The sequence below is a fragment of the Myotis yumanensis genome, unplaced genomic scaffold (assembly GCF_028538775.1).
Source record: "Myotis yumanensis isolate MYYU_CA2020_CCGP unplaced genomic scaffold, mMyoYum1.0.hap1 SCAF_9, whole genome shotgun sequence".
NCBI lineage: Eukaryota > Metazoa > Chordata > Mammalia > Chiroptera > Vespertilionidae > Myotis > Myotis yumanensis.
Genome location: NW_027223760.1, coordinates 28,983,806 through 29,272,163, shown reverse-complemented (window position 1 = coordinate 29,272,163; position 288,358 = coordinate 28,983,806). Strand labels below are relative to the sequence as shown.

Genomic DNA, 288,358 nt, shown 5'->3' with positions numbered 1-288,358 from the left:
CGCTGTAAAAGTCGTCCCTATTTATTATTTATGATGTGACAGGCATTATGCTAAACTCTTAGGATGCATGGTCTTGCTTAATCCCCACAGCAGCCTCAAGGAGTTTTGCTCACATTTTACAAATGAGGACAGTAAGGTGGCAACTTGCAGAAGGTCAGCCAGCCAGTGGGGAATCAGGCTTGAACTTGAAGTCAGGAAAATCTACGTCCAGAGTTCTTGTCTATTATACCAATGCTTCCCAAACCGAGTGCTTCCTACTCTTTGGGGATTCTAAAAAAAATTAATACTTTTGGTTTTTGGTTCACTGATAATCCTCAAACATGAGGATGAGCATGCATGAGGTCATTGATAATGGAGTCATGTCAAATAACCCTGAATCAGGCTTGTCTTTGTGTAGTAATTGCATTGAAGCAAAGGATGACTGTTGGTGCTGCGTTTCTCAAGCTGGGGTCCTTTAAAGGGGCTCTATTTCTTGAGAGGAAGACAAAGCAATGCATTGCACCTGTTACACCCAGCGGTCCCCCAGGCAGGACCCTGGGCTGGATCCAGGCCTGCCTCCTCTCCACCGTGAGACTCAGAGCCGCTCTGGTGCTTCTCAGGGTCCCAGGCACCGCTGTCCTGGTAACAGGCGCTGCCAATGGGGACACTTGACACTCCCAGTGACTCCAGCCAGCGCTGCACTGATGCAAAAGCTCCGGGAACCTGCAGGGAAATCAAAGCAGGCTGGCTGATGCTCAGCACAAAGAGGCAGGGACAAGGAAAAACTAAAGACTCTTTCTTGAGAAGTTTATGCTATTTTTAGAAGAGCTCATTAGGAATCCAAAGAGCTGGAGGCAGGTGACAATGTTCCTGGTGTCCTCCTGCACACAGCGGGCAAGGCCCAGAGCTGTTTGCCACATCAACAGCACTCGCTCTAGGAAGGATTTCAGAAATCGCTTTTATTCTACAGAAAATAGAAAAGCATGATTTTTCAGCTCTTCACTCAGATGCACAAGACTAATCGGTTCAGCTGCAATGAAGGCTGCTGTCTAAAAAATGCAGAGAATCCAGGGGAGTTTCTTCAGATCTCACCTTTGCTGCTGCTGTAGACAGCGCATTGGGTGGGTGAGGGTTCGAGAAATCACCTGTGCGGGGGAGGGGAACATAGCTCACCTGCTTGAAATCTGGAGGACAAATGTGGAGATGGGTGAAAGGATTAGTGCCCCGAGCATTTGTGAGACCTTTAACGAGACCTACAATGCCATATTCCCTAGTACCAAAGTCGTATATTTAAATGATGCATATTTAAAATTCGTGAGGACACTTATTTTCTCACGATTCTGGCGGCTAGAGGGCTGAGATCAAGATATCTGCGGGGTTCATTCCTTCTGAAGTCCCTGAGGGAAGGATATGTCCCAGGCCTCTTTCCTTGGCTCATGCATTTTCACGTTGTTTTCCCTCTGTGGTGTCTGCGTTCAAATTTCCTCTTCTTCTAAGGACACCAAGTAGTATATTGGATTAGGGCCCAGCCTCGTGACTTCGTTTTAACTTAATTTTTCCTTAAAAGACCCCCATCTCCAAGTATGTTCACATCCTGAGGGGTGGGTGTTAGGAATTCAACATGAATTTTTGAGGGAGACATAAGTCAGCACATAACAATTGAACAGAAAAATCTGCTTGGGAGCAAATAAGACATGATTGTCAGGGCTGTGCCTGCTGAAATTTTAAATATTCTAGAGTTCATGTTGTCCTCCTTTTTCATAAATAATCATTTAATTTTCCAGTAGCGCCAGTTGTGTATGATTAAACATCAGATATGTGAATAGAAAATAATGATGTGCCAGGTAGGAGCTAGTTATTATGTATAATAATACATCCATTTCTGACTTAGGCTACCGAAATAACTTATGAAATTCTATAAGATTTCTGTGTCGTTATTGCAGAAACAAAGTTTCTAAACATTTAACCTCATGTCAGAAGTAAATGTCCTTCTTTCCTGTTTTGGGGTGGGAGAAGTCATGAATTTGTGTGTAGGGAGGTCACTGTCAAGAATGTAGGTCTTGAGAGTGGTCTACACATTGAGGAGGAGGCAAGTGCTTTTGCTGAACAGATGAAACCCAAACATTAGTCCTCCCCATTTCTCTCTCTCTCTCTCTCTCTCTCTCTTCTACCTAAGTCCATAGAGTTCTTAAAATTAACTTTGGAAGACATGGGAATGTAGTTAGGGCTGCCAGTACTACCAGGTGTGACAGCATAAAGCAACTGTGAAATCAACCCCATGCACATTAAAGACACCACACACATGCATCTTGAATCTCTAATGTAGCAATCAGAAATGCATGCTACTGCACCTGTACATTCACAGGCATAATTATCCTCACATTCTCAAAGCTACCTATATAAAAGTATACATTCTTTGCAGAATTTCTTTTGCTTTAATTACCTTTGCTTCTCTTCCATTTTATTAGTACTTAAAAACATTTTTTTTTTTTTTGCTAAAGGTGAAAAAGACAAAATGTAGCAGCTGAATATTGAATAAACACACACACACACACACACGCGCGCGCGCGCGCGCGCGCGCTCAAGCTTTGGTCTTTCTTCTGTAACTACATACAAGTGAGAGAGCCCTGGATTGAAAGACTTACAGATGAAGCACCCCTGGTTCTCTTCTTTACTGCTCTTCTCTCTGACTCTTAAAGGAAAAACCCACCAAAACTTTCAGCTTTTAGTTTTATGCTTAATGTTTGAACATTCCCAAATGAAAGACTAGGTTTAGCTAATGCATAAGGGTGATGTGGATGCGTTGAGCTTGGTGAGTCTTACCTGGTACGCACATGCATATAGGTCAGATATGGGAGTGACTCCAACACGCTCCTGACTCTACTGTACAAAGAAGTGCATCCTAAAGACGGTCCCTTCCTTGGGCCGGAGAAACTAGATATCTGACTTGCTTCCCCTAAAGAAAGGGAAATGGAGGCACAGGAGGGAAAAGAGGCTGAAAAGCCTTGGAGAGGCATCTTTGGGTGAAGGGAGGAGGGCTTAGTCTACTGATACTGGTGAGTTGCTTTGGAAAGTAGCAGACATGTTTAAGGACTTTTATTAAGCTTGTTCTATGCAGTTGATGAAATAATTTCCTCATCCCCTCCACTAAATCTTCAGTTAAATCAACATTACTCACCTGTGCTTTCATCACTGAATTTTTTATTTGGGGGAGTTGCAGTTAAGTGCTGAGTCACCTCAAAAGGAAATGGGGGCAAAACAGAGGTTCCTTAAAGGGTCTGGACATGTTCAGTTTGTGTCTAGACACAGATGCATAATGTATTTTATTCATGTCTACTTGATATCAGAAAGCAAACATGTAGAAAGGCAGATAGTTGAGAGGGAGTGGTAGGTATTGTTATGAAATAGAGAGTTGATGAGCAAAAAGCAAAGCGGGCAGTAAAATAAAGAACAGGTATCAGCTTGTGGGCAGCACTGAGGAGCAGTCATATGTACGTATGTATGTATGTATGTATTCATTTATTCATAATTCTAATCATATGTACATACATGCTCCATACATAAGTCTAGAAGTAAATGCATCGAATCCATAAAAGAAGACATGAGGTAGCGGTATTACAAAATAAGAAATCAAAGAAGAAACAACAAAATAGTAGTAACAGAGACATTAGGCAGAACCACATCTGAGAACGATATAGTAAGAAAACTTTTCAAAGATTATACTTTTGATTTTTAAATAAAACTTTCCTTTTGGATTGTGGCACTTAATATAGGCTACCAATTGGAATGGAAAGATTGGGAAATGTAATGACGGTGCCATGTCAGGAAGGTAACCTGCATTCGAGGTGAATCCCTAGTTGTACATTCACAATTCAGAGCTTTATTATCAGTTCTGAGGCTCAGCAGTGCTGGTGCAAGGGATTAGGTGACTGGGCAGATGATTCTTAAGCACAGACAAGTTCTTTTAAATAAATTCATGAAGCTTTAAAGGGATCTTGGCGATATCCAGGGTTTGGAGCATGTTTACATGGTGATAGTACTGTTTGACAGTGACATGATCCCCTACCTTACACAGTTCTCAGGATTTATTAAATGAGTCCCCACAGGTACGCTTTAGTGGTCTCTGTGGCATGCCTCTAGCTTTCCCTGTTGCTCACACTCTTGACCTCTGAATCCGCGGAATCCATTTCTGAGTGTTCATAGCTTCCTCACATGTGAATTTTACCTATTAGAAGGTGCACATCTCCTCTTCCTATTCTAGTGAATTATTATCCCCATTGGTTTAATAACCCAAAGCCACTCTATGTAAATCAGGCATGGATGGTAGGTAACTGATTGATATTACTGTCTCCTATTGATGCTTCTCTCAATCAATCTCTTAATTTTAAAAATGTTTTCCCTATACACAGCAAGCCATCTGAAAAAAGAAAAAAGGGAATGAGATAAGCTTATTCCAGAATTCTCAACTCTTCTACTTCTTGGAAAAACATCCCCCCTCAAGATCTTTGAAAATCCTTTAAATTGACATCTTTCTTTCAACACCTACTCACAACCCTATTTCTCCTACATTTTCCTCATATTGAAAATAGGGTTGGGTGTTTCCTTGTACCAACTACAAAGCATTCCTTAAAAAGGCTTGTAAATCGATGGAAAAAGAAATGGTGCACACTGTTTGATTATTTATTTGTCCTGTGAGAACAAGTGTACTGTGATCAGCTTTTATATAAGTTTTTGGTAAAAATTTAAACCAATACTTCCTTTCCAGAAAGAAATTTGCTAATACATATCAAAAGCTTTAAAAATATCCTGGCTTTGATTCAGGAGATCCTCTTCTAATAATATGCTAAGGCAAAACTGAAACATACAAAGATTTGTCTGCAAAAACACACACTGCATCATTATTTATAATAGCAAAAAGTGAGAACTTGCCATGTGACCAACAAAAGGAGAAAGATTATAAAAACTATGGGCAGGAATGTCATAAAGAAATACTGCTCTGTCATGTTTCAAAGTATATGCAATAGTGTGGAAAACAATATTATAGAATTCTAGGTATAATATACTTTATCAAACTGTCACTATGTTCTTAGTTAAAGTGTATATATATATATATATATTCATAGGAAAAAAACATAAATAGAACCTGCTGTTAATCTCTGTGTTATGAAACTTTGAGTAATTTGTGAACATGTATGTTTTTAAATTTTTCTAAATGAGCCTATATTACTTTTAAAACTGGAAAATAGTTAATATGTTTTAAAGAAGAATCAAATAACTCTTCCTTTCAGGCTAATTCTATTATAGATATGGTTTTTCTCTATAGTAATTCATTCTACCTGTGGATATTCTTTTACATCACCTGTATTTTTAGTTCAGAGTAAACTAGCAGCAAGATTGAAGCCACTCAAATAGCTGCCAAATACCTCGATCTTTAATATAACTATATACTCAGAGGGCCCTTCACAATGTTAAAAGACGCTCACACAGAGCAATCCTGAAAACATTACTTGTCATGAAAGCTCTGTGGAGCAGAATTTAGTCTTGTTTGCCGTTATAGCCCAGCATCCAGAATAGCACTGGATAGATAGTGGATAGAGTGTGTGTTTGCTAAGTCAATGGTTTCCTAGCAGTAATAAACTGGGATCTTATAAGTCATAATCTCACATGATGCTCCGGATGGCCCACTGAGGAGGCCATACTAAGTTTTATTATCCCCAGGTTTTAGGAAACAGATGCAGTATGATTGATCTGCCAACATCCCAGAGCTGGTAAATGGCAGACATCGATTAAAAGCAATTCCCTGGGTGAAGGTTTGGTTCTCAGTACGATCCTAATGGAATTGTTTCCTCATTGCCTTACTGAACAAAGGGCCACGGTGCCACATACTACTTCAGTGTCCATCAGGATTTTATTTTGTATTCAGAGCAAAAATAGTTTATGTAGCATGACTCCTGTGCCACCTTCTCACTACCTCTTCTATTTACTATAGTTACTATGTATTGAGATAATTGTCTGGGCTAAATTTTGAGTTTTCAACATAGGATATGGTAGGGATGGCACTCCAGGTGCTAGGATTTATAGCAATATAGGAAGCAAGAATCCATTCTAGAAGTTTCTCTTTAGAAAAGTCTTAGGACTTTCTGAACACTTTCAAACATATCTTAAAACAACCTGTTTCTAGCCCTGGCTTGGTGGCACAGGTAGTTGGAGCATCATTCCATACACCAAAAGGTTGCAAGTTTGCTTTTCAGTTAAGGCACTTATCTAATTGCCCTTCCTTTACCTAAGAGAACTGAGGAACGAGTCCCATTCCCAAAGTGTTCCCTGAAATGAACAACCTATGTTAGCTATCAAACAGTGTTCAGCCCTGGCCAGTGTGGCTCCCTGGTGGAGTGTCAGCCCACACACTGAAGGGTCTCCAATTCGATTCCCAGTCAAGGGCAGGAGGCAGCAGATCGATGTGTCTCTCTAACATCAATGTTTCTTTCTCTCTCCCTCTCCCTTCTTTCCACTCTCTAAAAATCAATGGACAAATGTCCTTGGGTGAGGATTAACAAAACAAAACAAAAAAATAGTGTCCAATCCAGAGTAAGTTCAAATCTTATTAAATGAATGTATTCAAAATCTCATCAGGATGGCATTTATTCAGATTTATGTATGAAATAGGGACATGCTAACCAAATATGCAAATCACTGCTACAAACATCCACTCTTGCCCAGGGAAAAATTTGGAGAAATTGAGACAAGGGAAATCAGAGTTATATCCTGGTGAACATTCTAGATTCTTCCCTGAGGATACCATGCAAGCTGTTGCTTAAAAGATCAGTTAGAGACTGGGAATTATTAACTGTTCAGACATTAAACAGAAAACCTTTGACCTTCTGGTATCTTTGAACTAGGAAGTTCTCATCTTCTCACCTTTCATGGATCAAGAGAAGGAGATATTTAAATGACAAACATTGAGATAGTGACAATTTTAAGTCTCTTTGATATAGAAAGGGGAAAGCTGAGAATAGGCATGAACAAAATGAGTGCTCATGAGCGGCAATTTAGCAGGATTTGAGCAACCCTTGACCCAGTTGTATATGGTGTACCCCTAAAACTTGAGGGAAGGAATCTTAGGACAGGTACTTTGTGCAGAAACACTACTTTGCCTAGTTCATGATGAACTTAGGACTCATCTGAAGAGGTGGTGAGGATATGAATGAATGAAAAAGGTTCAAGCTCTGTTTAAGTATAAACTGGGATTTGTACATCTGTGGTTGGCCTCATGTTCCCTGTCATCACAAGCCTTAGGGCCCTCCTGGACACAGGCCCTCTAATCCAATGAACACTGCCCTGATCCCTGCTGGCCACTGCCTTTGTCCCAGTGTTCCTTTGTGGCTTAGCACATTCAATGACCTGCTCAGCCAATATATCCTGGTGATGATGACGAATATTAACTCTACAGAGAAATGACCTCTTGTTCCCAGTCAATTATCACATTAATGGTAAACTACTAGCCTTTACTGAGCACATGCTATTTGTGCCATGTTTTATTTTCCATGGATTTTATACAACTCATTTCATTTGGGTATTAACCCTATGAAGCGGTACTATACTTTACATATGCCAGTTCACAAGTGAGGAATCTGAGACACAAATACATGAGTTCATTTTCCAGAGTCTTATAACTTAGGGAAGGGCCAGGATTTAAATTCCAGCCATCCGGCTCCAGAGCCTATACCTAACCCATATGTTTCTGCCTCTATGTGGACCAAATGGGGGAATGCCCTTAGAGGCACTTAGCAATGTCCTTTCACTGGCCAGCCCAGTGATTCTGACCATTCTCATCTTTGGAGCCAAAGCTGACATGACCTATTCTGTATTGCAGTCTCCTATGCTTATGAAAAGGGAAATGACAGGATGATTGAATGAAAAGGAATAGAGTCTTTCGATTTAAATCCTCATAATTTTATTTACCTGGTTTGGCTCAGGTTGGTACATTCCATTTGCTTCACTCAAGAGTAGGAGTCCTTACAGGGTCAAAACTCCATGTGGTTCAAAGCTGGTCCTTCGTATATGAATAACTGGTCAAATATATAAGCAGAGGGCAAATCAGAACTTTCAAATTGCTCATCAGAAAATATGCTCATCAGCAGTCTCATGGGAAGGGAACGTGGGAAGTGGGGGGCTAAACAAAGCTCTTGATAGTGCTCCACTGAGCAGTGACCTGGCTCCTTTCAGAGATGACTGATGTGTTTCTATTTTTTAATTAGGACCCAGAGACAGTATTGTGTGTATTAAATAGGATCACAGGCATTTATAAGTGTTCACATGGAACTGGCCTGTATTACCACTGCCTATTCTCATAGACACTCTCCTGGCAAAAGCACACACACACATGCCTTGTCTACCCATGTAATCATTTCATTCCTGGCCAGTTATCAGAAGAGTGGCCTTTCCCCATAGCTTATTAATGTGATGCTTTTCTTTCTCTTTTTATTTTTAATTGCAGCAGAATCTAAGAAGAAGAAAAAGGAAGGCAAGAAACAGGAGAAGATGCTGGACTAAGAGAGGCCACCTTCGTGGAACATGAACAGGACATCAGCAAACAGGATCAGTTAACTATTGCATTTATACCTACCGTAGGCTTTTTATTCGAAAATTATCTATAGCTTAAGTATACAATAGGCAGAGACAAAAAGAAAAGAACATTTTTGTAGTAGCATTTTTTAAATGTATACCATAGTACCACTAGGGGCTTATAATAAAGGACTGTAATCCTATTTAGAAAGTTTACTTATAGTACATGGTAAATGATAGAAAATCGAGGTAAGTTTTTTTGAAGTTATGTGATATTTTCCATTTAAAATCTCGTTTGTTTGTTTTTTACATTTTTTTTTCCTTTTGGCAGCAATTTAAATGTTATGACCATGTAAACTACTTCTCTTGTTACGTAATTTTTTCACCTAGACTTTTTTTTCCAAAATGAGAAAAATATATACTAAACAAGGCAGCAATAAAATACAATCATCCTATTTGAGGAAAAGACCTTGTTTTCTGCCAATGGATTTTAAAAAAATTTTAGTCAGTAAACTAGGGTTAGGGGGCAGAGCATGCACTAGTTCAATGTTGAAGTTTTTTTTAAGGAAAGCATTAAAACATGAAATTCTTTCTCTTGGGCAGAAGCACTTGTTTTCTTGATGAAACTATTTTTCCATCTGAGGAAAATAAAAGACTAGGAAAATAAATCAAAGTGATGCTAAAAAAAGGTGTTTTTGTGTGCAATGATTTGATATTGTAACCCTCGTACATTTGTCATCTACACTCCCCCAGTCAACCTGTTAGTGGTGAGAGTTTATCATACAAACTAATTAAATCACTCTTGGACACAAATGTTATAGTGGGTAGACATACCTATATGTCTACATGTCTATATTTTTACTTTCTATCAGTATTTACTGGGTTAGACTGGTGGTACAAAAGTCCCAAAGTAGTCTAGCAGTCTAGTAGTTCAGTAGTTAGGAAAATGCTTCTTCTGTTGAACAAATCTGGGCTTGCACAGCCCAAATCAGAGTTGAAGTAATACCATGCAAAATGGTACTTCGAACTTGGTTTCTAGAAATGAAGAATTCTTATTCTAGTATCTACCATATGAGTGTCAAACATTCTCTTTATGACTCGCCTTATCTGCTGGGCTCTAAGCAACGGTTTGTTTATTTGTTATCCTCATGGGAGGACATGCTTAGAGAGAGGAAGGGAGAGTGGGATATCAATCCGTTGCCTTCCAAATTCACCCCAACTGGGTCCGAACCCACAACCCAGGCATATACCCTGACTGGGAATCAGACCAGCAACCTTTGGTGCATAGGATGATGTGCAACCAACTGAGTCACTCCAGCCAGGCTTTAAGCAACAATCTTTAAGTAAACAAGTCTATGTTTCTATTATTCAGAGAAATGGTCTCAGAAATCAGCCAGCATTAAATTCAAAGCATTTTTCCTGAAAGAACCACCTCTAATTTTAAAGTGACAAGATGCAATTAACAAACACCTATCTACTCAGATAACTAAGTCCATTTCAAAACTGATGGTTTCAGCTTACCTAGGGCTAGCCATGAAATAATTACAAACTGGTCTGAGGATACAGCCAAGGTATTTTCAAAGCTAAATTATTTTTTGCCATCTAGTCAAAGACTCCACTTGAGAGAAGAATATTGAGGAGGTCCATATCACCCAACTAAGTCCAAGCCAGCTGTCAGTCGGGAGTGGAAAATGGGGTGGGCTTCTGGCCACATACACTGACCATTTTATGGACTGGTGCTTAATGAAAGCAAATGGCAACATGAATAGTGAATGCAGTCCTTTCACAAGCAGACTTTTAATAGGATAAAAGCACTCAGGAGGATGGATGGAGGAGGTGAAAGAAAGGCATTGTCTTCAGTGGAATTTTTGACAGCTACGTCCCATAGGATAGGGATGACGGAAGAGTCTGCAGCAAATTTCCTTAGCCTCTCACCTAATGTTGCTTCTCCATCAGCATTTAGCTAAAATAGCAGCCCATGAATCAGGAATGAGCTCAGGTGAACTGGAACAAAACCTCCCAAAGGAAACAGTCCTATAAATAATCCAGGCGTCCCTACTCATTCACCGGGCAGGGCGGGAAGCCAGGGGTTCTTCGCTGTGTGGACCATGAACCCTAACATCATATAGTAATAACTCCCTGATTCTCTGTTAAAGCAAGGGTTGGAGTGCTAATCTCCACCACATAGGGTATGAAATTAGACTTCCTCTAAGTCTGGAGAATTATTCTACTCCAGCCCCAGCTTTAAACATCTTGCTAAATCACCCTAATGTATTGAAACGCAAATACAGAAGGACAGGCTTCAAAAATCATTGAGCCCCACAATGGGAAAAGACCATTATCGAGCATTTCCTAAAGTTCCCCAGCAAATGCTTGCTTCCAAAATGTTCTGAGTTTTATGAACTTTACCCTAAAGTTCATTAAGCCTTGAGGAAGGAAAGGGAAATGTAAAATAGTCAACTTGTTTTCTTCAGTAGCCTTAGAGTGCAAGAAGCTTTCCTTCCAATAATTAGGAGGGCATAAAACAGCCCGGCCCAAACCCTAGTAAAACAATTCTTCAGTGACCAGAAGGTGTCCTTGTTTAGCTCAGTGACCGAGTCCACCGCATTATACTCTGGTAGACTTTCTGACTTAGCCTGAGTGCATGGATGCTGTCACACTCATTATATACAGATGTTATCAAGAGGAGGATATAGGGGGAAGGACATTTTTTACGTCATATATTCCTGGATGACATCTTAACATCTTGTTAACTCTAAGAGAGGAACTCTAAACAGAACTTAATACTCTGAATATTTTACTAAGTAAAGTTCTATTAAATTGTATGGGTGAGAATTTAATTAAATTATTGAGTTTAATAATTAAGTTATTTAATTAAGAAATTAAATAATTTCAGTTGTTCATTCTTGACCACAAGGAGTCTTATTTAAGGAACGAAAGGCTACAATTCTTTTCAAATTGAGAAGATAGATAATTTCTTTAGGAATAAGATATACACATTTCTTCCCATAATATGTAACCCTTGGTTTCATAGTTCTGAAAGTCTTTAATTGTTTTATAACTTCTTTAAATGAAAAACAGAGGTAAATATGCTATAAGAGGCACTGACTGGGGTAGTATAAAATACCACTTTCACAAACTATTATTTTAAAGTACTTCCGGAACATTAAAATCAGAACTTTATCAACCTTTAGTTATGGGATTTCCTAATGGAGTCAAGCAAAGGTCTTTCTTCTCACTAATCTTCTCCCAAAATAATAAGGTAGACATCCTTGGAAGTGGGATATCAAAGGTTCAATCTCCTTTCATCTTTCCTGGCTTCCATTTAATTTCATTAGTTTTAATCCTTGCGCTTTCTTTCAACAGTAGAGTCAAGCAGAAGGCGAGGGTGTAGGGAAATAATTTTCCAACACTCCTCATATAAACTCAAGTTATAGATTCTTCTTCTGGGGTAAAACAAACTCTTCACTGTCTACAAGGTTATTTCTAAGTTGCAAAAATTCTCTTCCCATCTTTCCCTGTATTGCCATGTTTTTCTCCTGAGTTTTCCCACTCAATCCTGGTTACCACAATCAGAAAGTGAGAGGACACTTTATTCTTGCATCTGGAAACCTTAGCAGCAGACAGTAACTGCTCCCGGTCTGTTCAATACATTTATTTTCAATCTACTTTTCTAAGAAGATACAGAGTCTTGGAAGGGGCATACTGTTACGCTGAGCAGCCCATAAGTACTGCCTACCTCAAACTTAGGTGGACTCTAATTCCCTAGAAGTAAAAGATGTGGACCATTTTAATCAGAGAAAATCATATCAGTCTTAGAAATGTGCCCCTCCTCTACTTTTTCTGTTCTTCCCAATCTTTCACTTTTTCAAGCAAGGAACTGAAAGTAGAATAAAATGCTCAATCCTGTTTGTGTCTCATGTAAAATAACATTCAATAGCATCTCAACACCAAGGAATGCAGACTTACAGGTATTTGTGTGCGTTTTAATTTAAAAAGAAAAATAAAGAACAATTAGCTCTCAATATCTAATTTTTGTAAAGTGGGGGGTTTTTTTTGTTGTTTTTTTTAAAAGGACAAAACCTTACCACGCAGAACATTGTTTGATGTATTTCTTATGTAAATATACATTACAACTACTGTATTAAGTTACTCCTGGGGTTAACTAAGGTGGTTATATATCTAGATTGTTGCCACATATTTTCTTCTGTGCATGGCAGCTGCAGACTCTACATTAAAGAATGAAAGCATGGAAAATCCTGACATCATATACATAAACTCTGGCAAGGGAGGCAGATATAGTGATTGTATCCATATACTCAACTTATTCTTTTTAAAAAAATATACTTTATTGATTTTTTACAGAGGAAGGGAGAAGGACAGAGAGTTAGAAACATCAATGAGAGAGATCAGCACACCCCCTACTGGGATGCACTCGCAACCAAGGTACATGCCCTTGACAGGAATCGAACCTGGGACCTTTCAGTCCGCAGGCCGACACTCTATCCACTGAGCTAAACCAGTTAGGGCTCAACTTATTCTTAATAGAGATACAAATGTTACCTAAAATAAACTAATTAGAGAATGATTTTTTTCCCCTCTCTGTCTTTGATGATCAGATTCATCAAACACAGGACAAAAACGTCTTCAAGTATCATACTTGATGAGTTTCTTAGAGAACTGCAATAATATCTCAGTTCTCTAAGAGATAAGTCCAAAAGTTGTATGCTTTTAAGGTAGTTATAATTAATAATTAAAATTCTTACTACTTTATTTAGAGATTCACCAATCTACTGTCTTGTAGCAAGGTGAAAGGAGAGATAGCTGAGATCTATTCTGGGATCTGGCCAGGAGAATAGTAAGCACGATGTGGATAATTGCTCTAATCAAGCATTTTCGAAATCTCTGAATTCCTTCCCTCTATATCAAGCTCAAAGATATCTGGCCATCTAAGGCAATTTTCTTTGGGCAGCATTTAGTTTAGGTTTGTATTAATTAAAGTAGGAAACTTAACTTGTGCTGGAAAATTGAGTTCTGACTTTCTGATGAATGCAACCTTATCAATAAATTTAACTATATCCAAAATATGATTCCATTCTCCTACGAAGTCTAAAGTCTGTTTGAAAAAATATGATTCTATGTTAATTATGTAGATTAATTAATTCCTGAAGATCCCTTTGGGCATATTTCCTGTTCCAAATTCTGATTATACATTTCACCCCAGAGGCCATGACTAGTTTAAATTCATTAACTGATTTATGCACTTCATTCAACATGTTTATCAAGTGCTAGGTATGTAGCAAAGAAGAAAATGGACAAAAACAAACAAACAAATAGAGCAACCCTGTTTTCATGGAATTTTAACACCTCCTGGGGACACAGACAATGAACACAATGAATGATGTTTTGATTAAATATCGCTGCATAACAAACCACCTGCTGACCTAAAACAGCACTTATTTTATTCTTTCATGACTCCCATGGTGGGTTGGCTGGACTCGTCTGGGTGGTTCTTTTGCTCCATGTGGTATTAGCTTGATGGTCTAGGACAGCAGTTCTCAACCTGTGGGTCGCGACCCCTTTGGGGGTCGAACAACCCTTTCACAGGGGTCACCTAAGACCATTGGAAAACACATATATAATTACATATTGTTTTTGTGATTAATCACTATGCTTTAATTATATTCTATTTGTAACACTGAAAATACATCCTGCATATCAGATATTTACATTACAATTCATAACAGTAGCAAAATTACAGATATGAAGTAGCAATGAAAATAATTTTATGGTTGGGGGTCACCACAACATGAGGAACTGTATTAAAGGGTAGCGGCATTAGGAAGGTTGAGAACCACTGGTCTAGGATGTCCAACACAGCTCACTCACATGTCTGACTTCACAGTGGATGTATCTGAAAAATTGGACTCAAGTGGGCTTCTTAATTTCTCCATGTAGTCTCAAGGCCTCACTCTTTCTACTTGGCACTGTCTCTCTCTACAAGTCTATCCCAACAAAGTAACCCACCTTTCATATGGCAACACAGGACTCTCCAAAGTACAAAGCTGGAAGCTGCCAACCCTTCCTAAAGCTTAGGCCAGGAACTGGTCCAGCAGAGGTTCTGACACATCCTAATGGTTAAAATGAGTCACAGGCCCTGCCCAGATTCCCCAGGAAGGGACTATAGTAGGGAGTAAATCTTAGGAGGTATGGTTCTTTGGGGGCCATATTTAGGGACAAAGTATACAAAAAGGTAAAATATATATTAGATGGTAGTAAGTTCAATAGAGAAAAATAAAACAGTGAAGGGCGAGGCATAATGTTGGGCAAATGTTGCCATTTTATTTTATTTTTAAAAAAATGTATTTTATTGATTTTTTACAGAGAGGAAGGGAGAGGGACAGAGAGTTAGAAACATTGATGAGAGAGAAACATTGATCAGCCGCCTCCTGCACACCACCCACTGGAAATGTGCCCACAACCAAAGTACATGCCCTTGACTGGAATCAAACCTGGGACCTTTGAGTCCGCAGGCTGACGCTCTACCCACTGAGCCAAACCGGTCAGGACAAAAATGTTGCCATTTTAAATATAGTGACTGGAAAAGGCCTCCTGGTATAGCTGACATTCAAGCCAGCAAAAGCCTGACTGAAGGTGAGGGAGCAACTCATGAGGTTATTAGGTAGAGATTATTACAGGCAGAGAGAGCAGTAAAGGCAGTGAGTGCGAAAACTCTGAGATGGGTGTTTCTAGAAAATTCCAAGAATAGTAGGGAGCCTATAGATGAAGTAATCAAAGGGAAAAGGAATAAAAGATCATCAGAGTAATGGGAAATGAGGTCAGCACCAGTGAAGTTTGGGTGCTGGAGGAGTCATTTTATTTCTTCTGTGAAAGACACTGCTTCCTCCATCAAGAGAGGCAAAGTAGAAAAGTTGGCAAGAGCTTTGGTGGTTCACATTCCTTCAGGTTCTTCAAACCCTTACTAATATAGCTACTGAACAGCTCATCTATCTTATCTTATTTCATTTTTTTGAGTTTTATGTAAGACGTGGTAAAGTTTTTAATGGCCCTGATTTAATTCAACAACCTGAATCATCTATCCTTGTATTTGATCACTTCTTGGTCCTTTACTATGACAACTAGTAAAAAGAGATGTTTGGGGCATGGTGACAAGAAGACTCTGGAGTTTAGTCCATGCCTCAAAGTGAAAATTTAAAAATCTGACCTCATAACGACCTCAGATTAATTTATCCAGGTCAATTGCCAAACCGTCCATTTCTAAAAGTTTCACCCTCAGTGTCCCAGGGAGCCCAGTCAATGACCTTATTTATCAACTCTCCACTGTATATCCTAAATGCTTCATTTCCTTACTTAAATATTTATGCCAGTGTCATCGATTATTGTGCCATTTTAGCTAGATAATTAATTTCATTTACTTTATAATCTTTGGGGATCTATGCCCTACTCTCCCCCAACAGCCCTCCCTATGCATTTATGCTCATTTCTGCACCATTTAGTGTTCTTTGGTTGCAAGCAATAGAAAGTATGTTCTTAAATCGAACTGCATGTGGACATGTGCAAAATAATGTCTTGAAAAGATAATCAATAGTTCAAATAATTGAGCAGAACAGCCTGGGGAGGATAGAGGCTCAGAGGAACATGAAAGATATTAGACCCAGCTGCTGTGGCTCAGTGGTTGACCATCAACCTATGAACCAGGAGGTCATGGTTCGATTGCTTGTCAATTCCCAGTAAGGGGCATGTAGGAGGCAGCCCATCAATGAGTCTCTCTCCTCATTGATGTGTCTCTCTCTCTCTTCCTTTCTGAACAATAAAAATATTTATTTTTTAAAAAAGAAAGATATCAGACAAAAACACTCTGAATATTGAGCATTGCAAGAGTTCCTCACGTGACTCAGTTCTGATCACATTTGGTCTCTCTGTGGTCTTGCATTCCTGGGACATCTTTATAGGAAAGGGACTCGAATTAGCCTAACATGGGCCACCTGGCATTCCTGTTGTCAAGAGTCCCTGGTTTCAAATTGGCAGCCTGCCAGAATGGCACATAAATGAAGTAGCTCAGGTCTTAAAGGAAGGGCACACTTGTCAGAAATACAAAGGGAATATGAAAAATGAAGTAATAAAGTAATAAATATTGGAAGTAATTATGTTTAATATTAAGCTAGTATAAATAAGGAACACTAGGAAATAAGCATTGACATGGGTTGGGACCATATCGTACAAAAATTTGAATGCAAAGAAAGGGCAATCACTTGTTAGGCAACAAAGAGTTGCTGGTATTGTTTAGTAGAAGACTGATGTGAGTAACAGTGTTTACACTTGAAGAATACTAATCCGTCACCTGGAAGTGGTTTATAAAATATATTTGAATAATGAAGCACTTAATATGGGGAGACAATTTAGAAAGTTACTAGAATTTTCCAACTGAGAAATAATGAAGGTCATTTGGATCTGTGATACATTTTGCCTCTGGCCACCCAGTCATTTTCTCTCTTGAGTATTTTCCTTAGCTGACTTAATGATACATTTTGCTTCACTCTTTGGGAGCCTAATGTCATACAGAGTAGGTGTTGCTCAAAGGGTGAAGCAGATCTGGAGCTGACCATTTGTCAGAAACTTTCTGGTTGCCCACCCACATAGCCCTCCATTGTCATTAGCATAAATAAGGTCGCCTTGACTATTGGCTTTGTAAACCATCCTCTCCTAATTATTTAAGATCATTCGATTTGGCATCAAGCCAATCTTCTCTCAGGCTCACAATCTTCTCTCAGGATCAGATGTAATCTGGATCATTTCTTACACCTGAGACAAATCCTCCAACTTACTACCCTTTTCGACCCTGTCCTTAATTAACTTCCTTATAGTCATCCCAGTATTCTAGCCCTCATAAGACTGGGCTCTGTTATTTATTTTTAATTCTTCTCCCCATCACACCACCACCATCCAGGTGTAGTTGTGCTCTGAATCTCTTACCACATCAGAACAGACCTGTCTGATGTAAATCAAATCTCCAGCTCAGGGTGTATATCCATATTTTGCCTCCTGTTAGATTACCTGCTGCGACGTTTCCAGGACTACATTTTAGCAAATATTTTCACCTTTTTCTGGACTTCCCTGATGCTAGGCTCTGGAGACTCTATGGCCTACACTTTTGTCTTCCAGATGTTGAGTGCAGGGTTCTGTCTGGTGGGCTGGCCTTTCCTCCTACCCCCTGCAATTCTGTCTCCTTCCCATTACCTTCCTTTCCTTTCCTTGCTTTGGCAGTTCCCCTCCATGTGTGGAGATCTCTGCTTCCAGATTTAAGTAAGCACTTCTGAACCTTCTTATCTGCTTGAAGTTATCCCCTTCATCTCCAGATTTGTGCTGAGTTCATTGAAATGCAATGGAAATGGGAAAAAAAGGAGAGTAAAGAAAACAAGGGAAGGGGATGTGAAAATTCTTTATCTTACCCACACAGAGGAGGATAGGAACTGTCCTCGATACCCATTATGTAAAAAACCCTACAGAGAGTGAATAGAAGGAGCTATTTACCTGGAGACTATTGAAGAACTATTCTGATAGAGAAAAGGGTGAGGAAAGCTAAAACCAAGTGCTAATTCTAAATGTAGGGGTTCTTAACATTGCTTGTTCCATAACTTCCTTTGGCAGTTCAGAGGAGTTTATGGACCCAGAATATTGTTTTTAAATGCTTAAAATAAATCGTATTGAATTATAAATTATCCAAATTGCATTGAAATACAGTTGTCATACTAAGAAAATAAAAGTTTGATATGGAAATATTTTGCTTTCCTATTTATACATTAAAAAAACAAGATCTGGAGTGAAGTTTAATAACTACTGTAAGTAGTGTTACATATAAATGATACTTGTACATATTGGCAACAACTGTCATATGATAAGACTATCTGTGATTTCTATTCATGACCAAGTCACAAATACTGCCTAATATTTGTGGTTGCCCACACTTGCAATGGAAGAAAACTTTGGTTCAGTTAGAGATGAGTGAAAATAAACATTATTTTTTTGCCTATTTAAGTCATGGACCCCCAAATTCACTTTAGGTACTCATTAGTTAAGAACCCTAATCCAATGGCAGTTACAATCATAGGCGAGACTAGAAGGTTGTGACAGATCTATGTCAATTGCACTTTTTAGTGGACTCCAAGCTGCAAACACAGGCTTTCTTTTCTCCCAGGGCCTTTGCTTCTGCTCTTTCTTTTCTTTGAAATGCTAGTCTCCTTGCATTTGTATAACCACCACGTGAGTGCTTAAAGGTCGGGGGCCAGGAGGCTGTAATGTAATATAATAATAAAGGAATACGCAAATTAGCCAGGACGCTGTAACGTCACGACCAATCTACAAGTGGTGGAGAGCTACAGGAGGGCAGGGCAGTGGGTGGGGAGCTACAGGAGGGCGGGGCAGTGAGTTAGAAGTGCTACTAGCAGTGGTGGGCGGGGTGGCAAGCTGAGGCCAGCAGCAGCGAGCTACTCCTGCATGGATTTGTGTGCAGGGCTACTAGTTATCTTAATAACCAGCAAGGCCTGCGGTTAAGCCAATTTGACTTTACCTTCAAGGGGTTTTGGAGATGATGAATGGAGTCCCGTGTTTCTAGAGACTAAATGGTAAGGCAAGGCAGTCAACAAGGGTGGTGCTGGGCATCTACAACCAGGAAAAGGTACGAACAGAAGAGCAAGAGGCTGAGGGTATTTGCCCCCAGAGTAGTGACGATTCCTTGTTAAGTTACTAAATCCGAGCCAATTTTTATATTCAGAACCCAATGACTGGAAGGATGTTCAGGTCTCAAGAAGGGAAGACTTGCAACACTGCGGCAAGAAAAATACTATGATTCCTTTGGTCCCTCCCCAAATGCACACATGGGCACTGAAATGGGTGACTACACTGGAGAAGAGGAATACCTAGATAATTTGAGAAACATTGATAAAGTGTCTACTAGTAACTTGAGATTGATACCCAGAGATGTGGATCATCATTATTCCCCATCTCCCACCACCGGCTCAAGTTGGGGCTTAAGGGAACAATTCAAAATGATGCACGGTGGGGCTGATCCATCTAAAGACTCACACGGGGGTAATTTTTCCAGTCCCAGAATAGATCATTGGTATTGATATCTTAGCAATAAGCTATCAAGAATAACCCCCACATTGGATCATTGACTTCAAGTAATGGTATCATAGAAAACCTCTGAAACATCCCTCTTACTACAGCCAATATCGTTATTCAATAACAGTACCACATCCTCGGGTGGATAGTAGACATTAGTTCCACTATCATAAACCTGAAGGATACAAGGTGTATAGGTCCTGAACCTATCTCTCTTAAATCTAACAAAGAACTACTGTAGACGTAAGTTAACCAAATAGAAGCTGCTGTGCCAGACCTGGTATCATTGCTGGAGCAGACTGATGATGCCTCGGGTACACTGTAGGCAGACATTGATTTGGCAAATGTGTTTGTTTTGACTCCAATGAGAAAAGAGCTCCAGACACAGTTTGATGCTGTGAAACAGACCCTATTCATTATAGTTTTGCCTCAGGTCTGTATTAATGCTCCCATTCTCTGTCATCATCTAATCTGAAGAGATCTGAGCCACGTGGACATCCTACAGAACACCAGACAAATCCATTATGTCCATGATGCCATGCAAATTAGAGAGGATGAACAAAAGGTGAGTCATCTGTGGGAGACCTTGGTAAGACTCTTAGGCTACAGAGAGTGGAAGATAAGTCTTGTGAAAATTCAGGGACTGACACATCAGTGAAGTATTTTGGGTCCAAGGGCAAGGGGACATCTACATTTCCAGGACATCTGCCACTCTAAAGGACAAGACAAATGGCTGCAGCTTGCATCGGCACACAAAGGAAGCACAGGGCCTGGTGGGCTTCTTCTGGTTATAGAGTTAATACATTTCACACCTAGCCACCCCCGCTCTGGCCCATACAAATAGGTCACACAGAACTGTCAACACAGAGTGGGACCTTAATTAGGAAAGGGCTCAGTGGCAGATCCAGGCTGTGGTACAAGCAGCTCGGAAGCTTGGGCATCATGACTTGGCAGATACCGCGGCAATGCGTATGTATGTCAGTCATGGGGGAAGACGTGGTGGGCAGCTACGGCAAATGCCAGGAGGATGTTAAGACAGGCCTTTGGGATTCTGAAGCAAGCAGATTCTTGCAGATTCGTTGAACAAAATTTCCAACCCCACTGGCAGAGAGTGCGTTTCCATTGATCCTTGTTTCTGTCAGTGCTTGGTGTTGTGGAACTCTCAATTTTCTTAAGAAATAAATATAAACTTGATGAATTTTTATACTTTTCCATATATTCGTAAGGAAAAATATAGAAAGTACTCTGATTTTTCAAGCATCTTTGCCTATTGTAGATGGTAGTTTTTTGTAAGGTAGAGGCAAAGTAGCTGAGACTCATGGTTTCTTCCACTCAAAATAATAATGTTTAAAAATAAGGTTAAATGAGGGTGTTGAAGGTGGTGAAGGGATTGAGAAAAAATTAGAAAGAGAAAGAACTCACGGGCATGGACAACAGTGTGGTAACTCTGGGGGTGAGGGAGGTGGGTGGAAGTGGAAGAGGGTATACAGGGGCTAAATGGTGATGGCAAAAAATAATAAAATAAAATTAAGGCGGAAAATAAACTTTATAATCTGGAAGGAAGGAAGCTTCAGGAGTTTTCATAACCTTTACACCAATTGATACTTTATAATGATTTTTTCTATATTGTTGATTACACCAATCCCAGAGTTTTCAAAATATATAGTATACCCCAGTTCTTGTGTCTAGGACTTTAAATAGTAAAATTGCAATAAAGAAAGAAAGAAAAAAGATATATACGTAAATATACACATACATACGTAAATAATAATAATAAGTTTAGGTCACTGATTTGGGGACTATTGAAGATTACTTGCCCCAAGCTGCTGTATTGGGTTATCTCTGTGAGATATTTAAATCTTCCTAGAGGATTCAAGAACATCTGAGGAAAAATTAAAAGTCCATTCAAATCTTAAATGGAATCATGCATGAACAATTGTATTTTTGAGTTTTCTTTCCAGTGCCTGTTTTTATATTTAACAACCACTTTCTGTGGCTGAGATTCTCTCACTTATCAGGAATCTGTCTTCTCTAAAATACTGATGCTACACACCCTTCAAGCTCTACTGGCCCATGTGATCTATGAGTTTAAGTTGCTCACAGTGACTGTCCATGTGATGGATAGGATTAGTTTAGTCTGAAGAAATAGATAAGGGAGAAAAATAATTCCATGTCAAAGTGATTATTTCAGTCTGAGATGTCATTATTATTATTATTATAAACTAATATGAGGGTTGGAAAATTATTATAATATGGGTTTTCACTTCTTATAATCTACCGTCTTTAGTGTTGGTAATGAATTTGTGGTGCTCAAAAGGAAGTCACATTGTTCCCCCAAATCATAAAGATGTTTTTGTTGTTGTTGTGTGTTTTTTTTCACTGTTGAGAATATTGCAGATACTGCTCATTTGCCCCCCTCAACACAGCTCCCACCCCACCCCAGGCCTTCACCACACTATTGTCTGTGTCCTGGACTATGCATATATTCATATAAGTTCTTTGGTTAATCTCTTCCTGCTCCCCCATTCTCCTCCCCTATAAGTTCTATCATTCTGTTCTATGCTCCCATGTTCCTGGACCTATTTTGTTCATCAGTTTATTTTGTTCACTAGATGCCACACATAAGTGAGATCATGTGATATTTGTCTTTTTCTTACTGGCTTATTTTGCTTAGCATAATAATTTACAGGTTCATTTTGGTTGTCTCATCCTCCGTTTTTACAGCTGCATAGCATTCCATTGTGCAATACTCATCTACAGATGGGCACTAAAATGTTTGTTTTTTTTCTGGCATCTACCTTGAACTGGGCTTCTTTAATGACTATATGTCATAATTCCTAATTATGCTTCCATTTTCAGACTTGTATTGTCACCACATTTTAATTTCTAATCAATTATATAAAAATATTTTTATCTCATCTGTCTACAAAGAGTCAGACTCTAACAATTTAAAAATATATTTTAAAAAGAAATGAATTACCACCCTCGAGTGAGATGCCAGGAAGCTCAGTTGATTGAAGCATCCTCCCATACACAAAAAGGTTCCGGTTTATTTACCAGGGCACATACGTAGGTTGTGGGAGGCAACCGATCAATGTCTCTCTCTCTCTCTCTCTCTCTCTCTCTCTCTCTCTCTCTCTCTCTCTCCCCCTCTCCCTTCTTCTCTCTAAAATCAATAAAACATATCCTTGGGTAAGGATTACAAAAAAAGAACTGAATTACCATCTGAAAGTGAAATAAGAAATCAGCTCTTAATAGTTCACATGCAAAGGCAACCTAAAAAGAATGCCTATTAGAGCCAGGAATTGAGTGGTGTAAGATTATTGTCTCAGACAGAATTATCAAACACAGGTGTGTGGATCAGAACAAGGAGACGGGGGTCGGGGGGGGGGGGGGTTGGAGATGGTAAGGGGTGGTCAGCATAGAAAAGCGGAGCTGCAGTAACCAATATTGCAGTGTCATTATGGACATCTCAGGGGAGGGAGAAACTTAAGCAAAAAACCTACCACATCCACACCTACTGACATGACAGGACTGTTCTCACTGAAAAAAAATATCTGTACCCCACTTAGGTCTACAGAAAGAGAGAAAATCAATGTCATGTCAAAGTGAGTATTGTTGCCTGAAATATAGTCATTTTCATCACTATAAATTAATACATGGAGATCAGGATATGTGTTTAATATTAGTATGATGATAATTCAACCTTTGAGTCAGTCAGGGTCAGCCCTTGAACCATGAAATACTAGTCAATGTAATGCTGTCCCACGGGATAATTTCCAGTGTGCAGCTCGCCTTTTCCAAGTGATAATTCTGTCTCATGTAACTGTTTTTGGAATTTCTATGGTTGTCATGGGTCATTAAAATTACTAGAATAGAAAGTGCTCTGTATTAAATTATTTCAAATATCAGCTTCAGAGTCATACTATATATATTCACAGTAACATGCACTTCTTTACTCTGATATCTATTGGGATGGATAGAATTAAAACCATTAGAAAACACATCAAACTTAAATTACCAGGAAATCTCATTCTTAATCAGTGGACTGCAAAACACTCTTTAATAACCTTCTGAAAGAAGCCTCGTCTCACATTTTATGAGAGTAGAGAAAAGAGAGATGTCAAAATAATAAGTAGGGAGAGAAGAGTTCTTATGTGTCAAGAAAAATCTTCAAGACTGGAGTGACATTCGTAGTATTTATATGAGCTGCACTAAGGCTCATTAAAAAGTGTGTATAGACTGTCCTGATCAAAGTGTCTGACCATGTCCTGACTACCTTAAAGGTCAACTCAAGGAGAAAAATTTAATAGGGGAGAGATGGGCAGCATGTAGAAAGGGAGATTTCTTTCTTTCATCCTATTGTATCTTGGGGTCATGTTTAGTGATTCTCCAACATACACTAAGCACATTCAGTATTATTAAGGAATAAAATATCTCAGCCATGTGGAAAATATAGAAGAGGTGTGGTCTTTCTATTAACATCTCGATTAATTAAATAGAACATACAACAAAGTAAATTTGCCTTTTGTGTTTTCCGGAAAAATCTCTCACATATGTTTCCTATCTAGGGATTTAAATCGAACTGTGCCATCCTAAACTTATTTATTTAAATAAATGTTCCAACATGCTGTCAAAGGAGTGTAAGTGCGCACATGCCCCCCTTCCTTAACCCCACATTGGACTGCCTCAAAGAGCAAAGCATGGCCTATGCTTTTGTAATTGTCAGCTTGGACATATTTCATTAACTAAGTGGCTTGAACAACATACACTTATTGCTTATAGTTCTGGAGGCTAGGAAGTCCAAGATCAAGGTGACTGTGAATGTAGTGTCTGGTGAAGGGCACTCTTTCTGGTTTGCAGAGAGCCATTTTCTTGCTATATGTGGGAAACTGATATAGGGTTAGGCCTCGAACTGACCTGTTGGCAAAGTCACAAACAAGTCCCAGCTAGAGGGCACAGTCCTCTTAGCATAATTAGGCTTGACCTTATAACACTCCCTAGATCTTATCTGGGAAGCTAATGGGCTGAGGAAGTGCAGGAAGTGTAACCATGGTCAAAACAAGTGAAACTCACAAGAACTGTGTAACTATGGTAACCACTACCTTGTTTACCTCTCACTATAAAAAGCGTGGTGAGGCCTGAGCACAGTGTAAGTCCTTCCTCCTGAGTTGGACTTACTCACTTGGTCCCCCAGTATTTCCAAGTTATCTCGTGTCTTTTCTCTTTCATTTGTGTGCGGCTCCGCTTCCAGGTCCTGAACCCTGATCCACGGAAACATTTACCAACAACTATATCCTCAAGTGGCAGAGAGGGAGGGAGGGACGGAGGAAGAGAGAGAGAGTTCAGATTCTAGTCTCTTTCTCTTCTCATGAGGACACTAATCTCATCATGGATGCTCCACCCTCATGACTTCATCTGAACAAAATTACCTGCCAAAGACCCACCTCCTATTACCATTCCATTGTGGGCAAGGGTTTCAAAGTATGTACATTTTGGAGGGTTGGGAGGACACAAACATGCAGTCTATAACACCTGCTATAGATGAATTCCTGCCTAATGGTAACTACATATTTGATACCTTTTATATCATCTCACAGCATCACATGGCAGTGCTGAACAGAAATCCGATCCTTATATATACTCAGTACTGAGAAAAGTCCTAACAGCCTCTCTGATGAATCTTTAGCAAGCATTTTATCTTCATTCTGTGTACATTGCTTTCGAGTCTAGGCTTTTAAGTCGGTCAAGCAAACTATTAGGGCATATTCCAGCTTCCTATGCCACTGCTTTGAATACAGAATTGCGTCTTAATTCACCAAGAGCAATATAATGGACCAAATCCAACAGTATATCCCTTCTTCCCTCATCAAACTCATTAGAATCCACCATATATGTTTCCAAGATTTCTGTTGATATAAATTGGCAGGTTTTTGCAATTCTTCTTTTGGGTGTTATACCTCTTCAACGGTTACACTTTGTACTTTACACTCTGGGAACTGCTAATACTTGAGTCTGTTTACAGGACTAGAAACAATGAGAAGTGTTGGAGGCAGTTCCTAAGGAGGACTAGTGGTTCCCTGAACTTATAAGATTATTAAATTATTCTGAAATTATCTCAGAGCAGGCCATTACAGGGTCCCCAGGAAAAGGGAGACGAACTCTCCTAGCTGGACATAAAGGGCTGCTTTTACAAGTCAACGATACTTGGCAGAAAATAAGAAAAGGTCCCTGGCTTTATCAGAATCTGCTCAATAACCCCATTCCAATTTTTAAAGAACCCTTCTTCACACTTAATAGCCTAACTTCAACATAAGAGACCATAGGAGATTAAGAATTTAATTTGTATTATAATTAATTCACTTTCAGGATTAAACATTAAGTTTAGTTTACAGAATTCTATGCCCTGATAACACAGGAAATAAGATATTTTTTAAAAAGTAGAAAATGAAATTATTTTGATCCCTGACTAGAATCTTGACCTGGGGATTTTCTTTCTACAAATCCTCTAACTAAACTAGAAACAACCAACTAACCAATCTCATTACATTTATTTCTCCCCACACGTTCTATGGCAGCAACCACTTGATTTCCCAGAGTTGTGTGTTCTATAGGCACTTCATTACAGACACCTATAGGTGACAATTTCCGTAACTATTATGTTGACACATGGCACGGAGTATCAGTGTCTCCTTTACCACTGGAAACAAGGTCATGGTTGCTTTTCAATCTTGTCAGAAGACCACCACCAACAAAATAACAAGTACAGATAACACAGAATCAACTCAGAGAATGCCTCCTTAGGGATCTGTTTCTTGGACCCACTTTCAGTACCAATTTTTGAAGGGTTTTATCAGAGGACCTATCCTAATGGGTGATACAGAACAAGAGATTTAGAGCATACCCACTTGTGGGATCTGCGGACAATTCTATGCTGGGTTGAGCTTGAAATCTTTATGAAGCAGGGAGAGCAGAGAAAGTGTAACTTGCGGAAAGGAACCAGAATTCATACAAACTGGAGCCAGAGTCTGCCCTTGATGATGCCGAAGGACTCATTATGCTACGTGAAAGAAATCAGACAGAAAAAAACAAATCCCGTATGATCTCTTACATATGGATGTTAAAACAAACAAATGAACAAACAAACCCACAAACCAAGCTCATAGATACAGAGAACTGCAGGTGGTTGTCAGAGGCAGGGGAGGGGATGGGGGAGAAATGGATGAACTGAACTACACATTGTGATTTCCTAGGGAGCAAAAAACAAGCAAGTATCCAAAAGTATCCAAACCAAAAAATAAAAATAAAATAAAATGATGATGTTAGGGCCTATCGCAGAATAATTGAATCGGAACTGTATGACTTTGGGCCAAGAGTTAGTGGTTGTATATGTAATTTTGTTACCTGAGAACCCTTAGTTTAGACTAACTGGGGCTGTGCACCATTTAGGGATATTGGGTAGACATATGACTGTGAAAACACCTAACCATATCAGCACAAAAGTCAATTAGTGGATATAAACTCAGCATGATAGTCCAAGAACCTCCCCACCCCTCACCCCCTTCATATGTAAAATAAAAACTGTAATTTCCCCAAGGTGCATTTGCCCCTTGCATTTGCTTTGTTTATTCAAGTTTACAAAACAGAGTGAGAAGAATAAGTATGATGTCATGGCTTGTCCCTGCAATAACGGATTCCCATTCAATGAAGTGCACACATAGTCTTAGATCTCACAGTCCCTTGAGCTCAGGAATTTAAATCTTTCCATTGCGACTACCCAACTCTTGCTGGCATGTTGACTCCTATTTAGTGGTTGCCAAATGGGATCCAGTGCTGAATACCTTTACCCCTTTCTTTCTGGGGTTCCTGGACCAGCCTGAATTACCTTGTTGTCCCCGCCTGGAGCAGAAAATGATACTAATATAGGAAGAGAGGTGCAGGAAGGGAAGGGTGAGGAAATGGAGAAGACTGTGTTGACAACACCTTCATCTTTAGATTAAAGTTGTGGGATACCTATTTATCGTGAAGAGGTTTTTTGTCCCCATGACTCATATACTTTGGAAGGAACTTGTTCCTGAAAAATAGGCAAACCAAAATATATGCAAACAATGAATTCTGGTTTTCATTTTTTGTGAAGCCAATTCAATTATTTCACAAGGTAATGAATAAAGCATTTGTTCTGAGCCTTGGTGAGAGGCTTCATTGTAGATAATTAAGACATCCCTCTTTTTGTAAAAGTTAAAGTGTGTTCTTTGTACTATCTTCAATGGTTTGGGAATAGTGCCACTAGACAATTTAGATTAATATGCCAGCTTCTTCCATTCTTTTGTGACTTTGAACTTAAACTCAGGGAACCTAGATTTCCCTACAAGCAAAATAGTGACAATAGAGATATTACCTCTTTCAAAGAGTTGTTGTGATAGAATATATGAAAAGTAGCACTATTCGTGACATCTAGCAGTTGCTCAAAATTATGTTAGTCTGGTTATTATCATTAGCTTTTTCTTATTGTGTTTAAGCAGCAAAATTTTTAAAAATATATTTTATTGATTTTTTACAGAGAGGAAGGGAGAAGGATAGAGAGTTAGAAACATCGATGAGAGAGAAACATCTATCAGCTGCCTCCTGCACACCCCCTACTGAGGATGTGCCCGCAACCAAGGTACATGCCCTTGACGGGAATCGAACCTGGGACCCTTTTAGTCTGCAGGCTGACGCTCTATCCACTGAGCCAAACCGGTTAGGGCAGCAGCAAAAATTTTTAAAGTAGCAAGTAACAAGTAAAATTAATTTAATCTAATTCCAAATTATGATCACTTTCATGTTAAAGAAACATAATTTTACATGACCATTTTGTTTTATTTTTTTTGTATTAGGACTTTGAAATCTTGTGTGTGTGTTACACTTACAGCAGACCTCAATTTGGACAGTAGCGTGATTTAAGCTTTCGTTATGCATCTTCCTCTTCCATCTTCAAAATGGGAAATGTGCTGGGGAAATATTCAACAGAAAAATCAAACTCAAAACCCGAGCACGGTTGTGTAAATGAGAGAAGCATTTGAAACTGTTTGGTCTTCCCACCGCTCTCCGCAGGCGTCACACTACGCACAGTCCCTGTGTCTCAGCCCCAGATTGTGAAGCCCAAGCCCACTCCTCAGCTATTTGACCTACGAGGTCAACTTGCTAGCCGCTTTATTACAGGAGCTTGAAACCAAGGCCAATACACTTCGAGGTCTTAGGGACCTGAAGTCCGGTTTGTGGTGACAAGGCCGCCATCATGTGGAACCTGACGGAACTGCAGTGAGATTCCAATGCCCAAGTTACCAGTGTGTCCCCTGGAAGAAAACGTGGAGGATGTCTGCTCGCGTACCTAAGAAATGTGAACTAAAGAGAAGGTTCAGAGAAGACCAATTACTATTTCAAAAGAAAGAAATGAAAGACTGGAATAACGAGATAATATGTGATCAAAATCAATGAAATCATAAAACGTTATCTGAGTCCTTAGACAAATGCCTGAGAGCTGAAACCAGGGTTCACCTGGGAAAGCTTCAAGCATAATATCGGTAAAATTCACGTTTCACAACCAGGAACTTTTAGGAAATCTTCATTGTTAAAGGAGATAGAGGATTTTAATAAATTGCTATGGGCGGATGAGTTATTAATTTAGAAGAATATTCAAGACACTATATGTATATGTCAGTCATCAGGGAGATCTGAAGTGACAAGATGTCTTCCAAATGTCAAATTGTTTGGAATTTTAAGGAACTTAGCCTAACAGTAAGAAAATTGTAAACATAGTCCATCTTCCCGTTTGAAAAAACTGTAACGTTGTATATAGTGTGAGGAGAGTCTCAACATAGCCCAACACACAAAATGTGAGCTCATGTCATTGTGAAGTTAATGAAAGGACCAGGATGTGTGCGAGTTGGAAAAATGGGGTGAAAAATCATGTAATACCCAAAAACACTGCAAATATCATCGTGTGTATGCACCATATCATCCATTAAAAAGATCCATGTTTTCCTTTTCCAGAAATAAGATCCTCATAAAAAAAAAAAGTTAGATGATACAAACGAAAAGAAGAAAATGAAAGTCAACCATCCTTACATTCTTCAAAGTGATACTGCATGTACCTTCTCAGATATTTTTAAACAAGCATATTTTTAAAAATAAAAACTCAGGTAGTTTGTTTCATTTTATTAAATTTTTATCAAGCAAACATACTTGCATTATTTAAAAAGTGAAAGAAAAAAAGGCCCTCAAGCTCACAGATATTTGCTCCTTGGAAAATTCCAGGATGTATTATTAACCATATAGTTTCTAAGCCTGTAGAAAATACTAGTATTATGTGACTACCAGGAGCCAATATGTCAGAACAAATGAGTTTGTTCTGATAGGAATGACATGTAAGGCATGGTGATTTCTACACAGCATTGAAACAAATGTTACTCTTATTTCCTGGTTAATAATGTGGTGAAATATAGCCTGGTTATTGTCCAGCAAACGATTTAGTTCTCCAGACATGTTTAGTTCTTTCTATTTTCAGGGCTATTTCTAATAGAATATTGCTAAACTCTGTGTTTTATCTTATCTTTTAAAAATATTTTAGCAATGACATGACTAAATGCTTAGAAAATATGGCTATTAGACAAGATGTGCAGATGGCATAGGGTTTGGAGGCTAGCTAATATGATAGATGTCAGAAACAAGTTTTAAAATGATTGTGACAGCCCTATTCCAAAATGATAATATATATGTAACAAAGATAAATGAGCTCGTGTTTTGGTTAAAATAGTCAAATTTACAAATGAATTGGGAATGACCTTTCTTTGAAACAACTCATGTAAAAATAATTTGGAATTTTTCTTTACCACAGAATAAATACAAGTTTTGTAACTCCTACACAATTTGATTTTACAGAAATGGAACTGTTGGGTCCAAATCAGATTTGGTATTAGTCCCAGTGCATTCTGTGCTAGCCAGATAACACCTGAGGCGTTGTGTTTATTTCTCTGTTGTATTTTGAGAGAGATACTGACAAAAGGTATATGGGGAAAGGATTTTGAGATAGTAAGCCATTTTTAAAAAGATCCATTTTAAGGAATTATAGTTATTTTCAGGACAGCAGAGTGGGTAAGCTCGTAAGTCATGGAATCAGAAAGAATTAACTCCAAGTCCCAGAATAGCCATTAACTTTGGCATTCTGACTTTGGGCAAGTTATTTTGTTTGTTGAGCCTCAGTTCCTGCATCTGTACATTGCTTATGAAAATAACGACAAAGACAGATGCTAGCAAAAGTTAGATTTTAAGAAAGGAATACATAGAACTCAACATATTTTCTTTAGGTAAAAAATCCATAGAAGAAAGGGTTTTAAATTAACATTATTAATTCTAATAATCAAAATTACCTAATGACAACTTAAATAATAAATTAGCCAATTAAATTCCCTAATAATTTAAATTACCCCCAATTGCCTTGATAAATAATGAGCTATTCAAGGCGGTGTGAATTACCAGCTCTCTGGAAAGCCTGCTCTCAGTTGAAGTTTGACTACATGTATGACCACTAATTCTCATCTGTACAACCATGTTATTTATTCTTTGAACCAGTAGTGATTATTACCAGGCAGGCGGCCTACCTCTAAGTCTCAGAGTCTAATGGAAATAGACACAGTGGGTCAAGGGACAAGCATGGAGCATCACATATAACATAGGAGGGGCACCTAAGATAGCCACACAGTGCATTCACCTGTATGGTAAGATTTCTTTAGCTGAATTGCTCATTTTTGTCCTTTTTTGAAGCATTACCCTTTAAAATTAAAACACCACAATAACAAGATTTTTATTGGTTTTCAATAAATTCTCTGCTCCAACATCCAGTTCCAGCTTTCTGTATATGTCCTCCTTCCCCAAATCCTTCCTGGACACTTCCTCAAGCTTTCTCATCTCATCTTTCCAAGGACATGGAAAAGCATCCCGTGTTTCCTCCTCTCAGGGCATTTATCGTTATTTTTAATAGACCAAACCTCATGGCTTGCTGAGGAGTGAGGGATAGTCATCATGGACCTATGACTGAGGCCCCAGATTCTGCCTATGGACACCTATCTCTTCCAATTATTCAAACGACCTCCATTCCAGGGCAGAGGGCTGAGCTTCTGTTTTGAAAGAACTCATGATCTACAATTGCTTTGGTTCTTCGGAAAGACGCAAACATAGTTATTTCTAACTCCCCCCCCCTCCCCCCCAGCTGTGTCGACATACAGCCATGTTGTTTCTCTCAGATTGCTGCCTACTTTGGCTTTCAGTAATGTGGTCAACACAAACTCTCCCCATTTGATGGGGATAGAAGGAACATATCTGTTCTTGAGAATGAAACCATTTTATTTTATTTATTTGGGGATATCTGAAAAGAGGGGGTGACTTGGCTCCTGAATTCTCTCTACAAAGAATGTTTCTAGGGTTTGAGCATTCTGCACCAAATTTATTTTATTTTAAATAAAATTTATTGGGGTGACATTGGTTAATAAGATTACTTAGGTTTCAAATGTACATCTCTATGATTCACGATCTGCATATTGCATTGTGTGCACACTACCCAAAGTCAAATCCTCTTCTGTCACCATATATTTGGCCCCCATTCCCTCTGGTAACCACCATTCTGTTGTCTGTGTTTATGAGTTTCAGTTTTATATCCCACGAATGAATGAAAACTTTATGGTTCTTAGCTTTTTCTGACTGACTTATTTCGAATTCTCAAGGTCCGACGCTCTATCGTCTGAGCCAAACCAGCTAGGGCAATGTTTGTTGTTTTGTTTTTCAATCTCTTTTAATGGTGCTTTGTAGTGTGTCTCGCTGAGGGTCTAGTGGTTCAGATTCAATGCACCAAAATTCACCTCTGCACCGAATTTAAAGGAAACATCTCTTTAGAGAGCCCAACAGGATGGTGATGGACTTAAAATGACACTGCTTAAAACAAAGCTTTTACCTAAGTAATATCCCATAGCAAATAATTACAGCCTTGTTTTTCTGCTGCTGAATCCATTCCACATTCAGTGCGCAAACTGATTCGGTAATGGAGACGTATAATTGATCACTACCCTGGCAGAAAGAGAGGGAAGGTACCCCAGCCAGAGTCGTCTGATCCCCAGGAGTGAGGCGATAAGAAGGCTATTGGCTGACCAGAGAGAGAGTGAAACACTTTGGGATATTTTTCTCCTCAGCCCCCCCCCCCCCCCCCCCAGTTTACATTTGAATTCTTGGAATATTTGCAAGACTTACTTAGGAGTAATTTAATTTCTAGGTGCTTTTGTTGTTATTTTTGTTCAAATCTTGGTTTGACTTCTTGTTTTATCACCTAGTTATCAAAACTTATGACATGATAAGTTCTAATTTTGAAATTTATTGAGGCTTTTTTTTTAAAGGAAAAGTGTATAATCAGTCTTTGCCAACATACCAACAACTCTTAAATGAGGGTGTACTTTAATTGTCAGTATGTAACATGACTAACAGGTGTGGGTGGTGAGAGGGGTATTGGATAATTCCAAATCATGGCTAAAACAAGAACTACAGCCTGGCTGGTGTGGCTCAGTGTTTGAGCATTGACCTATGAACCAGGAGGTCACAGTTCCATTCCCGGTCAGGGCACATGCCCCAGTTGTGGACTCAATCCCCAGGGCGGGGTGTGCAGGAAGCAACCAATCAATGATACTCTCTCATCATGTTTCTCTCTCTCTCTCTCTTCCCCTCTGAAATTAAAAAAATATATATTAAAAAATAGAAAAACTACAGCCAATTTTCAATGATTCAGTGGGCACATTAACCAGTATATAGATAAACCATAATTTAAAGAAAAAAAACAAAACAGCATAAACCTGACATGGCTATGCTATAGCCCTGTTACTTCCTGAATTTTTTTTTCTCATAAAAATTTTTTTTAATTCACCTGGGTTTTCTAGATATGCAATTTTACCATCTTCAAATAGCTACTCAATTTACTTTGTTGTTCTATTGCAGAAGGTAGTCTAAGTACAGGCAGGTTTTGTTTTTTGGACATAACCAGCTTTTTTCTATTTTTAACATTTTAACATTTATAATACCTTCAGACATTTATTTTTTGCTCTTGTAATGACAACAAAAAAATTTATGTGGATTTATTTTCATTGAATTCTTCTGTACATGACCATCCAATTCTATCCTCATGCTCATGTTTTTCTAATTGTTTGATTTTTAGCTAAGGAAATGTTAACTATGTCCTTTATTAGTATCTGTTTTGAGTCCAATTATTTTGATGCTCATTCAGGAGCAACTGTTATTCTTAGTTTTCACCTGCATTATCTCTTCTCATTATCTATCGCATCCCCCTTATTTTCTTATCTTTCCCTTTCCTTCTGCATCCTGCCTCATGGAAAAGTTCTCAAGTTTGTCTGATATATCATTGATTCAATTTTCTGCAATGCCAATTCGACTTCTTACTGTTGCCAAAGAAGATTAATATTCTTTTTAGCTGTTTTTTGTTTCCATGAAAATATTTCTTATCCTACTCAGCTCTAACACATTCTACCTTATTTTGTCTTTAAATAGACTATGCTCTTTTTCTGGTTTGTTTCATAGAAGTAATTTTTTAAAATATTCTAGAGAATTAAAAAACATTTTATAACTTTTATTCTGTCTATACATATATTTTTAGAGGATAGTCTTTCAATAAGTTTCTTTAAGTTGAATATCTCTCTATTTTTAACCTTGGCATCTTTATAGAATCCATGTGTGAGGTGTTTTTTTTTTAAATTTTTCCAACTTCTTATTGAATAATGAGTTATTTTCCAGACATTTTTTTTTCAGGAGCAGAATGCCTCATATCTACCCTATCTCCAAAGGTCAAATCCCTATTTCCGTTTATAGTTGGGAACAATGAATTTTAAGCTCTGTTCCAAGTGCCAGACAAAATTTCATCATGATAATAGCAGCCAACATGTACTTAGCATTTACCATATACCAGGTGTTGTTCCAAAAGCTTTACATCACTGCTCCTCCCAAAAGCCTTCTCAGGTAGATTCTATTTGTAATCCTACTTTACAGATGAGAAAAGTGAGGAACAGGAAGTTAAGTAACTTTTGAGATCACTCAGTTGGTAGGTGGGAGAGCAAGGACCCTGACTCAGCCATGTGACCTTAGGCCAGTGATGGCGAACCTTTTGAGCTCGGCGTGTCAGCATTTTGAAAAACCCTAACTTAACTCTGGTGCCGTGTCACATATAGACATTTTTTGATATTTGCAACCAGAGTAAAACAAAGACATATTTTTGATATTTATTTTATATATTTATATGCCATTTAACAAAGAAAAATCAACCAAAAAAATGAGTTCGCGTGTCACCTCTGACACGCGTGTCATAGGTTCGCCATCACTGCCTTAGATGCTACTTCCTATTCCTACCTGAGCTATACCTCTCTGTCTCTTGGTGGTTTTCTCTCCACATCAGAAGTTCATAAACTTTTTGGATTTGGGTCATTTCAATGAGGAAAAAACAACAACACTTATTAATATGCAGCCAACAATGTGTGTACAATCTCATACCGTCTTGCATACAATGGAACTCTAGACCCTCTGGGTTTAGATTCCATGTTCTAAACTGATTAAGTATGAAGTGCATTATGTCTGGAGCATTCCAGTGCCAAGGTTGATCCTGACCCTCCTGATGGTCTCCCCAAATACGTCTTCCACCTTCTCCTGATGTTCTGCTTAACCGTCTCCTAGAAAGTGTGCCCCACTATTTGATCTTGGTGGGATAAGGTGGGGGACGGAATTCTGATAGCATAGAAACCAAGCCCTCTCGCATTAAAAAAATTCTTATTAACTTTCTGGGATAAGCAAGGTGGCCATGTTTGGTCAGCAAGTCTTATATTCTTTGTAACAATTTAGTGATGGTTTGTCACAAATTATATTTTTCATTAACTACTAGAATAGTGGAATAATTTGTGATTTCAGTTTTACTGCCCTATAAACTTGTATACTGTGTCTTGTGATCTCAAACAAATTAATAGAAATGAAGGCGATCACTGCTCATAGGGAAGGAACCAAGTTTGATGGTGCCTGGAACTTCTACATTCTTAAAGATAATTGTAAGTCTTCCTTCCTTCCTTCCTTCCTTCCTTCCTTCCTTCCTTCCTTCCTTCCTTCCTTCCTTCCTTCCTTCCTTCCTTTCTTTCTTTCTTTCTTTCTTTCTTTCTTTCTTTCTTTCTTTCTTTCTTTCTTTCTTCCAATTGTTAATTCTTACCTGAGGATATTTTTCCATTCTTTTTTTTTTTTTAAGAGAGTGGAAAGGAGATGGGGAGACAGAGAGAGAGAAACATCAATGTGAGAGAGACATATCCATTGGTTGCCTCCCACACAGGCCCTGCAGGGATCGAGCCTGTAACCAAAGTATATGCCCTTGACTGGAATTGAAGCTAGGGCCCTTCAGTCTGAGGTCCAACACTCTATCCACTGAGCAAAACCGGCTGGGTCTCTTTTTTAATACTAAATTATGGATATTGTTAAGGGAATGAATGTTTGTGTGTTCCCCCAAAGTTCACATGTTGATATCCTAACCCCCAATATAACAGTATTTGGAGGTGGGATTTGGGGAGGAAATTAGATCAGGAGGGTAAAGCCCTCATGAATGGACTTCTTGGCCTTACAATAGAGACCCCCAGGCACTCTTGCGCCTTTCACCGCGTGAGCACATAGGCCTTTACCAAACACAGAACCTGCTGGTGCCTTGATCTTGGACTTCTCACCTCCAAAACTGAGAAATAAATGTTGTTTCAGCCACCCAGTCTATGGTATCTATATTAATAAAAGCCTAGGTGGCCCTCGCTCCCTCCCACCCTCACATCATCACAAGATGGCCACCAGAAGATGGCCGTCCCCATGTTATCACAAGATGGCTGCCACAAGATGACCACCACAAGATGGCCAACACAGATGGCCGGCAGGTGAAGGCAGGTGTGGCCCATCATGCCATCAGGGGAGAGCAGTTGGGGGCCATCAGGCAGGCAGGCAGGCGAGCAGTTGGGAGACAAGCAGTCCAGGATTGTGAGAGGGATGTCCCAGATTGGAGAGGGTGCAGGCTGGGCTGAGGGACACCACCCCCAGTGCACAAATTTCATGTACCAGGCCTCTAGTTTTTACTATAATAGCCCAAATAAAGACAACTACCAATTAGGCAGAAAAACAAATATTTTTTAGAAAGGGAACGGAAACTTGCAATATATTAGAAAGCTGACAAATATTGATTAAATGATTACGCTTTTTCATTGTGGAAGCTGATGTCAGCCTTCTACTTGTCAGTTTTTGATGTTTCTGGTTAAGTCATGCAACACCCATGACAGCTGCTCATTTATCTTACAACTGGAAACATCGTAGACAAGCATTTGCATGTATACCGTGTGCCAGCCAGGCTCTCAGAGGATGAAAATTACAGTGCAAGCTTTTTCCCCCTTTGTACTGAGCAAAGTTCCATATGCACCAACAGAACCATTTTGCAGTAGAACCACAAAATCATAAAACTTTAGAGCTAGTCTGACTATAAAAGGTGGTATACAACTGTCTCACTGAAGTTTCTTATTTCAGTGTAAATGAAAGATCAGAATATTAAATGCTGGCATCGAAAGGGAAAATAGATTGCAAAATACCATTCAGTATAACTATGCTATTGGAAAGATATCAAATAATCTAAATATACATTTCTTACTATATAATGAATATTTCAATTTTACTGTTTACATTTAATTTTAAGAGTAATTTTGAGCCAAAACCAGTTTGGCTCAGTGGATAGAGCGTCGGCCTGCGGACTGAAAGGTCCCAGGTTCGACTCCGGTCAAGGGCATGTGCCTGGGTTGCGGGCACATCCCCAGTAGGAGATGTGCAGGAGGCAGCTGATCGATGTTTCTCTCTCATCGATGTTTCTAACTCTCTATCTCTCTCCCTTCCTCTCTGTAAAAAATCAATAAAATATATTTTTTTAAAAAAAGAGTAATTTTGATATATACCCATGAATTAATGTGAGAATTTTAGATTATTTCCAACTATGACCTTTCTTGATTTAAATTTTAAAATAGGAATTATTCAGCATTCCAGGGTCTTTTCCATGTGTACAGGAGGTATACATGTTATTAAATTTTAATTTGTTTTTCCCCTTCTATAGATGATAGATAGATAGATAGATAGATAGACTTTAAAAATAAATACAGACCTTACAGGAATAGTATGTTCTTTTTACCATCAAAGTACCTAAGGATGCTGTTGCTTTTAATTATAATTAATATAATTGAGTATCAAATTTTAAACTTAATCTTATGAACTAAAGACAGTTGTTTCACAGCACACCAAAATAAAATGTTTCCGATTCGGCAGAACTGGTGACTTTTACAGCCGTTCTTGAGAAATGATGTTTTTTCCAAGTAAAACTTGGCAGGCAAACAGATTAAAATAAAAACAATTGTAATAAAAGGCAGGCAAAGCCAGAGTCCTGATTTTAGTTTTGTTTCTGCATATAATTCCATATTTATACTTGTTTTCATCTACTTTCCATAAAATAAATGAAAAAAAATATCTAATAGAGGAAAAGTAGCCATTAAGCACCCCGCAATAAAAGGAAATTCGGCCTCATCTTTCTTTCTACCATTAAAGGATTTGCTTCTTGTTACCATTTTCAAAGCACCAAGGGTAGGTGCAGGACAAAGGGACACGGCAGTTCAGACAGACCTGCAAGTTCCTACTCCACTATCTCTTTTCACTAAGGATCCTGCCATTCTCAACTGTTTTGTAGCTAAATGGCAGAAGCTGGTGACAGTTTGAAGAATTTTTAAAATTGATTTTTAGTGAGAGAGGAAGGGAGAGAGAGAGAAACATTGACTGCTGCCTCCTGCATGCCTCCTACCAGGGATTGAACCTGCAACCCAGGCATGTGCCCTGACCAGGAATCAACAGGCAACCTTTCCGTGCATGGGATGACGCCTGCCAACTGAGCCACAGGGCAGCCAGTGGCAGTCTAAAGCAGCTTTAGTTGATATAGCAGCAGTTGATACTTAGTAATTGGTACTTAGTGATTGGCCTAAGACTAGCCTATGAAATGTCAAAGAAAAAGGCTCCAAGAAAATGACAAATTGTTCCTTGATGAAATTCTTGGTAACTGTAGTTCCTGAATCTATCTATCTATCTATCTATCTATCTATCTATCTATCTATCTTATATCATCTATCTCTTTACTAGTAATAAGACTAGCATTTATTGAGTTCATAAGTCTTTGTATCTTTTCACAGGATATAGAACTTTGAGATTAATACTAAATATATTTGAACGTGCAGAGCTCATTTTGATACCTAATTGGCACAAAGCAACTTGTTTAACTTGTTATTTTTATCTATATTGTATTATTTACGAGATATTTATATGTTCATGACCTGTTTTAGTTCCCAAAAGAAAATTGCTTCATTTATTAAATTAGAATACATGTTTTTGTAAAAGTTTAAACCATCCTATCTAATAATAGACAAACATGGTAATTAGCCATACCTCCGACACGCTTCCCATTGACTAATCAGGGCGATATGCAAATTAACTGCCAACCAAGATGGCGGCCGGCAGCCAGGCAGCTGAAGCAAACAGGAGGCTTGCTTGCTCCAGTGATGGAGGAAGCCAAGGTTCCCCGCCTGCCGCTGCCGGCCTCTGAGCTGCACTCTAAGAAACAATGTTGCAATTATAGAAGCTAAATAAACCCCAGAAACCTGCTTTCAGCTGGCTGGGCCTCAGAGCTGGAGCTGCAACAGTGTTTCAATTATAGAAGCCAAACAAACCCAGATACCTGCTTTCAGCAGCAGAGGTCTCAGAGCTGGAGCTGAGCCTCAGAGCTAAAGCCAGCTCTCAGCTCTAGTGACAGCCATAGAAGGTAAATAAATCTCAGAATAAAAAAGAAAAAAAGAAAAAAAGGAGAGGTTGGGAGCTTCAGTCACCCACCAGCCTGAAAACGGCCCTCAGCCCTTCACCATGACTGGCCAGGCACCCCAGTGGGGACCCCCACCCTGAAGGGGGTGTGGCCAGCTGCAAACAGCCATCATCCCCTCATCCAGGCTGGCCAGGCACCCAAGCAGGACCCCCACCCTGATCCGGGACACCCTTCAGGGCAAACCAGCCTGCCCCCACCCGTGCACCAGGCCTCTATCCTATATAGCAAAAGGGTAATATGCAAACTGACCCTAACAGCAGCAGGACTGGGAATGACTGGTCACTATGACACACACTGACCACCAGGGGGCAGACGCTCAATGCAGGAGCTGCCCTCTGGTGGTCTGTGAGCTCCCACATGGAGCAGCTCTGCTCAGCCACAAGCCAGGCTGATGGCTGCCAGTACAGCGGTGGTGGTGGGAGCCTCTCCTGCCTCCTCAGCAGCGCTAAGGATGTCCGACTGCAGCTTAGGTCTGCTCCCCGCTGGCAAGTGGACATCCTCTGAGGGCTGCTGGACTGCCAGAGGAATATCTGATTGCCAACTTAAGCCCAATCCCCTGGGGAGCAGGCCTCAGCCAGCAGATGGTCATCCCCTGAGGGGTCCCAGAATGTGAGAGGGCACAGGCCAGGCTGAGGGACTCCCCGCCCCCCCCCCCCCCCCCCCCGGCCAAGTGCACAAATTTTTGTGCACCGGGCCTCTAATAGAAATATAAATGATAAAATATGCCTAAAGTCAACAATCAGATTTAATTTATTGCATTAATAAATATATACAGAGACATAGACAGATGAATGAGCATTTAAATATATATATTTAAATAAATATAGTAGTTAAATTTCATAACCTATTTTTTTTAATCCTCACCCAAGGATATTGTTTTCTAAAATTGATTTTTAAAGAGAGTGGAGGGGGGAGGGGGAGGAAGAGAGAAACATCGATGTGAGAGAGAAACATTAATTGGTTACGTTACTACCAGCACCCGACTAGGACTCGAACCCCAACCTAGGTATGTGCCCTGACCGGGAATCAATCCTGCAACATTTTTGGGGTACAGAATGGTGCTCCAATCAATTGAGCCACCTGGCCGGGGCTCATAACCTATTTTATGCACTGTCTTATTTTATTTGATATTCTATTACAAATATTTAATATCAGATGATATAGAGCAATATAATTTTCAATGACTATAGAGAGGTTATTATATGTTCTTATATTCACACATTTTGGGGGTATATCCCTTTTTTTGTTCTCATTGTATGGCTTCTTGCATAAATAAATATTCTTTTATGAGCCAGTATTATAATTGTTAAGCATAAGAACTTAAATTAATCCAAGCTTAGTGCAAACTCCAGCTCCTAGAATTACTAGCTCTGGGACTTGGAGCAAGCTCATTGAGCTTTATGGTGCCTTTTTTTGGAAAGTAGGCATACAGAGTGGTTGGAAAGATAAGCTAAATGGCAAATATACATGCTAAAAGATCACTTGGCAATTAATAAATCATAGTAGCTTACCAATATTATGACTATTAAAATAACTTGAAGATAAATATTTACATTTTATCAGTTGGACCTTAAACTGTTTTATGACATGCAGAATTTCATATTCTTTTAAAAGTCAGCAGAATGTTAACAATTTTCTTACTTTGGTGTCATGTCCTAGAAAGGATTATTCTGTCTCTGATAAGAAAATCATTACCCAAGCCTTCATGGTTTAATTTTTGCATTTTGAGTCACCTGGAATTTAATTTGCTATTAGAAAGGAGACCGATCTATAGTTTTGTTTTATTTTATTTTTCTGGCCCTAATGAATAGTTAGTTGCCCAAGCTTCTATGAAATAATTAAGCATTTTTTAAATATTTGAAATAACACTTTTGTCATATATTAAATTATATTTAAGCCTACTTTTGGATACTCTGCTAATCAGTGAATTTATTCATTTATTTATTTTTTAATTATAATAATGATGAACCTTTATTGGTCAGTTACCTTTGGCCAAGGTCGATGCCTGGTCCTTTATATATACAGTGTTCCATTTAGATGTCATAATAACCCCATGAAGTAGATACTATTGATGTGACCACTTTACAAATGAGAAAACACTCTCTGAAACATGTCTAAAATTACATAGCTAGCACATGGGAAAGTGAAGATTTGAATCCAGGCAACCTGACCTGGAGCCCATGTGATTCATTCTCGTTTCTTTTTTTTAAAATTTTTTTATTGTTGACAGTATTATAGATGTCCCCCATCTCTTCCCCCTTCCTCCCCTCCACCTAGCCACAGTCCCACCCCAGGCCTTCACCACACTATTGTCTGTGTCCATGGGCTATGCACATATGCAAATAAGTTCTTTGGTTAATCCCTTCCCACCTCCCCCCCCCCCCCCCCCCATACTCCCTCTCCTCTGAGATCTGTCAGTCTGTTCTTTGCATCCATGCCTCTGGATCGATTTAGTCAGTCAGTTTATTTTGTTCATTAATCAGCATATTTATTTCTGTTTACCTGCTATACATTCCCTATCTCACTCAACTGCTCTTGTCCATCCAATCTCCCTTCACGCCTACATGTACTTTCTAGCTGCACCACATGCCAGTTTCCCAAATAAGCCTCCCTGTGTTTCACACTTTCATACTGAATACTGTCATTCCATTTGCCTTAAGAGCATCTTACTTCCCTCCAACACACACATACTTATCCTGTAGCTTTTTCAGGTCTTCAAACCCTCAGTTCAACTGTTGCTTCCACTAAGTGGTCTTTCTTTAGCATCTGGCTGCGTTTTGAGGCCCCCCTTCTAAGTACTAGTAAGCTCCCATGGGACTACCTCTGTATTTCCCCCAGAGTAGTTTTCCCATGGTGATCATTGATTCCCATCGATGTCTTTTCCTCTAGGAAGCTTCCAGAGATTGTCTGCATCTTATTCAAGTTATGTCCCCAGCCCTGGATCCTAGTAGGTGTCCAATAAATATCTTTAAATGAATGAGTCAGTTTGTTTTATTAAATGTTGTAAAGTGTCCAAAAAAATGAAAACACATTGTTCCCTTTAATAATTCAGAGCCGTTTCAACCAAAGGCCTGTGCCAAATGGTAAATTATAGAAACCAGAGAAGCAAGCAAAAGGCTCTGCTTTTGTTAATGTCTGCTACAGTTTGGATGAAGGAAGAGTGAATTCCTGGCCAAAAGCAACCTCTTTCTAAAAGGAAAATTATTTTAAAGATGCATACCTGGAGAAGGGTAGTGGGAACAATTAACATTTAAGAATTTTAGTTTAATTTTTTTTCCTTGTGTTATTGGCATCTGAATACACAATTTAGATCTTGGAGCAGAGAACATCAGTTTGATGGGTGGTTTCTCCCATAGACAGCACAGAAGTTATATTGGACTGGAGAGGCAGAGGAATGGGCCTTTGGACTACAACAGCTCATATATGGCCCTGACCACAGGTGAGGCTTGAAAGGTACTCATGCTATAATCATTTATTAGAATAATGAAGTTTTATATAAAATCCCCAATATATAAAAATGATAGTGTTGCGTCTATGTCAGAGCAGTTACATCCCCAAAAGATTTCTGACTCTGGGAACACAATTCTTTCTGTTAACAAATATTTATGTGCCCATTCTATTTCTTGAGATTGTTCTAAATGATGAAGATATAGCAACAAGTAAAGCAGAGTGACTTTTTTGTTAAAATTACAGAGTGCTAGGTGCTCTGTCTCCTCTGGGTAGTCTGACATAGTAGGTCTGAAATGGTATTTTGTGGCTCTAGGGGCACTCCAAGTTGAGAACCACTAATTTTATGGGACTGAACATGCATACTACTATTAGTAACTGTAGATGGCATCATTATGTATAAAATAAAGTTCTGATGCTTGAACAAACACTTTTTTCTTCCTCAAATTAACTCAACCTCTGCAGACACTGATGGCTTCAGTGATGTAGCCATTTGCATGAGGGGCTAAGGAAAAAATTCCTGTTTTGTTTTTTGTTTTTAATATATTTTATTGATTTTTTACAGAGAGGAAGGGAGAGGGATTGAGAGTCAGAAACATCGATCAGCTGCCTCCTGCACATCTCCTCCTGGGATGTGCCCACAACCAAAGTACAAGCCCTTGACTGGAATCGAACCCGAGACCCTTCAGTCCCTAGGCCGATGCTCTATCCACTGAGCCAAACCGGTCAGGGCAAGAATTCCTATTTATTGTTGGTAGCAGTCCTATCCTACATATAAATAGCCTGGGCAAAACGCTTGTTGGAGATGAGAGAAGCTGTTGCTTTTATATTTCTGTCACCTTTGCATTTAATAGAGAGCACACATAATTTTGATAATCACTCATCTTACCCAAATAGTCAGACATACAGATGTATGACTGGCATCTACTTCAGTAGCTAAATGTTAACATCTGACCCATCAAGGCATCGGTGGTATGCTGAGTTTTATATGTTTCACTCTCTGCCCTATTTAAAGAGCCATTAAATCATTAACTCATTAAGGGGCATATAATTCATGCCAATGATGTCATACTTTTTCCCGCATATGTGTATGCCCTTACCCTTAGCTGACCGCAATCTCTCTCCCTCCCTCTCTCTTTCTCTCTCTCTCTCTCTCTCTCTCTCTCACACACACACACACACACACACAAACTGTGTGCACATACATAGGCACACAAATATCCTCTCTTTAGACTTTTGTTGGACTCTTCTCTCTCTTTGTAAAATAATCAGGATGTCAACTGAAAAGAGAATTGGAAAAAATATTTTTCTTCCTCTTCTCCTCTCTGGCTGCCTCCCAAGGAACTAAGCTATGCAGCTCTGGATTCTGTCTGACACATCTTAACTCCTGACATTTAGCAGATGCTTCTCCAAGAAGTGGGGGAGGGCGAAGGCGAAACAGGGTGTGATGTAAGTAATTAGATTAACGATGTCTCAATTATCAAGATGTTCCCACAGTGTCCCCTTCTGCCAGCAAATCTGGAACAGAAAGGTTGTCTTCAGGGAAGGCCAGGTTGAGTAAAAAGATACATTGGTTTGTTCTGCAATAGGATGAAGTAAGAAAGTTTTTTTTAAAGCTATGTCTAGTTTTCATACCAAACAATAAGCAGATAAATCCAAGCCTTAATCTATATGAGATCACTGAACTGGCAAAACTAGACTAATAGAGACAGTTTCGATTTGAAAGTCTCTCCTCACTTCTAGCCCACTGATTTAGTCCCCATTCATTTTACTGTTAAATGATTCACCTTCTTCCTGTATGAGGCTCACAAGTTGGTATTTTTTGGTAGAGGACAAAGAAGTCTAGGATTTGTTGCTCAGCTCAAAAATTAAATTTGCAGTTCATCTAAGAGTAAGTGCATATGTTTGTAAATTTGTGTCTGCATTCAATATATGACTATAAATGTTCAGTATCTTGAGCTCCCTTTTGGAAAAGTCATAATATCCACTGTTACCTTCATTAATTCATGAGTTAAATATAATCTTTGATGTGTTTATTCTGCTTCTATATAAGAGCCATGTTTGTGTCCCTTTTAAAAAATGCCCCCCGCCCTTTCATCGTCCCCCCCTCTCCCCCTGGCTCAGCCTAGCCAGCATGGCTCAGTGGTTGAGCATCAACCTATGATCCAGAAGGTCAAGGTTCGATCCCCAAGTCAGGGCAAATGCCTGGGTTGTGTGCTCTATCCCCAGTGTGGGGTGTGCAGGAGGCAGCTAATCAATGATTCTCTCTCATCATTGATGTTTCTATCTCTCTCTCTCCCTTTCCCTTTCCCTTCCTCTCTGAAATCAATAAAAATATATTTAAAAAATAAATAAATTTTAAAGTGTCCTGCCCTTTTTTTGCTTATTTTTCTTAGTAATTTCTCTCATTTGCACCAGAGATCTATTGCAGAGTATCATTTTTTTTTTCCAGTGAGGATAATTCACTTGGCAAAACAAACTAAAATGAGAAGATTGCTTGAGACTTCAAGGGTAGAATAAATAAAAGTATTGCTATGAAATAATGAAAGACTCTTTTTAAAAGTACCATATCAATGTGAGTACTTATTGCTAATGAATAAAATCGATACTCCCTTCTATTGTGGATATAACCACCAAAGGTATTGACTTTCTTAAGGCAACAATTTGGAGCTTTATTAGATTTAGGTAGTACTGCAGGTGGAATAAAACATCTCATTTTCCATCACTTCTTCAGCATTTCTCACCAGTGTCCACATTGTCCATCACTATAACATCACCTCATGGCAGAACTATCCTGATGTCCATGATTGCAGCTTATTTTATGTTATGTTCATTTTTTGTAGGTTTTCAGTGCCTTTGCTTCAGAAGTAAACTCTCCCCCAAACCTGTCTGGGGCTGAGTTACAGATGCTGTCATGCACGGTGGTTTTGTGTTGGTTTTGTTAGTTTCACAGCCTGACTTCTCCTGACCTTGTCCTTGGATTAGTGCTCTGTTCCATCTACAGTCCCAAAGTCTCATAACTACTGGCTGTAATGAGTATAATTCCAGCATCTGGCGAAGCCGCACTAAAAGATATTGAGGAGTCTGGATTTGCTGCATGAAGGCCTCAGAGACCTCTGTACCGTGGTGTTTGAAGATCAGAATGTCTCTTAGGACAGACGAGTCCTCCTGCTCTAAAATCAAGGGCTCAGGCAGGCATGGAATCTGTGCAACTCAACATAAACAGAGCCTTATGCCATGTTAATCCATAGAATTTTCAGGCAAACTATTTAACAAGAGGAATAAGACACCTAACAATGCATTTTGCTAGTGTCATTTTTATCACGCTTTCACCACTGTGACTGTCAGAATTCTAAGACCCTCTTCTCCCCAGTTCTCACCCCGGGTGTACATGCGCTGCTTAGCTCCCTCCTCTTTAGTGTGGTTGGGAATCAGTAACCATGACAGGATATCAATCCAGTGGTTAGGTCACTAATCAGGTGACTGTGAATTAGCAAAAGGGAGATCGTCTTGGAGGACCTAAACTGATCAGGTGACCCCTTTAAAAGAAGGTTGGAATCTTGTACTGCTGGTTTGGAAGCAAGCAAACATTGTGACTGGCCTAAAAGGAGGTCCCCGTGGCTAAGAGCTGCCAGGAAACAGGGATCTGCCTTCAGTCCCACAGGGATCTGCCAAAAAGCTGAATGAGTTCCACGGAGCCCCTCCCACTCCAGGGGAGCAGCATCCCCGCCAACACCTTCACCAGCCTCCTGAGACCCTGAGCAGAGAACCTTCATGCCACACTCAGCCGTCTGGCCTACAGAAACGGCGAGATAATAAGTGGGTGTTGTTTCAAGCCACCACGTTCTTGGTGATGTGTTACTCAGCGGTAGAAAACGACGACAACCTCTCTTTAAAAGTGGGCATTCCAGACCCTGAAGGACATGCTTACAGAAAAACTTTCTTCAAAAAACAATGAAAACGGGGCCCTTTGAGGGGACCCACAGTAAGTCAGTCAGCAGAGTGGAGCAGAGCCAGCTGAGCCTGCCCTGGTGCCCTTGAACGCAGACCTGCTATCTGGCCGGGCCAAGTGTGCACTGCCTAGGCCAGTGATGGCGAACCTATGACACGGGTGTCAGAGGTGACACGCGAACTCATTTTTTTGGTTGATTTTTCTTTGTTAAATGGCATTTAAATATATAAAATAAATATCAAAAAGATAAATCTTTATTTTACTATGGTTGCAAATATCACAAAATTTCTACATGTGACATGGCACCCGAGTTAAGTTAGAGTTTTTCAAAATGCTGACATGCCGAGCTCAAAAGGTTCGCCATCACTGGCCTAGGCACTGCTTCTCCTGCACAACCTGCAGAGGGACCACATTTCCCCCCATCTATAGTGGCCTGATCCTTTTGCAAAATATAATATACATGAATGAGTAGAAAAATAAAACTATTTTGAAGGCCATACAAGACAGAAGCCTCAATTTTTCATTATTCAACAGACAGAACATTACTGTCAAGCTGCCATGACATTTTCTGAATGTTTAATCTCGGTTTGGGTCCCTGTCACATGGCCGACTAGTTACAAACAGCAGGCCAGCACCAGCACGTGAGAGACACGGAGTGCTCCCATGCCCTCTTCTTCCATGCCTGAAACAGACGTCTCGTGTCAGCAGAGATAACGTGACATGTTCAGAGGGGGCTGTGCCTAATTATAGAAGGGAGTTTTCCAGTTTTGGAGCTAGCTGGTCATTTCTTAGTTTGGTGTAGAAGGTCCCCTGAACGTGCCCTAAAAAGCACACATTGCAGCTCCTGCTCCACTATTGAACAGCCATGGGATCCTGGCCAGTTACTTGTGTGTGCTAGACCTCGTCTCTCTCATGGGTAAAAATGGCAATACTATTAATCATCTGTCTCCTATGGTTGTGAAGATGAATGAGGGAATGTGTATGGGTGTGTTTTGCAAGCTGTGAAGCCATCTACACATGTATGAATTAATAGTACTATGATCACATTATCCCTCAATAACTCATTTCAGCATGTTCTGCACAGAGGATGGAAAATGAGAAAAATCTGGCCATGTGTTCCAAACAAGTCGATTGTACTGTTATTAACCGTTTCTGGGAATGACTGGGGAACTGATGCATGTAAACTGCAGATATTGAAAAAATTGCTTTGTCACCTTAATAACAGGCTCCTGTGCACATCTTGTTTATGGGTAGAGTGCTCCTAATTAGTAACATAAGCAGGAATCCCGGTCATTGATTTCCACCCTCTAATCATGGCCTTTATTCTGTCATTATTCTCAGGGGTATGTGAGGCAGGACTGATCCTCAAATAACTCCCACCGTACTCTCCAGTACCATCTGTGAGCACTGTGGCGTCACAACAACACAACCTCCAGAGACGGAATCGGGAAGGAAGACAGCAGCATCTGGGTTTACAACAGGAACCCTGGCTCCATAACAGAGCATTGCTCGGCGAGACTGCCCAGCAATGCTTTTGTTTAAAAGACATATAAAGAATAACTATTAGAATGCTGCAAGTGTTTTCTTTTGCTCCCATGAGGTTAAAATGTTCCTCTCTATGGTTCTCTCCTACCTTCTCATTTAGAAGAATCACTTTAAAATAGATTTATTATAGAATAGACTTATTGTCTGATGGTCTCATTTCATTTTGGAATTAAGAGGCTGGAACAATATTGTGGCCTCTGGGTTTTTCAGCCCTTGATAGAAAACAAGGTATTCCTTTAAATACAATTTCTAGTTCACCATTCCACTGCATTTATTTTTCATTTTTATAGTAAAACTATAAAAAAATCCTTTAGAGAAGAGGGCGCAGGGTCTCTTGTGACTAACACACCATGAATCACTTTGTATATTCATTATGGCCTCAGTATTGTGCTACATTCATGCCTTCTGTATTATCCAAACATTGTCTCACAGAATCATTAAGAAAATTGAGTATGTTTTGGATGTCGGGGAGACCAAGAAATAATATCTTTTACTGAATGAGAAAGCATACTCCTAGACACAGCAGCCGCAATCTGTGGGTGACCTACAATTCCACAAACAGGCTAATGAGCACATTCCTGTGCAAGGAGCAATAGAATGTTACCTATTGGTCAGTCTGCTGAAGTTCAGCTGCTGACACTGACCTCAATTAAGAACATACCTGCAAGGAAATATCCCTCTAAATTACAACCTAATAGCCAATGGATTCTGTAATAGTATTAAGTGTGAACAGAACTCATAAAAATGGCAAAACAGTAAAAATCTATATATATAAAACTCTAATATGCAAATAGACTGAACGGCAGAACAACAACTGGTTGCTATGATGTGCAAGGACCACCAGGGGACGCGTGTGGAACATGGCAGGCATCGGCCGCAGCGGGATGGTGGAGCAGGTGAGTGGGGGCACCAGACCAAGTTGGGGCACTGGTTGCTGTCATTGGGCAAGCCTCTGGTGGTTACTGAAAATTCTTTGCTCCCACACGCTGCAGTCCCACTGGGCACTTGCACCTACTGCTGGCACCGGCCCCACTTGCACCCACTGCCAGCACCAGAGCCGCTTCTCGCATCCGCTGCTGGCCCCCGGCACTGGTCCTGATCTCTCGGCACCATCAGCAGGTGTGAGCTGCGGCTGCTGGCCCCAATCGCCCCTGAGGGCTTCTCCACCTCCCCTCCTCCTGAGGGACAATCAGGGCAGCAGCCACCGCTTGCACCCGCTGACGGTGCTGGCCCCACTCACACCCGCTGCTGTCCCTGTCCCCAATCATTGCACGCCATCAGCGGGTGCGAGTGGGGCCTGCGCTGTCAGCACATGGGAGTGGCAGCGGCAGACAGGGGACCAGGGCAGGGGGGGGGGGGTTGGGGGGGGGGGGGTGCAGTGGGAGGGGCCGAGACCTGACCCTGTGCCTTCTGCAGCCTTGTGGCCCACAGTTCCTTTCAAGGTGCACGAATTCGTGCATTGGGCCCTAGTGTTAATGATAAGAATGATGAGCAATGTCATTTTAAGGTAAATTTTGGTGTTCATCATGGAGGGAGGAAAGAAAGAACTCAGATTCCCTGGGTTTTCTCAGCTTTTCTAAACTCTATTGAACTGAAATCAAAGTTTCACTTCCTACCTCAATTTGTATTCTTTTTTTTTACTCAGGATTTCAACTTACTTAAGTTAATTAAGAGTTATAATTTTAGCTCTGGCCTTCTAAGCCCAATTCAACAAGGGCTCTTAGCCCTGTTCCTGGAATGTGTTCATGTGGATCCTGGAACACTATTAGAACTCTATTTCTGTCTTTATAGTAATACTAGAGGCCTGATGCACGAAATGCGTGCATGGGTAGGGTCCCTAGGCCTGGCCAGCAATCAGGGCCATCTGTGGGGTGACTGTTGGGTGGGGCAATTGGGGGGGCCCCCACTGGTACTCACCTTGCCTGGAGGCTTGGTGCTTCCTGCTGGTCGCCCCCCCCCCCCCCCCAATCGCTGCCACTGGTCACCTCTCTCTGGGGAGGGGGAGGACAGACACAACGCAGGAGCTGCCCCTGGTCAGTGCACATTATAGCAACCAGTCGTTCTGCTGGTTGTTCCACCATTTGGTTGATTTGCATATTAGGCTTTTATTATATAGGATTAACAATTAGGACATACCTCTAACCAAGCACCTTCTCTAGGTCTTAGAAAGGGCTTCCAAAGAATACAGCTTGTCAATAAGTGATGTCTTCTGCCACTGTGAGATTGGGACTGGGCCGAGTAAGAGGCCAAAGATGTGCAAAATTCTATCCTCTTCCTTAAGCAGGCTGTGACTTCAGTCTATCATCCATGGAAGTAAATCAGGGATGAGCATGTGAGAACCAATAACAGGATTTTGCAACATGGTACCAGGAACACATCAAGTGGGTAAGAAAAATAACAACATAGGGTAGAAGCAAAATGTGAAAGTAAGAAAGATTGCTGGTTTGGACAAGGGTGGCCTGAGAATTCAGTTGGAAGGATTATTTAAATTACACTGTTCATCCTGGCTCCCCACCTCTCATTCGATAAACCTGTCACCTGTTTTCTGGTCCAAAGCTTCCTGGGTCAGCAGGACCCAAGTGAGTTCAAGCCTATAGGAGGAACATTCGGTAAGAGCCAAGAGCCAGTGATGGTACACAGAACACTGGTTGGAATTACAGTAGCTGCAAATAATGCCTCTATCCAGGCCCACTTTCTCAAGGTCAATCCCTTTGAATATAACCTTTCCAATTGTTTTAGGATTTGGAAGATTACAGTGATTCATTGACTTCTTAGTCCCAAATTCCTCTACTTTTGTAGACACTGCTCTCTGATTCTCAGTTTGGTCTTACTTGCATTCCTCTGTCCTCAGGTTAGTTCTCTCCCTGGCTTTCATGCCTCTTGCTCTAGTTTTCTTGTTTTATTTTTGTTTTGTTTTGTTTTTGTACCTTGTGACTACACTCCTGACTCTATTCATTTGTGTTGCATGAACAAGTCCAGCTGGTCCTTCTGTTAGTGTTGTATGTTGACATCTCTCTGTTGTCTCACCTACGACTGGATAAAAATATCAATAGCTTCTGACAGTTGTAGTTCCAGCAAGATGTCAGCTTCTGCCTGGGGACACTCTCCTGTCATAGTGATAAGACATTCTTGCTAATCAATTGGTTGGGGCAGTGGAAATAAAGTGTGTAGGAAGCTCCAGGAAGAAAGCGGTTTAAAGTAACTGAGGCATTTATTTATTGAGTGAAAGAAGTAAAGTAGTTAGGAAGAAATGTTTGGATTATACCTAGAAAGGGTTATTATGTTATCTCTGATGCAAACAAATTTAAAACACTGTCAAAGGTCTTACAACAACAACGTATGATGAATTGTTGACAGAAGACATAAGAATTGGAGTTGAACCGCTCGTGAGCCTGTGTGAACAGTGTGATAGATTTTCTTGTCTGTGTGCTTTAGTTTTGAGTCTGTGTCAATCTGATGAAGAGGAGCCAAATGGGAAAGTTCTCCTGATCATAAGAAAGCCCTAATACTGTAGCAATCAGCTCCTGTTGCATTTCCCAGGGTCCAAATGAATCACACTCATTCTTCATTAAAATTTGTTGTTGACTCATCTCCAAAGATCCTGGATCAAAAATGATAGGAAAAATAATATGTCCAACTTCAATGTTTGTAAAAACAAGCACTTGTATTTAAATGTCCAGTGAAAACATGACATATTTCCAATAATTTGCCCTTTAAAATTTCCTTTAGCACCTTCTATTCCTCAGGTACCTGTGGGTTATTTGGTTAAATTCTTAAACATGTATTTATAGTATAATATAAAGGGAAAAACAAAATTAAATATCTTTGATCTTTTCAGCACCTGATCTGATTATTGTCAACTCCATTAGTACATCTTTATGTAATTAAAATTCTTGAGAATATAAACATTTTAGGCTTTTAACATTTATGGTTATGTTTTAAATATTCCCCATACTGTTATGTACTGTTATAAGTCTTTGTAATGTACCTTTTAATGAATAGTGTGTCAACTGGTTGATATACTTTATATTCATAGTAATATTCCAATATTTGTTATTGGCTTGTTTTTACAAATTTTTACTGTTACATATAACATTACAATGAATACCTTCATATCAATTAATTATTTCCTTAAGATTAGCTTTCAGGACTCTCTGTGCTTTGTATAATTACAAAAATTATAATGACTTTTATAACTGTTGTTATGCTAGTTACTGTCCTAAAGAATTCATTCATTTAGTCATTGACTTTTCATTTCACCCAACATTTATAAAGGGCAATGTGTCTACCACAAAAAAAGTCAATATAGTAGGTGCAAGACAAAATGTAATGGGGAGTTAAATAAGGCAATAATAATAACAAGACACTCTGATAATACAATAGTACAATAACAGAAGTATCTACCAAGGACTGTAATTGTATGACTAACTCTGCTTGGGATAATCAGAGCGATCTCTTCAAAGAATGTAGCATCTGTAGTAGCTCCTCAGGATGAGAAGGGGCATTTATGGGTAACAAGTTGAAGGAAGTATATACCTGAGGAATGAATCACCTTTGCAATGGTTGTCATTCTGATGGATGGAAAGTAAAACCTATCTCCTGACATGACACATTTTTGTCTTGCACCTACTACATTGTGCATTTTTTTTTTTAATATATTTTATTGATTTTTTACAGAGAGGAAGGGGGAGAGAGAGAGAGTTAGAAACATCGATGAGAGAGAAACATCGATCAGCTGCCTCCTGCACACTCCCCACTGGGGATGTGCCCGCAACCCAGGTACATGCCCTTGACCGGAATCAAACCTGGGACCTTTCAGTCTGCAGGCCGACGCTCTATCCACTGAGCCAAACCGGTTTCGGCACACATTGTGCATTTTTTTTCATATATCTCCCTTTATAAATATTTGGTGACTGGAATAATCAATGAATAAATAGATGGATTTCTAAGGATGGTAACTTAGTATAACATCATCATCATGTAACCACAAAGAGCCATTACATGAAACATTTGACTGCCATAAATTGTTCTTAGTTTACCTTAGAGCCTTAGCTTCTAGACCAGTGGTTCTCAACCTTCTGGCCCTTTAAATACAGTTCCTCATGTTGTGACCCAACCATAAAATTACTTTCGTTGCTACTTCATAACTGTAATGTTGCTACTGTGATGAATCGTAATGTAAATATCTGATATGCAGGATGGTCATAAGCGACCCCTGTGAAAGGTCGTTCGACCGCCAAAGGGGTCGCGACCCACAGGTTGAGAACCGCTGTTCTAGACTCAATCTCTCCTGATCTTATGCTCCAGGTACAACAAACTCTTCACTGTCCTCTGACTATAGCTCTGCGCCTTGTGAAAGCATGCAATGAAACGCCATGCTTTAACGAAAAACAACAAAATCTCTCTTTATCTAATGTTGAAAGACAAAAATAAATGAATGCACAGATTCATAATCTAATGCTATTTATGTAAATTAAATACTATTTGGAGATTACTTTTTAACACAAGGGAAGATTAAGAAAGGTTTTTCTAAACAAAAATAAGGCAAATGATGACAGCATGACCTTTATTGCTAATAGACCTGCCTAAGAATGCACTGACTCTGGAGACATAGGCCTGTGTTTGATTTACCATTCATTAGCAGCAGGCATTTTACAGTTCTTTAAAGTCACATGTTAATTTGGAGGAAACTAATTAGATGAAAATTCCATTTACTCTTACATCAGTCAATGTTCCTATCCATTCCACAATCTCTTACTTCCTATTGTTTCATTACCTCATATATAATTCTCTCTCTACTCTTTTGGCTATTGAGGTCCTTTGTGCACCCCTAAACATTTAATAATCAATGATGAACATCTTAAGATTTTAATTGGAGTTGTATTTAATACAGCACGTGGTGGTATTGATGATTTCCCTGAAAATCAGTCTGTTCTGTCATATATGTATTCACTTCATGGATGAGGATAAAACTAGAGCTTTTAAATAGAAGCTGATGCCACCTCTCTATCTCCAGATAGTTTCATACATAGACATTTTCTCCCTTCTCACATGTTTGTTAACCCTAGAGCATGTCAAACTGTACTTCTTGCTGTATTCTCCATAAGTACAACTAAATCTGTCTCTATCCATCATCTATCTATCTATTTATCTTAAAAGACATTAAGAATTTCCCTCAAAAGTTCGTGGGGAATTCTTATTTTAAAAAATATATATGGCAAAAGTTCCATTTCTTCTTTTATAAAGATGTTTTAAAATGGATTTTTAGAGAGAGAGGGAGAGAGAGAAGCATCATTGTGAGAGGGAAACACTAATTGGCACACCCCCTATGGGTAAAGAGCCAGCAACCTGGGCATGTGCCCCGACTGGGAATGGAATAGGCAACTCTTTGGTGCCTGGGGTGACACCCGACCAACTGAGCCATACCAGCCAGGGCAGGGAATGATTCTTTTTTAAAAAAAATATATTTTATTGGTTTTTCACAGAGAGGAAGGGAGAGAGATACAGAGTCAGAAACATCGATGCGAGAGAAGCATTAATCAGCTGCCTCCTGCACACCCCCTACTGGGGATGTGCCCACAACCAAGGTACATGCCCTCGACAGGAATCAAACCTGGGACCTTTCAGTGCGCAGGCCGACACTCTATCCACTGAGCCAAACCAGCCAGGGCAGGGAATGATTCTTGAATAAGCACCGTTCCTCCCCCTTGGTTGTAGCTAACTTGTCCAGTGTTCTCCCTGGATCCACACTCTTGTGAATTTTGTTTTTTATTGTCATCCTTGGTGGCTGTATCTACTTGGACATTAGCAAGATGTTCTTGGAACCTGAACAACTCTCTCAGCTTACTTCTTGCCTATGGATGATTTTTTGACAGACCAATTTTCTAAAACATATTTTTGACTTCTCTATTTTATTGTATCAGCTCTCTGGGCAATGACCACACCCAAGTTTCTTTTGAGTCACGATTTTCACTTTGGATATTTCTTTGTTCTCTCTTCTCTTTGCTTCTCTCTCTTTTTCTACTTACCTATGGGTACCTAGAGCCGGGATGAATACCTCACATTGCCTGTGAAGTTACTGCAGTTGTCTTTTTTACCAAGTTTTTAGCTACCACATAAGAATGCTCATTCTTCTAGTTTATAATAAAAATTGTCCTCACACTCTACCATATAACCCATTAAGCCAATACCAGGTATTTAGGATTGTTTTATAGCAACTAACCAAGGTACCTATATCTTTATCAGTTAACATGACCCTGATTTTGCCATGTGTGATATTACAGCTTATAATAAGAAATATATATTTGATCTTCATCTACAGTTCTAGGCACAGAGCTCTTAAAACCCTTGGAATTGCCAGTGAGGAAAGCTATAAAGGTGTCTCTTGTTATGTTAAGGAGGTGACTTTTGGACTTAGCACCTCAGGGTGGGGGCTGGTTGCCAGAAGCACGTGATTAGGTGGTTGGAGACTGAATCGTCCCCTCCCCCTGCCCTGAGCACCGCCTGGCCTCTGGGAGGGAAGAGGGGCCGGAGACTGAGTTCAGTGGCCAATGGCCTATGTAATGAAGACTCCGTGAGAACTCAAAGGAGAGGTTCAAGAGTTCTGGGTTGGTGAACTGTGGAGGTGCTGGGAGGGGATACTCTGGAGAGGACATAGAAGCTCTGTGCCCTTGTCCCAGGCCTTGCCCCATGCATCTATGCCCCTTGCCCCATGGCCGTTCCTGAGTTATATCCTTTTATTATAAACCAGTGATCTAGTGAGTGAAATGTTTCTTTGAATTCTGTGAGCTGCTCTGACAAGTTCATTGAACCAAAAGAGGGGTTCATGGGAACCACCAATGTCCACAGACATGAATGGCGGGAGTGCAAAGTGTTATGACCCACTTTGAAAACCAAATTTGTATTCCCTTTTAAAGTTGAACATTCACATATCCTGTGTCCCGGAATTTCTATTCTTACCTGTCCGCTCAAGAGAACTTGAGCATATGTGTACTACGATGTGTGTGCAAGGAGCCATAGATGCCCTGTGCAGGGTAGCAGACACCTGGGGGGAAAATGTCAATTGAGAGGAAATGAATACATAAGATATAGTCACCCACTGGAATATTATGCAGAATTGAAATGAATGAACCCCATTTACATACAGCAACAGATGAACTTTAATTACATTATGCAGGGTAAAAAAGGCAAGCCTTAGAACAGTGATGGCGAACCTATGACACGCTTGTCAGAGGTGACACGCGAACTTATTTTTTTGGTTGATTTTTCTTTGTTAAATGGCATTTAAATATATAAAATAAATGTCAAAAATATAAGTCTTTGTTTTACTATGGTTACAAATATAAAAAAATTTCTATATGTGACACGGCACCAGAGTTAAGTTAGAGTTTTTCAAAATGCTGACACGCTGAGCTCAAAAGGTTCTCCATCACTGCCTTAGAAGAAACATATAATATGATGTCTTTTACATAAATATCCAGCTCTAGATATATCTAGATATTGAGATATATATGTATATCTAAATTAATAAATTTTTTTAAAAATATATTTTATTGATTTTTTACAGAGAGGAAGGGAGAGAGATAGAGAGTCAGAAACATCGATGAGAGAGAAACATCAATCAGCTGCCTCCTGCACATCTCCCACTGGGGATGTGCCCGCAACCCAGGTACATGCCCTTGACCGGAATCGAACCTGGGACCCTTCAGTCCGCAGGCCGACGCTCTATCCACTGAGCCAAACCGGTTTCGGCTAAATTAATAAATTTAAATTTTGACTGAAGGTTATATAAGAAGATGTGTTATGGGAAGAGCATATATACGTAAATATAATTTACTGATAATATTTTAGTTCTTAGGTTAGGCAGTGTATTCATCAGTGTTCATTATTAATAAATTAAAACAATACTAATAAGTTCAGAAGTCCATGCATGGACTATTGAGAATAAACATGGAACAAGGGCTATATTGACCTTATTCTGTACATGTGTGTGTGCATCTGTGTTAAAAATATAATTATATGTGTAATTTAAATATTCAGTTCCTACAAGGCTTAAGCTAGTAGGATCCTGCCCAACTCTCCTCACATCCTCATTTACTGTCCAGCTCCCCAGAAATAGCACCCAATTCTCTTTAAGAAAGTTTTTGCCCAAAATCTACCTTCTCTCTCGCTTTCAAACTGGTATGACCATCTCCCCTGTTGCCTACCTCTCCTCCTATTCTCTTTGACCTTGAATGTTAAGTTCTTACAGGACTTTTTTGAAAATGCCTCTGCAATCCTTTTATTGGGGTTTTCAGAAAAAGGTCAGGTATGCCTCTGTCTCTAATCAGTGATTTTTAACCATATTAACCTAATACAGCAACCCTAATCCAGTCCCTGTATTGAGAGTGCTTGAGGTATATTCTTCATAGACTTTTCTAATAGTGTGTGTGTGTGTGTGTGTGTGTGTGTGTACTTAGAATGTGAATAATAGTATAAATAATAAAATAATCTTGCATCTCTCAGTTTTTTATTCTATAAGGAAAAAAGGGAAACTGATGTCTTATCTGAAGCATTTTGAAAATATTGAGAATAGATTTACAATTCTATCAGATTTGAGGGTTGTATTAAAATGAGTACAAAAATACTAAGTAAAAAATAGGAAAGTATAAAGCTGTGCTAGAAAAATATGAAATAAATAATAAACCATGTGTTCAACTCTGAAGAGTGTTAGCATGGCTATGATGTTCTCAATCATGATATTTATAAATATTATAATGTGAACTATATTTTGATGGGATATAACCACATTTTTACATGTAACTGTATTTGATATAGCCACATTTTTTTTACCTGACCACATATTTTAACTGTGACTAGTGTGAATGTAGATGTAGTATCCGTTGATATAAAAGAAATAAACTCAATTTTTCACTATAGATGAATGGAAAACCAGACATAGACATGTGAGTTACTTGAAAATAAAGAGGTAAATACTAGAAGGTCCTATAAGCTCTCTCAAGAAGCAGAACACCTGAGCATGTGGGGAAAGCAGGAGAAATGGAAACATTTTAAAGCTTCATATATTTAAAAGTTTATTTATTGAAATCTTCACTACTGTCTTGCAATGGCTTGAGAGTCAGTCTCTTTTAGGGATCTTGCAGTTTAACTCTCACAATTTCCTCCTTTTTCATGGTTTTAAAAAGCTCTCACAGTCATCCAACATGTAACCCATAGTGCTTAGAACTTTACTTTCTGAATACTAACTTCAACAGCTACTTATTAATCAGCTGGAAATGAGTAATAGTGAAAAGTATACATTTGGAGATTAGATAAAAGTTGGATATGATATATGGATATGAAATATAGAAATATGATATGTAAACCCCAAATAAAATTATGCAAAACCAATTTACCATGGATACACAAAATATACAACGAATACACAGAAATACCATCTTAAAGTATAACATAACAACTAATTAGTATAAAATATGTTTTACTTACTTTTTATTTGCAAATGTATAAACTGTACATATCACTTATAGATGTACATACAAAGATCCTAAAGAGAATTTTTAAAATAATAAAGGAATTATATATATATATATATATATATATATATATAATATGTATACATATATACATATTTATAAACACTAATATTTGTTCCTGTCTATATTTACATGCATTAGTACATACACATTTCTGGATATAGACCCACATACCACCTACAAATACATGCATATTTTATATGCATTGATAGTCCAATATAATAGGAAATATAGAGTAAATAATCAAAGATAGGTAGATAGACTTGCAGACAGGTGGCCAGAGACTTATTTTTAACTCTTACATACAACTGAATATACTATGTATAAATATCAGGAAGTTAATACATAAAAACACATAGACATATACACACAAACCATACATACAAACATAGGTACAGAAATAGAAAATAGTTAATCTATTCAAACATGCACATTCATGGATTTGGAATGAAAACTAAGCATGAGTAAATTAATGTATGGATGAAATGAGGTACTATCTATACATAAGAGAAGTAGCGTAGGAGGGAATAAAATTAGAAGACGTTCAAATAATAACAGTGACTCATAAAATATCTAAGGTAACATTGCCCTGGCTAGTTTTACTCAGTGGTGGCGTGTGGGCCCAAGCACAGAAGGGTTGAGGGTTCAATTCCCAGTCAAGCGCACATACCTGGGTTGCAGGTTAGGTCTTGTGCCCCTCAGGGCACATGCTGGAGGCAACCAATCCATGTGTCTCTGTCACATCCTGGTTCCATACATTCTGTCTCTCTCCCTCTCCCCTTCACTCTCTGTTAATTAGAAGTAACATAAGAAATTAGAAGAGTCTGTGTACAAAATAATCTTCATCTCTAGACATATTAATGTGTTGCATTTTCTCTACTTCTGTGCAGCTTGTAAAAATGTGTGACTCTCCCCTACCCCCAACCCCCATCTCTCCCTCAACCTGGGTAGTTGTGAAATAACTATCATAACTTTGAGGATGACATTTGATGTCAGAATAGTGTTTCCCAGCACTGGGATTTTCTTCAAAAGAATTAGCTTAACAGTGTACAACTTAGAAAAACTGAAGTGTGAATTTTCAGTACCAGAGGTTCGTCTGAAGTAGAAATAATAAAAAATCTCCAGAGAGCATGTTTCATTGTTGTTACTTACAGTGAATTTTCACTGACTCATGTCAGCATATTGTTCCTCTCTCCTTTGTGCTGTCTTGACAGATAATACCTGTAATTACTTGAAATCTGGGTATTTTTCCCAGCATACATGATTTGGCTTACAAACACATGCATGCTGGTGAGTAAGTCTTGTGTCCACAGTGCTGTCCCATAGTCTCACAGTAACAAGTTTCTTTGTCTGTTCATTCATAATATTTGAGGAGAAATTGACTTCAATATGTGACTTCTTTATTCAGCATTAAAATTTTCAGGAAGTATTGGTGCGCTCAAGTATCTAGACCACTCTCTTTCTAAAACACTTTTAGGAAGAAACAGAGAGACAAAAATGAACCTCGCACCGTTATGAGTCATAACACTTTCTCACTAAGAATAATTTTACAACTGTAGTTAGAAGTTGTTTAAATTAAACTAATATATGCACTTCAGGTAAAATAGCAGTTTTCGGTGGAGAAAATGTCGATGTCTAGAGGATATTTTGGATGTGGGAGTTATTTTGGTTGTCACAATATTTAGGTGTTATTGGTATTTAAGAGAGCCAAGAATACTAGGCCACTAGATAAATATTCATATAATTTTTAAAATCTGCTCTTAGCCAACAGAAACTGACTTCATGTAAATAGGGGAACTTTTATAAAGTTTGTTCCCTATTTAGAAAAATGTCATCATTGACAGAAATTTAATTGATGGCATTTGGTTCACTAACTCATACCCATGTATCACATTTTAAACTAGTGAATTCAGTGATTCCATCTATAACCACACATCTCTGATGACTTCACAATGTATTTCAGGGTAGTTCACTTTAACTATTTATATTGTGAAAGACAAATTATATTATTCTAAATGACTGTCCTTTGGAGAGGCTTCTATTACCCAAATATGATATTAGCTTTTAAAAGAGGATTTTAAAAATCAATTTATTAAAACCCATAAACTATATTCAAACACATGAATTAATAACACAGTTTTTAAAGATGTAATTGATTACCTTTGGAAGATAATAAGGAACCAATAAATTATCTTAAAAACTATAGATGAAGCAAAAGGTGATAATTTTCTTGCTTTCTCTGTATGGCTGCCTCATTTTGCAATCAAATAGTAGACTTGGGCAAACATCTTTTCATAAAAGTTTTTCAATTAGTAAATAAAATGAATTGTTAAATTATAGTGTCACTATTTTATAACTCCAATGAATTATTGGGTCTAAGCATTGAAACTCAATAGTTGCTAATACCATAAAAACAGAACAATCAGACATTATGTGTTTCCTAATGAAAAAAAAAACACACACAAGAATGCAACACATAATCTTGCCAAAGAAATTGAATATTATGAACCCGACTCCCTTTTGATCAGCGCGGATATGGGTACGGCCCGGCGCGAGATTTACACCCTCTCCCCAGGATTTTCAAGGGCCAGCGAGAGCTCACCGGACGCCGCTGGAACCGCGAGGCTTTCCACGGCACGGGCCCCTCTCTCGGGGCGAACCCATTCCAGGACGCCCTGCCCTTCACAAAGAAAAGAGAACTCTCCCCGGGGCTCCCCGCCGGCTTCTCCGGGATCGGTTGCGTTACTGCACTGAGAAATTGAATATTAGAATGAGAAAATCTCTGTATCTATTGCCATTTTTTTCCCCCAGAAATTTTAGGGACTGAGAACATGTGGCAATGCACTGTAATTTAACACATCTTAATTAAAAGGCCAATAGAACTTTTTAAAGGAAACAACATGATTATCACAATATTTATGTGTAAATTCAAAGGATAAGAAGAAAACAATTCTTAAAAAGAACAAAGTTGGAGAACTTATACAAGATTCACAATAAAACTAGAATATTATATATTATACATACACACACACACACACACACACACACACAGGCATACACATTAATAAAATAGAATTGCTATCTGAAGAGTAAATTCTCTAATATGTTTTCAATTGATTTTGCACAAAGTTTGCAATGGGAAAAAATGGTCTTTTCAACAAATCATGCTATAAGTACTGGATATCCATAAAGAAAAAATGTAATAAGAATATTATATAAAACTAGAGGCCCAGTGCATGAATTTGTGCACAGGTGGGATCCCATGGCATGGCCTGCGGGGATCCAGCCGAAACTGGCAGTCCAACACCACTTCTGCCTGCCACTCGCACTCATACCAGCCCTGCTGCACTTGTCATGGGCTTGAGCCCAGTCAGTCCTGATTGGGAGAGGGTTGCGCTGCCACAACAGAGCTTGCCAGCTGTGAGCCCTGCATTTGGCTCCCATCCTGAGGGGAGTAGGGGGCGGGACGCGATCGGCCCTCAGGGCAGGCAGTGGGATGCCCTTGCCGGCCTGGGATCTGAATCCCTCCTGCTGACATTCACACTGGTTGTTGGGAGCCACCTGGTGGCTGCTTTTATATTGTTTCTTCCTTGCAGAACGTCTAGGGAGGGGAAGCGGCCATGGTGCCAAAGGTGACTTCCAGGAGGTCAGTGGTGTTGTCAGGATCATGCCCGTGGTGCAGGTCCATTGGTGCCTGTTCTGTTCTCTGGAGATTGGACCTGCAGGACTACTGAGGCAGTGAGTGGCTGCCGCCAGGACAGGTCCTTCAGCTGAGCAGCACTCCCACTGTGGGAGCGCACTGACCACTGGGGGCAGCTCCTGCATTGAGCATCTGCCCCCTGGTGGTCAGTGTGCATCATAGCGACTGGTCAACTGGTTGTTCAGTCGTTCGGTTGCTTAAGTTTTACATATATAGATATACACCATATAGAACATGTACTCAAACAGATCATGAACATAAATGTAAAATGTAAAACTATCACATTTCTAGAAGTAAAGATAGAGAGGAAATCTTTGCTATCTTTAATACAAAAGCAGAAATCATTAAAAGTTTGACTTCAACAAAATTAAAACCACTAAATTTTTGAAAGCATTGTTAAGCAATTACATTTAACAGACTGAGATAAAATATTCATAATAGTTATATCTGACGTGTATCCAGAATATGTAAATAATTTTTACATTCAATAAGGAGAATACAGATACCCATAACAACAAAAATCTGGACAAAGATTTGCTCAAATGCTTTACTAAAGAGGATGCAAATAGTTAACACAAAAAAGGTACTTAAGACCTTTAGAATTAGATAAATACAAATTACAACCACAACAAAATATGATTACACACTCAATAGAAAACAGTTTGACATTTTTTCATAGAGTAAAGCATAGAGTTACCATACAATCCAGGAATCCTACTCCTAGATATTTGTCCAACTGAAATAAAAGCATATATCCAAACAAAGACTTGTACACAGATATTCATAGCACCTTTAATATGACTCAACCCAAACTAAAAGCAAACCTACTCTCCATGAACAGCTAAATAATAAATAAACTTTAGTACATCCATACAACCTAATATTATTCAATCATGGATAATATTGGAACCAAAAAAAGGAAACAGTTTATCAATAGATAAATTACTTGGATGAGTCTCAAACATTATAATCAATTGAAGAAGGTAGACACAAAAAGTTCAAATTGTTTCCATTCATATGAGATCATTGAAAAGACAAAACTAATTTACAGTGATAGGTAGCTGGTTAGTGGTTTCCTTGGGCTGTTGTTGAGGACGGAGAGCAAGAAGATGTTTTGGATCATCAGTACATTTGATTTTAAAATAATCTATAATAATAAAAGAGTAATATGCTAATTAGACCAGACAGCTGAATGACCTTCTGGACGTCACAAAGCTGCCACAGTGGGAGGCCAAGGCAGAGTGGTTAAGGGTGATCAGGCAGGCAGGCAGGTGAATGGTTAGGAGCCAGCAGTTCCAGATTGTGAGAGGGTGCAGGCCAGGCTGAGGGCTACCCCTCCCCCCATGCATGAATTTTGTGCACCAGGCCTCTAGATGAAGTATAAAACTATTAAGGCAGAAAATATTTAGCACTTTCTATCTGGCTGTCACAGATAACTTGTAACTATAGACCTACTTTAAAAAATAATAACTAACGATTGTTTAATATTCATCAGATACTGAGCTGAGTGACTTGTATAGGTTTATTTTGTCCTCATAATAACATTTTGGGTTTGGTACCATTATTCTCAATTCACACTTAAGGAAATTGTGGCTCATCAGTATTAAATAGTTTGGCCAAGTTCCCTTAGCAATCATAAGAGCAGTAGTCAGTTCTATATCTGTATGGTTGCAGAGAGCCTAATTTTAGTTAATTGCTATCCTCTTAGCCTTCTGAATCTTAACATTAAGCATCTACATCTTATTTCCTTGAACATGCCTTAAAGAAGCACGCTATGTTGTTACACTCTTATTTTTTTCTCCACATCTATTCAATAAAAAATACTGTGAGTGTCTTAAGAAATATCAGAAAGGAAAGGAGAATATACAAAAAAAAGTAACTATACAAGGATGCTGGATACATAAGTTATTTTATATGTCTCTATATTTTATACCCTTGTAGCAATATTGCTACATTACTTCTATAATTTAACAGCAACATACAGTTGAGGACTGGAACATTGATCTCAGCATCATTCTTCCTGTATCTATTCTGGGACCTACACTTCTCTGTTCTATAACAGAAGTTTGAGTTGGAAAACCCAATCCAGGAGAATTTGCTACCAATACCAGCAAAGAGAAGTAACACCACTTAACAGTAGCTTAGCAGTCAAATTGTGTCTGAGAATGGGGACAATCCAGTACCAATGGCTTCCTGTGCTGACTTGCCTTCACAGGATCACTCCACAGTCAACTATATCTTTACATCTGACTCCAAACTCACCCCCTTCCAAAAAATAGTTTCAACTAACCTCTCCTTTCTGAATACTTTACTTCACATGACTTAGGATTTAAGAAATAATTCTTAATTTATGTGGTAACTTTCTGAAAGGCTTTTGCCCACCGATATCAATGTTTTATATTTCTGTGAAAACTGTGTTGACTTTTGTCTCTATTATCTATTCTGTTAGGATTCAATAGGCAATGAGGTCATCATTGAGATATAGCATCTATCTATCTATCTATCTATCTATCTATCTATCTATCTATCTAGTTTGGAAGAAGTAAGTACAACATTTTGTCTCCTGTGTCCCTGAAATGTGTAAAATTAAACTGTATGTTTTGCTAAACTCAGACTATACCCAGATAGTTTGATTCCTTCTGCCACATTGTCTAATTTTCTTGTTTTTCTTTGTCACCTCTTGATCTGTGATGGATGGTTGGTTGTTGCTTTCTTAAATCCCAGTTCACAACAGAAAGTATTGTTTCACTTCACCGCCAAATACCTCAATATCTTCATGCCATTATAAATATTTCATAACTTACTCAGTGTACACACACTCCTACTCCTTGTCTTATTTTAGTAACCTCCAAAATGTCTGCATGGTTCTCTTTGGGGCAATTTTTCTCCAATTTTCAATTTTCTTTCCTACTGTCTACCTACATATTATGAGAATTTTTCCCCAGAGAAAATTGCTTCTGTGTAGATGATCTTGCTATTTTGGGTAAAATGGTCAGAAAGTACAAACTGCAATCTGGTCCTTTCTAAGGGGAGATCTAATTACCCAGCTGGCACTGAAGAATACAAACATTTTCACTCTGGACAGCGTTTATCTGTTTCTTGCAAGTACATCACTTTGAAAAGCTACTTGCTCAGCTAATCTGTAACTGTCGTGAAAATGTAATTTTTCCCTCCTCCAAACCAATAACAGGCACCTGGTAAGACAGCCATGTGCACCCATGCATGCAAGTCTAACTGTTTCCATGGAAACCTAGAAAACCCCGTGTGCAAGGTTCCCAGCATCCCACCACATTTCCCTTTTCTCTGTGCTGCTCCATCTCTACATCCCTTTAGTGCTCTTGTGTGAGAGCACTGTGCTTTGCTACAACTCTGCCATAGACTTCTTTTCCATTCTCGCTGTTAGAGGGCAGAGCCTGGGTCTTATCCAGAAGGGTTGGTACTTAGTTCAGAAGAGTGCCTTAGCCTTACTGGGCTCTCGGCGCATGTTTGCTGAATTGCATTGGATTGAGGGCATATTGTCTTCATCAGTTTTACTTTTGTGATATCTCAAACATGCTTATTAAGAGCTCCCTCAGCAGAATAATTGAGAAGATAAAAAGAGCCTGGTAACTGAATATAGGGTTTAAGTCACCAATTTATATACTGGTATTTCCAAATTAAACATGAATTTTCAGCCTTCTCTCTTATCTTGAAAAATGTAAAACCTATAAAATTTAGAAATGAAGGAAAGTGAATTAATATTTATTGAGCAACTACTAACTAATCAAAAATTGCACCTATCAATTTCCTGCAAATTCAGTATTATTATCTATAGGACCCGAATGTTAAAACCTTAGGAGGTACAACACATGTTGTCTGGGTTGTAATTATTTACTTAATTTTACAATCCATGCCAGCACAGAATTTGTAATCATGCATTTGTAAATGATTGGGGTTAAGAATCTTAGAAAAGTAGTGACTAAAAACTTAAGGCCTTATTATAAAACAAGATGAACAGGCTGAGAAGATGTTCTTAAACTCTTTTTTTAAAAAAAAAAAATTACTGATAGCAGACTATAAAGTGAAAACTGGAACATTTGGGAGAGAGTACCTTAAGTTGGAGGTATACCAACATATAAAAATAATAATTACTAATCTGAAGTGTTAAACAATAACACACGAGAATACACATAATATTGGCAGAGGGTGATCAGGGTCAAAGCATTCTAAATCATTGTTTTTGTGACAGAAGACACGAAACCACTATATTTATAATGAAAAGTGAACATAATTGAGATGTTGCAACCCCGCTGTGTTAGTGGAGAACATGGTGGGAGTTTCACCTGTACTCATTATGTTGTAACAAGGCACCTCTTCCCTTTCCTTGACAGTGTGGTGTCAGAGACGTAGTGGTAGGGTAAATACACTCTATTCAGGGGTAACAAGGCCACATCCCCTAAGAAGTGTCAGCAGAGACCACATGGAGAGGCTGTACTTTCCTTCCATCCCTGGTAGTGCAGTGCCCCCTTCTCTGCAGGAGGGGCATCAGAAGAGACCTAGAGGGGAGTCAGGACTTGCGTCATTGCTCTGCAGTAACAAGGACACCCCATGGTGTTAGTCGAGGTCGGGTGGAGACGAGAATGAGATATCCCCTCCTAGGCAGCTTGATACCCATGGCAGCCTAGGATGGAGTCTAAATTCCCACCCCTTCCCAGAAAGAACAAGGAAGACCCTCTACCTCAGGTGTCAATAGAGGCTGCGGGGAAAACTAGACTCCCATCCTCACCTGCAGTAATGAGGTGGTGTCTTCCTTCCACCACAGGAGCACTGTTAGAGGGAGCATGATAACAGAGAGGATTTCAATACAACCCAGAGTCTTCTCACATAGAACCCTAAATGTCCAGGTATCAATGGAAAATCATTTGCTACACCAAGAACCAGGACCATCTCAAACCGAATGAGAAAAAAACACTGAGATGACGGAGATGTTAGATTTACAGTAAGGATTTTATAGCAGCCTGCTGCGGTCCAGCCCCAGCGGGTCCAGGGGTTCCCCAAGGTGTGGACGGAGTCGGCGGAGAATGAATGACACGGAGGCAGTGTTCAGGTGATCATCATAGCCAGGTTCTTCCTAGCCAGGTACCTCTCTTTATTGTCATCTGACATCTGTATATATACTATTTGGTCCCAATCCTATCCATTCTATACAAAAGGCCAGGGGGCTTCCCAACTCCATTCAAAGGTTCCTCTATTGTTCCACTAAGCTACAAGGAAGTAACTGAAGGAGGTCACTCCAAGCAAAGATCAAAGTGACCAACCACCCCTCTGACACTCAGTTAAAAGGTTTACTGATAAAAATCCTCACCTGGGGAAACAACCTGTCTTCTCCTAGCCAGGTTCCTTCCCCTCTTGTCCTCTTACATCTGCATTTATCCTATTTGATCTTAATCCCATCCATTCCATTCCAAAGGCTAGGGCATTTCTCATCTCCATTTCAAGGTTACTTGAAACATCCCTGCAGAGACTGCCTCAAGCAGCCAGGGTGGATCGGCTTCCAGCAGCAGCCATCATAAAAATGTTTCAACAAGCAATCATAAACATGTTTGAAACAAATGTTTAAAAAGGAAGTCTCAGCAATGAAATGCAAGCTATAAAGGAAAACTAAGTGAAGATTTTATACATATAAAAATGTCAAAAATGAAAAATTGACCATATCAAATGTTGGCAAGTAGAGAACCTGGGAGTCTGGGTCACACACTGCTTATGGGAATATAAAATGGCACAACCACTTTAGACAAATAAGATAAAAACATATATGCTTTCAAAGATTTGAATACAGATATCCCTAACAGCTTTATATACAGAAGCTTATATTGGAAACAATTGCAAGTGTTTCTCAACACATGAGTACATGAACAAATGGTCTTATGTCCATGCAGTGGAATACACCGAGCAATATGCAAACCCCATCGACCTATTATGGGGAAAGCCTGAGGTGGGACAGGGATTGGGTGAAGGGGGGCAAAAAGGAAAAAAAATGGGAGACATCTGTAGTACTGTCAGCAGTAAAAAAAAAAAGGGGGGCTATTGATATACACTACAACATAGAGGAGTGTTAAGATAATTTTATGGAGTTATAGAAGCTTGAAAGAAATAGATACCCTACAGTTTCCATCTATATAAAATCTAGAAAATGCAACTTAATATACAATGACAGAAAACAGACCAATGGCTGCCTGGGGTGGGGGGGTGGGAAGGTGTGGAAGGAAGGATTAAACAGTAGCCAGAGGAGAGGCTCTGGGTGTGATCCACAGAAGGTTCCAGCGCTGCCTGCCTGGGAAGGAGGAGGTGGTTGTTGCCTGAGGGACTGAGTACTGGTGCTGTTGGTTGTGTTCCTGTGGAAGTCCAGTGGGAGGGCCTAGGCTGCTGCTCTGCATCCCAGTTGCCAAGGGCTACTTCTTGGGTCATTGCTGGAACGGGAGCCAGACGGGCTGACACCTGGGCTCCCACTGGCTGTCTCCACACCTGTGTGACCTCCTTGCAGGAGGGATGTGGCGACTACGCCAGACTGCCATGGCCTCTGAGATCTGCCAGTCCTTCGTGAAACATAGCTCTGGAGTAACAGAAGTTACCGCTACAAAAACTGCATCTGGTTTCACGAAGTCTTTATGTCGTTCACATCGTTGTATTATAATGCTTCAAAGATCCCAGTTAAAGATATCACTTCAGCAGGTCTCTGCAACCAACCTTCTTTTACCTACATTGAAACTTTCTCGATTCAATATAGCTTCCATCCCAACAAGAATTTTGGGACCAGAAAGATCTGTTGCAAGACTATTACAATTGTTGAGGGTCACTACACAGTCCAAAAGACTTGATCGGTGGAAATATATGACACCTGGCCTTAGTGACTAAAATTGGATTGTGCTTGACGTGTGGGAGATGGATGAGTATATTGACTTAGAGAAAATCAGGGAAGCCCTTCCTAAATCAGAGGACCTTGCACAGTTGGCACCCGACCTTGCCAAGATTATTGAAAGCCTCAGCTTACTGCAGAAATTTTTCCACCTGATAAAACGGCATTTAAAGCAAACAGATCATGGATCTGAAAGTGACAACATTATAGAAAGGGTCTGCTTGGTGAGCTCATTGTCTTACAACACAAATTCAAGAAGCATGCAGAGCAGCTGGCCAACATGAGCTATGCCCAACAGCAGCACCAGGTGTCAGGCAAAGAAAACTGACCAGCTTCAAGAACTGCCTCCCCAGTTAAAGTACCAGAGAATCCGGAATGGTTAGAAAATGAGAACAGCCCAGCTGGTGTGGCTCAGTTGTCGAGCATCAACCCAGGAACCAGGAGGTCGATGCGCGACCACTGAGCCACACCGACGAGGCTGTTCTCGTTTTACCAGGTGAAAAAGCCATTCAATACACTGAGGTCAACACTTTCCTGCTGATTAGCAGTGGGATTGCGCCTATGGAGAAATAGCCCCTTCACTGCAGCCTGAGTAAAGCTTTGAAAATAAGTTTTTAAAAAGTGATATAAAGGAAACTTTGAGGAGCAGTGGATATATTCACTGTCTTGATTGTGGTGATGCTTTCATGGGTGTTTCCATATTTCAAAACATTAGTTGTAAGCTTTAAATATGTGCAGTTCATTATAAGTCATTATAAGTTCATTATAAGTCAATTATTACTTAGTAAAGCTGTTAAAATTTATTTATATGGCTATTAAAAGCCCTAATTTTTTTACTTGATTGACCAATTTTCAATGACATCAATTTCTATTCTCTCCTTCATGTAGCCTTATTAAAATGCCTGAAGGGACCTTAATGTGGAATGATTCTATTGTTTGCATGCTTCTAAACAATCAAAGAAAACCCTTTGTTTTGTTGTTGTTCATTCTAAAGATTATCTTTCATTTCTTTACTAAGGCTCCACTTAAGTGTAACACTTTACCAAAATGAAAAGTTCAAAAGGAAGGCATAAAATAATCTTGCAAAGTTAAAAAGCATGCTCACTACAGAAATAGGATTAGAGGTAGGATTAGAGAAAATTTCCAAATAAAGAGCATTATTTTTTAATCCAGGTAAAAAATAGTATCCTTAATTTTACTGTGAAATCTGTATTATTTCCAGGTAGGTTCATTTCAGCCTTTAGTATTGACAACATTTTAATTCCTGTGGTGGGAATTTCCTCTTAGCTTCTTCCCCTTCTCCTGTAAACTTCTTTGGAGAAGTCAGTGGCGGTTCCGAATCAACCCTCCCCATTATCCTTGACACTGAATCTTCTAAATAGATGTTGTAGCCCTAGCAAGTGGATAGAGCTCTGTCCTGTGGACCAAAGGGTCCTGGGTTTGATTCCGGTCAAGGGCACGTGCCTAGGTTGCAGGCTCCTCCCTGGCCCTGGCCCTGGCCCTGGTCTGGGCTTGTGCAGGAGGCAATAGATCGATGTGTTTCTCTCATACAGATATTTCTCTCTGTCTTTCTCTCTCTTCCACTCTCTCTAAAAATGAGTGAAAAAATATCCACGGGTGAGGATTAAAAAAAAAAGATGTATAATCATCACTTATTCTTTTGTTTTTCCTTTTCTTGTTAAAGTAAAATTATATTTAATAAGTGTTATGGATAATTCGTAAACAATTAAAATTCAAACAGGACTAAAATGTGTACAACAAATGTAAGTCCTTCCCACCTTGTGCTTCAGTTCTATCTGCTGTTATTAGCTTCTTACTATCGTCTCCCAAATAAACTGGGGACATATATCTACCAGGACTTCGTGTGTGAATACAAATAGTCCTTTTTATAACACACATTATCACATACTCTATCTAATGTTTGGTATCTTGCATTTTTCATTAAAAAGTGTGTGAGCCCTCATTGTAGCATAACGAGGAGATTGCAAAATCCAATCAGATGAAATGACTGGAGTGAAATTATACAGATGAGCCTTCGGGAAACAAGGACCTCACCTTTCCCGGTCTCCGTTGAGTTTTGCCCCTGCTCTGCTGGCAGTTGGTTCTGTTTCTACTTAAATCTCTAAGGGAAATTCTGGCCCCTGTTGCTGGATAAATTATTCAGTGAAATGGCATGGATTCCAGCAATCTATTTGTCTCCTACTTTGTCAAACTGGTCTAGAGGGGTTTGGCCAAGCAAACCTAAGAGCCGTAGGTACTGACCCTCAGCTTCCCAAATTGGAATTGCCTGCCTGCCACTTCTGTGCCTACTCTCTTCTCAAATCTTCCTAATAGAAGGACTCTGGTCCACCCACATTTGGGCTGGCTGGAAGCCAGTAGCTAATCAAGTTATACCCAAAGTATGTTTTCCCAGGTCTGCTTATTATTGCTGCTGTTATTCCTAGTTTATCAAGGTTATTATTTCTTATCAGTAAATATAAATATACCTCATTTTTTAAAATGGCCACATAGGTCTCCGTGGTATAGATGCAGCATGGGCAGTGAGCCAGATAAATTTATTCTACTCTCCAGACAACATTTCTCAGGCTGATCAATAATGTATATGCTTTTTAATGGTGCCAACTTCTCCAGGGTATGTCTGGTTTTTAATATGCCTTGTGTATCGTGGCTGGAAATTTATGGAAAGGCTTCTCTAGTGTTTCATTTAGAACATCTACAGTCTGCATTTTGTCAATAGTCACAATTATTTTCCTCTATCTTCCAGGTCCTATCCAGACTGGCTTTTCTCTAGGCTTGTTATATAGCTGCCATCTTCAGTCATCTCTCCACCACCCTCTTGAATCGGATTTATCCTTTCCTGCATCCATTGTCTCTGCCTCTTCTGGTTTGGTACATGCACCCTCTAGTATCTTCTAGGAAAGATTTATGGGAAGATAGTTTTATAAATCACTAAATACCTAAAAATATCTTTATTTTGTCCTTACACTTGATTAATAGTTTGGTTAGGTATAGGAATCTAGATTGAAAGTAGTTTTAAAACTATTTTAAAAACATGGGCCTACCATTTGTTGTCAGGTGTAGTCAGTTGACATGTTTATTTTATATTTTTGTTATACTTCTTATACCATTTTTATTTTTACCAAAACATTATCTGTGCATAATAATTTAAAATATATAATTTTACAAGTCTCATAACAAAAAAGTGTATTCCCCCACTCCATTTGGTCCTCTACCCACCCAACCCCTACTCTCCACAGGCATCTACTTTCAAGTCTGTTAGTTGTTCCTTGTGGTATCTACAGACACATTCCCTGCACTGGGGGATCTCAGGCTTCTTTTGTGCTCATAGGGACCATGGAAAGCAATTAGGACCCCTACAGTCACTAGAACCTTGCCAGCCCTGGCCAAGGGAGTGGACTTCAATAACTCATAATTAAAGGACGAGTTTCTACATAGATATTAGTTGGTAAAGAACTAGAAGAGACGCCCTAGCTGATTTTGCTCAGTGTATAGAGCATTGGCCTGAGAACTGAAGGGTCCCAGGTTTGATTCCAGTCAAGGGCACATGCCCGGGTTGTGGGTTCGATCCCCAGTTGGGGGTGTGCAGGAGGCAGCCGATCAATGATTCTCTCTCATCATTGATGTTCTATCTCTCTTCCTTTCCCTTCCTCTCTGAAATCAATAAAAATATATTTTAAAAAAAGAAATAGAAGAGGCAAAGTAACAAAATAGGCCTATACTCATTTATTTAAATACAGAAGGAACTGAGCTAAAGAAGCAACAGACTGGAGCATGGTAGAAATAATCAAATTTGCATGCTTAGCCTCATCTTTATTAACAGCAACAGCAGCAATAACAAAAGCTTCCCTTTTCCCCTTTATTTTCTTGCATCTACTCCCCTTTAATTTCACTACTACCTGAATGGTCTCATGATCCTGCCCACTTGCATGACTAAATTAGGTTCATTAATGACCTTTATTGTATTATTACTTCATTGGGATTTTTTGTTTTGTTTTGTGCTAATTGGTTTTCTTCCAAGGTTGTGCAGCCAAAATATGCTTCTCTAATCCAAGTTATTCAATGAACCACTTGTTTATCATTGGTGATGCCCTATAGACACCAGTTGGTTTTAAATGAACTTACATATATTTTGCTGCTTCTTGTGTGTAAAAATCTTTCCCTCCTCATTTGTTTTATGGTCAATTTTTTTTTTTTTAATTTTTCGCTTAAAGTATTACAAAGGGTATTACATAAGTGTCCTTTTTCCCCCACCCCCACCCTTGACAAACCCCTACCCTCCCTTACCCCCCAGTGTCTTATGTCCATTAGTTATGCTTATATGCATGCATACAAGTCCTTCGGTTGATCTTGTTTTATGGTCAATTTTACCAATTTACCATTTAATTGTTCAACACTTATGCTAATATTTCCTATTTTTCAGGTTTAGCTTTATCTCTTAATGTCCTCATATGAAAAATGAGAATTTAAACTCCTACTCCCTATCTTCAGAATACAGTTAACAGACCATTTGGATAAGTCAATATTTGCACTTTATATTTGAATATTACATAGCTTTTAGCTTTCTCTCGTCAACTATGTCAGTGGCCAGTCTTAGATATTTTTCTTTTTTTATGTTAATTTTTACCTTCCAAAAGGACACAGAGTTTATGGAAGGCAGCAGAATCTCACCAGTGACAGGCACTCGGCCTTTATTACAGAGATTCATCTGAAACAGTTACAGGAGCTGGGGAGGGGGTCTATGGAAGGCTGCTGCCTCCGCATCTGGTGGTAGTGCTGGATTGTGGTAGGTCACAGAGCTACAGATGGGAAGAAAAGCTGAGTGAGAAGAAGAAGGCAGCAAGGACAAAACAGAACCCATGAGCAAAATGTTTAACCTGACTCTAATTACCTCCGGCCTCTGCAGAAAAGCTGGGACTTTTTGCCATGCACTGAAAATGTCGCTGGCCCAGAACTTAGTTTAAATAAAAAGATCTGGCAGAAGCTGGAAGTTCTGCCCAGCTACCAAAAGTAGCTAGTATATCAGTGACAATGTTTGTGAGCTGCACTCAGGGCTCTACACGGATCAACTCTAAGCTGGGACAACAGAGGAAAGGGAATTCTGGGAAACAGTTTCAACTTAGATTAATTGCCAGTATGAAGCCACCACAGACACTCAGAGAGATAGAAACATACAAACAGACAGACAGACATTGGATCCATGAAATAAAACACAACGTTGTAAAAAAAAAATTAAAGAATTTATTTTTTAAAACTTTAGAAAAATAAAAAATACTATGGCAGGTTTTTATAATTCAATGGAATATTTATAAATATCTATAAATACTGTTCCAATAGAATGGAACAATAGGACAGAGAGAAGAAAAATGGGAGAGAAAAAAATAAGATACTTATAGGATCAAACTGAGATACCCAAACAATTGGATTCTGAAAGAACAGGGGAAATGGAGGAAGAAATCTTTTGTTGGACAGACAAGAGGAGGCATTGACTGCACTGATGGTCAAAACCTTAATTCCTCTGCAGAGAGAGGGCACTGTGGGAATAAGAAATCTGAAACTAAAAGCATAGTAATACAACAAATACATTCCCAGTTCATCTAACCTCATGAGAGGCCAAAGAATCACACCTTTTGCCTGTTTCTCACTTAGGTGAGAAGGTATGTCACTTAGAATGGAATTCCCCTTAAGAAGACAGACACCATGATAACACACCAGTTTAAATGTCAGAGTCACAATAGGAGTGGTTCCAGGCACATAATACTAAGCTACAGAAATAAGGAAAACATGGGCAGTCTCCAGCTGAGAGCTATGCAGTGTCCCGTGAGTGAGCCAATTAGGACCTCTCTGATCAACCTTTGCTTTTGAACTAAGTATTGCATTCTTATGAACCAATTGCTCATTAATGGCCTCAGCATGTCTAGGATTCCTGGCACCTGCTGAACTCCGTGTAATTTATTCCCAGCATGCACCTATTTTTTGACTCTGGTGTCCTTGGCGTGGATGCACATTAGGTGGTATTTCTCAGGCTGACTCCCCAATTTGTCTCTTCTTGCAGGCTGCTTGGAGGACCATCACCAACCTGCTCTCTTCCAATCCTCAGAGAATGTGATGCTAAATCTTCAGAAACTGACCCCTTGACTCGTTGCTAGAATTTTATGTGAACTCTTCATATTGTGAGTTATATGTCAGGATTTAGAACATATACCTCAAGTTCTTCATCTGAATTCTTATGGAATGCCTTTTATGTTGATGACTCATAAATCCAGGCCCCTTGGTCAATAGGAAGTATATTTGGGTTTTAAGGGAAATGAGACAAATGAGGACATTTAATTAGTTTGCCCACAAATAATATTTATCCAATTTAAAGATTTTAAAATCATATCATTCCTAATTTTTTTTGGTAAAATTTTCCTTTTATGAAATGACAAAATTAGTAGTTAGTTGTTTTATTTGAAATGATCTTCTTTGGTCAAATAAAAACTCAACTGGCAAAAGAGAAAAATAAATTAGCCACAGTATATCATTTTTCAAATATTGAATTCGTAGCCCTGAAGACAATTGATCTACCTCACTGTGACAGAAAGAGACACTTCTCCCAGCATATTACATTTTAAAGTTGACTGTATTTTGTTCCAAATATACAAATTAACTCTAAATATAAATCAAAGTCTGAAATGTAATTGATTACAAAGGTATATGTAAAGCAACCGGAATTTTTATAAAACTCATTTTTTAACTTAAACATTTCTATAGAAGTTTCTATCTTTATGTATATATATTGGTTTCAGAGAGGAAGGGAGAGGGAGAGAGAGATAGAAACATCAATGATGAGAGAGAATCATTGATTGGCTGCCTCCTGCATGCCCCCTACTGGGGATTGAGCCCACAACCTGGGCATGTGCCCTGATCGGGAATGGAACCATGACCTCCTGGTTCATAGGTCAATACTCAACCACTGAGCCACATCAGCTTGGCAAAGTCTCTATCTTGATTAAGAAGTTATGGTTTATTTCACTAGTTACATGTTTGACAGGTAGGGAGAGCCACACAGAATCCAGCTGTTAACCTCTGGTTCTGCTGCTTCTCCAGCCTAATTTAGTGACAATCTTTAGGAATTAAACTGTGACCTTCTGGTTCATAGGTTGACATTCAACTACTGAGCCACGCCAGCCGGGCTTTGGTGACAATCTTTACCATCTTCATGAAGCAACAACAGCCTAGGACTTCTTTCATGTTCTTGAATATACCAAGATCTGCCCTACTTCAGGGCCTGCATAGTGCATTCTGTTTGCTTGCACCATTTCTTTTTAAAACGGTTTTCTCAATTTTCAGCAGTTTGCCTGTTTCATAAATAGGCATGTGTTTCTTAAATGAGTAAATGAATTTGTGGTATGCATCAATGTACACGCTAGACAACTGATTAGAGGGAAAGTAAGGTTGTATTTTCAACAGTGTAAAAAAGGAAGAGCTAAAACTATAGGACTATTTCCCTGTATAAATAAAGACATAAGGCGTTATTTACTTGACTAAAATAGCTATTGCTGTACATAGATCATTTGAAGATATCAGCAGATGAACTATTTCTCCCATATTTACATATTCTGCCCTGAACCCTTTTAGTTCGTTGGAATTTCTTTTAAGAATTCCAGTTTTCAAGCAATGATTTTCCAAGCCCACAGTTTCTGCTAACACACATTATAAATACTTTGAATGCCAAGCACTAATCCTGAGCTAGATGACAATTTTACATCTCTAATTCTGAGTCACACGGAGCCATTTCACACGCCTGTGTGGCGGCAGTGGGTGTCCAAGCTGTTGAGCTTACTGATCCTTCAGCATTCATCTTCTTATGGAAATTTTGAAAAGCATAAAAATGCCGAGAAAGCTAACCTTTAGGTCGAGTATGGTGATTTCTAACCCCAGATCTGACAATCATTCATGGGAAAGATTACGGTGCGAATTGCTAGAGGCTTTCAAAAGATTTGAAATTTGACGAGTCCCTAATTTTTTCCCCTGGCTTCATGATAAGAAAGACAAGAGGGCACTTTTCTAGGAGAAATTTCACAGCACCCCTAAGTGCCAACTCTTTAATTAGAACAATATTTCAAGTGTCAGTGGATAAGACTACTAAATAAAGCTGAAGGATAAGCTGTTGGAGGTGAGAAAGTCCTTGAAGGCACTGTAAGCTCTATGCAGAATAAGGAAATGTATAATATACATCATGGAAGAGAGTAATTAAATATATATCCCCAGATCTCAATATAATCAACTGTCATCTTATTTTTCTCACTAATGGAAATCTGTTTTGTTTTCAATGACTGTGTTGACAATACATTACATTTCATTACAGAGAGTGAATTGTTTAGCTTATTCCTTATTCGCATCACCATTTTCTTCGTATCTTGTGAACTGAATGTAGATCTAGTCCGTAGACATGGCAGAGATATGCCATTTGCTCTACCTGGAATGCCCCTGCCTTCCTCCCACTGCTCCTCCACCAGACTTTCTTGCATGTTCTTTGGGACTCGGCTTAAATCTCCCCCACAGAGTCTTTTCATGATACTCAAATTGTCCTCCTTCACAAGGCCATGACCCCCAAGTTTCTTTTGAACCACTCAATGAACTGTACCTCTGTTTATTTCTGAGCTTCACCAGGAAGCTATGTCTCGGTATTGTTATAGTTAAAAGCCTGGACTCCAGAGTCAAAATATACCTGCATTGTTGTCATCTTTGCAAATATCAAGCTCTGAGACCTTGGAAAAGTCTGTTAACTCCTCTGTGCATTAAGTTTTCATCTGATTACGGTGACTGTTTCACAAGCCCACCATGATGGTAAAATGAGGTCATGCCGTGGTGGGATTGTAAGAAGCTAGAAAATCCCTGGGCAAGTGGAGTGGGGAAATGGAGACAGGAAAACTAAACAAGGTAAAGCAGTTTGGGCAGCTTGCAGCAGCTTGTGAATTGCGAGACCTTCCCTTCTCTAACCAAGGACACTTGAGAACAAATGGTTTATGTCTCTCCTTCCTAACCAGAGATCACATAGCTTAAATCACCCTGGTCAGGCAGATCAAGGACAAAGACCCAATTAATGCCATTAAGGCCAGTTAAACTCAAGGACAGATGAAGCTGGGGAACAAATAACAAAAATCCTATTAAAGCCAGACAGACCTAAGATCAAATAAAACAGTAAAACAAAACAGAGAATAATCCCAAACTCCCTTATACGCTCATTTTGATGCATCCGCCTATTAAAAACGCACCTGGAAAGCTGATGAATATTCTACTGAAACCCTCCCCTAAGGTTCTCGCCTGCAGAAAAAAAAAGGGATACAAAGCCCTCAGGACAATGACTCAAGGCAGCTCACTAGAGAGCTTGCTCATGACTCTTCCTTGGCATGAACTGTTTACTTCCTCCTAAACTCTAAGGGACCCCATGAGACGTGCAACCAGGGGAGCAGTGGGCAGTGGCAGCTTGACCAGGGCTCAGCCCCTGGTTCTGTCCCCCAAAGCCCTTTTTTTTTCTCACTTCCCAGGAGCTAAAGCAGCCTGCCTTGGCTCCCTTCTCTCCTATAACATTTCTAAAGGCTAAAACAGCCTCGCCTAGGCTCTCCCTTCTTGCTTTTCTACCCCAATTCCCACACCTCTGTTTCACTGTCCCCAGCTTCAGTAAACATACCCTCAAACCCATCTGGACTTACCTTTTGAAATCTTTCCTACACGAAGTCAAGGACCCACACATTACAGGCCGGCCTGAGGCAGACCCCTTCCGGGCCAGGCCCTGTCCAGGAACAATGCATATAAAGAACTTGGTTCAGTGCTTGGCTGAACAAATAGTCCCAAGCCGTTTTTATAATTTTTATTATTATCATCATTATTTTCCATGTTGACAGAAATTGTGTTTTATATTTGGGGCCTCATTTAGTAAAGGCCAAAAAAATGTAGTACATGAATAAGAAGGCTTTCTTTTTTCTCCTCCTATTCATTAACCAAGAGAAAAATAATTTTAAATTACAAAAAAGGAAACTAATGACAGAAAAACAAACAACACCCTTTCCTCTGACCCTAGTACCCATGAGAGTAAGATGAGTAATATCTTTACGGAGGGAAGACACTCAAGCGAAATATATGTACCTGCGTTTACGTCATTGCAATAAAGGCCATTATCACAAAAATTTATAATAAGGATCCCTGGTGGCAGAGGTCTGTGTTTAGGTTATTAGAGGGTGATATCTGTATTTGGTTTGATTTCTAAAACATCATGCATACCTACCTTCAAATGTACAACTAGCATTGTAATGTGTTCAGTATTTTAGATTTTCCGTTTCTGCTTTTGCATGAGAATCTGCCTATCCATGATCAGCGACAAGTCCAGAAGTTCCGAGTCATTACCTGTGAGGCTGTTTGTTAAGCAGTGATTGCTCTCCCAGTTCAGATTCGACTGTAAAAGAGTTATACTTATTTGGGAGGAAAATTGTTTCCCAGCCAAACAAAAGGAAAATAAGATTTCCTATGGCTTTCTTTGTTGTTAGGATTTTCGATTTCCTATTGCTCGCTGCATTAAGTAGCAAGTTCACCACCTAGATTCAAAGCCAGAATGATCATAAAAGTCGCTATACCTTACATTTAAATACTGGTTTGTAATTTACAAAGTGTTCTCGCAGCATTCAGCTCATTTTCTCCTGGCATTTCTGGAGACAAACCAGCAGAGACCTGCAAACCTGGTATGTGTCATTGGCCCGGCCAAAACTGCTTTGGATGAAACACCATGAGGCACAATCACCCTATGAAAATGTTGAGGGGGGTTTGCTGTTTGATATAACCAAGGGTGTTCTATTTTGAAAATGCACAGAAGAAACTTCCTACCATAACCAAGGGAATAACTGTGCTTCTCTTGAGCAGTTTAATCATATGGTCTTTGTGTGCTATGGCACTGATCAGATGTGCTAACTGACAAAATTATTAAAGTGGATGTTGTTGAAAACCAGTAGCAAGGACATAGGGCTTATATTGGCCTCATTCTCAGTTACCTTACATTTCTCTGTGCTCTTTCTTTCTCATCTTTTTCAAATTGATGGTATCTGGCCATATTTTAGGTGGCACTATAAACTACTTTGTATCCTATTTTTAAAAGCCAGGGCATACATTATTAAAGCGTTTTTACATATAATATTCTAGTTGATTCTTACATCAGCCCTGCAAAATAGGCATTTTACTAACCCAGTTTTAACTATCCATCCATATTTTCCCCCAAAACAGACGTTTTCTGCGAGGTTTGGGAACTGTCTGCAGCCCTGGATCCTGCTTTGTGTAATAGATACCAAATGTGGGCTTATGCAAGCAGGCGGCTCACAATCTATGCCAGGAGCGTGTCTCTCCAGCGCTGATTAATTCCCGCATCTAAAAGCCATGTGTTCATTGCAGACGATAGCTTGTTGCACAAACACAAGCTAACCACATTGAGTAAGTTTGGCATTAGTTCTGCGCAAACCCCAATGAGAAAGATATTTGCCAAAAGGAAGGAGGGAAATTCCTGCCAATTTAGGCATGAATGAAATGTTTTGAGGCATCTGTAAACTTTTACATACTAAGTAGAGAAAACATACATCAATAAAGCTGATCTGAAGCGTTTTCCATCAAACTTGTTGCACAGAGGAATCCTAGTTCCAGGCTTGGGGAGTGGTCTAGACCTGTCCTTAGAGGCAGATTCACCCAAATACAAAGTAAATATAAAATCATTCAAAAGGCAGAACATCCTATTGTCCTAATTCTGCTCCAAATATTTAAGTACAAAGAGAAATAATGACACTATGTTGCAGTGCACTAAAATGTGATTTCTGAAGATGTAATTATAGAAGCCTGAAAATTTCCAGATCAATTTTCTCCTCCTTCATAAGAAAGGAAGAAAGGAAGGGAAGAATGAAGGAAGGAAGGAAGGAAGGAAGGAAGGAAGGAAGGAAGGAAGGAAGGAAGGAAGGAAGAGAGGGAGGAAGAGAGGGAGGGAGAGAGGGAGGGAGAGAGGGAGGGAGAGGAGAAAAGTCTAGAAGCGCCCAGACCACCAAGTGAAAGATGCCGTTAGAATCACTCTATTCTAGTTTTACTTTTTGTTTTAACTTTGGAAAAATTCTACTTTTTTTCCATAAAGTTTTATTTTCACATTGCTGAAAGAGAAAGATGGAGTCCACATGTGTATGACCCAATTAGAGGCAGAGTTTAGAGTTGGAAGGACACCTGGGGATTATTTACTGGGCCATCACACCTGCTGCAGAGAATGAAAGAGAAGCAGAGTCTGCCATCCCAAAATATGCCTTGTAGGATGCTGTTTTTAAGCTGGTTATCAAGGAATAAAAGACTAAGGAAAAGACTTTAACCTTCCCCATAAATGCCTCAGAAGAATTTGCATAGACTAGAGGACCTACTCGAGGAAGGGAGATGCCATCACAGATAGTTTCATACAAACTGTTGTGGGATAGACCCAGAGAAATCTAGCAACTATGGGGACTTAGGCCCATTTCTTGAAAGTCCTCTGTGTCCCATAGTTGAAGATGGCCCAGCAAACTTTTCTCAAACAAACATTTGCTTTTCCATCTCCATCTGAATTGCCTTCCTGCCCTTTGAAGTCCCAAATCATAACCCCCCTTTCTCTTTAGTTCCAGACAGCCCCTTCTTCAGGTCTCACTTCTTATGGGATTCCTGAATGTACATGTGTAATAATTTCTAAACATTTTTTCTGTTAATCTTTATTATGTTAATGTGATTATTTAACCCAGCTAGAAGAACGCAAAGGTGGGAGGAAAACTATTTTTTTCACCTCCACAAAGTCCCAAGGCTGCCTCTCTTCCTTCTTTTTTTTTTATCAACTGTAATTTCTTTTATGTTTTAAATATGTTTTTTATTGCATTTTAGAGAGAGAGGCAAGGAGAGAGATAGAGAAATAGAAACATCGATGCGAGAGGAACATTGTTGATCGGCTGCTGGCTGCTTCCTGCACACCCCTACTGGGGATCGAGTCTAAAACCCTGTCATGTGCCCTGACCTGGAATCAAACTGTGATCTTGTGGTTCCTAGGTCAACACTCAACCATTGAGTCACACCCGCTGGGCCCAGACTGCACCTCTGACACATATGGTCATTGAGTCTCTGCTGGAAAACCCCACCGCCTTGCAGAAAGAGGCTTGTTCTAGCTGACACTATCATCAACAACCTCTTTTTGACATGTATACAAGTTTTTATTGCTATCACTTCCACATGTTTTTGCTTTCTCTAGCATCAAAGGACAGAAATATTCTTTCTGTTATATGACAATCCTTCCAATAAATGGAAGAGATTTAACAACTGTGTTACTGTGATCCTAGGATAAACCCATGTGTCTTTCCTCTTGTTCCACATGTGCTATGGTTTCCAGAACTTTCATCAGTCTGGCTCCTCCACTCTGAAGAGAACCAACTTGTGCATATTCTCCCTAAAATATAATTTTCCAGTGTGGATGGGTCCGTTCAGCATCAGTGGGACCACGACATTCTGTGATTATGTTACACAATATTTCTATTCACTTGGCCTAAGACTGCATTGCTTTTTAATAGCTTCATCAACATCATTTGCTTCTGTGAGAATTAGAACTGCAAAAATTCTCTAAAATATCTAAACCTTTCCATATAAATGTTTTTTAGCTCATTTTAGTTCTGTATGTTTCTTTTTACCAATTCCTGATGAAAAGATTGCATCCTAAATCTAATAAGAGTTCTCAGAAATGCATGTAAACCTACCCCCAAAATACTTAATTTTGAGCTACAGATAAAGTGTCCAAGTTGGTAGATATCTTATTTTGAATCATCTTTGTGTGTTACAAATAATTCTATGTGACTGGGGAATCTGGGAGTGGTTTCTTATTCAGACATGGTAGCAATAGTCACTCCTAATTATAAAATGTACATGAGGACCATGAACTCATGCTCTTTCCTTTGCTTCTTGCCTGTTGTCCATGTGTGTAATGAAGGAAGTTGATTGAAGCAATAGAGGTCATTCTAATTCTGTGTGTGTGTGTTCAGGGTGTGTCTCTCTTAATCATGGGAGTTTCTCATTGGGTTGTAGGGTGCATATCTTTAATCATCATCTGTTAGTTCTCATTAATCCCAGGTATACAGAAACAGGAAAATAAAAATTAAACAAATTCCTGGTTCTCTATTTCAATTCAGATTGCTCCTAAAAGCAACTGCTCATTGTATTTCTTAAAGAAATATAAATTTACAATGATTCTGATTCTATAGTTTTGAGCAGGTCACAGGAGTATATAAGTATCCTCGCTTGCACTCTCAACCTCATACTTGTTGTGAGGAAATCTAAGAATGACTAAGTTAAGCCATTTACATGCTACATTTCATGCTTCTTGGTAAATATGGGGCAGCTCCACTCCCTTCAATCTCCTTTGCTGTATCCAGAGAATCCAGGCAAAAACTTTTTTTGTGCTAAAATTTTCTATTTCAAAGAATACTATTGGTGTTCCAACAAGTTGTACATCACATATTTTTTTTATAATCCTTTATTTCTTCTGTATTTCATGTAGGTCTCCATGCTAATATTAAATCTTCAATATTTTTGTTGTCTCTCTCTTTCTTGCTCTTTCCCTCCTCTTCCTCTCCTTCTCCTCTTTCCTCCTTACTTAAGATATTCTGGATCTGGATAGTGATAGTGATTTAGAAAGAAACCGTCTGAGTTTCAAAGGGCCTGGAGATGAATTGTTCCTTCCCCTAGCTTTTAAGCTCAGAAACATCTAGGACTGTGTGTGGTTGAGCATATCATTTTACACTAAGATCACATGCTCAAAATTACAGACATATTTAGTCTGTCTAGCCCAACACTATTCATATCGATTTTACTTCACTTAACTTTAAAGACCATATATGAGCATAAAGTATTTTCTTTAATAATAAATGTTAAAATTCAGCTGGCTGGTTTGGCTCAGTGGTTGAGCATCAACTTATGAACCAGGAGGTCATGGATCAGTTCCCAGTCAGGGCACATGCCCGGATTGCAGGTTCAGTTTTCAGTAGGGGGTGTTGTAGGAGACAGCCAATCAATTATTCTCTCTCATCATTGATGTTTCTATCTCTCCCTCTCCCTTCCTGTCTGAAATCAATAAAATATACTTTTTAAAAAGTTAAGATTCGATTATACTTTTGAATAGTAATTCCCAACAGCAAATTTCGCATTATTATTTATTTTCATTCAATATTTGATAGTTTGCATCCCTCCTTCTCATGGCCACATTTCCCACAAACAGCCATATGGGAGGTAGGCATATATGTGAACATTTGCTGGGCTGTGCCATATGAATAACAACTTGGCAGTGTAGGGTATTCTTGTTCACCCTGACAAGTCTTCAGACTCCAGCTCATTTTCCTCTGCCACCTAGTGCTATGGAGGAAAGGTCTGATCCTCACTCAGAGTTCTCTGGTATTGCTCCTCTGGCGAGAGAGTCCTTCTCTGTTTAGCCTTTGTTGAACAATAGAGATAGACGAAACAAAAATCCTATATAATAAAAGCCTAATATGCAAATTGTCCCCTCGACTGGGAGTTCAACCAGGGGGCAGGGCCAGCCAGCCAACCATGGGAAGGGAGGCACTGGCCAAAGGCAGGCAGCCTGGGGAAGGGCGGCCCACCCTGGCAGCCGGCAGCCTGCAGCTGCTAGGGACCCTACTCATGCATGAATGTCATGCACTGGGCCTCTAGTATTAGGAATAAGAAAGAAGACAGCCACAGATGCAGAGGAAATTATTGGTTTGGTTGTACATCTAAGCAACTATATTAAAACCTAAGCAATTTGTTGACTGTTTGACCAGTTGACAGATCAACTGGTCACTATGACGTGCATTGACCACCAGGGGGCAGATGCTCAATGCAGGAGCTGCCCCCTAGTGGTCAGTGTGCTCTCATAGTGGGAGTACTGCTCAGCTGACCAGTAGGTGCCAGAAGCTGGGTTCACGACTGGCAAGAGCAGCTGTGGCTGTGCCCCCAGCAGAACGGCAGTGAGTCTACTGAGCAGCGGCAGAGGCCTTCACAGTGGGGCCAGGATGAGTGGGAGCAGCACAGTGTCTGGCCTGTGCTTGGGCTCCTCCCCGGCCACCTGCTGATTCGTGCACTACTACACCCCTCAGGGGATGTTGGACTGCCGGTTTTGGCCAATCCCACAGGCCATGCTGAGGGACCCCACTGGTGCATGAATCTGTGCACTGGGCCTGTAGTAATAATATAATATGCACCTCTACTACAACACATAAGAAAAACCTAAAGAAAATACTTTCCTAGGAAATTATCATTTGGCAAAATTGACCCAGGTAGAAATAGGAGGCTTAAATAGGTCAATTTCATACAAAAGACTGGGAAAGAGATTACAGTTAGGAAATCCATGCCCAGAGAGACTCCCTGCCAGGACAGCTCCCCCTTATACAATGTGAAAGTTATGACACAGAAGCATGCTCCAGTGAAGCTCAGTGCTTGTGTATAGAAAGGCTCTTTGAAATGGACCCCACGCAGGACTTCAGAAACCTGATATTCATTTGTGGGCATTAGTCACAGAAAATCTGAATGCAGAGAGAGCAATTGTGATAGCCAAAGTTCAAAGTCTTTTAATCCCCTAATATAAATAAAAAGGTCAAAAATTAATGAAGTCTTTCCTTTTCTGGAATTATTAAGGAAAAAAACCCAGAAGCTTTTACAATTTGAAATTAGTGAGAAATTGTTACTTAATGTTGTTTTCTCTACGAGCTTTCTCTAGATATTTTTAAACTATATGATATTAAATTCAATTGTTTTAATAAATATTAAAGAATAGATTTTAAGAGGATTTTGCACACTCCCCAAAGTAGTCATTTCTTTAAGACATAACAATGTCATTTTGCTTTAAAGAGTTACATAGAAGTACTAGCTGGTTTGGCTCAGTGGATAGAATGTCAGCCTGTGGACTAAAGGGTCCTGGGTTCAATTCCAGTCAAGGGCATATGCCCAGGTTGCGGACTCTATCCCCAGTAGCGGGCATGCAGGAGACAGCCAATCAATGATTCTCTCTCATCATTGATGTTTCTATCTCTCCTCCTTTCCTCTCTGAAATCAATAAAATCCTATATAATAAAGAGGTAATATGCAAATTGACCATCATGCCTTTGCACAAGATGGCCACCCCCATGTGGTCACAAGATGGCTACCACAAGATAGCTGGAAGGGGAGGGCAGTTGCGGGTGATCAGGCCAGCAGGGGAGGGCAGTTAGGGGCAACCAGGCCAGCTGGGGAGGGCAGTTGGGGGTGACCAGGCCTGCAGGGGAGGGCAGTTGGGGACAATTGGGCTGGCAGGGGAACAGTTAGGCATCAATCAGGTTGGCAGGGGAGTGGTTAGGGGGTGATCAGGCTGGCAGGCAGTAGCAGTTAGGGACAATCAGGCAGGCAGGCAGGTGAGAGGTTGGGAACTAGCAGTCTTGAATTGTGAGAGGGATGTCTGACTGCTGGTTTAGGCCCGATCGCAGGGATCGGGCCTAAATCGGCTGTTGGACATCCCTCAAGGGGTCCCAGATTGGAGAGGGTGCAAGCTGGGCTGAGGGACACCTCCCCCCGACCCCCCCCCCCCCTCGGTGCAGGAATTTTGTGCACCGGGCCTCTAGTATATATGTAAAGATTTGCATAGAAGGTTATCAAAACAGAGAATGTGGATTAATAGAGCTATAATTTTCCAGGCTATGCTCAATGAAGGGACATGGTAGAGAAGACCAGGACATCCTTTAATTCTCTTTTAATGGAGAAATAATCTGATCTCAGTTGCTGCTTTTGTGGTCTAAGCTTTAAGCCAATCATGAAATGCTTGACAGGATCCCAATCAGGCTACTAAATCATCTTTGCCTGTATACTCCTGCAGAAGCACCCTGGTACTGAGCCACCTGGGATCTCAATAACAGTCTAGTACAGATCTGACCTCTGGTTTGGGCAGTGAGGATTTAATGCTAGTTTACGCAGGGAGCACCCACCAGGCAGAGCTGTTTGTAGCTTTGTTACCAGAGAATTGCTTGGGTAGAATTTCTCTGTTGCTAGAGGGAGTCGGGTACTTGGGGCACTGCTGGAATGAGAATTTCTGAAGACCCCCACAGGATGACGAGATGTGTAGAAAGCTTTATTTGGGTGGAGTTATATCCCTTGGTTTCCAAAGTCCCATTTCCCTTAAACCAGTCTTGGAAAAGGTACAGCTAGGGGTTCAGTAGGACTTGAAGCAAAGCCAGTGTCCAAAGTTTCTGTTCCATGGTGGAGTTGAGTCTGGCATAGCATCAGACTGAATGCAGGACATAAGAGCACCACAAGCCAGGAGTCAGACTTGAGCAGCAAGAGAGAAGGGAGGGGGCTCCTCTGTTCAAGAGCTTATGTACCTCAGATTTTGCACTCTTGCAGGGCTCAAGCCTATTCTGGCCACTGACCTGCTTGCTCCTACGTGTGACTGACAGATAATCACCTTTCCTACATCATTCAGACCTTACTGGGTAGGTGTCTATTATTTCTTCATCAAGTCCCTTCCTCCAGGATCTGCAGGGAACAGACATGGAGAGTGTTAAACTGAACCTTTCTGGCACAATAGCATGCCTATTTCATTTGGCCTTCCCTTTGCTCCTTTCCTATTAATTAATAACCAGGTTATTACAATGGCATTAGCTTTACCCATGCTAAACCCTTGTTTTTCTCATAAATCTATATCCAAGGTGTCAAGACAGAACATGTAACCGTTTATAATAGTAAAAAAAAATGCACAGTGCCTAGAAGTTAATTTAGCAATAAACTATAGGACTTATAGACAAATCAGTCAATCAAAAATAGCAGAGAGGATATAATATGACCTGATGGCATGTAATGAAATACATGACTTTAAAGGGGTAATCTTACTATCATAAAGATAAAATTTAGACTCAGATCTATATATACATTTATGTTATTCTAATCAAAATATACATAGGTTTTGGGAGAGGGCATTTCTTTTTGCAAAATTATACAAAATATGATTGCATTTAAGTGACTAAAAATAATTTAAAAATTGAATAATAAAAACAATGAAGAAAGACATACCCTACCACGTAAAATCAAATGGTGTTAAAGACAGGTTAATGGATCAAATAGAGAGTAAAAAGTCAATGTGTATTACATATGCTGGGTCCTTAGTAACACTTTCCATCTGGAAACATATCTTTCAACTCAGGGAAATTTTTCTGAATTATTTTGTTAATAATTTTATCATCTTCACTCTTTTTCTACTCAGTTTGGAAGTGCTTTTAGTCATATGTTGGATCACCTGGACTCTTCCTCTAGCCTTCTTCTCTTTTCCTACTCAGATGTTTTTTTCCCCCTTTGCTTTCTAGGTGGCCATCTCAATTTTATTTTCAGTACCTTCTACTAACTTTTGAATATCTGCTATTATGCTTTTATTTTTAAAGAGCTATTATCTGATTTTTTCAGTATCCTTTAATGTTTGTAGAAACATTTTCTTGTTTCTTAGTTGAAAAATCTTTTGTCTCTCTTATGATGTTAACTTAGTTTCTTTCCTTAAAATTCTTCTTGTGGATCTGGTTAACCACCTTATCCAACTGATAGAATTTAGCATCATTAATTATTCTCATTGGTGGACCAATCTAAATGTATAGGCTCTCCTAATATGAACACAAAATAACATCATCAATAGAGTAGAGGTATTTTTAGAAAATAGAAAAAATAGGGAAATAACCTCAAAAATATCATTAGGAAACAGTCAAATTCAGAATATAAGATGTTTTATGTACAAGATAATTGACTTGGACTCCTCAAAACATAAATGTCATAAAAATCAAAGGATAGAGGGACTGTTTTATAGTAAAAAGTCTAAAAATATGCAAAAACAAAATGTAATTCATGAAATCTGGTTGCATCATGAAATAATACTGAGGCATCAATAAAAGTCACTGTGGGATTATGGAAAGTAAATGGTAAAAAAAAAATAATTTTCTTAGATGTGAAAATGCCAACTTATAGAGAAAGCCCTTATTTTTAGAAGATATATGCTGAATTATTGAGGAGTGAAATTTCATGATTCAGCATGAGAGAGAGAAAAAACACAAGTGTAGTAAAATATTCTTTTCACTATTTATTCAGCTTACTTTAGGTTTGACATTATTTTTTCAAAATTATTAAATATATTGGGGTGACATTAGTTAATAAGATCATAGGTTTCAAGTGTATATTTCTCTAATACAACATCTGTATATTGCACTGTTTGCCCACCACCCAAAGTCAGACCATCTTCTGTCAACATAGATAAAAGCTGAGGAAAGATGTTCTTTTCTTGCAGAGTCTGTCACCCCTTTTATTCTGTCTGTTTTACTTCCTCAGATGGCAGCTAATCCTGGCTGTCTGCTCACTCACGGTTAAGAACAGAAGATTAAAGTGTGAATCGTGTATGAATGTAGGTGGGGCACGTTTACCGTGGTTGAACTGTTATAGTATCTGGGCTGGATTCATTTTTGTTTTCTTTCTGTTAGTTTGTTTTTATTCTTTTTACTTTGCTGTAAATATTCTTATATATCTCCTCATGGGCTGGTCAGATTTTCTAGAAATCATTTTCATTATATAAACCTACACTTACTTCTCCATTTTCACTAAGGTATGTACTTCAACTACCTGGCCCCCAGTCCTCTGGGCAGAGACCCTTTCATTATCCTCTTCAGAGCACAAATCTCAAGTAAGGTTATCTGCTTAGGAAGTGGTGGTCGGGGTTGGGGGAAGGGGGGTGAGAATTGAGAGGATATAACAGACTTCGATCGTCTCTTGCTTCAGTTCCCCTTCATTTCTGTTCCGAGGTGGCTTTGTCAATTCCTGTGCCTGTCCTTGGGGATTCCCCGTTGCCAACCTAGGATTCCACTTTCTCATATTTGCAAAATCAGTTACCACTCACCCATCTGCTTTCATCTTCCAAATGTTTGCTGCATTTGCTTCTTTTCCAGCTATTTTTGTTCTTGATTTCTGATGGCTTTTTTTCCTATCCCTTTATCTCAGCTTAGTGGAATATTGTGGTTATGCTTCTGTATACATACATATATAACTTATTATTTGTAACCAACTTTCCCAATAATATATATTGATAAAGAAAAGCACTGAAGACATGTTGCCATGAAAAACAATATATCTTTTTATTTTTAAAAGTGTGTATTCAGTAATCCCAGTTTTATAATGTTAGCTTATATATGCACCAAAAAGTACTGAAAGGGCCTATATCAAAGTTATATGGATAAAAATAGCTTGGGTAGAACTTCGGGTGAATTTTTACTTTATTTCTCTTGCTTATTCCTATTACTCATTTTTGTAGTGACTAATATTAATTTTTTAAATCCCAACTGTACGCAAAAACTACATCATAACAAATAACACACATATTTTGACCTTTTTTTAGTAGATGACCAGAATTTTTTTAAAAAATTACTAAGATTATAAAATGGAGTTTATAGAATCCCAAATAATGTTCCCAATTTTAACTATTAATATGCTGTTTTTAATGACAAGTCCCTTCCTTGCAGGGGGTGCATGCTATGACTGCAGTAGAGAACCTCCATCACTTCATCCTGAGAAAGAATCCTGACAACATTTCAAAGGCCTAGTCTCTCCCAGAAAGCAAAGTGCTGTCTGTTCCTTCCTGGGCCCTGAGCTTTTTGTCTTGTGCAAAGGAAAGCTTCCTAGCTGTGGCTGCCAGGTAGATGAGATGAGAGCAATGTCAGCTCAAGTCCATCAGGCATAGCCAAGTCTGGTTTTGAATATATCTCCATCCATAACAAATTCAGCAACACACTTGGAAGAAGGCAGGCGATCATAAGACTTCTATTTAAAAGCTGTCAGAGGGCTCAGTGACACCCAGTTCTGCTCTCTGAGCGTCTGTCAACAAGAGGCCAGTCCCAGGGGGCTGTGAAAGTCATGTTTATCTGCCCTTTCTCTTTAATACAGGCAGGCAGCCAGGACAAGCAGCTTCAACAATTGGCTACTGTATTTCATCATTTAAAATCTACATCAAAATCTGATAATGATATGACACTTGGTGAAATGCAAATTTCCAAGAGGAAAGGGTGCTGGAAAATTGAAATGTGAAGTTGAAATGTGAAGTTGCTGGGAAAATAGATTGTATAGACCTGTGGCAAGAACTACCTTGCTTATTACCCCATCGCCCTTCAAACTTAAGGTCAAATGTACCTCTGATTCTCCACTTTCAGGCAATCTGACCTTGAATGAGGGAGGAAAACTGACTCACAGACTATTCAACTTAAGAGTGATTTCCATTTTTCTTATTGATGCCTTGAATTTTCTGCATCTTAGTCAGCATCTGCCTGCTCCTTGCCCCAAAGAAGGTTGCTAAGCTTTTAGTTGCCATTCTCGTACTGTCGTTCCCAATCCACACTAATATTTTCTCATACTCTGCAAGCCTTGAAGATTTAAATCCACTCTATCCACTTGTTACCCTCTCTTAGATTCCTGCTCTGAACATAGACCTAGAACAGTTTTTGTTTACTGAACCAGGGATAAAAGTGACTTTCTGATCGAGTCCAGAGTCCTAGTTCCTTTTTGTACTTTCCATGTAGATCCTCATATATAATCTCAGAAGAAAGGAAGCAAGCATCTTTTTCCTTAATGCAAATAATCTAGAACAATTGCTATTGAACTGGGATTTCTTTTGATCATAGCTTTTTGAATAACTCAGATTTTAGAGGGTGGTCTTTATAGCTAATCTCTCTTCAGTTTGGAGTAGGATGCAGGCAACAAGCTGAACCTGCTGAAGAAGTACTCCAGGCAGAGCCTTGAGACCTCAATTAATTAAGTTTCCAGATGAGCTATTCCCCACGGCTTATTCTCAACGTATTTTTTCCATTCTTGTACTTTCAACCTATACTGTCTTATAGTTGGTTCGTGTTTTTAAAAAAATGTTTTTGAATTTTAGAGAGAGAGAGGGAGGGAGAGGGAGAGATAGAAACATTGATGATAGAGAAGCATCATCAATCAGCTGCCTCCTGCATACCCTCTGCTTGGGATGGAGCCTGCAATCTGGGCATGTGCCCTGACCAAGAATCAAATCAGTGATCTCTTGGTTCCTGGGTCAAAGCTCAAACACTGAGCCACGCCGGCCGGGCAAGGTTCTTGCTTAGTTTATTCAGTCGGACAATCTCTTTTTGATTAGAACATTCAGGTCTTTTACATTTATTATTATTCATATATTAATATAGCTATATTTTTTATTTATTTCTACCACTTGGCTATTTGTTTGATTTGCCTATGTAGAAAACCCCAAATGTATTTTTAAATATATTTTACTGCTTTTTTACAGTGAGGAAGAAGATGGATAGAGAGTTAGAAACATCGATGAGAGAGAAACATTGATCAGCTGCCTCCTGCACACCCCCCACTGGGGATGTGCCCACAGCCAAGGTACATGCCCTTGACCGGAATCAAACCTGGGACTCTTCAGTCTGCAGGCCGACGCTCTATCCACTGAGTCAAATCAGTTAGGGCCCAAATGTATTTAAAAAGGTCACCAGATATAAGGTCAATATAAACATGAGATATTTGAATCTATAGTAATCAGGAAAATTAAAATATAGGTGGCCTTACTTCTAGCAGTTTGATAAAGTTGTGTGATTCCATTCTGCAGAGAAAAAGCAAACACCCCAAAAATATTACTTAAAAGCACCATTGAAAAACACTGGAAATTGGTTCAAGATTGGCAACAATATGAAAAGTATTCACTCATTTGAAAAATTAGCAAACTAACTCTAGCTGGTTTGGCTCAGTGGATAGAGCATTGGCCTGTGGACTGAAGGGTTCTGGGTTTGATTCCAGTCAAGGCACGTGCCCAAGTTGCCGCAGCTGATTAATGATTCTCTCTTATCATAGACGTTTCTATCTCTCTCTGCTTCTCCCTTCCTCTCTGAAATCAATAAAAATATATTTTAAAAAATTCTCAAAATACTGTGTATGAGGTAAAATGTAATTTGTGATCTCCTTGCCTTGGGGTGTTCTCTTCACTCCCAGCTGGAGCTGGAGGTGGCAGGCTCAGTTCATGACACATGGCAGTGGAACTGTTAATGCAAGGGGGTAGGTAGATTTTGGAAGCTGAAGTAACAGATACTCCACATTTCTGGCTAGCTTATAAATGATATACTCATGTAGGAAATCTCATAAAGCCCCCAAATCCCTGAAAAGCTCCCCAAATCCCTGAAAATCTAATAAATCTTACAAACTTTCTATGTCTTTGAATCTATTCATTATTCAGGCAGCAAAGATAGGTTCTGTAAATAGCTTCAGGCTTCTAGGGAGGGAAAAAACAACAAGCTATAAATAGTTGCACATGAGATAAATTTCACAGATTGAATTAAGTCAAGTTAATGGCCTATTATCACAATGACAAAAAATAAGTCCCAGAAAAACAAAACGGTACTTAAGAGTCAATGCAATGCATTATATACATTAACACACTTTCTACCAAAAATTACTAGACATGCAAAGAAATAAAGATTTGTGAGCTGTACATCAGATTTTGAAGCACAGCATTCCTCACAGCATAGGGAAGAAATATCTTCTTGAATTACTTGGAAAGAAGTAAATATGTGGGATTTTTTTTTTTTTTTTTTTAGTTCTCTTTGTTCCCTAAATCATTTCTGATCCTCCAAATATTTATTTCTCTTGTTTGTTAGCTTAGTCTTTTTATTCCATATTACTGGCTTTACTACAACAGTTCACATTTCGTGTTCATCCAATCATGTTCAAGAATGAGGCAATGCAGCACTGACCCTGGGCTTTCCAAAAGAGATGCTGCTCTTTGCACTCTACCCCATCCCCTGATCTGTATTCATTGATGCAGAAGTCCATACTAGTAAGTCTTCCTGCACTTCAGACTCATGATGAAAATATTCAGTGCTGTGGTCTGAATGTGTGCCCTCAAAATTCACATATTGGAATCCTAATGCCCAAAGTGATGGTGTTAGGAAATGGGGCCTTTGAGTGGTGATTACATCATGAGCACACAGCCCTCATCAGTGAGATTAATGGCCTTATAGAAGAGGCCCAAGAAAGTTCCCATGCCTCTTCTGTCATGTGGGCACACTGGGAAGTCTGCAGTCTGCAACCCAGAAAAGGGCCTTCACCAGAACTGGACCCGGCTGCATCCTGATATTGTACTTTCAGCCTCCCGAACTGCAAGAACTAATTTCTGCTGTTTATAAGCCATGCTGTGTGTGGTCTTTTGTTATAGTTGCCTGACTGAACTAAGACAGTCATGTCATAGTTAAATGATAAGCAGAGCTGGAAATTCTTTTTGCTAGACTCTCAGATAACAGAGAAATGGAAGTGTTAAAGGCCAGGGACTCTCAAAACTAGAATGGATTATTAGAATCAATTTTCTTCCATCCTCTAACTTCCTAGTAGATTCATACTTATACCATTTTTAAAATATACATACATACATATATATATATATATATATATCTACACTAATAAAAGAGAAACATGGTAATTGGCGTATGACCGCTACCCTTCCCATTGGCTAATCAGCATATCCTTATGCAAATTAACTGTCAGCCAAGATGGCGGCCGGCAGCCAGGCAGCTGGAAGCGAACATGAGGCTTGCTTGCTCCAGTGACTGCAGCCTGCAACGTTCCCCGCCTGCCTTGCTAGCCTCTGAGCTGGCAGTTTGAAACATTCTAACAAATATAGGCCGGATCTCAGAGCTGAAGTTATACATTGTTTCGATTATAGAACCGAAACAAACCAGATACCTGCTCTCAGAGCTAGAGCCAGAGCTAAAGCTGGCCCAGAATAAAATAAAAAAAAGGAGCGGTTGGGAGCTTCAATCAACAACCGCCAGCCTGAAAGCAGCCCTCAGCCCCTCACCCTGACTGGCCAGGCACCCCAGTGGGGACCCCGACCCTGAAGGGTGTGTGACCAGCTGCAAACAGCCATCATCCCCTCATCCAGGCTGGCCAGGCATCCCAGTGGGGACCCCCACCCTGATCCAGGACACCCTTCAGGGCAAACCAGCCGGCCCCCAGGCCTCTATCCTATATAGTAAAAGGGTAATATGCCTCCCAGCACTGGGATCAGCGGAGCCATGAGGCCTCTTGGCACCGGATCAGCGTGACAGGGGGCAGCGCCCAAACCCCCTGATCGCCCTGTGGCTCTGTGTGTGACAGGGGGCAGCGCCCCAACCCCCTGATTGGCCCTGCTCTGTGCGTGACAGGGGGTGGCGCCGCAACCTCCCATTGACCCTGCCTTGAGTGTGATAGTGGGCGGTACCCAAACCCCCCAATCAGCCATACCCTGAGCGTGACTGAGGGTGGCATCGCAACCTCCTGATCCGCCCTGCTCTGTGCATGATAGGGGGCAGCGCCCCAACTCCCCAATCAGCCCTGCTCTGAGCCTGAACAGGGGCTGCACTTAGGGATTGGGCGTGCCCTCTGCCACCCAGGAGCAGGCCTAAGCCAGCAGGTCGTTATCTCCCAAGGGGTCCCAGACTGCAAGAGGGCACAGGCTGGGCTGAGGGCCCCCCCCCTCCCCCCCCCCCCCGAGTGCACAAATTTTTGTGCACTGGGCCTCTAGTTTATATATATATATATATAATATATAATTGATTTCAGAGAGGAAGGAGAGGAAGAGAGAGATAGAAACATCAATGATGAGAGGGAATCATTGATTGGCTGCCTCCTGCACAATCCATAGGATTGATTCCGCAACCTGGGCTTGTTCCCTGACCAGGAATAGAACCATGACCTCCTGGTTCATAGGTTGATGAACAACCACTGAGCCATGCCAGCCATGCCATACTTACACCATTTTAAGAAGATAAACATCTGTTCTCTTTTGAAAGATATTTGAGTTTTAGTGGGAATGGATTTTTTTCCTGCAAAGTAAGTTATTTTTAAATTGCCAAACTAAAACAATATCAGGTATTTGACCAATTTGTAATTTATCAGTTTTGAAAAAGAAATTAATTTTTCAGTAAACCAGCCAATGAATTTTTCTGCCTTTATTCCATCAACACTTTCTGCAATATATATGTATTTAATACAGTTAAATTTTTTTAAATGAAGGAAATATCTAGGTAATTTTCCAAAAGTGTTTTGCAGAATAGTAATCCCAAGAGATAAACCTTGAAAGAAAGAGTTCCTTAAGCAATTTACTTGAGACTCATAGTATATACCAACACGCTCGAAGAAGTTGTCAGTAAACAGACGCATCACTTTAAAATTCTTTTCCAAATAGTTTGCCATATAATCATTTCACATTAAAACCCATGAAAATGTTTTAAGACCCTGATATTGAATAGAACATATTTTAGGAAATACAGATCTAAATTCATACTCTATCCTAGTAAACTAGAAATCTATGTAACTATGAAAGAAAGCACAGTTATTAATTATAGCACATTTTTTTTGCCGAGAAGAAATGTTTAAGATGTATGCTGTTCTAGTCAAGATGATCAAAGCCTTGAGCCAAAACTTTTTGGACTCAGACCCTTAATGACTCAGTCTCTTACTCCCATCATTGAAAAAACTGTGCACTATTTAAGTAATACTTGAAAGTCCTCAAAAGAAAACAATTACTGGCCAAAGTATATAAGCAACCTTATTTAGGAGATAAACATTTCAATGTCTAAAACTTTTCCATTTTGTAAATCATAGACATCTTTCACTAAAATGTGTCTGGATAGTCCTGGCAGGTAGAACCTGCAGTGAAGGGTCAAGGATTCCATTCCCAGTCAAGGGCATGTACCTGGGTTGTAGGTTCAATTCTGGCCCCAGTAGAGCACATCTGGGAGGCAACCAATTGATGTGTCTCTCTCACATCAATGTTTCTCTCTCTCTTTTCCTCTCTCTCCCCTACCCTCCCTTCCTACTCTAAAACTCAATGGAAGAAATAGCAACAACAACAAGAACATTTCTGAATAAAAAAACTGCTAAGTGCTCTAGTGAGATATGGGGCATTGAACAGGACGGTTGGGAAAAATTCTTGCTTGAGTAGATCCTGGCAATTCTAGTCTCAATATAAGAAGAGTCTCTAGAGTTGGAAATGAAATTAAAATCAAAATGTCCGTTCATGTCTGCACTTATTTTAAGCAACAACACTATTATTTTCAAAGAAATATTACCCAGGATTCTAATACTTAAAACTAACCAGAGTTGAGCTAGACTAGTTGGAGTCAAGTGTCCTCCAGGCTCCCGAGGCCCCTAGCAGCTTCAGCTTCTCCTAGGTAGTGATTCAACAGAATCATCTAGAGAAAACTATTAAAAATGTAGAATTCTGTACCTCTTGGGAAATGGCTCTAGGAGTCTGAAGGAAAACACTGATAGTCTTAGTGTAACTTAAATTTCAGAAGTTCCCTTTGGTTCAAACATTTCCAGTATTTGGAAACCCACCTTCTTAAATAATATAATGTGTCTTTTAGTGCTTTCTCCTGACTTGTATAGTTGTGTGTTCCCCTGCCATTCTCCTAGCCGTGTGCCATGGGTGGCCTACCTTTAAATGCCGGATTTCTAGATTTCCAAGGTGGATTGTTCTGTGCCTTTATGATGTCCTTATGACTTACACCTGTGATAAACTGAGAAAAAAAGAAGGTAATAAATACCTATACTGAGGATTACTGGATTCTAGTCTCACCTTCAAAACTTCTTTTGCTAGTCTGTCTGCCAGCAAAGTTCAATCACTCCTCATTTTCTGTTTTGTCCTTTTTTAACTTATGAGCTCCATTTTTTTTTCAGGCTATTAGATCTCAAGTGCTTGATATTCCTATTAGATCTGGGGAATTCTTGAATATGGAAACAGATTTCCTGTTTCTTTTATGTCTTCAGAGCACAGGTTGAAAAAAGAACAGCCATACTGACTAACTGACCTCACATTGCAATGAACCCAGTATCATAAGTGGTTCCATTCATAGAAAGATCATATAGTGGGAACCACGGGCCTGGGAAGATTTAAGATCCAGGGAAACAGGATTTTTTTAAAAAAATGTTTTTATTGATTTCAAAGAGGGAAAGGGAGAGTTAGAAACATCAATGATGAGAGAGAATCATTCCTTGACTGTCTGCCTCCTGCATGCCCCCTATTGAGGGTCAAATCTGAAACCACAGCATGTGCCCTGACCAGAAATCGAAACTTGACCTCCTGATTCATAGGTACATGCTCACCCACTGAGTCATGCTGGTTGGGCCAAGGAAATATTTTTTAAATGGAATGTTCCTGAAAAGGTTCCTGTCAATTAATTTAGAACAACAAGAGCACTAAGGAATTCAACTCAGTAGAAAACCCTTGTGAAAAATAGCCAAGCCCTTCTGTTTTATTTTTATTATCTTATATTTTGTTTCTTAGGAGTTTGTTAAAGCAAAACCCATCTTTTCACAGCAACAGGAAGGAAAAAACAAGGACTAGAAATGGATTGTTCCTTCTGGTAATAGCATAGTGAGATTAGTGATTTTCTTGTTTTGTTTTAAATGAGGGCAGTTTGATTCTGGACTAAAAGATTATTCATGACACTAATTGTCTTCTCAGCATGAGAAGATGAATTACTTTTATAAGTGTGTGTGTGTGTGTGTGTGTGTGTGGTGTGTGTGTGTGTGTGTGTGTGTGTGTGTGAATAAATTGTTCCTGATGTCATGCCACAGTAAAGACTTTAAAACCAAAAATAAAGTCCTGAAAGCAATTCCAGTAAATAATTGGAAAGTGCCCATGTTTGCCCTTCACGGAACAAGTATTTCCAGAGCACCTAGAGACTATAGATCAAGTGGAAATAAAATCGGAAGCTTATATAATGTTATTAACCAATGTTACTCCAATAAATTAAAATTTTTAAAAATCTGACATTTAAAAAAATTATTCCTTGTTTTCAGAGTTTTAGATTTCCAAGATTGAAGTTCTCCTCCTGTGGGAAATGATTGAAGATTGAAGTTCTATTCCATTCCCTTTGTTTGCCCTTTCTACATGTCCATTCACTCTTGAAGACTCAGTTGTGTTACTTGCAGTCTTGTCGGAATTTTCTAGGCAGACTTCTGCACTTCCATCTCCCAGGTACACAGATCTGTAAATGTTTTCAATGGAGCATTTCACATCATATTGTAGTAATCTGGCTTTCTCTGAACAATTAAAACTAAGATCACTGAATAACTTCTAAGCTGTTCATCACAGTTGCTACATGTCACACACCAAGAAAAGGGGCATTTATCTTTAGATGTCTTGTCTTCCTAGAAGTTTGTGCATCACATCCTACCCAATCGATTTTCCATGTGGTGTCATTGGGAAGAGGGGAAGTGGGCAAGGTGGCTCCAGAGCAAGGTCTAATCACTACTAGTTTGTGTAATTTTTACCTTTGTGTTGCTATGACAACTTCATGAACTTCCCTGACAGCACAATTGCACTGGACTTGAATGCTTCTCCCTTGTTTTGTTTCCTTTTCCTCTGAAGTACTTCTATTATTATTACTGTGGTGGGATTTAATGATCAGGATTTAATACCAATTGTTGCTATTGAGTCCTACTCACTGTTTGAGTCTAAGCTGTGACTAAAAGTAACCCATATCCAAACCTGCCAAGTCGCCTATGAAAGCCTTAACTAGAAACAGCTGCTGTTTGCTGAACACTTTAGATTTTGAAACAAACAAAAAAGGGATAAATGATTTTTTTTTTTTTTTAAAAACACATAATCTCTAAAATGTGGTGCTCTTAAGAGTTGATGCAAGAGGGGTAAGTAACTCAGCTGTCAGCTGTTGGTGCTTCAGAAATTTGATATTGCTCAATTTTGAGAACCACTAAAAGAACCAAAGAAGATTATTCACATATACAATATTTTTCTTGGGCTATATGATTGCGTGTCACTTTCAAGCAAAGATATTAGGCAGCAATCATTATGTGTCCAGCAAAACCCACAGCGGTCATAATATCTTTAGTAAACCAATAATGAAAACATCTAGGAAAAGAAAGCCAATATTATAAAAGTGTCCAAGTACCTAGCATCAGTTTAAGAAACAGAATTTATGCCTCACAATTACAGTGGATCTTAAGAATGCTGAATAAAAAAGAAAACAATTTAAAAAAAGAAACACTCGCCATGGTGACACTCCAGTAATAATGAACACCCTTTGTGCTCAAATTTTGGCTTCTAAAGACTATATTCCAATAAAAGACACCAGAGTTCCTTAGAAATTTAGATGATTCTAGGAATGGGGCATGGAAAATACAAGATAAACCTAGAGATTCTTGTAACACCAGAAAGTACGAAAATGCTTGAACAAAATGAACAAACAGAAATGGGGCATCTCAAATTGGCACAGGAGTCAGCTTCAAAGTGTGTCCAATGGCCCAAGCTAAAACAATGTAATAAAATAATTAACGAGCACTGTATTTTATCCCAAAGAATAAAATATTCATGAGTCTATACTGATACAAATAAACAATTGAATAACTAAATAAATAGTGAAGAAAGACCCAATTATCCTTACTGAAGAATTCTAAATAATAGTTTATTTATCTTCTCATGAGTATAGACTGGACTTTGTGACTCAAAAGGGTAGAGTATGAAAAGGAAATAAAAATAGTAACTTTATAGTGGAGAAACCTGACAGATACCACCTCCACCAAGCAATCAAGTTAATATAATCAGTGATTAATCATGTTGATATCTTACACCCTCTGTTTTTATGCAGTGAGAGGACACCTTGTAATTTTCTTCCTTCAAATCCATCACCCTAGTCTACTTATGAGAGCACATCAAACAAATAAAAATTGAGAATATTCTACCAAATACTATGAGAACTCTTCAAAAGTATCACAGTTATACAAAATAAGAGAAGACAAGTTTGCACAGAGGAGACTGAAGAGACATGATAAATAGGTGCAAAGTGGTTTTCCGGATTCCATCCTGGAATATTAAGAAGACACTAGTGGAAAAGTTGGAGAAACCCCATTTAATCCTGTGGTTTAATAGTATTAGAAAAATGTTAAGATTTGGGTTTAGACAGATGTTAGCAATAAGATAAACTGGGTGGAAAGCTATAACAAAATTCTCTGCATTATCTTTGTAACTTTGTTCATCTAAAATCATTCCAAAAAAGTTTAAGATGGTATTATTATACTGGTTATATTTTGTTTTTTATATTAGAACTAGTGGCCAGGTGCACAAATTTGTTCATGGGTGGAGTCTGCCAGCCTGCAACTATTGGGGCCGATCGGGCCAGGCTGGCTAGGGGAAGGGGCCATGGGTGGTTGGCTGGTCTGCCTTACGTCCTGGTCGAACTCCCAGTTGAGGGGACAATTTGATATTAGCCTTTTATTATATAAGATAAGTGCTTTCCCTGCTAAGTAGGAAAGTATTTGCTCCATGCTGTTATTTTTATTCCTACTTTCCCCATGTGCTGGAAGGCATGTATTTCAAGGACAAGACTGATGCTTATGGTCTTTAAAAAGTTCACAAATATAATCAGGTTTACAAGGGCGAAATGAACCAATAACCACAGCCAATGGTTCTCAGTTCTTGCTGTTCATGAAGCATTCAGGGTGATTAAAAAAATACAGAGGCTGGGGCCACATCCTAGAGGTTCAGGCCCCATTATTCTGAGGTGAAATCAAGTCATCAATATTATTTTAAGATCTTCATAGGAGAGTTTAGTATGTAGTCAAGCTTGAGACCCAATGTATCTAGTCTATTGAGGCATGTAGGAAATGGGTTCCTCAAAAGATGAATACATAAAAAGATGAATGATACCTTATTTCCTAAAAAGCTATTGGTTAATTTCCAGGAAAAAAAAAGCCAAATATGATTGTCCTACTAATACACTCATTATTCATATATCACAATTGCAGGATAGTTATGTGAAGTAACAGGAATATCAGGATTGAATATAAAATTGTCTTCATAAATGGATGCTCTATTTTCTAATTTGAATGGACTATAAAGAAAGCAGGAGAGGTGAGTCAAAGCAGGAGAGGTGAGTCAAAGTGGAGGAGATGCAGGAAAACAAGAATCTGTCATTTATTTTGCCTAAGGCTCCCTCATTAGCCTCATCCAATCAAAGCAGCAGTCTTTCCTTATGGCTTGTGTCCTTTCAATTAGCATTCAAAGATTGCATTGTTATTGGTAAGTGACTTTCATAGCATATTAGCTTCTATGCATACTAATTCAGTGTGATGGAAAAGTAGTAATGTCAAAAAGAATTTGCACTTGAGTTCTTGCTATTTCCAGCTGACATTAGGGCAACCCTGAATACCAAGGACGGGAAAGACAACTTTGTTTTCCCTGCATTTTACAATTCAGAATTTATTCACTGGTTAATGGGGACTGGAAATCCACACAGCTCATAAAGGATTTTGGTTTCCACCACTGAGTTGATGACTTGATTTTAGAGCTTTTTGATAGAGTATTTTTTTTAAAAACACACAAACCTATTTTGATTTACAGCATGCATTTGATAGCTACCCAATATTTTTTGAGGACTTGCTATGTGTAGGCTCTACTCTAAGTTTATGGGACTCAGTAATGCACTGAGTAGACAAATTGTTTGTTATCATGGGTTCTGGTAATCAGTAGTTATTTATATTTTTAAACCAAATAAAATAAAATCAGAATATTCAAGTCACACAATGGTTATCAATAATTTCAGATATACTGTCTAAACTTTTTGCTATAATGATACCGTTATAATTAACCTAGTTATTAGCAACAGGAAAGGAGCAAAGGGAAGGCCAAATAGTATAGGCATGTCATCTATGCAGCTTCACCAGGAAGCTTCAGTCTAACACTCCCCAGGAAGCCACCAGTCTATTCCCAGCAGATTGATGAGGGAAGAGCTGAACAGGGGCAGAAAAGGCGCACATGCCCAGTAAAGTCTGAGAGAAATAGGGAAGGTACTTACCTGACAGTCATACCTCGGAACAGGCATTGGCCAGAGTAGGCATGGCCACTGCAAGCGTGGGAAGATTTGGAATATTTAATCCCCTAAACAAAGAAGCTCGCTCTCTTGGTTCCTGGCTCTCTTGGGACTCTTTTTGCAGGGGGCACGCTCTCACGTTCCTGCATTTGTCCACATGGTTCACAGTCATGTGGACCCCACACAAGGGACTAATGGGCTGCAACTGGCCTGATGCTGCACCAGACCCAGTTACAACATGGAACGGACACTCTGGACTCTGGCTTTGCTTCCAGCTCTACTGAATCCCCAACAGCACTTCTTCCAGGACTGGATGAAGGGAAATGCGACTTTGGAAACCCAGGGGTGTAATTCTACGCAAACGAAAATCACTTATCCTCCAGCATGGGTCTCAGAAAATTATTTTTCTCAAGATATCATAAGGAACCCACCCCCAGCATCCAGTGGGGAAGAGAACTCCCCACTTCCACCAATAATAATAGGATGACTGTTCCAATGATCTCTTTCTATGTAAAGGATTTTTTATAGAATGTTGATTAATTGACTCATTCATTAATTCATTCATTCCTTCATGGATAACTTGCGTTCATTAGTTTTTTATGCAGCTTCTACCAGATGAATGAAAGCTTTGTGAGAGCCTGGAGTATTCTATATTTATCCTTCTATCCTAGTGCATGTCACAGTGCCCTATATATTTCAAGATGCCGAGTAAATGTGAAGAGACCTGTGAACAAAACAGGGGGCTATGCAATAAACCTGACAAGGTCAGGGGACCACATGGCAGGGACCCAAAGTAACCACACAGGGTGGTCTGATCACAAATTCCTAACTGAGCAGGTTATGGCTGGTAGTCACATCCCAGGCCTCTGGTTTCCTTAGCAAAGGCTAATCTTTTGGTTTCTTTTATTGAATTTATTGGGGTGACATTAGTTTGCAAAACCATAGAGGTTTCAAGTGTACAATTCAATAAAACTTGATGTGCACACTGCATCGGGCAGCCATCAATCCAAGCAAAGTCTCTTTCCGTCCCCATTTTCCCCACCATTGCCCACTTCCACCTACTTCCCCACCTTCTTTCCCTCTGGCTACCACCACACTAGTCTGTGTCTATATGACTCAATGCATTAAAGAAATGACAAAATTGCCATTCTCTGTAGCATTTTCTCAATCATTGAGATCTTGCTTCTGGGCATGTCCTCAAAATTTTGGCTCAAATAAACCTTTCTATTGGTTTAGATGTGCTTTCCTGAACAGATTGAATATTGGATAATGCTGGATTGACAAATTTGAAGGCAGACCCAGGTCTCTAGTAAGTGTTTGGGTTTCCTGTCTCAGCTAATTATTTTTTTGTTTGTTTGTTTATTGTCTAAAGTTTTACATAAGTCTCCTTTTTCCCCAACTGACCCCTCCCCCACCAGCCATTCCCACTCCGGGCAAGCCCTCACCGCCTCAGTGTCTGTGTTCATTGGTTATGCTAATATGCATGTGTACAAGTCCTTCGTGTTCGTTTTTTTATAATGTGTTTTTTTTTTGTCTCATCTCCCCTATGAGTAATCATATTTCCCTTTAATTATATTATTTTTTTCTGCAGTAGTATCTCCAAACAACCCTTCCAAGGATTTGCCCCAATCTTGTGAATGACAAAAAAGCATTGAAGTTATTTTACTGGAAATTTAATAAATAAGCTATTTACATTTTATATTATAAGTCTAATAATATATTATGTTGTGTTTTGATTTGCCTATTGCTATTATTGTTACTATTCTGAGATTTAATTTAAAAATCATCTTTCATCTGGGTTGAAATTAATATTTCTTACATGTATGCCCAGAAAAAAAAATGAAATACCCTAAACTATAAGAGGTTACCATTTTTTAAAAAAAAATTTAAAGAGGAGGAATAATATCTTTGGCCTTTGATGGAGAGTATAGGAAAGCAGGCATTTACATAATTTTAAATTACAGTATCATTGCTCTGGTTTTGTTCTTTAAACTGTACAGCTGTTTACAATTCATTTTTAATTATAGCTAAAGGGTTTACTATCAGACTAAATAAAATGCTTAAAATGAAAGGTTATCCCATGATAGCTGATGGTGTTTATTTAAAGAACCTGAGCAGATTTCTCCTCCAGAGAACACAGATTTGTAGGAAAAGGATTTTACAGACTCAGATCCAATTTTAGAATGTGGAGGAAAAGGGGAAGTAGATATTTCTTATTTCCATATTTACAATAAAATTTTGAGAGTCATTTAACAATACCTGCTATTTTCCTTTTTGAAGTAGATTTTTTCAGGTTGACATTATAGTGCCTTTGAAGAACAAATATATTCAAAAAGATTTTGAGGTTTGTTTGTCATTAAATTCAAACAAATTTTTATGTTTAATTATGTAATTGTTTTCTAGGGGATTATGCTTCTGAACTATTGGCAAAGACTGGTTGTTTGAGGTTATTTGCATGAAATTATATGCCATATTCCTTACAAAACTTGTAGAGAAGGTTCTGACATGAATGGTGTTCCAAATTCTGCAACATGACTGAAAATGGTGAACTAACTAGCTGATTAGCTGATGTCATAAAATTAACTCATGAAACAAAAACTTCAAGTGTCATGAAGCAGTGAAATGCATGATGGCACCTGAAAATGAAGTTGAGTAGCTGTGGTCAGTGGGCCATCATATGCAGGTGGTGTCTCCTAAATGTCCTTGGTCTGGTACACTTGACCACCCTCAGTTTTATCCAGAAAAGACAGAACTCCAAGAAGGCAAGTAGGTACAGTCCCTTTGTTAGCTGTGAAATGGCACCTCGGTTTAGCAACCTGGGTATTTGAGTTCTGGCTAAGAAAGAATTCAGAGTCAAGACTCAAACTGTAAGAGAAATTTTATTTAGAAAGTCAGAGAGGTAGAAGAGATGAGCTGTGGAAGAAATGGGCTCAGGAAACAAGTTACAGAAGCAAAAGTAGGGCCCTTGGAACTTGGGGGAGATATAGAGATAGAGGTAGAGGTAGAGGTAGAGGTAGAGATAGAGATAGAGATAGAGATAGAGATAGAGATAGAAATAGAGATAGGAATAGAGATAGAAATAGAGATAGAGATAGAGGAGCCTTGAAAGATGAAAGAGGGAGAAAAGGCACAGGCATACTCCAGAAAGAAGAAAGAGAGAGAGAGAATATGCAGCGTCCTTGGGATTCTTGTCTTAAGGGTTTTTATTTGAGTGTCTCAGAGGAGGGTCTCAATAGAGTATTCATCAGCTTTCCAGGTGTGCCCTCTCAGGGTTGTGGTCTCCACTGATTGGTAGGCGCTAGGGCAGGGGATCATTAGTCAATGTAGCTGGTACTGATATCAGCCATGGCATCAGTCTATCTGAATTTACTGCTTCTCTGGGCCTGGAGTTAAAACTTAGCTGAGGTCATCTCCAGGGGTTAATGCTTAAGAGAATGGTCCTGCTAGGGCTTGTAGTTTTGCCTGTTGCTACACACCCAGGGCTCTCTGCCCTGATGATTCTCTGTACCTAGCCCATCATTCCTACTTGGCTCATGCTATTGAACTATCTATTATACCTTGATTCAGAACTTAAATGCTAAGTTGCCATGTCTGTAGGTTATTTCCTATAGTGAATAATTTAGAGAGAAACTAAATCACAGGAAAAAGAAATATGTTGAAAACATTAAATGCTGGTCAGGAGGTGGAAAAAAATTGGATTACTCATTACTGATAGAAATGGTAAAATGGTACAGCCATGCTAGAAAAAAAAGATTGGAAATTAAACAAACAAACATTTATTTACCATCCAACCCAGCAAATATATTCTTGAGCATTTATCCCCAGAGAAATAAAGACTTAAGTTCGCACAAAACCCTGTACTACATGATGGAAACACCCAGATGTTCTTTAAGAGGTGAATGGTTAAACTGTGGTATATGCATTACGGGATACTACTTAGCAATAAATGAATGAACAATTTGAGCACAAAGAAACCTGGGTGAATCCCCAGAGACTAAAAATATCCAGTCCTAAAGGTTATACAGTGTTAAATTTTATCAAATGTGTTTTTTTTTTTTTCCTGGATCACATAGTCATGTGATTTTTCTACTTCTTCAGCTTGTTAATATGATGGATTATATTAAGTTATTTTCAAATATCAGATCAACCTTGCATCCTTGGAATAAAGCACAATTAATCACAGTGAATAATTCTTTCTAGAAAGATGAATTCTATTAACTCATTTGTCAAGAATTTCTGCATCTGTATTCATGATAAATATTGGTCTACAGTCTCATTTTTTTTTTTTGTCTGATTTTAGAAATAAGATGTCAGAGAATGTGTTGGAGTTTCCATCTCTTCTTGTTTCTGGTAGAGGTTGCATATAATTGGTGTTAATTCTTATTAAATATTTGGTAGAATTTTTCTGTGAAACCATCTGGAGATTTCTTTTTTCTTTTTTGGATATTTTTAATTTATGAATTTAATTTCCTTAACAGTATGGAGATATTAAAATTATTGTTTTAATATTGGATGAATTGTGGTTATTTAGGTTTCAAGGAGGTAACTATTTCATCTAAGTTATTGAATTTATATGTGTAGTGTTGTTTATAGCCTTCCATAATTATCCTTTGAAGGTCTGCAGGATCTCTAGTGACATATCCTGCTTAATTCCTAATATTAGTAATTTGTCTTTTTTTTTCCATCTTGCTAAAGATTGGTTCACTTTTTCATACAACCTATTGGTTTCAATGGTTTGCTCTATTGAAGTGGGGGTGGCATAAATGCTCATTTGTGATGTTTTATTGTAAATCATCAAATTTCTCATGAAAACCAAAATTAACTAACATGCTCACCAGTAGCATGGAAATAATTAATGCTTTTGTTTTTCTTAATTGATAATTTTTATATAAAATGGAATCCCTTGTGTTGATTTTTTATTAAGAATGGAATGAAAAAAATTATATGTTTATTGGTATTTAATTTACATTTATGTTTTTTGGAGTGCTGCCTTTTTATGTCTTTTGCCAATTCTTTGTAAGGCTCAACTTATTGCTATTGATTTTCAAATACTATTTACATATTAAGGATAGTAATTGCTTTCTTTCTTAAATATATTGCAAATAATTTTGTTTGATTTTTAGATTTGTTTAAGAAGTTTTATGTAACATAGATTTTTAAATAATTTTCAGATACAATCATGAAAATCTCTTCCTTTATGATTTGTGCTTTGGATATTAAAGCCGTAAGATTCTAAAGCATCTTTTTCAGATCTGTGAGATGAAAAAAGGGAGCAGATACTAATAGCCAGCAACTCCACAGGGTATTCTGTAATTGACAGTGTCTGTAAAGAACTTTAATTTTTTTGAAATTGAATGGACATTATAATGTGATTTTTACCTCCAACCTTTGATCATTTAGAACCAAATGGAATAAGATAAAAAATAAACCAGACACATTATTATGTTTGATTCAGAAAAGAACATAGTAAAATTGATACCTTTTTATTTTTTGTCCTGACAAGGAGGTCAGAAATAGCAGTAGCTGGAGGTAAGGGAATATCCAAGAATATTTGAATATTTAAGTTTTCTCACAGATGATTTGGCATATAAATAATGTAAAAGGCTTCCCCAAACTTAGATAAATATTTCCAAATATTCTACATTATTAAGATTATTGTTCCTTACTTCAAATAAAGAGAACCAATTCACTCTTGCATATTTATGAGAACTAGTTATGTCGCCTATATATTACAATAACTCCAAAGTCTCAAAATATAAATTTCCTAGTGATTTCTTCTAATGGTTTTCATAGTTCTATTCAACACTTCAAAACAACTGAGATGATTTTTAGATCACTAGTAAATATTTTAGGAAGATGTGAATGATGGTTCATTTATTCTTTCATTTTATTCATTGTTATTTATGGTTTAAGTAGAGCTTCTTTATCTTCTGTTTTCGGGGAAATATATTAGTCTTATATAATTTCATTGGTAATGATGAATGCATATTTCAAAATGGTCGCATAAATAACCACTTACACTTTGTGTAAATTTTTCTATGTATTTTTTAGAAGATTGTTCACAGAAAACAGCCTCAGAATGAAATGTTTCATTTCTTTTAAGCAATACATTTCTGGTACAAGCCAGAGGGTGAGGCCACCATGTTTAAGTGATTACATTTTACATGTTTCTGAACATGAAACATTCCTAAGAAAGAACATTAACTATGTCAGCAAATAACATGTTCAATCCCTCCCTTATTCAAGGCAGAAAACTTGAATGCTCACTGATCTGTGTCCAGCATTACCCAGTCGGTACACAATACAAGAGTGGTATTTAAAAATCTCAAATCTGATAATATCCATCCTCTTCAAAAACCACTAATGGCTCAGCATAATGTTGAAAATCTTTAATATAGTCTCACCAAGGTTTCCATAGACAAGGCCCTCCATAACCATCTCTCAGACTTCCATCCTCTCCCTCTTCTTCAGCCATATAGGTCCCATGATGGTGAGACCCATGTGCCTCTTCCCTGTGCATTACTCAGTATCTAGTGCAGAGCCAGGCATGGCACTCCCGCTCATTCAATGTTTCTCTCATACATAAATGTCACTCTCTCTCTCCCCCTCTCTCTAAAATCAGTAAAAACAAAAACAAAACCCACAACAAACACAAAAGAACATATCCTGAGTATCCTGAGATAAGGATTAAGAAAAAAAAATAAATCATTGCATACTATAGCCAGCCCAATCAACCACCATTAGAGGATCACATAGCCAACTGTTGTGCACTGACATGACCTCCAGTAGCATCTGTGTACCTGCGACATTATCTGAAATCTTCACCTGAGGGCAGCCCCTAAGAGTTTCCTTACAAACTTGAACTTATTAGGAATAGGGATTAGCTTGGGTAAATGTGTCTCCTTCACTGAAATAGTAGACATTTTACGCAGGGGCATTTTATTCCACTGATTTCACTGTTTTGTCTGAGGTTAGTGGAAACTGTTCTGTTTGAAGACTAATGTCAGAGTATGTGACAATCTTAATAGAACTTCCAAACATTTTAATAACTGTAAGAAACCTGGAGGGATTAAGGAAAAAGAAACACTGTTTTGCCTTATCAAAAGTTTCAAACTCCCAAGAGCTATACTACTATGTACAGCTGGGGCAGGGGTGTGGAATAAGAAGCACCACTAATTCCATCAGGTTAGCGGGTGTAAAGCAAGTCCGGACCGAGGAAACCAGGCCGAGCCGCTTCTATGCTTCCTGCTGTGATAACCAATTTTAGGGTTTGCGTCCTCGCTATATACATACCTACCAGCTGTGATCTTAGGCAATTACTTGGTCTCACAGAGGCACCAATTCCTCATCATAGAATGGGTATAACAATACTTTTTCATATGATTGTGGCCAGATCTAAGTAATTAAATGCCTGGCAGAAAAAATGAGTTAGATCTGTGTAAGATGCCAAGAATTGTATTACTGTGATATGTGTGATTATTTAAGCAAAAAAAGAAATAAAAGAATTTGAGCCATGTCACTAAAGGAAGGGATGACTCATTCCAGGTGTTTCACAGTTAACTCTTGGTTCTGAGGACATGGTCTGAGCAGGGGTCCTTAAACTACGGCCCGCGGGCCATATGCAAATACAAATATTGTATTTGTTTCCGTTTTGTTTTTTTACTTCAAAATAAGATATGTGCAGTGTGCATAGGAATTTGCTCATAGTTTTTTTTTAAACTATAGTCCGGCCCTCCAACGGTCTGAGGGACAGTGAACTGGCCCCCAGTTTAAAAAGTTTGAGGACCCCTGGTCCTGAGTGTCCAGAAGCCTCAGTTGTTTCAGTAAAGCACTCGCTGGCTTAACAGGATACTTAGGGCTCCACAAAGTGCAGCATGAACAGCCCTGGAACCTTTACTCTCTATTACAGGTTTCCATGATGAGAAGTGTTATAAACATACAGCTTTTATTGAGTACCCTCTTTGTCAGGCCTTCTGCCAGGAACTTTTCAAACTACATAGTTACTTCTAATCCTCAAAATATTGCTTACATATATATAGTTTATAGCAGTACCATCTATATATTAAAAAAGCAAGGGACCGGAATGCTGCAACGACCAGAATGACTGGTCACTATGACGCCCACTGTGGCCAGTGAACCGTCCTGATCTGGGGATGGGGCTGGCTGGCCAACCTCCTGCAGCCCCTCCCCCCACCTGGCCCCACCCCAGATCGGCCCCCCCACCCCAATTAGGGACAGAGCTGGCTGGCCAACCACCTGGAGCCCTACTCCCTGGCTGGCCCCACCCCTGATGGGCCCCCACTACCCTAATTGGCCCACAGCCCCTGCTCCCTGCTGGCCCAGCCCCTGATCACTCACCATACCCCAATAGGGAGTGGGGCTGGCTGGCCAACTGCCTGCAGCCCCTCACCCAGCTGGCCCCACCCCCTATGGACACCCACCACCCCGATCAGCCCACACCCCCTCCCCCTGGCTGGCCTCACCCCCGATTGCCCCCCACCCCAATAGGGGGCAGGGCTAGCCAGCCAGACCCGGCCCCAATCCACCCCAATTGGGGCCAGGTCAGCCGGACCCCACCCATGCATGAATTCATGCACTGGGCCTCTAGTGTATTTATAAATATGGATTATCTTTACCTATGAAGAAATTAAATGACTTTTTCAAGGTCAAACAGCTAGTAAGTGGAGGAAAAATGTTAGAGAGACAACAGCGCTCATGGTTCAGACACGGTCTCAGGTGGTCAAATGCAGGCATTGTCTTTGTATTTACAAAGCTTACGGTCTACAGGCAGAGACAAAAAGGTATACAAATAATGCCACAGACTTAAATAAAATTGCAATTTTGAAAAATGCTATGGGAACTTAGTGGAGGATCTGATATAGTCAGAAAACTCGGGGGAGACATTCCTGATATTGTCATCCTTAAAGGATTGTTGGGGCCCTGGCCAGTGTAGCTCAATTGGTTGGGCATCATCCTTGGGCCCTGAATGGTTGCTGGTTCCATTCCTGGTCTGGGTTGCAGCTTGCTCCCTGGTAGCGGGTGTGCAGGAGGCAGCCAATCAATGTTTCAATCTCTCACATGGATGCTTCTCTCTCCCTTCCTCTCTCTTTAAAAATCAATACATATATATATATATATATATATATATATATATATATACATATGTATGTAATATATTTATATATATATTTAAATAAAGGATTGTTAGAAATTAAGTAGATAAAGAAGTGTGAAGAAAGCTTTCCAGGCAAAGATGAGACTAATTGGCAAATAATATTTTGATCAATCTTGAGAGTCAGTTTACTGTAAACTTGAGTGGATGAATATGTCAGAATGACTCTTTTCCTAGAGCTGGAGTTGTCATCACCTCATTGTCAAGAATGTAATAATCTCTAAGCCTGCTCACCATAGTAATTCTTGGCCTTGGTATACTTGAGAACATTTGGTATCAGTTTGTGTGGTTTTTGATTTGCTTCTCCTTGTTTGGAAAAAGGAAATGGGTTCCAGATCAATATCTCAATGTCAATTATTTGGGGAAAGCACATAAAAAAGGGGAAATCTTCCCTACACGGGTCACCCACCAAGCACTTCTAGAAACCTGAGCAAATCTGGAATCCCTCTGTCCAATACTTTAGATATTGGAAAAGGGAGAGCAGAGGATAGACAGGGTCCTCTGGGACTGGTTTCATCTGGTAGGTAGAGAAAGTGAAATGAAAGTTTTGAGGGTAGAGCCAGAGCTCCCGCTAGTTTGTATTGAAATTAGTTCTTTATCATATGAGAAACTTGTACTAGGTGGTATTCTATCTTAAAGAGGACTCAGGAGTGCCTAGAGCAGCCTTGGGCAAACTACGGCCCTCGGGCCGGATCTGGCCTGTTTGAAATGAATAAAACTAAAAAAAAAACAAAAAACGACCGTACCCTTTTATGTAATGATGTTTACTTTGAATTTATATTAGTTCACACAAACACTCCATCCATGCTTTTGTTCCTGCCCTCCGGTCCAGTTTAAGAACCCATTGTGGCCCTCGAGTCAAAAAGTTTGCCCACCCCTGGCCTAGAGTCTGACTTCCAAGATGTTTACAAATGTGTTCTAACCACGATAAATCACATAAAAAAGCATTTTATTGTTGAACTCTCTGACTGGTAGAATACTTCATTTAGGAATACAGCTTGGCAGAAAGACATCCAAGGTCATGGCATGTAATTGCTATCATCTTCCAACTATTTCTGGGATTTGGCACCATTTTCTCCCTGCTGAATTTGGAAGTTGGAATGTCTTTGCACACATGTATCATCAACACTTAAGCCAGCACTCCTTTGGTATGTGGACTATTTTCCATTGGCGCATACCTCACTCCTTATATTTGTGAATCACTTTCCATTAAATTCCTTTTCTAAATAAAATGGGGATAAATTATGCAGACTTGTATAAATATATTGAATTAATAGGAATAATATATCTAATCAAGTTTATATATAAATTGAATTATCTTTAAAGATGTTATCAAAAAGTACACTCATACAATTTATAGAATATAAAATGCTTTGTCTAAGAATATAGGCTTCAATAGTGTGTACATTTTCTTTATTAAATAACCTCACTATATGTTTTGAAATTCAAATACATTTAAGTAATTGTCTTTTAATAAAGAATTTAAAAAAGACTAGCACTCTACACTATGTATGTGTTTCTCTTTAATGAAAGTTCTTTCTCACTCTTAAATAAGAAGCAAAAGAATGGAAACAAGAAAAAGACCAGATTCCTTTATCGTGACAGGTTTGTAGGAATTATAGCTAATATAATCTAATTCCAATTTGTCAGTTACATAAAATATTTAACCTCTACATGTCCAAAGAATACTATTGTATTTGTTTCCTAATAGATAGGTGTACAATGAGCATACACTTTGGCTTTCTTTTTCATTATTTCCAAACTTCCAATAATTTTATTTTTCTTCAGTTCTCCCAAGCTTGTGATAATGAGTTTCTCACAAACTCCGTGTTCAACAAAGGGCTTGGCAGGCTTTAACTTCCTGATATGGGCCTGGTGGTTAATCATGACAAGATCCCCTTTAATATCTAGTCCTTAAATGACTCCTTGTACTTTTTGGTGATCGTCCTTAAATGACTCCTTGTACTTTTTGGTGATCGTGCCCACTAAAACAGCATGTGGATATGTTCAGAGCTCTTCTCAGGGTGACTGAGGGCCTGAGTCCATCACACAGTTCACAGCTGTGTGACCACAGAGGAAATCGATGCCATGTTCAGACATGATTACGTAAGAAAACCATCATTACACAGAATTATTTTTTCATTTAAAGCTGTAATTCTGTCCTTTGTCCATATTTTTGTGGTGGTATTTTGTTTTGATATTTAAATTAGTTATTTTTTTTTTCTTCCTGGAGTAACAGCGTCAACTAAAATGGAAACAACAAGCTCTAGCGAAATAGCAATTTCTATGTTTGCCTTTCAAAACATTTATAAAAATTACTTTTAAAACAACATTAGTAAGGACTTTGGCAAAAATACTAAAGAGATGAAATAAACATCCCAAAAATAAAATACAAAGAACTTGGAAAAAAATTAGTTCTATTAAATATTTATTGTTATTCCTTTGAGAGAGCTTATACATAAGTTGTTTATTATTTTCCATCACCAGGATGTCATAACAAGGGTTAATTGCTTTTGTTTCACTTTTAATTTTATTCTTTTTAGTTATTTTTCTGCTTAAATACAAAGTTGTTCAGATTATGTTTTTATATAGGCCAAGTTACCTAACAGAGTTGAGAAAAAATAAAATGGTTTTATTTAGCCATTTAATTTCTAGTCTTTAAATGACCCAATGTACATTTTTATTAGTAAGGTGAAATAGTGAAAATCCCAAGAAAAAAACAAAAATAATCTGGTTTGTAATCTTACTTGTTCCGAAAAATGGAATAAGCATGCCTGACTTCTTGTTTATTAATTCACGATCCCATACATTTTGACTATTTGATCATCTATTGCCTATTCATAGTAAATATCACTCCTGCATTTATATATCATCCATAGGTTAAAAAAATAAAGCTATCAACCTAAAAAGAATGTCTGATAGGGATTTCAAAGGAATGTACTGAGAAATCATCACTTATATCTTCTGAGCTTTCTAGATAGTGGTATTGATATTAAAAGAACAATATTATACAGTTGTATAGTGTTTGGGGATACTCATAATTAAGGCATGTATTTTTAGATCTGTTTTCTATGTGTATGATGGATTTCTCCAATCTAGGCATGTTTTCATACCAGGACGCCATACAATCACTGTCATGCAGTAGAATTTTTTTTCAATACCACTTAGCTGACCCACGATTCCAACAGAGCTCCAAGTGCTCAAAGTAATAGAAAGGTCATACATAGCAGTGGAATTGAATGGGAGAAGATATTCACCAATGATACATTCTAAAGGGTTAATATCCAAAATATAAGGGACTTATACAACTTAACAGTAAAAAGGCAAACAATTCGATTAAAAAATGGGCAGAGGACTTCAATGGACACTTCACCAAAGAGGACACACCGATGGCCAATAGACATATGAAAAGCTGCTCAACATTATAAGTCATCAGGAAAATGCAAATCAAAACCACAATATCACCTCACACCTCTCAAAATGGCTATCATCAATAAATCAACAAGTGTTGGTGAAGATGTGGAAAAGGAAACCCTTATGCACTGTTGGTGGGAATGAAAATTGTTGTAGCCACTATGGAAAATAATATGGATGGTCCTCAAAAAATTAATAATAGGATACTCATTTTTCATTTGACAAAACCTCCAAAGATATTCATATATCCAGTAAAGGTATAGTTTAAAGATTCAGATGAACAGCTGGGTGTACTGTTCAAATACAGAAGATAGGTGCCATTTTTTCTTTGCAGTTTTCCATGACTTATAGTATGAGGGTGTGTTTAGGAGGCCAAAGAACCAATTTTCTACAATGTCACCTACTTAAAAAATATCTACCATCACAACTTACCACATTGTGCTTCTTCACTTTTTTAGTTGAGAAAGGTTGATATATGTTATAAAGTAGAAGTTTATGATGGGCAAATTTTTTTTTTCTTTTTCCTGTCTCAGTATTTGCAACCATCTAGTTAAAAGTAGCATTTAACAATTCATCAGAACAGGATTCAATTCAAATTCTAAAAAATGAAATGAGAACATTTCACTGGAACAATAAGAAACTAATGAGAATTGATAGAAAACTCAGTTTTTTCCTTCATTTTTTTTTCCAGAAATGATTTTGGTTTAGAGAAAGGACAGCAATTCACAAGAGTCGATTGTGGCTTGAAAGGAGAAATTTAGGACACGAATAGGCATTGGACTATGTTACAAAATTTGGAACAAAACTGGAGTTCATTGAAAAAAATATTTCTCCCACTGCATGTGTTGTATCTAAAGATTAACATAAGTCTTTCAAATATTCAATGTTTATGATTTTTCTATTAAAATGCAAGCATTTCTTAGGATTGCACACCCAAAATCATAACAATATTTGCTAAGAACTCATGCTATTAACGGGCCAAGGAAAATGTTCTGGGGAATGTGGGTAGGAAGATAGGAAAACAAGTGCTGTGCAGAAAATGTAGAACACAGAGACAAACCTTCTCTTTTTCAATTTCTTGGAGAAACTTGCACCATAACATTACACTAAGAGTTATTGTATGGGATGTTGTATTGGAAAGAGCGGTTTATAAAATACAGTGCTTGCACAACTTTTACCTTGGTTTTCAGAATGCAAAACATTCTGAAGGTCATCCTTCCTTCCTGGGATGATTAGTTTTTATTTGACAAAAATCAGTTACTTTGGAGTTGAGCAAAGCTGTATGTCAATGAATTGGTTGCAATCTCATCAGGCAATCAGACATGAGATCAACACAGCTGTTGGGACCGTAACAGCCAGGAAGGTTCTAGTGAGAGGCCAGACAGAGAGGAGCAAAAAGCATTGTTGAAACACGGGGTGACACCAGCAAAGGTTTATTAATATATTCTTTCAAGAGATATTTAAAATCAATGCCATGCTTTCAAAGAGCATAAAACATTTTAGTCTTAATATGGGTAGGATTTTGGCTGTTCTTACACCTCTTCCTTCAAAAGCAAGTACTACTTTCTTTGAAAAGTGGGCATATAAAAGCTTATCTTGTGACTCTGAAGCAACATATACCATATTGCATACTAAGATTTTGTGGATAATATATTTATTTGCATACAGAAATATGTATTTCTATTATACATTTCATTGCTTTATTTATAGAATATGTATAGTAAGCATACAGCATATCCCAGGAAGATACATTAAATAAGCACACAGTTCATGCTGCAGCGTGCACCCTCTTAAGAGAAGCATATTGGAGAGGCATGGTATTGTATATACATGCTGAAAATACACTTTGCACAAGTCATCTGGCTTGGGGTGCTTCCCTAATCTATTTGCAACACCAGTGCTGTGGTTGTTGAAAGGGATAGTATCAAACTGGGGAAAAGGCAAGTATCAACTAAGTAGGAGAAAATAAAAGTAGATTGTATCTCTACAGGTATATTGTCATCAGTTTGAACTCCCATTTCCCCCAATATCAGATCTTCAGGATAAGAAAAGCAGTGAATGGACAAAGAGTAGGAGTATGTGGCATGTACTTTTCTTTTTCAGCTTCCACATCCACGCTGAAAAGCTAATCTCATGTGACTTATTATTATTATTATTTTAGATTGTACTTTTATTTTTAGAGCAGTTTTAGGTTCACAGCAAAATTGAGTGAAAGGTACAGAGAGTATTTATATACCCTCTGGTCCCCACACAAGCACAGCCTCCCCAGGGTGGTACATTTGTTATAATGGCTGAATCTACATTGGCACACAATTTTTTTTTCATTCAATGTCCATAGTTAACATTAGGGTTTCTTCTTGGTGTTGTACATTCTATGGGTTTGGACAAATGTAAAATGACTTACTAGATTTTATCTTAACACAGGATCTGCCATTAAATCAGTGATGAACTGATAAAAGAGCAATCATTTCTCTTTTTTTTCCCCAAGAAATGACCTGGCCTTTTCACATATTTTATCTTCTCTTCTTATAAGACCACTCTGTGATATTTACATTATTGCTACGAGAAGAAATTCTTGACAGATATTCACCTTTCCAGTGAAAACAAAGGAGATGAATCATACTGCTTCTGAAAGAGGCTCTTAATGTTTTTGAAAGGACAAATGTTAGCTCCAATAGAAACTGACTACATCAATGCAACCATTTTAATGGCCAACTACTGAAACCTCAATTGGCTGGATTCTGTGGCAACCTAATCAGGCACTAAGATGTTGGAAACAATGTGCTATGTGCCTGGTCTGGTGATTCTGATTTGTAGATGTGGCCTGTGTTCCCAATGTATAAACTACAAATACACCAGACTCAGTGGATGATAGTGTGTCTGAATCACGATTGGCGAGCATTACCTTTTTCAAACAGGTGAGCAATTTGCATTGATATTCTAATAGTGATACAGGATTATTTTCCCACTTATACAAAGCAAGTTCTAGAATCCCTTGAAACAGACCAGGGTTTCTCAACTTCTGCACTATTGACATTTTTTTTTTTTTAAATATATTCCACTGATTTTTGACAGAGAGGAAGGGAGAGAGACAGAGAGTTAGAAACATCGATGAGAGAGAAACATCGATCAGCTGCCTCCTGCACATCTCCCACTGGGGATGTGCCCGCAACCCAGGTACATGCCCTTGACCGGAATCGAACCCGGGACCCCCCAGTCCGCAGGCCGACGCTCCATCCACTGAGCCAAACCGGCCTCGGCTGCACTATTGACATTTTGAGCCACATAATTTTTATTTGGGGCAAGTGGATGGGGCTATCCTGTGTAAGCTGTTTAGCGGCATCCCTGGCCTCTATCCACTAGATGCCAATAGCCCTTCTCCAAGTTGTGACAACCAAAAATGTCTCCTTACATTATTAAATGTCCCCTGTGAGAGGGGCAAAGTTGGCTTGATCCTCAGTTGAAAGCCACTGAAATAGAAAAATCCAGCAGTAGTTAATGCAAACCTTTGAATACAGTCTCTATATCTGTCTAAGCATCTACCATTTTCAGTATTCTTTCCATTTTTTTTTTTTTATTCCGGTCAACAAAACTTCCAAGATGTTTCAGTCTATCTTCAATTCCTTTCTTTAATCCTTGATGCTCTCTCTTTCAATAACAGGTGGCGAAGACCCAAAATAAAAGGAACAAAGGGAAGGGTGCGATGACAGTGGCAAGTAACAGGCAATTTGACTTAAAGTGAGTAGGATTGTTGCATACAAGAGACCAGAATCTGGAATCCTCAATCCTTGGATCCAAAGAGTTCATTCCACTAAAGCTGAATCTACATTGTAATAGTGCAAGTTAGTAAGTGAAACATTCAGCCAGTCAATTGTTTTGTTTACAGGGAACCAAACACTCTATTGGCTTGATGCTCCTTCCACACAATTTATTCCTGGATTTGACGAAATAAAATACAAATAAATATTAATTTAAAATGTAAATGTTTACAATGACATCATTGTAGTGTGAAGGAATCTGAACTGATGCTGTGTATTTATACATGGAAGATTTTTTTTTGGGGGGGGGGCGAGGGGGAATGACTGAAGTTATTCAACTAGGAAGTTATTTTTATAAAGTTAAATTAAAACATTGTTGGCAATTTGCTTCTTCCTGGCTGTTCTTTTTGTTGTTGTTGTTTGTGTTGTGCTTTTGGTTAACTCTCAAAATTGTTGAGATGCCATCAATGAGGCAAGTCACACAAAATAACTAAATTGCTAATGTCGAATACTGATTAAGTCATCATGCAGCTCACATAGATATATAACTGGTCAAGATGAAGACCATAAACCTAAAAGGCAGAATATGAAATTTGAAAAAAGTTTTATAACTTTTCTTTCTATTGATTGCGTCATCTTTAGAAAATCTAATTGGAAGACTACAGTGAATATAGTAAAACAAAGGAGGAATGAAAATAACTAGTTAAATCATGAATAATATAATCATATATTTATTTGGGGTACCAAATAAAAAGTATCTACATAGAGAAGATTATTTAAAGCCACTGTTTGGGTATTACTTCCTGACTTGACTTTCTGATGATCTAGTATTAGAGACATGTGAGAATGATCAGGTACAGCCACTACATTCTTCTTTCAGATTCTGCTGAGCTCACCTGGCCTCTGTTTAAGTTATTTACTACATGTCTGTCACAAGGATTACTATACTTCTATTGATGGAATTTTGAAGTTAAAAATTTTTAGGGAGAATTGACAGTTGAGGAATGAGGAATATATGGTTTCAGTAAATGTTTTTTAATTGCTTATTTTTTTCTCTCCATTGGATCATAGGGTGGTTATAAACAGCCTCATGAGCTGAATATTGGCTTTCAGAAAGCATTGAGGGGAAGGTCTTAATTTCTTGGGATTGACCCAGAGGTCATTGGTGCCACGGGAGTATATTAATTCTATTCAGAATTCAAAATGAAAAAGGCAGCATGTTCTTCCTGCTGACAAAGGCCAGAAGTTCACGTTTTACATGTTAGCATTTCACATGCGGGTCAGGCAGATTCAGGTTGAAACAGAATGCCCTTTCAAACGCCCATTTTCTTATCTGAAAATTTGCCTGGCCTCAGTAAACTTTCTCCAACTTTAATGACAACTATTTAATTTGATGAAACCTCAATTAAAAAAAAATAACTTTGGCTTCTCAAACATGTTTTGTATTAGGGAGACTATTCTATTAAAATAAGAGGCTAGTTTGGGAGAAAACCAAGATTGGTGAAACCATTTCCCATAAAGATTCATAACTGAACTATATCCTTATAGGCTGTTATACCACCAAAAAATGCAAAGGACACAGTGATCAGGGGTGAAATGCCCCTTTTTCATGGCTGTCTCTGGTTTAGTGCAAGTCCTCTGTAATATGCCCTCACACAGGGTAGAACAGTACAAAAACAAATGCCAGAACGAGAAAAATAATGATGTGGTCTCATTGGGCTTTTTGTTTGTTTGTTTTCTTTTGATGTGAGGAAAAGCAAAGGTTAAAAATAAGCATTTATAATATTGCAACCCTCCAGGTAAAACCATAAGAAAAGAAGAGTAATATATGCTTAGCACTCTGAGGTTGTTTCTACACTCTTTTTGGTTTTATTTCTTTACTTCTCTATGGCATAATGTCTATTTCTTTATGTTTAAGTCTCCATGTTAGCTTGTAACTATAGCCTTTCATTGACTTATATAAATACATGGGAACAACAACAAAAAAGGAGCAAGGTTATTATTCTTCTTGTGCAGAAACTGATAAAGTTGCAGATTCAGAAGCCCTTCTTCAAGAGACAGAAAGTGTAGAGCATTCTTAAATCCACATGTTCAACGTGTGGCTTTCATGGTCTCATTGCTCTTCCATTGGCAGGGCTTATGAGGTGAGAGTTTCCCAAGCTGGAGCAGAGGCACAAAAGAGTGTCACTTTTGAGCTCCTTAACTGCACATCCATAATAAGACTCTAAAGTGCAATGGCAGAGATTTTAAAACTAGCTCTTTTACCCCTCTTCTTCTTCCCAAGTTCCCCGTGACCACCTTCCTTTGTCCCAAAGATGTTTTACCTCGTTGCGCCTATGTTCTTGTAATGACACATGAGAAGGTGTTTAAAGGTCTTCTTGAAGGTGGCATTGCAAAGGGCATAGCAGGCAGGGTTGATAGTGCTGTTGATGTAGCAAAGCCAGTAACCAATTGTCCACACTGTGTTGGGGATGCAGGGTGCACAGAAGGTGTTGATAAGCACCATGACGTTGTAAGGGGCCCAAGTGATGATGAAAGCCAACAGAATAGCCAAGATTGTCCTGGTCACTTTCTTTTCCCGGGAAGGAGGGGGCTTCTTTTTTGCAGGCTGCTTAGTCATCTTCACGATCTTGCGAGCGACCGTGTTTTGTTTTTCATCTCCATTCTGACCTGAAGAACCAACCAGCTCCACGGTGGTATTAGTCGGGGCACACGAGTCACCCTTTTGGGTCTTGGTGACGATTTTGATACATGTTTGCTTAGAGTTCTCATCTTTGGAATAGCCCAGGGAAGTAGAAACTGTGTTTTCATCCTGGGTGATTTCATCATCTCTCATGTTAGAGGCGACAGCACTGACGGAGGTGGAATCGTTGGAGCTTTCTTTCTCCTCCCCCTGGACACAGTTTTCAGTCACAGCATCTCTGGGGGCTTTGCCATTCTGCATTTTGTTGTGTTCCAGGCCGTCGTCACTGCCGGGCATGTTGTTGTTGTTTGGCTTCACTATCCGTCCTTGGATCAGACTTGGAGACACTGGGTCTTGGTTGGCTGCAGGCTCCTTCTTGTCCTTCTTAATCCTGCTTTTACTGGCTCGGGATATGTGCCAGTATAACACGGTCATGATGATCACTGGCAAGTAGAAGGCTGCAATGGCAGTACCGAAGGTGACAGCAGCGTTGGAAAAAAACTGGATGTAGCATTCCCCATCCTTCACAGTTCTCACCCCCACAATGAACTGCCAGAAGAGAATCGCTGGAGCCCAGAGGATGAAGGACAGGACCCAGGCAGCTGCAATCATCATACCTGCCATTTTCGTGGTCCGCTTGACAGGGTAGGTGAGCGGTTTTGTGACACAGAAGTACCTGTCAAAGCTGATAATGAGCAGATTCATCACGGAGGCGTTGCTGACCACATAGTCCAGGGCTAGCCAAAGGTCACACACCACAGGTCCCAAAGGCCAGTAGCCAATCACAGTGTAGAGGGTATACAAGTTCATGGAGAAAACACCGATGATGAGGTCAGCACAGGCCAAGCTGAACAAAAAGTAATTGTTGACGGTCTGGAGGTGGCGGTTGACTTTAATGGAGACCATGACCAGTATGTTCCCAATAATGGTCACCAAGCTGAGGGATCCAGCCACAAGGACAATAAACACCACTTCAAATGTCTTATAAGGACTGGTCAGAGCCAGGCCATTGTTAGAGGAGTTTGTTGAGTTATTCATTTTGTGTTCTCTAATCAGTAGCCAAGTAGCCAAATAAACATCTAAACCTGTAAGGAAATAGAATAAAATTAACAAATATAATATAAACATTGCTTTAAAATATATCAGATTTCTTCTTTTTGAACCACATTTACACAAATCCTTCTTTTTTTCTACCTGTCTATTGTACCTACCTGCCCCAATTAAAAGGATGATTCAAAAGATACTTTCAGGCTGGCAATGTATTTAAAGTCTGATAATGTTTTCAATGTGATCATATCTAGATAAGAATATGTCTGTCATCTATCTATCTATCTATCTATCTATCTATCTATCTACCTCTATCATCAATCAAGTAAACTGAGCATAATGTTCATGAACTGAACTAAATAAACCAAAATTTATAGAAAACTTTACAAAGCATCAAGAAGTTCCTGATATGGACAAAATTATGGAAGAAAGCATAAAACTTATAATATTGAGTTTGACTTTTATAGTCAATAACTCCTTTACACCTGGTAGCTCTACAACTTTTTTATAAGACTAATAATGATAATAAAGATAATATAATAACACTTTATTAACCAATACACTTCACCCAAGAAGTATTATTTCCTTGACTTCTGTTTTACACTTGCAGTCAGTATCAGATATTAGCACTTCTAATATTCCACATATTGCAAAGGAAGTTATTTATTAAAATACTAGAGGCCCGATGCATGAAATTCATGCAAGAGTAGGCCTTCCTTCCCCCTGCTGCCGGCACCAGCTTCCCTCTGGCACCGGGACCCAGTTTCGTCCGGGAGGATGTCCAGTGTAATTAGCATATTATGCTTTTATTATTATAGATATATTGATACGATTGTATCAATTTTTTGAATGTTTTATTTTTCAAATTACTCTCAATACTATGTTTCTATTTTGTTCTAGCTATTTCAAATGTATTTCTTCTAATTCCATAGTGAGCAAATCATTACATTCTTTCCTTATACATTTCTCTAGTAAATGGCATGAAGATTGCCTCAAATTGCTTGACATGGTGTTGAAATGAACATTTTCACAACATGTCATGGACTTGCATATCAATTTTCCTATTGGTCGTGTCCGGGAGTGAGAGCACTTGATCAGGTCAGGGTATAAGCTTTCTTCTGAGGACCCCTATATTGTTCTCCTGGAGGGTGGCTGCAGATCCTACCCTGATCAGGTCAATCCTGTTTCTCAATAACCTTCAAACAATTGTTATGCATCTTCCTAATGTTGCCAACCTGAGAAAGGTAAAGTATAGCTTTTGGGTTTAATTTGTATTTTTCTGATTATGAGAGAGGCAGGTTCCTTTTGAGGCATGTGGAATTATTACTCTGGTAGATCATAGTAAATGTTAACATACTTAGTTGTTATCAGAGCCTCTAAATTTTTGGTTGTAATATTTACTTGTTTCTGTTAGCGCTATCTGTAAAAATGGAAAACATTTCACTTAGAAGCAAGCACAGTGTTAGAAGGATGGCATTCCTTTCCCCGCATGTGATACACAAGCTATGTGAAGACTGTTCTAGAAAAAAAAGTTTCCTTTTGTCAACCTCTTGCCACCTCTGCTATTTACATTTCTATAAAAGTTTTACTTCTGGTGTGGCATCATAGGGCCTTATTAAAACAATAATAGGTACATCATTTATGAAATAACATAGTCACCACAGACTAAATAATGAAGATGACCTTCAGAAGACTCAACATCTTGCTAAGGCAAGTATATAATAATCGGTTTGGAATTTTATGATGTTAGTTTATGACTAAGTCCCAAAAGTACTATAGAAACTTATGAGAAAAAAAATCCCCTGCCTTTAGCTTTCACTACTTGAATTCTTATATTTATTCTTGCAAAGTTGTGGGTGCTAATATCTTCTTAATGACTAGCTGTGTGAGTCTGATCATGTCACTTAACTTCCATGGACTTTAATTTTATTTCTTTATCAAACAGGGTTAATAATAATGATTTTTCTTCTAGAGGTAAGGACCAAAGTGAGATAATGTCTCTGAACCATAATCTGTAAATGTTAAGCATTAAATAAATGTTCTTAATATTCATAGTTGTTAAATGTTTGTAGGTTTATTACCTTTTTTAGCAGCTAAGAAAAAATTGTGTGTGTGTGCTTATGAAATAGATTCAGTGTGAGGTGTAGTGATAGAGGCAATACTAAATTATCATTATCAATGACATTAAATTATCAATAATTTTGAATTGTAAATGACAATAATATTGATAATAGTGAATATATACGGAACATGATTACTCTTCACAGAAACTCCTGAGGTGATTTGTATTATTATTATATTCTTTTATTTTACAAGCATTATATTAAAAATAAAACAATTTAGTTATCTGAGATTCAAACCCCCTGTGCCTAACCCCAGATGCTGCTATAAATATTTATTGCTTGTCTGAGGGACAGTCTTACCCAGCAGCAAATGTGTGCTCCAAGTATTCACCCCTCTGACTTGCCATGACTAAGCCCTCTGCCCCAACTTTAAGTTGGATCTTTGGTTTAGGTAACACAGGATCTTTGTGTCTAGGCTAAAATTGTGACTTTGAGCAGCAAATATTCACAATAAGATACAGGGTTAGTAAGTAGTGTTCTGCACATTAAAATATATGACATTTAATATAAACATTTTCCTAAAAGCAATCATCATAAAAATATGTCATCTTGTGAATTGATATGTAACCTCTAACAAAAATATTCATATCAACCACATAAACATTCTAAACATTCACAGTAACATTTTTATGAAGTTACAGAGAGAATCCTAATTAAAATGATTTAAAAAATTGGATATGTATTTAGATACACAGTGGAAATTAAATTAAAAAATATAAAATTTATCCACACTCTGCCCAAGTCATGCAGGATGCCGGATACATGATGATCACTTCATAGATGTACCCACAATGTAATACGCTAATAAAAATTTATCAATACATGAATAACTTAAGTGATAGAATTTTTTGCACTTTAATATATTGAATTCTCACAACAACCCTGAAAAGTATTTTTTTCAGTTTTAGAGATGACAATAATCCAATAGCTGGCAAGCACCTGGTAGTACCTGATTCTTAGGGCCACGATTCTTCCACTACACCAGACCATGACACAAAACCTGATTCACTGTTTTTAAAGTTTTTTGAAGAATAAGAAAAATCGGGACAAAAGGAATTCATGATTGATAACAATTGGAATCCGGAGAGAGAAGATATGTAATTGTATAACAAAATTTCCGAACAAGAAATTAGGAGGAATTCCAATGAGGTTGAATTTGTGATTACATATGTTTATTTAACTTTTGTTTTTAAGATATAATTTTGGTGTGTATGTACTTTGTATAGTATTCTGATTTCTGCTGCTACTCGAATACATTACCAAAAATGGCAGGGTGTTCTGGGTGTTCTCTGCCTATTCCTTTCAGACACTGATCTCTAAGAAGCAGCCTACTTGTTGAGCAGACACTAGGGATAAAAATGATCAGCCCCACCAGTGGTGCCTGAAATTCTAACTGATAGAATAAATAAGGGCAATAATAGCTTTTGAAACTGTGTATTTAAGGGCTAAAAAGCACACTCTGTCCTGAGATAATTAAAAGTTTACTTCAACAATATTATGCCTAGATATCTAGCTTTCAATACAAAATACAACTACTAGAGAAACCATGAAAAAGAGGTGATAAAGTAAAAGAGCAGACTGCCACTGGAAGTGAGACTATACCTACTGAGGAACTAGGTGTGATGGTCTAGGAGTCTCACCCATCATCTCTCCTCTGCCCGGAGAGTGAGATGTGGTAATTTTGCATGGCATTATTGCCAGTTAGGCAGCAAATGAAGTTTATTTTCAATTTTATATAATGAAAGAGATAACCACTGACGTATATAGCCTATATTCTGTTTTAGATCTCATAAAGATTCAATTAATTCCACTAATTTATAAACAGCTTTGGTGCTGGTATTTATTAAGCTTTGAGATTATTCTTACATCAGTGATCAGTCACTCCTGCCATCAATGATGTTGGAGAGAAAAAGAAAGAAAAGAGAGTTGGGGAGAAACATTTTAAGGAAGTCTTGGGGAGCCAAGTCCCCTTCTCTGAAGGAAGGTTTCATCACACAGTTTTGATACTGATGCAATAGAGCAGGGGTCCTCAACCTTTTTAAACAGGGGGCCAGTTCACTGTCCCTCAGACCGTTGGAGGGCCGGACTATAGTTTAAAAAAAAAAACTATGAACAAATTCCTATGCACACTGCACATATCTTATTTTGAAGTAAAAAAACAAAACGGGAACAAATACAATATTTGTATTTGCATGTGGCCCGCGGGCCGTAGTTTGAGGACCCCTGCAATAGAGGGTAAAACAGTTTGTTTATATTATGACTAGAGGCCAAGTGCATGAAATTCATGCACAGAGGTGGGGTGGGGGGTCCCTCAGCCCAGGCTGCACCCTCTCCAATTCGGGACCCTGCAGGGGATGTCCGACTGCCGGTTTAGGCCTGATCCCTCTCACAATCCGGTACTGCTGGCTCCTAACTGCTCACCTGCCTGCTTGCCTGATCACCCCTAACTTCCTCCCCTGCCAGCCTGATCACCCTTAACCGCCTCTGCTTGCTGTCCTGATCACCCCTAACAGCCCCCCCCGCCAGCCTCATCACCCCTCACTACCCCCCCTGCCAGCATGAACACCCCTAACTGCCCCCCTGCCAGCCTCGTCACCCCTCATTGCCCCCCCTGCCGGCCTGGTCGCCCCCAACTGCCCCCCCCCCCAGCTGGCCTAGTCACCCCAACTGCCCCACCATGCCGACCTAGTCACCCCACGCAGCCTGCTGTCCAGTCGTTACTGTGACAGCATCCTGGACAATTTGCATATTCCTCTATTATTAGTATAGATGACTCATATGAGTGACTTTCAATTTTACTTAAAAATAAGAGTTCTGTCCTGGGGCTCATGACACCTTGCAACTCTGATAGCTGACATTAGTGATATTTTGACAACATCAGGCAGAAATGAAGTAAATGTACACTTTTAAAAAATCAGGTTTTCCTTTGAGCTAAGCAACACATTATGAGCTACTATACATATCGAGAGCTTTTGCATGAGCTCCTGAATCTCACTCAAAGAGCAGTTGTGTGGGTGGGCTTGGTGGCCACAGGGAGCAGTAGAGATATTGCTAGATAATCCGAGGTTTTTCTGTTACTTTCTTCATTCTAAGACATCCTTACGATCTTTATATGCCTTCAAGGGCTGAGGAGGATGGAAGCAAAGGAGGAATGGATGACCACATAAAATAGAGCACATTCTTGTCCACAAGGAGCTTATACTCTAGGGGAGACCCATGTTGCTGAGGAAATTCCCAGGTACCCAAAACAACTCTGCACCAATATAATGACAAGTGCCAAGGATAAGAGTCCATGGAACAAGTCTGGTCAAATTGGAGTGAAGTAAATATAGAAGGCTTCTTAAATATATGGATCTTCTCTCTTTTCTTTTTCTCCTTCCTCTCAACATTCGCTTGTGTGTGACATATTTGTGTGTCTATATATATAGTTTTAAAACTCTGTTTTCCAGGTTTGGTACTATAGTTTGTTCTCAGGAGAGTCCCATAGACTGATGGTAAGCATCTACTCTAGTGCATGGAGACTGAAAACCTGTAGGTTCAGAAACACAGAATGAGACTTAGCCATTGACTCACCTCCACTGAGTTTTTAATTATATCTAAAAAAGATGTGGTGAAAGTATTCTGGAAGCAATGGGCAGTTTTTCTCATTTAGGAAATTGCAACACAATTGCAGGCTTTACCAGATATGCACTATGTAAAGTATTTGAGCAAAGAAAGCCACAATAAAAACCCATCACATTTATCAAGCTGTATATGTAAGGCTTATGCACTTTACTGTACGTAAGTTGCACTTTTTGTTAAAAAAGGAAAAATGTAAAAATAAATGATAAATAAGAGTGAAAGTCACTGAAGCAGCAATTTGCTCCCCATGTTAGTACCAACACAAGAGAACTCGTGAATTTTTTCAGTGTGAAAATCTTAATGAATTCCCAAGCCCTTATTATTATGTAAACATATTCACAATATTGGCTGCCTGTCAAACTTAAGACTATTCTTCATGACACTCGACAAACTTCCACTCCACGTTTGCCAAACTATCTCTTTCCTTTTTCAAAACACATCCTAAACACTACTTACTCTAGAAAAAGAAGGAAAGAGACCTAAAAATGATTTAACTAGTAGCCGTGTCCTTGTGTCCTTGTCTGTGGCCCATTTTGGTTACTTTTGCACACAATACATCTCCTGCCCCAAAAGAAAAGAGGTCTGGACAACTATAAACAAAGCACCGTCTGAAAGAAACCATTCCTTTGATGTTTAAAAATGAAATTCATTTGAGTAAGCATTACAGGACCCTTCCTTTTCAGTATCAGGGATCTGACAGATCTCCCATACTGATGGTGCACATATCTAGTCAATGATGCTGACTAACTAGGGCGCTCTGGCCAAACGGAGCTGAAGTAGAGCAAGCCCTCTGTCTAAAGGTTGTTACATCCTCACAAGGAAGAGGCATGAAAAGGAAATGGAAGCCATCCTCGGAGAGATGCTGAAACTTATATGTGATTTGGCAGCTGTATTTGAGTCAATGTCTGTGTCTTTCTTACCGTCTTGAGAAGTTGGAAATTTGTATAGTCGGCTTTTTAAATTTTGTTTTGTTTCTTCCTCAAGTCGGCAGGCTGCTGGTTTAATAACTCTAAATTAGTTAATTCATTGCTTTGAATTAAACATGTGAATCAAATTATCAAATTTGCAGAGGGATTGAGGCTTGTTATGACTTTGATAAAAAAAATTCTAGAATAAAAGCCATTGTTCTAGGGGAGCTGAGCAATTCTAAACAATGCATCCCTTTAGGGATCCTTTTCAATGGTGCAGGTGCCTTCCATTGGACGCTGAGACAGAGCACAAGGCCATGTGGAACTTTTTTGAGTAGTAGATCCAGGACAGTTTTGAAAAGAGGAATGAAAATCATTTTAGGCCCAAAGATAAGCTAAAAAGACTAAGTTAATATTTTTTCCTCTGAAGAATAGACTGGAGTAGTTCAGAATATATAGGATCAGAAGTTGTGAAACGATTAGGAGGTGCACAGAGAAGTGAAATTCCTTCTTCTGAGTATAAAGAAAATACACATTTAGATAACACATCTATAACAGTTAAGTGAAGAAAAGAAAACTTAGTTGTATTTAAGAATCTATATTTATTTTAAGCATGTCTTTACTTAAAGTTGCATGGCTTATGGAGAGAAAGGAAAAATAAATCAATGCATGTGTTGCTCTTCATAAAAATACACATATGAAAAGTAAAGGTAAGTGAATTGTGTTTGAAGACATAATATTCCCAGTTATCACTCCTTAAAACTAATGCACCCATAAATATAAGCGTAACAGACACCATCGTTCTTCTGGTAATGATTCCTAGAATGTAGGAATAGAGTACCAAGAAAGGAATTCACCTCCATAAGGCTAAATCGTGGGTCTTTTGACTTTTCAATGACAGAAATGACACAGGCCTCATATACTTATGATTCATACCAGATTCAATGAGGATATAAAAATAAAATAGTAATGAAGTGTGGAGAGTAATAAGCAGCAACTATTTTTATTGTTTCCAATCGAAAGACAAAATGATTGTTTCCTCAGTGTCTGATTGCAGCCTATTTCTAGAACTGAGCAAAATGACCATAGCGTTAGCCCACTAAAACTTGAAAAACGAGAGCCTGGAGAAGATTAAAGTCTTTACCAAATGATCTAATGGCAATTGAGATGATGGAACATAAAAAGCTGCATCAACTCAGCAAAGATTTTTGTATCTAAAGCACTAATTTAGAGTTAAAATAAAGCAAGTTGGTTGGAGAGAATGATGAACTTTATGTGGTAAATCTGGAAAGTCAGTTCTCTTACCTGCTGGAAATATAATGACTTTCTTGGTGGTAAGTCACAGGGAAATCACAATGTAATTTAATATATATAATATATGCCATCAAATGCCACCCTAACCTCTTTTTCTCCACTTCCCTCCCTTTTCCTATTCCAACACCATTAGTTCAAACCTATTTAAATACCCTACCTCCTCCTCACCTTCAGTCTCTCCAAACATTTTGAAAAATCAGACCTCTTATTCAGACTGAACTAGAATTACAACGCTTGGTCTCGATCTTTCCTCATGAGGGAGGTCTCACATTGACTGAGCCCAGTATGAAAGCGAAGACAAAAGTAGCACTTCTCTTCTTGACTTACATCATGTGAATATCCCCAATACAGTTTATATTCTCCGCCATGTCATCTAGTACAAAGTAGCTAAACTTTGAGCAGTTCACATTATAGATATATTTAAATATAATGTATTTACTTAAATAATGCATGATAAGGGAAGATATTCAAACAGATAGACTGTGAATGGATTAAGACTTGAGCACAAATCTGTTAGGCAGGATGTTTTTTTCCTTCAAACACAATGTATCATCAGCACAGCAGTTTTAGTTTATAGTATCTACTGGGACAAAAATATATGTAGCTAGTTCTCTAAGAGAACTCCTTAAGGTAGGATTCTATAAATAATTAATCTCCAAAACAATGAAAAATGAAAAGAAATAGGAAACTAAGCAAATGTGCCCTGGATTCCTTCAACTAACCATTAGTGTGTGCAATATGTGCCAAGCCTGTTGGCTCAGGAAGAAGGAATGATAACACACTGAAGAAGAGAATAAAGAATGGCTCGGCTCTTATGAAGCTAATAGTCTAAGGAAAATTTCTCATGAAATGTCATTTCTCCTTGAGGGGGAGAGCAGTAAAGGTCCAGCAGGCTTGATATTTTCTCTAAGACATATTAGCATGACTGGCCTCCTTCTTCCATAAGGATGATCTAGCTCTACTTTCTGTAACCTTTATACACAGACTAGAGGCCCGGTGCATGGATTCGTGCACCAGTAGGGTCCCTCAGCCTGGCCTGTGCCCTTTCGAAATCTGGGATCCCTCGGGGAATGTCAGACTGCTGGTTTCGGCCTGATTCCCACCCTCCCCCCACCCCCTTCCCTCTGAGATTCATCAGTCTGTTCCATGTTCCCATGCCTGTATGTTAAGCATCTGCCCCCTGGTGGTCAGTGCACGTCATAGCTACTGGTCGAATGGGCGAACAGTTGAAAGGTCACTTAGCCATTTTTATGTATAGATAATGTGGATGGGTCTCTGGATGTAATCGATAAAGCTTTGGAGTTAAACTTGAGACTCAAACCTATCTCTGCTAGCTACTGGTCGTGTGAACTTAAATTTTTTTGACCCACTTTCTACGTCTAAAAAATTGAGGAGAATAAAATTTATCATTTGGATTTTTAAAAAAAATATGCAATACACAAGGCTCCTAGCAGATGCTCATTAAGTAGTCATTATTATTAACTTCATTATCATTTTAAAAATGGTTTTAACCAACAAATAGCACATAAAAAAGAAAAAAAAGAAAAACAGGGAATGAACTATGCATTCTGTATTCCTCCCAAGAAAATAAGGAAGAAATTTGAAGCAATTTTTATTTTGTTTGGGTCTATTCTATGTCACTTATTATTTGCTTCCATTCATCTTTAGGATTTGGAAAATCCCATGATCATTCTATGATATTCTGACTCTTAAGCTGAGATGGTAAGAAACGTCAATCTATACTTAAAAAAAACTTCAATCTAAAAATTAGTAACTAATGTTCTTCTTAACCAAAGGTCAGAAGGTTATAGACAAGTAATCTTCCCCATTAAAAATTCTTACTGTACATCCAAGAAAGATTACTTAGCAAATCTATACTTACATGTTAGCTGAAACTTATTATTAACAGATACAAAAACAGCAAAATTCCATTCCATGTCAAACTGTGAATGCTTAGAGCAGTGTGGCCATATAGTCTATGAATATGCATACAATTAATGTGATTTACTTTTACCAAATCACTTTAAGTGAAGTATTCAAAGAAACAACTATTTTTAAAATTTCATCTTAACAGTTTGCTCACTGAAAGTAAATATCTTATAACAACAACAAAAAAATATAGAGTATTCATCATGCCAAACTGATTGCTTGAGTGAGTTATTTTAGGCTTTTTCTTGCTTAACCATGCTTACTTCTCTTGAATTCTCCAATCTCTTTATGAAAATCCTTATCTTCTCCATATTTATTCACTGCTTCCTTCACCCATCCTATTTTCAGTGAGTGTAGCATGTAAGAAATAACATAGGTTGTTTAAGGAACCACCACACAAGGCCAATTTCTCAATCTCTAATGTCATGTACGCTTTTCCCATGACTGGCCAGAAGAAACTTAACTTTATGATATGATTATTACAAAATATTTACCTGGAAATACTATTCCATGGACAGCAGGCATAGCCTCATCATCTGAGAATCCTGGGGTCATGACCTGGCTGAAGCCGACCTCCAACAGCACCTACTGTATTTGGGGATCAGATGGCCCAGCACAGCCTGCTGAGCAGGCCCTCTCCATTGTGCTATGAGCCAGTTCTCATCCTAAGCCTGGATATGAGGTCTATTCATCTCTCCATCACTCTTCACTCTGGATTATGGGTAGCTATCGGGATGTGAACACTTAGCCAAAGTGTTCCAAGACAGACTCATTTGTAGGCCGCCTCAGAGTCTCTGTTCTTGATAAAACATCCTCAGCTCTGTGTCTGCACTCAGGAATGTAACTTGCGAGCTGCCTGCTTCTGGCTCTTCCCTTGTTTGGTTGCTTTCAAAGCCTACTATAAAGCTGGATGGTGACAGCTTCCCTCGCTTTGCTCCATGTTGTCGTTTTCTTTTTGGTAGTGTTATTAACATAACAAATGACAAATGACGTTATGCACAAAGTAGTAAGTCACAATGGTGCAGCCCTAAGGAGAAAATAGCCAGACTCCAGAAATACCAAAATCAGGCATAGTGGGGGCAGGGATGTTGAAGTGGGGTGGGGAGGTTTTTCATTATGCTTTGCACAATGCCCTACATCCTCAAATTTCCAAACTGTGATTTAGAAATAAAGATTGGGAGCCACTTGAATCAAGTTTCATTTCTGTTTAGCTATAAATCCAAGTTTTATAACCAAGTTTTTAACACCCAACCTATAGCTAGCTCCTTTATCCTTAGTATGACCTGCACATTCCTTCTCACACAAAACAAACTTTTAAATGGCTAAAACACTCTGGATTTACAGAAGCCAAAAAGTGTTTTCACACATTGAGGTTAAATGAATCAGAAGCTTATTAATTACTTTCAATAAAATAGAAATTTTCTAATGTAAAAGCCAGTAAATAAGAAATCATGAAATGAGTTTTGTACATGCTCAGGGATGGGATGGATAGACAGACAGTCTCTTATTTTGTAATTTGAGGGTAAAACGAAGTAGGAAAAGAAAGATAATTTGAAGGAAAAGCAGATTATGGAAAGCCTTTAAAATATGTAACTAAATTTCTTTTTTTAAAAAAAATAAAAACTGCTTAAGTTGAAGAGGAGAAAACATGATCAGTGACCTAAACATTTAAGAGCAATAAATAGCATTGGTGAGGCATGTGCTTGAGGAAGCAGAAAAAAAATGATATCCAAAGAACGCGAGGGTACAAATGGCCACAGAGTTAATCTTGCAAACGGAAGGAAAGGAGTTAAGGATGAGAGAAGATTCAATTCATTTTGGAGAGTTCAAGGAACAGGGTGTTTAGGAAACCTCCTAAAGGCTATCTATTGAGTCTGAGGAAGGCAGGGTTTGGCAAAGAACTCCAGGAATAATGGAGATTAAGAACTCTATGTCAGGGAAGACCACTTAAAATCAGAAAGTGTAATAACTATCAACAACTTCACCTGAGCGGGTATCGAGTCATCTCATAGACCAGAATCTTTAACTGGATTTCGATTTCAAATCAACCATCCTGAATCATGGTCTCTCTCTGGATTTAGTCCAGGCTTGACCCAATCTTCCAACCATGAGTTGTTTTAAGTATCTTCCCTTTGACAACCCCAAACCCCAGTGTGGGTTCATAAACCCACTCCAAATGTTTAGTAAGTTTCTAAATTCTCCAAGAGTAAGCTTTCCCATCATGGTAAAAACACCTGCTCAGCAGATCCATTTCAAGAATTAAATGAAATAATATTCACAAAGGGATTTAAACCAATACTCCCAGTTCATAAGTAAAAGCATAACATTATCTCTGGCTAGGGTGAAAGCAGGAGTGGAAAGGGAATTACTTTTACAGTTTGTAAAATTGTTGAAGGTACAATAGCTCTGTTTGAACTGTTGTTTGACTATGTTCTGTTATTTAGAAAGTACATTCTTGAATTTCTTAAGCTCACAGCAATCACATAGATTTTCTCTACTTATTCCATACAACAACAAATCACGAAGTCAAAACCTTACATTCAAGTAAACACCACTTTTTACTCTGTACAAGTTTATGACACATTTGGTAATAATTGTTTCCTGTTCACTAACATTAGTCAGAAATGAATCCCCAGTTGCTAGACAGTGGCAGTGTACATATTGGGAAGGGGGCATGTGCTATGTATTATGTGTTCTGTTTACAAATCCTGTTACACAGAACGAATAGCATTGGACTATCGATACCCAAAGCAAACATGTGCCATGTATGACTTCTGATTAACTACTAATACATTTTTGAAGGATGAGAAATAGTAAATGGCCTTATGAATGATGACTCAAATGCTCTGCATTTCTAGGTTATATGATGAAAAACAAATAAATGGGAAAAGGGAGGATTGTGAACCTAAAATAATGTTCATGGGACAATTTAATGACTAAATTAAACAAACCTACCAAGTGAAATAAGCCTCAGCCCCCAAATTATCAATTTATCTAAGTGAGGGGTTCACTCTCATATTAGGGTGACACTGAGTGAGCTGGGCAGCTGAACGCATCACACAGACCACCTACTTTCATAGCCTTTAGCTGCCAGTGGCTGGTCCTATTGTTTTTTCCTCCCGAGTCACTGTGTGTGTGTGTTTTCTTTTTTAATGTAGGAACTTAGGGGTGCTCTCTGGGAGAGCTTTTTATTTTGAATTTGTTTCATGCCCCAAACAACATGTTTAATTATCCAAGATGGTATCTTCCTTGGGATTTCGTCTGAACAGCAGACACATCCCCACTGCACCCACTCCATTTCCCAAGCAGACCTGTGTGTATTGAAACCACCGTGAAGTCCTGCAAAGACAGGGTCTCTGAGGCTAACTTATCTGCATCCTCATCCAGGAGAGGGTTTGGCCCCCCTGAGTTCGATCACTGTCCTCCAGCAGTGCGACTCGAACGACTCTTTCAACTCTAAACGTGGCTAGGATTCTAATTTCATTTCTCTTAGGATCCATAGAACGCTGATTGGGAGGTTGAGATGGCTTCACTGACTTCTGCCTTACGTCAGTGTTTTCCCAACTGCTCCATCTCTTTTGAGAGTATACTATCTGGGCTTTGTGTCAGTTGGCTTTCTGTGTCACTATCACCGTGCCGCCCACCCCCAATGTCCTGGTCTGGCTCAGCTTCCCTCTGAGACCCTTCATCCATGCAAGCTTGACAATTAGATTCAAATTGCTATCTGCATCTCCATTTCAATCGCAATCTTGAAAACACACAGGCATGAACTAATTCCCTCAATCTAGCTCGTATTTACCTACCTGCTCATTAAGAAGTGGCTTTAGCGTTAAAGCAAGAGCTCATATATTAGAGAAGGAAAACAATTTACTTGCAAGTTCATTTGGGCATTTTCTCCAATGTCAGAGCAAGTGTCTGTCCTTGGGATATAAGGGTGTTTTCTCGCCAGCCCTGGTCTCTCTGGCTGTCTGATTCCTCAATTAACTGAAACTTCTGTGCTGGTGATTTCATCCTGGACTTATTTAGTGGACAGGCTAGAAATAGCCATCCGGTGGCTTACATGCTGGCTGTAGAACATCACTTTAATTGCTGCCTGAGTATTCCTGCAAGAAAGGCTCTCTGGAGAGGGTGTGCTGGAGATGTATAACAATTTGCAAAGGGTAAGGAGGGGTATTTTGATGCTTTCCATTGGAGGCCCGGAATTTAAAATAAAATTACAAAAGCAGACACATATAAATCAGATCTTGTATTAGGCTCTGTGTTATAGAGCAGAATTCAGTGCCTGGGATTTCTGCCTAAAGTCTCAGTTAAACATGGTGTGTTTTTCTTTTTTTACTTAAAAACCTCATGAGATTTATTTATGATATAGTTTGCTCTGCTTACAAAGTTTCCTCTGCCTGTGGACATCAGAAAAGTAAAATGTATTGTGAATTTTCTTTCTGATTTTCAAAATTAGAACATTATGAAAAGTAAACCTACCCTCCAAGAAAAGATTTTGGAGAATCATTCCTACCTGACCAACAAGAACTACTGTCCTCTTTATTTGGCCATTCAACAGATAATTTTCTTTTAGTTGCCTTCAGGGGATAAAGTAATGAACAATATTGACTTGTTCCCTGTTGTCAAAACCCTTACAATATAGTTGGAGATACCTGTGAACTTTTATTGGCACTGAAATTTTGTTGCACATCTTCCTACATACATATGTGAGCACGCAATAAATACATTCACCTATATATGCATGCAAACTTTAAAGGTTTTAGATCAGATGGTAGACACCATTGTCTCCCTGGGGCCAGACAGAGGATGGAACAGGTAAGAGAAGCAGGTTGGGGGTAAGTGAACATGTGGGCAAGCTGCATGGCTGGTAGGCCTTGGACAGGTGCTACTTCACTATGCAGCTCCAACTGAGGTGGGAATGTGGACACAGAGTTGTCAGATATGCAGAAGTGTAAAGATACACTGGAAATCTGGTTTTTGTGTGTATTCTCTCAATTTTTAAATGTTGGCTCGACATCATAAAATACTGAAAAGTGAGCAAAACACATCTGTGTATGGACAGATTTGGCCTGTAGACTCCCACTTTTATGACCTTTGGCATTGACTGTCTTAAAACATTTTCAAATAAAGATAAATATGGACATTTTTCTATGACATTAGATAATCTTCTAATGCATCATTTTAACAGGTACTTTAGATTTAGTTTTGTGGCCATACTATAATTTAATTAAACAATCCTGATTTGTGACACAGGTCACTTCCAATTTTTCACTCTAACAAACAATGGTGCAATGAACGTCCTTTTATATTTGAAACTAAATTTTATATGGACTATATTTTAGGATGATGTTTGAATAAATTTAATATTTATTTTTTCAAAATAGTATAAAAAACAATTTACACTTTCTCCCAAAATTTGAAAATCTAATTCTATCATCTACTAAATATTTCCATAAACACAGGTCTATTTGGGGGGGGTTTCCATTCTATTTTCTGGTTTTATGTTTTATCCTTGTACCAGTAATATTATTTCCCTATTATAATTTTAAAATATTTTCAGAGCCTCTAATTATGCATTTCCCCATTTACTAGTATATTGTTTTCAATTATCTTTAATATATTTTCATCGTATTTTAATATAAACATCAGACTTTTGTGAGTCCCTTTATTCGTATGGAATTTTTATTAAACTGTTATAAATTAACGGGAAAAAATAAACAACTGCTTAGTAGTAAGTCTTCCCCTACAGAAATGTTTTCTACTCACTCAAGTTTTTCCTTTTGTCCCTCTTTGATGCCTTGTAGTTTTCTTCATATATATCTAACATGAAATTTTTATAGACCTGTGTTTATGTGTATATATTTCTATATAGTTTGCTAAGATTGACCTGACTTATTTTTAGTTGCCCAGGGAATATAATCTGTCACTGTATTTATAATTGTGTTGTATACATATATCCATACTTCATATGGACTAAAGAGGATATGTTAATAAAATGAAACTATTAATCTGAATTTGGCCACCTCTACATAATGTATATAGGATGTATTCATATATGAAAGCTATTATTTATCATCTGGCCACTTTCCATGTACAAATCATTGATATTTTAGGTAAATATTATGCTTATTAATTTACTCTAAATTATGCTCTGAATTTGTCCTGTGTAGAACTGAGAGTTTTCCAAAATAATAAAAACAGCGTATAAATCTGCGAAGTGCCCCTTCCCAATTAAAAGAATTATTTTTACTTTATAAATTAGCTGAGCTAATACAGGACCTGGTCCCACTCATAAGTTGGTTTTACCACATAATTTAAGATACTTATAAATAAAAAAACATCATATCCAAAAATATTTAATATATTTCTTTAATCACATAAACTTGTAAAATAACCTAATAATTATGGCAAATATTTGAATAAAGCTAAATGTGTGTCTTTATAGAGAGACAATAAAGCTAAATGTGTGTCTTTGTTGGAAAGGAGCAAAGGCACTTTGGTGAATATTCTATAACCAAATAAGTAAGTACCTTTATATTGAATAAGGAATTGATGTGGCTTATCTAGTGTGGCCCAGCAAGGTTGAAATAGTATTTTTAAGTCAAACATATAGTATTAATTAGATTAAAATGCAAAAACAACTTGAATATAACTTTGATACATAAAATAACCACTAAAGGTCAGTAAGCACAGACACAAAATACATTACTGACTCTTCTGAATCACCACTGATGTTTGAGCTCTGACACTTTTGACTATAAAAATGGCAGGTTTATTTTTGTTTTGGAATGTCCCCACCTTCTCCCCAAGGCCTGTCACTCTGTGATGGGGAGGTCAGGGAAGGGGGTGGTGCCCGCAGCAGGTACACTCAGGGAGACAGAGAGCATTTGGAATAGCGAGGTCCTGATTTCACCTTTCATTATTGAGTATCCTGCATTGACATGGCATCTCAACAGCCACATGGAAGCAACCTTCAAACAAAACAGTGGAAACGTGGTCACACTGTTTTTTAGCACTGAGTACATGTGCTGATTGAGTGATTTTTAAAAAAGAATAGTTTATTGCGTTTTAGGGAGAGAGAAGAAGGGAGAAGAGAGAAACATGGATGTGAGAGAATGACGTCTATCGATCACGGATTGAGCCTGCAACCCGGGCATGTGCCCTGACTGGGAATCAAACTGGTGACCTTTTGGTGCATGGGACGATGCCCATCCACTGAATCACACTGGCCAGGGTGTGACTGAATGAATTTTCCACTTTTCAATTGGTGGTTGTGACGACTATGCAGACTGATTTTGTGAGTGCTTTTTTTCTTTTGGAAAAAGAAATCGGGTATGGAAAGCATCTGGATCTGCATTTTCCCCCATCATACTTATTGCTCTCTGATTTGGGTTGTATTTTCTTGATCACTGAAATTTGAAATAAGAATTCTATGGCTGACGTATCTGAAAACATTTCTTTATTGATGAAATAGGATCAAAACCATGCCCACCCCATTCCCATGTTCTTCTTAGAGTGGGTTTATTTAGGTGACAGACAGAAAGCTACTGAGCTAGCGTTGGCTGCGTTCCCATGGATGGTCATCCCAAGCATTTCTCCAGGTGCCTGCCAAGGACTGTGGTTACATCTTCAAGGGAGTCTGTGCACATCCATGGGCTTACATTACACTCTCTCTTCAAGGAGCTAGTGCTGAGAAGAGCTGACATTCTAAAAAATGTATACAAAGAATAGGCCGGGTGTCATAGGTGGTGCTATTGTTATCCCTCCTTTCAGAGATAAGAAAACTAAGGCACATAAAGGTTAAGTAAGTTTCCCAGTGCCAGCTAGTGGTGCTCAAATTGGAAGCCAAGGGACTCTAATAGCAAAGCTCTTGCTCCTGATTATGTAAATGTCTCACTTGTAGGAGCATGGTATGCCTTTATCTCCTCTCTCCTGTGTGCGTGCTCTCTCAGTCTGTTTCTCTGTCTATCTCCCTATCTGTCTGTCTCTCTCTCTGACTCTGTCTCTCAATACAAGCTCATCAATATCTCTCATAACTGTGATGGTTAATTTTATTTATCAACTGGATTAGGCAACAGTACCTGGTTACTTATTCAAATACAAATGTAGATGTTGCTAAGATGCTATTTCGTAGATGTGATTAACAGCTATGATAAGTTGAATTTAAGTAAAGGAGATTTGTCTCAAAAATGCATGTGGGCCTCACTCTATTAGTTGAAGCTATAGGAGCAAAACCTGAGGTTTCCTGAAGAAGAAATTCAAAACTCCTGCATTAACTTCTGCCTGAGTTTCTAACCTGCTGCCCTGCTCTACAGACTTCAGACTGGCTAATGCCCACAACTGCAGGAGCCAATTCTTTAAACTTAATCTCTTTAGATCAGTGGTTTTCAACCTTGGCTGTACATTAGAATCACCTGGGAATCTTTTTAAAATCCTGATTTCTGGGCCTCATCCTCTGGAAATTCTGTTTCTTTGTTACTAATGTTGTGGCCCCACCCCATAACAAATAAACAGAATTTCCGGAGGATGAGGCCCAGAAATCAGGATTTTAAAAAGATTCCCAGGTGATTCTAATGTGCAGCCAAAGTTGAGAACCACTACTTTAGATAGATGATGGATAGATAGATGATGATAGATAGGTGGTGATAGATAGATAGATAGATAGATAGGCATCCAGTCAATCTTTATTAATTGTGGTATGTTCTATTAAGTCCAGACAAACACTAAATTAGTGAATACTGAACCACTGCTCCTAGTTGACATACAATGTCTGGTTCCTGCAAGCCTATTTTGTCCACTAACCAATATAGAACTTTATTTTATGTATGTGTGTTTCTGTTTAAAGATATCTCATTTAACATATATTATTGATTCGTTAACATTGAACTCACAGCCAGCATCCCTATAGCTCAGGCCTGAATGAATAATGCTTACCTCACACACATATTTTCTCCATAGGGCACATCACAGCTTTCTTGTGCTTAGGAACACCAGACAGCACTAGGCTTGGGGACCATTTTAAACACCAAAAAAAAAAACCTCCAATAAAAAGCACCAAATGTGAAAAACATGGCATTAAATGGACCACAAAAAGGACACAAGAAGGCAGAGCATCACCTTGTTTAACCTGGGAACATATATGTCAGGTGACTCACATTGTCAATGCTCCAAGCATATCTGGAAATGACCATGAAGGCACAAGTATTCATTTGGGAGTTCCCAACACATTTTAGCAAGTAGATGAATTCACACAAAAAACACACAATATCAATTATGTGTACATAGCCATATATCCTCTTAGTTCTATTTCTCTGGAGAATCCTAATTAATACAGTGACCATAAATCAACACGACTTCAAATAAAGTGACATTTTTTTAGTTATGAATAAGCAAATCCAGACAGAAAATGAAATTAAAAGCTTGTGAATGATGTCAATGGCATCATTGAAAATTGACTGTGCGCGCAATTCTATCAGGTTGACATGGTGGAGGAAGAGTTCGCATCAGAGAATAAGAAAACCAAGCAAAGACTGTTAATCTGTGTAAATATCTTTGAAAAAATATACCCCCTTCTTGACCTCTAGAAAGATAACCCACGCCTGGCAACGTCCTTAAATGAAATAATTATGGTACTCATCTCAACAATTTGTTGTAAAAATGAAATAGGATCATGACAACGTGGTAGGGAGCAGTCTCAAATTTAGAGGTAAAATATTGCAGTGCATATACGTTCTGTGGTGTTGGAAATGCAAAATAGAGTCTGGGAAAGGTGGAAGTAGGTGACTGAAAGTCAGAAAGAAGTTAAGTTATGGAATACTTATGTGTCTTTTTTAGGAAACTCAGACTTTATGCTATAATGGAAGGAGATCCAATAAATTTTCTAAAAAAGAAAGTATATGGATAAATTTGTATTTGAAGTAGGTCTTTGAAACTGTTGTGCAGGAGTGTGGCTTTGAACGGACTGGAGTAGGAGCAGAGAGACCAGAACATCGATCACAATGATCCACAGCAAATAACAGACCTGGGGCAGAAATGATAGGGATGGAAAAGAGCTGCTGGATTTTAAAATGTGAGATTGAATGTGGGGGGATGAAGGGGCAGGAGTCAAAGATAACATACACATTTCTATTTTCAGTGTGAACGCTAAATGCAGACACACCTGAGCTCCTCACTAAAGGCCAATGAGACCACGGTAGATATCGCTGATGCACATTTTTCGCTGAGAGCTTGCAGGACAAGACAGATTTTACTCTTACCAAGTACACTGCTTCTCAATTAGGCATCCAGTTTTGTATAAGTTTGTTTTTATCAGGTATTACACTGAGATAGAAAGAGCCCGTAGGTCTTGATGACCTAAGTTTGAATTCCACTTCCCCCATTCATCATTGTGTGACCTTGAATAAGTAACTAGTTTAACCTTCATCTCTTTAATATTAAATAAAAATAAAGATCAATTAAATGGGAGGAGATACATGAAAGCAAGATGTAAAAAATCAAATATCATTAAGTCCTTAAAATTAATTTACTCCAGAATGGAGTTTTCCCTCACCTGTGTATAACTAAACATGTAAAATATAGAGTCAGTATAGTGGTCAAGAGAATCAGGTCTCAAATAAGACTAATGAAGTTCAAATCCTGACTATCACTTCCGACCTGTGTGACTTCCAAAAAGTTACATAACCTCTCCATGTCTTAATTGTCTCTTCTATAAAGTGAGAAAATAATATCAAACTCTTAGATTTAAGTCCCTTAAACTTAAGGTGCACTGATTAAGTGTTAATTATTATTATGAATATATAAATGTGTGTCTCTCTCCATATGTAAAACATGTACGTATATAGATATATATTTGGCTGAACCATATAAAATTGCCAATATTCAACCATATTTAGAGAATAAATGGCAATGACATATAGTTCGATTATATATATGTGCTAGAGGCTTGGTGCACGAAATTCATGTGGGGGGGGGGCATCCCCCTAACAATCTGGAACTGCTGCCTCCAAACTGCTCGCCTGCCTGCCTGATCACCCCTAATCACTCGCCTGCCTGCCTAACCACCTCTGCCTTGGCCCACGCTGCTGTGGCTTTGTCCAGAATGACGTCCGGAATGATGTCTGGAAGGTTGTTCGGCTATCCCGTCTAATTAGCATAGTATGCATTTATTATATTATAGATACTTAGTTACTTTATTATCTCTCTTTTGCTGGTCTGCTCAGGCAAGCAAAGGCTTCAGGACAGAGTTGATTTGAGGCAGACATTACCATTGGGTTCTTATTCACACCTGTGTAACCTTGGACAACCTCTCTAAATCTCAATTACCTCCTTTACAAAATGAAGACACTACAAAAGTGTTATATGTTAAATGAGATAATGCATGTAGAATATATAGAATATAGCCTAGCAGATGGTGAGTACTAAAAAAATGTTAACTCCTGGTACACAAATTGTTAATTTTTCACTTAAATTTCATTTTCTACAGATGATCACGTTATATATTGTCATGCGACTTATTGCCTTGCCTTCCCATCCCTCCTCTACCTTCCCTGACCTCACCTTCCTTTTCTTCTGTCTCCTTCCCCTTTCCCCCTTCCCTTCAATTTCCTTTCTTCTTCAATGAGAAACCACTTTGACTGACTACATCTGAATTTTTTTTTTTTTTTTTGCATAGATCTGTTTATCAAAGAACCCTTCCTGGAAGATAATACATTGTATTATGGGGGGAGATATCTGTGTCTTTATTTTTGTAAGTATGATTTACATATACAATAATCCTTCTCATTCTAGAAGGAGAAAATACTAATACAATACTAACCTATGCACCCTTATTTTTTTCCCTACCTATTTGCTTGTAAAAAAAAAGCAATAAAATAAAAGTATTTGAACTCTTGGGATCAATAGAGTGTTATACACAGTGCCTGAAGGAGAGAAGGACTTAATTGAAGTCTGAATGTGTTAAAGAGAATACTGAAGTGGCCCCAGAGAGAGCAATTTGGTTATGAATAAAAAGAAGGAATGCAAATTTAAGAGGTGACCTGGAAATAGTCATCACAGCACTAACTGATGTGCCCTTGCCTTTGTGCAGTTCATTCATTTGCTCTACCCCAGTCCACTGGCACGCTGTGTGGTCACTGTGAGTGCAGTGGCAAATGTACCCCCTTGAGAGGCTTAGCGGGTTTGCATCTTCAACGGCTAGGACCATGCTAGGTAAACCTCAGATGTGCAATAAGTGGTGTGAAGTTATTAAAATGAATAAAAGGGGGACTGGCCATTGCTTTGAGAGAAATTGTCTCCAGACAAACCTTCGGTCCTTGAGTTCTGAATGGCAAGGGCAAGTCCTTGGTTTCAGAATGTGCAATGGGCACAATGGGTAAGCCACAGTGCAGCCCCCCAAGCTGAGGAAAGAAGCAATAGAGGGCACCTCGGAATGGTGTCTACAGCAAATGAAAGAAGTTCTTAGTGTGGGCTGCTGCTGCTGCTTGAACACAAGCCCCTGAAGCTACTCTTGAGAGGGGACTGTGAGCCTGGTCTTTAGGGAAAAGAGAAAGAAGAAAAAGAAACAGAAAAACAACAACAACAAATAAAACCAAATACCTGTAGACAGTAAGAAATTGTGTCAAGGACATTGAAGGTACATTTTCTCAAGTAAAAGGGCAAACCTTTTTTGTTGGGTTTATTCTGGTTTTGTGTATTTTTGTTTGTTTGTTTTGCTCAATACACGTAATTTTTTGCTCAATTTCACATAATATTATGGGTAGGATTAAGTTAATAAATGAATATAGTAATGAGTGTACTAATAGACAAATCGAGTTCAATATAGGATGATGGTATATTTCATATACAATGAGAGTGATTTTAAACAGACATAAAACTTCTATTCAGTTTATAATTTCAAAGGTTCCTATAGATAAGGATGGCTTAGATACATTTTATGTTGTTATGCAAGTTTTCCCTATTGAAACTACTCAAGAACAGACGTGCCCCAGGGATTAAGGGAAACATTATTTGACATTTTCTGAGCTGAATATCCCTGGACATTCACACCGCATTTTTAACAAGATAAACATTGTCAAAATTATAATCAGGCAAATCATGGAAGGGCAAAAATAGCTGATTCTACTTGGCTAAACATATATTAATGGATGAACCAAAGACATGAGAAAAAAGGAGTCCTGTGTCTGGCTGGAGTTGAACAGTTTACAATAAATTGAGCTAGCCTGCCAGAAGGACTTTGCAAATGGGTAAATAGACTGTGCTTTCCTTCTATATTAAAGTGAGAGCTTGTAGCTTAGAATCTATTGATAATAGGATTGAGCCTATATGCACATTTTTATGGAATTAGGGGATATAAAAGTCGAAGTATAAAGAATTTAGTCTTTGAGGGGAAAATGGATTACCTAGACAAATTTAATGGGTAGGATATTTAATAGTTATTTAAAAGGAAACTGCCAAAATAGGGAAGTGTTTGGTATTTCCACAAACATAGCTTCAACTTAAACAATACTTACGCAGTCCGTTCAGAGCCTGCTGAAAAGGATGACCCCCTCTCCATAGTCATCACTCCCTAATTATGACTCATAAATTAGTTGATTATATTTCCACGTACTTCTGGAATGGTGGTGGTGGGGGGGGAGGCACTTGGCATAGTTATTAAGGATTCATCCATTTATATCAAAAAGAAAAAGAGATGTCATCTATTCTCAAGATCCCATTCCCCCCTAACCTTATGTTAAATAATATTTATGTGATATGTATGTTACCTAATCCTATGTAATAGCAATAGAAAAACTATTAGAATATTTTCTTTGCCTTACTCACTGGTTAAAAAATTACTTCAGTGTGAAAGCCAGTCTTTGCCAAATGAATATGGAAAATATCAATGCAACCATACATGTCCTTCATCCAAAGAAGTTTGCAGAGAAACTGAGTTCCATGTAACTTAGCAAATCTACCTAATATTGGCCCTCTCAGTGGAATACTACATTGGGAACTTAAGGAAATACTTCCATTACCATATGTCCTGAATATAAGATAAACAAAGTTAGGCTTCATTGGAACTGTCTCTAAGATGCTGATCTAGGTCCTTTCTTGAAAACATCCTCAGAAGACTGAAATGTAATCTTGTCTTAGGTTAGTACAAACTCCATTGGTTTCTTCAATGTCATGACTTAGGATATTGCAGTCATTAGAAGTGCCTTTCCAACTTAATGCTAGCAATCTCTAAAATCCTAGTAGCTCGTCAAAAATAAAATGGTTGAAATACAACATTCTAAGAGCTGCAGATTCCTTCTCAACGCTGCCTGTTGCAAATCTGAAATCAGGGTTTCCAGCACTACCATGATGCTGGACCAGCCTTTACAAAGTTGGTTCTATACAACGCTAGTTCCATGAGTTAAGAGATGTTCTGTGGAATAAAGCATTTCATTGTCAAATAAGGTTGGAAAACATTGTAGCCTCAGTTCCTCTGCTGACTCACTGTTTACACTGAAACATAAAAACTGCTGCAGTAAAGAAGCCATTAACTTAGATTATTTCAATATTTCTCAAAACTATTTGAACAGAGAACATTTCTTCTCACAGGATATGTATTAATATATTGTAAAAAAAAAAAAATCCCATAGAACACTCTTTGGGAATATTGTGCTACATGAATCAATAAATGGATGGACATTTGAGTTGAAATAATTGAAGTCCTAGATAGCCCGGTAATTATTTTACCTCCTTGCATGGGCCTCTACTGTTCCTTTTCCCTGGAATCACAGTCTGTCATTAGCAGCCCCTCCACTGCCTGCCCTGTCCCCATGTTGGAAGAAACCTTTCAAACTCCAGCTTAAAAGTAATTTCCTGTGAGAAGCCTTTGCTGATACCTCAAGACCGCAAGGGGTGTCCCTCCCCTGATAGTCTTCAACACTGTGAGCCAGCTCTATATTAGCACTTACAACTATCTTACTTCTTTTTTATTTGAAGAAATTGGCTGTGCCTTGTTCCCTATTGTAAAGATAGTGCCTCTCATAAGACCCAGGATATGGGAAATGGTAAACAAATGTTTGCTAAATGAATGAACAGGAAAAACAAATAAATATAAAGGCTCAGGGAAGCGTATCTTGAGAAGTTTGGCTGATCAGAAAAAAACATAACAAGATCCTAATGAGAAACATTTACGGAATCAGAGGAAACCAAATCTTCCCTTGACCAGTAGGAATCTATCCCAGAAAGAATGGCTATCATGTAACCATTAAACTAATAAAATTGGTTCAAGGGACATTGGACAAGAAAGCCCTTGGGAAGCTTTCTTCATGAATTGCTTACTAATCTGCCTCAGAGGGAAGCCATGTGGCCAGCATCGCTGGATTCCAAAGCAAGCAGATGTTCTGTCTCCCACAATGAGGCTGAACTACTTAACATTTTTTTTTGAAACCTAAGAGCCAATAGTCATATACATAGTACAATAGGAATTGTATGCATTTTCATAGAAAAGCAACTGCACCATTTACATAGTCAATAGACAGCAACATTTCCAGAAACAAAACTCTACGAAAGGATTTAAGAAAATGAAGGTCCTTGAGGGAGAGAGACTATTGCTCGTGGCTGCACTGAGAGAATTAGGGGCATTGTTCCAGGGACCAGGTTGGTTCAGGCCGGGTTTTGAGATCCATCTCTGCAGCAGGAACAAGGGTTTCTCTAAATGAGGGTAAGTGGCACCTGAGTAGGCTTCATGCTGAGTAAAAGGAAAACCGGCGGCTCGCATATGGACCTCCTCTGTCATCACTAATGTTCAGCACCTCCAAATCTCAGACCTGGACATGACAATAGAGTCCAAAGTAGTTATGCAGCTTTTCTGCTCCCTTCATTTTGTCTTAAAAATAACAAACTTGATGCTGAGATTTAGAGGCCAGACTGTGCCTGGTTCACAAACCTGCTTGCTCATGTGCTACCTGTGTTTCTTAGGCAAATTGCCTGGCCGCTTCCTTCCTCAGTTTACAAATATGAAAAATAGGGATGATAATAACACATCTCCATCATCAAGTGTGATCAGGATTAAACTAGTTGTTAAGTGTCTGGTGCTTATAATAATAAGTACTCACTAAGTGTTAGCTCTTATTAATTTCCTTAGTGTTGATAATGTTCATATTTTACCATTCACAGAGCAGGAATGTCTGTTGCTTCCTCTCCTATTCAAAAACTTCTAAGGTATTCTCAAATCTAAACTTCTAACCTTGAAATATTCTAACTCATATAATACTTTTTATTCCACTATTCTTTGATACTCAGTCTAGAGTTCCATCTGGAGATTTCCTAAGTATACCCAAAACATACTTAGTTCTTAGTTGATCTTGAGGCATTGTATATGTGCTTCTCTTTTCATAATACATTTTTTCTTCTTTCTAGCTAGCCAATTTCTAACCATTCTTCAGGGTCTAGTTCCAATGCAACTTCATTGGAAAGATCATTCTCCTGTCTCTACAAACATGATACTTTATTTTATGAAGCAGACAAAACAACACTGTGTCACACACAGGTACTGATGTTTATTCCATATCGAAATATCTCAATACATTAATCTTGAAAATATGAATCTTGAAATTATTCGGAAGAGTGCTAGAATTTTCTGACCTATCCACTAAACCTCCCTACTCTATTTTCTTGTCTTGTTTCTGTCAGCTGGCTCTTGTATTATGGACACCAATCTTACATGCTTTTTTCTAAACACTGTACCAATTTGCAAAAATGTGGCCAATAGGAAGAGGTAAAATAAGTGGAAATATCATAGCATGCCTAATAAAGTAGCAAATATATGCCCCTTGATGTTACAGACCTTGTTTGATAGCGTGAACAATGACATCTTAATATTTGGGAATGCCAATGTGATTATCTTCTTGTTAGATTTTATTTTGTTTCATTGGGACACTGCAGATTAGTTTTTCCAAACCTAAGAAATAAAATCTTACTTTCTGATTTCTTCCCCATCTTCTGTGCACATAATTACTAATTAGTTCATTTCTTCTTCCTTTCCCTCTCCTCATCCTTTTCCACTGGAATCTGTAGTAAAGAATTTATGTATTTCTCCAACTAGAAATATTTTATTTGAGGAAAGGACTGTGGACTATGTCAAAACTCATTTGCCTTCTTTTTCAGCGTAAAGGAGGGGACAGTTTTGTTTGTTTTTTATGTGGTAGTCAAATGACTCTCACAAGCAGGGAACAAGAAATGGAGTTCTAAGTCCTTTAGGAAAACTGCTTTCTTATACAGTCCTATATGTACCACTTCTCTGGTATCTCAACTTACATCCTGACAGCTTCTGCAGAGTAATCTTCAATTACTCCTCACTCCTGTGAGCTTTCAAGTACTTATTTTTGAAACTGCATAGTTTAGCAACTAATTATACATAGTCTTACGTTGTTGAGTCCCGTGTAGTAAGCCAGAAACCTGGAAACCATCCTTAAATCTTCCCATATTTAAATATTTAACTGCCTGAGGTACTATTTATTTTAGAACCTGTGTATTATTCATCCCCTTTGCATTTTTACCATCACTATATCTTAGTCGAGAGTCTCATCAGTTCTCATCCTTAAAGGCCATCCTGACTTCAGGCTTATTCATTCAAATATATTCTCTACTCTGACCTCTCACTGGTCTTTCTACTTACAAACTTAAATATGCCAATCTGCTGTTGAAAATTACTCAGTGGAGGATAAAATCCCAACATGGAAGGGCCTACAAGACCCTTTATGCAATGGCTTCTGTCTGATTGGCAAGCCTCATCTCAAGGGGGTACTGTAGTCCCCCACATACACACTCACCTGAATAACATTCTACAGAACACGGAATTCATTGCAGTTATCATAATAAAACAGATGCACTCAAGCCAATGTGTTTTATGTATTCTGTTCCTTTTATTGAATGTCTCACTGCTTATATTTTCCTCCAACTCTTGGCTAAAAAGTTCCCTCCTGAAATTGAGTCTTCTCTGACCTTTCCATGAAACTTAGTTGTGTTTCCCTCTGATCTACAGTATCCTTTATATGTTTCCATTCTAGCATAATTCCTGCTATGCAACAGCATTTGCAATTCTATGTTCTCAATTAGAACATGGGTTCAAGCATTATATTTTTTCTTCTTAGCACAGAGTCAAGGACACAGAAGGTGCGATTCCGTAACTATTTATAGGATCAATTAATATCATATCTTCTGTTTTAAAATCTATTGACCTGAAAACAAAAACCATGATAACCCTCTCAGTGCCAAAAGCAGTGTTGAGAAGCTTACTAAATACATTATGGTAATTAGACCCATTTATTCAGGTGATATAAACATAATATATACTAAGCACTGTTACCAATGATTAATTTCATTTTATTTCTTATTTTTATTATGGGATCTCCTACAGAAAATATTAATAAAAACATGAGACTGCAGCCAGAGATAGCAAGAGTGGCCATATATAGCAAGGAAAGTAGTCAACTATTTTTCATTCTGAGAATCAGAAAGTAGTATAATACTGACTATAAATTATGTGTTTCATGTTAGACTACTCAATTATTGTCATATTTTTTCTCTATCATCTACAGTAGAATCAATCCTCTAAATCACCTGGCTTTTCAGAAGAAAAGGCAGACCATCAAATAGGTATCACCATCATCACTAACATTACCAATAATGCTAACACCACCATCACCGTCATCATAACTATCACCACCACCACCACCACCATCACAACCATCATTACCTTCATTACCTACCAACACCATCATCACCTCCACTACCATCATAACAACCATCATTACATTACGTACCACCATCATGACCACTGCAGCTTCATCAACAATGCAAATGTTAAAGTCCAGCCTAATTCATTCAAAGCTGAGCTTTCATTGAGCAGAATTATCAGTGATAAATTTTTTTCTTTTTTCTTTCACAAGAAAAATCTGAGAAAATGCTAAAGGGAATAGAATCACTGACCTGGAAAAGGAGATTTCTTGGCAATCAACAGACCATTATGTCACTGACAGAAGGAGATAGAATAAATAATGGAAGCGCCCCAGGCTATTGTTTCTAGAAACAAGATATATAAAGTCATAGGCGCTGTTATTCTCCAAGTTGGACAAAACAAGGCAGAGATTCAAAGATGGAGGACAGATGAGACAGGCTTAAAATGAACCCAGATAACTTCCTCCAAGGTGGAAGATAGAAGAGGCGTTTAAGAAATAAATAAGGGTTTTACTCTCACATAAAGAAAATAAATCATCTGGTTTTGTTTTGTCTGTAAGTGGATTTCTGTGCTTCTGAAAGATGGCCTTTACTGAACTTTAAGAGCGAAGCCAGGATGAAAAAAAGAGTCACGCTGACATTCCACCAAGTGCCTGCATTTCTGTTCCTCCAAGCTCGGTATGCATAATGCCCAAATACCAGATCAATCAGAAACAAGACAGTCAAACCATTTTGCCCTTTTTAGAATCATGTAAACAAAAGGAACAATTTTCAGGTAGTTAAACAGAAAGTTCAGAGATTTTACCACTATCTCCTCCTTTTGGAGATTAACTTCAACAAATGCAAGTAGTGAATGCAAAATAAAAGGCAAAAACTATCCTGGAGTTTGTAAGGAACACAAAATTCTTTCAGTTTGTCCTTTGCTTCTAGTGAGGAACTTGACCGAAGTTGTGAGCAAAATATAGGAATCGTCAATTTTTAAAAAATAAATAAGTCTGTCCTCTTCCTTTATATGTTTTATTTCCTGGGTCTTTTTATAACTATTTTTAAATAATATTTTCCCCACAGTCCTTCAGCATCTACTGGAATTCTCCACCAAAATCACTGAAGTGATGTGGTCTAAACTATGGCATATTCAAAGAGTTCTGGAATGGGGCAGGGTCAGCCTGTTCTCTTCTAGGTTAGCTACTCTCTGTGTGACTTTGGGGTAAACATTTAGCATCTGTGGACTTCCATCCCGTCATCTAGAATATGATCACTGAGATCCGGTCCTAATTATGATGTTTTCAGTTTCTATGTTGGCAGATTTCAGCAATTGTCTTGAGAATTATTTCATTCAAGATTCAACCTATTTTTTTTCAGTGCTTGAGACTGGCAGACACTGGACTATATTGAGTATTAACCAAGGGGATGGAGAAGAGTAATTAATTTATTTCACCCAAGTTTTCCAATTATTTTCCTAAGATGTTTTGAAATTTGAGGAAATTCAAAGGACATTGTCTTTACCGTCTCTCTGTTTTGTAATGAGTCCTGGAGGGAAAATGGTGATTTTGAGTTTATAGCACAAGCAAAATCTCTGGTGAGGGTGGTAAGTGAGGCAGTCTACGTGTGTAAAGTTATTTTTAAAAAGGGTGAAAAGAGGAAGGGCCTTTTTTCCTCAGAGGTATTGGCATGGAAGTTTAAGGGAGACTAAAACATTTTCAGAATCAGGTCACTTGGTAAAGAATTATATTTACCTCATTAGCACAAAGTAGGTCGTCATTAAATGTTGTTGAATAAAAGCAGGACTGAAGGTGAATCAAATCAAAAAACATTTTTTGGAGACCTACATGCTCAGTACAAAGAAGTCTAAGATATGATCTCTGCACTCAACAAGAATTATGATGTAGTTGTAGAATAATTTCAGCTCCCTGCCATGTAGTCATGTGAAAGTTAAACAAAATATAGAATATAAATATTTTAAGACAGTAGTTCTCAACCTGTGGGTCGCAACCCCTTTAGGGGTCGAACAACCCTTTCACAGGGGTTGCCTAAGACCATCAGAAAACACATATATAATTACATATTGTTTTTGTGATTAATCACTATGCTTTAATTATGTTCAATTTGTAACAATGAAAATACATCCTGCATATCAGATATTTACATTACAATTCATAGCAGTAGCAAAATTACAGTTATGAAGTAGCAATGAAAATAATTTTATGGTTTGGGGTCACCACAACATGAGGAACTGTATTAAAGGGTCGCGGCATTAGGAAGATTGAGAACCACTGTTTTAAGAGAGTAATAGAAGAAATATAATAAGCCAAAGATTGGTAGGATTTAAAAAATAAAGGGTGTATATCCTGTAAGGAAGACATGAGAGCAGAAATAGTGTCCTGACAAGCTAATAAACAAATTTAGTTGGAGTTATGTAAAGGAATACAAAAATAAAGCTAGAAATATGATTGAGGACAAGACTATAAAGACACAGTTTGTTATAGACTGAATGTTTGTGGCCCCACCTCCCAAATTCATGTTGAAGCCCTTGTCCCCAAGTGATGGTATTTAAGATGGGGACTTTGGAGGTAATTGGGGTTAGATTAGGTCATGAGGGTGGATCCCTCATGATGGGATTAGTGCCTTTATAAGAAGAGACACCAGCAGATATCTTGCTCTCCCTTTCTCCCTGCCATGTGAGGACACAGTGAAGAAGGAGAAGGAAGCTGTTTGCAAGCTGGGAAGAGACTGCTCATTAGTAACCAAATCAGCTGGCACCAGGATCTTAGATCTCCCAGCCTCCAGGACTGTGAGAAAAAATAAATTTATATTGTTTAAGCCACTTAGTCTATAGGATTTTGTTATGGCAGCCCAAGTTGACTAATGTATACTTCAACCCATATTTAGTGGGAAACTTTGGTTTTGAGACAGTGGTTTGGGGGAAATAAGCAAGAATTAAATTAGCATTGTAAAAGATTAAAGTTCTGGAAGGGTGCATGCTAATTTATAAGAAACCAGGAGGCCCAAAGTAGAAGGAAGGTAGCAGTGGCAGCACCCAGTTAGAAGGCTCTTGGAAGAATGAAGTGTCCTGAGTACCAGGACCTGAAAGAAAGCACTGAGCAGAGGATAAGCATGTGGACAAGGCCTGGTCAAAAGAATACATCAAACCTGGTAGGTGGTTTGGGGAGGAAGTTTTGAAATCAACTGGGGAATCTGAGGTGAGGTGCTTTCTGGGTCTAGTGGTGAGCAAGGCACAGGGTGAAAATTGGTTAAGCAGTGGGTCCAGAATTTGAAAGCACAATGATATCAGAGTCCAAGGCAAGGAAGCAAGCAGGCAGATCATCAGGAGTCAGAGGGATCCAGATAAGCAAAGCAATCTGTAATCTAGGATTAGATGGAACATATGGAACCCAAAGAAGCAGACAACTGGGATTAAAGGTGTAGGAGGTACTACAAGGTAAATAAATGTCTATACCTCAGTCTTTGTCTTAACAGTTCTAGTGCTGGGAAACTTGCAGCTAGGAAAACAGCTCATGCTAGTTTGGTGCATGTCTCATTATTAATAAATTCGTGTTTATGCTACAATGAAGTCCGCCACCTCATAATTTAAATAATTGATGTTAGGTCTGTTTTCCACAGATATTTAAAATATATTAACTTTTACATAACATCCCCTCAAATAATTCAAGATCACTACCCCTGCCTTTTCTAAGCAAAAGAATTTCCTTCAAACATTCCTAGTATAACTTAGTTCCTATATTATTATTTGTAGAACTGAATATAATATTACAGTAGATCTGAATATAATATTACAATAGGCTCCCATGAGTGAAATCATGTGTGCTCTTTCCCTGAACACAGTATTTTTATTAATGCTCATATGATCACATAACACAATTGATGTTACTGGTTTATGTTAGTGGATATTTGATCAAGATAAAGCAGTGAACACAATGTTTACCCTTCTTATCCCTCAAACTCCAATGGTGTGACATGAGTGTGTGTGTGTGTGTGTGTGAGAAGAAAACCCATAGCAGAGCTACAAAGCTATCAGTAGTTCCAGCATTTTACAAAATTCTTAACTTACATCATGAAAGAAGAGAAACCCTGGGATAAGACTACCTAGAGCATATGTGTAGTTTCAGGGAGTCTTGACTTATAGCATGGACACAGGAATTAAAAAGGCACCAAGGAACAGCAGGTGAGGTGGTGAGAGACAAGAATTTAATAGAAATTATAGAAATAGAGAACGAAATATTGTAAGGGAGAAAATAATAAAAGAAAAAAGATTCCTAGATCTAAATAAAGTTCCAATCTTCAAGTTGGAAGGGTCTAATGTGCGTTAAGAATGACGTATTTGCAGTTAACTTATAAAATGCCCTGCTTTTGTTTACATGAATTATTAAGCCAGAATTACTTTCCTCTACTTGAATAGGCTGTATTTTGAACCCTTTTAAAATCTGTTTGGCTTAATTTGTTTATTGTTCCATAATGTCAAGATCTTTTTGAACTCTGACTCCAATATGACACCAATTCCGTTTTTCTTCCATATTGACATTATTTATAAATCTGCTAATCAAGCCTAATTTGTCATCAATGCAATGATTAATGCTAATAAGCAAAACCTTACCACACTCTAACTGGGTAAATTAACCTTTAAAGTCCCTTCAGGAAGTAATTAATTCATCTTCTCTGAACAAAACTGTTCAATCTTAATTTATTAAGGCATTTTTTTCTTCAAATATTATTCCAACATTGCCAATGTTATTATTTTGTGTGTATTTTTTCTATGTGCTTCACATTCCAACTTATATATGGAATGCTTCAATACATAAACTCATTGTAATAATGGCCTCCATAGCTGACCAGTTTCAGCAGACCACACTGTGTTATCAACTCAGAAGGAAACTGGTTTTAATTCATTTTTGTATCTTTAGGAGCTTCTCTTTTTTCTTCATCCTGACTGTCTTAATTATATTGTTCTCATTTTATTTTTTGGACCCTTCCATCTTTTTTGAGCTATTTTTCTTTTTGAAATTTTCTTTGCAAACTGTAATTATTATTACGTACAAGAAAATGACATGGCCATTCTGTCGAACAATTTCTTTTTGCTTTTATTTCACCTATCAATTTGATATTGTCAATGAGAAACAAATGCATAGAAACAATTCCTTTAGCTATTTCCTCATCAAGTACTGATGACAAAGTGGGAGTAATTAACAAATTTATGAATAATGCACATATGAGAAAAATAAGTTATGGAATTGACAATAAAATAAGACATTTCTTTTTAGATTGTTTCTCTTTGGCAAAAATTTACTCCTAACCAATATGTAGGTGTTTTAATTTCCTCGCCTTTAATATACATTATTTATGTATCAGCTTGAATACTTGGATTAAGAAAGCAATTTGATGAGGCAATCTGTATAAATCACTCTAAACACCATTGCTTCTGTTTCTCTATTAATTTGTTAGGATTTAAAAGCTCATCACAATGCTTCTCTGAATTAATTTAAATATTTCTAAATTTTAATAATGTTTTGGAGATATAATTTTCATAAAACATATTAATTTCAGGTGCACAGTATAGTAATTCAATATTTGTATATATTTTGACATAATTCTTTTTAAAAAATATTATTTTTATTGATTTCAGAGAGGAAGGAAGAGGGAGAGAGAGACAGAAACATCAATGATGAGAGAGAATCATTGATCAGTTGCCTCCCGCACACCCCTTACTGGGAATTGAGCCCACCAAACTGGGCATGTGCCCTGACTGGGAATGAAACTCTGACGCTCAACTAACTAAGCAATACTAGCTGGGCAAATTTACTTTGTTTTTCACTAGATACTCTTAGGGAAAAATTATTTGATTAGCTACATTTTTTACCAACATATGGCTCAGCAGTAAATAACCAGACTTTCAGAACAAATTTGAGGTACCTCTGTCACATTAAGTGGAGATGTCAGCAGACAATTATATATGCATGCTGGAGATCATAAAAGGGTCTTGACTAAAGATATAAATTTAAGGTTCAAGAGAGAAAAACTTGTTTACGATCGAGATGTTTAAGATGATGCCCGGTCAATTCTAGCTCAGTTTCTATTATGTTCATTGCATGTATTATTCCATAGTCACAGAAGCACTGGAATAGCTTCATATTTTGCCTAGTTTTCATTCACCTAGCTGATCTATATCGTACTGATTTAATATGTTTCACTTTTGTTAATCGTACACATAAAAGATCCCCAATATAAAGTGTCATATCCTGAATGCCTCTTATAAACACACTTACTAGTTTAACCTAAAATTTTACTACAGTTTTTTTCTGATTAGCACTAGCCATTATATATTAGAAAGAAAATAAAATTCTTAAAATAAAAGACATGTAAGAATTAAAATTGGTTGAATTTAGTTTTCTAGAAAATTAATGTTATGTAATACTTTATTTACTTGTAAAAGAGACTACAATGATACTCTACTTACAAGGATGAAATATTAAGATATACATTCATGAAAAAATTAGATGACAGATGTCATACTCAAAATCCAATGATGTGTTAAAAGTCCTTTTCTTAGAAAATTCTTTTTGCTTTTTCTCTCTTTCACCAAAGGTAGTCATTTTGTACTAATAAAGAGGGGTAAATCACATTTTTGTAAGACTCAATGTAGTTATGATCTATTTTAAAATTCCAGCCAAACCAGTTGAAAGATATTAAAAATAAATTACAATCATGCAATTGTGCTGCCACCAAAAAATAAGGGGGGATGGCAGATGAAAGGCACAATTGATGAGGTGCCATTTGTAACCCAAAACATGGTTCCTGATAAATCATAAACTGTATAATTAAGACAATAGAAACATGCACATTGAGATATTGTCTAATATTTATTACACGAGGATGGATACTAATTGTTGTATTATGCCATCACTAAAAAATAAACTACTTCAGTTCTCAAAAAAAAAGAGAATGTTCTGCACATAAAATCTATTTCTATTTCATCAAGACCAAATGTCATATGGACTCAACCAAATGGTGCGGTATGTAAATGGAAAGTACAATGAGACGAGAGAAGTGCCACCCAAAGGAAGAGGCTGTTTCTGTTATAACATCTGGAGCCAAGCCAGAAACTTTGATCAACTTCTGCTGTAGCAAGAGTCTGTCCAGGCCTATTTATAGGCTGGTGGTTCTCAACTCCAGAAGCACACTGGAATCCTCGGGTGAGTGATTCTCCTGTGAAGTCAGGGCCGAGATCCCTGGTTGGCTAAATCAGGCCCCAGGTGGGAACAGATGAAGCATAGCTTACCTGTCTAAACCAGATTAGTGGAGATGTGTGTCTTGAATACAGAAAAACCCAGACCATACCTGAAAATGTAGACATGGAATGCCATATATTTAAAAAGTTGAAGGAAGTATACTACTTTCTTCAACTTTTATCCTTGAAAACAAGACATCTGAGATCCTAGAGCATGCAGATCTTGTAGGTAGATTTACTTCCTCCTGAGTTTCCATGGACACCTTTTTTTCTGGCAAAGTACCCATAACCCTCTGCCAGGCAACCAATACTTTACTACTTTGCTCCCCCTAAAATGTCAGTTCTTTCAGGGTAGAGAGATGTCTTCCTTAACTGCTCCTCATAGCTGGTCAACTTGCCTGGTACTTGTATTATAAATGCTTGTTCAATAAATGTATTAATTAATGAAAATATAAAGGAACTAGAGGCCCAGTGCATGAAATTTGTGCAGGGGGGTGGGGAGTGTCCCTCAGCCCAGCGTGCACCCTCTCCAATCTGGGACCCCTCAGGGATGTCCGACTGCCCGCTTAGGCAGATTCTGGCCTGAGCGGGTAGTCGGACATCCCTCTCACAATACGGAAATGCTGGCTCCTAACCGTTTGCCTGCCTACCTGCCTGACTGCCCCTAACCACTCTGCCTGCCAGCCTGATAGCCCACTAACTGTTCCCCTGGTGGCCTAATTGACACCTCACTGCTCCCCTGCCAGAATAATCATACCCAACTGCCATCCCCTGTGGGGCTGAGGGGACTCCAGCTTGATGAGGCAGGGCTGAGGGAACTGGGTGCTGCCATCTTGTGGCTGTAGGCACCGCCATCTTGTGAGGGCATGGCAGTCAATTAGCATATCCCTCTTTATTGGCTGTGGGCACTGCCATCTTGTGAGGGTATGATGGTCAATTAGCATACCCCTCTTTATTAGATAGGATGAGTAAGCACTCAGAAAATGGCATCTCCATTATCCTGGCTATTCTTATTTAATCTTTTATTTATTTTTTCTTCTGGTCTAAACTTCCTACAGTCTTTCCTTCTGTTTAATTTTTGTTTTGTTCCTCTTGAACTATGGGACAATGTTTTGCCTTAAAAGTCATTCTGTCCCCGCAACTTCTGCTTCCCTCACTCATTCTTCTATATAACATCACAAATCCAGTTGTATTAAGTTTGGACAGCACTCTCTTTTTGTAAATATTACAATAAGTGCTCAGTCATAACTGTATCAAACCTGTATTGCAGATTTTATCTTCAATTTACCTGCAAGTAGATATATTCTTTGGAAGCAAGGACTATACCTTTTATCTACCATACTTACTACACAATAGAGCACATTTTAAGCCCTTAACAAATATTTGTTGGCTTTCAAGGGTTCAGTTATTTTTATGTGAGTGAACTCTGAGTCACTTTGAGGTGGTGTCCCAGTAGTACAGAGAGTACTTTCCACAAATGTATATTTTCATTAGACCTTTACAGGCTCTTGTAATGGGGATGCTGCCATTTACGCCCAATACAATGCCATTCTCTAGCAGGGGAAGCATATTTTTTAAACGTGCACTGTTTTTTGCAAACCAATTCTAAGTAACATGCTCACTCTTTCTAAAAATCATATTTCTCTATTAACTTTGAATTGAAAGGATGTTTTCATGTTTGAATCTGAAAGCCTAACAGATGATCTCAGAGACCATTTAGGGTTTACTTAATATTTTTCTCTTCTTCCCTCCCCCTATCCATCTATCCTCTATCACCCATTTAGTGGACAACAACATTGTTACTCTAGAGTTGTAAAAATTTGGCTCTGTGCCCCTCAGTGTAGGCTATTTGAGGCCCTCCAATTGATCCATTACCTTTTACAGATATCTGGCAAAAGTTGCTAAGAAACTATTTTTATGTTCTTGCCCTGGACCCTGAACCTCTCCTGGGATAGGCACACGTGTCTCATGGACGATGAATACCCAAGTCTTGGTGCTTGTCTTTGCCTCATTCCCTTCCTCTTTGTAGCTGTCCTCTCCTTGCCTCTGCCCTCCACATGTAAGTGGCCAGCCCTTCTTCTCTGTGTTCCTTTCCATTTACTGCTCTTCATATTCCTTCCCTTCATCTTCCTTTTCTGGACACCTGCTGCTACCTCTTTCCTCTAGCAAAGTGTATCTAGATATCTGAGTTAAAAAGAAAAATTTGAGAACTTACTCAACAATACATTTATGTGACTTATAAATAAATAGGCATACATATACTATTATCTTATTTTTTAGATTAAAATATACCCCATGGTAGAAATTTAAAAGAATGAGGGGGGAAAACTGTATATTTAAAATATTACATTTTTATTTGTTAATGGAACAGAAACTTTTTTTGCCTTCATTAAACATGTACAATTAAGCCCTAGTTGGTTTGGCTCAGTGGATAGAGCGTTGGTCTGTGGACTAAAGGGTCCCAGCTTTGATTCTGGTCAAGGGTATGTATTTCAATTGCAGACTCCTCCCTGACCCAGGCCCGGACCCTGTTGGGGCACGCACAGAAGGCAACAAATTGATGTGTCTCACTCACTCTCTCACATTGATGTTTTTCCCTCTCCCACTCTCTCTAAAAAATCATTGGAAAAATACCCTCAGGTGAGGATTTTTTTAAAAGTACAATTAAAAATATTTTTAGTGGGAGCAACTTGTTTGGAGACACATTATGTTAAAAGTATCTTGGGGTAATGTTTTAAAATATGATAACTTGAAGGTTTGGTTCTAAGCTCAGTATATTTCTATACTTGTGAGATTGATTTATAAAATCAAAGTGAGCTATAAACATGAACTTGTAAATATTTTCTTAACCACTGGCTTCAAGCAGGCTTGGTCACATGGCTCTTTATAGCTATCTTAGGGAAATCCCAGCATTTTTATTTACTATAACAGTCAACTCCACTTTCAGATGTTCCCCATCACCAGCAGGGATTAGTCCTCTAGTTCCTGAGAGGGGCAGGATCCTTTTCTATTTGACACCTTCCTCCAACTCCAGCACCTTGGTCTGAGTGAGTGGGGTGTTCCCGTCGTGCGACATCCTCTTCCTCCTTGACCAGAGTCTTTCTCCTCTGGTGTTAGGAGTAGGGAGAAGGAAAGAGGAAGGGAAGGGATCCTTTTGCACAGTTTTTTTCCATTTTCATAATATTAAGGAGGTCCTTGCACAGCAAATAAATATACTCATTTTCTTTCTCTAACTTATGTTTTTGTCAGCTTGCTTGACTCTAATACTTTTGGTTCCTTTGCAGGAGTATCAAATCAGTAGACCAGTAATCAGTCAATGACTTGGAAATCAGAACCCACTGAGTATTTTTCCAATAATGAAACTACCTGGCTCCTTAAATAATAGAGCTATTTTATAGGAAAAGCCACAATGACAGGTTTTTGTGTTGATAGCAGTGGACTGCCTCCAAACGATATGCTAGACAAGACACATAAATAGCCAATCAAGGCCCTGGCTTCCTGCCCAGTTGAGTTCCTGACCTATGGTTCTGCCAACCCAGCACAACTTGAAATGGAATTTTGGCACTTAATCTGCCAAGATGGTTGCCAGCCAGGCCAAGTTACCTAGTTCTTCCATTAAGTGCTCCTGAGGAGACTTGGAAGAAGGAGAGCTTTCTGGCTTGCCTGAGCACTGGGTCCCAGGACTAACCTCACCTCATCTGCAATGTAGCAAGAGAGGTCATCGTTCTCCAGCTTGCACACATCCTCTGGTAAAGTGGGTGTAATAACAGCAAAAACAAAAGAAAAAACTTTCCTGTGGCCCCATTCCCTCTCTCTGTTCCTGTTGGCATTGATTTGTTACTTCAGTTTACATTAAACAACCCTCCTGGCAACTGACTACATAGCCACAGGCAAAGGGATAAGAGTTGAGACTCTGTGTATTTATTTAATAATGAAGTATAACATGAAGAGGCTCTAAAAATGGAAAAAAAAGAAGTATACTAGTAATTTTCAAACCCTCTGGGCAGAGGGGAAGTGGAAATGTGGATAGAGGCTTCCTATCTCCTTTTGCAACTGATAAACTCCTCATAGATCTTTTATTTTTTAAAATCTTCACCCACGGATATGTTCTTATTGATTTTAGAGAGAAATAAAAGAAAAAAGGGAGAGAGAAACATCGATGTGAGAGAGAACCAATGATGGGTTGCCTTCCAATCTTGCCCTAAACAGGGATCAAACCCACAACCTAGGTATGTGCCCTGACTGGGCATCAAACCTGAACCCTTTTGGTGTATGGGATGGCACTCCAACCAACTGAGTCATCAGGACAGGGCCAAGTATATCATTTTATATATTGTGTCCTGTAATGGAGGATTCAGAAACCAGATCTATTTCCGTTCTGGGCTTCCTGTTACTATCTATACCCATTAATCTTAGGTCAGAATAGAGCAAACAGCTTTTCCAGATGACTAAGAGTTGGCATTTCCCTTAAACAGTACATTTATATTAAGGATCATCTAGAAAACAGTTCAAACAAAAAATAAATAGTACATAAAAAAAACCTCATACAAACCAATAAAGAATCAAAACAAAAAGGCCACTGACTAACAACGCTCTCTCCTTCTTCTCTCGTAAAGGCCATATGCTACAGTCTGCCAGCCCAGAATCCTGAAATAGATGCCATCCTTTCACGAGCTCACCCTCCCTGTTCAAAATTCTTTTTAAATTCTACTCTCTATGATGACAGTTATAGTATCTCTCTTTCCCACCAAAAATGTACACAGGGGGACTGAGAATCTAAACATTTTTTTCTAGTAGAATAAAGATGAGAGAAGGTGCTTAAATAAATATCAGTTGATGCATTATCCCCAGTTTCTTCAAGTAAGAGAAAATATATAACAAGGAAACTAAAATAAAAACTCATTAGCTATGCAGACCACACGTGCTTCGTGTTCAGATGGTGATTTATAACACTGCATAGTAACATATGTTGAAAGTGCCAAGTTGAAATTCAGGAATCAAGAGAACAGGTCTTCATTAATTATTACAAATTGGTTTTATGATAGCATTAGAAACAACAACTAGCATCCAGAGGCATAGAGTATTCCCCAAATATCACTGTTTTAAGAGTAGTTTATTCAAAATTATGCAAAACTAACTGCTCACATCAAAGACCACGCTTTCTAGGACTCCAACAGCCTGATCAGGTGAAATGTGCCTCTTAAGAACATAGAAAAAAAAGGCCAGGCAATGGGGGAAACAAGGGAAATTCGGGAAAATCTGTGATACTCTCAACAACAAAGATAAAAAAGAAAAGGAAAAGGCGAAGACACTCCTCATGGGAATGAAAGTGTAAAACCAAACAGTGCTCCGTGATTGCTGTGGAGATACAACTCACAGGTGGAATTTGATGAATGAATTCTGCTACTGAAATGGACGTTGCTATTGGGGAAATACTAAGGAGTCAAGGAGGTAAGAGTCTGAGGTCAGGAATATTCCCAAGGAAGTAAATATGTACCCAGTTGAAACATCAAAGGGATAGTTACTAAAAGTGCCACTTTCATTCATTATTATTTGAGTGGCAACACAATTTATAAAAACTGAATTAATCAATGCATTGCTATGACTGGAATGTCAAATAGCTAGTGAAGGAAACAATCAGGACACATTTTAGAGTTCAGTCATGAGAAATTGAGAGGAAAGATGATTTTTTTTTCTCAAAAAGGAGTTGCCCAATGTTTAACACACACACACACACACACACACACACACACACACTCACACACACACTCACAAATATTTAAAACTCTTTTAAGGCTAAATGGAAAGTGGGACTACTGGAGCAACAAGGGAAACTGGAAAATGGTTTATCCTGGGGTTCCTCTATCTGTGAGAATAATTAACATCCAAGTAAATGAAAAGGATAATAGAGATCAAGATTTGCTCCATTTAAATCAAAGTGTTATAAAGAGGACCAAACCATTGAAGCCCTTGGTGAGAAATGTTATTAGTGAGAAGGGAGTCTAGCTAAAGTGTCTCTTTTTACAAATACATAGCACATGTTAAAGAATCTATAATAATCTATAATAATAAAAGCATAATATGCTAATTAGACTGGTCATCCTTCCAGACAAAGCTGGCGGCCGGAGGGAAACCCGGGTGCCGGAGGGAAGCCGATGCCAGCAGCAGGGGAAGGAAGGCCTACTCTTGCACAAATTTTGTTCATCGAGTCTCTAGTTTATAATAAAACTTGTTATATTACAGATTCAAATATATCATGACTTACTGTTACATAATAGAATTTTTTAAAATAAATTTTTACTTATAATTTTGCCCATTATGAAAGCACTCCTATGACTTTCATGGCTATAAGTTAACTATTTTATATTCTTGACTGCAGGAAATGCTCATGGGTAAAGAGAAGGGGAGGAGATAAAATGGCAAGGACACCAAGAGAAAAGTCCTTAGGGCCCCTATGAACACTCTCTCTGCTTCTCTCCTCAGCCACTTTTCTGTCTTGTTTTGCACAGTATCTCTAACTTCAACTACCAATCTATGCTTTAATCCTAGACCTTCTATTCTGAGCCACAAGCTCCATATCCATCACCTACAACACAGAACTATGAACAGACTGTTGAACCTTAGAGGGAAGGGAGAGGAGGGTGGGAGGGAAGAGATCATCCAATGAACTTATATGCATATATGCATAACCCATAGACACAGACAATGGCGGGGGGGGGGGGGTGGTGGGGGTGGTGAGGACATGGGGGAATGGGGGTGGGAGAGGAGGAGGGGAGAGGGCTGGAAGAGGTTAATGGGAGAAAAAGGAGGACCTATGTAATACTTTCAACAATAAAGATTAAAAGAAAACTTAGTTTAAAGGAACTAAGAAAGCAAAGTGCAGTTCCTGAAATACAGTACCAGCAGGGGCATTAATATCCTTAGGCCTAAAGCGGAAGAGAAGTAAGAGATCCTGGAGCCAGGATGCAACACTGTGATAAAGGATGCCTAACAGACCTTCAGGCTTCAATAGAGGGACACAGCAAACTGTAGGGACTTGGCCAAATAGAGATGATGTAATAAGTACCCTAATCTAACTCTCCTCTTATCTTCTGACTAGAGGCCCGATGTACGAAATTTGTGCAAGAGTAGGCCTTCCTTCCCCCAGATGCTGGCTCTGGCTTCCCTCCGGCACCTGGGACCTGGGCTTCCCTCGCAGCCCCAGCTTCGTCTGGAAGCACATCCGGTCTAATGAACATATTATGCTTTTATTATTATAGATCATATTCTGGTGCCTCCCATTGGTTGAATCCAACTGGCAGCTGAAGGGGAAGAGAACCCATAAACATCGTCCATATGGGTCAGCTTCCTGGGCACTAAGCATAATGAAAGAGAGGAGGATGCAATATATCCAGCACAACTACCTTTTCAAAAGTATTTCCTGTTTTTTTTTTCTATATTCTGGTCTTTCTGTTATTGGTAGTTCCATGAATTCATTGTTCATATGGTAAAAAATAATCAGAAAGGGAATCCATTGAAAATGAAGAGGAAAATGTATGAGAGCTAGTCAAAAGAAATAAAGTAAGTTGAATTAATAAATATAGAAGATAATATACAAGTCCAAGGGACCTTATGGAAAGACAGGTAATATGGAGGCAGAAGTTGGCAGAATTGTGGATTGATTTACATTCTTTTGGCTTTAGAAGTAAGATGAACAATAAATAAGAGAGAGGATGGTGAAAGTTTGTAATTTCACACAAAGCCAACCATGTGTACCTGGTTATTTGCTCAGATAATAGATTACCGACTTTTAACAATGACATTGTGGGGTTAAAATACATATGTGTGTGTAATAAAGTAAAGACTAGGAGGGACAAATTGGTTGGCCTTGGATCATTTCCTCCTCCATTTTGGTAGCTTATCAAGGTGCCACCCACAGTCTGTGTTACTATAAAGAAAGAACACAGAGTTTTGACTGACATAAGTAGCTGAACTCTGGAAGCTCTTCCTACCTTCAATAGGCCATTGCTCAACCAAGATTCATTTCCTGTTACATAGTTGATTATTTCAGCTTTAGCCCAAGCTCTCCTTTCCTCATCATGGTGAGAGGATGGAAGTGACATTGGACAGGAAAATAACACAACACACGTGCCTCTCTGAGGCAGTATCCTGTTGCTTCGATAAGTCTTCCCGCCTCCACTATCAGTCAGCAGTGTTGATGGACCCACGCAGAGGGAAAAATAGGGTACAATGCTGAGCCAACAGGCATTACCTCTCTGACACTGTGTGCCTTCTCCTGGCTTGCTTTGTCTTCCTGAAAAAACGGGCTCATTCTTTAAGGCATGCAATGCCTGCTCTGTCATAGAAATGAAACTTTATGGCTTATATGTCTCTTTCTGCCACTGCCTATGAGCTCTCCGAGAGTAAGAATCATATCTGTCCTCTATATATTTACTACCTGTCAGTTGAATGCATATGATAGGTAGTCAATGAATGTTGAATGAAATATCATTCCTGGAGCACAATTAAATGTCTTTATGATGTGAGATTTTACCAAATATGGGTTCATAAGGATATGTAACATAAGCCACTCAAGATATTTGTGATCTTGGAGAATCCCAGAAAACAAAGGCACCAGCAAAGCTATCTCCCTGTTGAATAGCATTTTGTTAAGCTGCCATAGAGAATAACCACTCTAGGAGGTCTCTGCAAGGTTCATTTGTTAATTCCACAAAGTCAGTGGCATTGATATCCATAACTAACCTAGGTGGGGAATTAAAATTTTGTTTTGTTTTGTAATCCTCACCCACGGATATTTTTTTCCATTGATTTTTAGAGAGATTGGAAGGGAGCGAGGGAGAAGAGTGAGAGAGAGAAACATTGATGTGGGAGAGACACTGATTGTTTGCCTTCCACACTCACCCCTACCCGGGTCAGGGATCAAACCTGCAACCCAGCTACCTGCCCTGGGAATCAAACCTGGGACCCTTCTGAACAACTAAATTAAAATATTGCTTTTATAAGAGTATTTTGCACTTTGTAGTGCTAGAACATGGTAGAGTTACAAATATTATATTTATATTGTTGTACTAGAAACAAAGAGCTATTTGTCTTATTGAATGTATTCAAAGGTTCACTAGAATTGTTCACCGTTTTCACATCCTCACAAGCCCTCCCATCTACTTATGCCTTTGTACGGCAATTAGCCCCCAGCCATAGGGTTCATCTCATAGAACACAGGGTGGGACCAACCAATGATCAGTGTTCTGCTCTCACCCACCCTGAAGATCTATGGATTCCATCCAGTGTTTAAGGGGCTAAGAAGCCAGATCCTGTGCAGCTGAAAGGGGAGTAATCTGAGCTGCATACAAACAGCTCCAAGGATATGGTTTCCTCCTCAATCTGAGAGCCACTAAAAAAGGAGGAGAAATAAAAGAGCAAGAAGGAAAGATGAGGAGGCAGAACCTGGGGAACTGACAGCTGAAGGAAAGGCAAAGAATGCAGGGAGACCACAGGATGACCTTTCAGTAGAAAAATCTGATTCTCTTCAGTTCACGTCAGTACATTGTTTAAAGAAAGTGATTCACTGTTTAAAATGATGAATCCAGGGCGAGAAGGATCAAGATAGTGAACGAATCAATAAATGAGTAAATTCACTGAATTATTGCACTTGTACAAAATTCTTCCATTTCAGATCTTAAGTTATTATTTGAAGATATCAATAGGAAATGACAAAAAAATCACTTTCCTCTGTCTGCTCATATGCCAGTCCGCACTCCCTGTTACCTCATATGCAATTTGAGGGGGAAGAATGATGAACTATCAAGTGTGTTATAAATACTATGAAACAAAGGAGACATAAGCTGCAGTAATAAAACCTCCTAAATAAGACCAGCCAGCCAGCCTCTTGAGCAAGTCCCATTTTATTATTTTCGGCACCAACTGTCATTCCTCTAATGTCTATAATCTGTCTTACACAAGGATTCAAACCATATCTACATTGACCCCCACTTTCTCCAGACTGAGGGCTCTGTGCTACTGGTTGCTTTACAACAGATTCCATGTATCATCAAAATTGACAGAGTTCCCTTGCAATTGATGTGCCTGGCGCATTTTGTTTCACTTCTGTTGGATGAATAAAGCTGAAGTAACAAGAACCATCCGAGCTGGATATTGCACACGGGTCCCTGCAAATAGCATAATATAAAGCACTAGACTAATTTGGTCCTAGTCCAGGCTTTTCTACCAACTTACTGTGTGACTTGGTGTACCTTGCTTCATCTTCTTGACGCAAACTCAACATTTCTATAAAATGAAAGGGTCTCAACAGCAAAGGGCAATAAATCCAATTTTTAAAAAAAGAGCAAAATTATTTGGAGACATTTCAAAGATGAGGAAATATCAATGACCAATAAACATATAAAGAGCTTCTCAGCCTCATTAGCAATCAGAGATATGCAAGTCACAGCAGATGTGAGATATCATTTCACTCACATTACAAAGAAATATCACAATAACAAGTGATGAAAAGAATGTGATCCTTTCCACATCACTGGAGAAATTTTCCCTTATGGAAAACTAGTGACCCCGGTGAACAGATTTGTGTACATTGAACAGGACTTAATTAGAAGGTGTCCGGCAGGGTGGGATGGGTGAGACAGGTGGGACATGCCCTGAAATCAAACTCCCAAGTTCCCTCCCGGGCATCTATGGAGTGAGCGGGGTCCCTTAGGCAGGTGGGGTCCCTCGGGCTGGCCTGTGGAGATAGGGCCAAAACCAGCTCTCCAACATCCCCCAAGGGGTCCCAGGGTAAGAGAGGGCACTCTGCAAAGTTGCTTTCCTACAGGGTGTGGAACACAAACGCAAGTGTGCAGTAAACCAGATTCTGGGCTGATAGTGCCCCAGCAAGAGCATAACCCATGGCCAAAGGTGGAATCGCGAGGACCCGTGAGGAATTGGGCTCCCTCCTCTCTGGTTTTGGGGTGCGTCACTCGAGAACTGCAGCTGCCAAGTCACTGCAGCTCGGCAACTCCTGCATTGAGTGTCTGCCCCCTGGTGGTCAGTGTGCATCATAGCAACCAGTCAGACAGTGGGAGGGACACTTAGCATATTAGTCTTTTATATATATAGATAATTCCGTCTTCCCTTATAAAGGTGAATATTTCTATTTTCTGCATCCAGTCATTCCTCATACTATAGTTTATACTATAGAAACATGATTACCTTTAAAGTTAATGAAGAAATGAGTAATTCATTTATAGAAACATGAATACATTTAAAGTTAATAAATAAATAAGTAATTTATTTGTAGGAATTTAAGGGTATAAAAAAGAAAAGACTCAGAAATGAATAAGTTAATATATGTATGTGTAGTTTTATATGTTTATTTCAGACTGTTGATGAACATCTCACTTGATCATTTAAAAAGTCAACTAGTGTTAGACAAAGTTGATATTATTGCTATTTTTTGAGATAAAGAATCAGACTTAGAAATGAACTAATGTACATAGAGCAAGTGTGGGTTTGTATTTTTCTACTAAGCACTTGCTGGCATTAATAACCTTGGAAGAATTATTTCACTGCTATGAGGTTCTGTGTCTTTAGCTCTTAAAAAATGAGGATCATTATGTCTATATTCTGGAGATTTTATGAAGATTAAATGAGATGATTTATCTGGAGTGCAATAAATATTAGTTTCTGACTTGTTTATTTTCTCTCATACAGGTTATTTTGTAATGAACCATAGACAATAAGTACCATTCTGCTGGGGACACCACCCAGAGTCTTTTTGTGACTAACCACAGACACATCTTCAAATCACTGTTCCCATTGGCTAATTCTACCCTGCCACTTGTTCTTGATGTCCTTCATTGTTGCCCCAAATCATAGGCCCACCTTTGTTGCCTTCAATGTCTGCCCTCCCTTCCCTGCTCTACAATCTATATAAATCCACTGTAAACTGACATGCCTTTCCTTCCAGTCCCCAGGAGTTCTGAGTTATCCATTGGAGACTGCTCATTTTCTCACTGTCTCTGCACCACAGGGCCTTTTCACTTCCTTTTTTTCTTTCTTTTTTTTTTTAAATTCTCACTTGAGGATCTTTTCCCATTGATATTTAGAGAGAGGGAAAGACAGAGAGAAATATCGATGTGAGAGAAACACATAGATTGGTTACCTCCTGCACAAGCTGGGGAGGAGCCTGCAACCAAAGTACGTGCCCTTGACCAAAATCGAACCCTGGGCCCTTTGGTCTGCAGGCTGACACTCTATCCACTGAGCAAACCGGCCAGGCTCTTTTCACTTCTTTTAATTGTTCAAACTTTCTTTTTAACCAAGTAAAAACTTGCCATTCTTGCCATTTAGTCCCATCTCCTCTGCCACTTAGCCAAAATCCATGCTCAACCAATTACTTTTCCAGAAGAATTTGGCTCTTGATTTATACTACATTTTTGTATTTCTTATCCCACTAACTGCGTGGGTGATTCCAATGTCTACACAGTAGAGCCATTGAACATCCTAGACTAACATTTTCTTGATCTCTTCAACTATATTTGCCCTCACTTCCACTCGATTTCAGTGATCCCCTCCCACTGACACAGGTCTGACCTTGTTATAACTCAGAATTATTCAACTTTTGACATTTAAATTTTAATATTCTATTACCTGACTCCATGTTCATATCCTTGCTTGCTATTTTTTTCACCTCCCATGTACTATCTTCTTAACTGCAGAAAGACCCCTTACTAGGTACTCTATTTTCCTTCTAGTTAATCATTTTTGCCCTAACCTCCTTTTCTACTTTCCATTCCATCTAGACAATATTTCATGGTCAATTACTTTACCCGTAGGTTGACCTGGATCACTTGCTCCTTGTGCTTCTGTGAAATCATTCTTGTGAACTGTTTCGTTGCTTTAATGGCCTGGTCAATTGCCTCGTACTGCGGAAAATTGACCAGCCATGAGGACTGGAACCGTGACTAACACAAGATCCCAGCTTCATCAGGGTCCTTCTTAGTCATCTCTCCAAGCTCCCTCAGCAGCTATTTCAAACCTTCACTACTCTTTCCAAGTCGCCCCAACTCTCTCAATGGTCTCATATCCTATAGAAATTAAGGCTATCAAGAGAGAAAGCCATAAACATCTGCTCTGCCACCTACTGGCTTTTCTCCAGTTGCATACCTAATATTTTTCCTCACTCTGTGGAACACAACCTCTCTCAGCTGCATTTAACCTCACCGCCAGCCTCCCCAAGGTCCTTGATCTCTGTTACTTGATCTGTAAGTTGTAAATGATAATAATATTCTTGGGGAAATTATTTTCTTCAAAGAAGCAGAGCTTCTCAGCAGCAATCCAAGACAGGAAGAACCCCATCTGGTATACAAGTCCATGACATAACTGAAAACACCTTCTGGGCAGATGCCCAAACCAGCAATGATGAAAGAGCTATAATGAATTTTCATGGAGAAGACTGTGTTGTTACTTAAGTTAATAAAAATCCATAATAATCACTTTACTGCATGTCTACACTAACCTTTGTCATAATCAAAGTAGAAAAAACCCCAAATACCTCAATTACCATATCATTTTTTTTTCTCAATTTCACATTACAGCTACTTGTGACATTATTTCTACTGTTCTAATACTCCCCATCCCTACATCTTTAGAAAGTGGGAGAACTGAAATAATAGAGGCACACATTTTTGTGTGGGCTTAATCTGTCTCTTTTTATGCTTTCCTTTCTCGGCCATTTCTGTATTTGAAAAAACACACCAAAAAGCGCGCGCGCGCACACACACACACACACACACACACACACACACACACACACAGAAAACAACCTCTCATTTTAAACTGCCTTAAAGTTGTTCAGATACTTATTGGCCTTAGAATAAGACAGGCAAAATCCTTCCTTAATCTATTGAGACAATAATGATCTGCTTGAGTTCATCATTGGGGATGAGAAAGAGAAATCATTTGGCCAGCATAAAATAAGGAATTTTAAAAATTAAATTTATTGGGGTAACATTGGTTAAAAGTTTCAGGTGCTTAATTCTATAATACATCATCTGTGTTGCACTGTGTGTTTAACACCCCAAATTGAATGTCCTTCCATCACCATATATTTGACCCCTTTTTACCCTTTTACTACTGAACCCCTTTTTCCTACTGTTGTCTGTGTCTATGAGTTTTTGTTTGTTTGTTTGTCTTCTTCATTCATTTGTTGCTTTTAGTATAAAATGGAGGATTTTCTTTGGGCAGAAACTTCAATAGAATGAATTCAGCAATTAAACCTACTACCATGAGCAAACAGTCCACTTTGGATTATAACCATAACGATTCTATCAATTTCCATCTTCTGAGTCTGTAACTGAGAACCCATAAGCTGGTAGAGTGAACCAAATGGGCTCTACATAGTCAGCAAATGGCCCTGGAGGGGTCTTACCTTCCTCTTGGAGAAAAATGCTTCCTCCAGAAAGACCTTCATACCTTTCTGCCTTTAATAACAGATCAGTGGAGAAGAGAGAGAGAGAGAGAGAGAGAGAGAGAGAGAGAGAGAGAGAGAGAAAGTGAGAAGGAGAAAGAAACATCAATGTGAAAGGGAAACATCCATCAGCTGCCTCCTGCACGACCCTACTGGGGATCTAGCCCTCAACCCTGACATGTGCCCTGACCAAGACTCAAACTGGAAAAGTTTCAGGGTACAGGACAATGCCCAACAAACTGAGCCACACTGGCCAGGGATTGCTATACCTCTACAGATTCAAGTGGTCTATAAATGTGTGGCATGATTCTACTTGTAATAATTTTGAATATAATACAGCACAGAAAATAGAGGTCCAAGCTAAAACATATACTCTGATATGGGAGTAGATAAAAACAAAACAAAACAAAAAAGTTCAGTTTTCTCCTCTGTGCTTTCAGTCACAAGAAATCCAATAGCAGTAGTACAGTTTATTGTCACATAAATAAACATGTGCTGAAAATAAAATTATATTTTCTTAAACATAACAACTAATACTAGTAAGAAATTTTTAGATTGTAAACTTTTTGAGGGAAGAGCTATGTCCTATATATCTTTGCATCTACTACTGCTGCACAATGCGTGATTTGTAGGCACTCCATAAGTGCTTTTCAAATTCATACAAAATGATTTAATATCATTTAATCTATTTGTATCATGTGTTTTGATGTTTTTCCAGTGTCAAAGTCCCTGAAGTTCTTTTGATTATATGATCTAAATACTTTGCTTTGATATGTTTCATTTTATTTTCAGAATATTTTATAAGCATTGTATTAACTTGATTTATAGAATACTTGAGATAGGTTGCTATTCCCATTCACCAGTTGAAAGCAAATGATTTTAAGAATTAAATAATTTGCATAATGTAGCTTTAGCTAGGAGCAAACCTGGGGCAAGAATCTCTGCCTCTAAGTTCCAAGTTTAGTTCTTTCCATTTCAACATAGAGTACTGCTATTTTTCATCCTGTAGAATGCAATCTGTGCAGGATCAGAAGAATTGAGTTGACTCTTGCAGGTCTTTCAGATCAATAACCATACACCATCCTGTCATGGTGTTCAAATCCTTTGATTTTCTATCTAGCTGAATCTTGGATTACTGGGAGCATAATCTTTAACAGTTATTTAACCTTTTTGATTTTTGTTTTCTTCTTTATTAACAAAAGAATAACAATATCTACCTTATGGAGTTGTGAGAATTAGCTGAGATACGGTAAGAAATCCTTAGCATTTAGGCACACACATAGTAAATATACCATAAATGATTGCTGAAATGTAATAGTTAAGATTAGGAAAATAAGGAAACACAATCTCTATCTCAGACATTGAACTTAGAAAGTCTCCCAAGATATTTTCCATGCTATACATTCTCCCCTTTCTATTAGTTGACCTCTCTCTCACCCAACCTTCCATAGCCACTCACACTCCATTTCTTGCACTTTCTATCTTACGCATCATTCTCTTAAGGCTTCTCTCTGTGTGCTTATCTGCACCTGGATATCCAGATCTACAGGTAACTCTCAATGCATAGCCCACTTAGAGGCCTGGAAGGTGTAGCTGCTTCTCTACCAGCTTTCTTCATTCCCTGCTGACAGAGGTCCTGTTTCTATGGAGGCCCGTGTTGGCCCCATTATTGTAGCCATGCAGGGAAGTGCACATAGACATAGCTGAGAGTCTGTATTTCTGCCACAGAGCTATCATTATTCTCGATTTGGTTCTGCGTTTATGTTTGTATGTGCCCAAATATCCCCTTTTGTGTATATGGGAAAGTGGTGTCTAACTGTATTAAACTCCCTGAAAGAAGTTTATTAGCCAGTGTTTTGTGTGTGTTCATAAGTAAGCACATTTCCCTCCTTTGTGGCATTTAGTTTGAGATACTTTGTGTTCTCTCTGAGTTTATGGACCATCTTAATCTCTGTTCCATTCTCCTGCTGAGTTCTGATGAGATCATCAGACACCATATCAATGTGAAACTATCCTACCTTCAAAAGCCTCCATTCCTGGGTGTTTGCAAGAACCTCTTTCTCTTGCTTTCAAATGTTTCCAGATGATAACATCAATGAAAGACTCACCCATTCAGGAACAGACTTTTGATCAATGAATTATTAGTTTGACGTCTATTACCTAATAGGAACAGCATGTATCACAGATGCATAAACCAACAGAACTGAAGAGTGCATATTATAACACAGAGCATCTTAGGTTGCATTAGCAAAAAAAACAGAAATGCTATTCCAGTGACAGAAAGTTATGTTGCTATTGTGCTCTTTCTTTTCAGTTTTGGGGAGAAAACAGCCATTGTAAGCTAAATTGTTTCCACCAGAAGTCAAGGAAACAAATCAGGCAGCTGCGCTATATCAGGGGTGGTTGCAGGCACAGATAGAATAGAAGGAGCACATGAGAAGGGATAAGTCTAGGGGTGAAAGATTTATTCCCTCTGGCTTCAGAGACAAACTCAGTAATGGCTAGATGTCACCAGGAACCAGAGGACAGCTAAAAATAAGAAAGAACCCTGATGATGGGTGTGTCCCCGAAATGGGACGGGCTGCACTGCAGAACAGGCAGCTTCGTGGCTATCTGTCCCAGGAGCTGAAGACAGAGCCCCTGTGTGAGCTGGGTCCGGTGACCTCTAAGTTCCCTTCCAACCCTCAAAGGCTATGATTAAAACGGAAAAGTGAATACATCACACCCCTAGCAGGGAGGGAAGACTCTGACAGTAAGAGGTTAGACAATGATGTGAAAGGCAAAGAGATTTTGAAGGAAGAAATTTTTCAAAAACAGAAAAGAACTGAATAATAATAATAAAAATTCTCCAGTGCATTGTCTGTGGCTACCCTGGTGAGTGCCGGCAAACCAGCAAAGTGTGAGAAAAACCAAAAAGATGAAGAGGTTTGGGGAAGAACAAAATTATTTCTCTGCATTCCTCTTTAGCACTGAGGATGAAGGGCAGACGGCCTGCCCTGGGGTCATTCTTCCCCATCAGGGAAGGTGAGCCTCTGTCCAGGAGTGAGGAGTCAAAGGAAAGGGTAAAGGGACATGAGAATGAAAAGTGCCAGCCATCACAGAGAAAAGATGTGAGTTCTGAAAGAAGGAGGTCTAACAACAAAATATGTGATTTACCTTTCAAAATAGACACCTGGAAAATTGAGTCCTGCGGGGCTGCCCTGTCTCACTGAGTTTTGTAATAGGGATGACACTGGTTCTCTGGGACCCCTGACTAGGAGCTCTTCCCAAGGGTGGAGGGTGGTGAGCTCCTGGAAGCTGCCAGGGCACAAAAGCTTGCTTTTCCCATCACACGAAGCCAGAGTTAAGAAACGCTTGCGTGGTCTGCATGGATGGGGACCTTCTCATGGAAGTTTCCAGCTCCATTGGAAGTCTTGATGAGAGAAATACAGCAGACCATAAACACTGCCTTCTTAAAATGTCATTATTCTATTACATTAAAATGTAAAGACCTACACTAGGTGTTCAAGAGAAAGACTTACTAATACTAGATCAGTGATGGTGAACCTTTTGAGCTCAGCATGTCAGCATTTTGAAAAACCCTAACTTAACTCTGGTGCTGTGTCACATATAGAAATTTTTTGATATTTGCAACCATAGTAAAACAAAGACTTATATTTTTGATATTTATTTTATATATTTAAATGCCATTTAACAAAGAAAATTCAACCAAAAAAATGAGTTCGCGTGTCACCTCTGACACGCGTGTCATAGGTTCGCCATCACTGGACTAGATGAACCCCTTGTGCCTCCACCTCTTTTACAGATAGGGTTCAATCTCAAAGCTGAAGAGGTATTTTCAATTCAGTATTTCAACAAAACCTTACAAGCATCCTATATAATAAAAGGATAATATGCAAATTGACCCTAATAGTGGAATGACCAGGAACGGCCGGTCACTATGACATGTACTGACCACCAGGGGCAGACGTTCAATGTAGGAGCTGCTCCCTGGTGGCCAGTGTGCTGCCACAGGAGGAGCTCCACTCAGCAACAAGCCAGACTGATGGCTGCTAGCGCAGTGGCAGTGGCAAGAGCCTCTCCTGCCTCCTGGGCAGCACTAAGGATGTCTGACTGACAGCTTAGGCCTGATCCCCCGGGAAGCAGGCCTAACCTGGCAGGTGGACATCCCCTGCGGGGTCCCAGACTTCTAGAGGGTGCAAGCTGGGCTGAGGGACTCCCCTGAGTGCTCAAATTTTTGTGCACCAGGCCTCTAGTCAAAAAATAAAATTACAACAGTCCCTAATTAGGTCTAGAAAACTCAGGCTCAAAGAAGTGTTCTAAGTAGCCCAAGGCCACACAGCTAGACATGGGGAGGGCCAAGGTGTCAACCCTGGGCTGTTTGCCTCCATAACTGGTGGCAAACTCTCCTCTGGAATCTAGGAATGTATTTTGGCAACTCTGCAGAAGCATTCTCCACCACCAGGACACCTCTTCGTCCTTACACGGGGCTCAAAGTTAACAATGACAAATCATTAAAACAAAAACAAAAACCTTAGTGACTGTAACTTGACAGGAACTTTATTTGAATTTGCTTGGAGTTACATCTATATCTTTTCAGCAAATGAGGCTAGACATATTTATAGTTTCAAAGAGAACTCTCAGAAGATACTTGTAACAGATTATTAAAAAGATAAAACATTTCAAGCCATGAAAAAACATAGGGGAAACATAAGTGGATACTACTAACTGAGAGAAGCCAACCTGGAAAGACTATTTGCTGTGTGATTCCAACTATACAGCATTCTAGAAAAGGCAAAACTGTGGAGATAGGAGTGTGGTTTCCAGGGCTGGGGGCAGAGAGATGGATGGATAGGCAGAGTAGGGAGGATTTGCAGGGCAGTGAGAACACTTTAGATGACTCGGTAATGGTGGATACATGTCATTATTTGTTTATCCAAACCCATAGAATATACAAGAGTGAACTCTAATGTAAACTATGGACTTTTGGGTGATCATGATGTGTCATTGTAAGTCCAGTTGTAGCTAATGTACCACTCTGTAGGGGGATGTTGATAATGTGGGGGAAACACTGTGTGAAAAGGGGAGGAGGAATAGGGGAAATCTCTGAATCTTCCTCCCAATTTTGCTGTGAACATCAAACTCCTCTACAAAAAGTCAAATCTTTAAAATTAGGGAGAGGGGGTGGGGAGATAAACCTCTCTGGGTTGAGTGAGTGAAATGTATGTGGAAAACCTACCATATTGTCCAGGACATGACACTTTGTTTTGCTATAGTTATCGTCATTGTTTTGATTATCTTTTTTAAAAAAATTATTGATTTCAGAGGGAGGAAGGGAGAGGGAGAGAGAGATAGAAATATTGATCAGCTGCCTCCTGCATGCCACTTACTAGGGATGAAGCCCGAAATCTCAACATGTGCCTTGACCAGGAACCAGCAACCCCCTGGTGCATGGGACAACACTCAACCAACTGAGCCACACTGAGTGGGCTGTTTGAATATCTTATTTGCAATAGTAGGAAAGAGATCTGGATATTCATGCACCCTCTACTCTTACTCAGCTGTAGGTTCTTGAGAAGTCATGTGACTTCTCAGTAGTTCATTTTAGTCTTACAATAATGATGGGGCAGAACTACAGTATGTTTGAGGAACCTTTTGGTCTTAAAAGTAAATCATTCTGGAGTTGGTTGCAACTGGATCATAAATGATTTTGAAGGTCAAGTTAAGACATCTGGACTTTATCCTGTTTATCATGAAAGAAACACCGAAGGGTTTTAAGCGGGAGGCTGATATAATAGTGGTAGTATTTTTGGAAGATTTCATCTCATAACAGTATGCAATATAAATTGTACTAAGAAAAGCTTAGTGGTATGAAGATGAGAGGTTAATGAAGAAATCTCAGGCCTGAACAGATTCTCAGATGATCTAGAGCAGTGATGGCGAACCTTTTGAGCTCGGTGTGTCAGCATTTTGAAAAACCCTAACTTAACTCTGGTGCCGTATCACATATAGAAATGTTTTGATATTTGCAACCATAGTAAAACAAAGACTTATATTTTTGATATTTATTTTATATATTTAAATGCCATTTAACAAAGAAAAATCAACCAAAAAAATGAGTTCGCGTGTCACCTCTGACACGCGTGTCATAGGTTCGCCATCACTGACCTAGAGCCTGGTCCTAGAATCTTTAGGTAGGACAATACAATTAGCAGAGCAAGGTCAAGCCCCTGTTGTACCTCACAGTCCTTCAAATGTTAGGGGACACTATGTTTCTACTTGGTGTCTGCTTATCCAGGTTAAACTTCCTCAGTGGTGTCATCTGATCCTCAAATGAACAATACTTAACAGGTAAAGGTATTTCAAAGTCAATAAATATCATTTATTACTTACTGGTTGTGTCATATAACCTTTCTAATTCATAGCTTTTTCATATGCAGTATGAACATAATAGTACCTAACTCCCAGGGTTTTTGAAAGGATTACATAAAAATGCTTCAGTTCATGGTTTAGAGTTTAATAAATGTTCAATAAATAGTGATGTGTGACGATCTTTATGCCATCCTACTTGCTTCCTCTGGAAATATTCCAATAAATGCGTTTGTTAGTTTGTGATGCAGAATTAATAGTAATAATCATAATGGTTACCTGACTCTGTGCCAGGTTCCCTTTTGAGTACCTGGGCTATGCTATTCAGCCTCATAATCACCCTATAGCCATGTACTATTGTTCACTTAGTTTCACAGTTGACACAAGACGATTAAGTAACTTTCCCAAAGTCACACACCAGAAGGCAGTCACAAAGCCAGGATTTAACCAGGCAATCCAACTCCAGAGTCTAGGCCCTTAACCATTACGTATGAATTCCTCTCAAGGAGTGGTCTGTCAAAGGGAGGGGTGCTGTGAACTGCTTCTTGCTCAGGTCACTGCCTAAGATTGTGTTCATGGCTTTATAGCATCTGAACCACACCACAGCTGTATTGATTTTGCCATCAGATTAAGTGACTTTTTAAAAAACAACAACAACTAGTGTCTGCTTCCTGATTGGTTTATTTTTCAAACCCTAATGTAAAGCATTGTTCTTATTATCTTAAATATCATCTAATTAGTTTTGGCTCATTATTTGAATCAATGTTTTGCTTCGATTTCTGATTCTAAATAGTAAAGTAATCCTGTTCAGCTATTATTATCTACAATATAATAAATGATTTTTTTCTGGGTTTTATTTGAGCTATTAATAAACAAATTGCAAAGCATAAGAACTAAGAACAGAACAAAACCCCTCTAGGGACCCGTTCCCAGGCAAACATTGATCTCAGTCAACAGACACTGGATAGAGCTGTATAACTGGACATGAACTCATTTAAATAAATCTTACATTTCACAATGCTTCATTTTTATTGCAAGTACAGTTTCTCCTGTGAAACTTCATCAAATGTCAATTTAAAATACACTAAAATGTGAGTTTTATGTTTTTTCGCTGCACTAGTTATGTGACCTTTCCTTAAATCATTTCATTTAAATGATGCTCTGTCTCCTCACTTGAGAAATATAGATGGTAAGTCCCGCTGTACTTATTTTAATTATTTTTGTTAGAGTCAAATTAAGGAACAACTAGCATTATTTATTTGATCTTTGAATCCCATAATTTTACCTTAAAGAGAAAAATAGCATAACATTTACATAGAATACTAAATATAAAAAGTCCTTTTGCATATTTATTTTTCACTTACTCTTCACAGCAACCTTAGTCAGATAGAGGAAATATTACACTTACTTTACAAATTTAAAAAAGAAATCAAAGCTTAAGAGGTTGATTTCCCAAATGTACAGAACCTGAAATGGGCACAACTTGAACCTGGGCTCAAGTCTGTTTAACTCAAGTACATACTATTGTTATTAAAACCAGTAAAGCCCTGGTTAAAATGATAAGTTAAACAGGCTCTACACCTGAGTAAGTCCATAAAAGGAGAGTTAAAATGGTCGTTATTTTTTTCTAACAAAACTACTTCTCTCAGAGGGAGAGTCCTGGGGTTTGTATTGCCCAGGAAGAGGACCTGGGCCACTGATCCTTTCTGCTGCTGCTCCCTCATGGGGACAAGTAGGTTGATGTTGGGGTGGCTAAGCGGAGGTGAAATTAGGCATGTGAAAAGAGACCAGCAAAGAAGTTTCCCTAGACTAAAATTATCATCTCTAGTGACCCTGCCTCTTAGAATTGGGATTATTTAAACATTAAAATACTTCACGAGTGCTCCTCTTTTAAACTTTCTGAGGCATGAGGCAAAGGCCCGATAACAAGGCTACTCCTCAGGAGAAGCTACCTTCCGAGCCATGGACTATTCCAGAGTGGTGTGCGGAGAGAGTATTCAGATCCTGACAGAAGAGGAAGCAAGGGCCAGGCCACCTAACTCCACCCGGCTGGCCATTTCCCAACTCCTAAAATGCCTTCCATTCCCCTTTCATCAAGAGTGAATGCCAGCCAGCCTGTGTGGTTCAGTGGCTGAGCATCAACCTATGAACCAGGAGGTCATGGTTCCATTCCCAGTAAGGGCACATGCCTGGATTGTGGGCTCAATTCCGAGTGTGGGACCTGCTGGCTCGATTCCCAGTGTGGGAGGTGTAAGGCAGCTGATCAATGATTCTCTTTCATCATTGATGTTTCTATCTCTCTCTCTCTCTCTATCCCACCCCCTTCCTCCCTGAAATTTATATTTAAAAAAAGAGTGAAGTCCAGTGACCCAGCAGCATTCATGACCCTGCCCATGACTATACTGATGCTTTTGCATGCACCATCATGAAGCCAGCAGGCTCCACTCCTCTTTATTTTTTGGACAAACTCTCAACTAAAGAACAACCACAGAAGACCCTCACCCATTGTGCTTCATGCAAGAAGTACCATTATTGACCATGTGTTTGGTGATGGAAGACAACTTGGACTCTATTTCCCCTTCCTAAGTAATACACAGTGGCTATGTTTGAGGTCAGAAGTGTGATTTCAAGACCTGATTTTCTATTTTTTTTTTTAATTCAACTCATGTATTTACAACAATCAAAAGAAACTTCTCCATTTAGATAAGTGCATAAGGCTCATTTTCTCATCAACTTACTTGAAAACCTAATTAGACTCATCCAGATGTTGTATTTAACACCAATAGATGTGGCAGGCAGTTGGATTTTGACAATAACACAAATGTCAATTCAAACTGCTCAGACTCTACCCAGGGGTCTGGAGTCTAATGCAATCACAATCATTGCCTCATCTCTTATTTTTAGCTTATTAGGTAGAAAGGGTGACTCGGGGGTGAATATACTATAGTATAGTGAATCTGAAGGCCAGATAGAGCTTAGAAAAATTATTGACATTTTAAAAAAATTATTGAGAAAAAATAGTTTCACTAAATTCTGAAATTAATTTTTACATTCAGTTTGGTTTCTTGTTCATCTCTAGGAATTAAAAGAGAGAAAAAAGGAATTTTTATTAAAGCCAAAATTCTCCCTAACTCTAAAATTATTCTAACTATCCTGAGCCTGTATATTTAAGTCAATGAGAATGATAATTTCATTTATGTGGTCATTAAAAATGGATCATTCTTTAGATCCCTGAATAAATCAGAAAAAAATCAAAATCTATGTATGTTTTTCCAGACAAAAACCTCTGTTTTTAGGCCAGACAGAAAAGCTGAAGAACATTAGTATTCAGAATGTAACAAGGTGCAGTGTTTTCCTAGTTTAAATCATGGGGATTATGAGAAACTCTATTCATGTTGACTGGTTTGCTGGAAGTGGTTTGATCTTGGGACTTGAAGGCATGTGTGACCTCAATCTGTTTGAACTAGATAGATTATCAGAGAGAAGTTATACAAAGTCTCCAGTTATACCCAGACTCCTCTATTTAGAGTCTTTTCAACTTATAATAAAAGCAAATAGAGACATAATGAGGTAATATGAAAGAAAATGCTAAATGTACTATCACAATCTATGTAAAATGTTGCAGTTATTTAAAATTTTTGAAAATAATAGTTGATTTTGTTCCTGATTGCAAGGTAGCACAAGGTAACTGTAGAAAATTTAGAAAAATGCATACAAAGACAATGATAATTGTACTTAAGTTTATCTATATTACTTCAGTTCTTTATTTTGATATAGAGAACTGAAGTAACACACACACACAGAGAGAAAAGGGTCATAAATGATTTATCTATGACTGATCTGTACTCTGCAATGGCTGATTTATAGTTTAAATTATGTAATTCATTTTAAAACAATTTCTACATTAATATTCAGCAAGCCTATTAGTAGGTGTCTATTAATCACCTATAACATCCAGCCACAGTACAATGTATTGTAACATTTGTAGCTTCCAGCTTTGTTCCTGACTATGGGAAATTCAGAGATTGAGTGACATTTAAAATGTTCTCTTTCTCTAGTTGTCTCCATTAAAGTGCATAAATATATTTGTCTAAAGTATGTCTAAGCAAAGACACCCTTCAGCTCATCAACAATAGCATTTCATCACTTACTTGACATTAGGGGAGTACATGGCATTGAAAAGGGATATTACTTCACATATGTTGGTATATTGGACAACAATCATTTGTATCATGTGGCTACATTGAGATTAAAAATCCTCACCCAATTCAAACATAGATTTGAATCTTGAGAACAAGTTTTCTATCAAGAGTTCAGAATGAGACACCAGTATGAAGGTACAATATACGCTTAAACACCACCCTCCCGGTGGTAGTAGAGGGAGTGTCATTGGTAAGGCACTAACAGAGGGAGCAACAATAGTGTGAGTTTAAAGTAAATATCACTGATGGCTAACAGTGGAGGCTCTGGTCTTGGGTTAGGTCCATTCTGTTTTCTCAGGGAAGATGGGTTTCCAGAGGTCTAATGTATAGGTGAGGAGGAAGTTAGCTATTCCCTGTCCTAATCTAGCCAAGTCTCTCATATTCTCCAAGAATATGAACACTTTTTGATAAAAGTAACAATCGATGCTGTGAGCTCAAAGAAGGCTCCCTGCCTCCAATGTAACCTAAGCTAATAAAAACAAGTGAGAATAGCAGGATAGGGGCGTCTAAGCAGCCAGTACATTGTGGAACAGCTCCCAGAAGGACTTCAGATTCAACTGGCACAGCTGTTCCCTAAGAAGACAATTCAGAGTTCAAGACAGTCAATGTATTAATCTTGGTCCCTAATTCCTAAGTTACATAGCACAGAGGAAAAATGCATGATCACTAAGCCAGTGACGTCCGACAACAATGATGATGTCTCCAGTCAGAATCGTGGTAACTAATGTCAGTGGTGACTCCAGTGTTGACCCAACAATGGTTTTTCAGTTCTTCCTATTAAGGGATTCAGGAGACTATGTTTGCTAGTTTTCATAGTACCCATTTTGGACTTTTGTTTTATTTCTGAGTGTTTTGTTTTTTTACTTTTAATGTTATTATGAATAAATTATTTTCTTAATTTCATTTCAGATTTTTCATTGCCAGGGTATAGAAGTACAGGTTTTTTTATGTGTGCATTGATCTTATATCCGGCCACCTTGCTGAAGTCAATTATTAAATCTAATAGTTTTTTCAGGGATTCTTTAAGCTTTCCTATATAAGGATTATATCATCCCTAAATAAAGGTCATTTTACTTCTTTTACAATTGAATGCCTTTTTATCCCTTGCCTAATTGCCCTTGCCAAAATTTCTCATACAATATTGGATAGAAGTGAACATCCTTGTCTTCTTGCTGATCTTAGGGGAAAACATTTAATCTTTCACAATTAAGTTTAATGTTACTGTGGTTTTTTTCCATGGATGCCTTTTATTGGGTTAAGGGTGTTGCTCAGAATTCCTACTTTGTTAAGTGTTTTGTTTTGTGTTTAATCTTGATGGCATGTGGGATTTTGTAAAATGTGTTTTTTTTTTCTGTTTATTGAGATGATTGTGTGTTTTTAGTGTATTTTATCGTTTTGATGTGGTATATTATATGTCTTGATCATTCAAATGTAAATCAATCTTGTAATCCTAAGTCAAATCTCACTTGATTAATATGTGTGATCATTTTTAATGTTATTGGATTCCACTGTTAGTATTTTGTGAAGAATTTCTTATATTTTTTTTCATAAGAGATGTTGGTCTATAGTTTTGTTGTGATGTGTTTGCCTGGTTTTGATGTCAGGATAATACTGAGACCTGGGCCTGGACTTTCTCTGCAGGCAGTTTTAAAATGACTAAGTCAATCTCTTTATTTGTTACACAGGATGTCTATTCAAAAATTTTATTTGAGTCAGTTTCACTAGTTTGTGTGTTTCTAGGATTTTGTCTTTTTATCTATGATATCTAACTTATTAACATACAATTGTTTATAGTATTCCTTTATAGTCCTTTTTATTTCTATAACATCAATAATGTAAATTTTAAAGCAACTTGTTATTATTTTATCAAATGCAACCTATATAGATTACCAACATACAAAATTGATTTAAAAAAGGAATCTCCTCCAAAAATCTCAGCAGCTTGGTCCCCTTGTCCTCTGTGCGGGCTCCCAGGCAACCTTAGGAAAGCCCTCTGATGCTTCAGAACACACTCTGAAAGTCTGGTATGTAGGGTTAGGCATTATAAGCTTGTTTTTTGTTTGTTTCTGGTCAGCCAACTGAAATGTAGGTGTACCCACTATATTCTGTTTTGGGATCTAGATGTCTGGACTTGAAATGTATTATTTTTCAGTCGCTTCTCTGGAAGTGAAAATTGAAGCAAGACATCTAAGTGGTTCAGAAAAGAAATGCAGTTGTCAAAGGATCAGGTCAAGGAGGCAAGTCTGGACAACGGAAGTCAGGTTTGCCAAGTCAAAGGGGAGACACGGGAGTGTCTAGGAGGGTACAACATTATAGAGCAAACAGGAAATAATTTCCCCAAAATCTTAGTGCAATGTGGTGGTTTGTATGATTTACAAGCCACTGTCACCAATCGTAATTATCTGTCCCTTTAGGATGCGCCTCACTTGGCCTCCTCACTCACAGGACCCAAATGCATCTTCATAGCTCCCGGAGATTTTCACCATTTCTATTTGCTGCCTTAAGCTGCTCCTGCTGCTTTGATGCGTGGAGCTTGCCACTTTAGGATTCAAAGTCTTTACCACTTAACTGCTATACTTAGTGCATTATCTCTCCCTGGGTTTCGGCTGTCCCTGCTGTGCATTTGCTGGAACAAAAATCCCTTTCTGTCTTTGTGTCCAAAGTGGTTCAACTGAATAGAAGGCTAAAGTGCCATCACTTCTCCACATACTCCAATTCTCTTATCAGAAAAGACACATTTTTTAATGTTTTTCTGTTATCTATACTCACTGCCAAATAGGTTCTGAAGATGTTTATAAACATTACCCACACACACTCCTAAGCCACTAAAACTAAGAATGAATTGGAATGATCCTAGTAATGTAAGTAAAGATGTAATTATATAAGAAAACTTATGATAAGATAATGCCTGTGCCTGAACACCCCATTAAATCCCAAGTCTCCTTCAGATAAAGCAAACTGGGAATATTGGAAGAAAACCTTTCTGGCCATTACTTTTTACTGAGTAACCAATGAAATTTTTAATTGTAGAATTCAAATAGCAGCCAAAAAGATCTCCTAGGGAAATGTTTCTTAAATTTTAATGTGCAAGCAAATCAGGTGAAAATCCTATTAAAACATAGATTATTTTTTCCAAAGGTTCAGGGCCTGAGCATCTGCATTTCCAACCAGATCCCAGATGAAGTTGAAGCACAGTAAGATCCTTTTGAAGCCTTTACTGCTGGCACAACCATATGGCAATTCAGCAGAAGACACAACAAAAAATTTTTAAGTAGAAAAAGGAAATTATAGTCCTAAAGTTAAAGATGACAAAAAGAAAGCAACTAGAAAATAATCTGGATTTTTAATTACTGAATTAATAATGCCCTTTCTCACTCAAAATGGATTTAAGACACTTCACATACCTTTAATATAAAATTTTCTGGAATGGCTAGTACAAAAAAGAATAGACAATAGAAATGCCACTTAAACATTTAAGCTCACACAAATAAGTTACAGCTTTACCTATCAGCCAGAGTAGTAGATGAAAAGGAAAGTACAGTGTAATTTGAGACTTTAAACCAATTTAAGTATCTTCTAGATCAGTGATTCTCAACCTTCCTAATGCTGCGACCCTTTAATACAGTTCCTCATGTTGTGATGACCCCCAATTTCATTGTTACAAATTGAACATAATTAAAGCATAGTGATTAATCACAAAAATAATATGTAATTATATATGTGTTTTCCAATGGTCGTAGGCGACCCCCTGTGAAAGGGTCATTTGACTCCCAAAGGGGTCGCGGCCCACAAGTTGAGAACCGCTGTTCTAGATTGACAAAGTTCTCAATTAGCTAGCATATTAAGTTTTGTGACTTAATGGAAGGAGTCACTATTTGTTGAATAAAATAATAAATATATCAATGCAAAATATGAAACATATAGTTCAGAAAATCTATAGATCAGATACTCTAGTATTGTATTATTTTAAATCTGTGTTATACAAACAGAAATAACTTTTTTAAGAAATTAAATTTAGCTAGATTATCACTACTACTGGTGCCCACTCTTTATCACCAATCTTTATTTCTTTGTTCTAATTGTTTCTCAGGCATAACATATATTAAGCCTTCTTTTTAAAATGCAATCTGTCAATCTATGTCAATTAATGTAACATTCAGTCCACTTATATTTAGTACTAGAAACCCGGTGCATGAATTCATGCATGGGTGGGGTGCTTCGGCCTGGCCAGCAATTGGGGCCGATCAAGAGGGGGCCAGCCGGCCAGGGTGAGGGACCACGGGAGGTTGGCCGGCTGCAAGAGGTTGGCTGTGGGAGTGCACTGACCACCAGGGGGCAGCTCCTGAGTTGAGCATCTGCCCCTTGGTGGTCAGTGCGTGTCACAGCAACCGGTCGTTCAGTCTCTTAGGCTTTTATATATATATAGATAATGACTAACAGACTTGAAATTAATCCTCCCATTTAATATGATTATTTATTCTCCTTTGTGTCTTCTTTGTCCTCTTTCCTATTTTCTTATTTTTGCTGGCTTGACAAATATTTTATTAATTATATTTATGCCCTTGTTAACTTGGAGGTTCATTACATCCCTCTAATTATTAACCTTTTTGCTCAATAAACAGACATATTTTCCCACTATTGTTTAAAAACAGAATACCAACTATTACACTCTTCCTACAATTAGCTGTGTTTCTAGTTCCACAATTGCTTTCATTGTCCACATAAATAATTTCTTCTCTATATGATTCAGAGTTTCCTTATTCAATTAACCCAAAGTTTATCATGCCTCATCCAGTTGAAAGCTCTGGTCTGGGAGAGATAAGACTCAGAGTAGCAAAAAGGAGGGAGGAAATAAGGGGACTAGAAATAGGAGAAGTGGTCAAAAGTGGGAATCCCTCTTGTTTCCAGGACCTGAACTTCTTGAAGGAGGCTACCCTGGAACCTGGCAGAGGTGAGGTGGTGGCTACTATATATCTTTATCTCCCCCAGCTTCCTTGTAAAACATGAGTGGGTCTAGGCCAGTGATGGCGAACCTTTTGAGCTCATCGTGTCAGCATTTTGAAAAACCCTAACTTAACTCTGGTGCTGTGTCACATATAGAAATTTTTTGATATTTGCAACCATAGTAAAACAAAGACTTATATTTTTGATATTTATTTTATATATTTAAATGCCATTTAACAAAGAAAAATCAACCAAAAAAATGAGTTCATGTGTCACCTCTGACATGCATGTCATAGGTTCGCCATCACTGGTCTAGGAAGAATATATAACCTCCTCAGCTGAACAGCTATGTCTATAAACATTGAAAGACAAGATATACATTCCTTCTTGCTCTATTCAGAGAAATTTATTGTGCCTTTGGAGGCAAAGAACGTATTCCAAAGTTTTCGATTTGGTTCAAAATAAGTTTGGAACCTCCATACTGCTTTCCATGTTAGCTGTACCAATTTACATTCCCACCGGAAGTGCACAAGGCTTTCCTTTCCTCCACATGTTCACCAACACTTGTTTTCTCTTGTCTTTGTGATAATAGCCATTCTAACCGGTGATATCTCATTGTGGTTTTGATTTTCATCTCAATAAAGCTGAAAAAATTAAGTTGTCTTAATTCAACTTGTAAATTTGAAGCTGTTTCCACAGAACAAGTTGATGGTGGGAAAATGTGAATTGATTAAAGATTCTATAACTCTACCTATTAACCCTGGAAAAAAAGATATGATCTTGTGCTATATAATATGAAACATAATTTTGGCATTAGTCAAAGTTCCTGGCATAAGAACTTCTAATTGTTCTAATAAGGCAACTCTTGGCAAGTCCCTAAATAGCTTCAGCAGGGGGGCTGGGACCCAGAAAGCCCAATGTTGATTAGAAGCTTAGACCTTCTAGCCTTACCCCCAACCTCCAGGGAGAAGAGGGGGATGGGATTGAGTTGATAAGCAATCATGACTATGGTATGAAAACTCCATGAAAAAATGCTGAATGACAGATATTGGGGAGCTTCTGGGTTGATGAATGCATCCACATGCCAGGGGGGTGGCATACCTCAGCTCTTCGGGGACAGAAGCTCCTGTGGTTGGGATGCTGTGGATCCTGCCCTGTATAGCTCTTCATCTGACTGTTTCTTTGTATCCTTTATAATATGATGTATACTAAACCAGTAATAGTAAGTGTTTCCCTGAGTTCTGTGAGTCACTATAGGAAATTACTGAACCAGAGAAGGGATCATGGGAACCCCTCCCATTCAGTAACAACACTGTATTCGGTGGGTGGCTAACCGAGAACTTTGTCAATCTAGAATGGGGTGGGGAACCTTTCTTCTGCCATGGCCCATTTGGATATTTATAACATCAGTCTAGGACAATACAAAATTATCAACTTAAAAATTAACTGGCTATATTTGGTCAAACATTTAGTTAACTCACCCCTAATGCTTTGGCTGGGCCAAACCAAAGGATTTCTTGGGCCTTACAGGTCCTGCGGGCCAGACATTCTGCATCCTTGATCTAGACTCTCAAATCACTTTAACCAACTGGTCAGAATACAGGAGGCCCAGGACTTGGGATTGGCATCTGAAGTGGGAAAAAGTCCTGTGAGACTGAGCCCTTAACCTGTGGGGTCTGCACTAACTCTGGGTAGTAGTGTTAGAACTGAACTGAACTGTAGGACACCCAGGTGCTATTGGAGAGTTGGAGAATCGATTGGCGTGGGGGGAACAACCCACACATACTTGGTGCCAGAAGTGTTGGGGTAAAACCAGGTCATAAAGGAGAAAGAGGTATTTTTCACCCCATCCTGTGTTTCATGCACATAATAGGATCTAAGAGGAGGGAAAGCTCTTTTTCTCGTGTTCTGGATCAGACACAACTAAAAATTAATATCAACATTTACCGTGCTTTACTCCCTCAAGAAATACATCCACATACATCTGTATTTTGTCCTCACAGCAGCCCTTTGAGATAGGTGCTATTTTTGTTTCCCTTTCCATTTCAAGTTACATAATCTTATTCTCAAAGGTTAAATGCTTTACCCCTGAAACAGAAGCCAGTAAGTGGTTTAGTTGGCATTCAAACAAAATATCTGATTCAAAACCATGGTCTCTTTCCAATATATAACCCTGTCAAGAATGGTAGAGCTGCAGCCCCTTTGCTCTACAGTCTTAAAATCATGAGTGAATTCTTCTCTGCAGAATATTTACCAAATAATCTCATTTAGAAAGAAATAGCAGCTGGAATAGCCACACTGCTAACTCAGTCAATCAGTTCTATTATTTACAATGAATACAAGTAAAATGGGTGAATATCAAAAACATTGTTTCCTCTGATGTTTTGAAGCATTAGGAAGCATGTGACTTTGCTCTAGGATCAACATAGTATAGCATGTGCAAACCTCCCCCTCGCCATCCAGAAAATAATCACTACAAGCTATTGAGTATCTACCACTTTCCAGTCTCTGTGCTAGATACATTACATATTTTATTTGTTTTAAAATACAACAAAGAAAACATTGTTTTCTTTCCACTAAAATATTATTTATTTTTTATTAAAATATTATTATTTTTCAACCTGCTCATGGGAACTATGAGGTTCAGAGAGGTTAATTAAATTTCCCAAGGTCACACAGTCAGCAAGCTGGAATTTGATTCCAGGTTTCACCACTATAGCAACTTAGAGCAACTTTTTCTTTCTCCTCCTCCTGTCCCATCTCCTTCTTTTGACTAAGGTTTTCTTGTTCTCCCACATTTGTTTTTCTCTTTCCTGGTCTGCTCTGTGCAAAGTTCTGTCCAGCAATACCATAGAACAAGAAACAGTTTTGTTTCTGGGGAAAGCTTGGGGATATGAAATGTAAAGCCTGATTTCTACTCAGAGTAATGACAACCCTTTATACTATAGACACTCTAGCCTATCAGAGAAAGCTCCCAAATTTATAATTCTCTTTTTCAGGGTCTATATCTTACTTTCTAGGAGTAACCAAGTTAAAGTAAGATTTAACTGCCTTCACAGAACTGAAGAATTTCTACTCTTACACCTCTATTTAAATTTCTACTAATGATGAGAATGACAATGAGGGTGTGCCTGATTTCTCTGAGGAACAGAACTCTATTGATCGTGTTTCCACATGGAGCCCAAAGAGCTTGTCACTTGAGTAAAAGCATTATTTTGGAAATGTTGCCCACAGGTGTGGCATTGTAGGCTTATTTATTCTATACTATAATTTATTTATATGATATACTTATTTATTATACTATAATTTGTATATTCTGGCATAAATAGTATTTCCTATAGGTCTTAATGTTTCCTTAAGGAGTTTTTTAAAGAATATATTGCCCTCAATAATATTTAGCTTCCTTTTTAAAGTTTTGTTATCTCAGATCCATCAACTGATGGTGCTACTTTTGGAGCTAAAAGAAATATTAACAATGACTTGTGCAAGGTCAAATAGTCACACACTTTGCTATTAGCAAATACACCTGAGAGTGTAACCCAGGTGCTTTAGCTCCTGGTCCAGAGCACCTTCTGTCTATTACCCTTTACTCTGTCTCCACTAGAAGTAAAATAACAATAATGATAATATATATAACAACTTTGTATTATGTGTACAAATAACAAGTTTCTGTGCTTACTGTGTATGTAGGTACTGTTTTAAGAGCTTAAGATATTGTGTCTTATTTACTCCTCACTACAACACTATAAATTAGATGCTTTATTATTCTCGTTTTACTGATGAAGTAGTTGATAAACTTGCTCAACATTATACTCCTGAATAGATCCAGGCCTTCTGACATTAGAAGCTGCACTCCTGTTACTCTATTAGCATAGTCAAAGGTGTGAACCAGTCAGTGATTTGAAGGCCAACAGAAAATGTATATTGTTGTCACTTGGATGGTAGAGACTACAGCATGGGGACCCACTAAATATGCTAGTTTAGGCGGCATGGCTTGGTTTTCTAAGTTTATCCCTGGATATAAATAGAATTTCATTAATTATGTCTCCATCCATCTGACAGCTGCAGCAGAAACACCATGAGGAGGCATTGCAAACGCAATAACTGCGTTGTTCCTGGATGCTCACAGCAGAATACAGACTAAAGTCTACAGAGGAACAGAGACACATATAACAGGCTCCCTGGACTTCATTCTCTCCTGTGAATAGCTCATTTCTTTCATACCACCCATTCCAATCACCTCCTTTGAAATGTTTCATGCTACAACTTTCATAAGTGATTTGAACTCCACTGCCTCATTTAAGAGTCATGAAATAATGACTTATTTAACCTATTTACCTTAATATCTTGTTAGAAGGACCTAAATTCACAAAGTTATAAATTGCTATGAGGGATAGAAAGCACAAATTTTCACACTGGGATAGAGAGTGCTCAATATTCTATTCCAAATACTGGCACCAAAGTATATACGACTTACGGGTCCAAGAGCATGAATCTATTCCTGCCTGACACATAGTAGGTGCTCATAAATAAGTCTTGAATAGATTAATTTGAGTTGATTTACAAGAAGAGGCTAGAAGAATCAGATCAAAGCCTGAAATTAGAATGTAAAAATTGCAGGCAAGTTCCTATCAGGAGGCAGATAGAAGGTGTATCTGGATCTGGCAGGACATCAGGAAAGGTGTTAGGTCACAATAATGAAATAGCCAATGTCAGGAATGCAATCAAGAGAGGAAAAGGAGTCCTAGCTGGTTTGGCTCAGTGGATAGAGCATTGGCCCACAGACTGAAGGGTCCCGGATTTGATTCCAGTCAAGGGCATGTACCTTGACTGCAGGTTCAACCCCTGGCCCTGGTTGGAGCTCTTGCGGGAGGCAACAAATCAATGTTTCTCTCTCTCTATCTCTCCCCCTCTCACTCTCTCTAAAGCTCAATGGAAAAATATCCTAGGGTGAGGATTAATAACAACAAAAACACACACACATACAGAGAGAGAGAGAGAGAGAGAGAGAGAAAAAGAGAGAGAAGAAAGGAAGATGCAATGAGCCAAAGATAAGGATGCAAAGAAAGTGAAGCAAGAGATACCTTAGATAAAAAGTCTCGAGTGTTTTTGAAGATACGGGAAGTGATTAGCTTCCAAACATCCAATGGAGGGATCCTGCCATACTTACAGATGTTAGAGGGTCATGAAAGGTTATACATCAAAACACCCCACTTTTTATTATGGATCTACTAACTGATCTCTTGAAGCTTTCAGATTATTCCACTTTGGAGGAAAAAATAAAAGTCACCCAGTAGCATACTCATTGGGAAGTTAAACCTCCTTTTACTTGTCACTTAATTGTTCTGTGACCCTGAGAATGTTATACAACTTTACTGAGCCTTATATTCCTCTAAGGAATATGGGGCTAATAACACCTGAGTAGTTATACATAATTTATGAGTAGCACCTAGATCAACTAGCTAAGATATAAAAGAAAAAAAGACTTGAATTTGTATTTGACCAGAAACCCAATATCTGACACAGCTATGATAAGGTTAACATAAACACGGACTTCATTAATAGAACTATGGGGTTCAGATAATGAGAAATAGTAGTCTCTTGTAATCTTCATTGCTCAGAACACATGTAGAGGGTTATGTTCCATTCCACATGCCACATTTTAAGAGGGCCATTAACAAATTGCTATGAATTAACTACTTGAAGGAAAGGACCATGTCTTCTGTATCTTTCTATCACTTGTAGTACCACAATATCCTATATTTAGTAAAAGCTTGATCAAAGCTTGCTGAATGGATGGCTGAATGGATGATTATAAAACCATGACACAGTAGGTATGAGTACAGAAGATGGTTTTGGAGAAGAATAAGCGAAATTTTTTAAATTAAAAATTTATTTTTCAATTATATTCAATATTATTTTGTATTCATTTCAGGTGTGCAGCCATAGTTGTTAGACAATCATACACTTTACAATGTGTTCCCCCTGATATTTCCAATACCCACCTGGCACCATATGTAGTTATTATAATATTATTGACTATGTTCCCTATGCTGTACTTTACATCCCCAATAAGTGAAATATTAATATTTTCTCAAATAATCTGCTAGTCCAGAAGACTAAACCATGACAAATGATGAAAGCTATGAAGAACAAAATTTGGCTTGCCAATAAAAAGGGGCTTCATAATAATTAGCACTGTCTAGGTTGGAAAGAGGGCAAAGGTGAAACTACATTGGAGGTGTCAAGCATGATGTGAACACCCACAGGTCACAGGTGGCAAAGGGAATTTCCACACCTTGTAGGGAGTCTGCCAACATAAGTATTTGTGCTAATTCCCTTAATAAATTGGTGATGTTATGATAACTGATCCCAACATGTAAGAGTCATTTGCAACGCAAGTATAAATATCATTAGTGTCCATGGTATATGCTCTTTGATATATTGTCACAAAAGTCTTATGTAGTTTTGGGAGTTCCTTAATGCAATGCATGTCTCCTTGGGCTGAGTGAACAATTCTTCTTAAGAAGCCAGTCATCGCTCAGTGCCTACCATTGGCTGAATGAGGTTAAATAACTGATTAGACTGAAACAACTCATCAATTGCTTGACTGAGAAGGAATTTTTGCATTTGACTAATCCAGTTTGTGTAAACAGAGCAAAGAGAACATTCCTGAGACAATGTTCATGTCTCACACAGTCCATGCCATGCCTATTGGATCTCCATTATTCAAAATCTGCCTTGGAAATTTCACATCTTTACCGATCATAGTAGAAGAAAATAGTAACTTGCTTGAGTGTTATTATTATTATTATTACTACTAGAGGCCTGATACACGGAATTCGTGCCAGGGGTTTGGCCTTCACAGCCCCTCGCGGCCTCGGCCGGCCCTTGCAGCCCCGGCTTCGTCTGGAAGGTCCTCCGGACAGTCATTCTGCTGTTTGGTCTAATTAGCACATTAGCTCTTTATTATATAGGATTATTTTATCATTCATGACCTCTTTGTTTATAAGAAGCTTTAGTATTTTTCCTGTGGTTGCCAGGTGTGTGGATAGATCCCTTAAAGGAAACATCTTATATAAAATATTGCATAAAAGATTTGCAATAATGATCTAAAAACCCTCTGCAACACTAAACCCACAAAATGGTACTGTAATTAAAATTTATTTAAGACTTAATATTTTCCAGACATTTAACATGTGATAGTTCATTTAATCTCTTGATCATAACAGCACTCATATGCACATCCAATTATAATCCAAAGTCAAAAGATAAGTAAAGTGAGGCTCAAGATTTGGCAAGTATACGAGAGTCACTTTATCTCATCTCTTTGTAAAGTGTGTTTTTCTCTGAAAACAAAACAAAACAAAGCAGTCTTCTCTCAGGCTGTACCTCAGCATAAAATACAAGGAAATAAAAAATAGCAACTCAATGTACAGGTCTTTGGAAATAAAATCAGAGTGTCAGTAAAACTCTTTAATTCCTCCCAGTTGCAGAGGAGGGAGTCAAGAACTGCAGTCCCCAGAGAAGTGACATCAAATTCAACAATTAAAAGACAAATTGCCATTATCCAAGCCTGTCGAAAGGAGTAATGAGGAGTAGCCAGGATGCAGAGGGAACCTGAACATGATTGTGTAGAGTTCAAGGGCAGGAGTGTGAAGAAACTGTAGATGAAGAGTGTGTAGATGGACAAAGGGTGAGAAGACATAAACTGGGATAATAAGCCAAGGCAGAATATCCCACAGGAAGTTGAATGTTTTGTAAAGGAGCTTTGGCTTTTTACTAAAAAGTACAAAAAGAACATCATTAAGCCAGTAGACATATTTTCATTGTCATGTGATCATAGTAGTTACTTTGTGGAGAAGAGCAGGTAGCCTGGTAAAAAATATTCTTACAATAATCTAGAAGAAATAGGATGTGAGACTGAAGTAAGGTCATGGCAGTGAAAACACAGAGATTTTTGAGAAGTAAAATTGTGTTTAATTCACAGGATTTCTGATTGATGAGATGTGTTGTTTGAAAGAAAGCAAAGAGTCAAGGTTGACACCAAAGTTTCTGCTTGAGCAAATAAGATTTAGGAAATTATAGAACAGTTAACAATGCTGCCTATGGAAACAAGGCCCTGAGCAAATCTCAGGACCCAACTGAGGCTGGAAACCATGATTTTGTAGTGGCCCCAACCTGCATGGAGATGACATTTCTATAGTACCACGTGGGGGGCAGAATGCAGCATTAGAGAAGGAGGATTTTATTTTTTTTAGAAAAGGGGATTTTCTGCATGTGTGTGACTGATTTGAATTAATGACAAGAGTATTAAAGTGATGGGTTGTGGAATTTAAACAATTTAGAGAACGAAGAGAAGGGCGAAGGAAGCTGACAATACAGTTAAGTTAGAGGGGAAGCATTGCTAAAGGTTCCTATAATATTGACCAGTGCACATAATTGGAATAAGAGAGCTATAAAAATAGGAAGTCATAGACAGAGTGGAATATTTGAGTGTAGGATTTTAAGGGGTGATGGAACTGCTCCAGATGATAACAATCTTGTAGTTTTGGGTGACTGGAATGGGAGAAGGCAAATCTCATTGAAAACAATGAGGAGAAGGGACTGAGAGAATAAGTTACTAAATGAGTGGACATTAAAGCCATCCAGGATGACCAGAAGACTTGAAGTGGAGTTAAAAAGTGTGGACCAGATATTGAAGTTTCCTTGAAGGACACAGGGTAACCTCAAGGTTGGTTGATAAGAGAAATGAGAAGAGGGAGAGTTGGTGTAGTAGCAGCATGAGTTCCAGGGAGCAGGCTTTTATACACCACTGTGTAGAAGTAATTCTGGAATCATCTACCAGGAGATTGGAGGATTCTAATGTCTACATCTAGATCCTGAGGTCCTTGGGCTATGAAAAAGCAAGCACACTTAATTTGAGATGATTGTAGGAAAGTGGTGCCCTCAAGGGATAGAAGGGTGTCAGTTGAGATCAGGAGGTATTCAGGAAAGTTTGGCATGAGTGGGTAGATGAGGTGTTTGTGCTGAAGAAGAGGTAACATGGAGTGCCATGAGTTTGAGAGCACAAGGAAAGCTGAGTCAGGAAAAGGCATTTCAGCATGAGCTTTGAGAAACAATGATAGGGATCTAAGGTATGATGGGTTGAAGGTGACTGTAATTTTTCTCCCAAAATGATTATGCAAATCTAGTTTACATATGCTCCAGGTTTAGGGCACAAAGGGAGTGTGTCTTAGTCTATAAGGGCAAAATACCTCAACACATCCCCCAGAAAACGTTGCAAGCTGAAGTTTCAAAATGCTGTAGAACCTCACAGAGGGGTCAGCATTAATTTACTATGTGGAGCTGATGAGCTCCACTCACCATTGTGATTATGCACACACTGTATTCTCAAGCTCTGCACATGGATGTGAGGTCTCATTCAAAGTGTGAATCACGTGCCACATTGGTGGTCAACCATTTCATCACTTAGTCAATCGCCCCAATTTATTTCACTGATAGTTATAAAAGGAAGAAACTCAGCTGCAGAAGGTTTCAGTATCTTAGCTATGGGTACATACTTACTTGGCTAAGAGTAGACATTGACAGCAACTGACAAGGGCCTGATTCTATATGAAGAGATTGGGAATAAACAGTCACAAAATACACAGCCATCAGAATAGGTCCTTTAGTTCCAGGAGAGGGTCCCATGTGTGTCAGAATCCCCGGTGCTTACCTACATTGCATTCACTGATCTATAAATATGTCAGAAGCATTTGAAAAGCCAGTTATTGAGGAGCACTCATGAGTTATCTAGACAAACAAGCAATCCAAATACCGATGACAACTGTGACTGAAATAGGACACAATAGAGCTACAAGGACCAAAGTAGTAAGAATGGAAGTGGGCAACAGGTCAAGAAACTCTTAGTCCAGCTAGAAACAAGGAAAGAGCTTTCTGGAAAAGTGAAGCAGCAGACACAGGGTTGTGCAACCCTGTGGCCCACTGGGGGAATTGTATAAAGTTTCATAAGATTACAGAATTAAGTGAGGAGAGAGAAAGAACAAACTGGAGAGGTAAGAAGAGACATGAATTTGAAGAACTTATTAGAATATGGACTTAGCCAATAGGTAATGGAGATTATTGAAGGATTCTAAGAAAGAATACTTGAGATTTCTAGTAATGATTTTTAATTAAGATAAACCATACCCATTAGAGCCTTAGAATATATGGAGATGTATAGCATTTAAAGAATTACTTCTATCCAACTGCAAGTTTTAATAAAAACATCTTGAGCCTAATATAAACTAATTTAAAAACTTTAAGAGAGTACACTACCATTGTATGGAAATTCACTTACAGAAACATGTTCTCCCCCAGGTGCTGGACGAATTATTGTTTTCATACAGTGCTTTGAAGTGAGAACAGGCAAAATCAATTGTTACGGCATGTCCTAGGGGTCTTCAAAAGGTTGTGCACTCAGCATAATATAGAGGAAATGGCCAACTGTTCTCTGCCACATTGCACTTTAAAAATAGCTAGCTACACAAAAGTTATAAATGTTAATTGCCCGAGAAAAGTATTTGGACCATCAGTAATAGCTATTTCTCCAGATACACCCAGAGTTCCACTTTGTTAAGAAGCCATTCAGCATAAGTTTCTCATATTCCTATCTCATTATGCAATGACATTAGAGGACCTCAGCGTGTGGTTCTCCCCAAGAGGAACCACCAACAGAAACTATCCATCATTGAGAGAAAGCGGCAATGACGGGGGCTGCGAATGTTGCCTAGGATACCCTTCCCATGGGCATCTGCTTTCAGTTGTGAGTTTTCCACTGGCCAGGAATGAAGCGCAGGCTCATAAAGGTCCCCCAGAAAGATATGCCACTGAGCTGCTGGAAATGTTTCTATGACACAAGCCTTGAGAATCAACAATCTTGCTGACAACATTGAAAGTGTCACTTCAAATGATTATAAACCTAGTTTCTGAGCATGAAAGTTTGAGGATAACAACAGGAGTATGAATCATAAAAAGGTAGTATATATGCATATATGCATAACCCATGGACACAGGCAATAGTGCGGTAAAGGCTTGGGGGGTAGGGGGGGTTAAGGGAGTCAATTGGGGAAACAAGGGGCCATCTGTAATACTTTCAAAATAAAGATAAAATTTTTAAAAAGCAAAAATAGGTATATGTCAAATCTTGGAATTTCAGTATAAATTTAAAATTCTGTAATCTAAGTTTTTACTGTTTTAATATTAAAAAGAATAAAACAAATTACTTGTTTTTAGTAGCCAGCAATTTATAGGTAAACTTATCATCCAATATCTATATGTCCAATAGATTGCAGTGAAGTAGTGAATTTCAACTTCCTGTCTCTCCTGAGGTGTTAGTATTATTGTCTAATTCATTTGCTTGATAAACCCTTCCGAGGCACTGAGGACATAAAGCTTTCAGGTGAACAGTTACCAGCTTCAGTGCTTTATATCCTGGTTGGAAAGACAAGACATTTTGTTCCACAGGCACATGTCGGATCTTCCTGTTTCCTGCTCCCTTAATTCAATTTCCTCACTTCTTAAAAGCTTTTTTCTTTCTCAGCAGAAATCATTCGTTATTCTACAACAAAGGCTTCTTGTGTTATATGTCTCCTTTTAGTGGATTTTCAAGTTGATTACTTCTGCTCCATGATGGATTACCCATTGGGTAGATTAGGCACACGTTTAAGGCCCCGGGAAAACCATCCAAAATATCCAGGGCCAAAATGACTCCACCTACCTTTTTAAGGCTCCATCTTACCTACTACTCCTTCCTGAAGACTAACAAATATGATCTTATTCATGAACTTAGTTATTCTGAAGGGAGAAAGGTTCTAAATGGAAAGATGGGCTGCAATGTTTTTTTAATCTAACATCTCAACTTTTCCTAAACTGGTCCTGTATTTCTAGGAAAATCGTGACATTTATTCATGTATTGGGGTTTATGCTCAAGATTGTACATTATGTCTGGTGAAAGCTGTCAGCAATCTACCACCCATGCCTGTTTACCTCATTCTCTCCTTGAAAGGTAGTAAATGTGTGTAGAACAGCTCTGAGGGTGTAGTAACCACGGAAGACACAGCCAACTAATCTTTCCCGACCCCTTCATGATTCTGAGCCTGTGCACAGCCAACAACCAGCCTCCCCTTTTTCAGTGAGTCAGGCAGTAATACATTCTCACATTATGAACCCACAGGAGGTGAAGAGATACAAAGTTTATTATTCACACATTATTCCCTATGTCAGGTCATGGGAAAGGATAAGGAAATTAAGTATATGGTGACCAATTTTGAATGGAGAAAAGATTTGAACATCCAAGGAAGAAAGAGAGGAGAAAAGAGATGTAAGGAAAGAGAAAGACAAGCAGATAGTAAGTGTACAAGCCTAAAAAAATATTGAAGAGAACAAAGAAAAGTGAGGAAAGTTAAAAATAGTGAATGTGATTTAGTTGTATGTAGACGCTGTCATGCCTTATTTTTAAATTGGTAATAAAACTATTCTGAAAAGGACTTGGTGAGATTTTATAATAAACTAAAAGCATGTTCTAGAACCATCAATACAAGGATTAAGGAAATAAGAGTCATCAAAAAGAAAGAAAAATATATAACAAAGGAAACTTCTAAAATGGAAATCAAAATAACCTCTAAACTTGAACTTCCTAATAGCTAAAGAACTGTATACATGTATACATCTATTGAGAGAGAGAGAGAGAGAGAGAATACAATAAAATTAATTGTCAATTTCCCTTAATCGTGAATTGTAAAGGAAATTTAGCTTTTCTGTCTTTATATGGAGATATTCATATAAAAAGTAAAGAGTATTTTAAATGGTTGTTTTCAAAAACACAGGTACATTATATGCTGTAATATTCAATACTAAAGGCCCAGTGCATGAAAATTCATGCACTGGAGGCGGGGTCCCTCAGCCCGGCCTGCCCCCTCTCACCGTCCAGGAGCCATCAAGGGCTGGAGGCGACCCAGTGATCAGGGGAAGGCAACACCCCATCACACCTCTGCTGCTGCCACTGTAGTCGTCAGTGCAAGCCTCGGCCGGCCCTGGTTACCTGTGCCTCAGGCCAGCCCTGGGGGGCTGGGGGACTGAGGGGACTAGAGGTCTCCAGAGGCAGACACACAGAGTGGCTGGCACGCCTGCCGCCCTGACAGGGCTGAGGGGACTGGGCGCCACCATCTTGTGGCTGTGGGCGCCTCCATCTTTGAGGGCAGGGCAGTCAATTAGCATATTCCCTCCTATTGGCTGTGGGGGCTGCCATTTTGTGATGGTGTGAGGGTCAATTAGCATATTCCCTCTTTATTAGATACAATAAAGAAAGGTTTTAAAGAATGAGCATTTAAGGAGAAAGGGGATAAGTAAATAAAAAAGTAAAATGGAAGGAAAGATAAACTTTAAAGTCAAATGTGAATAGAAAGATATATGGAAAAATATGAAAAAACATGTTGTGTAAAACATGAAAATCTAACAATACCCACTCAAAGAAAAGAACAGAAAGAGAAGAGGCATAAAATAAATCTTCAATTGAACTAAGTAATATGGTCCTCAGAATCCACATAATGAGTGCACCTTATAGCTATGATGAGATCATTTAAATACTTAAAAAGAAAAATATCTTCCATCAATGAACTCCAAAACAGACTGGTTAAAGGGTGAACACTTATCTATAGAGAATAGTATAGTCTTTAAAGTGAGGATTAGAAAAACAGAGACATATAAGCATAACCAACGGACACAGACACTAAGGGGGTGAGGGTAAAAGGGGGGGGGCAGGCTGGGGGAATGGGAGGATAAGGACACATATATAATACCTTAGTCAATAAATAAAATAAATAAATAAATAAAGTCCTTTGTCTTTAAAAAAAAGTAAACAGATGAAGAAATACAAGCAAGAAGGCTGGTAAAATGTGTTATTTTCTTTCTAAGAAAAAAATTTGATTTTAATGTGATGCAGCAATTTCTCATTTGTGATACTAACAAAGGTAGAGCAGATTTAACTTACATGCTTACACAGCTCCCAATAATAAGAATTCTGATATGAAAACCAAGATGGCAGCAGTAGTGAGGGTGTAAAAGGAAAGTTAGAACAACATAGGTACCAATGAAAGGTCCCTAGTCCGGATGAAGTAGTGAGAATTATGCAGTACTGCTTCCTGTAAATAGGCCCTACCATTGAGTTAAATCACCACTGCTCTATTATTTGTAAATAATTACTCTATTAATTCAACAACAGTATATAAGCACCTATAATGGGCCAGGCTTGGAGACAGAGTATATAAAAAAGAATATGGCACAGTGTGGCACAGTCATTAAGATAGATCTAATTCCTCCTAACTTCCATTTCTAAGGAAAAAAAGTGTGATTTTTCCAATGCATTTTAGTCTAATCACAGGAACCCCAGAGAGAGAGAGAGAGAGAGAGAGAGAGATTCTTCTTTTCAAATGCCTCCCAAGTTGGAAAACATAATTGTGTTGTCATGTTTTCTACTGTTTGGTGTCATGCTGTACTGAATTCACTGGGCTGGTCATTGGCAATGTGCAAGAGAATCCTGTCACAAAGAATAATCATAGGCATTTCTCTGTCAGCCTTTCTCCCTGCATTCCTGAGAATTTTGCATATCACTACCAACATAATCCTCTCTTTTAATTCATCAATTATGACCAGGAGTTGGAACTTGTTAATCTATGTGGATTTAAAGAAGACATTCCAGTTGAAAGTTATGAGATGCCTCAATCTCCCTTAAAGAAAAACATTTCCCAGTCTTTCAAAATTCCTGGAATTTCTTAACAATATAGGGGACCTGGAGTTGGATCAATATGCCCAAATTATGGTTCACTTCAATTTAAAACCTATCACTCAATACAGGGAAGGTAAATTAGTCACATCGATGATTCATTATAGTCTTCACGCTTTAGAATTGAACGGACTTTTCTTAGTGAATTATTCAGTAAATTAATCTTACGGTGTGCATGCACAGCCTTAATTAATTAATCCCGCTGAACCTGAGATCGATGATGCATGGATGTACTTGGTGACTTTCAGCAAGTAGTATAACTTTACTGAGGCATTTCTCCTTGTATGTTGCTTTCCCTGAACCATCAAAATGAGCCTGGTAGTAGCTATGCATCTCTCTTCCCAAATACATCTCTTTTCTCCCAATGTACATTTCTTACAGGGATGACTTGAGCATTATGGTAGAAGTCTGTAAGCTAATGATGCTAACTCTTAAAAGGTCACAAGTTAGACTGTGGCTATAGAGTGGACACTTTGGTGGGTGCATTAATCCACCCCTCTAGGATATCACTTAGGATCTCAATCCTTTCTATTCCAGAAAGATACAACCAACCATCTAAAAGCCCTAAAAAGTACCCAAGGACTTCATGTGTCCTTTACTCAGCACAGTCAACTTCATTATACTAAAATATTCGAATGCAACTTACACTTCCCCAAACCTATCATTTGCATTATCTCATTCGTTCCCCTATAATAGTTCTATGTGAGAGATAAGATAGATTTTATTAATATTTGTGTTTTACAGTTGAGGAAACGGAGGCTCAAAATCCCACTGCTTATTAGAGCTATTCAACATCCATCAAGATAGCAGTTGAGCAGCCAACAGCATGCTTCTTCTGTATAATTCTGCCTTGTTTTCTTTATGTGTTTTAAAGGGGCTTATTCTAATGCCTCTCCTGGGCTGCTCCTACATGATCCTCCTTTCAGAAGTGGGAGAGGTGGAGGCATTTGAATGGGGACCCATGGAGAAAGCTCTCTAGCACCTTCCAAAGAACCCTGTTCTGTCTTTCTGAAAGAATCAGGGTGACAGTGTTTATTCTTTACCAATCACCACAACATGCAATAACTAATGAAAGCTCTAATTGTTTTCTTCCACTTATTTTATCCTTTCTTTGTGCGAATCCTTTGCAATCAACTGGAGGGTAGCTCAGTCTGAGGTTGCTCATTCAGTGATTGCATAATCAATTGAGAAAAATTACATGAACCAGGCAAAGGGATGAATAATTGGAACAATAATTAACTAAAAGGAAGGAGGGATAAGCAATTGCATGTGAATTTTTGGGATTCTGGTATAAGATAGTAGATTGAGTCAGTCATGAGAGAAAAGGAGTTAAAGTCCGGTTTTACCAGTATTACCCAGCTATAAGATCCAGACTTTTCATTCTATACATTAAAATGATGTAAATGATTGACCAGATGGTAATAGCACTGTTCTTGGCACAAAGTGCTCCCAATCCAGATAAAGTTCCTGCTTTCGGGAAGGAGTTTTGGAAAATAAGCTGAAAGTGGGCAGTTAACTGTAATGGGAAAAGAAAGGCATTTGCAGTCAGAATCCCAGATCTGCCATCTGCATGTCTTGTCATTTCTCGGTTTTTCAGCTTCATTATCTTTAAAAAATAATACTGTCTCATAGTATTGTTTTGAAAATTAAATGTCACTAAAATGATGGGTACTTAGTACCCATCAGAACCAGTAGTTGGTTAGTAGGCCTCCAGTCTCGGAGGGCAGAGACAGCTCAGCTCTGTTTGCTGTGGGCAGAAGCTAAGAAGAAACATCTCCTCAAAAATAGACAAATGTGCTCTAGAGACCTCCTTGAGGAACTGACATTACTTCCAAAAGATGTCTAAATATTTTTTTTGCTTCTGAAAATAATTCCTTTAAACAATTCCTGGTAGAAATAGAAAACATAATCTTTCATCTTGAATAAAAAATAAAGTAATCCATAATTTATCATATTTTCATTCTAGATCTTTCAATAAGAAAAATGTCAGTCATGAAGAAGGTGCCCAAAAACATGTATCATGTAAATTAACAGAAAAGTCCGTTTTATGTCATGAAAGTATTTGAATGGATATTGAATACTCAGGAAGTTAACTATTTCATCATGAGCTTAATGTAATAAAATGTATTAATTATAAATTTATTATAAATTAATATTTTAAATTGGTTGTTCACATGCATTGTAGGTTCCCCCTACTCTTCTTTTGTACATAATAGTAATAAGACAAATAAAAGTATAATAGCAACAACGTTGTAATGCTTATTGATGCTCACTGTGTGCCAAGCATCACAACAAGCTATTTGGCAGACTTCCTCACTTATCCTGCCCAGCCATCATATGTGATAGATATCCTCATTACCCAATTTTACAGAGGATACAACTCAGCCATAGATAAATTAATGTTATGTATGTTGATATTAAATTTATTTAAAGTCAATTAGCAGCTTCTTGGTAGCAATGCCAAATATTTACCTTTTATCTTTTTAGAAGTACAGTGACATGATATTTCCATGGGATAATGTAGATTCTAGTGCTATTTCTCAATAAAAATAGCAATACTTTAGATGGTAAAGTTTTTACCACCTAATAAGTTATTCCAAGAGTTAGAAGTGTTGGGCTCAAGTCTTGGCTTTGCTGCTCATTGATGAGAAAGTGGAGACCTTCTACCTATATATACTTAAGAGTTCTTCCTGCCCACAGAGAATGAGGGCATGGCTACTTGTGGCTAAGAGAGTGCATTGGAAGGATGGGAGGAGACCATGGGGTCTGTGTTCTATCAGGACAAGAAGCAGGATTTATTACTTTGTAGCTCTCGAAGCAATACTGCTTTTCCTACTATGATACGCCTGGGTCCCTGAAGAGACATTCCCTTGGGCAAACTCTCAGATTAACAAGCAATAAATATATAATTCCAGTTCTTTTCTTTCAATCAACAGAGTACATTCAATTACAAGTGATCTGCTCTAACTTGCTAAGGAAGAAAACCATTTACATACTTTAGCCCCTTAATTATTATTGTCAATAACTTACTTGTAAAACATGCCAAAAATTGATGGAAACACAACAGGGAATCTAAGATAACTTATGGTGTGTGTTTAATAGATATTTGTTTAATTAAATATATTTAAAAGGAAGAAAGAAGTCAAACAACAACTATTTTATTCTTTGACAGCATCCAATATTAAAGAAATAAATATTTAAGCATATCTCGGTTAAAAAACACCACCATCATAATGTTACTGAGGGAGGAGGGGTCAGAAACATTTAATTATCTTTTTCCTGATATTAAAAAATTCTTCTTTCTATAAAAAGCTTCTGATGGGAAAGTATAAAAATTAAGATCTAGATTTTAATCACATTTTTATTGCAAAGACAAAATTGTAACAAAGCAATTAACATAAAGAAAATGGGAAATCATCATTAGCCCATTATTCTCCACTTATTTTATTTTTAAAAACTATTGTCTATAGGGATAGATATTTAATGTGGTTGTAATGTGTGAAAAAGATATGGAGAATTTTACGGGTGGTCATTTGAAATTTCAATGGAATCTACTGAAAAAGCAGACCCCTTTTCAGAAAATATCTAAAAAGCTGTCTCAGACTTGTGCTAATCCATATTTATAAGAATGTCATGTGTACAGAGGAGAATGTAAATGTATATATTACAGATTCACTTGAATCATAAATATTGCATAAAAAGGATAAGAAAACTCAGTGCATGAACTGGGTTATAAAATGGAAATTGATTGAACTGAGACATTTTATATCTAGGTTGTAATTAGTGACTGTGTTATTTGTAACCAAATACAATTGTTCCACTCCCTCCCTCTTTCCTTCAAACTAGATACAGCCTGAGGGTCCAAATAAATGAGCCTCAGCACAGTATGGAGGGGAGGAAAATGGCTTTGGGTGCCAGCCCTGCCAGAAACTAGTTGTATGACATTGGACAAGTTACTTAATAAGTATTGTGATCCTTAGCTTCCCTAAATGTACATTGGGGGAAATAATAGCATCTAATTGACAGAGTGGTTGTACATGTGGAATACTTGGGCAAATACGAAATGTACAGTAAACACTAAATAAACGCTACCTTTGCTTTTCGTTGATAACTTTGCTGTTGTTATATTTAGGAAGCTATCAACTTAAGATGTATATTAGATATCTTACTAGGTATTGCATGTTTAATTATGATGCTAGTTACATGAAGTGACAAAATGTTAATTTTTAATCCATATCATTGCTAGAACCCAACATTTTGTTTGCTGAATAAAACCGTTTTCTTTGCAAATGAATAATTTAGCATCACTTTACAGTGAGGTTGTTGGTTCTGTTCTTCTTTAACTAAGGCTATTTGGATGGGATTGGCCAGAAATGGTTAGTTTTCTCTGGAAGTTAAAGAAACCATGATTAGCCCCACTAATCAGGTATAGAATCTGTTTATTGAAACAACTAAATTACTAAGCAAAAACTAAATTAAAAACACACAATTTGGAATGACAACTGAATGAATATAATTTGAATGATTTAATTGAGCATCCTCTCTCTCTCTCTCTCTCTCTCTCTCTCTCTCTCACACACACACACACACACACACACTCTCACACACACACCACCTAATTTTAAATAACATAACCTAAGAATTATACATACGGCCAGGAGTTATAAACTACTCATCACTAACAAAACATCAATAACTCTGAAAAATAGTAACAAAAATCAAAAGGCAGAATTAAGGATTCGAGTTTTCAAAGATAGCAACCTGCTGTTGAGGAGTGAGAGAGAAGGGGTGATGGCAGGTCTAGCTGTGCACAAGTATCAACACACCTCCAATCACATTCCTTTTTATGTTCTTCCTTAGTAAACACAGAAGGCTTTCTTCTGGAAATCTCAGGGATGAAAAGAGATTTGCAGACTTCACATCTCACAAAGGTGACAGGTGTAGTAGCGAAGCCAATAGATCATTTGGTCCTTTCATATAAGGACCTTATAGTTCTAGAAAAGGATTCAAAATTCTGTAGGAGGATCTATCTTATTGCAACAACTAGAGGTCCGATGCACAAAATTCATGCCAGAGTAGGCCTTCCTTCCCCTGGCTGCTGGCACCAGCTCCCCCCTGGCACCCAGGACCCAAGCTTTGCTCCAGCCGCTGGCAGGCACCCGTGAACCAGGCTTCCCTCCGGCCCCAGCTTCGTCTGAAAGGATGTCTGGAATGAGGTCAGGAATGACATCCAGTCTAATTAGCATATTACCCTTTTATTATTATAGATAATTACGTGGCTTCAATTCAAACTCCCTGGAAATAAGGCAGCATTAAAGTCATGGGGACATAGAATGTTACTGAAAGAATCAATATGTATTTGTTTACAATACTAATCAAAATCATAGCTAATTAATATTTGCTCAGTATTTATAAAGTTATGACACTGTATAGAGACTTGAGCAGTACTTTAAATAGTGAGAACAAAATGATTAGAGATGCAGCTCTCTGTCAGCTTGAATTACCTAAATAATCTGAATGCAATGTTGTCTTTGCTCTTTCTTACGTACCTTCTCCCCTAGCCCCAACCCAACCACATAACTTAGCTAAAAATCACACTTACTGTTACTTACCCAACTATATAAATGGCTCTTGCTGTGTGTGTGTGTGTGTGTGTGTGTATGTGTGTGTGTGTGTGCGTGCGCGTGCAATTTTATTCTACCAATAACACTTCTTTTACCCATTGTTGGTTATACTCTGCAAATGACCTAGTACAAAATGATTTCACAATATTAAAGTCAGTGCTTCTTTGCCCGACTGGTATGACTCATTGGTTGAGCGTCAACCCATGAATCAAGAGGTCACAGGTTCAATTCCCAGATTTCAGGCTCGATCCCCAGTAGGAGTTGTGCAGGAGCAGGTGATCGATGATGTTTCTCTCTCATCAATCTTTCTATCTCTATATCCCTCTCCCTTCCTCTCTCTCTAAAAATCAATGAAAACATATTTTTAAAAAATGTAAAGTCAGTGCTTCTCTGAAAAGAAAATGGTTGCTTATCCATGCATATTTGTGTAAATGAAGGACAGCTATGTAATATAAAGGTATAAATGTGTGTGAATTGAAGAAGAGAGTGTACCTAAAGCTGTACACTCAGGTGGGTTTGTGAATGAGATATAGACAATGCTTGAAGAGCATGGGTTTCAAGAATGTGTTTTTCTACATGTGAGTATGTGCATAGATATACATATAGTTCTTCTTAGGATGCAATTTAGCATAATGATAAACCTGAATTCTACAGCTCAATTTTTTTGTATTAAAATTCTAGGACCAACATTTATAAGCTGTGTGACCTTGAGTAAGTTATGTGCACATGCTTTGCCTGAGTTTTCTCATCTATACAGTGGTCATAAGATTTTTATGTACCTTATGGAATTGTAATAAAGACTAAATAAAGGAATCTTTTAAAAGGCTTAGCCCTGGTACATAGTAACCAGTAAATGTTTTTTTATTATTATCTCTACCAAAAAGAAAGAATACATGCTTTAAGAAATAGAAGTGTGCTTGCTGTATATGTGTTAGAGAGCAACACTGTCTATGACATGCGTGTATTTGTGATGTTCTTCTTTCTCTCCCCATAAATGTTGGCACCTTCTGTATCATTAAATAAAGTGAAAAAAAGAATAGTTGGAAACATGCCTGTGTATTGGCTTAAGAAATATTAAGTTCATTAAAACAAAATTAAGTATTTAAATCACTTGCAAGAGAATGAATCAGAACAAAGAATTTTGAAATGGCGAGATCCTGCTATACAAAGCCTTGTAATCACAGAAACTGGTGAAACAAGAGCTAGCAAAGGAGTGGTTATACAGTACAAGGCAAGTGAGAATATTGAAATGGAAGAAAAAATGTACAAATGTATAGTCATACATGATGAAAATACAAAAATTTAATAGCAATAATTTCACTCTAAAATTTATCCTCATGTTACATATGTTACATCAAAACAGATCTGAAACTGAGTGTGAAATAAGCAAATGCTAATTCAAAAAAGTAGTGCATCTTATTCTTAGCTTTCGTAATTACTATAAAATAATGATAAAATATAGTTTTTCAAAGTAAAACTAAAAGCGAATTTAAATTTGAAAACTAAAAGTGAATTTAAATATATTCTCCAAATCACTATTTGAGAGAGATAGTTCATAAAGTAAAAGATGAAGAAAAAATGAAACATAAAGTATCAAATGAAAATAGAAAATTGAGAGAAAAGAAAATATGAGATGATTAAACCTCACATTTAAAAGTGAATACTCAAGAATCAAAAAATAAGTAAATAAAATCCAATTATATATTTTTAAAAAACTGACTGAACAAATGGCACAAAATAATTAAAAATAAAAGTGTAGCAAACATTCTCAGATAAAGTAAAAGAGAAGAAATAGAAGGGAGTACCGTGAGTTTCATAAAAATTAGAATTACCAGCAAAACATTTTAAACAGAATAGAGAATATAGTAATAATTAATTATGTATAAAATTCAAAATGTGTTTTTAAAAAACTATTAGAATTTGACCAAAACACAATAGATGAAAAAAAAACAACACCACACAAATACAGCAACAGATCAGGTAGTAAAAAAAAAAGAAAAAGAAAAAAAAGGAAATTATAATATAATCAATATAGGGAATGAATATAAATGAAACGTGTGTGTGTGTGTGTGTGTGTGTGTGTATAACTGGTCCTCTTCAATAAAGAATAGAATCTTTTTTTCAATTATCCAGATAATTCAAAAACTTAAAAAGTGAGACAATTTAAAAAAATATAATTGTAAGGCCACATTTCTGGCCAAAATGCAATAAAATGTAAAATTTATAAGAAAATTTTAAACAAGAACAAACCCAATAAATATACAGCACTTTAGATCTTATAAAGTAAAGTGATCATTGAGTTAAGAGAAAAACCAAACTATAATTTTCAATAAATACTACTATTTGTTGAACATTTGATTTTTCTGTCATTGTACTATATCCTTACAAGTATATTATTTTATTTAATCTTGCAAAGCACACAAGGTAAGTAATTTTACTATAAATTACAAGTAGATACTATGAGTTGGAGTTCCTTTCACAATATGTGCAGAAATCAAACCTAAGCCTGCTTCATTCTAGGCCCAGGTTCTTATTAACCATGCTATATTTTAAAATTTTAGGTAAAACCAAAGCAATTATTAGAGACAAATTCATAGTTACAAAAGTTCTCAATACCAAACAAGAGGGATTTTTTTTAAAAGGAGCTTAGCATTTAACTCAAGAAGTTACAAAAAGAAAGGAAACAAAAATCCCCATTAAATTAGGAAGAAGTAACTACAAAAAATGAGTAATAAATTATAAAATCAAAAGCAATAGAATTATTAAAATTCACATAATTCTGGTAAGGCTTACCAAAACTGCATGATAAAAATGTAACTAAAATTTGAAAAAGAAAATTAGTAACAGATTTGTAGAATAATTAAATTTAACAGAATCATATGTACAATTATGTGATAAAATTGTAAGCATTTTCATTAAATAAATAATCAATAGGGAATTCATAATTTGCCAAAATTCATGAATGAGGGTATATAAAATATGAATAATCAAATGGCTTAGAAAAATGTTATACTTATAAAAACTTTATAGAAAAGAATTTGAGCTTTTTACCAAAAGTGCTGGGTCATTCAAATATTTAAAGAACTGATAATTCTCATGCTCTATAAACTCTTCAAGAGCATAAGGAAAAAGAAGAAAAAAGAGGAAACCACTAGTTAATTTCATATTATCAGTGTTATTGATATAAGTATGAGCCAAATAAAACTCAAAAAATATTTTTAAACTTTAAATTAGTTTCAGTTATGAATGTAAATGCACAAAGCTTTAGTAAAATACTGGCAAATGGAATTCAACAGTATATTTAATAGAGTAACATATCATGACAATTAAAGCCATTGAATTTGAAAATGTGTTAATAGAAGGGAACTAAAATTTGATACATCATATAACAGTCCCAATAAGAGTATTACATATACAAATCCCAATGCAAAAAAACCAAAATATTTGATAAAAGACAATTTTTAATATCATATATAACACCTACCTTAGATTAACCCCAGTCCCATCTTAGTAGTAAAAAAACCCCCAAACTAATAGATTTCTTGTTAAACTATAATAAGAGGGATTGCCTCAACATTATTATTGTTTTATAACAGTAATATAGCTATATTAACAGTTTTATAGCAATATAAACATCAGCCCAATTCAAAAAGATGTTAAATTAAAAAAAGGTATATATTGCAAAGCAAGGAACATTCTTTCATTAGTTATGAATTATATACTTTTATATCAACTAAGCCAAATAAATTCAAATTTTAGAAAAAATGCATTGTTTTATATGACAGACTCACCTATTAGTAGAACTCCTGCTATACATAACTAAAATCCACAAATAAATATTTTAGTTATACCCGTCATTTTTAATTAGCTTTTATAAAGATAAATCTTTTTATAGTATTTCCATCCTAATAGAGTACATTGTGACACCAGCTTTAATAATATTCACAAAAACACATATATTTTGATGCAGAAATGAGAAGTTTGTCCTTATTTTTGAAAGAAAAAAAGAGTAAAATTTTTTTTAAGAATAATATTTGCATATACATTATGGAAGATACTGATTTAATTCCTGGGAAGATGGGGTTAGAAGTGTCCGCTGATTGTGAACAGCTCAACAGCATGGAGTCCTCCAGGTTGGTGTATCTGAAAACGTGACCCACCTGGAGATCCATGGTGTCGAACAATGAACTTTCCAAACCAGCAGGGTCTCCATAAAGTGAGGGGAGCTCCTCTTCACCATTGTTGGTTGGAGAACACACAACCTACGTCTACACTACCCCAAATTAGTTTCTGTCCTTCGTCTTCTCTGTTAGAATTTCCTCCATCCATTCTCCATTTCTGGCCCATTTTTAAGCTCCTGGCTCTGATGTATGTTTCCCAGACTCCAGATTAACCCCAGGTCTGAACATTTTACCTTTGATAAAGAAAAATGAACACAAAAACTAGCAAGAAATTACAGGTTGTGTCTACCTTATCATGAAGATCCAGAAAGTACCAAAGTGTGGCTGTTGAATAACAAATATAGTAAACTGTACTTGGTGACCACATATTTGCACCTTGCTTTGGAATTTGGAATCTCAAAGTTCAACTACTATATTTGATTGACGTTTTCTATATTTACACAGTGAAGAAAGGATGACCCACTCAATGTCCTGTGTAAAAACTGACCTAGGATTGGGCTGCAACCAACTTTTAAAGATCTACTTGTTTACGATTTGTCCTTTTACGTTCAGGGTTGTCTTATAGCTGTTCCATCTTCGCTGTAGTCTGATCCTGGTGCCCCTGGAGCTGCATTTCCTGGGATTTGTGGAATCTACTTTTGCTCTGCTTGCTCCTCTGTGTTCCTCTACTCCCCACAGATGGGCACACCAGCTGCTCCAGAGCCTGCAGTTATATCTCCACAAACATCGCCACTGTCCCTAGGCTGGACTAAGGTGCAGGGAGACAAAGTGCCTGCATGAGTTCAAAGGACCAAGAAAGCAGTGTGTTTAACACATGTCACAACAAAAGATCACAGATAGGCAAAGCAACCTTGAAAGAGAAAAACATGGTTGGAGGCATCATGATCTCTGATTCAAAGTATACTATGAAGTTACAATAATCAAAACAATAAGGTACTAGCACAAAAACAGACCCATGAATCAATGGAACAGATAGAGAGCCCAGAAATAGACCCTCACTTTATATGGTCAATGAATCTAATACGAAGGAAGCAAGAACATATAATGAAGAAATAACAGTCTCTGCAACATATAGTGTTAGGAAAACTGCAGATACATGCAAAAAGGGGGGGAGGAGACTGGACCACTTTCTTACACCATACACAAAAATAAAATCAAAATGGATTTGACCTAAAACCATGAAACTCCTGGAAGAAAATGTAGGCAGTAAACTATTTGATTATCAGTCTAAGTAATACATTTTTGGGTAGTCCCTTTAAGCAAGGAAAACAAAAATAAACAAATGGTACTTCCTAAAACTAAAAAGCTTCTCAGCAAAAGAAACCATCAACAAAACAAAAGACAACCTGCTGAATTGGAGAAGATATTTGATAAGGTGTTGCTATCCAAAATATGTAAGAAAACTCAATAAAAAATTAAATAATCTGATCAAAAAATGGACAGATGTTTAAGCGAAATAAGCCAGTCAGAGAAAGTATCACATGATCTCACGCATATGTGGAATCTAATGAACAAAATAAATTGATGTACAAAAATAGATCCAGAGCCCTAACCAGTTTGGCTCAGTGGATAGAGCATTGCCTGCAGACTGAAGGGTCCCAGGATTGATTCCGGTCAAGGGCATGTACCTTGGTTGCGGGCATATCCTCAGTAGGGGGTGTGCAAGAGGCAGCTGATCGATGTTTCTCTCTCATCGATGTTTCTAACTCTCTATCCCTCTCCCTTCCTCTCTGTAAGAAATCAATAATATATATATTTTTAAATAGACCCAGAGATATAGAAGAATGAACAGACAGTGGAACCTCAGAAGGAAGACAGGGGAGGGTGGGTGGGAAGAGATCACCAATGAACTTGTATGCAAACAGTGGTCACAGACATTGGACTGGTGAGGGCCTGTAGGGGAGGGGCAGGGGCGGGTTGAAAAAGGTCAATGGGTGAAAATGGGAGACTTACGTAATACTTTCAACAATAAAGAGGAAGAAAAGTAAAAAGGCACTATTGAACAACAACTAATAAAAAAAAATGGGCAGAGGACAAGAAAAACATTTCTCCAAAGATGGCCAACAGACATATGAAAAGATGCTCAGCATTACTATCACCAGGGAAATGCAAATCACAGACACAAGGAGATATCACCTCACACCTGTCAGAATAGCTATTATCAAAGTCAACAAATAACATGTTGGCGAGGAAGTGGAGAAATAGGAACCCTTGTGCACTGTGGTGGGACTGCAAACTGGTGTAACTACTATGAAGAACAGTGTAAAGATTCCTCAGAAAACTAAAAATAAATCTACCATATGACCCATCAATTCCGCTTCTGGGTATTTAATCCAACAACAACAACAAAACCCCAACATGAATTGAAAAAGATATATGTACCCACATAATTATTATAGCATTATTTACAATTATTCTCTGACACACACACGCACGCACACACACACACACACACACATACACACACACAATGAAAAGAAAATGAAATCTTACCATTTGGGGCAACATGGATGGAGTATAGGGTATTGTGCTAAGTGAAAAAACTCAGAGAAAGACAAGCACTACAGTGGGGCCTTGACTTATGACTTTAATTCGTTCCGTGACGGAGCTCTTAACTCAAATTACTCGTATGTCAAATCAAAAAGTGAACGAGTGAGACACGTGTTGCTGGGCTGATGTTGTGGTGTTCACTGTGACATTCACTGCGCCAACTAGCAGTGGGGTATCTGAAGCTGGCTTGTAACCCGAATTTTAGCTCACAACTCAAAGCAAAAAATCTGCCGAGAGACAGCTTGTATCTCGAAAAACTCATTAGTCGGGACACTCGTAAGTCAAGGCCCCACTGTATATGGTTTCAGTTACATGTGGAACCTAAAAACAAAACAAAGCAAATAAACTAAACAAAACAAAAACAGGTTCATAGAAACAGAGACCAAAGGGTTAACTACCACAAGGAGGGGCTGAAAAGATGAAGGGAAATCCAGCCAATAATATTGTGATAAGTTTGCATGGTGACAGAGGTTTGTTAGGATTAGTGGGATGATCACATTGTAAGTTGTAAAAATGTTGAATCACCATATTGTATACCTGAAACCAATATAACCAAGATAATATGGCATAATAACTATACCAAATAAGTAAGTAAATAAATAAACAAATAAGTTTAATCCGCCTGCTTCCGATTTTTAGATGTTAACTGGGGCTATGTGTATTATTTTTCAATGAGAGAGAGATAAAAATTAAAATGTATATACCTTTGGAAGACACAATAGGTTAACTGCTCACTTCTTATGAAGTTGCTAGCTAAGTCCAAACTCTTCTGAAATGTATACCAATTATTAATTCTCAAAATAATTCTAATTATCAATTACTAGCAGCTGGCTGCAAAAACAGATGAATAGACAGATAGACAGTTGAGTTTAAAAGAAAGATCATAGTATGAGTGTTAATAGTAAATAATTATTTTCATATTTTGATCCGAGAGTAAGCTTTGATTGTGCAGTAAGGACCCCGAAGCCTGTTGAAGGTGGGAAGAACAATGATCTGGTAAGAGGAGACTGAAGTGTTAAAGACAGCTCTTCATTTATCTAATCTAGTTTAACTTAAGAATCCCATTCCATTATGTACTGACAGTTCTTCCTCTCTGGCCATGCATTAGCTTAGCATAGTCAGAGGTAGGCGCACACACTCTTGTGGAAGAAAACCTGGATTTCACTCTCACCTTGGGGCTTTAACAATTTATAACCAGCAACATCTTAGCAAGTCACTTAGCCCCCAAGTTTATGCTTCTCCATGTAATATTTGAAAATAATGTTTTGTGAATAAGAGAATGTGCATGCAAGTTTTTTGTAAGTTGTAAAGCTTACACATTTAAGAAATTTTTAATATTGTTCTTTTAATAAATACAACTGATCAAGAAACGAAAGGGTTGTGTCCTTACCACAAATAGGATTAAACAGCATCTGTATGTTCCTAACAATAGTAAGGGAAAAAAAGAGGAAGAGTGATAGATGGGAAAGGCCACAGTGGGTTCATTAACATCCAAAGATCATTGACATTTGTGTCCCTACCCTACAGGCTCGTGTGAGCAGCTGCTGCTGGTCTGTTTGGTTCACCCGAGCACAGCCCGTGATAGATGCTACATAAATATCTGGTGGGTGAAGAAATACAGGCTTTTCTTCCCTGTTGGTCAGTAATCAGGGTGTCTATTTCCATATCTGCCTAGAAAGCAAAACCACAGTGACATTGGAAACCTGCCATTCAAGCAACTGAATTGCCTCACTCCATTTCACCTGAATACAGATGCAAGCCCACTGTACCTTTCCACTTTTCCAAGAACCGGGGGCCACTGCTCTATGTCCTATATGCAATTCAGAATTGTTTGGGTCTTGAAAAGATGTTTTCACTTTCCCAATGCAGTGGTCTCCGTATGCGGGTTCCTACAGTCCAGGGGTGATGAAAGATAACCTATTGGTTTGCAGGAAGAATTTATTTTTATCTTGTCCTTTAACAAATGTAAATATAGACTATTATATACTTAATCAAATGATATCCCAACCATCTATATAATTTATAAATACATATACATTTATTAATCAGGGCTCAAAATATTATTGTGATCAGAGGTATGTAATGGACATCCTCCATACCCACCCGTGACTCTCATGTCTTCCAGTGTCCTCCTGACGACTTTCATACGCCTACTTGGCTTCTCTGTGTCTGAGAGCTATTTCAGGAACCTCGGAAGTCTGCTCTGCCCACCTCTTGTGAAAGCTGGAAATATCCCAGGAATCTCTAGCCCCTAGAAACAGGCTTCAAATGGTGATTATTTCAGCCAATGGTATATTAATACCCCAGCTCCTGCAGTCCTCAGGCAAGATAATTACGAGGCTTGTGATACTGCACCATTTCATAGAATTTTCTACATGTTTGAGCTCCAGTCACCCTCGGAGGTGCCCAGTTTAATAGAAAACCTTTTGTTTGCTGCCTGCCCTTCCCTGTTTCATGTCTCCTTGTTTCTATATAGCTCCTGGCACTCACTTCCCAAGCAGAAGTAGGGTCTTGTTTCTGAGAGAACTCCAAACCAAAACAGGTGTGAAGTCACAATCATTCAGATGCGACTGCTCCAAACATGGCCCTGTTTCATTGATGATCAAGGCAATGTGCTCACAATCACTGACCAAGCAAAACCAGCCCCGTTTTAAGTTGCTATGGCATAGTGTAGTTGCAGTGTGGTAGAATAGCAAAGAAACAGGCAAGAAAACTTGGCAGAAAAACTTTAGGTCTGTCCTTAGGCTGGTTTAAGGGTCCTTTTTTCCCCTTTCACCAGTGCCTCTAAGCTCCACACTGGGCTGCTCTCAGGTTCTGAGTAGAAGGACATGGTGGTGACGATAGAATCAGAAATAACCCTGCTTTCATTTTGCTGGAATTACTTTTCTCCCATTAATTCACACAAACAAAATTGTGGCTCGCTAGGTTGCTGCGTTTGTTTGGTTTATTTAAACAGACTTCAATGCCTCCTGGAAAATGAAAGGAAAAATAATGACGATAATAAAAACTAAGCACTCCCGATGAGAGATGATTCTTCTTGAATCAGATACTTTTCAGTATGTAGCTTCCCTTGGGAATTTGCAAGAGTGCATCCAATTCTAATATTTATCACCTAATCCAAGGCACTGTCTTTGAATCTTTCCTTCCAAATATTAACTCTGAAGGTTATGATGTTCTTAAAAATAGGCTTTTGAGTTCAAGGAACTATAATATGGGAGATGGATTCCTACACTTTATATTTTACAATGTACATGAACACATTAGGATGAAGGATGAAGAATTTTATATTCTCTACATACATTTGCTGTGTTTTTTCTAAAGGGAGTAGTGGAATACTTCTCAAGTATTTTAAATTGATGCCTTCTTAATTGCTTAATTTGAAGGACACATATTCTGGCTCTCAGTGACATGAATTAGATGCATACATGTTACACTTCTTAGCCAACAGTATGCAAAGATGTGACATATCTTAGAAAATTTTTCATATTGTTTATCTCACATCTGTAATAGGTGGAGATCAGACAGGTTAGTAAGAATCCCCTGATAGCCCCACTACAAAATCCGCTGAGTTTAGAATCAGTGGTTAAGATTCCTCTTGGGGTAAAGCTGCTCATTCACATTAAAAAGTCAATGAGCGGTCATTTGGCACAAAGTTCTCTCAGGTGTAATGGACATTCTCCATACCCACCCGTGACACTCATGTCTTCCAGTGTCCTCCTGCTGGCACTCAGATGCTGACTTTCCAGTTTGCCAAGTGATGGAATTTCAATACAGAATCAGCTTTTCTTTTTAAGTAATAAAGAGCAACATATGTGTAGAGCCCCTGGAAATTGTTCATCTTTTGAGAGCAATGGCCTATGCCCTCAAGCCTAGTATTAAAATTACACAAATTATAAAGTATGAGAGATTACTAAGAATATAATCAAAATATTGAAATTCAAAATCACAATGTTCCTTGGTGATGTTCATGAAAATAATAATTGTGATGTTTTGAATTTATGTAGCACACCAAATTCACAATAAGCCATAAACCAGCCAACACTACTTTATCACATAAAATTTTCTCTCTATGTAACTTTTTAGAATATTCTATTTTTCAATAATTGTTTTATGTATTCTTATGTTAGCAACCAGATTTAAAGTTCTTTGAAATCTTTCACTACTGTGTCCATCTCGATAGTTAATAGTGTTGGATTTCTTTAACAAATAAAAACAGATTAATATACCACTTTGTGTAGCCATGTCATACCATCAATTTGTCTAACTTTAGAATCTACTGCATTCAATATACACTGAATAAATCCTTTATCTTTCTTTCTATTTATTATGTGTCAAGATATTTTTTGTCCTTTCTGGTCAGTTATTTCTTTCTCTAACCTTGAAAGAGAATTAGTCACTGGAACTGATCCTTTCTCTATCAGAATCACAGAAAGGCCTTCACATAATATATTAATTAATGCACACACCAACACATAGTCTTAGTGAAATAACTAACTTCATGAATGATACAATGAATATACCAAAAAAAAGTGGTTATTGATATGAACTAAATAATCTCTTCTGCTGGTCAGCGGAGATAGTTCTTGTCATCAATTTAAGAGTATTTTCTAAATTTAACACTGTGCTTAAAACATTTAACAACTAATGATTTTTATTTTTAATTCTACAAGTGCATGAAGCTAAGGTGAGGTTCTCAAATTAGTATTAAAAAAAAAAACACAAAAAAAACAAACCCACCATTTGTATGGACTATGAGAAATACATAAACCTTGAGAAAAATATTTCACATTCTTCAGTGTTAATTCTAACATTCTGTTCTGCTAAATTCATTTTCAACTCTTCGGGGAAATATCTAATGACCAGAAATAAGATCATGTGGAATTTATTTACTGCTGTCACAATGTAGCCACTGCTGACATCAGTAACAATCCTGAGGTATTTCAGAGAAGACCATATATCCCAGTATAAGCCGGCCTTTGTGTTTCCACTATAGAAGGGAGCACAAAACAAGTTAGGATGGTAATTTTGGATAGAGATGACACTCAGAATTTTCTTTTCTTTTGTCCAGTATTCTTATGTTTTTAAAAAAAACTATTAAGAACACATTGAGGAGAGATATAAACAAAGGACAAAAAGGGGAGAGATTATGATTAGATTTATAGGAAAGTCAAAATGATGCCATGCAGATATGCAAATAGGAGCTCTCCCTTATAAAATACCACAAAAGCTATACCTGCTTTTACTTTTCATGACTAGAATTAATGAATGCTAAAAATGGCTCTAACAGTGGTGCCACCCCAACCCTTTCATTGTACTCTGAGTTGCACCTAGGTATTCAGCAGGCAAACACAGGAAACAAAAGCAGGGAAATGAATAAAAGATAAACTGTTTTCAATTAAGAAAAATGCCCTAGCACTGCTTTCCAGCTCAGACACTCATTTATTACAGATCTGCTCTCTCTCTCTTTTTTTGGCACCACTTGGCAATTTTACTTCCTAAAGGGATACAGCATGAAGGCTATTGAGCTGGAAGCAAATATGAGTTCAAATAACCTGTTTACATATGAATACATAAATGCAATAGCAGTTTTACCATGAATATTCTGGTAAATTCTTCAGTCTAGATTTCTCTACTAAGACTTGTAGACCCAGTAGCATACCCTAACGCTCCTCTAACCTGCACTGTGTTTCTCAAACTCAAATGTTCAAAACTGAACTAAGTTTAGAAGACTGGCCCCATCCTCATAGCCCAGTTGGCTATCCCAGAAACCTTCTGGTCTCATATTTTTTGGCTAACCTACCATCACTGCCATCACTACCACCACACTTACCCAATCACCCAGGTCAATTTATCTTGTCTCTTTATTTTATTTTATTTTATTTTTAGCTGCAGAATTTAATTCATTTACATTTTAAGTAATTATTGACACATAACCATTTATTATTGAAAATTTTAAAATAAAACTTTCTGGTTGTTTCATAGATTCATTCATTGTTCCTTATTTCTTATCCTGCTGGTTTTTTTATGTATGTGTCTTGACACATCTTGGAATAAGTGTAGTTTGACTGCTTTACCCTGTCTCTTTAATAGTTTTCCAATCCATTTCCTCCAGCCTCAACATTGACTTAATTTAGAAACCATCTTCCTTTCTTATCTCATTTATTTATCTGGCCTTCATCTTTTCAGTCTTCTTGCTAAAATCATTTTGTATTCTTCAGTCATAGTCATTTCTTTTAAACACAAATCAATCATTTCTGCTCCTTGATTAACTCTTTAAAGATATTTCACTTTCCTAAACTCAACCTTGTTAAGGCAATATGAACCTTGATAGTCTGTCATTGTCAGCTTATGAAGCTACATCTCCCCCATCAATTTAGTTGAGTTGTTCTGAACTACTTTCATTTAGCACACGTCATGTTCTCCTCTCTGGCAATTCTTCAGCCTCATCTGATATTTTATAACCTTAAAGATATCCTTGTGTACTTTTTATTTTTAGCCAGAACTAGTCTAAATACACAGATATGAGTGTACCTGCACACAAAAGGCAGAAATACTAACTCTAAAAGCACTCAGCCTTATATCTTTCTGGGTTGTATGGGCTTACTATTTACTGAATAGTCATCTAGCCTGGAGAGTACCACATTCTACCTAGAAAAATAACCCATCTTAATGAGAAAATTAACATTGCCTTTAGAGGCACTGGAAGATTTCATTATAATGTTTTCCTACCTCTTGTTTAGATTAGGGAATTCAGGGAATTCCTGAGAATTCAGAAAATCAACATTTACTTTAACCTTTCATCAGCATGGGGAAATCATGTTCTTTCTCTGAGAGAATTGTGACACAGGGCTTTTCTTTGTAATAGAAAACTGAGGCTGACTTTCCAACTGCTCTGATGAATATCATCTCATAGATCTCTTAGAAGTCGTCTAGTTCAATCCTCTAATTTCAATGTGAGGAGTCTGAAGCCCAGATGAATATCACATTCTCTCTGAACATATCTACTATTATTGTTTTAATTTTCTTTCAAAACATCTTGGAGGTTATTTCTCCATAGCTCAAATGTTTTCATTTTCCTTTTGCATTATCTGTGAAGAGATAGAAAGATAAATCCTAGACTTATCTTTTGAAGCCCTGGATTATATGATAGATGAAAAGGTAACAGAAAATTTATGATCAAGGAAACAGTCAACCCAAGAAATTCCCTCAACCTGACACAAACCACCCATTCCCTAGCCCCCTGGAAGGTGTATCAAATTAATTGTTCTCACTCATGGGCTGCAGCTTCAAGATTTTCGTGGCCAGAAGCAAAGCTTTATATTCCTAAAATTACTGGAATCCAATCCATATTTTACATGATGGTGACTGTGCCTTTTTTTATTTACTTATTTAATTGAATATCAAGTTGATTGAGAATACTGCTTACAGGTGCTTGAGCATCCCACTGGATTCTGTATTTTTTAAAGGTGCAAAAGTGGTTTTACAAGTGTGTTTCATTAAGCAAAGAAAAACTGCAACAGAACAGAATCTCATCAATAATCATATGTATGGACAAAAGGGCCTATTAATCCATCGAACATAATTTGGCATTTGAGCCTTCTGCCATAAAATGGAAAAGTGATTTACCAAAGTAATATATCATTTTAAGGGCTTGGGGGTAGGGTGAGGAGGGTATAGTAACAGAAATGTTTAAACTGAGTCAATCTTGCAGCCAAGGGAGATAGAGAGTAAGGACATATTAAGACCTAAACTCACAATTGTTTACTAATGCAGCTATTAAATTTAATTTGAGAATCCATCTAACAAGAATAAACTGAGTCATAGACAGAAACATCATGGCCAGAAGAACAGAAACATCAGAAAATATTCACAGAACCCAACCATCAGATCTGCATTTTAAATATAACTCCTGCACTAATGGAGGGATGGGAATAGAATGATGGAAGAAGGGCGGTAGCTCCAAGCTCACATCAAGAAGAAAAATTGGAGGATTAAACTGCTAAAATCTGGAGGATTACAAATTACATTTTATTTTAAGAGGCTTCTGCAGAGTTGTTAGGACGAAGATTCTCATTATAGATGTTCAAAATATTCATTATTCACTATAGGACATGTAAACTTTATCAAACTGGAAACGAGACCAATTGTAAGCACACAGTTTTATATTTCTACCCACAGCCCTAAACTGAAGATCAAATAAAGAATAATATTGTGAAAATAATTTTGTATAACTAACCTTGTGAAGTTATACTATTATTATTTCTAGGAATATTTGAATCCATAAGACAGTCTGCTCTAATCTCCTTTGCTGATTCTAGAAAAAGTTTCCAATTCTAGGTTGCAAAGTGATGCCTAGATATTCCAAAGCTGTGTGAGTTAATACTGAATCAGGAAAAAATAATGGGATCAAGATGCAGTACAAATGTAAAGCTCATTCAATAATAGACTTCAGTTGGTTAGTTTCCTTATGTCCATAATTGACAGCAAAGACAATCAGGTCCTGTTGAAGGAATACTGTCTTTTCTGAAGAATTCCTGGGGATTAATGGATGATCAGAGTGAAGTGTTGGATGCTTATAAAATATTACAGGCCTGGTGCACAAAATTCATGCATGGGTAGGGTCCCTAGGCCTGGCTGGCGATCTGGGCCCATCTTTGGAACAACTTAGGCGGTTATTGGGGGGCCCTCACTGGCACCTGCCTTGGCTGGCCTGGAGCCACCTGCTCGCCATTCCCGTCCCCCGTCACCGCTGGTTGCCTCCCTACTTGGGGCGACCGGCGGGGCAATCAGGGGGGCCCTGCTGGGACCTGCCTTGGCTGGCCTGGGATCTGTGGACTGGGGAAAGCTTCTGTATTGAGCGTCTGTCCCCTGGTGGTCAGTGTACGTCATAGCAACTGGTCATTCCACCAGTTGTTTTGCCATTCGGTCAATTTGCATATTGGGCTTTTATTATATAGGATAATAGCTTGCATATTGTTAGTTTTAAAACATTAAGAATATTTTTCTGATTGAGAAGTAAATGCATATATATTATAAAAATTAAGACAGAACTCCAAAATATATAAAGTAAAAGTTCACCACAAGATTAAGAAAAACATAGGTGCCACTGTCAGTAAAGTGTAGGGAGATAGAGCTTGAATAGTAAGGGGAGGGGGTGTGAGCAGAGTGGAGGACTGTTCCCAGAAGTCTGATGTCAATGTCAAGGAGGTCAGGGGAATGGCAGCCTTAAAAAGAGAGAAGAGTGGGATAAAGGGGTTTTTCTTTGTTTCCTAGGACAGAGGATAGAAGAGACATGACCCCTTGGTTTAATTTCACTGCAAAGGAACTTTAGTAGGAATAAAGTTTCTTAGACATCTTTAAATATTTACAAGTTTTCTCTATTGCTTTAGCCCTTTTCATTTTGGGGCTCAGCTTAATTTACTGACACCCATTTGTTTGCTTGCTTGCTTTTATGTTTAGGCCATAATTATTTGTTCTGCTCATGCTGTGGATCTTTTTTTGGTTTCTCTTGAGATTTGTATATTGGTTTGCACCATCTTGATATTCAGGGACCATCAAGTATGATAAGCCAGCTAGGGTCTCATAAGACCAATATCATCTCACTGAAGAGTTAGATGATTGTTTTCCTTTATTTGTCACAGAAAATAAATCTTGTTCATTCTATCTTCTTAAAGTATACTCTTGATTCATATAACAAAGAAAAGAAGAGAATTGACATTAACTAAATTAAACGAAGCGCAACTTACCAACTATCAATAATTTAAGAAAAAGGAATTCTCTAAAAACAAAAGAAATGTTCAAAGCATATGCCTTTCCCCTCATCTTTCACAGTCAAGCTTGGCGTTTATCTAAGACAATAAGATTTATTCATTTATTCAACCAGAATTAAGCTCTACTGTATACCAGATACCATTTTAGACCCCCGTGATTTAGTGGCAAATTAGGAAGCTCTTGTCCCTACCTTCTAGTGGGATATTAAAAACATAAAGTAAAAGTTACATAAACGACTGCATTAAATTCTGGGAAGGCAATAGACAAGGTGCTAAAATGGCTTATAAGCCAAGCCATTCTTTTAGACTGGATGCACCGGGAAAGGCTTTTTGTGGAGGGGCAGATAATCAGACTGAATATTAGGAAGGTGCTTCCCATGCTGATCATGAGAAGGTTCCCTATGCAGAGAGCAGTATATGGCATACTCTCCATGCAGAAGCCTAAATGCAGAAAAGGGCATATGTTCAAAAACAACAAAAACAACAACAACAAACACTGAAAAGAAAATAAGTGTGGGCTAGAACCTGATTGAAGCAGCTCAAGACAAGGGAAAAGAGGTGGGAAGTTCTAGACCTCGCACTGAAGGCCATGATAAGGAGTTTAACAAAGAAAGAAAGGGAAGAATAAAAATGAGTCATCACAAACACTCCCTCAGCCTGGTGATCAAGCTTTAATTACCATCATCAATAAGTCATGTTGACAGTGTTGGAGTCCAAGGCAGGCTGCCCTCAAACATCCTACGTGGCATATTGGTTATTTTGAATGAAAGTTCTGGAAAAGTAACCAGTGATGGAAGGGCTGGTTGACCTTCCATTGTCTCCTTGGAGCAGGAAGTAAATTTCCCCTGTGCAAGGCGTCCTTTTTGCTGCAAGGGGGCTGAGAGAGACATTCTGATCATGAGTTAAGGAATTCAGGGTGAAAGCCTGCATAAACAAACTTGTTACTTCTTACTAATTTACTACCCCAAACTCATTCTGTTTAGATTACTCACTAATGAGCACTCAAACATAAGTTTCTTTGTTCTGTCAGCTCTTCATGCATTTCTTGTTTCTTTGTCTAAGTTATAAATAGCTTTCTGCTTCCATCCTTTCTGTGAGCATCATTTATGATCTCCTGTGTGCATATCTCAAACTGGTTTTTCTCCCATTAATCTGGTCTTGTTTTGATTTTATTAGTCCAACATAAGAACTCAGGAGGGGTAGAGGGGTGAGTGTCCCCCTCTCTAGCAATAGCTTCTACCCTTAATCTTCTGTGGTCTTCCTTCCCAGAAAACCATAGCCTTAGTCTAACCATGAGACATCAGACAAGCCAAAATTGAGGAGTATTCTACAAAATACCTGGCCAGGACTCCTCAAAGCCGTTACAGTCATTAAAAACAAGGAAAGTCTGAGAAACTGTCACGGTATCAGGTGCCTGCAGAGAAAGAAACCACAAGTACATTTATTGTGGCATCTGGAAGGAATCTCAGTAAAAAGATATTGGGTAAGAATTAAGGAAATTCCAACAGAGTATGAGCTTTTGTTAATAATATATCAATATTGGTTCATTAGTTGTGTCAAATGCATCACACTAATGTATTTAACAACAGAGAAACTAGGTGAGGGGTATATGGAAACTCTATACTATCTCTGTAACTTTTCTGTGAACTCTAAAACTATGCTAAAATTAAAACATGTATCTCAAAAAAATGAGTCCTAAAGTTTCCAGACTTATGGTGGTGCCATTTCCTGAAATGAGAAAGGCAAGGAAACAGAGGAGGGATGGATGCAGAATGAGAGGAAACAGGTTTCAAGAGGCAGCAAAATTTTACTCTGGACCACTTTAAGTCAGAGATATGGTGAAACACCCAAAGAGGGAGGCCAGACAGGTGGGAATGGCATTGTAACGTTATTACCACAGCCAAGATATAAAAGCAACCCAAGTGCTCAATAGATGCCTGGGTAAGGAAGACGTGGTACATATATACAATGGAGTATTACTTGGCTACAAAAAAAAAAATAAAATAAACTCTCACCATTACTACAACATGGTTAGACCTGGATGGTAATAGGCTAAGTGAAATAAATCAAACAGAGAAAGACAAATGCCATATGATTTCACCTCTATGTGGAAAAGAACAATAAACAAAACAGAAACAGATTCATCGATACAGAGAACAAATGGAGGATTGTCAGATGGGAGGGGGTTTGGGGCTTAGATGTAAAAGGTGAAGGGATTAAGAAATACAAATTGGTAGTTACAGAATAGTCATAGGGATGTCAAGGTACAGCATACAGAATATAGTCAATAATATTGTAACAACTATATATGTTGCCAGGCAGGTATTAGAATTATTAGGGGGAATCACTTCATAAATTATATACTTGTCTAACTACTATGCTGTACACCTGAAACTAATATAAGATAATATTGCATTTCAATTGTAATTGAAAAATAAGTAAAGCAAAATTTTACAAAATAAATAAATAAACAAACAAACAAACAAGAAAGTAGAATGGTGGTTACAGGAGGTGGTGAAGGAGAAATGGGGTGTTACTGATTAATGGGTACAAAGTTTCAGTTTGAGATGATAAAAGTGTGGGAGATGGATGATGATAATGGTTACACAGCAATGTGGATGTATCTAATGCCACTGAACAGTGCACTTTAAAATAGTAAATTTTAGGTTAAGTATTTTTTACTTCAATAAAAACAGTGAATGGTTCTAGGTAGTTGGAACACAAGCACTTATTTTCTAGTATCCCTTTCAGTATTATAAATGTAGTAACAAAGAACAGAGAAGTACACACACACACACACACACACACACACAAATGAGAAGTGCTGAAAAGAACAATGAAGGTGGAGAGGGACCGCTGTCTACAAGGCATGTCTCCCTGAAGTAGTGACTTGCAGTTGCTTGACTTTTTCTCAGGGTCATTTCCCAGACGGTCTTTTCTTTAAACACCCCTGATGCCTTCGATGACTATTCCCAAGGATGACAATGCGGCAGAGAGACGAAGACACTAACTTGCTTCAGCTCTTACTGGCTCTGTGATCTTATTCATGTTACTCAACCTTTCTGTGCCTTGTTTTCCTTATCTGTAAAATGGGATAGTATTAATCTTCCAGGTTTAGAGAAGACTGATGAAGGTAAATTATACATAGAACTGTTGGGCCTTAAGATGTACTCAGTGAAGGGCAGCTTTAATTACCATACACAGTGTCGTTGGATGGAGATATCTGTCATAGTCTCTCCAAGGTGAGTGAAGTCAGAGGTGCAAAGCCTGTGTCCTGCACTCTCTTCAGCTGGAAGGTTCCATTGCTACCAATGTATGTAATTCCTTTCTGAAAACCTGCTAAAATAGTTTGCACTGAATTCCCATACCTTCCAACACCACAGATAGCCTGTGGTTCCTGGCTATCAGGAAGAAGGTGGTCCTCTGGGCTTCTCCCTAGAGCACTCTGGTCAACAGAGTTTCCTTCTGCCTCTGAGTCACCATTCTCACTACTGCACAACATGGCAATTTCCTTTTTTGAGGCTGGACATCCTCAGGGGATTCTGCAAAGAAAAATTACTTACTTTGAAAGGTAGCTAATGCTCACAAAATACGCTGTTCAGAACCTTCTTTTTTCTCAGAATAGTCTGATCAATCTCCGTTAGTTATTCTTAGCTGTGCACACACAGCAGTGCCTTGCCTGGTGTTAGAGGCAGCTACATGAAGAGCAGAGGTGACGTCGCAGTTCTGATTCCACGGGCCCACATCTTTCCTTAGATTACATCTCTGTCACCTTCTTCCCCGAGCATCTCAGCAAGACACACGCCCAGAGCTTCCAGAAATTATATTTAAGTGCAAACTAGACATTTCTCAATTCTCCCCAAGATTAGGAATATATCATCTCCATTTGAAAGGAATTTCCTTGACAATTTGGAAATAACTTTAACCTATGAACTCAGGTTAGAAAAATATACCTGCAGGAATATTAATTGTAAGGTTCATGCTGGAGTTTGGAGAAAAACAATTAGAAACATCTGGTTATAGGGTGTGTTGGACAGAGAGAATTCCTTATTCCTCAGGGGTGAGCCTAGTCCAAAGTGCCATGTCTGCTTCTTGTTTGTGAAAGATCACTGGGTCCAACGGGAATAAGTCAGTCAGTCTAACAAGAAACATAATTTAAAGATACAGTCAACAGCCCTGACCAGTGTTGCTAAGTAATTAGAGTATCAGACTGAGCAGGAAGGGTCTTGGGCTTGATTCCTGATCTAGGGCAGGTATCTGGATTTCAAGTTAGCTCCCAACCCACTCTCTTAGAAAAGTAATGGAGAAAATATCCTCAGGTGAGGATTAACAAAACGAACAAACAAAAAGATACAGTCAACTCATAAAAAAATAGCAGTCCTGTAACAGTACTATATAGCTAAACAAACCAAATAAAGAGTTGGAGGTTTTATCTGAATCTAAGTTTTTATGAATGGTAATAATAATCTTAGCATACTCATTTGCATAGCATTTTAAGTGTTTACAAAATGTTTCCGAATGTATTTCTTCTGACTCTTGAATAAGCTTAGGAAGTCAGAAGTATAGCTATTGGTAACATCCATTATAGAAACGAAGAAGCTACAGGGTTAGGTGAGGTCCAGAGGGCCGCCGTTTTGGAGAAAGGTGCAGTGCACCTGAATTGTAAGAATTGACTTATTTCCTGATTCTGTCATATGCTTAAAGCTGATATTGGACAAACTCTTAAATAATCATATTCCCCACTTGGAAATCAATAATAACACCTACCTCACAGGATTGTACAGAAAGCAATAGATGCAAAAATAAGCATGAAATCAGTAAATATTCAGTGGGTATAAAATGGTCATTGTCTTCCTTAGCTCAAGAAGCAAAGCTACCTGCAAAGGGCTAGAATTCCGCCGTAACTGAGCACACTGCCACCCCTTCTCCTCAGAACATCACCTACCCATCAGTGTTGAGTATCGTAACAATATCGAAAAGCAACAACTAATTCTGAAGGAAATGAGGGCCACACAAATTGGGCTGTGAGACAGAGAAGTTCTTTTCTTGAATAGGCGATCACTTTTCATTGGAATAATCACATCAACATTGTTTTGAAACTCCCAAATCACTTTATTAACCAGAATAACTTCTTATAATTTTCCCATTGGAGGAAATAAAACACATCATAGCCCCACTTTAAATTAAGAGAAACCGTGAGGCACAGGGCTCATCAACAAACAGTCTGAAGAGAAAACACTAACCTCTTTTATCTCAAAATGTATTCCCTAGCAGAGAGCTTTTGCCCTGGAGATTGAGGACTGATGATTGGTGTGACTTGAAAAATATTATTCCTATTCATGTATGTAATTCCTTTCTGAAAACCTGCTAAAATAGTTTGCACTGAATTCCCATACCTTCCAACACCACAGGTCAACATTTCACTTTAGGCCGAAGTAAGGATGAAACCAGGAAGGTTCCCAGGGGTTTCCCATCTCTGCTCTCCCCAGCGCAGGCCTGGGCAGGACTGTGCACATGTATAGGACACCACAGGGAAGAGGGGCATTCAGCTCCGACCCATTTTAAGAGGCTCCATACTAGGGACCCACAGACTAAGCTATGACTTGATGCTCTAGTCTTCTTGGGGGATGGCAGCACACAGGTCAACTTCAACTGTTTAAAGACAACAGACCAAAGCAGCATGCCTAGCAGAGCCAAGGCAAGGGAGAAAAGGGGGATGGAGATCATCTTAATGCAGCCCTGAGGGAATAGCAGCTCTCAGTCCCAGAAAGCTCTCCTCAAAGCTCCCCAGGGGATACTTTATGCTCCCCCTGCCCCGCTCCACCCCCCACCCCCCCCCCCACCAGGGGATTTGGTAATATATTATCAGATCCATCACCTCATTTTATTTTAACAAAAACTCCAAAGGTTGATAATAACAAGTTGAGGAAATTCAGGATTAGCAGTCTCAGGCGCCTTGCCCAGAGTGATACGGCTTGAATGAGAATTCAAAACGCCCAACTCCTATCTGGTTGTGTTTTCTGAGATATATATATATCCGCTACCAGAGGATTTTCAAATCTTATAGGTAGCTGTCCTTCAGATTCACTTCCCCCCAAACATCAAAGCACCTCCCAAGGTGGGGGCATTTTCCTCCCCACTCTGCTTCTTCAAATGCAAAATGGGGCCACAGTCAGATCACAAGATAGTGCCAAGTAAAATTAAAAGCATATATCCTTATCACATGCTCTCACTCTTGTGGAATCTAAGTAACAAAATGAACTGATGAATGAAGTGGATCCAGAGACAGGGAAGCATGAAACAGACTGGGGAATCTCGGAGGGAAGGTGGGGGGAGGGTGGATGGGTGGGAGGCAATCAATCAAGGACCTTATATGCATATATGCATGGCCCATGGCCACAGACAATGGGGTGGTGAGGGCCTGGGGCTGGGGGAGGGCCAGAGGGGGTCAGTGGTGGAAAAAAGTATTGTTAATACTTTTAACAATAAAGAATTATTTAAAATACATAAGTTTCTCACTAAGTATGTGGGGGGGGGGGGGCAGAAGGGGGTTGGGGGGGGCAGGAGAAGGGAGAGGACTGCTTCACAGAGAACATCTTCTTTGCCTCCCCTGAGTGGATATGGGGTTTCCTTGGGAGGGAGACAGACTCCTTCCTGTGGGTCATTGAGGCTTTGAGTTCTACAGTGAAGTCCCTGTTCTTTGAGGGGGAGTTGATTAAAAAAGAAAAATTTGGACCCATCATTCTTAATTGACTTCTCTGTGACCCAGCTAGAGGATTTATTACAGATGAGTTTGCAGTTGACTTTTGTTACACACTCAAGGGCACTTCTGGCAAGAACACAGTGGGTTTTCTACGGGGAAGGATGGAAAACACAACCGGATAGGAGTTGGGCGTTCTGAATGCTCATTCAAGCCGTATCACTCTGGGCAAGGCGCCTGAGACCGCTAATCCTGAATTTCCTCAACTTGTTATTATCAGCCTTTGGAGTTTTTGTTAAAATAAAATGAGGTGATGGATCTGATGATATATTACAGATTGTAAAAGTTTTTTTTCTTTAACAAAGTATTATTTTAAGTCATTATTAGCGAACCCACAAATATGACTTCAAGAAAGTGGTAATCGAGCATAAATGAAGAGCTGGACCTGAGTTCTGAAACCCAAACTGAGACACCTCATCCACTAGGTACATGTATGGATAATGGAATTCAGAACTTGTCAGAGACAGCTCAACAAGTCAAGTTACCCTAACCCAAACCACAAGTGGTCAGGCCACAGTGCTTCTCCCATTTTGCCTTATTTTCATTCAGAACTAAGGAGAACTAGTTACACTTGCAGAAGAACTGCAAGCCTTAATGAAGCTTCTTCTAAAAGAGGGGTAAGATAACTTGTCTATAAAGCACCAAATAGTAAATGTTATTATTATTTTAAAATATATTTTATTTATTTCAGAGAGGAAGGGAGAGGAAGAGAGAGAAAGAAACATCAATGATGAGAGGGAACCATTAATTGGCTGCCCCCTGCACGTTGGACCGAGCCCGAAACCCAGGCATGTGCCCTTGACCAGAATCGAACCTGGGACCCTTGGGTCTGCAGGCCGACACTCTATCCACTGAGCCAGGGCAGATAGTAAATATTATTGACAGTGAAGGCCACATTTCATCTCTGTTGTTCATTCTTTTTCTATTTTTTTTTTTCATTTTCAGTATTAATACATCTGTGTCTCAAGAGGTTGAGATGGCTTACAGCGGTTCTCAACCTGTGGGTCGAGACCCCTTTGGGGGTCGAACGACCCTTTCACAGGGGTCGCCGAAGACCATCGGAAAACACATATATAATTACATATTGTTTTTGTGATTAATCACTATGCTTTAATTATGTTCAATTTGTAACAATGAAATTGGGTGTCACCACAACATGAGGAACTGTATTAAAGGGTCGGGGCATTAGGAAGGTTGAGAACCACTGGCTTAGAAGATATGTAATAAAAAAAATATGTACATAAATATAGGAAACCAGAGGAATGCAAAACCAGAGTAGGAACATATAACAATAGGCAGGTGGATTTTCTAGTCTGTTCTACCAGCACATCACCCTGGGCCTTTTAATTTTTTAACACCTTTTTAATAACGCAAAAAACATTCTTGGCTGGAGGCCATAAAGAAACAGGTCAAGGCTTTATGTACTTGGCCCCAAACCCTGATCTACAACAATGCAGTGATGAGCTTTGGGAATTCTAAAGCCACATGCAAATATAAGGGATTATTTGCTCAAACCCACGCTACTCTATTTCTGACCTCCCAGTGTGCACTTTACATATTCTGATACTTTTTCTTTACTCTTTTGGGATAGTCACTGCTTGATTCGTTACAGTAGTTATTCTCTTCATAGCCAGCACACAGCTGTAGTTTGTTGCTGAAGCCATCTGGTCTATGGTATATTTGCTAGAGGACCCCAGGCTGACTAAGACACCCCCATCTGTCCAGTGAAATCCGATTCGCTCTCTAAATGCTCTATTAAACCTGGATTCGGCTGGGTTGGCCCCCTTCTCCTCTGCGGTTGCAGGAGTCCAAGTACTTCTGTCACAGCACCTGTATATCATGCATCATTGTTTATTTCTCACCTTATCTCCCAGGACAGACTGTAAGGGCTGGCATTACAATTAATTAACATCATCATCTTTGTATCTTAGATGTCCAGCAGAGTCCCTGGCTGTACCTAATTTTGCAGCAATAAATGTTGACGAGTAAATAAATAGACAAGTATCGGAATCTGTATCCGTCCCTTCTGAAGCGCTTACATGTGCTTCCCATACAAGCTGACTGAATGCTGCAGGGAGACAGAATGGTGAGGTGAGAACGACGCTGCCATGAGTGATGTGTGTTTTTCCTCAGTTTTAAATATGATCAATGTCCCCTTCACATGTGTATATGCTGATACCTCTAGGATGCGAGTTCTTTTTCAGACAAGGATGAAGTTGAAGGGAGTTCCCAGTCCTGCTCATCTTGTGAGCAAGGCTGCTCCAGCTCCCTTGGGAATCTCTAAGGTCCCATAGACAAAAACTAAGAAACGCTGGGGTAGGATTTCGTTCTGTTTTCTCCAATCCTTAAGGGGATACAATCTTTCAAAGAGGGATTGTCACTCTCGTCCAAATCTTTCTTTGCACCTATGTGAGGATGAGTGTGGAGGCGACGTCTCTCTAGTCTCCTCAAACACAGTTTCTCTGGACACCAAGTCCCATCTGTCCTCTGATAACTGCTTACTGGTACCAACTAAAGGCACTAGCTTTTGATGGCTTGGGGAGCTCGGGTTGGAGAAACACAAAACAACTTGCTGCGATTTTGGGTGAAATGTTTCCATTTTAATTTGGGGTTTTCATTTAGTGTGAAATTCTCCTCTAGTGAGGCAAGATAAGCAGCTTGATTTCCTGGCAAAACACCTTTTGATTTTACAACTGAATAGACCCTAAAGAGAATACAGTATTTACAAACAAGGTTTCTGGCATGTTCTCCTATGCTTCCTTGGCCTCTCACAGTTCCAAACACCTCTTAAAATAGCTTTGCGAATGCCTTCCCAACATTCCCCCAGAGCACATCACGTTCCCCTGTGAGTGACAGTGGTCTGAGGGAGCATTCTGTCACCTCACTGTGACTTTCTCTGGACCATGAAGTGCCCAGGGTCCCAGACAACACCAATTCATCAACTCACTACCAATAGCTTCTCCTTTTCACTTTCTTCTTAAAACAAAGCAAAAAGACAACGGAAAAAAAAATGGGCATTTCATTTTGAAAATATTTGTGGCAAGGCTGATTACATTTATGGTTTTTAAGACTTCAAGATGAAGTCATCTGCTATTTAGGAGAAAAGTACATTGACAGTATTGGGAAAGATGACATCAAACTACAGCTTTCCAACTTGTCCCTTTTTCTTAAAGATAATGCATAGCCAACTTATGCCAAGTTGGCAGGATATTTGACAACAGTGTCTCTTAATGACCTCATGAGCTGGGGGAGCAGAAGAAGTGGACTTTAATGTTGTTTTTTAAAAGGCTGCATCCATCATACTTCTCTCAGCTTTTTTAAAAAAATGTAATACATCTTCAGGGAAAAAGACATGTAATTTGTTTTCAATTATTCTTTATTATGTCAAGTTAAAAGGCTGAGTTGATATCTTTTCATAAGTATCAACATTATTTAAAAAATTGGTCTAAATAGGTACTGCAAGGATGTATAGAAACCCTAATTATTTATATGCAATTCAGCAAAAATGAATAGATGAGGTCTCCAAAACTTCTGGGAAGTAAGTACTCTCACAATTGGAGTAGCTTATTGAACCCAGGTGGATTCTTAGCAGGGACCCAGAAAAAATGACATAATGGTGATGCATGTTCTCATAGGTTGGCCCCACATCATATTTGTCATTAAAGTTTTGACCATCACTTATGTTTGAACCTCAGCATTTCCAACCAAACCTTACCACTAAGTCATGAGACCCTATGGAGAAACATCAGGGAAACAGGAGAGGAGCGATGGGAAAAAAATCAGAAATCCTACACAAATGAGGAAGAAAGAATATGAATGTTAGTTTGTTATTTTTGTTTCTTAGTTTTTTAGCTCAGATCTATCTTAGAAGGAATTAAACTCAGATTAAAAATAATCATGTGGGACATTTCATAGCGGCAGTCATATTGGGGTTATAAAATTGACAATGGGTTGGGTGTTAGGATGTTCATCCCCAAATCCTGGCTATGTCACCTAAAGTCATTGTCACTCATAAGACAACTCACTACTATTTCTTGGTCACAGTCTCCTTAACTGCAAAATAAAGGTGTCAAGCGATGTGATATTGAACACTTCACTAAATTCTTGAATCTATGAAGTTGAAGGAACTAACAGTAAACTGACAATGATACAATTGTCAAGTACATATAATTTTTTTAAAGTTTTCAGCTAGAAAAGGTCATGGGGGGGTACATATGTAATACTTTCAACAATAAAGATTTTTAAAAGAATTATAAAAATAAATAAAGTTTTCAATTATACTTCACATCCGATATTATTCTGTAGCAGTTTCAGAGGTATGGCAAAGTGGTTAGAAAATTATGTACTTGACAGAGTGGTCCCTCCACTGCTTCCAGTACCCATCTTGCCCCATACATATTTATCTCGCTATTATTGACTATATTCCCTATACTGTAAACTACATCTCTGTGTTTATTCTGCAGCTACCAGTTTGTACAGCTTAATCCTCCCACCTTTTCCCACTACTTTCTACAGACCCTCAAGTCAGGAAAAGAGGTCAAAGCCTTTTCTTTGTAAGCTCTCAGGAGGTGCAGGCCCAGAGAGCATAGTTCTGCTCTAACTGCCGATATTGAAGCAGCGCTGTGGTGAGGATGCGTTAAGCCTGCGTAAGAAGGGGTGAAAATGGGGGGTTGGGGGGGAGTGGGGGCACAAACACAGTGTTGTGCACAAAATCAATGTTCAGTAAATATCTATTGGATAAGTAAACAAAAGGACAAATAAATGAATACTCCGATTCTATGCATAAGACCAAAGTTAGACTACGGCACGTTATCCAGAATGGCACTTAGGTTCCTCATCTTTGGTCATTGTAGGTGGAATCCGGTAAGAAGAGTCAGTGGTACTGTGACTTCGTCCTAGTGTGGGAAAAAGTCGTCTGTGGTCTGAGCTACCTAAACTTGTGTTTCAAGATGTGTTACACATAAAAACAAACAAGGTGGATCCCTTTAAAAGTTTATGTCCTAGATATTAATTAAATTCAACTTAAACAGCCGAAACCGGTTTGGCTCAGTGGATAGAGTGTCGGCCTGCCGGTCAAGGGCATGTACCTGGGTTGTGGGCACATCCCCAGTGGGAGATGTGCAGGAGGCAGCTGATCGATGTTTCTCTCTCATCAATGTTTCTAACTCTCTATCTCTCTCCCTTCCTCTCTGTAAAAAATCAATGAAATATATTTTAAAAAATTCAACTTAAACAAAGTAAAAACACTGCTATATACCTACCAAAAGTATCCCACAGAAAATTTTGGTCAGGGTTAGATGAAACAAAAAAAATTGTCAGAAGGGCAGATTTATTCTTAAAGGAAAAGTTTACCTAGAAAGAGAATGTCTTTGAGCTATTTCAGAAAACGATGACTTGCTATTATGAAACCAGTAGAAGAGCAGATTAGGGTAGCAAGAAACTTCAAACTTCTAGCAGACTAGTGGCATAAAATCATCATTTAAAAAAAAAACACATTTATCTGCAGTGTGACAAGAATAGAGCCAGGCACAGATTCAATGTTGAGAAGAATTTTTTTAAATATATTTTTATTGATTTCAGAGAGGAAGGGAGAAGGAGAGAGAGATGGAAACATCAATGATGAGAGAGAATCATTGATCAGCTGCCTCCTGCACACCCCCCACTGGGGATTGAGCCCACAATCCAGCCATGTGCCCTTGGCCGAAATCAAAGCCGGGACCCTTCAATCCGCAGGCCAATGCTCTATCTACTGAACCAAACCAGCCAGGGCAAGAAGAATTTTTAAAATATAAACCTTGGCCCTGGCCAGGTAGCTGAATTGGTTAGCGCGTCATCCCCCATACACCAAGGCTGCAGGGTGGATAGCCAGTCAGGGCACATTAAACAGTCAAGCAATGAAAGCATAAATAAGTGGAACAACAAATGGATGTCTCTCTCTTTCTCTCTTTCTCTCTCTCTCATCAATAAAATAAAATTAAGTATATAAATCTTGCCCATATAGAGCAGGTTTCTTCTAATGAAACCAGAGGATATCAACAATGATATCACTGTATAAAGGAATTGAATACTATAAAGTTCCTAAGTTGAAGAATGGGCCCAAGCAAAGATATTGAAAGTCAGCTTTCAAAAGCAGATACCATTAGATGCCCAGTGCAAAGGCCATGTCTAAATAGCTGGAATGACTAGACCAATATATCAAACAGCATCAGTCTTCCTAAAGGCAGAGAACAAAGGACAGGGCACAACTCAGAGGAGTCCCGAACGACCTCTTACGACAGCCCTTACCTCTCATATACAAATAAGAATACTCTGTCTGCTACTGGTAAAACAGAGTAAGATTTATGTTGCTCCATTTAGAGGTCAGGAGAAGTACCTTGGGTAAGTTTTTGGCTTCATCATGAGGGTGACTGCTGGGGCTTGGAAGCTCAATTGGGAAAGAGAAATGGAGAAGAAACAGCTCCGTACTGTCCTTTCTTCCCTCTTGTATTTACACACTCAAGGGAGCAGAGCAGTTGCAAAACTGATAAACTAGCCATTTAAGTCTTCCAGCAGAGAGGAGATTTTTATTACCTGAATTCCTAAATAAATAAATAAATAAATAAACCTTGTGAAAAATACAGTAATGAGAAAATAAAAATAGCGAAATAAAACCCATAAAATGCCAAGTAGCAATGTTATTATCCCACTAAGTGTTGACAAGGGGCAGGGTGGGTTAAAGGAAAAGATAGACTTAAAATATTCAGAACAATAACAAATTCTGTGGCTATTTTTGGAAAGTGCCAAAATTTAAGAAAATGGAAATGTAAGATTAGAGAAAATCAAATACTGTAGAAGAATAAAATAATATGGTATATATAATGAAATGAAAAAAGTATTTCTTTAATGAATAGCTAAAATTTATCTTCAAGAAGGAAAAACATTTGCTGAATTAATAAAAACACCAAAGAAAAACTAATGCTGTGAAATATTATTCTGCACTAAAAAGAGATGAGCTCTCAAGCCATGAAAATACATAGAGGAAACTTAAATGCATATTGTTAAGTGAGAGAAGCCAATCTGAAAAGGCTGTATATGGTATGATTACAATTATATGACATTCTGGAAAAAGCAAAATTGTGAAGATGGTAAAAAGATTGAGTTGTTGCCAAAGGGTAGGAGAGAGGGAAGGAGAGATAAATAGGGTAGCACAAAGAATATTTAGAGCAATGAAACTATTCTCTGTGATATTATAATGGTGGATACATGTCTACACATTTGTCAAAACCCAAAGGACATGCACCATAAAGAGTGGACACTAATGTGAACTGTGAACTTCAGAGGATTATGATGGGTCAATGTAGGTTCACTCATTGTAACAAATGTGCCACTGTGGTGCAGGATCTTGGCGGGGGGAGAGGGGGTTGTTAGTGTATGGGGAGAAGGGTAATATGGAAATTTTCTGTTCTTTCTACACAATTTTGCTGTGAACATAAAACTGCTCTGAAGACTGATCTATTTTAAAAAAAAAAAAACAATGAATGCTGCAAGAAAAAGTTATCATTCAATAATTATACAGAGTCATGAAAAAGGCATTTTGACTTTTAGACAATTAAGCAATTGATATGGCTTCATTTTCAATTATATTTGGAAAAGCAGAAGAAGAGCTCATGGGAGTTGGAAAAAAATAATTTTAAAAGTAGTCAAATATTTGCTGCAAGTGGAATGTATAAGTCACACACATTAATGTAAAAAGGAAAACAGCACTAACAACCTTTAGCAAATCTGACCAATATGTGGTGTAGTGATTTCAATAATCTGGAATTCCTAAATCTTAGGGAAATCAGCAAGTGGATTTAGTCACCATCAATTTTTTTCTGAAAACGCATCTTACACCAAGAGGTGCTGAAATATAGGAATTAGGGCAATGCCGATTAAGGGAGAAGAGAGCAGGGCTGCCAATTATAGCCAACTCTCTAAATGCAATGTCTACTACAATAATAGGACTAAATCAGGTGGAAATATAACAAACCTTAGGCACTGAAACAGCCACAGAGAAGCAGGAGCAATTAAGTAGCTGAGGATTGAGAAATGGGAGAAAGATACAAGAGGAACGGACCATGGGAACTTGCATTGTGATCAAGAAGCTGAAATAAGCCAGTGAACATGAAAGGAGAGGCATTTGACAACCTCTATTCCATGAAGACGACCCCGGAGATTCTCTCTGAACATCTCACTGATAGAGAGGTGTCATTTTATTTTGTCTGAATATGGAAACGTGCTGGGAAATAAACGTGACCTCCTTTCCATACCCCTGCTTGAAAATGAAAATAATTTGAATTTTCAGTAAGTTCTTACAGAGCTAGAAGCCAAGGAATCTCCTTATAAAGGGGGGAATTTTAGAGAGGAATGCTAAGGATGCGAATTTTCTAAAGAATGTCTTATGTAACTCGCAAACTGCCAGGGAGAGGAGCAATTACCAGCTTAATTAATTAGGGCCTCATTGTAACTCCCTTGTGAAAAATAGTCCTTGATTAAAAGTGCCAGAATGCAAAAATATTGACTGATATTGAAATGTAAGAGTGTGAAATTTCAATTAGTGGTAAGAAAAATTAGCTGGTATTATCATTTACCAATAGACACTAATGATTCTTGGGTGACTTGGGGCGCAAACAGAGTTGACAGTGGACATGTAAACAGGAATGGAATTAATCCGCTGATGGTTCATCCCTCAGAATGATTTGCACCTTTGGCCTTTTGTTTTGTATCTGCAATGCAGAAGTTAATGTCAAGTAATAGCAACGGTTGTGCAGGGAATAGCTAGGACAATATAAAATAGAGGATAGCAAATAAATATTTGTAGTAACACATAGGGCTTTTTATAGTTAGTAGAAATGTTCCAACATGTATATGTTCTGGAAAGATTCATAAAATCTTACTTTAGGCCTTAGATTTCCCATAGCTGGAGGCCTTACTCAGACTCCCCCTCTGTGCCTAGAAAGAGATCCCCAGGTATTACAAGCAGCAAACATCTTCCAATGTGAAGGCTATAGTTAGACTGAGCCAGGAGGTGAGTAATCCAGACAGATTCTCCATCTCACCTGAGACTGACGCCTCGACCATAAGCTCTGTTTTCATGGTTCCATTTTCGGAACATGGACTCAAAGCGTGATGTGCTTCTATTTCTCTTTTTTCCCTCTCCTTTTCCTTGACTTTATCAGAATTACATATCGAATAATAGGATGGGAAATTCTTTTAAAGAAACTGCTTATGGAATAGTAAAAAAAAAAAAACTAACAAAACCCCCATTTTTTTAAACATATCTTTGAGGTTAGACTTGAGGCTAAAGCCCAAAGCATCAAACGCACTCTTAGACCCAGAACAAGCTCTTTAGTGTGAACAAGCACCAATTTCTACACTTATGAGTAGGAGGAACAAACATCTACCACATAGGGTTGGTTTTAGGTATAGGAATAATAATATATATATATAAGGCTAATATGCAAAGTGTCCTCTAAGGAGTTGGACCAGGAGAACCAGGAATTCGATTGCTCGCTATGATGTGCGCTGACCACCTGGCTGCCGACCCTGATCCCTGGCCAGGCCAGGGACCCTACCCATGCATGAATTTCGTGCACTGGGCCTCTAATATATATATTAGGTTTACACAGGTCCTAAACTTTGGTAGACACTCAAGAAAGAGCGGGTGGCCATTTCACTGTTTTTGTTGTCATTATGGTCACAGAGTGTTTCATCCAAAATTCTGAAATTTTCCCTAACATGGAAATATCCAGTCATGGACAATGTCCAGCCATGCTCACTTTAAAAGAAAAGCACAACTGTGACTCCTTGTTTACCTTTGAATGACACCTATTGTCCAGAGACAACAGAAATTAAACCTCTGTCACCCCCCGCCCTGCCCCCCCCCCCCCCGCCGACTTTAGTACCCCCAGCACACAAAGCAAAGGGAGAAAAGGAGTCTGGAATATTAGGTTTACACACGAAAATATAGATGCCCACTCCTCTGATAAAATCTGGTAGAAAAGTAATTTTGAGGATGAAACAAGAAACAGCAGGCTGGTCTGGGGAACACTGTGGCCCTGGGGCTGCTCTTTATCTTCTCCCCTAAATGAAAGCAATGCCCGAAGCTCTCCAAAGAACTCCATTAAGCAGAGTTTCCCTATCATTTTCCACTTTCCTGCTGGTTATATGGTCCAAGCCTCTTCCCTGCGGAGCAGTGCCACGGAAGGCACCAAGTATTAGAAAACCATCATCGGGTTCAACAATATGAAATCGTGTGTGAAATATATGTTCTTCCCTCCACCCATCAAATTATGTCATGCTTAGCTTTTATAAAGACTGGGGAAATTAGCGTACAGGTGATTCTTTAACTCCCCATCTCACTCCTCCTAAAGAGCTCCTTAGTTAATTAAATAATCAGGAAATAATGGGCAGGTCTTCCTATATTAGTCTGCCTCGTTTATTGGCTTGGCATGGCTGGGGAGGTAAGGGAAAGCTTCCTTGCTTTATTAAACGGGAAGAATTATCTTCATGGCCAAGAGTGAGCAATAACATCGGGAAACATCATTATCCCTTCCCCGTTCCTAGAGGAGATATTATGCTATATCAGGTATGGGGGATCATCACAGAGCACCACCATTTTGCAGCAATAACAGCAAAATGTATGTATCTCCATTAACATTTCAGACAGCTCCCTCACTCTCACAAACCCCTCCACCAGGGCTGGGAAGGAGGAAGAGGAAGGGTGCCATGTGCTTGGTCCAGCTAGATTAGTAATGAGAACCTAGACAGAACACTAGAATGGAGAGAACACAGAGGAACTTTGTATCGTGCCGATAGCTTCCCAGAAATATATCAGGGGGATGGCTAGTACAAGCATGATGTTTATCACTGCTTATTAGTATTATACTAGCAATAAGTTAGATGACGAGGAGGGGGGGTGAGGAAGAGGAGACGAATAAAGATAAAAGAGAATTTTATTGGCCAATATTTATTTAGCATTTACTCTGTGCCAGTGATTCCCCTAAGCCATTTATGTGTAGTATCACCTTATGCAGAAGGGGGGGTGGTGGGGGGAAGAAATGGCTGGTGGGTTACAGCTTGGCAAAAAAGGCTTTGATCAGTCATGGAAGATCTCATGTGGGCTTGAATTTAGAGTTTATCTTAGACAGTTGAGAAGCCGTGAAGAACTTCTAATAAGAGAATGGTGTGCTCAGATTTGCATTTTAGAAAGGTCATTCTGGCAGTGTGAGGCATAGATTGCACTAGGCAGTGAGGGCGAACCTTTTGAGCTCGGCGTGTCAGCATTTTGAAAAACCCTAACTTAACTCTGGTGCCGGGTCACATATAGAAATTTTTTGATATTTGCAACCATAGTAAAACAAAGACTTATATTTTTGATATTTATTTTATATATTTAAATGCCATTTAACAAAGAAAAATCAACCCAAAAAATGAGTTCACGTGTCGCCTCTGACACGCGTGTCATAGGTTCGCCATCACTGCACTAGGGAAAGCTTGGAAGGGAGACCAGTGCAAAACACAAGGCTCTGGCGGCAGTTCATGTGAGAGATGCTACCGTCTGAAGAAGGTGTGTGGATGGAGATGGGAATGAATTCTAGACGGAGTCTCAGAGACAGGTTTGCCTTAGTGATATCTCAGACAGAGACAGTAGACCTGGAGTGAGGAAGAAGGAAGACATGTTTATAGCAGATCAACCTCACTTCCAATTTGTCATGTAATTTGTGATCAATAATAATGTATAAATTGATATTACTGTTCACACAATAATATAAAGTAAACTTCCAAGTTTCTCCTATAACAAAGCAGCAACAAATTATATATGTACAATATAATATAAAATTATATTATACATAAAATATATAGGAGATAGGAGAAAAACATTCCCATTTTAGAACAAAATACTTCCATCTTAAAGTTTTAAACATTTAAACATAAAAAAATTTTATGAGTGTCTTCTTCCAGAAATATCTCAATAGAATATCTTTGTCTGCTATAGAAATATTTTCACAACAATGTTAAATACCTAAGGGTATAAAAATCTCTCCTTTCCCTTAACTTTTTAGAATTCTACACAGTAAACCACTCTTAATAAGCCTAGGCAAGGAATGTCTTCTACAAATCTCTCTGTTTAAAAATATACTAATTAAAAGTCTTCTTGCTTTTGTCCGTTTCAAGTTTTAATTGAAATTCAAAGTTTTAAAAACGGGTTTTGCCCTCTCCAAAGTCATGTGCTTCCTGTTACTGAACACCAGAGGGCATCATTCTGTGAAAGCCTGGATTTGGGCGAGGGAAAGAGAGAAGGAATTCCATTCCTAATGAAAGAAACTGACTTTTTAATGTGTACCCTTATCTACCATAAAACATTACCATGGTAACAGCACCAGTTAAGATGATTGTATATTTAGGTCACAGTATTAAAGAAGGATCTTGTACATGTAGGAGGGAGGGAGGGAGACTGGAAACGAAATAAAGTAAGACAAGAATATATAAAGTGTGGAAGCAGGCAAACCAGCCAGAACCTATCTCACCCTTTGCTAATAGCAGTTTCCCAAAGTCACATTATGTCTTTCAAAGCAAAGGTGGCTAAAAACTCTAACTAAAATGAAAAGCTGCCCTTGAAGTTCAGACCCTTAAGTACCAGCAATCTTAATTAAGAAAGAAGCACTCGTTCAGCAAGGCAAAATGAATACAGGGCTAGGCTGGAGGTTGGGATGTATGCAGTTCTTGGTTAGGCATCACGTTGGAAAAGCTTCTCCATCCACTTCAACAACACAAATTATGAGTTAAACTGCGTGGACGCAAAAAAAAAGGCCACATGCTAACCTGACTAGCTCAGGGAAGGCCTGTGTGGCAGTTTTGCAAACTCACAGACCTACAGTAACCACAAAGGATGGTCTGAAATTAGAACTTTAACTAAAAGCAGTTTATAGTGGGTAGTCATGTCCTATACCAGTATCTTCCCTGATAAAGGTCAATCTTTACCTGAACTGAGCCTATTGTCTTTTTGCACCTAAGATAACATCCTCCTGAAATGTCAGGGTAACTTGTAACTTCCCTTTTTCCGGATCCCTCAGGGCACAACCAAATACTATAAATTCCTCCATTGTGATTGTTATCATGCTAATTGTTGACTGTTAACTATCCTGCACCCACCTAAGTAAAAGAAGCCTGTATCTATCGTCTTACTTTTTATCCAATTCCAGAGGTCCCCCCACCCCTTTGCTTTCTCCCGCCTCCCTAATTTATCACCAATGGATTTCATGTAAATCACTTATCTCTCCTCCTTTGATTGTAATGTATAAAACAGGTGAAGAACTGTCATTCTCTGGAGCATTATCCCAATCTGTTGAGATTCTGTTCCCCGGTAATTGTCAACAGTTTGGCTCAAATAAACTCACAAAAAATTTTTACAGGTTTGGATGTTTGTACGTTAACAACTGGAAGATATAAAAATTCTCTTTTATCCTTTTGCACCAGACAAAGAAAATCTCAGTAAAGCTATAGGTAGAAATAGCATCTGCCAAAATGTAAGGCAATTTTGGTGCCCTCATTTTCCTCTGCCAGAGGCAAACACTTTAATCCCAACAAGCATGTTGCGGCAACTAAGAATCTAGTTGGCTCTGAATCTTTCTCAGTTAGGGTGGAGGGAATACCACACGAATGTGCACAATTGAATTAAAAGGAGGGGGAGAACATCATCAAACTCTGAACAGTTTTGATTTCCCAAACACAGGGCAAACAGTGTTACAACAATTAATGGAGCCAAGCAGCACAGCAGGAGGCAGGAAGTTACTAGCTGTGTGATTTGGGGTCCTCACCTCTGAACTCTGGTTTCCTCTTCTGTAAAATGGGAAAAATAACATCTATTTCATACGTTTGTTGCGATGATAAAATGAGAAAACTGATTCACCCATTCACACATTGAACAAATACTGAACCTAAGATGTGCCAGATACTGTTGTAAACAGTGGGGACAGAACAGATAACATAATACATGTAAGGTACTTAGGACAGTGCTGGGGACTTTGAACACATTCTTTAAAAATGCATTTCTAAGGGGAATGACCTGTTTCCTTTGCACCACACAAAACACACACTCCTAAAATTACCACCACCAGCACCACCACGTGACCCAGCTGAGCTTGGGTGTATGTAATCAGTGGCCTTGCTCCAATGCGCTCTAATGAAAGCAGTCCCAACACTTGCTCCATGAACCAAAGATAGGCAAAGTGGGGGCGGATGATAGAGACTGACAGCCAGATGTTGACAGCCACAAAGAGGATATTGACAATGCTTGATATATAGGTGTCCCCTGAGGAAAATCACACAGAGTCCACATCATAAAATGGGCAACCACTTCCAATATAAGTTTAAGTGAAGAAAACCAGTTCTTTAGAGGAACTGGCTAACAAAATGTTTCTCTCTTGATCCTACGGAGTAAAGGGAAGAAAGACTAAGATAAAATTAAGAGTGGGGCTAGAGTGGTCAGGTTTAGACAGTTACAGGCATTTTCTCCCAGGCATACCCCAAACAAGGACTAACTCCAGTGCTGGAGGCTGAACCCAGCACTTGTGCCTGTTAATAGTATACCCACAGGTTCCTACCTTTCTTTCTTTTTTTCTTTCTTTCTCCCATTTCCTCTTCATTTCCTCTTATTCTACTGTCCTCTCTTCATCTTTTCTACTTGATTTTACGTTGTTCAGGGCTATGGGTCAGAGAGGCATGTGCTCCCTAAACAGCCCACCTCTCCCCCTCCCCTGACTTGCCCTCCAGGCCTCCCCCATCGGCCAGCAGGCTGCAAACTGCTGTTTTCTTCTCACCTCTGGAGCCACCCCTCTCCCTTCTGTGTCCTTGAACCTGAGAGCTGGCTACCCTGGAACTGAAATTAGAAAATTCCCACTAAATTTACATCCACCTGCTTGCAGTTGGGGGTTATCTGGGCAAAGAAGGGCATAGAGTCACATTCAAAGCAACGTAATTTTTTAATGTGAAAATAGCACTAGCTGACCGCCCAAGTTGACAGACTGTGGGGACCATGCCAAAGGGACCTGTACTTCTGTGTGCCTGCTAGTCTCTTCCACCTCCACCCCTGAAGTCACTTGAGAACTACAAAGCAGGCCCTTTGGGTTCTCTTGAACTTGAACTATGATGGGAATATAAAAATCCACCTATTTCCTCACCCCAATCCCCCTCCAGACACCCTCAGGCATACTTACATAAACATGCATTTATTGCATTTGAAAGAAAACCAAGCATCTGTCAGGAAGCACACCCTGAATTTGGGGGTCCCAGGATTCTCCCCACTCCCACCTCACTCAGAGTTTTAAAACCGTAAGTGGACATGGCTGGAATTGTTATGACTTTTCAGGGTCAAGTTTTATTTTTCAGTTTTCACAGGCATAATTGTTTAACCCAGTAAAGCTTGTAGAGTCCATAGAATCTTCTTATCTCTGCCACAACCTGAACACATTACTAATAACAGTGATAACAATAAAAATTCATCTGGCATGAACTTACTGCTTCTTAAGGTTCTTAGCTGCCAAAACCCGCAGAGCTGTGACACTTTTAGCACAAAATTCTTCCACTCACTTGACAAGAGTCTCAAAGTCCACCCTCTGAATTGCAGCCGAATGCAGTTCCCAATGTGAAACCCGTCACTGGCCACAACAACTGGTTTAACTCCTATGATTATCAATGCCTTTGTTGTGAAGGCCCCGAAGATACCATACACACACACACACACACACACACACACACACACACTCCTAATTGTAGTTTCAAACTGTACCATCACCCTTATTATTTGCTTATCAATGAAAATGTACCATGTGCTTCTCAGTACTATGTATGCATACAACCAGATTGCCAACAAAATACCAAAGCATGGCCTTTGCCAGGTTGAGAGAGTTTAGAACTACCTCACCTTCAGCAACCTCTCCATTCAGGTAAAGTAGAACGGCCAGGAATGCAGTGAGCTGCTGGTCCGCCCGAGGAACCAACAATCTGGACTTCCCTGAGTAGCTGGAGAGAGGCTTCCCGCCAAGGGTGGGCTCTGGCCTGAGGCCTGGTGGGAGGGGAGGTGGGGCAGAGGCAGGGCACCCAGCCCCAGTCTCTTAAAGCTGCCCCATGCAGCTGGAAGGCCGGTCTTTCTCCCCTAGAACCTCCCCCATCCCACCCCCAACCCAAATTCGAGTTTTTCTCAAGCTTTTTCTGTTGTCCTACGGTGTTTTTTTTTTTTTTTTTTTGGAGTCGGGGTTGGCTCCGTTCTCCTCCAGCCCGGTCCTCTGCGGAACTGAGGCCGTGGCCATGACCCTGACCTTGGCCCTGGACACGGGCGCGAGGCTCTGTGGAGCCCAGACTGCGGACTGCCCGCTGTAGCGCGGGCGGTGTGCGGTAGAGCGTGGGGACCTGTGTCTGTGTGGCTGGCTGCGTGTGCCGGGGGACGGACACACCACAAGGCTGGCTGCCAGGTACCCACCGCCCCCCAGCGCTAAGAAAAAGAGCAAGAAAGCAAGACAAACCAAACAGACTCAGAGAGAAGATGAACGGGAACTAGAGAGTCAGTGTGGGAGATTCCGGAGCTGGAGGGCTGGGAAGCACCGTGCTTTCGCTGGGCTGGCCACGCCTGGGCGGGCAGACGGGTGACCCTAGGTGGCCTCAGTCACAGAGGTGCCGGGCCGTGAACTAACTTCAGGACACCTGAGGGCAGCTCGGGTGAGATGTCTGCAGGCAGGTCTTCTTGCCCTCCGCGTCTATCTCTGTTTCTCTGCTCTCCTCCCGCCTCTCTGCACCGAGGTGACATTTCCATACAGGCAACAGCCTGGTCTCATGACCTGGGGTTGGTGAGTTCGGTTGGGAGGTTTTGTGGCTCAAGGCAGCCTGGAGGACTGGCGACGGCAGGAGGGGAGAGAAAGAGATGGGGACCCTGAAGGGGAGCTGAGGGAACTGAGGCAGGGGTGTGTGCCGCTCTGTCTCTGTGTCCATAATTCGGGGGGAATCTTCACCTCTTGAGAGCTCCCCTAGGTGAGCTTCCTCCTACCCCTCTGAGGGCGCCCCAGGGGCTGCGGGCAGGGCTCACAGGTGGAATGTGTGCGCGATCCACCCCGCGCGAGCTCGGACCGCGTCTCGCGGGTTCCGCTAGCCAGAAGACACTCGCGATCGCTCAGGTCCGCAGGTGCGGACCGCCAGGGACATCAGGAGTGGAGTCACCCCTATCCAGGACCCGAGCCCCGCCGGGCTGCCAAGGGCCCATCGTGAGGCGGGTGTTGGCGATGCCCGGCACGGTCTTGGACCTCTGGAGCTCTGGGCTGAGCGCCTGTCCCCCAGCCTCTATGCTCTGCGGAGCTGAACTGGGACGGGGTTGCACAAGGCTTCCCCCTCCTCTGTCCTGGGACCATTCGCTCATGCTTGTGCCCCTGGCCCTTGGCCATGGTCCACGAACCGCGGCACCACAGGGCGGAACCTGGGTACGGTGCATAGCCTTAGCGAGCGGGGCCTCCACCCCAAACGCCTGGAAGACGTGGCAATCCAGGCAGCAAAGACCGTGAGGGGTAGGAGAGGGCGAAGATCTCCCTGTCTTTTCAGTGACGGCATCGCGGGGAGCGGGAGGGAGTAGAGTCGGGTGACAGTGGAGGGGTGTCGGGCTGGAAGAGGCAGCGGTGCCCCGGCAGGCGCGGCTTCCAGGCTGCCTTCTACCTTCCGCGGGACTCAGTGACCCGCGGAATCACAGCCCTGCCCCGCGCGGTGCCTCGTCTGCCCCTTCCTGCCAGACCCGCCATAGCTCCCTTCAGCCCTCCAAGCCCCAGGAGCCAAAGTTTCCGTTTGAGAATCTGCACTTGTGGGGGACCCTCGGCCAGTTTCCCAACCCCGAGCCCTCCGCACCGGGATCTGGAGATCCGGAGGGACCCCGCTGTGCCAGGGCCCCGGGCGCAGGCAGGCTGAGAGCTGGGCGGCGCGGCGCTCTTACCTGCTGCGGGTTTGGCTCCAGCTACCTCCCCGGAGCGCGACTTCCTCGGTGCAGCTGGCAGGCGCGAGGAGCCCTTCGCGGGTTCGGGGCGGACCGGCTCCGGCGCGGGCTGCGCAGGGCTCAGAGTCCTAAGCCAGCCGCCCGCTCGCTTTCTCCCTTGATCTTGCGAGAGAAAAGGAAAAGATTAGTTGGTGCCGCGACACCCGGAGGGGTGGGGCGGGGGAGGCGGGGAGAGAGCGGACCCGGTGGTTCTGGCCAGAGCTGCGGGGCTCCGCCGCGCGCCGCCAGAGTCGCGCACATCACAGGGGTCCCGGTCCCTCGGCCAGTCCGGAACCCCTCGGCGGCTTAGATTCAAGTGAAACCGACGCTGCCCCCGCCCTCCACACCAAACCACCCAAGGAGAAGCAAAAAGGACTTTGGAGCCTGGCTTTCAGGAAGATGACGAGTCTGGAGAACAGAATAGAAGCGAGACCTGCATGGACCGGCGAGCTGGACGGGATGCATTTCTTCACCAAAGTGCTTGGGAAAGTAGTGATCAGAGTAGCGGCAGCACCGACTTCAGGGTGCCTGTGGCTATTTCCTAGCGGGATCTGCGGTTGCAAGACTCTGGCCAACCCTCAGGCTGGCGCGTGTGCGTGTGTGTCCGTGCGTGTGTGTGCGCGCGTGTGTGTGTTTGTGTGTGTGCGCGCGCGCGTGCGCTCGCTGGAGCGGGTCTCTGCACCGGGCGCCTTTGGTGTAGAGCAGGAGAGCGGGTCCCTTCGTGCGTGTGTGTTCCATTAGCTGCAATGGGCGGACAGTTTCTGGAGAGAACATTTACAATTTTCTTGCAGTATGACAGGATTAATTGCTGGTGAAGGCGTTCCTCCAATGAAATCTTCTCTGCTCTCTGATTTGGCGGTTCTTCTGAGCAAATATGACAGCCTTTTCTCCAGGCGCCTTTCCGCTCCTCTCCACTTCCATGCCCAGAGCCCCGCTCTCCATCTGCAATTTCTACACCAGAACCTTTACAATCACTACTGCCACCACCACCACCACCCAGCCCCATTCCTGCAAGTATAGGATTGCTCTGAGAGTGGCATGACATTCTGAGGAGACGCAATATTGCTTTGCCATTGCCGAAGACACTTGAACCCAGTTTTTCCAGGTGGGAAAATGTTAGAATAAATCCGCTATGCTATGGAAACACATAATCGTGCTAAACTGTTCAGATTGTTTATTTCTTTGGGGCATTAATAAATGTGCTAGACTCTAGAGATATTTATTCTCTAGAGATATTTTTCCTTGTTTTAAACACAGATCAATGCCCTTGTTTTCCATGAATAGGCATTTGGGTACAAAGTATTCATGGAATTTGGGATCTCCATAAAAAAATTATGATGCAAGCTTTTAGTGCTCACATCGGCTATAGGTTTTTATTTGTTTAATGAGAAATTCTTTCAAAGAGTATTTATTATTTTAGGTACTAACCTATTTGATAAAGGCACAATGACAGTTCTGAAGTACAAGACTTGCTTTTATGAAAGTGTACGTGTATGTGAAGGCAACATCAATGTTTGATATGTTGTACAGGCTGCATTTTCTCTCGCTCAACTTTGTCAAGTAAATGAAAAAAAAAGTTGAAACCTTAAATTGAATAACACAATATTAGATGCATCCCTTTTCGATCACAAAGACAAACAAGGAGCAGGTTGAAGATGCATTGGTTTAATATAGTTAATTAAATTAAATTAAATTAAATTCTCAATGCCCAGTCCTTTGCTAAGTGTCAAACAGCATAGAGAATAGCAAATGTTACTCTCTGTTTTTATAAGCTTCCAATCTTACTGCTAAGGAAAGACACTCATATGAAACACCTATATAACGGTTGACAATCAAGACAATTACACAGCAATATAAATTCACGAGTAAATGGAAATCTTGTAGTTTCTGCCCTTTCAGATAACTTGCAGTCAACAACAAGCAGGACGTAGCACAAACTTAATTTTGCTCGATTGAAGTCAGCCTGAAATCATGCATTACAATACTGTGGCTCTACCTTCAGCTTCCACCCTCACATCCCACCATCACTGGGAGATGTTAAGATACTTGTTAGAAAATCAAGACAGCTCTGTTCAGTCTTAATCTCAGCTTCCCCCAGCGTTTGGTCCATTACATTAAATATCTGATTTTGGCATTTCTTCTCCTTTAGGTGCTCTTTAAAAAATGAATCCACATTTTCTCTCCTTACTCTTATTTCTTTCTGCTAAGCCTCTATAAATCCATGGAATTGCTTCACTCTTTTTGAACACACACACACACACACACCCAAAGCCGAAAAGAAAAGGGGCACAGATCTCTGACCAGGAATAGAGAAGAGGAAAACTCAGTAATCTGTTGCTATTTTGTCCTTTCATACCATTAATGCCTTCTTACCCATAGGACTACACATTCCCAAAAGAGCAATAAAGCAAAAAGTCAATGAAAGCCAAGAAATATTTTCTTAAACTTGAATAAAAATAAGTCGGTGAGTAAGTGAACTACTATGTCCAATAGGAGTCACTATACTTATGTCCTTTTGAAGAGGAGCTGCAAAAAGAAGCAGCATCTTTAGCAAACGATCAACAATGTTGTCCATTTTCTTCTTCTAGGTCATCAATGAAAACACCTTTTTATCTTTACTTGTAGCTGTGCCACTCACTGTGGTTTTAGAGAAATCATTCAACTTTTCTATGCCTCAGTTTCTTACTCTGTAAAAGGGACATTGTAATATTGCCTGGGGTTGTTATAAGGAATAGTAAGGTTTCTTCATGAAAAGCTTTCAGTAGTGTATGGCAAATAGCAAATTAGCCATAATTATAAGACTGTGAGTTAGGAATTTAAAGCACAGATTTCTGGGTCATGTGTCTGACCTACTGGGTCAAAACATTTAAGAGTCAAAATGATAAATATCATGCAATAAGCATGTTAAACATTATGCATTATAATACTAATCCCAAGAAGCCCAATTATTTCCCCCTTCTAGTTTTTTTCTATACAAACAAAAATTATATAAATTCTGAGCATTTTATTTTTATCTCTTAAGCCAGTTCATTTTCTCAGATCAAAGAGTACTCCCCATCCCAAGAATACAACTTTTACATTTATTAGTGACCCATGGTGTGGAACATTTTCAAAAGTGATTTTGTAAAGACTTTGTAGAATGCATCTATGGATTTCCCTTTATCCACATGCCTGTTTCCCACCTCAAAGAATACTAATAAATTAGTAATTTCCACTTGTGAAGCCAAACTTCATTACCTACCACCTCACAGAGCTGGTTTTAGGCATGTGCTGACAAGTGCAGGTGCCTGAAAGGATGACTTTGAATCTTTGACAAAGCTCGCTTCTGAGTAAGACTGGACATGAGCTCGCCACTAAGGTCAGGCGAGGGGGAATGACTGGCAGTTCTCATTCCTGGGAAGGTGCATATTTGAAGGTGCCGCGTTGATTTCAGTGCAGCAATAATGAGGCTTCAGTAATTAGATGTACAAATCAGCGCTCTATCATTATAAGTGGATTAAGTGGATGACAAGTTCAGCTTGAGTGATTTCCCACTAGGTATGGTGGCCATAACATTTTCTTAATTTTTTGTTTTCAAAGAACCAAGAAAATGAAGGTGAGACTTTTGCTTATACAGGGAAAATGAGCCGGAAGCAGGGGGAGATCTTGCCTTGCTCTTCATTTCCCACTCACACAAACTGAGAGTTGAGCGAGGGAAGCACAGCATTTGCCAGCAGGAGGTTTGGGGAAGGCAGGCTGATTTATCTCAGGTATATGAAGGGGCTCAGAACAGGCCTCCCCAAGATGTATGGCTTGGACATGTGGATTATTTCAAACTAAAGGCAATGAAGACCATACAGGCTCAAGAAACTGCTTTTACCTCTCCCTTAAAGAGTTTAAATTGTGAGCCTTGCCCATAAGGAGCTATTATCAGAAATAAAATTTTATGTCCTATCTGTATGGCAGGGAGAATACCTAATTACTGAACATTTGCTTTCCTGATCATACGGTAAATTATCCTACCCCTCCACCCCCTGAAGCTCTAGGCCCCTCTCCCATTCCTTGGCTCAAGATGATAGCATGTGTACCTTATTTTAACGTTCTGTCTTGGAACCTCTAGTGTGTGTGTGTGTGTGTGTGTGTGTGTGTGTCTGGGGCAGTGGTTCTCAAGCTGTGGGTCGCGACCTCTTTGGCGGTCAAACGACCCTTTCACAGGGGTCGCCTAAGACCATCCTGCATATCAGATATTCACATTACGATTCATAACAGTAGTTATGAAGTAGCAATGAAAATAATTTTATGGTTGGGTCACAACATGAGGAACTGTATTTAAAGGGCCAGAAGGTTGAGAACCACTGGTGGGTTGGTTCTTGTATGTATGAAATTAATTTGAATTTTCCCCTGTTAGTTTGTCTCATGTCTATTTAATTATTAGACCATCCAAAGAACCTCTGTGAGGCATAGGAAAATTTTCCTCCCCAACATATGTCAGGAGAACCTTTCTCTTCCTTGATCTCAGTTTGAAAAACAACAATTCTGGGTTTAAAGTAAATGTCCACTAAAAGACAATTGCTGCCTAAATTGAGTTCTTCAGTCTCCCTCACTGTTTTTGAAATCTCTTTTAAAAGATGTTTTAATGACTTTTAGAGAGAGAGGAGTGGGAGAGAGAGGGAAACATTGATTGGAGAGAGAAACAGCAATCAGCTGCCTCCTGCACAACACCTACTGGGGATTGAGCCCCAAACCTGGGCGTGTGCCCTGCCCAGGAATTGAACCAGCAACCTTTTGGTGCATGGGAAGGCACCCAACCAACTAAGCAACAGGAGCCAGGGCCTGTTCTGAAATCTTGATAATAACACCATAATAAACACACCATTCTTCTTAGAGTTATTTATTTTCCCTACAAACCTTCTCAGAAAGTAATTTACATGCTTCTATTCTCTAACTAGAAAATATGATCTCTTTTTCTCCTAGAAAATCCTAAGCTTTCCTTTTTCAGACTCCACAATAGGAGTTTCCATGCACAAGTGGGACGGATTCCCAGTGATGTTTGGTGACAGCTTAACAAACAAGGATTTGCTATTTTTTTCTTTTCCTTTTTTTCTTGAAATTTGGCACCACAGCTGTCTTCAACTCTTCCTCTCTAGCAGTGGCGGTGTGATCCAAAGCCTGAAAACAGTTACTGCTGCCGAGTCTAAAATATTTAAAATACAGAGTTATTTTTCAAACAGGGAATGGAAAGGAGGGGGATAAAGTGAAACACCAACCTGCAAAATGTTAAGCAGCTGTAATGGTGGTAAATCTGTGTTAAGAACGAAGAAAAAAGCCTTTTGGGAGTGAGTTGACTTAGAGAAGTTGTGTGTGTGTGTGTGTGTGTGTGTGTGTGTGTGTCTGTGTGTGTGTGTATTCATTCCTCTGACTGGAGGTAATGCTGAGTTCCTCTTCAAAGACAGGGGAACTGACACAGTCAACCACATCCACTTCACTTTGACTTTGAGGAACAGCTTAAACTTCCCCTTTTCACAGCTTAAGTCAGATGCTGGACTCTCCGATGGAGATGCGATTGTATCACCTTCAAAGTGAAGGTCTTATCAGACTCTTCTCTGTGGATGGAGCCCCAAATTATTTGAATCAATAGCTCTTTGTGAAGGAAGGAGTAGTTTCTAGGAACACTCAAAATATTTTTAGTCTGTAAGGAAGCCTAATTTCTTAGATTTTAGATCAGCGGTTCTCAAACTGTGGGTTGTGACCCCTTTGGGGGTCGAACGACCCTTTCACAGGGGTCGCTTAAGACCATCAGAAAACACATATATAATTACATATTGTTTTTGTGATTAATCACTATGCTTTAATTATGTTCAATTTATAACAATGAAAATACATCCTGCATATCAGCTTTTACATTACGATTCATAACAGTAGCAAAATTACAGTTATGAAATAGCAACGAAAATAATTTTATGGTTGGGGGTCACCACAACATGAGGAACTGTATCAAAGGGTCGCAGCATTAGGAAGGTTGAGAACCACTGTTTTAGAGTGAACTCAGGAGCTGCTGCTCATGGGAATTCACATAATTTCTCAGATCCTGAATTTACCTTGTTCTAAAGCTAACTAAAACTTGCCCTTCAAGGTGGAAATTCTAACACACTTCAGGAAAACATACTGGGAGACACCACAACATAGGACAGCCTCCTCATTAAATTTGATCTACCCCTTATTTCTTTTTTTTCCTTTTTATTGAATTTATTGGGGTGACACTGGTTAACAAAAATTATACAGGTTTCAGGTGCACAATTCTACACACATCATCTGTACATTGTATTGTGTGTCCACCACCCCAAGTCAAGTCTCCTTTCATCAGCTTCTATCTCCCAATACCCTCCTCCACATTTCCCCACCCTGAAATCACCACACTGTTGTCTGAGAGTGACTGAGATCATTGTGATGCACAAAGCAGTGTTTTGCCAAACAAGACTCAGCTGAGCAAGTCTGATAATATCACTCCGTGTAGACCTTTTCACTTTAAAAACAGACCTTTCCTTCAACTAGTGAGCCCAAAGAAGCATTTCCTAAAGCTTTCCTTATGTTACTGTGCCTAATAAGATGGATCCTGGAGACTTTGTCCTTTCTTCCTCATTTACTCAGCAAGGTGACTGGTGTTGGCTGAAGGACCTCATTTACAAGACCTCATGGGCAGTATTCTATAAATCCCTGCAGAAAGGAAAGAGGCCAGGCCCCAGGCAAATCAATGTACGTGCTGCATTCCTGCAAGGCTTTTTATTGACAAACATGTTCCTAGAAAGTGAGTTATTTACAAGAATGCCCAGTGAGCACGTATTGGTAATTATTGAAGGTCTTCATTAACAACCATTCAAAACCTATCTGTAGAGTGTCACAGCCCACACAGTGTCCTCTCCTTTTATTGATGTCAGGATATGGAGTACAGATGCCCCTGCTTGATGGTAACCCCCCGGAAATGTCTCAAGTAAACACGCTGCCATTGCCTTGCTTCCTGCTGCAGGGACACTTCTGACAACGCCGGATCGCATCTCTGAGAACTGAATGTTTCTCAGAAGCCTACCATAAGCTGAATTGAAATATTCCTATTGAGTCAACACATATCTATATATCATTCAATATTCTCTTAGATATCAGGGCAACAACAACAAAGAATGAGAGAAGATTCCTGCCCTCCAACAGCTTAACCCAGTTGGAGAGAATAACATGAACAGAGCTGTTGTTCTTGGCCACCTGTGATAAAAACCTTTGATGTCATTATCAAGGGGACACACAGGGAACGGCCTTGACACTTCTCTATCAGGGTGGAGATTCCAGAAGTGGATTCCACCTAAGGTATACTCTATCTGGGATTTGGAAGCTATAAGTTAGATTTTAGGAGAAAGATACTCTGGATGATGAAACAATACTTAAAACATTTAAAGCAATCACCAGGAAGGCCCTGTTAAAACTGAAGATATCTTAAAAACCATGGAAGGGGAGCAGAATGTACCATCCCAGAATATGCCTCTTTGGCACAGGGATTATTTTGAGCTGGTTATTTTTAAGAAACAGCAGATACAGGAGAAGCTCTGAAAACGAAGCAGAAGTTATCTTTTTGGTCTGGGCAAAACTACCCTTTGCTGATCTATGTAGCTCTCCCAAGACCTTTGGGGCATTAGCTTTGGCTGCAGTAAAAGTGACTCTTTGGCCAGCAGTGGTGAAAATCATGCAGGAGCCCCATGAAGGAGAACAACTTGCTCGGCAACACAGACTCCATAGTTTCATAGCAACAGGCTCCTGCAGCAAGGGACGTTTACATTTGCACTTGCAGCTGGACTTCAGCTTTCACCTAAGCAGTCTCTCCCTAGTGCCAACTCTTAGAAAGGTTCACCTCAACAAAATTTGAACTCTATTCCTTCCATTTCGCTTGCCTGGACCAACATTGTAATGAATCGTTCATTGCTTTGGAGTTTGCTATTTCTTTTTGGCTTCTTACGAGGCGTTATCCTGTATGCTATTTGCTTATGAAGTTATTACACTTCCCGCAGTGAACCTGTGTTAAATAAATTATTGACAAAGACAATCTCAGTCTCTGAGCATAATTTTGCCTCCCAAAACAAAACAGTATCTCTGGTACATAGACACTTACATAATTTCTTGAGAAGAAAACTCTTGGTCAAGGCTGTTACAGCTCATTCTAATTATATAATGGCATTGGGGATGAGGATAATGTTATTAAGAACTGGAATGCAGTCCTTGTTCGTGGAATGGACTTAAAGGAATGGAAGTCTGTTTCAGCATGCAGAATAATACCGGGCTTATCTCTGGGGATGTTCTTATATATCTTGCCGTAGAGTTGGCCCAGAGTGATGAGTGAGAGAATGAAAATGGGGGAAAGATGCAAATTTTCAAGATGAAAGTGGGGCTATGCCACTCAGCATCCAAGAAGAGCAAGTCTTTGTAGAAAGCTTCTTTCTCATCATCTCTGAAGCAGGACTACATAGACAATAGTAGGAGAGTCAAGAAGAAGGAAAATTGCTAAGGTATGAATAGTAGACTTGTTTGTAGGGCCAAATCATGAGAAAGATGGGATCTAAAACTCTCAAAGCATGGTTCACGTTCAAACTTTGCCACTTATTAGACAGATGACCTTGGAAAAAATGCCTCATCTCTTTACAACTTAGTTCCCTCATGTAAAATAACATGCAGATTCTGCCCCAGAGGCGTCATGATGATTAAATAAAATATTTAATAATATATTGTGTAGAATATTAGGCAATATGTGGTGGGGGGCAGGGAAGTTTGGGGCAGAGTGTTAATCTTATTCACTGAGATCACACCAGAAAAATATATGTGTATTCTTAGCAGAAAGATGAAGGAATCATTGTTGTCTCCTTTACTTTCTTAGTCTCATCAGCTCCTGGTACGGAATATCAGATCCAGGTACCCTTGTCCTTATATGGCTGTCAATAAAGAAAGGTGAAATTTCTCCTCTAAAACAAAGATTCCTGTCCTCCCCTGTGTCAAATATAGGACTCCCAACAGTTGCTTTGCTCTGGTTTCTAAAACTATGAGCAGTGATACCTTTTAACTATAGGAACTAGCATCTATCCTCAGAACATAAGCGCTCTCTGATAGTAAAAATGATGTAGAAAAACTCCCAATGAATCTACGCATTTATAAAAGAAACTCAGATTTTCCTTCTGGACCAACTAAATTTACAAATGGTCTCTCCTTCCAGTCTTTTAGCTCTTAAACATTCTCTCGGGCCCAACTGATACTCTGTCTTTATGCATCCTATTGACTGGTTTGAGATTCACCAGATAATATTGACTTCAACTCTCCCCTTCCTAGTACTTCTGTGAAAGTTTAGACTTGGACTCCTTTTTAAATTAAGTATTGCTTTTTTCTGGGCTGAACCATGCTCCTGTTGTCTCTTTTAACCTGACAGCATTTCTTATTCATCTGGGTGTGATCACTGTAGCTGGGCTGTAAGCATAGTAAACCCTTTCCTCAATCACCAAGTCAGTTTTGTTTAAGTATATTCAATCTCAAATTTATTTTGATGTAGTTAATTGCTCACAACTTGAACAACTATAGAGAATATTTATCAGGATACTATTATATGAATATGATGATGATGATCCTCATAAAGGAATTTTAAACTCATATCCCAATCTGAGTTGTCTTTGGCTCTGGGCTTGTTATCTTGGCCAGAACATTAATACACATATTAACATAAATGCATTATTTATATATCATTCAAAATAATCCCAACACATTAAAAACATTTTTACTATGGCTGCTTAGTGACAATGACTTATTTTGCAGTGTTACAATTGGCAAAATTTCTTATTTTATCCTCTCTCCTCTCCAGAACTTTTGATTCTTGTTTTTGGCTCTCATCTGAAGATATCACTAAATTTAATATGTGACCTAAAAGGAAAGTATTGAAGCAACAGACTAATGAAGATATAAAAATAGGAATAACATCATTACAGTGGATGGAAAGATATTAGGGTAGAGAAAGGGAATGTAGGAAGAGACACGCAGACCAAAAGAACAGAATTGAGAGCCCAGAAATAAACCCAGATGTATATGGGCATTTTGACAAAGGAGCCAAAAACATACAACGGAGAAAATTGGAAAGGTGCATGCAAAATAATAAAACTGTACAAAAAATAACTCAAAATGGATCAAAGGCCTAAATATATAACATGAAACAATAAATTACATAGAAAAAAACATAGGTACTAAACGTATAGACATTGGCCTTAGAGGGATTTTATTAATTTGACTCCAAAGATAAGGGAAGTAAAAGCAAAAACGAATGGGACTATATCAAACTAAAAAGTTCTGCACAGAAAAAGAAACTGTCAAAACAAAAGGGCAACCAACCGAATAGGAGAAGATATTTGTAATCAACAGCTCCAATAAGGGGTTAATATCCAAAGTATATAAAGAATTCATACAACTCAACAAAAAACAATCTAATTAAAAAATTGGCAGAGGATCTGAACAGACACTTCTCTCAAGAAGTGGCCAACAGAGATAAGAAACTACAGAAAAGATGCTCAACCTCACTAGCTATTGGAGAAATGCAAATCAAAAACTACAATGAGATACCACCTCACTGCTGTTAGAGGGGCTATTATCAATAAGTCAGGCAATAAGTGTGGGAGAGGTGGTGGAGAAAAGGGAGCCCTCATTCACTGCTGGTGGGAATGTAAACTGGTACAGCCACTATGGAAAACAGTCTGGATGTTCCTTAAAAAAAATTATGAATAGAACAACCATATGACCCAGCAATCTGTCTTCTGGGCATTGACATGAAAAATTTAGAACACACACACATTTATTTGCAAAGATATATGCCCCACTATGTTCATTGCAGCCTTATTCACCAGGGCAAGACATGCAAACAACTAAAGTGTCCTTGGATAGAAATACTACTCAGCCATAAGAAAATATAAAATACTGTCATTTGGGACAACATGGATGGATCTTGGGAATATCATGCTAAGCAAAATATGTCAGGCAAAAAAAATCAAGAACCATATAATTGCACTCATGTGGGATAAAAAACTGAAAATGACAAAGACAAAAAAACAAAAACTCAGACACAGGTAACAGTATGGTGGTTACCATAGAGAAGGGGGTGGGACAATAGTGAAGGGTTATGAAGGAGGTCGAATGTATGATGACAGATGGTGATTCGACTTTGGGCGGTGGGCACACAATGCAATATACAGATGATATATCATAGAAATGTACAAAATCTTTTCAAAAATGTTATTTATTGATTCATTTTAGAAAGAGAGAGAGAGATAAAGAGAGATTTGTTGTTCCATTTATTTATACATTCATTGGTCATATGCATCTTGACCAGAAATTGAACCCACAACCTTGGCATATCAGGGAGATGCTCTAATGAACCAAACTACCCATCGAGGGCCAAGGCCCATGTAATTGTATTAACTAATGTCACTCCAATACATTTAATTTAAAAGAAGTAAGGCACTTGCCAAGTGAAATTTGATGTCTTAGTGGAGCCAGTACTCATGATCTTAACAGAGTCGACTGGGCACCAGCTCCCTGTGTCCACCACAAAATATGTCCATGGGAAGACGGACACTGAAATAAGCACAGTCAGGACAAGGCAAGGACATTGTTTGTGCTCCTTTGCTAAACTGTTACAGTACGGCCCTGATGCTAAAGACATGAGTGCCTCCCATGCAACTTATAAACCCATTCCATGGAGATCTTCTTAGGGGTAAATAAGTGGCAAGAACAAAAATAGTTCTAAAGAAGCTTCTATTTTTTTCCCTTTTTGCTTGCATTCTCCCTAGTGTGGTAACAGTTGTCTCTGTGAGCCTCTTTAGAAACCTGGTGGCAGAGACAAAAAGAACTTATTCAAGAGATACGGGGTGGTGGTGGTGGGGGGGTGATGACAAGTAGGAGGAGAGAATTGAAATGGGTAGCAATCTAGTTGCTAAGGATAAGGGTCAGAGTCTAACCCCAAACCAGCGTGCCACAGTGTTTCTCAGAAGGGATCCATGGTGAACCAGAAAATTTAATCTAAATGTTTTATTAAAAATATAAATAGCATCTTCATTGCCAGTGTTACAAAGCACAGCAGCGCTAGGGAGACAGCGTCTTTTAAGCATTTCTATGTGGATGTGTAAATATGCAGAGTAATTCATTTTGCTTTCAGCTAGTCCTGAAAAATAAAAGTGGCTTTTTAGTATAGGCAATACTTCATAATACAATTTAAAACAACGTGAATTTATAGATGAATGGTTCTTTTGGAGTAGATCTCAAGTCTCCATTCACCTTCTCTTAAGTCTTCTCCCATCATTGTTAATGTTTATATGTTTCCTTAATAGAGACCATCTTGACCTACTTAAACATAATTTGTCAAACATTTGTCTTTTTTGTGCACACTTCTGTGTGATGAAATCAGTAAGTGATCAAGTACACAATATCATCTTATTGAAGTGGGATGAATTGGGTGAATATGCACCTGGCCACATCTGGAAACATCAGCCTCTTGGAACCAGGTCACTTGAAGCATTAAAACCATGTGGTCTGAGGAATGATCACTTTGGCCATTTTATATTTCTGAAATACCCTAGTATTCAAATTTATGACATTAGGCTTCATGAGTTTAAAACAAATGTTAACCACTTGATAAATTTGTTCTGAGATGAACTGCAAAATAGCTTGGCTTCCTAAATGGAATTCAATAGTGATATCTTAGTAGAAAGTGCCCTGAATCTTAAGCCAAATTCTTCCCAATCATTTGGCCTTGGCTATGTAATTTAATTCATCCATGCTTTACTCTCTTTATCTAAAAATTGTCAATGTGTCGATCCTAAGTGATTCCAGTACTTTAAATATATTTTGGTATCTCAAAATTTCTTATGTTTTGAGAAATGCAGCTAGTCAATCTTATGATGATTTTGATAATCTTCAATGTGAATATTGATAAGAGTTAGCTAGCTAGCTTAATTAGGCAGACAGGAAGGGAGGTCCAGGGAGGATAGAGGTATCTCTGGCCTATGCAATTAAAACAGCCATAAACCAAGGACAGAGACAGAGGTATCGCTGGTCTAAGCAATTAAATTGGCCATAAGTTAGATCACAAGCAGCCCTGACCGAGCAACTGGGAAAGCCATAAGGGAGATAAAAAGCAACTCCAACCTGATGCGATAAGATGACCAAAAAGGAGAAGCGTGGATTCAGGGGCCGTGGGGACGGATTACAAGGCTGAAGTCCCACAGTGGGAAAGGCACAATAAGGGAAAGGGTGGTCTCTAGAATATATGATACCTCAAGACAAAAAGAGCAATGGCCATCCTCTTTAGGGGACCTCTCTGTCTCTCTGTGCCAGGAGAGACAGAGTCATAGAATTAGAATTTTGGAGATAGTATCTGCTTGTAATAAAGTTTCTGTACTTCTCACCTACCACCTTTTGTCTGTGGCTTCATTCTTCGAATCTGTGTGGACAGGAACCTGGAAAAGAAATCACCCTTGCACCCTGCTCACAAACAAATAAACAAACACCTCAAATCAATCAATATGTACAAAGGATGATAGGCAGAACAATGCCTCACCCTCCAAAGATGTTCAACTGGAACTTCTGAATATGTTACCAAACATGGCAAAAACAGAACTTAGGCAGCAAATGGAATTAAAGTTGCTAACCAGCTGACCACACAATAAGGAAATTATCTATCCCGTATTATTCAGTTGGTCCCAATGCAACACCAGGGTCCTTAAAAGTGGGTGACTGAGCAGAAGCCTCATGTCAGAGTGATGTGATGAGAAAAATCACTTTACTGGCCAGTGATGGCTTTGTAGTTGGCAGGGCCATGAGCTGAGATGTAGGCAGTCTGTAGAATCTGGAAAATGTTAGAGAACATAGTCTCTCCCAGAGTCTCCAGGAGGAATTTGAGCCCAATGAGATCCATATTGGACTTCTGAAATACTGAATTTTGAGATGATAAACTTGAATTGTTTTAAGCATACCAAGTTCATGTTAATTTGCTAGAGCAGTCTTAGGAAACTAATACACCAAATTTCACTAGTGTCATAGAAAGTGATGTAGGCTTAACATTAATTTAGCTTGTCAAAATTTCCAGGTGAGTAATTATGTTAGTTGCAATATAATTGTGCCAAGTACTGTGCCTAAAAGTTTCAGTCAAGTAGAATGGCTCTAATAATCTTCCTAGGGTGGGGGTGGGTGGGGGATACAAAAACTTTAAGGAAGCAGCTTATTGATACTAAATGTTCAGCACTTAGGACAGTTCAGCAATATTTACCAGCTTTGAATCAGTACCTTGGAGAGAGAACAGGGCCCATCCTTTCATAGAAGAGTATCAGGAGAGGCAAATACGGTCAATTATTCTGTGGTGTCATTCTCTGTCAAGATCTCTGAAATTTGGAGAGTGATTGAGCTTATCATAATCTAAAAAGGAAACAGAAAGGTACCTCATTTGGGGGTAGCTCTGGTCTCCCTATCATATTCCATCACCTGAGTTTTGACAAAGCCAGTTGGAGCTAAAGCCACATTTTCTCCAACCCAATGCTGCATATTACATGCAGCTTCTGTAAATTTGCTTGGTCTGGATTGCCTTCCTTATGTCTCCTCGGGTGAAAATCTCAAACTCTGCCTTCAATCTCATAGCCCTTGCTTATAATCTGTCTTTATAGTGGCAACGCTCTTGATGAAGAATAAAGGCAAACTGAGCTCATTACTAGAAGATTTTGGATAAAAGAAGGTACAGCTTAAGAAAAGCCACTGCTTTATTCACTATTCACTTAATAAATAATATTTTTACTGCCTACCATAAACCATGCACAGTTTTACTTGTGCCAGATTCTGAACAAACCATTTGTATTAAGACAAAAAATTTTCATTCATGGTCATGTTGTGGGGAAGCAGGCATTAAACAGATGATAGATAGATAGATGATAGTTAGTTAGATAGATAGATAGATAATAGATAGAATAAGATCAAACAATGATCATTACTACAAAATGCAAAAGCAAGTAAAGAGACTAATGTAGATTAGGTATTATGCTGTTTGCCAATTATTTATAGTGCTCCTTTCTTATGGGCACAAAGTCGACTGAAGTTGTGGTGGAATAGGGTCATGCGATTAGTTCTACTGATGAGATGTGAATGGTGTTGATGTGACTCAAAGCTGAGCATTTAATTCTCAGTGTGAGAACCTCAGGGGCTCTCCTGCCCTCTGGTAGAGCAAGTGGCAATATTCATGATAGAAGCTCCACAGTCTGAGTCCCTGAGAGACTTCTGCTAACCACAGTGAGTATGTAGTTGGATTGTGAAATGCAATTTTGTTGTTTTCTTCCCTCCACTACATAATCTCTCGATTCTGACTGATAAAGATAGTCGGGGAAGACGTGACACTAAGGGACTGAAATTTCATTGGACATCTGATAGATGATAATAAGTGAGCGATGCTAAGTTCTGGGCTAAGACTATTGCATACAGAGGAAATAGCTAGTTTAAAGGCTTTGAGATAGGCCTAAGCCAGGCTCCAAGAAAACATTGCATACGTCTGAATCAAACTTGGACATGGATCATAGGTGTGGACATTGCCAGTTTATTTATTCTTGCCCTATTTCTTGCCTAATAATTTCTATTTCTTCACATGTTAATATTTGTTTTGACAAATGCTGATGCTTGAACCAGTATTTTTAATTCTTAGAAATCCAATCCCCGCACTATATCTAAGGATCTAATTTTTCCTTACCTATACAATTATTCTACTCAAGTGTCATCACTTTTTATTTTTTTCCATGAACTTTACACCCAAATCCAAGTTCTTCCCATAATTTTCTTTGTAATTCTGGGGCAATGCTTAGGAGCCCAAGTGGCCTCTGAATCACTGCAGCATCATCATGTTTTTATCCAGTGGTTTATTAAATAAATATTTATTAAGCAACTACAATGTGCCAGATTCTGGACAAACCACTTGGGATAAAAGCGGTGTATAGACAGAATTTCCAGTGTTGTGGAGGAGACAAACATTAAGCAAGCAATTGCACAAATTCAATGAAAATGACAACTATGATAAATGTAATGGAATAAAAGGTCATGTTGCTCTGAGAATACATCATAGGGGGATTTAAATCTGCCAGGGAGGTCAGAGGAGGGTTGCATAAGGAAGTGAAGCTCAAGGTGACATCTCATAGATGAGGACAAATTAATCAGGTGAAGAGTAGAAGGAAATATTAGCTAGGTAAAAGGAGCCATAGGTCAAATCTTCTGTGGAGGGTAGAAAAACCTAAACAAGGTAGAGTAAGAATGAGAGGAGATGGGTCAGGCGGGCATGGAGGAGGGAAACCATGCATGGAAATAGCGCTATGATTAGGAACACTATCTTTATAATCAAAGTGCTGGGAAGCCACTGCAGATTTTAGTGGGTGTGGGGAAAGATGACTATAATCAAATGTGCTTAAAACAAATGTTCTGGCCACATTGAGGAGAATGGGTTAGAGGAAGTCAAGAGCAACTGTGGATAGGTTGACGTGCCATTGCCTAAGACCAAAGAACAGATGATGGCATCTTTAATTGGGACATTATGGTGGGAATCCAGAAAAGTGATGAATTCCAACGTGTTATATGATGTAAATTTTATGAAATTTGTGAAGTATGGATAGGGAGGAAGATGAGGGAGATAATGAGGATTATACCATGCAATCTGAGGTGGTGATGACATTGACTAGAACTGGAAACACTGGAAGAGAACAAGGGGGAGGTTTCATGTTGGACATATTGAATTTGAAGAGTGTCCCAGACAAACAAGATCAGGTGACAAACAGTTGAAAATACAGACCTGGAACTCAAAGGTCTAAGTTAGACACATAACCATGTGAGCTATTTGCTCCTAGGTGGTAACTGAAGCCATGGGCGAGGTTGAGATTGTAGAATGAGGAAGAGCAAGGGCAGGAAGATGGGGGACTAATGGGAGGTTATTAGAGCAAGCGGAGAAGGAGCAGAAGATATGGGGCTGGGATTAAAGCTGGATCAGGACAAATATCAGGCACCCTGGGTTCTGTCTACCATGGTCCAGGGATAAGGCTTTAAAGGACAAGTTCTTCATAAATTAACCATTCCGATTATCTGTGTTAGAGATAAAGGACAGTTCTTGTCTTCAAAACGGGCTACTTCTGTTTTTCCCAATGCAGTCTACCAAATGCAGTACTTGAAACACATCTATGTTCCAAGCAAACAGACAGCTCCTTTGCTTTAAAAACTGATGTTTAAAAAAAAAGACCATAAGATTTGTTTTGTGGGGAGATTTCTTGGCTACTTACACAGTTCCATTCTAAAAAAATATATGGAACTCTCATAGACTCTCTTTTCTGATTTCCCAACCAATAGAAGATGCACTGTACCCAATTATAAAAATTAAGGAACAGGCATGCAGACACTAAGGACAGTGGTAACTAGAAACCAGTAAAGGGAGGGGGCAAGAAAAGATTATCCCAAAGCCTCAAGAAGCAATACTCTCTGACGCCACGGCCAGAACCTCTCTCACCCCAATGTCCCTTGGCATCTTTTCTGTATTACAAGTTGGCTAAATACTTCTGAGTCATCCTGATGACCCTGTGGTTGAACTGTATTAACTCTATTCTTTACAATGGCAGATAAGCCCATACACACCTTAGAGTAACTTCTTTAAAGAAAAAACAAACGCTAGCTCTTGATGGAGTAAACTTGAAAGTTAAACTTTTCCAAACTTCTCATTAACATGTGAACTAGATAAATATATAAAGTATGGATTAATCAGTGCATTAGATCATAGTCTTTCTTGCCTTTCCAGTGGTTCTCAACCTGTGGGTCGCAAACAATGAAAATACACCCTGCATATCAGATATTTACATTACGATTCGTAACAGTAGCAAAATGACAGTTATAAAGTAGCAACAAAAGTAATTTTATGGTTGGGGAGGGTCACAACAACATGAGGAACTGTATTAAAGAGTTGCAGCATTAGGAAGGTTGAGAACCACTGCTTTGGACATTAGCTGGGAGCATATTCAAACTTAGTGTATTAAGTTTAGCGTCTTAACTTAGTTTCTAGGGCTGCCAAAACAAAGTGCCATGAACTGGGTGGCTTACACAACGGAAAATATTGTGTCATGGTTCTGGAGGCTAGACGTCTGAAATCAAGATGTTGGCAGGGTTCGTTTCTTCTGACGGTTACAAGAGAAGGATCTGTTCCAGGCTTCTCTCCTTGGCTTGTAAAAAGCTGTCTTCATGTTCACACGGTATTCTCCATTTGGCCAGTCTCTCTCCAAATTCACCCTTTCTGTAAAGACACCAGTCATATTGGGTTGGGGCTCACCCCAATGACCTCATTTTAACTTGTAAAGAGCCTCTCTCTAAAAAAAGGTCACAGTCTGATGTACTGGGGATAGGGTTTCAACATCATGAATTTTGGGGAGATACAATATAATCCATAGAACTTGACAACTGTGCAAAATGAATAAGTGAGTAAATTAATAAATATTATATTTTGTACCTGCTGTTAATGTTGGTCAAAGGCATGCTCTTTAAAGTTTATTTTAGTACTGCTGATGGGTTGCCTTAAGTTCACTTACCTTATCTGCTTCATGATCAAAGGCAATGTTGAATAATTAATGATAGCCACTATTCCTCCATTATACTTATCACAGTCAGCCTGGTGTTCTATCCTTCCATAAATATCACCTTCTCTAGTTCTCTTGTAATCTTCTTTGGGACATGGAACATATATAGATCATCTAAGTATACTTGTTGCATTTAGAATTGTGCTTTGTACACAATTAATCATTAATAAGCATATTTTGAGGTGGATTGAATTGAAATGTTAGTTGCGACAATAAATTTGCTAAGTGGCTATGGAGCTATGCAAGGTTAACTGACTCACAGAGGAGATGGCCTTAGTCTCATTCACCAATGGGTTGAAATGAATCAGGACTCTGGTCACATCCCTAAAACAATGAACCCAAGGACTGGTGGTCATACTGTCTTCAAGAGTAGTTCAATAGCTTCTTGTACTTGGCTAGGGAGGTTGGAACAATTAAAGTTAACCATACCTGATAGAATTTCCACAAAGGCCACATGCTATTAATTGAAATGAAAGAAAAAGGGTAAATACATGTAAGTTATACATAGTTTCTACATTGTTCACTAATTTACATATAGGTTCTGATGTCATTTTAGGTGATTCAGGTCTCAGTTCTAACATTACCCTCCTGATCTATAGATACTTCTCTACTTCATTCATTTCCTACCACTTCACACGTTTAGGAACTTCCTTTTCGTGTGCTGACCACTACTGAATATAATCTTTTACATTTTTGTTTACTATCTATTGTTCTATGCTCCCTTCATTCTTACTTATTGATATCTTGCTCATCAGGCCCGACTATGGTAGACACTCAAGATTTGACCAGTGTGACTCTAGATCTCCCTCTGTTCTCCCCTAGACCAGTTCTCTGACTCATGTCTTACCAATCCCCTCGCTATTCATACAACTGGAGCTGCAGTGGTTTTCTTGCTGTTTTTCAAATACCTCAAATACCACTTCCTGTCTCAAAGCCTTTGCATTACTTTCCCCTTGAGTTGGGAAGTTCTGACCACCAAAATCTACATGCTTCATGCTCTCACTTCTTTTATGTCTCTTCTCAATATACCCTACTGCAGCGGTTCTCAACCTGTAGGTCGCGACCCCTTTGGGGGTCGAATGACCCTTTCACAGGGGTCGCTTAATACCATCGGAAAACACATATATAATTACATATTGTTTTTGTGATTAATCACTATGCTTTAATTATGTTCAATTTGTAACAATGAAAATACATCCTGCATATCAGATATTTACATAACGATTCATAACAGTAGCAAAATTACAGTTATGAAGTAGCAACGAAAATAATTTTATGGTTGGGAGTCACCACAACATGAGGAACTGTATTAAAGGGTCGTGGCATTAGGAAGGTTGAGAACCACTGCCCTATTGCCTTTTCTGTACAAAAGCTCCTCCATTCCTGAGACTCTAATGTCTTGCTTTGTCTTATTTTGATAAATAGCACAGTCAACACCTGACATAGCTTACATTTATTTGCTGCACTGGGTGCTGTTTTGCACCTTTCAGATACTAGACACTCATTCTCCACGCTACTGAGCGTTTGTCTGCTCACAGATCACAGATAATAAACCCACTCCCCTTGACATTGTCTTCGGCTAAAAGAATCTGCCTCACTCAAGGTTCTGTCCTTCCTTAGGGACAACAATATCAAGTTATGGTCAGTGAAAATGCCATCCCAACTCCAGGCCGCTTCTGGGGTTTTCTGAGGCCATGAATCTTAAAAGCAGTAGATTCTCTTTACTTGTTAAACTAAAACAAATTGTTAAACTACGTCTCAATTTAGTTTTTTCCTCTGCTCAAACTTGCTTCCTTCTCTCTCTGACATGTATTGATCCCTAGTAAACTTCCTGTTAACAAATTTCCATCACAGAGACTGTTTTCCCAGAAACAGAAGATAGTTCTTACCTGGAGTATAAGCTGCATGAGAACATATCTTTGTCTGTCTGATTCACTCTTATTCACCATTGCATCCCCCAGTGTCTAGAACACAAAGTGCGGGGTTAATATCTATTGAACAAAGAAGCAAATGAAAAAACAGTATCTCTCCTTCCCCAAAAAGAATTTATGGACTTGGATGGATTCTACATGTTTTTACTGGGAGATAATGCAGAGCTGCTTTCAAGAGATTTGTTCAACTCCTTTGAAGAAAGAATGTTGACACAGTATCTTGCATATCACAATTCCACCCAAACATCCAGAGTCACTCCAATGTGATCTCATAGCTCATTTGACCTTCCTAGAAACTACATGAAGAAGACATATGAGCAGTGATCTCTATTTTTTTAAGTGATGAAACTGGAGATTAGAAAGTTTAAATTGACTCATCTAAGGCCGTTTGTGATTAGCACCTGCCAGGACTAATACTGAAACTCAAGTCTTCTGAATTTTTGTGCCACGTTCCTTTGTATTATTTTGTTAAGAATAAACCCATCTATTAATGACTGTGTTGATTTCATATAAATACTTGCAACCTCACCCCCCCCCCCCCCCCACACACACACATCTGAGTTGTTCAAGCTTTATTTAAAACTTAATGTCCTTGTTTAAGTAACCAGGCATCCCTCTTTGATTAAGATTCTCAAATTCCTTTGTAGAGTTGAAACAACTTGAAAATTAAATAAAGAGAATCTACTGCTTTTAAGATTCATTTGTGAAGTTCTTAATACATACCGCAGGGAATTGTAATCATTATGCCATTGATCTTCACAAGTCTTTCTTCCAAGAGCCACCAATTAGCCTGTTACTATAGAGATGTCAATATAACTTTCTTACATAAAGTCTAAGTTTGAATAGAAGATATGCACAAAGTATTTAACTTACAAAGGGCATATCTTATATTGATACAGAAATCTGTCTTTCTGCACCCATGTGTACACACAAAATACACAAAACAAGAAATAAATGTAATCAAGACATGAATAATAATTCTAGCTAAGTAGTATTTCATTACATCCAGTATGTTTTGACCTCATAATAGGCCACTTAAATCTCATGGAAAATCACTGAGAACATCTGAACACTATGAAGACACCAAAGCTGTTTTAGAGAAACATTCTTCAGAGGAATGAGTCGTGCCAACATGTAGCAGCCATCGAAGGCACTGCTCAGCTCTCCTGCTGCGGTGAGCGCAGGTGAACATGCCAGAGGTGCCAGGCAGGCCAAGATGGTGAGAAGTGGGACTACTCCAGCTAATGGCTTTGGCTCAAGGGCTCGTCATTGACCTGGCTGCATCTTTTTTGGAATTGTGCTATAGTCCAAGATTATTTTCAACCAATCCTCCTTCCTTGCCTCTCACCTTCCAGAAACATTAGATCTGTATTGCTGTCTAAAGGCTTTCCTGCTTCTTCCCCCCGTGAATACATCTTATACACGCACACCGGAACCCACATCAGCATCTGCTTCTCAGTGGATCCTAATAAAGGCAAACGATAAAGACTTCATGTAGGACAGAGTGTCCCACCTCCACCTCCACACTTCTTATACTCACACGCAAGATTCAACATAACATTCAAAGTAACCCAAGTTTTTCTTTCAATTACAGTTGACATTGAATATTAGTTTCAGGTGCACAGCAGAGTGGTTAGATATTTATATAACTTATGAAGTGATTCCCCGATTGTTCCAGTACCCACCTGGCACCATACATGGTTATTACAATGTTATTGACTATAATCCCTATGCTGTAATTTACAGCCCTTGACTATTTTATAATTGCCAATTGGTACTTCATTCTGATACCTCATTCAACCAGCCTCCAAAAACCCCTCCCATCTGGCAACCCTCCGTTTGTTTTCTGTGTCTATGAGTTTATTTCTGTTTTGCTTGTGTGTTTATTTTGTTTTTTCTTAGATTCCACATATAAGTGAAATCATATAGTATTTGTCTTTCTCTGTCTGAGTTATTTCACTTAGCATAATACACTCTAGGTCCATCCATACTGTCACAAATGATAAGATTTCATTCTTTTTATGACCACATAATAGTCCAAAACATTACTTCAAAATGGTATATGCATCCCTATGTTCCTTGTAGCATTATTTAAAATAACCCAAGTTTTGACTATTCATCATTAAGTGTCTAAAAGACATGCAGAAATCACTCTAGTGGAATTTCACAAACCACAACCCCAGAATGTGCAAAAAAAGATATTTTTCTTAATATTGCAATTCGTCATGATTAATTTTGGGGGTGGTTATGATAGGAAAAACAACCATGACTGAGATTTTTAGAAATTGTTGCATGTTATAGATTCAAAAGGAGAAACACGATAACATCTTTCTCAGCTTGAGACGGATGCATGATATGGAGCTCTAGATAAATAAAAGAAGGTACAAGAACTGTCACGAGGCCAGGCAACTGTCCCTGTTGCCCTTAAAGGAGGGAGGAATGTATCTTCCGAGTGACAATCTTCATCAGCAGGGATGGACGCATGGCAACTGTTTTATTCCTTGATATATAGCTAGTTACACTATAAATCTTATAATGCAATAGTAAATAAACCAATTTTTTTCTGGAAAGCATTTGTGTTTATTCTGATGTCCTGTATAAAGTTGTATAAGAGCCCTGTCAGCATGGCTCAGTGGTTGAGCATTGACCTATGAACCAGGAGGTCACGGTTGAATTCCTGGTCAGGGCGTATGCCTGGGTTGTAGCTCGATCTCCAATGTGGGGTATGCAGGAGGCAGCCAATCAATAATTCTCTCTCATCATTGATGTTTCTATCTCTCTCTCCCTCTCATTTCCTCTCTGAAACCAATACAAACATATTAAAATAAAAAAGATGTATGAGAGAATACTCTTTGATAGTCATTGCATCTTGGGACATAATGTTATCAGAGTAAGTACATTGAAATAGACGTGGGCACTTACATCAGCTCCCCCAGCAATCAGCCACCCACCTTTGGGTAAATCCCCATAGGCCCTCTGAGTTCAAGTCCTCTCATGCATAACAGTGTTGTAATACCCAGGATCCTTAGCTTAAAACATTATGCATATTCAATGGAGGGGAAGTTTTTACAAGGGTTATGTAAATGAGAAAGGTTGGAGAATAATAATAAAATTTTTCTCTTTACAAAAAAAGTCTATGCCATAAAATTAGCAAAGTTTAAACCTCCAATTGTTTCACTTGTTAGAACAAAAATTGCACAATTTGAATGTTGTGGGGGGGGGGGGGGGTTATTGTGACCTTTCCTGTATGTTGCACATGTCCTTTGTGGTTTTCAACTCTTAATGCACTGTGTTTGTGTTGGCTAATGCTGGGTAGATCATCTCACTTCCATCTACAGGCAAGAATATAGATTTTTAAATGTATCCCCTATAATTTATAAACCAGTGACCAAAGCACTAATAAATACGACCTGTAGTTTAAATTTGAATCACTTTTCTTTCTCCCACAGCAGGATTCTGTAGTGACATTTACATTTCTGTTTAATATTTTATTCCTCAAATTAAAATATCAGCAACAAAATCACATCTTCCAACCCCAGGCCTCCATTATTAATTCTAACATCAGGTCCAAAATGTCTCCTTTTCTCTATACCCGTGGGCAATATGCAATGCAAGTATTCTTATATCACCTTTGTGTATTGACAGGGCCTCCAAGGAATCCTCCCCATATTTCTAGTTTCTTATTCCTTCATTTCACTGCATATTACAGCTCTTAATGCATTCGCTTAGCCATGTAGGTCTCTTACTCTGAAATCAGTGACTTCCCATTAGATGAAGTTCATACTGTCTAGCCTGACATTCAAAGCTGTCTACAACCTGATTCAAAGCTTTTCAACAATATTTGTCATTATTCTTCTCTATTCATTTTGGTGTGTGTGTGTGTGTGTGTGTGTGTGTGTGTGGCGCGGGTGGGGGGGTTACTCACTAATTTCAGAACCAAGGCTGTATTTTTCCACCTTTGTGTTTCTTCTGCCCCCTCGCCCCCCAAATGCTCATTCCCCCTCAAATATCACTATTTGGATGGCCTTGAGAGATATCTAAAGCCCTTCACCTTAAACCGAAATACAGAAAGATTAGGCAGACCCTGATGACTGTGCCCAATAGCTTGCAGTGAGTTGGCAACTTAAATGAGGCTAAGACCCAGATCCTGTGGGTTCTAATGCAGTGTTCTCTGAGAACCAATTTAAATGTGAGCCTGTCATCAATCCTTCATGATTAAGCCAGTTGGGAATTTGCTCTATCTTTTCGGAATCCCTATATCACTTTTACTGTCTCTATAATTCACATGAATATTAACCGCTGTGGTGCTTTGTGATATCCTTTCATTTTTCCTATTGATTTTTAAATTACAAAAGTACTAACCACTTGCTATAATACATTGGAACTGCATGGAGATGTACAAAGAACAAATGGGAAGATGACTAACTACTACCTGATAAGTTCTCCACCCACAGTAACAACTACTAAGAATGTATTATTGTTTAGCATTATTTTTCTATGCATCTAGGTAGTTAGTATATCTAGGAAAAGAGCCAGTCTGTTCTTTGCAGAGCTCACATTTAATCTTATGCTTTCATTAGCTCTCTTTTGTCCTCTCTCCCAAGTGCACATATGCACATGTGTACTCAAAAGCACACATTTAATGTGATCATTTGACAATCAAATAATCACATTATATATAGATCAAGAGGCCCGGTGCATAGATTTATGCACCGGTGGGGTCCCTCAGCCTGGCCTGCACCCTCTCGCAATCTGGGACCCCTCGGGGATGTTGGAGAGTTGGTTTTGACCCGATCCCCGCAGGCCAGGCTGAGGGACCCCACCGGTATATGAATACATGCACCGGACCTCCAGTATGCATATACGATCTTTGATTAATCTCTTTCTGCCCTCCCCTTCCCCCTCTTCCCTCTGAGATTCATCAGTCTGTTCCATGTTTCCATGCCTATGCACTGAGTGTCTGCAACCTTATGGTCAGTGCGTATCATAGTTACCATCTGGTTGGCCGGTTGGCTGGTTGACCAGTCACTTAAGCTTATATATATATAGATTATATATATAGTTATTTTATACATGTAATTATAATTATACTAGAGGCCCAGTGCACGAAATTCATGCACGAGTAGGGTCCCTAGGCCTGGCCGGCAATGAGGGCCAATATGTGGAGTAACTGGCAGGGTGATTGGAGTGCCCCTGCTGGCATCCACCTTGGCCTGCCTGGCATCGCCTTCTCGATGGCCCTGCCCCCCCCCCCCCACCATCAGTCGCCTCCCTCTGTGGGAGGTACTGGTGGGGCAATCGGGGGGTGGCACTGCCTGCTTGCTGGCCAGCCATGCCCTCCTGAATGCTCCACCACCACCCACTTGCTGGCCAGTCCCCCCCGCCCCCCCGCCACCACTGCCGATCACCTCCCTCTGCGGGGCAACCAGCAGGGTGATCAGGGGGCCCACTGGCACCCGCCTTGGCTGGCCTGGGGCCTGCGGGCTGGGGGAAGCTCTTGCATTGAGCATCTGCCCCCTGGTGGTCAGTGCGCATCACAGCGACCAGTTGTTCCACCAGTTGTTCCATGCTGTTCAGTCGATTTGCATATTAGGCTTTTATTATATAGGATATAATTTATATGTGTATATGATATTTTGGATCATTCCAATGTTTTGCTATGACTAGCAATTTGAAATTGAATATTTATGCTCTTATATAGAATACTTATATAATATTTATAGGAGAGATTTATTAGAAAAGAATTTTTATGTCAAATGGGTATACATTAAAAATTTTTATAAAGTTTACAAGTTTCCCTACAAAAGTCACCATCAGCACATAGGAGGATTCATTTTTTTCTTATAGTCACCAATTTTATGTTTCCAGTTTTTACTAAACTGACAAAAAAGCTAACATGTTATTGTAATATGCATTTACTAGTATTTACTGATCTTTTTAGCTGTTTTTAAACTATCTTTCTTTCTCTGTATATAGTTCCTATTTTTCCCCATTTTCAACATTTCTTTCATTTTCCTCTTGAGTTTTATTTTTACATATTTTGCTATGAATTGGCTTTGTTAAAATGATTTTCCCTTATTAAAGTTAGAATGAGAACTTCAGGTAGAGATTTTCTTTCCACCTTTGTTTTCTCTGGAGTTTTTCATACTGAACTTGCACACAGTAGGTGTTCAGTAAATGTTCCCCGTTCACCTTTCTATGACAGACTGTCAATTCTGAAAGCTGAGTTAGTCAGAAATAAGAGATAACTGAGGACAGAAACATGCAAATTGTGGGGTTGAGAGGATTGACCACCAGGTTTACAGAGCCTACTGACCAGAAACTAAGTTTGTATAAACAATGGAGTTCGGGACATTCACCTCCTTTACTGACCTATCAGACCATGCTGCTTAGAAATCAATCACCTTCTTCATTATTTATTCTACTGCCTGTATCCCTCTCCACACCATAATCATGCACAATTTAAAGCTCCTTCCTCTTCTCTGCCTTAATGTTTTAAATTCATATTATGTTTTTTGGAGAAACAAACCACACTTGATATCATGAGTAAGAGTCAAAGACATAGGCCTGATCCATTTCCTTTCTTTTAGTCAGATGATAAAATACCTTGTTCTTTATATGCAGCTGAATAAAATAAATAGGCATAATGGGTAGAAAAATAGGGGAAAATATAATCTTCATCCTTTTGCTGTGACGCTTGTGTGTGTATATCTCAAGAAAAGACTTAGGCCCTGGCCAGTGTTGCTCAATTGGTTGAAGCATCGTCCTGTGCACTGAAAAGTTGCCAGTTTGATTCCCCATCAGGGCACATGCCAGGGTTGCAGCTCCATCCCCAGTAGGAGCATGTAGGAGGCAGTCAATTGATGTATGGCTCTCACATAGATCTCTCTCTCTATCTATCTATCTTCCTTTCCCTTCCTGTCTCTCTAAAAATCAATAAACTAGTCTTTACCAATAATAATAATAATAATAATAATAATAATAAATGAAAGAAGGGAAAAGACAGGCAAACCTATTTCTTTTTGTTTACTTGTTTGTAATTGAATTTACTGGGAGACATTGGTTCACAAAATCATGCACGTTTCAAGTGTCCAACTCAATAACACATGATCTGCACAGCATTGTACGCCCATTGCCCACAGTAAAGTCTCTTTTTTTCACCTTCTACCCCCCAAACCTACTTCTTTATATCACTTGAGGAAGTAGCAAGCCATCAGCTGCCCAAGGAAAGAAATCCTTGAAATCGAACTCAAGTGTCTGTCAAATTGAATATTCTTTCTATTCTGTCACTGAATTACACAGTTTTCAATGAAACGTACCGGAAGAATTTTGAGAAATGCCTATCTTCCCTTCAGTGCTCCTTATCCAGAGCTCTGTCTCTGACACTGTCAAGAGTTCCTGAGTGGGCTGCTGCTTCTCAATGTTCCCGGGAGCACAGACACACATCACTGCTCTTCCTCCCCATCATTTCCTCTGCATCCCCACTCCCACATGACTAATTTCTTCCATTCCCTGATTCCAACTGCTCCCCAATTACCCCACCCCACTCATGGTCTTGACTTTCTGTCCTCTTTCTGTCACATAGGCCAACCACCCAAGGACAGACATTGGTAGTTGCCTCTGTTATTCCACATGTTTATTTATTTCTCAAGAAATGTTAGGAAAGGTTTATAGCACTTCTGCTCACCAGAAGAATAAACACAATGCTACTTCTGCAGCTGAACTCCTTCCTTTGTGTTACAATCTCTTTCTCTCTTTTCCCTTGTAACATCTAGACCACCCCCTTGACACAATAGCAACTCATTCTAACCATGTACTACTCTAATGCTCTTCTGTGTTTTCTTTTTTTTTAATCTTTAGTTTTGAAAGTATTACGTATATCCCCTTTGCCCCCCATTGACCTCTTCTAGCCTGCCCCTGACCCCCACCCCAGGTCTCGACCATCCTATCATTTGTGTCCCTGGGTTATGCATATATGCATACAAGTTCATTGGTTGATCTCTTCCCACCCACCCACCCTCCCCTGCCTTCCCTCTGAGGTTTGACAGTCTGTTCCATGCTTCGATGTCTCTGGATCTATTTTTGTTCATCAGTTTATTTTCTTCCCTGTTTTCTTCCTACTCATCCAATTATCTAAATATTCCCCTCTGATATACCAGTAATTCCCCTCTCTGTTCTCACTTATACTTCAGTGCTTCAGTTGTTTTTTCTTAAGAATTTACACATCTTTCCCTTTCTTCCCAGAGGCCCTTTAGGTGGCAGCCCTTAATATTTCCTCTGCTGGTTTGTTATGTAAAGGTCTCTAAAAGAGTTGTTAGAGAGCCAGTAAGCTCTGTGATTTATGACTATTGCTCAAGCAGTCACATAGCTGGGAAACTGACACAACACAAGAATCTCAAGGGAAACAAGAAGTGAGTGTAAAATAACATACACCTCTGATTTCAAAAGGATATTTACAATAATCTAGTCAGGCCTCAGTATTTTTTTTTATAAGAAGATACCGCGGCTCAAAGACTATAAGTAACTTATCTAAGATCACACTGCTAATGGGGTGGCTGAACTGAGAAAAAAAGTAACTAGACCCAAATTCTCCTGCTTGCCACTTAGGTCCCTTCCTCAATTACTTCCATTACAGTCACTTAACTATTTTTCAAGGTCCAGCATTAAACACAAACGATGCGAATCCTCTCTCATTAATCTAGGGACACACAGATCTGGTGCACGTCAAGGGAGTTACTTTCCATGGAAGGAAAGTCAGTCTGACAATAGCTCAGGAGCTCACAATTGCATTGTTTTAAGAGCAAACTGCCTCTCTGTTCTGCCTTCTAAATTATAGGGGAGGAAAAATCCAAGCTCCTAATAAAGGTTTAAATAGACTGCATGGAATGGCATGCTAACTTTGAATAACTGTGCCATCCAGGAGAGCCTGATCGTCATTCTGGCAGACAAGGGATTGGGGCCAAAGCCAGAATGGAGCTGATGACCTGCTCAGCCAAAGAGGAAGGTAACATCTCGAATTGCCTTCATTGAATATCTTTTCCAGTGTTATGCTTGGAAAAAGGAGAAGCCCTCTTTACTCTGGGTAGTTCATGATAGCTGCTTGCAAGCAGTTTCGTTGGACTTGCAAAGCTTCTGTTTTCAGATTTCTTTCAAGATTTCAAAACAGTGGGAAGGGGGCATGCAACCCCAGCTAATGACATCCATTTCAGAAAGGTTGGCCCATAGTATGACTGCTGACTTCCAAGAGAGTACCTTCCTTAGCAAAAAGTAGACCCTGTTAATTTAAGGTAACTTGGTGCCTTGCTTTTTTGTCCCCTCAAAATATTTGGGAGGGGGTTTATAGAGGGTTTCTGGGGAAGAGAAAGAAGTATTTTAAACTGTAGATATTAGATGCTCTTTTTATACAAACTCAGTAAGCTACATTTGTGATAATGTTGTATATTTTCTATTTGTCTGGGACACACAAGATGATCTCTCACTGGAGGAAATCTCAGAAACTATATTGCTTTCGTTTAGATTAGATTGCCAAATAAAATGCAGAACACCTAGTTAAATTTGAATTAAAAAAAACCAATGTGTCATTTTTAAGTATAAGTTGTCCTCAAATTTTCACAGAGGCATAAGTACATTTTAAAAGACTTCATTGTTTATCTGAAGCTCCACTTTAATTGGGTGTCCTTGTATTTGTACTCACTAGCTCTGGCAACCCCTTTTTAGATATCAGTATTAAACCAAATGTGAATTCTTTTTCCCCTGAAAGTTTATAGGAGTCCAATGTTGTAAGAATCAGGGAGCTCCTATGCAAACAGTTAAAAGAGAAAAGGAAAAGAGAAGAAAGACTAAAATACCATGGAAATTACACCAATAATTTTAAAATGGTTTCTGAATATACCAAAAGATGTATTTTTTCTTTATAGAATGAAATTATGGTTTTTGCTATCAGTGTAACCTTTGCTATCACCAATATAGTAGTTAAAATATTTAAAATCATTTGTTTCTACAGTGATGGTTAATATAGAAGGAAACAGTTTTACACACTTTTGGAGGTGAGTGAAGAAGGAATATTTCATGCTTGTCAAGATTTAGGACATTGCATAAATACAATAAATGTTCAAATCCAGGATTAGTCACTTATTAGTGATATGAAGTTGTCTAAGTATTTTATATGTTCTGTACCTCATTTCTTTTACTTGTAAATATGAGATAGCAATTGTGCCTTTTCATAGGTTCCTTGTGATAATTAATTTACATAATGAATATAAATAGCTATTCATTTGCGTAGCAAATGAATGCCCAATGAATAGCAATGACTTTTCTTCCACTTTCCTCTTCGTCTTTCAATATATTTATTAAAATATTAAATGTAAGGTAGAAAATTGTGGAAATAATCAACAATGGACTCCCACTCATTAATAAGAAAAAATTAACTCTGGGAGATTACTGAATCTCCCAAATACATTTCTGAGCAAAAGTAGCCAGATAAATGAGAATACAACATATCTTAGTGGCATAGTTGATGTTTGGAGTGGATGACTTTGAACATATCTCTGGTATACAACAAGTCTTTTCAGTAATATGGGTGCAATATTTTACAATGTGCTTGAATACAATACTCTATTATTGTTCCCTATAACTTTATCTTTAATAATTTTCTATATTCTTTTTTTTCTAAATATATTTTATCGATTTTTTACACAGAGGAAGGGAGAGGGAAAGAGAGTTAGACACATCGATGAGAGAGAAACATCGATCAGCTGCCTCCCACCTCCCCCAACTGGGATTGCCCGCAACCAAGGTACATGCCCTTGACCAGAATCGAAGCTGGGACCCTTCAGTCCACAGGTGGACGCTCTATCCACTGAGCCAAACCGGTTAGGGCAATTTTCTATATTCTTGACTGCCATTTTTTGAGAGAGAGCTGTTGAAATCTCCAAATATAGATATGTATATGTCCATTACTTCAACACACCTACTCATTTTGCTTTGTGTGTTTGCAAGTTTGTTATCAGGTGAACAAACATTGAAATTGTTATTTCTTCTGATAAATTGATGGCTTTATAATTATGAAATGATATCCTTTATCACTGGTAAAATTCCTTGCTCTAAGTTACTTTTTGAAATTTACATAACTAGACTAACTGTTCTGAAGTTAACATTAGCATAACATATATTTTCTTCCTTTTATTTTTAATAGAATATTATATTTACATTTACTTTAAATTGTATTTTATACATACATACTTAAGTAGACTGTTTATAGATTATGGTTCAATTCTACCAACTTGACAGTTGATTTCTATTTTGCCATCTGTTCCTATTTCCTTTTTTCTCTTTTCATGCTCTCTTTTCTATTATCTTTCATTTCATTCCATAGCTTTTATTGGCTTTATATTTTTATAAATATTTATATGCTATATAAATGTTAGTAGACCTTTTAAGGTTTACTGTACCACCTCAGGTATAGTGCAAAGGTCCTACAATAGTATAATTCTATTGCTCTTTCATCTATCATTGTACAATTGCCATATATATATATATATACATATATATATATATATAGCTTTATTTTGTTACTTATGAATTTATATGTCATTATAAGAAATACTACAGAGAGATCTTGTGTAGAATTTACCCAATTCTCCCAAATGGTAATGTCTTGCAACAGTATAGTTAGTACAATATCACCTCCAGGTCATTAATGTTGACACAGTAATAGGTCAGAACAATTTATCACCACAAGGATACCTCATGTTGCCCTTTCATAGCTACACCCACCTCCCACTTCAGCATATTAGCAAGTCAAAACCAGCAATATATAAGAAGGCTAATGTGTCACAAACAAGTGGAATTCCTTTCAGAAATGCAAAATTGGTTTAATATTTCTGGTGCAAGATAGCAAGGAATTACTCAAAAATAATGTGAGAGCATGTCAAAAGGCATAGGAATCTATCTGAAAGAGCTCTCAATGGTTAAGAGCTAGAACAATTTGAGTAATAGAATAAGTAATGATATTATTGGATTATAATCCCCAGACAGCCTAAATAATACCCATGAGTCCATACTGATATAAGTAAATGATTGAAAAGTAAATCAATGTAAGAGGACAGATCTTTCTTCCAGAAGAATTCCAAATATTAAATATAGAAATAAAAGTTAACATCAGTAATAATTGCTACCAGCATGATCCACTAATGCATGCTAAAATTTGTGGGTAAAAAGCTTCAGGTTGGAGGAGCATAGTTGGACAGCTTCAAAGTATCTCCCCCAAATGTAGGATATCCTCAACAATGTATACACACTTTGAGTAAGTATTCATTCCAATGGGTTAAATCTGAAAAGAAAGAAACATCAATTGAACTGTTACATGTGTGTACATTTTTGGGACACCCTGTATATATTCATTGCTGGGGTGGTTTTAACAACAGATGTCCACAGTTACTTGATATTCCTGCCTCCAAGAGATGGAGGTTCATCCTTTTCTTTTTGGCTGGATTTGGTGACTGATTTCTAATGAGTAGAGTATGAAAGGGAAAAGCATAACTTTGCAGAGGAGAAACCTCACCAATACTACCTACACAAAATGATCCAAGTTAATACCATCAATACTAAGTCCTGTTAATATCCTGTACCTTGCCCTGGCCAGCATGGCTCAATGGTTAGAGCATCGGCCTGCATACCAAAAGGTCTTGTGTTTGATTCTGGTCGAGGGCACACATCTGGGTTGCAGGTTCTATGTGTCTGGGTGGCAACCAATCGATGTGTCTCTCTCACATCGATGCCCCCCCCGTCTTTCTCCCTCTCTCTCTCTCTCTCTCTCTCTCTCCACCCCCCCCCCCCCCCCCGCTTCCCACTCTTTGAAAAATCAATGGAAAAAAATATCCTTGGGTGAGGATTAAAAATTATATGTATCATGTACCTCCTGCTATGATGATAAGGACACTTCAGCTCTGTAGGGTGCTTCCCCAAATCCATAACCTAATTCCAATTATAAGAAAACATCAGACAGAACTAAATGGAGGGAACACATTACAACATACCTGACTGCACTCTTTAAAGGTGTCAAGATCATGAAAGAAAAGGGAAAAACTAAGAAAATGTCACAGACTGGACAATACTAAGAATCCATGAAGATTAAAAGCAACATGACTCTTGATTTGGGTCCTGAAATAGACAGAGGGCACGAGTGGAAAGATTGGTAAAATCTGAATCAAGTTTGTCATTTACTTAATTCTATTGTATGTATGTTAATTTTTTAGTTTTGATAAATATAACATGCCAAATTAAGATGGTACTATTATGGGAGCCTAAGGGAAAGGAATATGAGAACTCTTTAATATCTTTAAAACTCTTTTATAAATCTACAATTGTTTCAAAATAAAAAAATGCAAAACCAAAAATTTTTAATGTTTATCTATGGAGCAAAATGTGGACCTCTCCTGGGGTTCTTGTCCCAGGATCTAGAAGGGTTCAGCAGTCTGGAGAAGGGGCTGTGTGTAACTTAGGTAGGAGTCCAGAGACGAAGCATAATTTTGAAAGGCATTTGGGGGTCAGAGGAGCCTAGCTTAAGAAACTAAGATCTCCTTGTCTCAGGACCCCTTGCTTTTTATTAACACAAATTGTCCTGAGGCGAGGTGGAGATACACACTTCAAAGGCTAGGGTTTGGTATACACAAGCATTGCCAGAATGGGGGAATTTGCCTACGGCTGTTCAGGTGTTTGGCCAGTAGGAGGCAATAATATGTAGATTAAGATGCCCTGAGCTGTCTGGCAACAAGCAATCATCCCTTTTCAGGTTTGGGGAAATGCCCTTGCCACTTCAGATGATTCAGCCCTGCTGTCATGCTGGAATTGGCTTCCGGCAGACCTCCACCTATATCTGTTACCCTACTCTTCCTGTTTCAGCCCCAATACCTGGTGCTCCCTCCCAGAACAAGTGTTTGCACAGGGCACGGAAGGTTCTCCTCTGGCTTCCATTAAAGCTGTCACCTCCCCCGTGAGTGTAGTGATCAGTCCTCACCTTTCAGATCTCAGATCAAACATCTTTGCCTCATTTTGGCACCCCTCACATGAACAAATCCTTTCACAGGCGCTCATATATCACCCTCTACTTCTTCACAGCCCTATCCACAGTCATAACTGTGTGTTTGTCTGTACAATTATTTATTAATACATATTTATGCCTTCCCCCACACAATAAGCTGAATTGTCATTATCAGCAAAGTATAAGTACTTTAATTACCCAGTGCTTAGCATAGGCACATAGTAGGTACTCAACATATACTCGTTGAATAAGTGATCTAGTCTCTTACATATTTGAAGCATCTAAAATTGTACTACTGCTTTCCCATAAAAGGTGAAGGGACTGCTTCTTTTTCCATCAAGCATGTTAGGAGGTAAGACAACCTAGCTATAAATATTGTATAGAGAAATACTTTAAAGGGGAAAGCTTTTAAGTCCTCAGAGATCTTCATAAATAAGCAGAAATGTGACAGCTCCCCTATGTTCCTCTCTGTTCAGTCCTCAACCCAGAAAAACTTCAAGCTACTCTGATCTGCAGTGTGAAATCAGGGGTTTCCTCCACAGCTACTTTTCCTCAATGGATCAAGAATAGGGGATTCAGACAGGCCTACTGCAAGCTGATGACGCCTTGCCTCTTTGTTTTCTTCTTGTTGTTGTTAATTGAAAGAAGTTAAAACCCCATTTTGCCAGTGAGTTGCTGTTCATCCGGTGAAGGATTTTTTAAGGCGTTCCCAGCGGGACTCCCTTTTTACATTGTTGTGGGCATTCCAGTTCAGTGACAGCAGATGGAACATCGTAGCTAACATTTTTAAAAGAGAGACAATGAAACGAGTTCCAGGAAGATAACAAGGCAGCAGTTGTACCAGCAAAAATAAATAAATAATAAAATAAAAGAAATGAGAAGGATTGCTGTTTGGAACTAAACGGGCACCCAGGGAACTGGGAGATGGGGGAATGTGAGAGAAGAGAATGTTAACTCTTTCTTGACGGATTTTGAAGTACTGCTTGTGATGGAATGGGAAGCCTCTATGGCAGCGGTTCTCAACCTGTGGGTCGCGACCCCTTTGGCGGTCGAATGACCCTTTCACAGGGGTCGCCTAAGACCATCCTGCATATCAGATATTTACATTACGATTCATAACAGTAGCAACATTACAGTTATGAAGTAGCAACAAAAATAATTTTATGGTTGGGTCACAACATGAGGAACTGTATTTAAAGGGCCAGAAGGTTGAGAACCACTGCTCTATGGTGACTTAATTTCTTTTATTATCTCATGTTCCTTTTGGTGGGTTAGGGGAGGAAGAAGAGGAACTCGATTCCGTCTGGCACTTGGAATAGACCCTGTAGACCTCCATATTCATGAGGTACTTATTACTCGATTCTCTATGGAATTGTTACTAGACACTAGTTGCCCTAAATCAGGGGTCCTCAAACTTTTTAAACAGGGGGCCAGTTCACTGTCCCTCAAACCGTTGGAGGGCAGGACTATAGTTTAAAAATAAAACTATGAACAAATTCCTATGCACACTGCACATATCTTATTTTGAAGTAAAAAAACAAAACGGGAACAAATACAATATTTGTATTTGCATGTGCCCCACGGGCCGTAGTTTGAGGACCCCTGCTCTAAATAGAGAACAAAATAACTGCGTGTGTTTTTTCTTTTTTTAAAAAGACTATCTTGTTTTAATGAGCTAATAGGAAGAATTTCAGAGCCAAGCGTTCCTCTGAACTGTAAAGTTCAATGTATTCCTTGTACGACTAATTTTGGCTCATTTTATAAGTGCTGTTAGTAAAATAGATTATGAAAATCCCATGATCAAGGATTTCTCTGCAATAAACATATTTTTAAACAAACAAAAAAATATGTTGATGCGTGCATTCTCTGTTAATGTTCAGAAACAAAGTAAAGAGAATGATCATCACTCACTCATATCACACTATCCAGACATAATGCCTGCTCCCCCTGCATAATTTTTAAGTTATAATCACCAAGAACAATTATCCGTACTATTTTTTATTAATTCATTGACTTAATTCTTAAATTTCTCATATAATGAATGTCTTCTAAGTCAGCATAATTTACCAATAAAAGAAAAACACCACTAACAAAAAAACACAAGACTCAAAGTTCTAGATCTCTAAGCACAGTCTAAAACATATGCTGAGTGGGGAGTGGACGAGGTGTCTCATATCATATGCCAAGCTCAAGAGCTGAGTATATTGCCATCGGTGCCTTGTATATAAACTGGCAAAAATATTTACAGTCAGGAGTTAATCTTACCAAAGACTCTGCCATTCCAGCTGTGGGTTCACCAAGAATTTCTTTTAGAAAAAGGAGAAGAGGCCTTCTCCACTTTGGATGTGATTTTATGGGCGCTGCCAAATGACCGTTTGCCCTTAAATTGCTCTAACGTTT

General features: G+C 38.7%; 2 protein-coding genes across 6 annotated transcripts in view; one reads left to right on the top strand and one right to left on the bottom strand.

Moving 5' to 3' along the window:
• The window catches only part of PTN (pleiotrophin), a 94,802-nt gene extending 85,570 nt beyond the window's left edge, over positions 1-9,232 (top strand). For 2 of the 3 annotated variants that reach the window (XM_070423972.1, XM_070423973.1), the window contains exon 5: positions 8,477-9,232. In XM_070423972.1, coding sequence (XP_070280073.1) covers positions 8,477-8,532 — 56 coding nt within the window. In that variant the 3' untranslated portion in view covers positions 8,533-9,232. The remainder of the gene's footprint in view (positions 1-8,476) is intronic. The other variant, XM_070423974.1, reaches the window with a different exon arrangement.
• A 108,462-nt stretch (positions 9,233-117,694) lies between these two features.
• On the bottom strand, positions 117,695-251,896 carry CHRM2 (cholinergic receptor muscarinic 2). 3 transcript variants are annotated; one of them, XM_070423971.1, is made up of 3 exons: positions 251,752-251,896; positions 251,280-251,441; positions 117,695-123,803 (listed from the first exon to the last, which is right to left on the bottom strand). In XM_070423971.1, exon 3 carries the CDS (start codon positions 123,754-123,756, stop codon positions 122,356-122,358), a length of 1,401 nt encoding a protein of 466 aa, XP_070280072.1. In that variant the 5' UTR covers positions 123,757-123,803; positions 251,280-251,441; positions 251,752-251,896; the 3' UTR covers positions 117,695-122,355. The 3 variants fall into 3 exon arrangements, with proteins under 3 accessions (XP_070280072.1, XP_070280069.1, XP_070280071.1); XM_070423968.1 differs by lacking the exons at positions 251,280-251,441; positions 251,752-251,896 and adding an exon at positions 247,918-249,323; XM_070423970.1 differs by lacking the exons at positions 251,280-251,441; positions 251,752-251,896 and adding an exon at positions 249,237-249,256.
• Positions 251,897-288,358: the final 36,462 nt, after the last annotated feature.

What these genes read in the sequence shown, in the direction of transcription:
- CHRM2 (XM_070423968.1), bottom strand. Translation starts at nt 247,948, where the DNA reads ATGGGAGAAAGAAAGAAAAAAAGAAAGAAAG. An exon ending in AAAGAAAAAAAGAAAGAAAG is followed by an intron (nt 123,804 to 247,917) that starts GTAGGAACCTGT and finishes ATTTCCTTACAG; the next exon opens with GTTTAGATGTTTATTTGGCT.